Source organism: Cataglyphis hispanica, chromosome 2, assembly GCF_021464435.1.
Source record: "Cataglyphis hispanica isolate Lineage 1 chromosome 2, ULB_Chis1_1.0, whole genome shotgun sequence".
Classification (NCBI taxonomy): Eukaryota; Metazoa; Arthropoda; class Insecta; order Hymenoptera; family Formicidae; genus Cataglyphis; species Cataglyphis hispanica.
Window position 1 is genome coordinate 5,088,096 of NC_065955.1, and position 260,766 is coordinate 5,348,861.

Genomic DNA, 260,766 nt, shown 5'->3' on the forward strand with positions numbered 1-260,766 from the left:
ATACCAAGTAACCAAGTACCCTATCTACGCGCGTCCTCCTCTCCCCCTCTTCGCACTCAGGTATTATGATGAAGGGGGTTGGTGATGGTCCGTATAGGGTGAGACGGTGACGGTTTCGAGTGACGGACCGGAGGGCGCCGAATGGAGGAGGGTTAAAGGGTGTTCGCGTCGGTGGTAGGTAGGTAGATAGGTAGCGGTGGGGTTGCTCTCTCTCCCTCCGGTCGGGGGATGCTGAATCCACCGGCGGTGGAAACTTCAGTACGCGACCAGCCACCGACGTGTGTTTACGGTCCGAGGCTCCGGCGGAAGCGGCGAGAGAGTTGTTTGCTCTTCGGGGGTGAGAATATCTCTTTGTAACTTCTGTTTCCACGCGTCGCCATCGCGCACCGTCGTCACCAACGATCACCACCGTCCGCTATCAACGTTACCTTTAATCAGGAATGGTCAGTTGCGCGTGTTTCCGCGGAGAAATCGGCAATTTTATACGGATTCTAATCGCTCAAATGTATCACCGATCGCGAGTTTTTATCCGGAAACACCGGATTGGAAATCACTGGTATCATAGAAATTGATTTTCTTTTGAAAGTTGCTTTTATTGAAATAAATTAAATTTATAATTAATTACGAAGATTATAAGATGCACGTAGCAATGTGAATAATCGGTTAAAGAATGTTTGGGTGATTTAAGATTTAAGTGAGAATATTTTTTTCGCCGCGCGTTAATTTTTTAAAGGCATCGAGTAAGTTTCGAATGATATTAATGTGAAAAGTGTTGATAATAAAAAAAAAAGTAATGAAAGAATAATTTTAAAGTAACGTAATTGTCAATACAAAAACAATGTTGAGCTTTATTATATTTAAATAAACATTTCAATTTAATTTTAAAATACATTTTAATTACGAACTTTGATGCGATAGCATCTATATTCGATTAAATGTGTATAAATTTTGCACAATGCAATTGTATTAACCAAAATAAACGTACAGGAAAATTCATTTACTAACACAATTTACTTTTTAGATACATGTCAAATGTCTCATTTGGCACGTCTTGCTTGACACTTTCTCTATAAATGTTCTTATACTTTGTTCCAATCTCGCTTCTCCGTGATTTAGCTATAAATAACGCCTAAAGAAGGAAATGCGAACCAAAACATTTCGCGTTGCTTGAGCTAAAACAGTCAAAGTTTTGTTCGTTGTCTTAATTGGATGCATTTTCTCCCGTACCGGAACAACGTATGGAAATCTCGCCAACTTGTCGGCAAGTTGCCGAAGTTTCGTGTTGTTTCAGTGTCAAGGACCGTAGTATGCGCGTTGACCTTAAAGTTGTCGGGATAACCGGAAACGACGCCGAGCGAGCGACAGGGGGACGATGTTTTTGATCGATTTCCGTAAGAGCCACGAAAGTTTAATCACGTTTCTCGGGACGCACCGGCTCTGACAAACTTGTAAAATAAACGTCCGTCTAACAACCTGTCACGGTAAAAAAGAACTGACGGAGACTTTTAAGAGAGGTATCTTTATTGAAAAGTGATTATCATTTTTCTCTTTTAATATTATGGCCATTTGTGTATATGTGTGTGTGTGTGTATGTGTATATATATGTAGGAATAAATGTTAACCAAATCACAAAGATCACTACAATTAAAGATTAAAGACAAATCGAAAATGATAATAGCATGTTTCGTGAATATATATTCCTAATTATTTTTTAAACAATTATTATATGTTTAAGTTTATAGTTATAAATGCATGAGCGTATTTTTAGAAAATTAAAATAATTGCATTACTATTATTGCTTCTACAAATTTCTGATCCATTATCGAAATTAAGAGCTGATCTCCTGTCTTGTCCTAGAAGAGAAGCTCCTAATTAACGCTAGTTTCGATCGAACGTGGGAAATAACTTCAAGCTATTAACTGTGTTTGCTGTCGCGATTGCAATAATTGAGATAAACGATCGGCATGACTTATTTATTCGTGCTTGGTTCAACAGAAACGGTTATTAAACAAACTTTATATAAAATTGTTTAAAATGGAGAACGCTCGATTATTTTTATAATGACTTTATAAAATGAAAACGAGGTAACAGTTTTATTATTAAAGTAGAGATTTATCTGACAGATGTTTATCTGTCGGTCTCGAAAAACAGTAATATATTTAGTTCAAATAAATTTTTAAATCATGTTTGAAATCTATTATTTAGACAGCGATATAGAGAATTTATAATTAATACCATAATAAAAAAAGAATTCATAAATAAGTATTTGCTAATGTCACTTCACTTGTATCAATTGATGAATCTTATCAGATCATAAAGTTCGTTTTTATATCAAATATTAGAAAAAGTATGCGATAAAATAAAAAAAAAGTAGAAATATTCTCATTTATCTTAATTTTTTTGCGGTAACATTTGAGACAAATCAAAGAGATCGATGATACGTCCAATCTTGTACGTTCTTGAAGACGCTAGAAGATTGGGCATTCTCGACATCCGTTCGACTAGATTCCGACTAGCCAGGAAACGATGGAATAGTCGCGATCCGACATAGCGTCGGTGTTCTCAATGTCAAGGCGCGTTCGGCGATAGAAGTCATCGGCTAAAAGGCCGTTGCATCCGAGAATATCTGAGGCACCTCGCGTAAGAACGCCAGGAATGCGGTGCCGGTGTCGGTTTGTGGTAGAACACGTAACCGACGTTGGTGCACCAAGGGCGGCAGTAGTGGTGGTGATGGTGGTGGTGGTGATGGTGGTGGTGGTGGTGATGGTGATAGTAGTAGTGATGATGGCGATGCTGCCAAAGTAAAAGTGGTAGTAGCGTAGTAGAGCGCGAACGTAGTAGTAGTAGTAGTAATAATAGTAACGATAGAGCGTTAATACGTAGCGGAGGTGTGTCGTTGTAGTAGGGTTACAACGACGCTTATATACGCCCGCGAGTTCATGAATGAACGACCACTCCGGTGCCGCACGGACGACGCTAATGGGCTTCCTTTCTCCGCGCGGCGAGCGCCTATCGTATTTTTGTCGATGCGATGTAATTCCCGCGGTGTCGACGGTGTCGTCGATTATCGCACCCGGGGGGTTAATTGCCCCTCGTCTCATTTACAATCCGAGAAACGGAGCGTTTCTATGAAAATTTTAGCATTCCTCGCGCGATCGATATCGAAGGAAATCGACAGACTGGCAAATACGTGGGACCGAGGAAGACTCGGAGAGAACCACTTCCGGAATAATAAAATGTGGGGATGTAAAAATCGTTTGTTTTTTTTTACGTGGATTCCATATTAATTTATCACTCTACTCGAAATTTAATATCTTGATGAATAAGCGAGAATAAAAGCCTGCTAATAAATGAATAAATTTCATTATTCTTTCGTATGGAATTTTCATCAGAAAGAAGTCGATTGACACAGGAGAAACGATTAAGCGTACGATTTCGGAAATTTATAAAAGTTGCGTCATGTCAATTCCAGTTTTTCACTTCTACGTGACGGTAACATGATACCACGTCTCTTCTGTATAAGAATCAAACTACGAGAACACACAATTGTATATACGGTACTTTCTTGCGGAACTTCCTGGCGACGGAACTTTCATTATGATCAGTGGGTGTTGACCTTTTTCTAAAGTCTGGACATAGAGAAGGACGATTATGCGCGTTTCTTGCCGACGCGAAGCCGCAAGATTACCAACTTGGTCATTATTATCTGCCGTTGTTGTCTACTTCCGCCTACTGTATCTACTTTTCCGAGTATTTCCGAGTCGTTATTAATTTCAAAAAACTGGAACACTGCCAGCGTTGAAATCTTCTCTACTTTTAAGAATTTACTTTCCTTCTACATACGCGACACGTTTCTTAATTGCGCGGCTGTAACTTCGACTACTCTTGTCAAAAAGTAAAACGGAAAAGAGTGGAATAAAAGTTTTTTTCACGTAACAGTCATTTGTCATAAACGCAACACATTGTTCACGTCATATTAGGATAAATGTTTCAAAATACATGTAACCTGACTAGTTAATGAGTCAAATAAATTGCGTTTTACATACATTTCGCATTCATTTCATTACGTGTTTTATTAATGTACAATGTAATTATTTTTCCGATCTGTAAATACATTAAAATGTATGATATTTTCCGTTCCAGCAAAACCCATAACTTTATTAAAATTACTGCAAAAGTTTTCTTAAAAGTTGTGACAATATAACAGATGAAATGCATTGATCTGTGAAATTACAAAGATGTATTAAAGGATTAAATATCAATCACAATCTTTATAGAAATACAGTAATCCATTTTTTAATTTACTTAACTTTCAATTGATACAGCTAGAACTCTCTAATAATTACTATAGATTTATAAAGGAGAGATTTATGTAAATAAGATTTCTTTTATATACAATGTTTATTAGTAACAAAGGATATCTTTGTCGCTTTCGAAACTTTAATTTGCTGCGAAATTAGCGGACTTTATTGGTATTTAATGATGAATTAATGTTCTTCGTCCGCAAGTCAGTCTATATTTATAAACAAATCAAACAATCAAAACAAATCAAACATATATCTACGAGCCAAACGTTCCCAAATTTTTTGACAACACAAGAATTATTATTCTGAAAAATTCCCTTTCTTTATTTTTTAAATGAATCTTATATAACAGCATCGAGAATCTTTTTATATAATTACTACTTGTTTATATTCATTATTTGTATGTTATATGTTAAAACTAATAATAGTAGGTTTATTTCATTCCATTTTTACAGTAAAAAAAACTTCATACATGTCCCTTTCCTCAAGAACACATATATGCCAATATACTACTACATTATATCACATCAAGTCATATATTATATTTTATTCCATTTCATATTCCATATTATATTCCGACATTACAACATACTATATTTTATTATATTACACTATATTATATAATACATTTGGTTTGCATTTTTGCTCTTGCATACTACATAAATTATCACGTCATAACTATCTAAGTCGTATGACGTAATACCTCATTTTATACAATCTGAAAATATCGAATGGTAATAGCATAATTACTCCTCGTAATTATATGTTCGTAATATTTTTTATTTAGCGGCGTATATATACTTATAGAAATATAAAATTTAACTTGTAAAATTTATAGATTTACCTAAAGAATACAAATGTGCGCTTCGAATAGAATCGATGCCACGAATAATTCTAAACACTAAATCTACGCTGATGATGTATCTATGCTGTTGAATAATGAAGAACGTTTTAATTAAATTATTTCTCTGCGGATAAGGTAATTTTGCTTTTATCGTTCAGTGTCTCGTGACATCGCATCCGGCTTTTAACGATCGCATAATACTGCAATTTTATCAATATGTCTCGTCGCCAAGGAAACGGTATAATTCCGCGGAAGGCATTTATAACTCGGACGGAATAATTAATTTCTCGGCATATGAATTAATGTAAGAGTCCCTCCCCCTTCCCCCCGCCTCCGATCGTATATCACGAGCCACCAAAGTCACTTTGAACAGTCTTCGGACAGGAAAAAGTTTTCAAGTTTCATTACGTGAAACTTTATAGACATTATATTGTATAATCTCCTTTTTATTGCTAAATTTACAAATTGCTTGACAATAAATGCAAAGTATGTTCAGTTATGATGAAGTGTATTGTTTTTGCGCTATATAAATTATTTTTTTTTTTTAGGATTTCAAATGTTAAATATTTTTATTTCTATTGCTTTTATATTTTTTTTTTATCTTTTATAGTGATTTTAAATAATGTATAAGTTTAACATATATAGGAGAGAAATTTTTTTACATGTATGGGTATGAATTAATAGAAGCAGGACATACAAAGGGTTAGCTTCCTGAAAAAAAACGCTATGCTTATGTATATTTATAACACTATATGGATTAGTTTAAGTCATAATATCCCTAGAGACTTTTACTTTTAATGCAATCTCGTATATGCATATTAAGGACACGGTATATCGAGGAATTATGTAAATTCCTCTTAATAATCAAGATTAAATCTAAAAACGAATACATTGCCATATAATTCTTCCAATCTATCTCAATATCCTTATGTGTGCAAATAAGTAACTGTATCAAGGCTATCGGAAAAAACCGAGGCTTAATTGAAGCATATTTAATGAAAATTGAAGAGTGTCTCGTCTCGTATATGAACCGATCTCTCGTTTGCTAAAGCAAAGAGCGACTTTAAACTCGTCAAAGAATCTCCCATCGAGAGGCATCGAGCGATACATTATATCGACAAGCGTATCCGTAACTCCACAAAGGCAATCTATAAAATACAGTACTTTTGTACCACTCTATATATATATATATATATATATATATATATATATATATATATATGTATATATATTGTATTTATTTTGTATATTCATTTACGGACATCAAATGACACTACTCGGGAACAAAGAAAGAAGAGTAGGAAACAAAAGTGTTCGAAGCCGAGAGACAAAGTCCTCGTACTCGCCTTTTCGAAAACGTATTCATCTGTATCGAACTGCACTTCTTGCCTCTTCCCCCTCCCCCCTCTCATCCTTTTTCCCCGTCATCAACCCTCTTTCCTCGCCGTCAATAGATCTCACTGAGGGAAGTCCTGAATTCCCTCGCGAGGCCCTCCCGCTGTCGAACTATTCTCGCGAGAGAATTCCGGCCGATCGAACGTACTCCAACTACGATATTCGCGACGCCAACACAAAACGAAGTCTTCTCGTCTCGCACTTCGGAGAGATCGAAGCGGCGCCATTGGCGACGAAAAACAAAAAATTTGCCATCAGCGATGCCGTCATCTGCTTCGACGATTTCGTTGGAAGCTCCATAAGAACCACACTCCAGCTTTGAAGCGAACTCGTTTCAACAGGCTTATTAGAATTTTTCGTTTGAAATATCCACTTAATTGACGCCAGCGCCGGGGGAATGGAACAAAGAGCTAGAGAATGGAGGGGTTAGCGGCACGACTGCGAGCGAAGGGATGGGGGTGCGAAGGGATTGCGTAGGCGCGAAAGAGGAGGAGAGACGCGTGGAAAGAGAGAGAGAGAGAGAGAGAGAGAGAGAGAGGCGATGTGCGGGGGAGGGAGAGAAATAGGGGAGAGGGAGGCGCTCCATTATCGTAATTAATACCATTACAATTAACGCGCCGGAGACGGCGGTGCGCGCTCGCGGGAATCAGCCTGGATTCCTTTTACGCCGCTTTTATCGCGGCCGAGCTTTTCCGGTTATATAACGATCGGCGGAAACTTACTCTTCGGGAGATTCTTCGGATTTTCCCTCGATTATGCCTCGTCGCGCGTTTCGTTTCGTTTCGTCTCGTTTGGTTTCGCGGACGTGGATTTTGTCGTCACGTAGCGTGCCGCGGGATTGTCGATGTTCGCTGTTATTTGCGATAGACAATGCGGACCCGCGTTGTTTCCGCTACGTTTTGTGCGGTCTGTTTGCGATTTTCACGCGTTGTCCCGCGTGTTCCCTCAGCCCCTGACCAATACAATCTTCCCCACCGCGGATTGATTCTACACGACGTAAATAAAAAATAGAGAAATATCAATTCGAAGCCTTGTTGGGTTTGATTAAAACCTGTCGTATACATCGAATGATACAGTGTTCAAAATATAATTAATGTGTGTGGTTCGAGGATTTAGATAAAATAATATACTATCTTTTTTCTGTTCTCCAATTTTTTCTGTGTTTCAGGAAAGAACGCTTCATAATTTTTCATGTAATTACTTGTTAAATATGATTAATGTATGGAAAATTGCGCTATATAATATTTTTTAATTCCTTTGTTACAGCATTTTGCCAATAAACAATGCAACGCCAGTGCAAAGTCGTTGAATTTTTTATAAATAAATCAAAAATCCCGGAAACATTACGAACTACTATATAAAACCATTCTGTAATAAATATTCTATTATACGAGAGACATAAAGAGAGATAGAAAGAGGATCGGATAAACGAAATGTTTTTAACACTCATTTTTTTCTATCAACTTTTTCCCCTCGTTCGAGAAAGATAAAATTTTCCGTCACGGTTCAAGGACTAATAGCTCAGATGATAGAGATTCGTATTCATTGGCTCTCCGCGTGTCGGTCGTAACTGCGATGTGAAAAAAAATTCCGTACGCGTTTCCCATTTTTTTTTCCTTTTTTTTTTTTTTACGAAACGGAATGTCGTGCATTGCAGGAAGGCGTTGAAAGCAGAGAAAAGCTTTACGAGAAAGTTGGCTGTCGCGGTACTTTGACATCGTATAGAGTAGAGACACCATCTAGAAAAGCCGGTCACATATCCTTCGGAAAACCTAATTCCCATCGTCATCCATTCCGCATCCTTTCCTCTTCACGTCGTCGTCGTCTCACGAGACCAAAGCGAGGCACGTGCTCGGCGAGATGAAAAACGTGTAAATATTTCAACAGCGACACATTCAATGTTTCTACGGTTGGAAATAATTTGCGAATGAAAGATCGTCAAAATTCTACCAATTCATCAAGCACCTTTTCATTATCCGCGTATAAACATCGCTTCCAGGTAATCCTTTATATCTACTAGAGATTGTGACTAATTATATTTTGAATAAATTTTCCTATAAATTTAAAAACGATTAAAATAAAACTGCAACAGACGAATAGATTGAAGATTATAGATGTTTTATAAAGCTGATCATTATCCGACTTGTATTAAACTCGCCGCGCACTGATCTGTATTACTTCGACTGACCATTCATTGACTTGTACTACTTTGGCTGACCATCTGCTAGCTTGTTCTACTTCGGCTGGCCATTTACTGATTTGTACTACTTTGACTGGTGACGCACTTTGATTTAAACTACTTCAGCTGCTTGTCCGTTTATTTCTGATATATTATTGCGCTTGTATAGCGAATGTTATCATGTAATATGATTATGACTGCAATAATATCGAAAGTATCGAAAATTAATTTTCAATTTTCATGTTATTATTAATATTTGATGAATTAAAAAAAAAAAAACCATTTAACGTTAAATCTGTCAGCAAACTTTGTTTGCGTTACGTAATATATTCTGCATTCTGTGGCTCCGTAGTAGCGTTTGTCGTGCCATTGGTGTGTCATTAACGCGTTTGATCAAAGCGTAACCGTTCGACGCCATTATTGCTTGCCTTTGGGGCGCGAAGTGTTTAACGTTGTTGTAGAATTATTAGTAACTTTGACGAGAGGAGATCGTGACGTAGTCGCCTCGATAATGTTACAATTAAGTAATTCAATAACCAAGTTAATTCAAATAATTAAAATGAAAACGGGAATTGATGTAGCGAACAATAATGGAAACACTTGTTGCTTCGCCAAATTCTTCCTATTAGCCGTGCGCGTTGCCTGTTTTCAAAATTCTTTCAATAATAATAGTAACGGATCATACATCACATTCATTATAATATATATCATCTTCGAATCTCATAATCGTTGCCTCAACCTTATCATCTCAGCTTTGAAATTTAGAAAAATCTCAATTTTTATGTGCGTGGTTGCGTGTAAATTATCTTCGAAAATTTCTGGCACGAAAGCAATTCCCCTTTCGTTCTTACAGGACCGAATTAAAGAAGACCGATAATCCACTTTGTCGTACGTACGCGATCGACTTAATACTTCCGGACCATTTAACGGGGTAATCGCCGATATAGCTTTCCTTGTCGTTCGAGTGCATTCGCGTAGAAGGAATTGGAGTCTCAAATTATCTTTAAATGTGCATTTCCAGCTGTTTTATCGACAAATAAATGTCGTGAATTACCTTTCCTTATTTCAGAAAATAATAGCAGAATAAGATAAAAGTAAGTATATATATATATATATATATATATATATATATATATATATATATATATAATTCGTTATGTTAGTTGCGTTAAAATTCAAGCGATTTTATATAGAAATTTTTAAAAATAATTTCAAATATTCTTTTTACACGGTTGAAATTTATTTCGCAACCTCATCTAATAATCGAGCGCCTATTGTATGTAACAACAGTATCGAGTTACATTAAAAATGCTGCGAGTATTCGGGATAATGTAAATAAATGTGGCTATATAATGCTGCGACGCATTTTATAGATCTGATCAAGTGGTATTGATTGAAAATAAATACCTTTACATATGTAATCACATCTCTCCGAGATACATGCGGCGCGCGGTCATGTATCATAGGAGTGTCATTTCCAGGGCTCGTATGTGTGGATAGCAGCCGGTATTACGTAATTCAAACCTCACAAACAGGTCACGTGAGTTACAGTTCCGTGAGTATCGGGTCGGCGTAACCAAACAGCCCCTGCTAATTACAAGGTAAATGCGTGCATAATTAAACTCGCGATATAAGCATCGAGCATGTTCGTTAATGTATTTATGGGCGTTAAGATAGCTTCGACGTGGATATCTACATTTCGCAAACATTTATGTGCGATCGTATACCCACCTAATGTTCGGGTCGGCCCGTCGTAAACACACTTTGCATTCGAGATATGACTCCCATATATTTTAATAGAAAATTGACTATTTTTTATTAGCATGGAGTAAAAAACTCATGTTCAAGGATTTCAGCTGAGGAAACATATATAAAAACTTAACGAAATCTTGAAAAATCATTTGATACCGACAAAATATTTCAATTATGCTAGTATTTTAATTAATGTTTTAATTAATTTCGACATATATTAGAAACTGTCATTTAGCTGTCATTCTTCAACATTGACGTGTACTCTTTTTTAATAAAGCGTTAATTTAAAACAGGATAAAGTACTAAGATTTTGGAAATGGAAACGGATGTCAATTGCCGGGTCTTTCTCTCTCCCTTCGTCTTTTGCATTTAGTATCATCGTTATCAGCATGTCCGCAGCTAGCCGCAATGCGCGTGACGCGTCCGCGCATTGAAAGCAATCGACTATAATCAGGCGGTTTGTAACGAGATGAAACGTGCACGAGAGCGAAACGTACATAATCACCCGGATAGGAGCGAGGTAAGCGTACCGTTAACTCGCTGCCCATCCGTCGATTTAGATCGGAGCTTATCGGTTGCGACAAGCGATGAACGCACACATAATCGAGATCATCGAGGACCGCTGCGGTTCTTTGGAGGAAGGATGTCAAGTCGAGGCAATAAATTCTCCCGTGATGACAAAATTGACAAAATTGATTTTATAAAGCGCCGATCGGTAACGTTTAGAACGTACGAGAAGACATAAACGATTATGATAGGATATTATGTGGACGGTTGTTGTGCAAGAAGGGTGATATTATACTAAGCGAGCGACACGTTCGAACGCGTGCCTGATGGATTCGATTAATTTTACGACGCGACGACATTAATCTGACGACAATGTGATAAATACGTGATGGGATTTATCCCGCGTACTTTAATTTACTTATTCTGATCTGCGTATATATTCTTTCTACCGCTACATTTCATAAAGATAAATAGCAGTATAAGTCGGTAGTAAAGGACTCTTGGGTTCTGTAATAATTATTCCAAATAGTTTAAATCATTCTCCTTGCATTACACTAAAGATGTCCTTCTGAATTCATCAACCATCCAGAATATCACGTTTAACTATTCTCGATGAATCTGTGCTCCCTTGCGACTGCGCCTTAAGATCGTCTATTTGAACGAAAATCGATCTCAAGTTTGACCAACCGCGCGAAACAATTCTACTGCCACCGGAAATGGAATCGTGCTTGTGTCGAGAGAATGCAAATAGGAGCCAGCAGGGACATTTCATCCCTTGCCATCCCGACGTTTCATGTTTTCTTCCACGCTTCCCCAGCGAACAACCCTCCAGCCTCTTTCTCGCCATAAAATAAGTCAATGATACATAATCCTCCCGGTCTCGCAATGCATATATCGTAATACAATTTTACGATTTGCGGTTCGTAAATTTTTAAAAGAGAGTGAGACAAGAGGACGAGAAGTGTGACGACGGTGTGTCAAAGGAGCAAAGATTAAATGAAAACAGCTTCCCGCAATTTTTATCGATAGTAACTGAGATTCGAACAATGGAAACAATAGCGCTTGGAATCCCTAATTTCTTTCATCGTTGAAAAATTTTTTTTTTTTTTTCCCTATTATTCTGCGATATCAATCTCCCGCGCGTCGCGGACAGAAGAATTGCGGCACTCTTTCTTTCGAGGACGCGCGAAAATTGCGAAAACAGTTTTCGTGCATTCGAAAAAGGAGCGTAGCAACTCTTTACTGTCCGCAGCAGCGCATAACAAGTAATTGGGGCGGAAATTTATGAGTTAGAATGCGTTTCACGTGAATTAGCAGACCGACGCGCGACGTTGCAACGACTATTATATTGGCTACACAGTGCATTTTGCAATGGAGCCTTTTTCCTGATCCGTGCGAGCTAACCGAAGCTTACTTTACTTATTGCGTCCCTTCCTAGCCCGAGATAAACAACGGGGTCCCGGGAGCCGACTGAGGGATGGCGGATGGAAAGAGACGAAGGAGCGAAAATCGTAAGACGATTATCCTTGAGGAATATCGATAACCGTGCGACGGCGACTCTGATCCCAACGGTGCTTGGGTGAAAGAAACGAGTCTGATGGCGGTAAACCGTTGCTCGAGGGACCTGCTAACGTATCGTGGCGGCACCGAGCGATTTAGAGAGAGAAACGAGCGAGCGCCGGGTTAAAAATGTTTCCACAGTGGCGAAAAGCAGTTCGTTTTCAGGAGCTGTTGGCTCTGGTTAGAAGGCTCTCTTTGTGCACATGTGTGTGTTTTGTACATATGTACATATGTATATATGTGCGTGCGTGGGATACGATTATGAAATGCTAGTTCGAAGATGTATTGTTGAAATTGCTAACTTTATCACGTTCATCGTAGAAAGTTATTAAAGAGAATGATAATCTCCCGACATTTATATGCAACGCTGACTTTTCGTTCATTGATTAATATCGCGCAATTATTTTGTGTATACAAGATGATTTCTCGGATGACGATATAATAGCTTCGATAAAGTTAACAAATGTAGCGTAATATTTTAATGAAATATATATATATATATATATATATATATATATATATATATATATATATTATTATTATTATATATATTATATTAGTTTGTAAATATTAAAAATTAAAAACAGAATCAGTGGTAATGATCTATCAAAAAATTGACAGTTCCACGTGACATCAAATGTCAACATCTGTCAACTATTTCACATCACACGTGGAAATTTCTTGATAAATCTTTTCGATCAATTTTCTGTTCTCAATTTTTAATATTTACAAGCTAAGAAAATAACACACTGTTTTTAATTAAACAATTTCGATATATACATTTGTTACTGCGGAAACAAAAAGAAAAAGAAAAGCGATATTGAAAAATAAAATATATTCTAAAGTGCACAGATCCCGCGGGTTATAAAACGAATTTTATCTCGCGTCAGACGAAGAAAGCGATTAAATAAAAGCGTGAATTTCATATGAACGCGTAATTTGCGAAAACAAGTTAATTTCTGGAATCTCTATAATAGAAGTAATATATTGATGTTCCGTCTCGTTCGTTTCACTAACATGCCACGAAATGTACCACAATATCAGAACGAAATTCACCGCCATTAGAGTGATTATTAAAGATGGATTATCCGGTAATAGCGGAATATATATTCTATACGAGACGCGCAATGCGAAAGGATCTCCGTATACGAAGCATAAAATTGCCCGGCATTGCATTTTTACGTTGTGATTTCTCGTACAAAAACTACGACCATTCATAGCTGGCCTTTCCTTTTCCGTTAAAAATTATGTTAATAATCTCATTGTATTATCTCACGTGAGCGACTTTTGTTTAAATTAACGCTTTTCATACTGAATCACATACATTTATCACGATGTATAATAAAACTTATCTAAATACATATATCAAGAGTAGCATTTTTTCTGCTTACTCTAATTATTCCGAATAAAAATATGTTCTTAAAACTTCTTTTAAAATTTCTTTTAAAATTTCTTTCAAATCTATTTCGCTTTCAACGTACGTCATCATTAATGTTCTTAATAAAGCAAAATTGATTAAAATGAGATACATCTAAGACGCGCCAAGCTTGTTATAGTCAAATCTCAGTTTGATTTATGTGTTAATATTACAAGAATAAAGAATATTCACTTTTCTTTCATTCAAAGAATGATTCTGATGAAAAGCTATCTGTCATTCGTGTAACAATATTTACACGACTCTTCCGTGATTACTTCCTAAGATTCTTACTTTCCCTAAGATCCCTTCTTCTCGCGTGGCATGAGTGAGCGTGCAACGAAGCGGCACGAAAATGAATGGTGTTTCGTTTCGGACGCAAGGGCGCCGGTTCAAAAATCTTTATCCGGCTCTACGTCGCTCCTATTATAAAACGATACACAAAGAATCAGGGAGACAAGAAGACGCGCGCGGATCGCGCGAGACAAAGACGGAGAGACAATAACACGGAACGTCGGACGGTCGACGAGTGTGTCGTGTGTCTGTTCAAACGCACTTGACCCATCCCTTTCTGCTCACCCTTCTCGTCCTCATTCCCCTTTTTTCTTCTCACGTACGCGAGTTTACGAATTCTACGTCGGCGTGACGTTCGTACGGGATCAGAAGTCAGACAGTCAAACGAAGAACGCAGGCAGGTATGACTTGCTTCCTTTGACGCGACAAGGAAGATTGCTATTTGTGTGTCTTTGAGACATTACGACGTTCTTCACGCGGCAAAAAGCCGGTGATAAAAATCTCCGTCTATCGAAACGTCTTTATCCGTCAGGTTGAATCGTGCGCTGCTAAAATAATTTCTCAAGAGTTTGTAATTATTAACTCTAGAAGTGGATACCGGAGTTTGTAAAACTCCAAGATGTTCCTTGTTTGTTTTCTATATTTTTTCAAGAGAAGATAGTAGAGATATTCATTCACGGTATCTTAAAAATATTTCAAAATAAAGAAAGCAGAATGTTTCGAGAAAATATGATCGTGAAAATGATGCTCTGAATGCAAGAATCTCTGATCGGGCTCTCCAGTTTTCTCTTCAGTTGTAAGATCGAGCTATCATCTATTCGACTTATTAGTATTCATCCATAATGTAAGTAACAATATTTCCATCTTCTTTTCCGTTATTGATAATCCTTAGATATTTGTTGCCAGACATTCAATAATCTCTTCAATAATAAGATACCACCAACAAATATTGACCCTCTTTAACATTCCCTTCCGTTTCTCTCCTTCTGCGACTGATTCATCTTTCTTATTTCTTATACAAGAGAGTTTATCATTTGATATCGATTCCGCTATTCTATTGAAGCGGAAGTAAGATCCTCTCCTTTTCCCTCCTCCCTCCTCCCCTTCCCACCCACCGAGATGTTTATGGAGTTTCTCGTTTCGAGCAGAATCGTTTCACATCGATCGCCCGATGAGCATTGCGCACACTTGACCATTTTGTTTTGACCGCAAATTCGATTCTTCGGAATACAATTTCAGTCATTGGTAATCGCATTACATCCGGCTTGCCGGATGCTCGGTCCCGGCTTTGCCTTCGCGCAGCCTGCATTTCTAATTGAATTTCGTTTTTCGCTTACTTCGGCGTCTTCGTTCGGTATCGATCCGATGTCGCAACCGTATCGACGCGGAGTTTTCATTTTATCTAAAAGAGAAAAAATAAAATCATCCTTGTTAATCCGGATTTAGCGTTAGTCTTGTGCGACTCTCGCATGAATAATTTACGTGAAAAAACCTCGCGTCGCATATTACTCGAAATTTATGCTCGCCTGGAGTTTTGCACAAATTCGGAACATATATGTGGTTATAAATCTTCGTCTAATATTCTCCGTACGTCTTATTAAAATGAAAATGTTCATTTTTTAAATGTAAACAAATTTTCTTTTTTAAGTTTAGCGTTTCTCAATAAAATTGATCCGATGCTGGGCGAAACGTGCCTCTCATTGCCGATCCATCGCAAAACTATAAGTTTATCGAAGATATTTTATTACACGCGCGCGCGCGCGCTTGACGCACTCTACAAAATGTTTCTCATGTTTATTATGATAGAATAAATTTTACTAATAATTGATACAATTTTTATAATTTATGATACAATTAAATTATTTTCTGTAATTTTATTTTAACTTTTATTTTTATTTTTTTTTTTTTTTGATAAAATTAAGTTATTAATAATTTTTGAAATATACATTTGTCTTCTTTGACATTTGCTCGTAAAAAAAGGATACGATTAATCGCAAGATTAATTAGCGTACAGTCAAGGATTTCAATATTAATATAAACAATAAAAACGAGTCAATGTTTTTAAGATTCTCTTTCACCTTATTTTTGTTTCAATCGACTGCGTCGACTGTTTTTATCGGACCGTGTATATATATATATATATACATAATATTGGCACTTATATTGAATCGGAAACAGAAAAGGTAGTAGAAAAATCAATACGAATTTTACCACATTGTCAATTCGTTATGCTTTAATTATTCGGCGACGCGCAATCGCCATCGGACAAAAAATATTCGAATGGGAAACGTGATAATCTATAGCGAGCGTAAACGGCAACACGTAACGAGACTTTTATTATTGAAACCTAGATATACAATTCTCCGTTGCACTCGTCGCCGGTGAAAAAACTCCACCGCACTCCCGACTTTAAGCCGACGGAAGGGCGCGCTTTAATTGGACTCGTTGAAAGCGACACGGGACAATACCTCATTGCTATCTATTATTCTTTGTCGGATTATTGTTCGTTGCCTATCTTCAAGCTCGCGGTTCGAAACATGCGCATCAATAGCATTGCTCTGCAATTGGCGGAAACGCATAATCACGCTTCGCCTCGAGAGAAACGAAAAAGAAGTGTTACGTAATTAGTCATTATACATTATCTGTGGTTGCTGTTACCAACAAGTGCTATTTCGAGATATATTTAATGTAATAATAAGTTCCATAGGATTGAAATGATACATAAATTATTTGATTTATTAAATATTTTATGTATTCTATTTTCAATTATTTCGGATTGTTCCCCTTCGAGATGAATCAGCTTTCATGATGCAGAGTCACGAAGAGGTCGCGATCGTAATTTCGGTCGAGACAAGATCGTGAGAATCCCTTAGGTTAAATCTAATCCGAGCAGGAGGAAGATTAATGGAGGTGACGTTACTTGTAGTTCGCGTTTGCCCGTTTGTTCCTTCGAAAACTAAATGTCGACCTCAAGATTGAAACAAGAATAAGGCGGAAGAGAATCTTGGAAACATTTATGGTGATTCATTTTTATTGCTTATATTAATATTGAGATCCTTAACTATACGATGATTAATCTCGCGATTAACCGTATCATTTTTTTGGCAAATGTCAAAGAAGAAAACAAATGTATGTTTTGAAAAATATTAATGACTTAATTTTATTAAAAAAAAAAAAAAATAAATAAATAAATAAATAAAATAAAATAAAATAAAAGTTAAAATAAAATTAGACAAAATAATTTAATTGTGTCATAAATTATAAAAATTGTATCGATTGTTAAAATTTATTCTATCATAATAAACATGAGAAACATTTTGTAGACTGTCAAGCGTATAATAAAGTATCTTCGATGGTAAGAAACATAACGATGTTGAATCTTACGAGATATATGACGAAATTTGTCAGGCGTTGCTTCGCGAAACTTTGTTTTTCGTGTCGAAAAATGTTCTTCGCCAGCAGGTAAAGCCGTCCTTTTTGATTACGCGGTTTACGTTCCGAATGTAATTAAGGTAACGAGTATCGCGCTCGCAGGAGAGATGGGAGCGTGTTTCGTTGTCTCGACCAGTTTTTGCTGGCACTCGAATGTCGCCTCTTTAACACAGTAAAGGTCTCCAGGAAGACAGGAGTGGACTGAAGAAGGAAAGAAAGCGGAAGGGAAGAGAGTAGAACGAAAAGAAAATCGAAGTTGCCGACAGCACTCCGTGGGACCCTCGGGGCCGCGCTTAATTGGATCGAATCGAGTCGAGGCAACGACGAGGAAGAGTCACCGCTCGTACGCTCGTTTCGCGTCTTAAATTTCAATTATTTCGAGCTGCGATCAGAGACCCTTGGATCAAAACGTCGGTTTATTTGTCGTTAATAAAACACGAACGCTTTCTCTCCGACTGGACTGAGATTAATTGGAAAAACTTGAGCGTTTGAACTCGCGAAAATAACTAACGTTCGATTCCCTGATAGAGTATACCTCTGTCGTGAGTGATATCTTTAATCTAAATTCTATCTCTTCTTTTTTTGTGACGCAAGCAAGGGAAAATTTCACAATAAATAAAGTTAATTGGAAAGATACTTTTAAAGAAGACAGATTTTTTTTATATAAATTAAAAAATATGTAAGAGATACACGGAAAATATTTTATATATATATACATATATATATATATATATATATATATATATATATATATATACACACACACACACACACACATTATATTTATGTATTAATATAAAATTGATCACTACTACGGAGAAAGATAAATTTAATTTAATAAGTAACAAATAATATAAAAATTAAATAAATTACAAATTACTTATTTTGCAGTTCCCGCTGTCGTTCGATGCCTTTTTTTCCTTTTGCTTCTCCTTTGCTGCTCTTTTATGACACTTTTGCATGACACTCGCTGTTAATTACGATCATGGGCGCACTAATTGGTTGGATACGACGATCGCGTGACACTTTACACGCCGCTTCCGATGTATAATCATCGTGCGCGACACGCACTTTATTTCATTAATGAGAGAACAACGTGGAAATTACGGCGCTCGAAAATCTCGCTATTCAAATTCGCGCGTCACTTGCTGCGGCGACATTTAACAGATAGTATATCCTTTCGTTTTACAATAATCACTCATCTGCTATTATAAAGTTTGGAATACGGATTAAACACATATTCGAGAATTGTGCAATATTCAAAGATATAGTTAAGTTTGTCGACTAATTTTGAATAAATTTCGCGGGATACGCGTTTTGACAAATTGCAACGATGGATTGTACAAACGCTGAATTTATGATGGATTGATAAATATTAAAATGTAGGATTAATAACGAATGTACTTATTATAATTGAACATATCGCGACGCTGTTCGATCCGCCTCGTAAACGCAAACGTTTTTTGTTAATGACCGAAAATGGCATTGGCAACTTCACTTTGATATCGCGCGGTATTACGCGAGTCGAGTTAATGGCTAGTTGAGAGGCAATGTACCGTCCCAAAATATACAATCGAAATTCACGATATTGCACGCGAGATACATAATAAATCTGCGAAATAAATTATTAATTAACGGTCGATATATCATCAGTTTTCCTTTACTTAAATTATTTGATCCGCTAATCGTATATTACTCCCGATAATCATGGGCAAATAATGCTTAAATCGGCGAAAGATTCAAAACCCGAAATTCATATTCATATCTAAATAAATTAAAGGAATAATTATTATTTTAAATATTGAGAGATAAATCAATAATTTATAATTGGCCTTCCATAACGCTTCGATTTCTTCTCGCTCATATTTAAAAAATATATATCGATAGCGATGTATCATCTTAGGATCTTTCGAAACATAATCGCGAGAATTACTGGAAGATGTTAAAAACGTGATTGTTACAATTATTAATTATTAGTCAGCGTGATTTATATGAGCATTGCTATTTATCGAATATTTCACGTGATATATTCCTTTGGAAAATCGGAGTGACATAGAAATTATAAATTTTTCTGTTATGATAAAACAAATAAGTTAAATTATTAGTAATTATAAAATGTTTACGGGCAACATAATGTATTATTTAAATACGCCTCGAATATATTTTGCCTCGCGCTGTAATTCGAATTTTTCATTTGTTTTCACATGTAATTAATCCATCATTTTCATATCAAAAATTTTGAGTAATACACAAACCAGGGTAAAATAATTCACAATGAAAAGCTCTGCGATATATTGATCGTTTATTAATATAATGCATTTATATATTTCGTGACATTTATGTATTCAAAATATATCGTGTAATATTGAATTTTGAATGATGTATTTTTAGATGACACAACATATCTTTTGACTAATCATTTACTTGAATATCGGACGATATCAAAGTGAGAGTTTGTGTCAATGATATTTTCGAGTTCTTTGATGATTAATGATACATAACGCGAATGGACTCTGAATCATATACGGCGTTACAAAACGCGTTTACTCAATAAATATAGTCGTATTTTAATATGTCATTCGAATAATTTATTAATTACATAACGAAAGTTTAATGTTGATTAAAACGGTATATTTATATTATTTATTTGATAGATTTATAATAAAAAATCTATCACACGAATAATTGTGACAAAATGACAATATATTTTTGAATATTAAATTCCCCGGATATCTTAAAATTTAAATTATTCATTTAGCCACTTACGTGCGCTCTAACGTGACATAATAAAATTATAATAAAATATATATATATGTATATTATTTGTTAGCAATAAAAGTTGCATTGCCACAGTGAGTGGCACGTGAATTTGACCGCGTGATTTTCGAGGGAATCGTGACTTTACGCGATCGTAATTTCCACATTGTTCTGCCATAGCGATATAATGAAGCGCGTGCCGCGTATGATTATATTATACATCGGCATTTCTGCGCGTATGCGAAGTGTATTCTCTCGATTGTTCTACTCTGCCGATTAAAGCACGTGCGATCGTAATTAATCGTGTTCTCACAAGTGAGTGTGTCATGTAAAATACCGAATGAAGAAGCAGCAAAGGATGAAGAGAAGAGGAACAGGTCCGGAGAGGCATCAGTTGACAGCGAAGCAACTGTAAGATTAGTGATTTATAACTTATTTAAGTTACTATTTATTGCCAGTGTGAAATTAATTGCTCGTTTATGCCGTAGTAAAATAATCGATTTTACAGATTATTTTACATCACATAATATGACACGCATATAAAATATTTTATATGTTTAAAATTTGTAGTTAAACTTTTTATATGAGAGATTTTTAATTATCTCGTAAATTTTGTAAAAGCTTCCGCTTTAAAAAAATTTTGATTCGGAGAATTTATGTAATTTTTTTCAAATTAAATATCTGTTTTTATTAAATATATTTAAAAGATAAATTGTAAAAATTCTCAACCGACCGCAATTATTGTTTTTAAAAATATTAATTATGTTGTGCAACATTATTTTATATGCAAAACGAATATACTTTTTTTTTATGTTTTACAGATTAAAGTTGTGTGTGCTACAATTCCGCCGTTGTACATCGTACCGGTGAGTGTTAAATATTGTTTTCTATTTGCGTTTCTCTTTTGCAAGTTTAGAAGACTTGTAATAAAATAAAATGCGAATTAATAAAACAAAATATAAAGCGACTAATATATTACCCTTGCATCGTCTATGATGGTATTATCCCGGCCATCATTGTTATACGCTTTGTAGGTTTATGAAATCGTGGAATTGCGGGATTATTTGTATTTCACAAATATTTTGCATTATCTTCGCAGAAATATGAACTGGCATGCATTTGCATATAATAATGGCTAATAAAATGCTTTATAACCGGACATGCGCCCTCGATGATTTGTCGTAACGCGAATCTCTTCGTAAAAACGGTAATAATTAATAATTCATCTATATGAATCTCGCAAATATCGTCGTAAGAATTTTATGAATCGCGCGACGAGAAGGGAGGATACGAAACGGAGAGGAAAAAGAAGTTCACGAGCACGTACGCTTCGAGATAATTTTGATCCTATAACCATAGGGACGTTATTATTTTTTGATTGTCCGCGTGGTTAATCGGGAACAACCATCTTAGAGACGACTGGATTATCGTCTTATCGTTTCTTATCACAAAAGTAGGGTTTACGAGCGCTTTACGATGAGTTTTAAGCCGCGCGCATAAAACACCTCTAAATGGAGAGCAACAAAGCTCTCGGCAAAATGAACGCTCGCGGTAAAATGAAATTGATACAGTGTTCTCGCGTGCATCTTTCTTCTCACTAAAATTGCATAAGATATCGTTATTTATTGCGAACGCGTAATATGAACGATGAAAAAGGACAATAAAAGAGTGGTCACGCTCGACTAAGATTCTTTGCCATCTTCAAAATAAATAATATATCTTTTAAATATACGATTTATTTTTTATTTACTTTATTTATATAAGTTGTATAACTAAATCTCAATCTTGAATTATATATAATAATGTTTACAAATTTTCATTAAATCGCAATATAAAATATAATTATCCTCGACTCTCGTTATATTTATAAACAGAAGACATATTTTAATATTTATATTTATTAATACCATCACAAATTGCTTACAATCTGCAATTTTTCACGATCTCGATTTTCTAATCCGAATCGGTTTTTTTTTTTGTCCATAAAGCGAAGATAATAAACTTAAAGGGCGATTTGATGCTGCTTCGATCGATCGATAGATCTCGCGGGTAAGTCTAACCGGTCGTTACTTTTTGGCCTCTTTGCATACGTAATTGCCTCCGCTGAGAGAGGTACGATGTGGTAAGGGGCGAGACGAAAGAAATGGCGCCTCGTATTACGAAGGTCGTAGCGCGAAACAGGGGAAAGCAAAAAAATTGGATTGCAGCCCGCCCTCGCGTTTACGGGCCGCTGCGATATAAACGAGGGTCGTTAAATCCTCTCGCCTAGTCACGCAGGATTTTCCCCAATGGCCTTCACGGCGTCCGATATATCGATAGCTCGATGCAAGGAGGGTTACGACTTGAAAAAAAATGGCTTTTCAAAAAGTACCTTCTCTGAAATGTGTTGTGCACTTAGAATTTTGATTACTGTACCAAAAGTACAATATAAAATCGAGTTATAGCTTTACAAAAATATTATAAATCAATAATCAATATTTATGAATTTCAACAACAAGATATTATTGGGTCGTTCGGAAAGTAATTTCATTTTTTTTTTTCGTTTTTTTTCTTCTTTTTTCTCTAAAAGAAAAAATCATTTAAAAATCCGTCGAATTTTGGATTTGCTAATTTTATTGGGTCGTTCGGAAAATAATTTTTTTAATTTTTTTTTTCTTTTCTTTTTAAAAATCGTGTATTGACACGATCGCAATACGTCTGAACAAATGTAAATTTACATTGCTGTTCGAATGTGAAGTAAAATGGCAAGAAGGACGTAAATACGGGTTGCCTTACGGCCACGTTTTCGTACAGTGGAGTACAGTCGAAAATCCGAAGAATTGAAGTCGACTTCGGAGGATATATACGTACATATAGAGACTCGATAACTTGATGGAAATCGATTTGGGATACGTTCACGTACGATACGCATTTACGAGAGCTGAGCTATAGGTCGCTTTTAATGAAACTTTGTTGATTCGGGAGTTGGAGATACTTGATTAGCGTGCTTGTCCGGCAAGCTTCACGGAATGTAATATTTGATTTTAGGCTTTTGAATAATAGCCTGCTTATAGCCCGATCAATGGGATACTTGAAAATTATTAGCTCAAAGAATAATAGAGAATTATTAATAATTCTTTTTTTCACTCTCTTTTCTTCTTTTTTTCTCTCTCTTCTTTTATTCTATAATATACGCATTCTATAATATACGCATTATATAGACAGATGTAGAAATATGTATTTTTTTTTTTTTGCAATATTGTTCAAGATTAATTATCGATTTTTTCGGTCTCAATTTTTTTTTTAACAAAATAAATTTAAAAAACATTTAAGAAATTAATATTTAAGAAAAGATCGAATTAAAAATTTGCCAAAAATTATATCATTAAAATTACAATATTTGCGTCACTGATGATAATTATTCCTTACGCGCACACACACATACACATACATATGCATGTATATTCTTTCTTAATTAAGATGATTAAAGAAAAAACTCATTAGCTTATTAAATTACCATCGCGTCCGTCGCAAACATTTCAGTGTTATACTTTGCGAAACGTCGATTCTGTTTACGCGCTAATCGCTCAAGCAAAAATAAAAAAAGTAATGTCGCGAGTAATTAAGGATCACAGAATGACGCGCGAGACTTTCCGCAATCATCGCGCGAAATTGCTTAACTACGCGTTGTCCACGGGACGCTAGTAATACCTCACTTATTTCCTTGCATTACTCGCTTAACCAGGTTTAACAAGCGTAAAGGTATGAGCAAAGGAGCTCGAGGAAAGAACGACGCTCATCGACATTCGCGATTGCCGTGTTCGGGTACCACCACGATAATTGCGATCGCGCAGCTTAAAGGAAAGTCCGGAAAGCCGAACGGGGAAGTACGACGGCTTTCTTTTCCATCATTCCGCGAAACTATCTCTGCGCACTAATTGAAGCACCTTAAATGCAAATGTAATCGCGATACTTGAAAAATGTGGCGGTCCGCGACGATGCCAACAATCCGTAGTCTCCCTCTCGCGAACGCTCATTAGGCGTGAAACACGGCAAATTGCTTATAGATATTTATTATAGCGGAGATAAAGAGATGATTAAAGTTAACGATCGTTTTTTGCAAACCGCGAGTCATTACGTTTGCAAAGAAATCTGTTTGCTTCGTCATTTCAAGCGATTATTTATAGCAAATTTTAGTTTCTAATTGATTAGCACTATTAATTCTTATATCTGGACAATTTCTTTTATCCAGCATACGCGTTTAATTTTCAATACTTTTTTATTCATCTCCTTTTACGTTTTGCAGATTTAAAATAATTAAGATAAAAGACGTGCGTTTTAACTTGTCAAATTTTTGATATAAAAATAATTATGTAAGATAATAAAATTATCTCGTGCGTTTCAACTTGTTAAATTTTTGACATAAGAACGTTGCGCATCCGATGTAAAAAATTGCACGTATATTTTTTTATATGCAAGACTCGTTTCTCGATATCGCAAGAAATAACTGCGAACTGTCCAAGCTTCAGCGCAATTATATTCGTCGCAGCGATCCTGCCGCTGCGAGGCATTATAAAGTTATTGAAAAATGTCCGTATAAGAGAATCGCGGTCTCCTGGCAATGGATAAAACTTTTAAAAGGCTACCGAACTCTATTTCTCTCTCTCTCTTTCTCTCCTTCTCTCGACAATTCGCGAGTGCTTGAAACTGTGCGGATGGTTTGCCCGAGTCTGGCGTTTCTATGACTAACGGAAATCGCTTTAACCCCTTGCGGTCTAGTATAAGCGCATATCCGTCCGCAAACTTGTTTTGGTCGAACCTCGGGAAGTAGCTTGGCCGCTATTATCTGTGATATGGATTTCGTCGAGGCGAGCAACGTCGTTTTATGGAGTAATTAAATCGATAAATAGTTCCTTACCCGTAATCTTATTTATATAGAGCGAATTGTTGCGCGTTTGAGAATTTTTGCGAATTAATGCGTTATTAAAGATCTAATATAAAATTAATCTGTGAATGGTTGAAAAAGTAGCGCACTGAAAAATTTTTATCTTTAACTCTTTAATTTTAATTTTTCTCTTAGATATTATAAATCTTATTAATGAAAAATATAATATTTCCTTTAATCGTATTATATACTCCAATAATAATCTAGTATAATCCAGTAATAAAAATAAAATAAAAAATAAAAAAAATATATATAATATATTACATTAAATGTAGAAATAGCAGTAAAAGTAAAAATAACTCAAAATTACTTTTTACAAATATATATTTGTGTATAATGTGTGTGTATGTAATATACAGGATTACTTTCCTTGATGAGCGCAATACACACTTTGAAATAGATTATGAAATTATTAAAAAGATTTAATTAGAAAACGGATCCCGCGGATAGTCGTGTTGTCAGACGCCATCTTGGATGACCTTTGTGACAGACAGCTGGAAGCTCAGAGAAGCTGGCAGAGACGGCTGTCGTCGTATAAAATTAAATTTTTAACGAGCTCGCCGCGCTCGTCCTTCCATTTGGTTCTCCCGTTCCTAGGTAGTTTACGAAGTAAATATCTGCACATCGGTAATTAAATTCGATTCGGTAGTTCGTGGTGGCTGTAGGTTTCGGATAAGAGGAAATCTCGAGAGGGCGAAACGGCGATATATCGGGTGGGTCGTTTGAAACTGCTTTCGTGGTATTGCCGCGTCCGTTTAAGCAATCTTAAAATTTTATCTTTAGTTCATTATTTTCCGAAAGTTTCGCAAATTAAAATACGAGTTTTTTTTTAAACATTTTAATCATCAACACAAATGTGCGTGTGATGAAAAAATATTGATATAACATCGTCGCTAATTATTTTTCGAAAATCAAATATCTCTTTAATTTTCAAAGTAATACAGAAAAGGAATTTTGCATGAAATACAAATTTCAAAACGACGATGAAAATGCATCAATTATTTCAACTATGTGTACCGACACATGTGTAATTTCTCAGCGCGATGAAATTAATGTAACAAAACTGATAAAAACGTAAAAACGTGTGTTGATGTAAAATGTAATGGAAAAATGGTGGAAAAAGAAAAAAAAAACATCGTAGAAGCAGGCGGGCCTGAAATTTGTTTGCTCAGGGCGGCAACGTAAAGGGGGACGAGGAAGGCTGAAGGGGGAGCGGAAAACCAGATCCAGCTCTACACATGTACGTGTTGCGTGCGCGCGTAATGGTATACCACCAAGAAAAATGTCTACTTGTACCGCGACGACCACCTCTAGTACATCTTCTCGAAGCAAACTTTCCGCTCGTTATTTACCGCGAAACTATTTTGCAATTTAATGGCGTTGCCCTCTCCCCTCCCCCTTCCCTCCCCCCCTCCCCCGCGTCTTTCGTCACTTTTGCTCGCGCGGCGACGAATGCGGTAAATGATGTTTACTCTCGCGTACACTACATTTTACCCTAATGGCCCGTCTCTTTTCTGTTGCGAGGAAATTCGAAGAGTACCGAGGATCCTATCTGATGAGATATGTATATTAGTGCGCGAACAGATAAATTTTTTGCGATTAACTTGCACGCGGCGTGTATCATTATGATACTCGACATCCTAAAATAAGTTGGAATTTTTTATCATATCATAATAAATTCCATGTAAATATATAAATGTCCGAATAAATATGTAAATGAAATAATAAATATAAATATCCGAATTAATAAATTTTTCAAATTAATATATTTCATCATTTCAGTATTTCATTGCTTCGTTATTTGATAAATTCTTTTTAAATAATATAATTATTTGAATCAACGTTGAAAACTTAAGCAATTATTGGTATAGATATATTTTTAATCGCGCGTCTTTGCAAAAAAACCCTTCTTTTTTTTTCAAAAAATTCTTTTTATTTCAAAATCCTAGAGTGAATTTAGATTCCAGAGTGAATATAAATAATGTACGCCCTCCTTTTTTAGACGTCTTTTATTGAGAAAGATACGAATATAAAGCGATACGCGATTGCGTGCGGGCCCGTTATCATGAAGGGAAACTTTCATCCTCGTATATGACGGCGGAAGTATTTCGGTCATTGGAATAAAAAATTTCCTTCGACGTACGATGCGCCACATTGTACCTGCGTTATTGATTCGTTCTACTTGCCGATAAATACGATGCGCTCTCCGGGGAGTAAATTTTTTTTTTTTTCATAGAATTGATCCGCCGTGTCTCCGAAAAATATTCATTCCGGGCGTTGCGAGCCATCGGACGTTATTATCGTCGCATCTCGTTACTCAATTCGGAATATTTGAACTGTTTACTGAAATGAATGATATCTTCTCTTGGTTATATATATTATCCTTATCTTGTCTTGAATATTATCTTTATATCCTTTTGTTTTATTATTAATTACTTGATTTTTTTTAATGATCAATCATTTTATATAATACGTTGACATTACGTTAAATATCTAATGTTTTGTCTTATGAATGTTTGAACGGCAGATATCGATTTAGCGAAGCGTCACAAGAAAGACAAAAAAAAAAAAGAAAAAGAATACGCTATTCTCCGGATGATTCGTGCGTGTATTCTGGCGTTGTCTTTCCATTCAATAGTGTGCAAGGTATATTTTGACAAAGAAGAACATTGAGTTTTTGCGGTCGATGACCTAGTACATTTTCTATGGCACGAGATTCTGGGCGTCATTAGATTTGATATATGAAAGAAACAGAGAGCGTCGCCTACGGCGAAATAAAGCGATTATAAAGCTCCAGCCGTTATCAAAAGCCAGAAATGATTCATCGTCAGTCGATCGAAATTCCTTTTTTACTTGATTTTATGCTGGCGTGTTCCGAAAGAACAATAGAAGTAATGAGTAAATTATATTAATTTTAATAAATGAAATTAGCGCGATAAAACCTCAGAATGACGACTCTTTTTTAATCCGGGAGAGAGCTAGGATGTACCAGCTGGTAATGCGAGGATTATATTCCGAGGATTATATCGAGCCAAGATTATATCTCGTTTCCTTTAATCGCAAATGTTTTACATTATCCCTCGCAAAATCTATGCCATTAGAATATGGCATTATAATTAAAAAAAAAAGTAACAAGCAGATTTGCAAATGTAAAAGTGGAAAATTTTGCATTTCTTTAATAGATGAAATTTATTCAGTCCGTCGCGATTTATGATTTAATTAATAATAATCAAACTTAATTTTAATTTATATCCATTTTTAGAAAAAAAACTTTACAGCGAATATTTTATTCCGTTTGAACGTCATATTTAACATTTTCATTAATTAACGATTAATATTTTCGCGATATTCAAACAAGAATTCAAACTCGGAAATCAAAGGCAAACTAGAAAAGAGAAGATGAATTGTGAGAGAGTCGGCTTCGAACGGATATAAAAAGGTCGAACTCATCCACACGAGATCGATCTATTTCTAGTCGTGACATGCGCAGTGACAGAATCGCGTTTAATGTGGAGCGCATGTGTGTGCGCGATTCGTAATTCGCTAATTACAAATTATTAAACAAATATACGCCGGGTATCAGGATAGCACTCTTGAATAAACACTCGAGAGCGGCAATGACGATTATCGATGATAAAATCGCATTCTCACGCTCGAAAGAGAGAGAGAGAGAGAGAGAGAGAGAGAGAGAGAGAGAGAGAAAGGAGAGTGGCCGCGAGGGAAAGAGAGAAAGAGAGAGGGTGGGTGAAAACGTATGCATGAGCGCGGCGGCGTGGTACACCTGGATAATAGATTTTGTACACGAACGCGCCACCAACCGGCGCGAGTAAAATACTGGTTGCGCTACTAATTGTCGTTAATTGCCTACTCTATACGGCGAGTTTTGGAATGAGGTTTTGTCGCCCGACCCGGCTGGCGCAACAAAAGTAATTGCGATTCATTGCGTCGCGCTCGCGCTCGCGCTATCATTCGAAGATCGAAATGATAATTTTTACGTTTCAGGAGAACAGTTTTTCCCAAATTCTCTCGTACATTTCGCAATCGCGTTTTTTTTTTTCATTTTTCCCACCCACGTATTTCCCTTGTCGCTTTCATTCGCCGCGCCCTGTTTCCCTCATTTTCTGCTGTCTTTCCTCGTTTTCCCTCTCGTTTCTTTTTCACAAGCTCCCTTCTTGCCTCTCCATTCTTGTCATTCTTTATTATCCTTTATCACTCTTTACGTTTGTCTCGTTTGAATTTATTATACACCATCTTCTTTCCCATCTTTTCTTCTTCTTTCCTTATTATTCCGTTTCTTGTTTTACATTTACTCCTTCGTCTCTTTGTCGTTGAATATAGTTTGCTGTGAGTAGCTACGACGTAAAAATGGAGTGGCGTGGAGGAGCTGAGAATCAAGCCAGAGAATTTCGTTTTAGCCGCGGCTAGCGGACGGAATTTTCGTCGGGTCTGCTAAGCCTCTAAGCGGCTTAGGATTTCGTTGTACGCTTCATGAAAAGAACGAAAGAGAACTCGACGTTATAACGGGACGAAAGAAAAAAAAAAAAAACAATGTAGCCTCGGAACAAGGGAAGAGAGAATTTCTGTCCGTCCGCGAACGAAATGTATTCCAGGAAGTGTTGGTATTCCGACACACAATCACACGCGATTCCGCTTCCCCGGCCCCAGCATTTCAGTTCGCATTTCTAATTTATTTCACTATTTGTACAATCCTCTATCGCAGTTCCATCTTTCCGGTTGCATAATCCGACTTTGCACCTAAAGCTATACTAATAACGTCGACTGACGGTTGTTCTTCGATTATCGTGCTGGACACTATCGTAAAGTGTATAAATCCTTTTTAATTATAATAGAAAAAATTTTGCGTAAAAAAAAAAAAAATTACGAGCGAATTGCGATTAATTTTATTGGATTAAGGAAGTCGGCCGTTAAATGATGAATTGCCAATTCCAAATTGGCAATGCTGTAACATTACATATGCTGAAGAAGAAGATTGAAATCTTTGGTAGGAATTGGCATCGCTTAAGGTTTGGCAATTCGTCAAAGAATGAAAATCTGTTGAGAGTCACTATCCTTATAACGCGATATCATTGTGGCGGAGGCTACAATACAGGATGAACGGGGATTCAAACACGAGGTACGCGGCTTGAAATCCCAAATGCCTTTCCTACGTTTATCCAAATGATATGTACACTACGGATTTTCCCTAGCGGACTCCATCTTAACACTTAACCGTACGAGAGAAGATTTTCCATTTTCCGGTCCGTTGTACAATCGCGTTGCTATTCTGCGATGCGCAATATAAGTAAACATTGAATTTAGCATTAGCCTATACTTAGTTACTGGAAAACCTAATAAAGCACATTTTTATATATTATTCAAGAACAATTTGACGTCAAGAGTTCAAGAAAATAAAACACAGAAACTTAAGTAAAATTATAAATAACTTATCCAAATACGATTACGCTTGCCAAAGTATGACAGCTCAGTTTATTCTACAAATGTATTTTAAAATAATGCTTCGCGCAATGAATAAGAGCATAACTATTATAAAACACTGAATAATAGCCTTTATTTCGCGTATTAAAATACAGGAAAGATTTTATTGCAGATAAATTGTTAATTAAAATATCAGTCGGAAGAAATCGATATCTCTTTTTGGAAACTTGATTGACGCAGCCGACTCGCATGTTCGATTTTCGGCGGCGTCACTCGTATTTTGCGATGGGTGTCAGCAGGTAAACGAGAACAACGGGACAATTTCTAGTGCCTTCGCGTATATACGGCCGATGTAACGTGTATTTGGAGAACGTCCACACCGCAAGATATCTATGATCCGTTCACGTAACATCGTATACGCTCGCACACGGACGCATATATGAGCTGTGCGTCACGTGCGACCGATGGCGGGATGTGAGGGCGATACACTAGCATGATCAGCAGAGAACGAGAGAGAGAGAGAGAGAGAGAGAGAGAGAGAGAGAGGCCAATGTCTCCGGGTCTCCAGGATGGTCAGACATCCACGTCCACGTTCACGAATGGAAGCTAATAACGACGAAAGCGGGGTCAAAAGCCGACTAAAGGCCGATGGGACCAACCCCCATTCCATCCCCTCTATCCTCTCAGTTTCAAGGCGCTCCATCATTATTGTGACAACGTTTGATCTACACGATGCATCGTCGCACCCGGTAGATCCGCGTTCAGTCGCCGTAATTACGGCTAATGCGGCAGAGCCACGGCAAGCCATGGAACTCGCGGATGTTCAATATAATCCCTTCGATACGTTTAGATTTATTGACCGGTCAGCGTCTAGTAGCCGTAGGTAGTTACAAGGTAGCCGCTATCGGATAAACAACCAGTTGTCAATAATTAAATACGCAATATAAATATTTAATTCAGAGAGCCGTAACCCACTTCCCCCTTTTTCATCTTCTAAAACTTTTCAAATCGTTCTGACTTAAAGCGTGCTTCAAATCAATATTTTCCACATGACATTTTGACAATTCATAATCATGTTGGATTCAGATGTTTCGTAAATGATAAAAAAAAAACATTGTGTAACAAAATAGAGGCAGATAAGAAAATATTGCAAAAAAGAAGCTAATGAGTTTATTCTGTATAAATTCTTGGCTATAGTAAAAGTTTATGATAGTTTTCAAGAAATAAAAATAAATCTAACGAAATTAATTATTGAACCTTACGATAATCGTTCGTTAACCATTTCGAGAGACGATATCCCAAACATTTCGATTAATCGATAACATTTCCCAGGGATATCGTGCGGACTCCTCTGATGTATTAGCGCACCGTCGAGCTAATTCAAAAGCGATCTTTCGAATTAGTGCACTCGCGATCGCGGTTTCCGCGGCCCTGAGCCTGTATCGGCGCGATCGATGAAACGCGAGCTGATTTCGGGATTCGCTTTTGTCTCAACTCGAGGAAGGTCCTCTCGTCGGGTCAAATATTCTGCCGTGAATGTTCGACCGTTCGATACAATCGCGTGCAATCAGTGTGGAATGGAAAAGAGGCGACGCCTCGCACGATCAAGTATTATATTTCTTCAGTGATACTTGAACGTGTTACACTTTTCAATCTACTCAAAGTCTACAACGCGGTGATTATATACGCTGATGTGTACATCTTCGAAACTTTATAAAATAGAATTAGCATGTCGCGTACATACATTATGCATGCGCTCGTGTCTCGAAGGTGACAGCCGCGTATCTTGTGTATCTCCATTAAAAAATATATCACGTTTTATATTGCCTAGAAGAGCGATATAAAGTAGAGAGCGACGAGAAAGATCTCGAGCAAATTCAACATTATACGAGCGAGTATCGATAAGAATACCGGAATTGTCACACTCGCGATGGCCGAAGAATTCGCCTTAGAAATATCCCTTATCCAATCGGCTTCACCATTCCTGTATTCTTCCCGACGAGTTCACCGAGAGAGAGAGAGAGAGAGAGAGAGAGAGGGTTGGAGTTCACTACGTAGTTTATATTCCACCGGTGCCAGCATCTTTATCGAGGATCGGGAAACCCTAATTCCCCGAAGAATTTCGCACTAAGAATTTATGCCACGGAAACAATTTCCGATGTGCTCGCTCGTCTGAAAAAACTCTCTTACCAATACCCTTCAAATTCTCTTTTTTTTTTTTTAGATGGATTTAGAGGCGACCGAATGTGAACGTGTGTCTATAAGAAGAAACTTTGCGCTACGCGTATGCACGAGCAAGTTTCATTTCACTCGTCATTAAAGTTTTATTTTATTACGCACGATATAAACTGCGCTTAAATTAGAGATAAAATGAATTGTGAATTTTATAGCGAGAATTTTATTTTAAAATCTTCTTCGAAATCCAAAAGCCTCCTTTCGATCAAAGATATATAATTTTGAAGAGTATTTAAAAATGTGTTAAATGAGATGCGTGTGTCTATAGTAATTAACAAGTCAAAAATATGCATATTACACATACGTTATTCAAAATAATTATCATAATAAACTTGATACAATGACCGGCATAATAACCACTGGCATAACAATATAATGTAACGTCGCTAAAGCAGAGCACAATTTATTATTGCCGTATGTTGTTGGAGAGCAGGATATATATATTCTAATACATTTCTAAAAATGCGCTTATCTTTAGCAACATGCATGATAAATTTAGCAGTATTAAATCACAAGCATCATACATTTGTCGAAAACGCGGCGCGCAGCTCACAAAGTAAAATATTAATATTATTAAAAAATAAATTATTAATATCGTTTAGAAATTATTAAGAAATATTGAAATTTATTTATTTATTTATTTATTAGATGGCAAGAAATCCCTTTGGTATATAAAAGTGTAAAAATACACAATAAGTGATGCCAAAATTGAAAAAAAACAAAAAAAAAAAAAAACGAAAAACAAAATAAGAAAGAGAGAAAACAAGAACGCAAATAAAATAGAGTCAAGAGATGTCACTTGCCATTACGCCAATTTGTCGCGACGCATAATGCGATGTGAGAAATTGATCGATTCAATGATCCACGCGTATTCGGGGCGATCAAGATCCCTTATTGCGGAGATAATGGAGGCGCGGAGTGCCGGGACCCTATCTCGGTAAACGGTCATTTATTACACCGGCGTATTCCGCGCATAGTATTTGCGTCCCTAAATCACTGTTTCAACGGGATTACGGTGTATATATATGAAGATAAGCGTCTAACCCTCATCTTGTCCACAATGCACGCACGCGAGCGCGTGGCCTCGGCGATTAGGGTAGCCCCCAGCAATCGCACATTGCGTAATATAAACACCTTATGATTGCCCTTAGGGGATTCCGCAGGCACATCAGTAACGATAAACCCGTGCTATTTAGAGGGATGGGCCGGGAGGGACGAAACGGTTGTCGAGTCCGTGTGACTCGTTCGTTTAAAGGGTTGCCGGAAGGGGAATATTCGAAAGTATTTCATTGTGCGCAACGTTTGAGAGTCAATGGCCCGGCAACGTGTGTAGGCGTACCTATGTAGTTCTCGCATTACGCGCGGCAAAATGTTAGCCTTTTGTACTTTACAGCGTTGAACGGGAATTATTCGGGTCGGACAACACACCGCCAACACGCAATCCATGGTATATCATTTGTCGATTATCGTTATCGAAGTGACATGCGTCGAAGGCTTTTAAAAAGAGATCGCGTATGCGATGACGTACATTTTTACGTTGAAGATTGATTTTTTATCATTTTAGAAAAACGAGACGTGTAATCCGTCATCTAAATATAATTTTATTCTTGAATTTCAAAGCGTAATAACTTTATAGAGATAATTTATAGCTCAGATCTGAAATGATCCATTCCGATACGGATGTATGCATGTTATACACTTAAAAATAATGAAAAATAATGCTGCCAATCATCGTACGATTACGAATGTAAATTTGCGAAATGCGATGCACGTAAAAGGAATCATCGCGCGGCAGGAGTGTCGAATATCACAACGAGCGTTCGCTCTCGGACACGTTAACGTTGTAGCAATCGATTAACGTGCTTTCTGGTTAGCGCAATAATATCTCGTTGAACTGCTCTTTGTAAAGCGAGTGCCAGTCCATCGTATTCGCGAATGTATCAAAATAGCGAGACGGGAAAAGAATCCCTATCGCGTTATCGATCTTCCGGAGCAAGCGCGATACGGATTTTTGCATGTAAATGCGTATCCTCTCCCGCCATCCTCTGCCCTCTTTGTACATTCATGGTACAGATAGCGGGTCAAAAAAACGTAGGCGCGCATACACGAGGCTTTTCTTGCCCGTCAAAATATTCTCGCTCGTTACATTTTCGTCTAATCGTCGCGAATGTCTCTCAAGATGTAGTCAACAGAGCTTCCTCGACATTTACGGGACGATACATCAGTGTCACCCCCTAAAGATTTCAGTTTCTATGGCTTGACTATCAGTCGAAATGTCAGGCAACAGCAGCTGCTTGAGATATGAACTTACATTTCGGAATTAAGCCCAAGTTTGGTAAAATTTACAGCATGGAAATTTATTGCGCTTTAATATAAGACAAGTTCACATGCGCCCCGCAAGAGAATAAATTTATCCACGAAGATTGTAAATCCGGCAATTGTGATTCACTCCTACGGTGTAGCGCAAGATAGCATATAGGGGGAGAGAGAGAGAGAGAGAGAGAGAGAGAGAAAGCGTTCAAATATATTTATCTCTTGTAAATATTTAAACATTTGTTTTTCATATTCTGCGCGTGTCGCCTGTTTGCTTTATTCGAACTCTGTCATATTTGTTTTCCGTGCGATATACGTTGGTTATCTGCGATTACGTTAATAGTGCAGCTGTCTACCATCTGTCAAATATACACTGCGCGTACTTTCCATCTACATTTATTTAGCTTTTAATGTCACAAACGTATAGGAGCTAATTTATTTTAACGCTTAACGATGGAACGGTTTACGAGAGAGCGAGGGACTTTGCAAATCTTAATAAACTGGATGTAACGAAACACACCTCTTCCTCTCCTCTCCCTGGAAAGAGATTGCCGCTAATACGGTAGGGGGTGTGACATTATCGATTTCTCTGCTATCGGGTGATCCGATACTTCGATAACACACGTCCGCCTCGCGCCGTTCGCCGATGGAATGGGAGAACTTTTGACGCGCGATAAAAGTTCGCCGACACGACTGCTAAAGCTTCCATAGGCATTTATCTTTCACAAACAGATCATCAATGCACGCCGAGAGCCGCACGCTTTGACCAGATCATCAAATCTGTTTTTATCACGCGCTTGATCGTTTAATTGTCAGCCGTAAATTAAGTTTGACTCGACACAGAAAGCTATAAAACGAATAAATGGTACATTAAGCCGAAGTATATTGGAGAATACAATTAGAGGATAAAGGTCTATACACACTATACCTAAAGTCACCGTCACATCAAATATTCATCAACATCAAATATTTTCATATCAAATGAAATAATAACTGTCACAGATTTAGATCCCCATTATTAAAAACTCACATAAGAATATTTGATACGTTACGTTGATATATCATCCACATAGTGAGTATAGACTTTTAATCGTGATAAATAAGAGAGGAAATCTACAGATTATATGAGAATATGGTAGTAGAATAAACTGGATGGAGGGTCAGAGTGGGCACGATGAAAGCGAAATAAGCTCCGCGATATGTCAGACTCATTTTTTCCCCCCTCGCCTTTTTATTTGTTATGTCGTGTATGAAAGCAACGTCTTTTGCAAGGATTCATCTTTTCCAGCACGCGCTCTGGAAAAATTAAAGGGGACGGTAAATACGAGTCATTATCTCTCGCAGGTCATAGTTCAAAGGATCCTCTTCTGCACGCGACTATAAGAGTGCACGGTGTATAACGGGCACTAGAATCTTTCAACCTAATTAAAATTATATCTCATTTTCGAATTAACACTTTTGTTTACGCGAGGGCGCGACAATTTAAGCGATAAAATCGAATCAATCGAGTCGCAATCAGCGACGATCCAGCGAATATCCTTCGCTTGCTCGGAACGTATAGATACGAATTTCTTCCCCTTTCTTTTTCCTCTTCCATTTTTTTTTTTTTTTCTCGTCAGACTGCGAGTCAGATAAGACCGTAATGTGATGTTCCGAGCAAGCTCCGCTCGCGTATAGTTAGGCGACGGGAAATCACCGAGCCGGGAATACCACCACCGGCGGCGACGAGAGGATGCTGGCGACTGGGGGTGGGACGGGGGGGGGAGGGGGGAGAAGGGTGCACTCGGTGCACACTTCCATCGTAATTCAGCGAGAATGGCCACGCCATCAAACGCGACGATACCGCAGCGCAACCTCGAATACTACTCGTACATGTATATATACGAGCGGGCGTATGCGCAAACCCTGTATTACGCGGCGAATTTGCAATATTCGACCGAACTCCGATCGAATGGCGTCGAACGTTTACGCTGGCATGTTGGAGCACGGACGTCTTTCGATTTTGTCGCCGCTGTGTGCCGCTAACGTAAATATCCTGACTTAAATATACGGCTTCGATCGCGACAATCGCGCCACTTTGTTTCTGTATTCCGGTAATGCTAATGGCTTCACCGATATAATCAAATACCTGCTATGCGATTTAGTTTGCCGAAGGAAATTGCTTGTGGGATAACAAATTAATGTTGGCGATATCAATAATGGTTTATTTAATACTTGTAAAACCCGAATTACTTGTAATTTTCATTTTTTTTTATTTACAATATTTATAATTTTTTCTATAAATACATAAAAATATATTTTAATAAAAATAAATTTTAAAAGTAATGTTCAAAATCTGTAGTATTCAATTTAAAAAAAATAACATTTTTTAAATAATAATAAATAATCAATCTTAAAAGTCCACCGGACCGATGAGAATCTGATTCCCTAAATTAAGATCAATTTTGTATTCGATATCTGAGAAAAAATGAACTTATTAATATTAATTATATATAATTAAATCCGAAAATTTTTTGGCGCGATACATGATCTGAATACGTATAATTAAATCTGAAATATGGGGCAATATAATTTCATCTTATACAATGATGTTCGGCTAAATCTGATTGTATTTGAAAACAGATGTAGCCAAATACGATTACATAAAAATAAAATCATATAGGCGCCACAAATCAAATTTGATTATAAATGATTATATACAATCTTATATAATTACATCAAGTTCATTTTTTCTCGAATGGGATTGATCAAAAGAAGGGAGGACTGTGCTCCCGTCCCTGACCCCGCGCTCTTACATTGCCGAACTGTTCGACGTCTGTCCGCCTGTCATTAATGTATCGCCACCCACCCGACGTACGTTAGCATCGCGACGGGTGGCACAGACATATACATAAACCCTCCCCTCACACAAACACACACACATACATAATTCGCCACGAGCGGTGCTATGCGCGTCGAGCAAACACCGGTTTGCAACACGGTAAACATATCGGTGCCCGCGCGGTGTAGGAGCGGACGTGGACGGGGGTTGAAAGCAGAGCGGGCGAGTTTGCGGGCCCCGAGAGCGCGCGAACGCTCTCTCCACGTCGGTGTGTCGCCGTGTAATGAATAGGACATAAATCTGCGAAGCTTCTCTCTGTGTGCCGCTAACGTCCCCGGGATCTCTCTCTCTCTCTCTCTCTCTCTCTCTCTATCTCTCTCTGTCATCTCCCTCTGCCGCTAACGCCATTTACACGTCTATAGACCCTGGCGAGTGAGCGAGTGCGTACCGGCGACGGCAGGGAATTTTCCATCCAGAGCGACGCGAGTGCTCGTAATGGACGTCCACTTTTCCGAATACGCGTTCTTCCGTTTCCGCGACAACGCCGCAGGAAGCGACGGAGACGGACGGGGTTTTATTCGCCAGCGGGTAAACGATGGCGGCTCCGCCGATGAAACGACGGAGGAAACGCGCTTCGCGCACTTTTTTCATTTCTTTTTACGACCGGAAAATACGCACGTGAGTATCGGTCGCTCTGAGCGCTCGTCTATATCGTCGAGTTTACTTAAGTTGTATAACGGAGTTACTTATATTCGTCTTTCTCAACGGGAAATGGGACATTGCGGATATATCAAATTATATGAAGAAGCGATTGTCAACAATTTGTTTTTTGCTCGCTGACATTTTTTTTTACATTCGAAAATACTAATCTGGGGGAATTGATTAAGCGAAGCTAAAGGAAGAGACAAATTTATCACTTATGACGTTATCAGATGATGTCTGTTAATATAATCCTTCAATTACATTTCATCTCATCGGGTTTGCCATTTGCGTATGTACGGCATCTTCGCGGACATCCGATATATTACTTGAGACCTGCGGTATAACTAGAGGAGCGGCGATGCAGATTCTAGATCGACTCGATCACAGGCCAATACCCGCAACGATATTACTTTCTGGTCACTCCATGGTACTCGATCTCGGAGATCGTTTCCATCTCGTCAGGGGCTACGTGAAGAGGATCCGCTTCCGCAGTCCGGAAGCGGGATAAAGCGAGAAAGACGAACGGATCGGCCAAGCGGCAGGTTTAATTTCCGGTCGGATAAATTCTGAAGTGGCGAAAAGCTGATCGCGATTCGATGGATAACGTCGGGAAAACGTTCCGTTCCGAGGAAGCAAATTTATATAAATATTGTAGTGAATCCTGGGGGAAAAATTAATAAAACGTAGAATGTACGTGGAATGAGACGAGAGGTAAATCGGAATCGTAACGTGATTGTTTCTAAAGATGCTAATGCACAAAGATCATTTACCTAGATAATAGCCTCTCCAAGTTGCTGAGATATTTTCCTTGATGTTTGTTCTTCCTAGACGACTTTTCTAATCTCTTCCTTGTTTGAATAAACCATTTGGAAAGGAAAAATGGTCGAAACTATGAAAACATTCGTGTTTATGCGTAATCTCATAACGGACGGGTAACTTCAACAGCAAACTTTTACAAAAGTTTAAAACGAGAGATTTTTTTAACACAAATATATGTTTTTTTGAAATGATAAGATAAATTAAGTAATTTTCCATTTATTCTATTTATTTGAGAATAAAAAAATGATTAGTTCGATTTAGCCAATAATCGATAGACAATGTTATAATCATGCTTATTAACTATTTGATGATGCAACAATTACATGGTCTGTGATGTTCGTAATGCACAGCAACGTAGCTGAGTAATGTATTAATGGTACAGCTTGATTGGTCAATCTTGGTCTATATTGATTGATCAATATAATATTATTAATAAATTTATTAAAATGCTGATTATAAATGCAGATTGCATATCGGAATACTAATTATTATAAAAAATAATAGGAGGGAATATTGGGCACAGAAAAGCTATTACATTTTTCAGAATTTGAATTTATTAAGACTCTAAATGCATTTCATATAATTTATAGTATAAAATGTAATCTTTTTGTAAAAAAAAAAAAAATTTGATAAATTTAGAAAAAACAAAGTTGCCTCCAATTGTGAAAAAAAAAAAATACTTTAATTAAAAAATTAAAGGTTTTCAAGTTTTTCTTTTTATATATAATATGTAATAATGTAAAACTCAATTATAGGCATAATTTTCGAGCATTCAGAGAGAAATTAGATTTTTCCATATCGCTGCGCAAAATTTTCACGGAATAAATATTTGGCTATTTTGAGATTTTACGATATTGAAGCAGGCAATTTAATAACATGAAATGATAATGAACTATAGACAGTAACCGATGCAGCAACAACAGTTTCCACAATTTACTGCAGCATAAAATATACTTACTAATTAATGAGTAATTTGTTTATGGATTAATATTATAATAAGATGGATAATTTATCGATGCGTTTACATTTGATTCCGATATTATCTATGCCATTATTAATTACTCATTGTAACATTGAGTTTTTACGTCGGGCGTGTACTAAATAAGAAAAAAATTGAATAAAGTCTAATTCTAAAAAACATTGTACTATCAAAAATTGTATTCTTTTAACGGAGATTTTAAAAATTTAGTAATAAGATATTTAATACTCGATCTCGTGACGCAATTCGTGCTTGAAAATATAAACGATAATTCTGGAACGCTTTATATAAGTCGTATTACATTTTGTACACACTACGATATCGATAAAGCATTACGTGGCGCCAAAATAACAAAACTTTTGACCGTTGAATTTCGGGATTATAACTTTTGATGAAACATCATATCTATTATATATTTATGGGATATCAACCAACCGACTCTCATTATTATTTATATATGAATGCTATTGATGGCGAAAATGTTGGACAATTTAGATTATCGTACTCGCTCGATCAGCTGATCCAGCAAAAATGTTACGGATATTGACTGATTTGCTCGAGGTCCTTCAAATTGAATTTCGAAGATCGAAGTCGGATTTCGGCGTCGCGGGAAACGAGTCGCCGAAAACAATTTCATCGGCTTGGTTGTCGCTAATCAGCACTTTGGCAACGGGTTGATGAAAAATTCTCAATGAGAGATATCCCCTTTTTTCATTCACGGCTGTCTCTCCGTCGCATCGCTACTATACTGTGGGCGGAACAATATCCTTTCTTCGCGACGACGTAGAAAATCGGAAAGTCGGCCGGGGAGACAGGCGGAAGAAAAGACCGTGCGAAGAGCCACACAGAAAGGGAAGACGTCTCTCCCCCGCTCCTTCCATTCAGCAGTAGCTTAACGATCTATCCTTTTGGAACGACGTTGGTACATCCTTCAACGTTCTCCCGCGCAATTCCTTCTATTCTCGTTTATATCCACCGCATCACCGCTCCCTGTCTTATTCTCTGTCATTGCTTTCTTTTCATTTCGCTTTATTTCTTGTTCTCCTTTTCGTCTGCTTTTCTCGATTATTCGAAAAAAAATTAAGCACGGAGGAAAAATAAAGATACTTATACGTCAGACGAATGTTTGTTTAACAGCTTGATGCAATCTTTCGTTAGGGTAGCAATTAATAATCTTTCTTTAGCAGGGTAGCAATTAACATAAGCTAATGCATTTAAAGGGATATGTCTGTTTGATTTTAATTTATTTTAATTTTATATGAAGTAAAATATAATATTATACATATAAAAGGTACGTATGAGATATAAATACTTTTGTGTATATACATAAGTTTGAAACATAAATAAACATGACATTTGAATAACGATTGCTCGACACTAAAACGAAAGAACGTATACAATCTTATTTCTGATTTCATTTGCGATCTTTTCTTAGTCTTCTGTTTCACTCGAAAAATTATACTCGGTCACGATGAATGTTAGGGTATGTTTTCGATACTCCCTTCTCCATCTATAAAGAGGCTGTTAACGAAGCAGGAGTGTTAATTGCGCGATTGTATTTCAGCAGAAAGCACAGTATTACGCAGAAATACCCTCGTTCTTCGCCTCGGAGTCGTTTATGAATTCACATTGTGCGCAGAACTCGTAACGCAGATTGAAAAGCGACGAAAGCTCTTTTGATATATTGATGTCTTCCGTGGCATTAAACGTATTTTCAATGCATAATGAGTGTTTTTATACGCTTATTACATCTTTAATCCACGTTTTGCAAAGAATGCTTTTTCTTTTCGAATGTTTCGACGAATATTAAAACTTTAAAGTCATTGGAATTAATTCGCATTTGTAAGGAAGAGTAAAGGGACATATTCATAATGACTACCGTTCTCCTTTACGACGGAAAAGTTGCGCGGGCTATAGATATGTAAATGAACTTTTGGAACAATAGGCAAGGCTTAATATTCATTATTTAGACAAAAGAAATCAATTACAAGTATGTTATATATGTGTACGCGAATAGTACAAGAGAGTCGCAATATTTTTTATAAATATTACGTTAATACTTATATTTTTTACGCGCAGTCATGAAATATAAAAGATAAATCTTTTATTTATATTTTAAATGGACGCGGGCACGTACACATATACAGATGCATGCATGCATGCCCGCATGCACATATACACCTAAAGCTACAGAAAATTGAAATTCCGGAACTAAAAAATATAACAAAGCATCGAAAATTCATTTCACCGAAATATTATTATTTGACAATGTCACTTTTAGAGATATTTGAGGCTATATAGAAAATAGAAAAGCAATTTTAGAAAATAGAAAAACAGAATAAGCAATAGCCTGAAAAATTAATAAAGGATAATGTATGAATTCTGTAATTATAACTGACATTTCGTGATTTTTCTCTCTCTTATTTCGATTTTTCGAGAATACGAAATGCCTTCGTTAATACTTCGAGGAAATATTATTTCGAAAATGACGAAACCGTGTGAGAAATTCTCAAAATGAATTTAAATACTTGTTTTTTGGAAACAATCCCTGCATTTTTTAGCACGCCCCGGAAGGGGCTCGTCGAAATATAACGGTTTTCGACTGAACCGCGTTCTGCGGTATTGCATGAAAACAGAAAGCTTAGCGCGAAAATATATATATCGGGCAGCGATATATCTCGAGTGCGGCGCAGTTTTTCCGTCGCTTTTAATCCCGCGTACCAGCGATGCTATTATTGCCTACAATTCAAGCACACGTTGACAGCCGGCAGTCGATTATTTTTCCCGTGGTGAAACACTGGTACCGCGATATTTCCAGTAACCAGCGGCCGAAGCCCCTCTCTTTCTCGCGTTCGTTAAACACCGAAACGTCCGAATTTATGTTTTATGCGATCTGACAATGTAACGAGCGTGAGCGAAACTTTATCGAATTACAATCAGAACATCTCCCGCGGCTTCGTTGCTTTCGATTCGATTAAAATTGCTCGGAGCTCCTATTATCAAGAACATTTCATTTGCTCGTTTTTCTTTCCTTTCGCTTTGTTTTTTTTTTTTTATTTATTCTTTTTTTTCCGGAAACCACGTAACTCGCTTCAGAGCAGGAGCACTTTTAATCGGAGATAGTAAACAATTTTATATTTTACGCTCATTCGTAAAATCTAAGTTCTTTATAACAATTTTCCTTTAAAAGGAGCGTAGATTTCCAATTCCACTCTGCACTTTTACGCAGATTTTTTTTTTTATCAAGAATTATTATTAATTGCTTATAAATCAATCTGTAATTCGGAATCTTCAATAACGTATCGCAAGACCATCTTTGATAGATCCTTGGCGCGACAGTGTACTTGAGATCGTTTCCGCATTAACGAGCAGACGTGTCGGGTTGATACTTTGGTGCGGTTTTCGTGATATATGGCGGTGATTGCGCGGTGAGGAATGAGCGCGCTGAAATTCCAGCGAAGTTTCGTTAACGATGCGCCCACGATGGAGGGTGGCCGACGCGCAAAGAGCGCAAAGTCATTCGAACAATCTCGCTTTACTGTTAATCCTTTACGCCCCGCGCCTTCTCGCGAGACGTGATTTCACCACTGCCGTGTATTTTACGACTCTCGTCATGCATCAATCGAATTATCTCTTGTAAACGCGTTAATAACCGACAAAATAATTGATGGTATATATATTCTTCCCCAAGTTTTGTCAAATCTTGAGACACATCGCTTATTGTCGTAGGATAAGTGGAACGAATGAGACATTTTTGTCCTGTCATCAGTGTAATAAAGATTGAATAATAAATAGCTATAAAATTTTTCTCAAGCATATTTTTCTTTGCAGGGCTAAAAATTTGTGTTTTCTATATTTGTCTCGTTCGTTATTCCATTTATAACATACACTCACACACACCCACGCATACGAATTCGATCTGCATTCATACATGTAATGCCGTATACTATGTAAGCGAGTCACGCATTGGCCGGCCGCACGCGTAACGAAGTAAAGAAAGGGAACGTTTAATTAAAAAATTCCTCGAACAAATTGATTCGTTTCAGCATGGTATTCCCGTAGTTGGATGAAACTATTCGATACGCGCCATTTCTAGCAACGTTGATCGAATAGTTATGAACCTCTTGCTAAAAGCTGTCATATCGCGAAATTATCAGTATGCAATTTAGAATTGCAGGCTGCGGCTGTGAAAGTGCGACGAGATCTCAGGGACGTTTCGTGTCAATTTTTTTTTTTCTGTCCTAATAAATTGCGGTTATAGCCGGAGGTAGAACGTGTGCCGATATTACATACGTTACGTGACAGCGCGTTCTTTCATCTATAAAATAAATGAAGAAGAAAAATGTAGGTTTGATCCCCACCCTCCCCCCCTCCCTTATTACTTAATTTCTCGCGGCACCTCTTTTACTGTTACAATTCGCCGGAAAATCCGCCGTCCGCATCTCTCGAATCGTGAAACGAATCTAAGGGCGACAGAGCAACGTCGTGTTAGATTAATGACCGCATATAAAGGACAAGCCTGTTTCATTCGTTGATGCAGAGACGCGGGATTCGCGTATATGCGACATTGCGGTTCCAAGGTTCGTGAGCGAGAGAACATCGCCAAACACACACACAACACGCATATATACACACGCACAGAACGGATACGTGTGGTTCGCACGCGTACGCGCATTTACGGCGGGCGCTCGAGATAAATGAAATTCATAAGACGAGGGTATCCTTGAGACGCGGGACTGCCGTGCCGGGTGGGCGATAGTTTCGCGCAAGAGGAAGCGAGAGGAGCCCGCCGGTGTTAGTGTGGGGGTCAGAGGGGGGCTCGTGCAACAAGTGACGTTATTAGGTTGGCGCCGGAGGGTTGCAAGGGAGGGAACGGAGCGAATCATAATGCATAACTCTTGCCCGTCCTTGTCTTACCGCGCGCGCGCGCGGCCGTTCAACTTTTGCGGAATTGCTCGTGCCAGCTTAAACCGAATTACTCCCCGAAGACCGAAAATTAGAAGATACTCAAAGAACTTTACGCCAACTTTTTTTTTTTAATCAGGCCGCTTTGAAAAGACTGGGAATCTCTTGCTTTGATTCGAATAAATATGTTCTGATTAATATTTCGAAAATTGAAGAGTTTTGTTGAATTAAATTAGAAAAGACCAAACCGTTTGACTTTAAGAAATCTTTAGTTCGATAAAAATTGAATCGGGGAGACAAATGATAAAATTCCACCCTCCTTTTCCCTGGGGTTTTGATAAGAAATTCCACAATCCCTCACATGTCGCTTATCTTAATCTTCTTGACAAGCTCATGTTATGATATCGAGAAGGTGCACTTCAAAAGCTCGTTTGTGCCCGGATCGGTGCCAAGTTACGCCGGGCTCATTCGTCCTTGTCGCCCGATACGGTAATCGACCTGGGGCCGCTCGAAGACGTGCCCCGTCCTAGAAAAGTAAATTTCCATTCTCTCGTTTCACGACGCTTGGCGCGAACCGCGAGAGGAGACCGTCGCCGACGGCCTCTGGAAGACAAAGAGGCTTTATTACGCCGAGGAGAGCGATGGAAATTGAGAACGGCGAGGGCGGAGATTGGCAAGGATGGCCGGGTGTGTTCTCGTTGGCGTCGAACCACAAAGACGACTACCTTATATCCGCGAAACTCGGATTATTACCGCTCAAGATGCTTTTATCTCCCCGCGCGTCTCTCTCCTTGCTTTTTCGTATAACGGGTTAAAATGTGTAAAATGCATATTCTCACAATCTAATCGCTATTCTTTGTTCCATTTTTTATAAGAGTTTGCGAACGCATTCGTTAAAATATTGACTTTACTTTCATAGTTTCTTTGCCCACTTTCGAGAGTTTTAATCTTACAACGAGACAAAGAATCAACTAAAGTAAGATTGAAGTTAATATTTGCTACTTAAAAAGTCGTGTTTTTCTTTTCCCTTCATTCCCTGTCATACTTTCATGATTTTCGAGTTTTAACTTGAACGCTGCGATAGTGATTGAAGTATGGATCTAAAAAGACAGTTCAGAGATGAAAGTATAAGGCCGATACACCGATACTGCTAAGCGTCGTAAAAGTTTTCGATCTCGCGTATGTTAGCGCATAAGGAAAAAGCTTTTAAAGCTGAAGAAAATCTTGAAGATACACCCTGAATGATTGAGGAGTATTCTACACATGTGACACGTAAACGCAACGAGGCGATGGCAACGGAGATGGCGAAAGAGAAAATGATAAAAAGAAAAAAAACCCAAAAAGATAAAGAGAGAGAAAACTTCCAATGGACGACAGAACCGCCGTCGTGTCGTCAAGCCGCTCGTTCTTTTTCCGCCTCGCGACCCCCTCTGTCTCACGGCACTTGATTTCCGTCTTTCCCATTTTCCTCTTTCGCTCCGTATCTCCCCGCCCTCCTCTGTCCTCGTCTTCGCCCCGAATCCACCATTTTTGTTTGTGTTTCGTGGTGATCGTGGACCGGAAACGGATGTCCGCACCGTGAAAAATGGCCGCCGTTGCGCTTCCGGTACGGGAACGTTTCCTCTCTCTCTCTCTCTCCCTCCTTTCCCCTCGCTACATCCACCATATCCCTGCCCCGAATCCTACACCCAAGCCTCGTCGCCGAAACGTTTTATCCGACAATCCCTTGCCGCCGCGTTCTATCTTTCTGCCCTTTTACCATTGTTCTGCCCGACTTTGGCCATCGATCCACGCTCGAACCATTTGACGTAACGCGCGCTACATATGTTCTTGACGTCGCAAACCGAGCGTTTTATCATAGCTCCGCGCGAGCGAGCGCATCTATGTGTGTATATGCGTGTAAGAGCTGTCCGGTTGCGCATGTAATTATATAATAATAATTGTCTCTTGACACTTTCGCGCGAATCGCGCATTCCTACACGCTGAACATTGTTAAATTATCATGAGCATGCAAAATTAAGGAATTCCCTTCAAATTCATGAAATGTTATTATTCCGATGTACTACTTTCGTTATATGTGATTCATGATTACTACGTATTTTTTATTTTTTTTTATGCGATGGCTATGATTTTCTCGTTACATATTGAAACTGAATGAAAAATAAAGCGCTTAACTGAAAGCAAAAATTCTACCTGCTTCAAAAGCGCGCGCATAACATTAGCGGATTAGAAACCGTTTGCTTAATCTCTTTTTAGTTTTGCGCTTTCAATTCAATTATTCGCTCTCGATCAATTACCGGAAACTCTGGATTAAGAGCTTATCTCTCTAATCTTCTCGCTGCATACTTTGTTTCAGGAGAGTTTCAAGAATGTGTTGAGCTGATTACATCTGGACTACACTAGGGTTTTGGGAATGGAGTCGACATTATTGCTGCTCCTACTGATCGGTAAGTCTAACGTTAACATAAAATCCTGCTCGAGCAATTACGCATGTCGGCGTTCTTCCGATGTTGATTATTGGAGTCATTAGCGTAGGATCGGCAATGATTTGAATGGACTTTTGAAGCAGAGACTATATTTGAAAGTTTCGGCAAAACTTTGGTAGCAAGTCACACTCATTATAAACTTCTCGGTCTCGGCAACACTCCCCCTTCGCGACAATGAGTTATTCCGCAATGTTGGCGAAATACTTGCCGAGTTAGAAAACGATTCGCACAAATTGTTACTATAGAGAAAAAATTTTTTTCTCCATCTTATTTTACTTAATTAAACTGTCTCGCGTAATGGGACGAGGGAAATAAAGTTTGTCCGCGATAATATTATCGCTATATTTACGGAGGTGGAAGCAAGTTTGTTCGTTCAATGAGCATTTGATGAATTGTTCGGTGAATCGTTCAATTATGACAAAAGTGTTTCTTCGCCCAATAATAAAATATACATAAGAGAAAATGTAGGCAAATGGAAGTTTCGCATCTTTTAAGAATCGCACAAAGTTTTCGGGAGATACAATTTCAATATGCAAAGTGGGTCGATGAGAGAGACGCAAAAACGACGTGTCACGAATGCGTTTCTTGCATCTTCGCATTTTTATCAATATTGCCACGTCTCTCTTTTCACGAACACGCGAGCGTAGAACAGACAGAATAAAAATTCGTAGCCTCCATCGGAGCGCGAACGTTCGGGGAAAGTGACTCCGATTTGACGCTTCGTGAACTTGCAGAATAACTCGTCTCCAGTCGTTGGTGAAGGGAAAAGGCGAAAAACGCGTCCGTTTCGCGGTGAGCATCTACGTCGCGCGCACCACCACGCTCCGTCCACGGTCGATGACCACGTGGAAGGTAGGAGCGAGGACGAATGTGTGCGGGAGAGGGAGCGAGAAAAAAAAATAGAGAGGAGGAAAAAAGAAAGGAATACGTTTGGTTTGGCAGCGGGCGGTGGGCGTCGAACTCGGGACATCGCGCGCGGATGACGAGTAATCGATCACGAGCACTCTGCCAACACTACGTGGCGAAGAGCACATGGTGGTTCTCATCCGGCACGGGGTGGAAAACTTCGCGCGCGCGTTGCGCCCAAACGCCGATCTCTATCCCGTTCTCGAAATTGTTCCTCAACGAAAAAAAGAAAAAAAAATCGTGAGAGAGGAGAGATGGAAAATAAACAAGAGGAGAAGGATCGAGTCTTTGACACTTTGGAAAGATGTATCGAAGGTTTGTTGATACAAAAGTATACGCGTCTCTATCGCGTCGGTTTATCGCGACGATAATTCGAGAGACACGTCGAGATCTATGACACGTCGAGAATTAATTTCGGCGAAATTGAATGTATGACGGCCGGTGTCGCGACACTACGACGGGGAAATCGCGAAGAAGAGCCGCATCCGGCATAGCTGTCGCGCAAATCCCCGAGCATAGCTGAGAGCCATGCGCCGGAGATATTTGCGGACGAGTTCGTAATGCTTTCGCGAAAAATACAGAAACCCCCGGCTGGCAACCCGACCCCTCCCCCCCCTCTCTCTCTCCCCCCTCGCACTCGGTTACCCCGGCCGTCCCTGTATCGATTTCTGTCCGATGGAGTATCGCGATACTCGCCCTCTCACCACCTCTCGCGCTCCTCTCCATCCCCGATCGCCTCTCTTTGTGACTCGTCCTCTTCGCCGCTCCTCTTCCCCTCCCCCCCCCTCCCGCCCTTTTCTCCTCTTACCCTCTCGCTCAATCCCTCTCTCGCTTCCTCCCGATGTCCGCGTGTCCCTGTATCGCGATTTTCAATACCGTGCCGCACACGTGAAGCGAAGCTGGACATCCGAGGGCGAAGCGGATCATTATTTTTACGTCGAGCTTCTTCTCCGACACCTTACGCATTATCTCTCTTGATTCTGGGACGATCTTATGGTAATTTGGAAAAATTAAAATAAAAGGGAAAACGAATCTCAAAATATTTAATACTACAGATAACACAATTAAAGTAATTTTACTTAAATATTACATTTAGAAGATTTCATCTAAGTTATAATGTAAGTATTAGCTCTTCTTTGTCGATGATTTTAGGCAAGAATGTACGCAATAAGAAATGACAATGCACAACGAACAACAATAGAGATTGAACTAGAATTTAGATCACGTAAAAATTCGATAATACGATAAGCATACGTAATTTTTGTATATATGAAGAAGAGGGGAGGGGGAGGTCTCACGTCATTCATTTATCAGTGTACATATGATCGGGAACAGCGCGCTCGTCGGTTGAATGAAATTATTTATCTCGATATGAAGGCTGGCGTTTCGCGAGGCAAGCAGGATGAATAGACAACATGGATGACATGGTCCTGATTTTTTTTTTTATCGTTGGAAGATACAACGATCGTTATAACATATACATCGGCCAACAGGTTCGCTTGGGGTCATCGCGGTGACTGACCGAAATTTTATCGTAATGGATGAAAAATAAATAAATGGTGATGAATAACAACATAGTTTTACTCTGGATTGACGTAAAAACGTAATATCGTTTTCCTCTCTTTTTAAATAAAAAAAAAAACATATCGAAGCAACTGTCATTGACGACGATATGTCAAATCGAATATACGAATGGAATGGAATATAGAGTTAAATGTAACGACTTTAGAGAAAAACTTTATACAAGAATATAAAACGAATGTATCTCGGAGGAATCTTGTATAGAATCTTTCGAGAAATTATTAATTATATATTATTATTGGCATTGACAATTATGTCGCCGATAATTGGAAATTATATGACATTTCTGACATCATGTAGTTACAGTTTTTCTGTAACTGGATTGAGCAGTTTATCCGTTATATATATATATATATATATATATATATATAAATACAACTTTATTAAAAGTTTATTTTACCGGTACTTGTAAAAATCGTGCCAATGAATATTCCTGACAAGAAGCTCTTATACCTATCGGATATCCATGGTAGCTCTAATATTTTTATTTCTATTATCCCTTGAAATTGCTTTTCTCTTTCCTTATCCTTTCTTTCTCTTCATTCCAGTATATGTATGTTATACGACGTTACAAAGCGTTGAGGATTAAATTTATCACGGAATCCGGAAACCGATGAAAAACCGTGGAATTCTTCGCGAACATTATATTAAACCCATTATGCGATAAAAATTCTGTTCCCCTTGCGTGCGGCTACAGTACGTCACCGATATTTTTCATATTATTTATGCAAACGCTGTCTATCACACACGGGGATGGAAAAATCATCATGCGGCATGAGATATGGTTGATTCTCTCCGCTCGAAAAAGACAGATAAAAAAAAAGGGGGGGGGAAGGAAAAAAAACATGTCAAATGGTTTTTCGACGCATCTAGTTACGTGGTAAAAGCGTACCGAGCGCTTGCTGCATTTTGACCATTCGATTTCGACAAAATCGATTTCGGGGGCAGCAACGGTCGCGCCACCGGCCATCGTACCGCATCATCAGTGACGTTGGGATTTTAGCGAGCCGCGAGGACTGCCGCAGGGCGAGTTGCCAGAGGCGCTAAAGTATGCGCTTAATATTTACTCCAGACCGCATGGCGAAACATATGGCTGCCAGGCATAACAAATTCCATTATTAAGGACACTGGCGATCGAATGGCGTTTTCAGTAGAGATATTGGCAATGTATAATGTCACGGTCGAAGGCTTGGAGGAGTAAATCGATAAAGAATTTCTTTTGATTTTATGTTTATATATAATAAAATATAATATATATAATCAAAGATTATTAGACCCTTTATTATTGATATTTATATATAATTTTGTAAAAAAATTTAATCTTTAATCTTGTTTAAAAATAAAATTATAATTATATTAGTTTTATTAATTATGATTTTAAACTATGCATATATATATAAAGCGATTATTCATAAAAAATAATAATGTTATTTGTTTTTTTCTTAATATTTTAAACATAAATCTGAATTAAAAACAATATCTCTTGTAGTTGTAAAAAAGATTGAATATATTATCCATCGAATACATTATATCCTTTGGCTGGCCATTGATGCATCTATTCTAATCTATTCTACCTCCAGTCATTCGATTCATACGACCCGGTAAGCGAATTACTATTTGATCGCGAAAATCGATACAAGGAATGATATCATCAATATGAGATCGCCATCCAATAGGGTATGATAATCGAATGGTGAAACTGAACTATGGAAATGAAATTTTGACACGTGTAAATATTATCATGGCAGTACCAACACACATTTTCAATTATTCAACTTGTAGGAGGGTGGGAGGAATGGAGCGCGCTACTATCTAAACACAAAAATTATGATAAGAATAATTATGTGTGAGAGACATTAGAGTAATTACACAGTATTGCTAATAACGTAAATAAAATAATAAAATTCATAGAAATTAAATTAATTGCCAAAAAAGCGAAAAGCTCACTTTATTTAAACATGCAATTGATTCAAATTGTCCAAAACTTGTTACTGTCACAATTTCTAAAATTATCCAATATTTATTTTTAATGAAAATTATGTGTATTGTTAATAATTAGTGAATTTTTAAATTTCCCAATATATGCAATACATAAGGTAACTTTATCATTATTTAATACTATAGTATTATTATATTTATGTGTACTGAGATTACATTTTAGATAGCTATTTTAAGCTGTATCAATTCTGATATACGCGACGGGGTAAAATCATATTTCTGCTTTAAATATCTATCTAGGGGATATTGACGTGAATATGTGTGTGCATTAACGTATTATAATCTGTGTGACAATAATTATATCGAAAGCTTATTTAGCAAAACCACGTTTCAGTTTCGTAAAATAGGAAGAGGAAGTATCCGCATATTATGAGCAAAATATGAAATGTATGAGAAAATTAGCTCCTATTTATTTATAAGCTCTTGTGATTCGCAGGAGAGACATCTCGACGTATCGATTATCTTCTCTCAATATAGGTACTGTACGTAGAGGTAATTACTACGAATGGAGCAATGCGCGGTTCCTTCTGATACCGATCGATATTCATTCGATTACGATTCGCGCATCGCGCTGAAAACTAATTTCACGCGTGGCATTACTATTACGTTGATTCGATTTCGATTTTTCCTTGCCGTGATTTCCCACATTTTTCCCCTTCTATTTTCCAGCACAAATCGCGTTACTCGCATTCATGAGCTTTTGCACACCGTTGTTTTAAATCTCCGGAAAAGCACTATATCTAGTTTGCTAAATTCTCGTTTCGTTTGCGGCGGGAAATGAATTTTTATGAAGTAAAAATTGTTTTCGAAACACAAAAACATATATATCTATATAATATATGTATATATACATATAAATTTGTGTGTTTTGGAAACAAATTTTCATCGTAAAAATTCATTACCCGCCGCAAACGAAACGAGAATTTGCGTATTTTCTCATAGAAAATTCGAGAAATTGCTTCAAAATTAAAGCTTATTCTATAATTAAAATATATTTCACATCAAAAGTCAGTCTCTTCGTTAATTGAAATATGTCATCAATTAAATATTATTAATTGATCAAACAGTCGATTAATTAATATCTGCTTAACAAAGATCTCTTAAGATGCGTAGAAATACAAGATTGAAAAAATTTTCAAAAAATAGGTGCTATTTTAAATACACGAAAGAAACTGAAAAAAAAAAAAATGTATCATCTCGGTCCCTGTGGACCCGAGTATAAATTCGAAAAGAGTTAATGATTTCCAGGTTCGATATATGTATGTATACATTATGTACGTATGTATGTCAAGATACTTCTCGCCAGCCACACGCCAGCATTTCGCAATTCGAATCGCATTTTCCTCGCGACGTATCCGTCATACGTCGGTCCCACATCTAATCCATCAACGTGCGGCAACCGCGTTAGGCGGCGTGTCGCCACGTCGGCGCAAACGCTCGTTATTGCACGTTAAAGTTCGTTCTGGCTGTCAGCGCGATGCAACAAACGTACGGTTTGCGAGCCAACGTCGACAACGGACGGCAACGTGTCGCGGGTACGGGAAAATTGATAATCGCGGGGTGCGCTAACCTCGAGAAGAAAATATTTCCGAGACACAGTCTCGTCGACTCGACGAGTCGTCGAGAATCCACGCCGCCCTCGCAGAAATATGTGCCTCGCTTTCTGAATGATAAATCCCGCGACGCGACGAGGGGAATATCAAATCGTTTCCTCGCAATTGAAAACTGCACTCTCTTACTATACAAGTAAATTATATAATAAATTATATTTGCGTGTTATTGAACAAGTGTGCATGTGTGCGTGTATGTAAGAGCACTTTAATGTCGCATTTATATTCGAATTATATACAATGCTTGCCATATCGTTCAAAATTTATCAAAGAATTCGAAAAAAAATCATTTAAAATTGTGCGCTTACAAATTTTACTTTTTCTCCATCGTTATTGTATTTTCTATTAAATAAATTTTTAATTTTTCGCAAAATCCACGATATCTTTGCGAAGAGTTTGACTGGCGCGAACGTTTCCGCATTTTAGCACAGACGTGTCACGCAAGATGCAGACGATTGTACCAATACTCCACAGACATTCTACGCGAGTCGAACGAACTGCAATATCGAGCCACTGGTAGAATTCGAATTCCTTTAGTTCGTAACTCAAGTGCGTCACACTTTTTTTCACGCTCTATAAATCGCTGAAAACGGTTTTAGACGACGTAAGCTTACTCAGGCATCTGAGATAGATCCTTGCCGCCAAAGTAAGCGAACCAAGGAGCGTTAAAACGTAATAACGTGAAAAAAAAAAAAATTGCAAAACAAAAGCTATTATCATAACACGCAAAAAACAATGGAGAAGTGGATACAATAAGATCCTATCTAATAAGGGAATATATTATGATAAATTTTGTATTAAAGATGTTGTCCAAAATTAATGGAAACTGTTCATCTTGAACGCAACACATAACCGGCTGCAGATTTCATTAATAATTTCTTTGATCCTGCCAAACTCGCTCTCCCTCTCTCTTTCTGCGGTTGTAGAGCACGTATTGGAGCAACTATTTCGATTCATGAAGTCGAGGAACGCGTTAGTTGCCTGCTTTCGCAGTTTGTAAGCGTTGTTCGCTCGACGACGCGTGTGCCATGCGACGAGAATCGCATACGATTCGCGAATACGTTAGCGGTTTATGGCCCCGCTATCTTTCGCTGCATACACGTGTCGCGACCGTCGAAGAGCTTTGGCAAGGTAACGCAATAACGTTCGATTATTGGTAGTCGTCACGGGGCAGCGCGATACGGCGAAAAGCGAGGGCGTAGAGGGTGTGGGAGGCGGGTGGTCCAACAGTCGTATATCAAAGCCCCGGGGATGGCGAGGGTGGCGCGCGTCGCCGCTTTTCCGATTCACCGTCGCTTTTCCGCCCCGGGCTTTATCTTTTCGCACTCGCAGCCGCTCGGTATCGAAAGCTCGCGCGGCGCGCATCTAAAATCTTCGGCATTCGAATAACGCGCGAACGCTTACTCGAGAAATGCGCGCGCGAGGAAGAGGAAGAGAGGAAGAGAGACGATACTCCGCCGAAGACTTGCCGACACCAATAATCACGCAATTCTTCAAAGACACGCGCGCCGTCCTTATACGTTTCTTCGAATCGACCGATCGAGATTCCATCGCGATGTACGGTAAGATTGAACATGACAGTGAACCAAATACTCGCATTGTTTTTCTCATAATTTTGTTACGTTTTCTATTTTTCGAGAACGAGACTTGTCGTATCTCATCGTGTTTTCCACACAATTTCACTTTGCAAAGTTTTTGATGTATTATGCATATATAAAGAACGAGTGGGGTATGTGATATCTTTATATATCGCGCAGATATTCCGATGATTTATTTATACGCTTTTCTATTATGCGCGCCCTTATTTGCACGAGAAGAAATAAGTCCTAACAGACGAAACTTCATAGAAATGTTGAAGGAAAAAAAGGAAAACGATTCAAGAAAGGATGCATGTTTTTAAATTTCTCTCCTTGCGATTTATCTCTTGGCTCTGACAACGCCTCGTTGAGAACACGCGATAATGTACACGTATACATAATGTAGGCGATATTTGCGACAAAGTATGAGAAATTTAAGTGAAGTGTGACTTGAAGCTTGAGTTTATGGGATTTCGGAGCTCGCTTAGTAAGCATCGCAAAATTCCGCTACGACGGCGAAACGAGACGACGACGACGGTGTCGATTTCACGAGGAAGTTTATCGGTAAACCGAAGTTCACTGCTAATTTCTCGTACCGCCACACCTCAAAGTGCGCTTTAATTGCGTTAGATGGGAAGTAAATTACATTAGATTGTCAGCCCTCGAGGATGTAAGATCTGATGCTGGCGGCTGATTGCAGCTTTCGTGCGCTTAGCTGGTGACATCCAACTTCATTTTCCGTAAAGTAGATTGAGAAATAAGATTCGCCATTAATTAAGAGTATGCAACCAATAGAATTTTTGTCTTCGAATATATTTTCTGGTGCGAATATTGTCCTTATGACTAATTGTAAGACGCGTAAATTAAACAAAAAAAAAGGGAAAAAAAATTTGTGTAAATTACGATTAAAATTAGATTATCAAAACCGATTATAATTGAAGAACTGATCCTCTTTGATAAACGGATTTTCGGATAATCGATTTGAAAAAAAAAAAAGATAATGATAGATGAGAAGACAAATTGATTGTTTTCAAAGAATATTTTGAACAAATATAGCATATTATCATCGTAAAAATATTAAATATTATTATTTATATTATAAATAATCAATTTCGTAAAGTCTTTCAGAAGCGTTTCGAATCCTGTTACTAATATCATATCAGTTCATATAATTTGTGTGTACGCATTCAATAAAGTTGACAATAACGTGCATCTAAATCGATAACAACCTATAATCACAGTATACACTCGGTACACGATAAATGAATAATGCAGATGGAAGACCGTTAATGCATGCATCGAAAAAGAGATACAATTTGACCCGGACCTCACCCCCGCCCCCCCTCCCCCTCATATATCGTAAGCGTGTAATGTCTGTTCGCGGTTAATGTTCCGTCTATATGTATGTTTTTACTATATCTTTTCCGGCTCCACGCTGCGTGCTATTTCAAATCAATCATATATTATAACGTTATAATCGAATTTGGAATAAGTCTTCGTATTAAAAACACACCGGTCCGGTCAAAGGGATATAGAGCGAAAGCGTATACGCGCAGAGAGAGAGAGAGAGAGAGAGAGAGAGAGAGAGAGAGACGTCTCTCCCGCAAAGGAAATATTAAAATTTAAAATCTCATATATTTGTCCTGTGGAAGAGAGTGGAGGAGCGTACTCTTTTCGTCGGTAGTCCGCCGCGTATTTCAATTTCGCAGACAGTAAACGTATCAAATAAATCTCAAATTCTCGCATTCGAGGACCCTAGACGCGGAGTACACTTTTCTTGCTTATCGATGCATATATGCGTATGTACGTGTCGGCGTGTGTCGGAGAAACCGGGTCAAAAACAGTTTGACTATCCTCTCGAACATGTTATGACGCCACTTGAAAACGCTTTGAAAATATATCCTTTGCCTATATCCTTCACTGTGCCACGTGCGATCCTATAGGATCCTCGCCCGATGAATTTTTCTTGCATTCATCGTCGTCAGATAGCTGTGAGATAACTGAGACGCTGTACGGGATATCGTTTAAGAAATGATATCGAGAGCTAATCAATAATGCCATGACGCAATATTGCGTACATCGATAAGAGTAGGTGAAGTACTGATGCAGGTATGCAAGCGATAAATAATCCTCTCACATTTTTAGTTTATTGCAAAAGATACCTGCGATATTACTCGCTATGTAATCTAGCTAGAAAACCTTTGGCAATTTTTTATAATCCTTGCCGATTGATTTCAATTGCTCTTCGCCTTTGAATTATATATAAAATATTATTATTTTAATATATAATTATTTTGAATTATCTATAAAATATTATTATATTAATATATAATTATATATAAAAATGTTCTGGATCTCTTAAAAGAATATCTTGCAAAACTAAAATTTCACAAAATAATTTCATGACCATTATTGCATCTCTGGAACGTTGCAATTATTGCATTCGCGTTAGAGATTTTGCTTAATCAGTCCGTATCGATGTTTGAGAACCTTTTTGCTGGGAAATAGATAGATAGATAGAGAGAGAGAGAGAGAGAGAGAGAGAGAGAGAGGGATTGGCGGCGGGCACGGTTATGGGGAAAGGCTGATGGAGAGAGTCGCATGGGGCAGCGGCATAATCGGCTTATACTATAACAGCCTGACGGGCGCGCGAACGGACGAACGGATTTGATCCCAAAAGCCCCAATACCTCGAAAGCTTCAATGTATAATATCCCCCCCCCCTTTCTCCTCCGCTCGCACGCGTCTCTCCGCTCGACTTCGCGAACGAATGGAATGGAACGCGATGCACAAATTCGTTTGAAGCTATCTATCGAGAGCCTTGAGCGAGAACTGCGCACGACAAGGAATATCGTACTCTCGAGATGATTAACTGAACCGTCATTAATGTGAAGTATTAATTTCCGGATAAAACATCCAGACCCTGATGTTTGCAGGATGTTCGGAGATCAGTTCGCGAATTTGCTTAAATCGTATATATTTTTTCCGTATTTTTTGCGTCAAGGAAAAGGAAATTTTCTGCCTCGACGTTTCTCTACCGATTCAGCTAAATCAGCCAAAGCAAATTTTATGCTAAAAGCAGATCACGATGCAACAGACGTCCTGTTTTATCATGTCACATTACGAGGCTAAACAATTCCATGAAAGAAGCATACCGTGACAATATGGTAGATGTATGTATCACCACTGACAATTTGCACATTCTTTTCACAAAAGCAGAAGAAAGAAAGAAACATTTTATGAAATTCAACTCTCTTTAATCAGCTTTAAGGAAAACAATTCGAGGATATACGTGGGCAAGTCAAATATAAATCGGACTTTTTTCAAAACATTTTACTCGTTCAAAATATTTTTATTGCTTATCCAAGTCATTTTTCTACATAGTTTTCTCTAAAATCTAAGCATTTTTGACACCGGATTGACAGTTTTTTTTTTGTTTGCGTGTCATAAAAAGTAATGGGACGTGTCCGAAATCAAACCAAACCATTTATTTTTCAAAAAATTTTTTATTCGTTTAAAATATTTTTAACGCACACTCAAGTCATTTTTCTAGTCATAGTTTCCACTAATATCTAAGCATTTTTGCCACCCAATTGGCAATTTTTTTTATTTTTGTGTCATAAAAAATAGTGAGACGTATCTAAAGCTAATTGCGCACGGAAGAATTCGTGCACAATCGGCTTTGAACACGTCCCATTACTTTTTATGACATACAGATAAAAAAACTCAGTCAATCCGGTGGCAAAAATCCTTAGATTTTAATGGAAACTATGTAGAAAAATGACTCGAGTGTGCGCTAAAAATATTTTGATTGAATAAAATGTTTTGGAAAGACATCCGGTTTATATTTGATTTGTCTACTTAATTTAAATCATAATATATTTCAAGAAAGAAAAATTCATTTATTTGAACTATTCAAATTTGGCTAAGAGATGAAAATAATTCCTTGGCGCAGAATTTTCCTTGCAATCAGCATGCGTCAAAAGCACATTTTGAAATAGATTTGAGTTTTTTATGGATAATAGTTTTCTCTTGCGTATCCATTTACGTTGCAAGCTCACGTTGTTCTGACGATGTCAGAAACATCCTTTGACTTATAACTGCGTGTCAACGCGTGCAGGAATAACCCGACCATGCTGACGACGCAAAAGAAAACTTGGATATGTATCCGTCGACTTGAAGAAAAAGAAGGGAGAGTAAGGGAGAAAGCTTCTTCTGATTTAATTAGTAAAATGTACGAGAACTACAAAGAATGTCTATCCCCGAGCGACTTGACGAGATGAGCTCCCGATTCAAAGCCTCATTCTCAACCGCTGTTCGCGCGATGTCTCTTCCTTCTTTTCTTTTAACCTTTATCTCACTGTCAATGTCGGATTGTGCTTTGACTTGTAGGATTAAAGACCAACTCCAACCATGTAGCAATTAACTTTTCGTATGACTTGATACTAGTTACGTCGATCTTTCAAGTTTCAAGGTACAATATTAAATCGATTACATATGAAATTTATTAATTTGTTATTCTTTTATAAAATTTATTAATTTTTTTTTTTATAAAAAAAATCCTCAAACGCGTATGCAAAAATGTGACATTTTCATTGCCTACGTAAGGTTTGGAATTTCAACTTAGGAAATTACGTAAGAATGATCAATAATTGCGCGTATTTGTTCATAAGATTTTATAATATTATATATTTATAAGATTTTATAAGATTTTATAATATTCTTGCAGAATCCGTAAAAGAAAATAATCCGTGACACTGAACAAGAATTCATATTTCTCGCTACGGAATCATTTACTTTGTCTGTCCGTCCCCTTCTGGCGAAGCTTATCCGATAGAGCGAATGTCGATGTTGAGAAATACGAAGGAAGCCATAGAAAAAGGGCGGAAAAGGATTCTCAGTCGCGTTAAGCGCGATCGAGTGCGCGCAAATACGCGAAAGAGCGCGGCCTGGAAACAAAGAGCGAACTGCAATAAAAAACTTATTAAGGAGGTCTGGGCCGAGGCAAAGTCCCGGTAAATATTTGACCGGTCTTTAAACCGCCAACCGCGCGCCGCCAAACCATTACGGCGAAGCTATAACCCACCCCTCGACTAGCTTTTTCTCTTGGGAAGAGCATTTTTTTTTTTTTTTCCTTTTTTTTCTCCAAGAGTTCTGTCTCACTCCGCCGCTTCTTCATGAGCTCGTATTACGCCTCGTCAAAAGCCACAGTTATTATCTTATTTCCGCATTTATCCTGAGTAATGTCAATTGCATTAATACACAAAGGCAATTATTATATATACTTGGGAAAACTCGAGCGCAAAAAAAAACCAATACGCATCCACCACGAACGCTCAATGAAAATAATTATGCTTGTCCCGTTAAACATTTGTTTATTTACGATAATATTAATTATGAAAGTGGCACGCCGAATAAAAACAATTATTTTAAACCGTTGTAATTAAATTGTAAAATTGTAAATTAATTGTAAAATTTATCAATGTTTATACACTCATCTCTATTAAAGGTAAAAAATGAGATGCAATATTATAGTGGGAGATGCGAAAAATAATTCCGTAAATGAAAACTTGCCATGTAAATTATGCGAAAAGCAACTTCCCCACCCGAGACCCCATCGCGATAAGCACGCCAGATAATAGAATCGCAAACTAAGCAATTTCGAACTTGGTAACTTACAAGTCGCGCTTATACTCGGGCGTGCGTATGAGGCAATAGAAACGCGTTCGTCTACCGTGCGTCTCGTTTTTTCCCTTCTTTCTCGGTGCCTATCGTTTTACGATCTCATTCCGTTCCCCTTGCACGCACCCTTCGAACGAACGTACATTTCATCAACGACTTCGCATCGGCAGAAAGATATCGCTATTATCGCGCGGCGTATTGTTTCGCGGTATTCCCTATCGAAGCGCTCATTGTTTCCAACGGTATTGTCGAGTAAACGCAGGACATTGTTCCTCGTCGTTTATCGGGTCTATGTATAGATATATACATATAGGCAGGAGAGGTCGAGGCTCGTTAGTTCATTCTCTTTGATTCTTTGTTGCGAGAGGTCTCGCGTAAACATACTCGTATCATGTTCTATACCATAAGCGCGAAAAAGCTCTTGATTAAACACCTTTTTATGATTTGTCCGATTATCTTTTTTTATTTCAGAATAAAACGAAAAATCTTTAATTTTTTTAATTTGCGAAACGCAAATATCTTATTATTATACATAAGATTCTGAAACATTTTTTTTACTCTTCAATTCCTTATCATTCACAACCCTTTCGTCGCTGGCTAGCCAGTTTCCGGTTAAAACTTTCTTTATCCTTGTCGCGTCTTGCGATGCTAAAAAAACGGTAATGCCCGATAGTCGAATGGTACTTTCTATTACTGTGCAAACTCTCGTTTTCTTATGAAGTACTACTTGACCAAGTCGGCTGCTCCGAGTATGACAAAACTCCCGCGGCGAACGCTGGTAGTAATGCGGAAAGTTCTTTGCCGCTCTCTCTGTCTCTTTCTCTTTCTACATTCTCGTTGAGCATAACACGACCGATATATCGCCAGCGACGGAAGGGTTCGCCGAGGGTATCAACCGAGCGAGTGAGGGCGGACTCGACAAGAGCGGCGTAACTTCAGCGACCCGGGCGGTCTCGAGTGTCTTGTCAATATGTATAGTGTCATCGATGTCTCTCTATCGGACGAATCCCCGTGATGCGGCCCCGTGTAATACGCACGCGGCGCACGCTCGCGGGTGTACTCGCAGAGATCTCCAATCTACGGTTCACATCTGGGAGATTTCTATCTACGCACGTACGCGAGTCTTATTCAAGAGCGAGGAACGAGATCACCTGTGATTTAGCTCCACGTATCAACAGTCTCTCCATTTGAATTCTCGCATCTAATAATTATAACGACAGATTCTTTAAATCGAGAGTTGCTATCAATTTCGCAATTAATTGAGAGAAAAAGAAAATAAATTATTAAAAATTAAATAATTAAATAAATATATATTATTATTATTTAAAAGATATTAAATTGAAAAATCTTAATCGTTTAAGTGAAATAATAAATATTTTAATTTTATATTTGTATTTATTACAGAATTAAATAGGATTGTTTAGTAAAAATGATTAATTTTCTATTTATTATCTTTATTTATAGACTCTTCTATAAATTCAATAAATTCTAATATTATTATTTAATTTGCTTCATGTAATCAAATTTATTCAGACGCGTCGCGCTTGTGTTTACCTTCTATGTCCTTGTTGTTTATCTCTGCTTATTACTTACGTTCCTCCTTTGCTTTTTCAAATATTCTCCAAGTTGTTTTCAGTAGTCATTCGACAACGAGTTTCGGAAGGAATCAGACATGAAATAAATAAACATCATTCTCTTGTTAAACAGCATTAATCTTCATTTTAAAATCAATTCTTTTCTTTTTAATTGAATAAGGATACTAAAATACAAGCTTTATTCGGTTCACCTAGTTCTAGTATATCGAATAAATTATGCCTAACTGCGTGTATACTGCTTGGAAAGTTTAGGTGTCCCTGTAGAGAGTAGCAATTATGCATGTAGGCGTATTAAACGAGAATTAGCTGCCTGTACTGTATCCTCGGAGAATACACGGATCGTGCAGCGGGCGCTCGGGATTGTCTTAGATTGCGTATCAATGTTGCTGAATAATACTCGGTCCTTGGTGCGAATCCGATCGTGATCTTGCCGGTGCGCGATGCGAGAAAGGCCGTTTTCGCGAAGTTACACATCGGAGGTAATAAAACGCGGTAATTACTTGGCCAGACAATCATTAATCTTCATCGTTGTATCGATCGCGTCGGCAACTTGCCTCTTGCACGATGCTCCATCGTTGTTAATGAAATGGCGCGATATATTCGAGCTGTAATTTTCCGCAAGACAAGCATTTGTACGCCTTTCTCGCAAATAAAAAAAGTATTTGCATTAAAAAAAATATATATATATATATATATATATATATATATGCGAAATGGGTCTATAAATATTTCTTACGTCAAACGATATTTTCATGATCTTTCCAACATTTTTAAGCTTATTATACCTTGCGATTAGCAGACTAGATTAAGGTTTTCACCAAAGAGAAAAGTCTTTCTAACAATCTAAAGAAATGATCATTAAATTGTTTCCATTAAATTGCATTAAGACGTTAAATAGAACGATGGAGTCGTCGAATGGAGAATAAACTCGCTAAATCGAGATCCTCATAATAGCGCGCGAAAGCCTTTAGCTTTCATCCCTCGTCGGTACGATATACACTATTTGAGAATCTTCGGTGTGAGTGTAGGCCCGACGAATTGCGATGCATTCAACGACAGAAATAAATACGGAGTGAAAAGAGCTCGGATTCTTTTCACAGAAAGATATAATTGCCAGAAAAATAAACGATCGCAAAGTCTGTTTGCCCACGTCTTTCTCCACCACCTCCACCAGCGAGGCGACGGTACTCTTCGTACTCTGTCTTCAGAGGCTTTTCCTCTCTCCTCTGCATCCCAGTTACATCCCCCATTCGGTGTGTCCTCGTCCTCTCCTTTTATCTCCTCTCTCTGGCTACCCCGCTCTCTCGTGCATCACCTACACCCTTTAACCATGCTCTCGCTGTCTGCTCTCCTCAGTTTCTTTCCCCTTCTCATCCCGACTCCCAACCACCGCTCGCAACTCCCGTGGAAAAGCTCACTCGAGTCAACGAATTCGCAATTACGATCTTTCACGTTGACGTGACTACCTACTCTCTCGTCGACTTTGGTAAGACTCGCTGTGTCCTCGTCGCGCACGTCCGCAGTCACCCTCGCGTCCCCCATCGCGATGCGGTACCTCAAGATTTTCTCTAGTAAATCTATCACGAAAGCCGATAATGCGAGGCTGTTCAAACGTTGCTATCCATTTAGTGGGAAATGCACTGATATGTGAGAAAATGAAAACGCGCGCGCGCGCGCGCGCGTGATTCACGACATTCCGCGTATTGCAGATAGAACAAAAAAGAAGAACTGTGACCTTTTCAACATTTATCTTTCGCAATCTGCCCTAAATCAGAATATAACGTTTATAATATTCGCACCGACATAATTGATGCACATTGAATTTATGATTCGTGAGCTGCGGCATATTCCGTCGCAATGGATTATGCATCGCTGTCCAATCAATTGGTACGTATATATCTCAGTAAACATGAAATTATAACATCGATGCATTAAATTTTCAATTTTCGTCTCGTATATTAAAAATGATATACATCGGATAGTTTAAAAATGTATCGAGCCAACGAGTACGCATAGCTGTTAATGTAACTTGTTTTCCCCGGATAAATTCTGCCTCGCGTTCAGACACGTATACCTTTCACTCGTGCAATCTTTATACATACTCTGACCTTTTTCGCGAGCCGTAGCGGAAAAATCCCGGCCGAATCGCAAATTGGGTTCGCGTTTCAGCGAACCAATGAGCAAAAAACGTCCTCCTCGCGGATGCAAGCGCGCAGACGCGCCGCGGTATCAACGACACACGCAAGAGATATCGGAATTCGAAGGATGGAAAAAAAAGCGACCGGGGATTGTACGGCGCCGCTCTCCCTACGCCCTACGTCATACACTTACGCTCCTTTGGCACACTTTGAGATACAGTCGCGACGATGCCATGTAAAAACAATGCAACGGCCCTTCAAAAGCTTTGTCAGTCGACTCCCTCATTCCTACTTTCGCGCATCTCTCATCCACGATGATGCGTGCGAGAGACGGGAGAGTATTCTCATAGGCGTCGAATATTTGTATCGCGTGTACGTATTAAATGACCCCTCGTCTGTAAAACACGTTTTTTAGAAAAAAATAAAAAAAAAACGCGATATGTGCAGCGCAAAAAAATCTGCCAGAAAGCTGTGGAAAAGAGATATCGATAAAGGTGAGCATATCAATTATGTTGTAAAAAAAATATTAATAAAGATGGATATATATATATATATATATATATGTATATAATTTTATTTTGCTTGCTTTTTTTATTCTAAAATTTAACTTTTCGTAACTCGAAATCTCTGCTATGGTGCATAATAATATATTTTATTTTCTTTGGAAACTATTGATTTTACGGAAAAAATAAAAAAAAAATAAAATTTTTAAAGAAATCAAGCTTTCTAACGCATATTTTTAAATGATCTCGTTCCAGTCCGAAAAAAATTCTACTAAAAAATTGAATGGACGTTGTTAGTTTCATACCCTTATAATAGGGAAGATTAAAAAAAATATTAATAAATATCTTTTCTATTAGTGAAAAATTTTCATTAAATTTTCTTTTTTTAACTTGAATAAAAATTTAATTTTTACCTCCTTTGAAGGAATATAGGAGTATATGCTTACATGAAAGACTTTTTTTGATTTTCGACGAAGAATCATCTCCTAAAATTTTTCACACTTATTTAGAAACATCCTGTATATTCCGAATCACGTCTGCGGCGGAAAAAAGCGATGACTCGACGTCAATGATTCCACGACGGGGAAGCATTAAATGCAATCGCGTCCATAGACACACGGCGAGGAATTCGTGCATTATTCGAAAAGAATAAACGCATAAATACGCACGTGTATAGACTCGCAAACGGAAATGACAAAGTAGAACAATGTTGTTCGGTTTTTGCTCTTTGAAAGATGAGCAAACACAGGTGGTTATGTGTCCACATTCTTCTCGACAACATGTGAGAATTTATGCATTGCGAAGACTGGCGCACACAATCCGGTATAAAGAGAAACGAACATACGCGAGCGGAGGAGAATTTTCGATGCTTATACATATGTCTTATATACGCGTGAATAATTCGATCGGAGACTCTCCCAGAGCAAACCGAAATTCCATCAAAGCGGAACTTACATAAGAATTTATCGCGCGAGTAATAATCAAATATTTAAAAAATTCGACGATTCTTATCTGTCTATTCTTATCTAACGGAGATACAACGAGGAAAAGGACATTCTTATTCTTAGAACAATATGTTGGGCGACAGAAATGCTTCAAACTTCAAATGTCAATTTGCGATTTCATCTGTGAACAAATTTTATTGCTAATTAAATTTCAACCTCTTTCTCGTTATCAGTATAGAGATGCATTGGTATCTGAATCACGTGAAATCGTATTTTAAACCGCATTGGTCTCGCTAGGTCGCGCCGGTCTCTAAATAATTCATTCCATGAATTATTTCTGTTTCTATTCCCGATTCGCAACGAGAATCGGGATCCGCTTGATCGCCGCATCCTTCTTCTCTGTTCTCGCGGTACTTTGTCGCAGGGTTACATCTTCGTCCATCATCCGGTAATCGTGCACGTTACATATTTCAGTTGTCGAACCGTCTCGCGCGTCTCTCCTACATCTTACCTTAGATTCGGATATAAATATGCGCGAGATATCGTATATAGATATTTGCCACTTTTGAACAACTAGCGTATAGTTCGCATTTTGTGCGAGCATGATATGCCGGTGATTGGGATATTTTATTTCCTGAATAAGCAACGAGCCGCGCCGGCGGGCGTTTATTTTACTTGAATATATCGGTGAAAACCTGTATTATATGTAAATGTAGCTTTCAGCGTTTTTGGGAACGGATTATAGAAGCTCGCGCACGTTGCTTCTTAATCCGGGGATTTCGAATGAAATATTTGGTAGATGCTATCGGGCAGTGACGCGACCATTCGCTCCGGCGTGCATTTAATCCCAGAACGAGCATGGTCTCGAATCGATTCGAAATCTAGGTCGAATTCGGCTTAGCGGAATTGATTTCTCCGGTTTCTCGGATGCGAACAATGTATACGTCGTGGGGTTTAGGACCGGCTCGGCTCCGCGAATCAGGTCGTTCCGCCCGCTTCGATGAGACAAAAGATAAAATTCTATCCGCGGCGCTTACCAACCAACAAATCGAATAATCGTTTCAACATCGAGTTTAATCCGCGGACAAATCAAGAACGAAACTATATCGCTTGACCTGAGATGCCTTCATTCTATGCAAATAACGAAAGAGACAGGAGACAAAGAGACAAAGAGCAAGAGAAATAGCAAGAGAAATTGATTGTTAAATAGCTGTAATGTATAATAAAATTAAATTAGGAAAAATTGTATTTTGTTTTATCAACAAAGAGTATACTATATATATATATATATATATATATATATATATATACACATGTATGTATGTATATTTGAAAAACAATAACATTCTCCAAAATATTCTCACGCAAGTTTGCCTAGTCAATTTACAGTTTTAACTATTCATTGTTTATTAGATCTATTAAAACGTGGAATTTTAACCACCACTCGTAAAGCGTCGCGTTATATCTCAGCATCGTTTTTGTTAAAAATTAAGCGAATGAAAGACAATATAAGTTAGTCGAGTAACTAACGTAAATTAATTGCGCTTGACCGCTTGTCATCGAACACGTTACTGGTGGCAGCATATTACAATATTACAATATTAACGAGCTGATATGCTTTTCGTTTCAGGATGCAGCGAGAAATTTGCGCTTGGTCAGCAAGGTCCGGTCTTCATCCTGGAGCCGCCGAGCACCCTGGTCTTTTCAAATACCACAGGCTCCCAATTAGGCTGCTCCGCACACGGCAGCCCGACACCGCACGTCACGTGGATTACCAGCCCGGATCAGAGATCGGTTACGGCAGTTCCGGGACTCAGGTAAATCACGCTTCGCGAAATCACGTTCTTGGATCGCGCCCGAGTGTCCCGAAGCGTCGCGGTTTCGCGCGTCGTGTTTGACAACTTCTTTGCATAAAAGCATTATTATTATTTTTTGCCAAGACATAATTTTCTTTTAAATGAAACCAGAAAGTGATTTTTATGCATATTTGTTAGCTTTAGACTCGAGATAAACGCGTTATAAAATTGTTTTATTTTTTTTTTTTCCTCTATTTCTCTACGATTCAGCACAATATCCATTTCTTTCAGACAACTTTTAGGCAACGGAACGCTATACTTCCCGCCATTTCTGGCTCAGGATTTTAGAGCCGAAGTTCACAATGCCCGTTATAGATGCCGGGCGACCAGTTCCGTAGGAACCGTACTCTCTCGCGAGGTCACCCTTCGAGCTGGTAAGTTACCTTATCCGTGTCTTATCTCTCTTTGAAAAAAAAATGAAAGCATAATCTTGTAGATTTATTCGTAGCAACTTTCTATTTTATATATCCTAAAAATTTCAAAATGTTTTATCATTCACTGCGGAAGTAGCTTTTCATTTTGAATAAAAAAAGTAGTCGTGCGAATTAGAAGATCCGAGCTACTCGACCAATGCCACTGTAAATACTTAACATTACCGTCATTGATCGGAGAAACTATCATTCTTCGTTTGGGATTCGTTGCAATAACAGACTCGGAGATAACGAATCCTATCCCATTATGTCAGAGTAGTATAGCGAACGCGGAGCCAACACCTCGCATTTTCAACCGAAAGGCTATCCAAGCTTCACGCTATCCAAGTAAATACCGAAGGGGAAACGGTTGAAAGCCGTTAAATTGTATCGGAGGAAGTTCGATCTCCGAGTACGTGGGCGGGTCTCCGCCGCTCCTGAAAGACCCAAGGACGGTCAAAACTTTGTCCGCTCCACGCTACGTGAGCCATCATTTAAATGGCTGATTTTAAACCGATCATTACTACTGGCGACTGAATTCGCCGACGTCGGCTACACGCTGCACGATTCCAATCGGAGCAGCATCTTTTTCTTTTTTTTTTTCGCCTTTTCATTTACTGTTGATCCGAGTATCGGTCGGATGATACAGGGAGATTTCATGTAACAACATTGATTGTATCTCATAAGATTATCCCTATCGATATTAGGAGCATCGAAGGTACATCTCTCTTCAAACATTTTTTAAGATGAAAGCGGAAGATTGGAAAACTTTTTTTCGTGCGTTAGATATGTTCCGGGAGCTGAAAGAAGACTCTCTGAAAAAGAAATCCGAGGGAAAGAAAAAACATTGAAATAAAAATATATAAGATTGAATCGTGAAGTTATCTTTGGGCGCGCTGTGTTATTTAAATGACATTCATATCTCTCGCGGCAAAGTTGTTCGTATTTCATTGCGACGATAAAAGCGGAAGGATAGATCGCGAGTGAATCAAATCTCGAGATGATAAATGTATCGCAGTTTTCTATTGACAGGCAAAAGAAGCGACATGCTTGTTCGCTTTTTAGCCGGTGTATGTAACCTTTTAAATGGGTAAACATCGATCGTTTTCACGAAGCACCAAGCTTACGTTGCACTTAGGTTGCTTGCTTTCTCAACGGCATTTTCATGACGCGTTTTTAACCCTGCAAGGAAAGGCAAGAGCGTCGTCGATTTTGTAAGACCGGCTATCGTTACGTAAGCCGCAAGAAGTTTGATGTCAAAAATTCAAGCGGAGTTACTATTTTAAAAACAACGAAAGACATATAATATTCAGGCTCTGTACGCTTGAACCGAGTCTGCTACGTTTAAAATCATCGGCGACAATTTCATTTTTTTTGCGACAAGTGACAATCTTAAATATGCGAATTTGTTGCAAAATTTAATTTGCGGATGTCACGATGCCATACGATTGTTATTTTATCGAAGATCTCAATATACGCTCTCCTTTCGTAACAAAACACGTGGGACATTTTCATTCAGTGAGGCACGTACGAATTCGAAGAAACTGCGAGAATCCAAATACTCTTTGATGCCGGTCCGGCAAGGTGACTGTCTCTCCTTTCAAAGCCGCTTCACGTGAAGCGCGACGGAATACGCGCGCACCAGCCGTCGGAAAACTTTGGATGGAAAGTTTTTCAGGATGATTCGACTAAAACGGGAAGAAAAATTCGCTTCGCCGCTAGTGGTTTCCGAAACTTCCCTCTTCCACCCCTGCCCCCTTTCCCCTCCCCTCCCCTCCCCCTCTATCTCTCTACCCCCGTCCACCCAATCTTCCCTCGCAAAGTCACTGGACGATGAAAGAACGTCCAATCAATATCTGTTTGCCGCACCTCGTCCTTGCCCCGCATGGACCGTCTGCCGATATGGAACTTCTTTCTATCTCCTCTCTCCTCGGCGCTTTCGTTAAAAGTTCGCAGTCCGCTCCGAAGTATAGGCATAAATAATCAAGCCATTCTGTGCCCGCGCTCTTTCCGGAGAAAACAAGTTTAATATAGTTCCAAAGTGATGTATGACGATGGCGTCAACATAAATCGCGATTGTTTTTCCGAGGAATCTCGGAATATCACGATTTGATGAATTCAGAAGTGACATTGCATTTTAGCATTGACGTATGATATTGTATCAGTTATATTTTTTTTTTTTTTGTTTTGGTATTTTCTTGTCACAACTCTCGTTATAATGCTAAAAAATAGCGTGCAAATAATTGTGAATAAAGAAATCAAATCTAACTAAATTTTCAATTAAAATGGAATATCATTCATATATTTAGTCACTATATATATATATATATATATTATTAAAACAGTCCTAAACGATGATAATTAAGCGGTCTATATAATTTACGCAATAATAGTTAAGAGTTATCTATTATTCTCGCTATTATAATCGCGCGGCACGAGTTCATTAATGCTACGTGCAAGCTGAAGATTATCTAAGAACCCCATTCTGTCGTGTGTCTCACTTTATTTTCTTCTATACACGGGGACATCGACCAAGGAGAACCTTCTAGCGGTACTCCCTCTGAAACGAGCGAGCCGAAAAGGAACGGTTCACTTATCTAAAATGACATCGGTCGTCCCCACGTGCTCGCCAAAGGACTTATGCTCCAAAGAAGAGAGAAAGAGAGAGACAGAGATAGATAGATAGATAGATAGATAGAGAGAGAGAGAGAGAGTCATTGTCGAAATTCCCTTTTGTGTGAGAACCGAGTTTTTCGACGAGCTCGGGAATTCGGTACCGACTAAAGGTGTCCAGTGCTCTTCTTCGCGAGAAGAACACTCTCGGGAGTGGGAGCCAACGACGAAGGGAATATTCATTATCCTACCGTTATACGGGCTCGTCGGGACCGGAGAGTAATGTCTGAAGAGGTGTCGCGTCTTAAAAATTTAAAAGGCTACGTATCGCGCGGGGGCTTTAACGGAAGAATAATCGTCGCTCTCGGATGACGCTCGCCGGCTCGCTTAATTTCATTTCAAATGATTTCATTATGGAGGATATACCGCGAGAAATGTGTAAGACAAGAGACCGTGAGTCTTATATATATATATATATATATATATATCATATACTTTGCAATCCTGCGCGGATCCCCGCGCGCCGACAAAAAAAAAATCACCCGAGAGTATTTAACGTCGAGAAATAAAGTATCTCACCGCGCTCTATGAATTTAATTTCGAAAAGACGAATATATAATTATCTCATTTTTATGGAACATATGTAAATTGAGACTTGACTCGAGAACTAAAAACTTGTGTTAGATTTTGTGCGAGAAGATTTTACCGATTAAATAAATATATAAAAAGCATTACCCAGATAAAAAGTATTTAATGTGAAGGACGCACTGAGAAAAAAAAGTTGTTGATTTGACTAAATATGTTCAACTGATTATTATTTCTTTAATTGAAATATTTAAGTATTTAAATTAAATACGACATATTAAATTTAACATGACGTATTTGACTTAAATACTTAAATATTTCTCATTTAAGAATCAACTTTTTTTTCTCAGCGCGCAATTCGCGTATTTTGCATCTTATACATTCCGATCCCTAAAAATTTGTATACTGAATATTTATTCGGTCGTGGAGTTCGCGACGAAGTCGTATTTCTCTATACACGTGCCGGCTATATATAGGATGCTATATAGAAAAGAATTATTGCCAACCACACGGTGAGAGATCACCCGTTTTCGCGCGCAGACGGACGATTCTCCAACGTAGCGCTCTTATTCTTCTTTATTTTCTCCATTTTATCAACGGGAAAGAAGGTGGAGGAGGAGGAGGAGGAAGAGGAGGGGAGGAAGAGGAAGGTGCGCGACTAGAAAAAGAACGTAACCACATTAGCAACCAGCCACTAGTTCCCCGAGAAATGGTCCTGGACGGAAAAAGGTCCGCAAACCTCTCGGACGATAAATGCTCGTGTATGTGTAATTCCGCGGCAAAACGGTCGACAGTTTTAATCACGCGCGAAGGACGTTTTTGTTTTTAAGAAAAACGCATTCACCCGGGAGAAAATGCCCCGCGGAAATAAGATAATAAGAGTACGGGACTCATGTAGCGCAAAATATTCGAATGCGTAATTAAGGAATTACATCTGATCTCTAACGAAAATTGCGACATAATTTGTATGTGTGTGCGGTGACATTTTTCGCTTTTGAAAAATGTGATTCTCGCCTTTATTAATTTTTTTTTTTCGCTCCATTCACCTATCCCTATATATTCGCGTCGTTTTCGACGCGGGTCCCTTTGGCTAGTCGCGATATAAGTGGCAATATATTCGCGCTCGGTTCCCAGAGCAGAGATCCATTTCCGGGAGATTCGATTTTAAAAATCCAGCGTTTCTCTCCGCAAGATCCCGCGCAAGCACGAGTTTTGGTAAAACACGCCCGTGGCGGCGATGCACCGATACGCCACGAAATCCACGTGCACTTTCACGCTGCATCAGCGGGTAATGGGCGACGAGAGCGCAACGGTATCAGAAATCCGGGCCGTGAGCGATCGCGACGGGAGTACATAGAGTACGAAGGGGGAAGAGAGGGATCGCGGGTCGCCGATTCGCCTGAGAAGAGAGGAGAAAAGTTAATTCCGACGATTTCTAGAAATTCGTGGGAATATCGTTGCCCGCCTCGTTGGAGATCCGCGCGCATATTGGCTTTATTTGCACATTTCGTTTCACCCCGTGCCTGCTCTTCTCTCTCTCTCTCTCTCTCTCTTTCTTCTCGCACCCTCTCGCCGGCGCATCTCAATTTTATCGTCACGTACATGCCACCCTTTTCTCCTCCCTCCCTTTCCTGCGCCTGGTCCCCCTGCTACTTTCCTCTCACCACCCAATTCACGAACCGGCGTCTAACGGAGGAGCGGGGCGGGGAGGAAAGGGAGGAGGGTGCCTGGCATCGGAACGCCACCCGAGGAGCCCCCAATTTCCGACGCCCCGTCGGACGACGAAAAGGGTGGAACGAACGCAACCCACCATCTCGTCACCGCGCAAACGGCAGTCTCTCTCCGACTCACGATCTCTCCTCTAGCTTGCTTCTCTCGTTTCACGTCTTCTCCCCCATGCCCATTCCTCGGTTTCGTTCACCGAGTTTTTTAAACTTCTTCTCCCCCCCCCCCTCGTCCCGCCCCTTCTTCTCCCGCTTCCTATGTGTTGCCCCTGTATTTGCGAGCTGTCGAGGAAATCGCGCGCGTTCGTTCGGCGTTCGAATGTTTACGGACGAATCCGTTGGGATGCCTCACCGATATTTGAGAAACGTGAATTTTTCAGTAATCTGTCGGCGCAGCACGTGCACTTTGAATTGGTCATGTATCCGTGATTCGATCCAAAGATATTTCTCATCAGGAATCGTATACAATAAATATCAGATACGTCCAATTAATTATTAAAATTATTATTTTTTTCTTTTTTAATCATTTTTTTTCTATCATAACGTACATTTAGTAGTCGCGTATATTAAAAGTGATACACGGAACAACGTTGTGTGTTTCAATCATAAAAGACTATATATACTCTCAGATTAGATTCTATCTAAAATCAACATATCGATGATATAACACACGACGTGTGTTATCTCGATATGTAACGAGATAACGATGGGGCACGGTATAGATGTAATAAGATTTTGGGTCACAGTCATATTCGCTTAGCGATTACGCACGGTTAATATAACTTAAGATGCAAGTGCGGCGAATTAATTGCACATTTTGGATCAACATTTATTATAGCGAAATACGCGAGTGTGTATACGTGCGAGTGTATCTCTGGAGAATGGCATATGCAACCTAAGCGTCGTTCCCAAGCATCTCTGTTACATATTGATGTACGAGTGCGTGCTTAGATTGAGGGTGATTAGATTTAGGGAGAGCCTGTCTCGACGTCTCATGCATCTTAGCCGCTAATAAGACGTATCATATTGAATAAGTAAAATAATTGAATGAATCTAATATTTATAATATAATGTAATTGCATTTTATTTTTATGATTACGTTTTATTATATGCGGCAATTTTCCTTCCGCAGAATTTCTTTATTAAGGAAGATTTTAATTTAATTTAATTTAATTGTTGATCTTCTGATATCACCTATATCTACAGATATATGTGATATACACATATGCACGACGCACGCGTTTAAAATCTTATGATAGTAAATAAAGTTAACCGGGTATAATAGAATCAGCAGGGTGAATCGCATTACAACACAGCCATTGTTCATGGACTTGAAATAAGTTTGATCGTCCATTATGCATGTACTTCTACTTCCCTATGTCTTATTTTCCACTTTCTGCCTGCGGTAACTTCTTAATAATCATCCATCTTCCGCTTTCAACGCTACGTCACTTTGCCCCGCTTTAGTTTCCCTTCCCCTTTTTCTTCGACTTTCTTTTATGTATGAATATAACGGAACTCTTGTGTTATACGGGATGTATCTCGCATTAAATGTATTTACTTTGACTCATGGATTCTTTTTGATTAATTTTAATGATCGATTTTTTCTTATAGGAAAGTTGTTGCATGGAAATCTTTTCTGCAATTTGTTTTATATTTTAAATGTATGTACTTTTCTCAGTAATTAATTATTAAATTAAAATTCTGTTAAAGTACACTTTAAATTATTCGAAGAATAAACCTTTGTTATTTATTAGCAAGTCCAAAGTTTTATTTAAAAAAAGAAATCCTTTATCTTCAATTTTTTTATAACACAAAACTGTGATTAATGTCTCGATAATCCACTCTTAAAAAAGACATGTTAAATCGATATTCGCAAGTATTGTTGCTTCTTTTCCTCAATGTTGATTGGTTATCACGCTGTACATTACTTCATATTAATAAAAATCTGTCATGGCTGCGTATTTGACAATTCAAATATTATATATATATAATTTTGATAATTTTGATTATATATATATAATTTTAATTGATTTTGGAAAAACCAGATAATACATATTAGTTATACATATTATTGTATTAGATATAACTAATTTTATAATATATATTTTATATATATTTTATATATATTTTATAATAGATGCGTGTCCTAATCGCGTGCCCTAATAGAATGCCCTAATATAATGCACCGTAGACTACTTCCGTTGGGCCAGTTGGACTTACCTATCGTTGATCCTGGCCATATTAATTCTGGCTACGTCTAGCCAGAGATGTAGCTTCGACCCCCTATCAGAGGTCAATGATGGAAAAAAATTCCTTCCGTTGCCGACTAATTATTCGGTCGCCAAGGTACACGAGCATAATTTTATGCTCATTTATGACATGACAGTTTGTCATGCATCGATTCAATAAATTGTCAAATTATCAATCAAATTTAATAATTGATTGCAAAGTAATAATATTTAATCGTAATAAAATAAAATAAAATAAAATTGTAAAATATATAAAATAAAATTAATAAATAATATAATATAATATAATAATATAATATAATAATATTTACATAATAATAATATAATAATATAATAATATTTACGTATAATATATAATAACGCGTAGCGTATCCTGTATTATGTATTATATTATATTATATTATTTATTAATTTTATTTTATATATTTTTACAATTTTATTTAATTTTATTTTATTACGATTAAATATTATTACTTCGCAATCAATTATTAAATTTGATTGATAATTTGACTTTCAGTCAAATTACTCAAATTATATGACACATAAATGTTTTATTAATTTATTTTAATATAAATTATATATTGTTATAAATATTATTATATTATAAGATTAAATATTATTACTTCAATCAATGATTAAATTTGATTGATAACTTGGCATTAGATTGACTAAAATAAAATTATATTAAAACGATGCATGACAAACTATTTTAAACTATCTAAGCTTTCATTGCTATGATACTAAAGATGGATGGGCTATGGAAAATTATGACAAAATTGGCGCAACATCACAATAATTATCAATATTTCATGTAAGAAATAAAGTTATTAGCATCTGCTACAATAAATAAATTAAATAAAATTTCTATTGAGAAAAATATTTTATATTTTTTTCAATTTTTTGTTTCAATTTATATTTTAAATTATATTTCTAATGTGTTTTAATATTTATTTAAAAAGTTTATTAAAAGTTATTTGATTGCATTTATTCTAGCCCATCCATTTTGAGGCAACGGATTTATTTACAATCTACAATTTATATTTGCATCTACAATATCTACAGATCCGTCACCTCAAAATAAAATAAAATTTATCACTCACCGGCACTGATGCGCAACAGCGGAGATTTGATCTTGAGGCTACGTTGTCTGCAACACACAAATATAAAATTCAAATTATAGCAACATTTAAAATAATTATTAATATTTAAAAAAATTATTATTGTGCGCATCGAATTTTATATCCGATGCGTATTATAATAAGAAGGTATATAAATATGAAATAATATTATAAATTCTAAAAAAGAAAACCATTTCAAATAAAAACTTTTATAGTATGAGTCTCTCTTGTTTAAACTATTCAAATAATGATCGAATCGAATTAATGCGTGTGCGGCATTTATAATAATTAATATAAAAATAATAATACTCACCCTTGGGTTGCTCCGCTGGGGCAGGATGCCTCTCCTAGGCCTCCTCCTCCTCTCAGGTTGATTCACACGCGCGATATTTTAAACGGCACTCCCGCACTTTTATTAAAAGACACTCCCGCACTTTCGGCATGATCGAACCCCGTTTCACACGAAAATCGCTGCGAGTCGACAAGTATTACTTTATTGCTCGAGCGTTGCTTTATGAATGATTACAAGGCTATAAGTCGTAAGGCGTTAACAATAGCGCGCTAATGTTTACATCACCAAGGCCAAATACAATGTTATTGTTTCCGCGGCCGAAAGTATGTTGCGTACTATGACGTATATACGGTGTCGAATATTAAATAATACAAGTATTTTAAATTATAAATTAATTATTCAATAAACGATTAATATATTATGGAGCTTATTATTATATTAATCATTTTTCGAACCTGCGATTTGACTATTTTATTACGCGTTCTCAAGCCGAATCATATTTAAATTATCAAAAAATTGAATAACGATAAAATACGAAATATAATTAAAAATCAAGTATTTTATATACCTTAGTATATCTTCATTTTTAAAGAAATAATTATTGTTTATAAAGAAAAAAAGAGAGAGAAAGATCGCGATAAAACAATAATTTACAATTTTGATTCTAGTCATTTCGATTCTTGATTAAAACGTCACGCAAAATACGCGCTTCGAAATTGAGTTATTATATAATTACGTATTATTCAAAATTTAAAGTGTGTGAAAGATAATTAATTATTTATGATATCAAATTATTTCCCGATACTTGTCGCGATCGCGTTGAGTAGAGAAATTTTGTGGACTGTTTCTTTTCGCGTTCCTTACTGTTCGAGTATCGCCGAGAGAATAATAAAGCCGTAAGCCACTAGCGCGCTAATGTTTACATCGTCAAGGCCGTATACTATGTTATGTTTTGATTATTCATTGCCGAGACATTTTCCGTACTATGACGTATATACAAACGGAATATTAAATTATACATTAGTATTTTAAATTATAAATCAATTATTAAATTATCAATTAATATATCACGGAGTTTATTATATACCGGCAATATTGTTACCTCTTTTTCGCGATGCTGATTGGTTATCTCGACGATGCACTGAACATTACTTTATATTAATAAAAGCTTGTCATAACTAACAATGAGCGACACATTTCTTAGTCTAAATATTAAGTGGGTGTGTAAATTTTATTTAATTTATTTTGAAAAAATAGAAAACTAGAATTAATATACAAGTAATTATATACACATACACATAAAATAAATGGCGCGCGCGTAGCGTTATAGTATTCTAGTTATGATAAAAAGAAAATTATCAAAGAGATATCTTCAAGTAAAAAAAAGTGCGATTAATGCGTGAATACATTTAATGACGATTCATTTTTTTTTTTTTTAATTTATTGATAATCATAAATATACGCGTAAAAAATATTTATATGAAATTTGCGTAATTAAATTTTTTTCTTATTTTTAACGACTTGTGAATTATAAAGTAAGTAAATTAACTAAATTAACTTGCATATTATAAATTAATAATTGCAAACAAATGTGTAGTTTTTAAAATTCAATGTGCCACGTAAGCGCAAATTAGCAGTAATTAATCGCAGTTATTAAATCTGTAATAAAACTGTATTAAATCATTGTAAATTTTCACATGTATTTACAGTATTGACGGTATCCGGATACGACGTCAGAGTAAACAGACAACCCGTCATAGAGGGATGCAATGCGGTGCTATCATGTACAGCCCGGGAAGACGTTAAGGAACACCTGACCGTCACTTCCTGGTTCCGTGACGACGCTATTCTCTTACCTGGAAACACTGATACCGGTGAGTTATGTCTCGCGCGTTTGCTATTTTAATTTAAAGTAGCGCGTGCTAAATCTCCTCGAGATCAGCTTGTGTTTGAAAATGTCGACGATGCTTACCCGGATACTCGCATACGCGCATATTCCACGGTGGCGTTAATTCTTTGCTTCGTATTCAAACTCACGACATATCATTTTGCACGATCGCACCGATCCATCAATTCTCTGTCAATTCTCGACTTCTTAATGTACATACCTTAATGTATCGGAATTGCTCTACGAGCATAAACATGAATCGTCGGTATCGTGATTAAATCGAGTAGAAAAATATATATGAACGGAGTATAATCGAAATGTCAAAAGCGAGCATATATAAACAGATAGTTAAAAACAAATCCAAAGCGTATAATAATTCATGACTCATTACAACCTCTCACGCAGCTTCAATTACAAGTTAGCGTTATTTAAAGGCTAAAAAAGAGAATGCATAACATTTTTTGCATATTACCTTGTGAATTACACAAGAAGAAAGCTTGGTTCTCAAAAAGGATTAACACAATTACGACCGCTAGGCAAAGCGAGTGGAGAGTGCATAGAGTGTAAAATGCTTGATCTCGCGGACCAACATCCGGCGCGCGCTCATACACGCATACCTTCACTCACACACACATACACATGCACGTACGTGCGCTAACTCGGTCTGGTTTAGATCGTCCTGTACACGCTCAGGCATTCATGTCCCATACATATTTATGCCGCTCGGTTGCACGTAACGGGAGGAGAGGGGTAGGGGGGGTGAAAGGGGTACGGTGGGTTGGCGCAACTATATATGTATATATATATATATATATATATACATACATACATACGTACGTATGGTGTGTGCCGTTGGAATATCATGGGAGGCATCGCGTCATGTTGGGGCTTGATACGTTTGTTTCGTAACTAGGCGGCTAACATTGCGCGTCGCCGCCGTATGTAGGAAAGCCAGCATCCGCAGCATATCGGGGGGTTGGGGGGGGGGCGAGAGGGCGAGGGGAGTTGCGCGCTTATATAATACGGCGCATCCGACGTGACGTCGACGTGTTTCTCCGCGTTATCGCCGCGCCGAGCAACGGCCCGTATCGCGCGTCTCGAAGATGACGACGTCGATTCCGCGACGTCCGTCAAGCGGTTGTGCCAGCGATGTCGGCGAAGAGGAGGAATGAAATGTCAACCGTGACATAAACCGGAGTTTCGCATACTCGTAAAAACTCTTGCGAATTGATACAAGAGATGCTCTGCGAAAGATGCGGGAAGATCATTTCTCGCCACTTGGTCTTTTCCTTTTTTTTTTTTTTTGCGCGGAAAAGTAATTAAATTAAAGGAATTAAATTTTTTTCACTCAATGTAAAACAGATTTTACAGAATTAATATTTAAGATACTTATATTGATTTCTATATTTCATGCAATTCCACTCGAGTATTTATTAAATATTAATTTCTAATATCGTAACAAAATTCATGAAAAATATTATTCGAATAAAAGAACAATACAATTTTCTATAAAAAAAATTAAAAGGTATATAATAGTAATACGCATATATAATCGTAGTACGCATATGTAATATAGCATCTTCACAATGACCATTATGTCGTAATGTCGCGAATATCGCACTCTGATTCGAGGACATGAGATTCCGGTTGTACGGGAAGAACATGACGTTTCTATCATTGATTTGAGTACACATACACGCATAACGATATCGAATCTATGACAATGGTTCTTGTTAGACATCATAGGGAGAACTACTCGGATCCATGGTAAATACATCTTTTAGCGCAGTTCCAACGATATATCATCATTAGAATTATTCGAGTTATTCGGACCGCGACTAACGATAAGAAGGATTATTGTTCATTAATAAAATTTAGCATGATTCTAAAGAAGATTAAAATTAATGTGACTTTTTATATATGTCTTTTCAATAAATACTCTTATTAGAATTTCAGAAATGGAACTAATTCTATAAAATTTTTATTTCTTTTGAAACATGACCAACTAGCGAAAGAAAATAAAAAAGAAATAAATAAATTTATTGTGCGTAAAAATGAAATTATATATGTCATGAGATATTGAAGTGGAATAAATCGCAACCTTTCATCTTTCGACCAATAACAATGGGAAAGTAACGAACCTAACGATGTAACAAAAAGACCAGACTCTCGGCGAAGGAAATATTTCTTTGACATTAATTATCCTCGACAAGAGACAGCGGCGCGTGAAAATTCGTGATGCTACGGGCGTGATGGAAAAAAGAAAAATTCTGGCAGGTCAATCCGAAATAGTCAGAGACGGCTTTAGCAAGTCGGTAGACCGAGCTGCTCGATGGTTGTCCGATGGTTGAGCCAAATTGAAAATTTCACGCCTGATGGGTACGCGGCCGTGATCCGAAGGGGTTTCATCGACAGATGCTGAGAATTTTGCATAACCCTTTGCTCTCTCTCTCTCTCTCTCTCTCTCTCTCTCTCTCTCTCTCTCTCTCTCTCTCTCTCTCTCTCCACCCCTTTTGCAGACTTGAAATACGAGAGAAAATATTGCTGGGCAAAATCGCGCGCGCGCGCACGTTCAGGGATTTATTATTGATATTTCCCAGAATTCTGAGAAGTCAAACGGTATTTTCGCCTCAGTCTGCCGCGATATAGAAGGAAGTGGAATAAATCGCAAAGTCGAGAGAAGCATTTCCTCACCGCGGTAATGATGAAAGAAATCTTTATTCGGGAATGTAGCATGCACGCTGAAATTTTTGTAGCTTTAATCTCTCTGTAGATATGTATCCATCTCAAGTCACTCGCTTTATCCGTACCGGAAGCTCATTAACTTCAAAAGGATTCGCAGATTTTTTTTGACATTGAAACATCAATAATTCTTGAATCATAAATGATTGAAAATTAAGGAGAATCTTGATAAATTACTTTTTGCAAAATCGCGAAATTTCTTTTTAATTAATTTTTAGATAATTTAAGAAAAAAAAGCACTTTGTTTTTCTTTCATTATTTAATACACTTACGAAAAAAAAAAAAAAATGATAAATTGTCGATAAAATTTCGGTATAAAAAACTCGATTAACTTCGTCAGAGAATCAGTAACCGAGAGAAAGCGTCTGAGACACGCTGTGTTATTCGACCTGTATATGTGACCCGACTTTGTTCACAGGCGGAAGATTCGTGGTTACTTCGCAAGGTGATCTTCATATTAGGGCCGCCAGACCAGAAGACGGCAGAGCGACGTATTCGTGTTTAACCCTGCACGCCTTGACCAGCGAACGAAGGAGAAGCGAACCCGCTACTTTAACAGTCACGGGTAACCGGATACATTTCTTTCGCGAAATAAATTCGAAGATTTTGTTAAACAAATTTAGCATCCGTTTTGTAATAGCCAGAAGAAGAGATATTTCTCACTTTTTACCCGTTCATATATCCGTTTGCGATTTTGTATCATCTTTTGGTCTTATTTCTAGAATCACCTGGTAGCTTGTCGCCGCGACTCATGCAACGATCCGAGATCGCTATTTCCGCCGAAAGTGGCTCCGACGTTCACCTCACGTGCTCGGCGCAAGGAAGCCCGCCACCACAATTTACCTGGTATCGCGATGTTAATGGTTGGTTTAATTAGGGGAATGTTTACCGAATAAGCTATGTTAACGATAGCGCTGAATAAACTACCATCCATGTTCAAACATCGATTCCTCGATAGCGCGGATACCGTATTACGTTTAAACAGCCATGGTCGCGCGATGAATATTACATGGAGAAAGAGAGGAATGAGACGCTATGTGCTTGAAATATTGCCGTTTCTTTTTTAATCAAAAACCTCTCTTTTCACACATTAAAATGCTATCCGGGGCTCAATGTTCGATGTGAATCTAATCTAGTACTCCAAGTACAATTATCGAAGTAACTTCGCAGACATGATCGTTACAGGACAGATACATCCGAATGTCTTGTCGCAGGCCACTCGATACCGGTCGAGTCGTTCGGTCGTATCCAGCTTTGGGGTGATTTAATGCAAATTCGTCGTGTAGACGCGCAGGACGCTGGAAGATACGTTTGCCGGGCCAGCAATCAACTCGGCGAGCAACGAGCGGAGACGCACTTGTCAGTCACTTCAAAGCTAAACGCTCGGATTCAGCCGCGCGTACAGGTACGGACGAAACGTATAATTAGATCTACAGATGGATATTTTTCTCTTTCAAAAAAAAAAAAAAAATGCATAAAATTTTATATCAACGGAATAAAATTGTTCAACGACTAATACAACGGCAGAACAATTGGTTGTATATGAAAAGAGGGATTTTCTTTGAAATTTAAAAATCAACGTAAGCAAGGAAAATTATTTACAATATTTAAAAAAAAAATGATTAATCTTCTTTCGCGCGAGATCGATATTATTATTCGATGAGAGTCGATTGTATCCCCGATAAGCTCGGATTAATACAAATCAGATATTAAATCCCCTTACAAATCATAGTATTCGAATTTCACTGTAGTAAATGTGGAAGTAGGTTAAGCTAAATAATTTGCTTGATTACGGATAAGCTACAGTTTCATTTATGGTAATTAATTAACGGTAATATCAATAATATATAAAATTACTGTTTATATATATCGCGAAATGATGATTGAATAATGACAACCCGATAAATTCATCGGAACGGGTATATCAAAAATTGTGCACGCAAAATGTGACATTGAATATAATTCGACAAGTATAAGTATCGAAGACGATAAAAGAAATAGCACATCCCCTGGGAAAAATTAAAAAATTTTTGCTTATCAAGACTAGCATTGCATTATACATAGACGCGAATAGATAATCCGACTATGAGATAGATGCGCTCATCGTCATTCGCAGGTCGTTAATTCCGGCGAGACCGCCACGATGAACTGCACGGTCGAGGGATATCCGGTCGAGAGCGTCGAGTGGCTACACGACGGTGTGCCAGTATTGACCGCGCAGGACACGAGGATCAGATTGTTGGCTCCCTTGGTGCTCGTGATAGGCTCCGTCGGTCGCAGGGACAAAGGGATGTATCAGTGTTTGGTGAGGAGCGACAAGGAAAATGCTCAGGCCACCGCTGAACTAAAGCTCGGAGGTCAGCGAATGTTTTTAATATCTATTATGTTTCCCGCTCCTCTTATTTGGTCACGTGTTTCAAGCTCCTCATATTTTTAATACATACATCTTTAAATTTTTATTTTTATACTTATCGTACTATTCTTTTTTGGTTTGTATTTTTTTTATTTATATATAAAATAACTGTTTCCTCGGAAAAACAAAATGATCTATCTCGTTCCGATCCATCCTTGCCTCGGAATGTCTTTGATAAAGACGACTTTTTTTAGACACGGTTCCGGAGCTGCAGTACACGTTTATCGAGCAAGCGCTACGACCGGGACCTCCGGTCTCCCTGCGATGTTCCGCTACCGGTTCACCAACGCCATCCTTTACGTGGTTACTCGACGGTGAACCATTGAGTCAGATTGCGACCGGACACAGGTAGATTGTGTATATTCTAGCATTGATGCGTTATGTTCACGCTATCTTCTAATCGGGAATTAATACGCGCAGATACGCGATAGGCCAATATGTGGATCAATCCGGTGACGTGATCAGTCACTTAAACATTTCATCCGCTGGAACTGAGGATGGCGGTCTCTACGCTTGCGTAGCGTCCAACACTCTGGCGACTGTCGAGCACAAAGCTAGATTGAACATTTACGGTATGACATATTATATACGCGGATAATAATTTTATATTAAATACATAAAAATGTATAAGCACATTAACTAAAATAAATATGAAAGCACGGAATAAAAATTTTATTATTAAATTAAATATTCTAATTTCTTATAGATTTATCAAAATTATATGTATAAATTATATTAAGAACAGTTTCATCCTCAATATAGCTTAGAAACTTAAGAACAAAGAAGTGCCCCGAATAAGCACAAGAATTGATTAGCTTGTGGAAGCGAATTCAGCTCAATAGCGTTCTATAATAAGAAACCATTTTTAGGACCGCCATACATCCGATCGATCGGTCCAGTTCGCGCCATCGCCGGTGTCGACATCACAATAGCGTGTCCTTACTCAGGATATCCGATCACATCGGTCGGATGGACTCGAAATAATGCCGAGTTGCCTTTTGACATCAGGCAGCGGGTCGACAGTGAGGGCCACCTTACAATCCTCACGGTAGATCCGAACGATGCCGGTACCTACACGTGTATAGTTAGAGCAAGTTCCGGAGAAACTGCCAACAGAGATATACTACTAACTGTGAATAGTAAGTGCGAACGAGCGAGTGATTAAAGTAGTTAAACGATATAGCTAATTAGATAATTGAAATTTTATGTACTTTCGAGGATGTTAAATATCGCTTCTTTAAAAGACAAACTATTTTTAACAGAAACTCTAACAGTTTTTGTTGTGAAAAAAAATAAATAATGTGAAAATGTGAAGTTCTGAAAGAAATGTCAATGGCATTTAACGAGGCAATAAATGCTTTGTCTATTCGCATTTTGCAGGTCCTCCCGTAATGAGTCCCTTCAGTTTTCCCGCGAATTCGCAAGAAGGAAGTCGTGCTCAAGTAACCTGCAGCGTGACATCGGGCGATCTTCCAATCTATATTTCCTGGTTGAAAGACGGCGAGCCACTGCCTTCCTCCCTTCGCGTAAGCATATTATTATTTCAGTCCGCAAAGTCTACTCGAAAAGAGTTCGAATCTCCCATATCGTATACCATTTCTGCGATAAAAGCATAAACGTAAAATAAACTGAAATTTTTCATTCAAAACTATGCACATATTTTATCTACAAAAAACAATGTTCTATAATCTTTCTATATGTGCTTTCGACGTATTTCTCCTCTTGAAAATACGTATGCCCTAGTAATAAGAGTCCTACGAGAGATACTCATCTTCCGTGAATAATGCTCTTTAAACAAATGTGAATCTAGAGGGATTAATTTTAAATTTGCAGTATATAAAAGACTTTTATATCAGGATTTATATCGGTCTTACGATATGCAGAAAGAGAATATTTCTTTCCTTATTTCTATTTTGATTCGGAAATGATACACTTTTAATCAAAATAATATTTTTCTAATCAATAATATATATATATATACATCAAAATAACATAATATTTTCCATATTTCACATAAATCCTATTTCTACTATTTTATTGTCAAATGCGCGTCCCTGCAGATCGAAGAGCGAGGCGCCGAGTTCTTCAGCCTGCTCGTCTTCAAGGAGCTGTCATCGCGACACAGCGGCAAATACACCTGCGTAGCCACGAATAGCGCCGCCAAGGTCAATCATACGGCAGAACTTTTGGTAAAAGTACCACCTCAATGGATATTCGAGCCGCAAGATGTGGCGACCCTTCTGGGAAACCCACTGAATGTCCATTGCGAGGCCAAGGGCTTTCCGCCACCGCGTATTACGTGGCTCCGTGCCAAGGGCAGAACGTCCAACGACTATCAGCCGTTGGTCGATGGTTCTGACGGTAGACTTACGATATTGCCTAATGGGTCTTTGTGGACGGCTTCGGCCGGTCCACAGGATGAGGGTTACTACCTCTGTCGAGCTAACAATGCCATCGGATCGGGACTAAGCAAAGTGATATACGTGTCGGTGCATGGTAAGAATGTAAAAAAAAAATTTGTTATTACAAAATATAAATTAAATTGTATAGTGGCAAAGATTAAATATAAAATAACAAAGATTTTAAAAGTTTGACTAATGCGCGAGAAATTTTTCCCCGATAATATAAAAATTTATTAATTAAAATTTTTAAAAATTAATTATTTCAAATAATCAAATAATCAAAATGTCCAAGTATCTATTTCGGTTGTTAGTATAACATTTTGTTTTGAAAATATAATGATATCAGAAAATTATTATAAAATTTAATAAAGAAGAGCCATAATACACGAAATTCGAAATTGATTTCTGCATTTTTGCAGAACCGGCGAGATTCGAGTTTCAGAGTAAAAACGTTACGATTCGCCGTGGAGAATCCGTGACGATCGATTGCACTGTGATTGGCGATAATCCTATAGAAGTACAATGGATGCACAACAGCGATCGATTGGACATGAGCAATCACAGATTAAGCATCGGTCAAATAAAGACCGACAATGGCCTAAAGTCTCAATTATCTATCGCGCATAGCGATCGGCAAGATTCCGGGGTTTATCGGTGCACCGCTGATAACGCTTACGGAAGAAGCGAACATTTGATTTATTTAGCAGTCCAAGGTGAGAGTGCTATTAAATGTTTCTCAATTTCTTAATTTTGTAAATTTGTCTCCATTTTTACCAATAATACATTCTAATGATAGCGTGTACGATAAGAAAAGATTTTGCTTTATATATGTATATATATTTTTCTTTTTATTACAGAGAGACCAGATCCTCCAGCCGGACTCGAGGTAATAGAGATCGGTTCTCGATCGATACGGCTATTATGGAAGCGGGCTTTCGACGGAAATAGCCCTATAAGAAATTACGTGATACAATATCGCGCTCTGAGCCACGGCATGACCGACGATTGGAATCCTGTTAAAACGCACAACGTCACGTACACGCCAGGAAGCTCCAATAGCGGTAATTCTATACATCCAACCCAAAACGGTTCGTCTCACATGCTCCGATCGATATCGCGGCTCTATTCGCTTATCCGTATAACTCGTATCAATTCTACTAGGCTTATCTCCGTTTGAAACCACCGCCGATGATCAAGAGGTAGCACTAATTGGGGGTCTTCATCCGGCTGTCACTTATACCTTTCGAATATTCGCTATAAATTCTATCGACGCGAGCGGACCCACGGAACCTGTCGTAGCAAAGACTCAGGAGGAAGGTAAAACGCCTCGTGTGGCAATATGATTAAACTGAATCTCATAACCATATCGTATAACCATTGTTCTCCATAACAGCACCTACAGAATCGCCGCAAAATATCAAAGTGCAATCCGCCGGGCCCGGAGAACTCATAGTCAATTGGCAAGTAAGTGATGTCGTCGATTGAGAAATGATTTACAATCACTTTTTTAATATTAATATTTTTAATAATTTAAATATTTTGAATATTTTAATATTTTAATATTTTTAATAATTTTAATTTTTAAATCGTATTATGAAATTATATAATTTTAATCGAGTTGAAAAAAAAAGAGTAAAATGGATCATAAAAGAATGTCATCAAACATGTTTATTTTTTTAGCCGCCTCCGAAAGAATCATGTAATGGAGATTTGTTGGGATATATAGTAACATGGTCGGAACATTCGTCGTCGACCTCGGGTGTTAATCAAAGCAAAAGTTTGACTGTGAATGGTTGGGCGACGACAAAGGTGCAGCTTACCGGGCTGAGAAAATTTACGAAATATGACATTTCGATCAGAGCCTTCAATAGTATAGCCAGTGGACCAGCTAGCGTTCCTATCGTGGGTACTACTCAAGAAGGAGGTATGAGCTCAAGAAGAACGAAGAAAATGAAATTATATCTATAAAATCTGTATGTGCGCATATGTACATGTGTGTGTGTGTGTGTGTGTGTATGCTCAAGTATGTTCAAATATATGTATATATATATATATATATATATATATATATATATATATATTTACATATTTAATTTAATAATAATTTAAACTCAAATTTATTTTATAGTGCCAGAAACGCCACCGACTCAAGTGACATGCGCTCCATTGTCCTCTCAAAGTGTCAAAGTATCTTGGAACGCGCCGCCGCCTCATCAACACGGTGGAATTATTCAAGGATACAAAGTTTATTATAGACCGGTCCCTACCGATAACAGTAAGTTGCTGGCCATCGGAATACTGATAATTTCTTGCATTCATAAGAAATTAATTTTGTAAGATATTGGTTTAATTTATTTTTCCTATCGCAGTGGATATATCAACGGTCGGTGAAGTGAAAAGAACTTCCAGTATGGAAACTTATTTGCACACACTGTACAAATACACGAATTATTCCATCAAGGTGTTGGCTTACACGGGCGCGGGTGACGGAGCGCTGAGTCCACCGATCTTCTGCATGACAGAAGAGGATGGTGAGACATTTAATTCATATTTAGTAAAATTAAAGAAATTCTATTATTTTGATAATAAGATGAATGATTTAATCGACGATGATTTTCCGCATATTATTTTTACAGTTCCAGGCCCACCTGCTGGCATTAAGGCGTTGGCGTTAACGGCGGAGAGTATATTGGTTTCTTGGTTGCCGCCGTTGCAGCCTAACGGAAATGTTTCAAAATACACTGTATACAGCAGAGAAGCCGGTTCTAATAATCACAACGCGCACACGATGCACGAACCACTATCGCCCACGGATACTCTTACAATGGAATTACGAGATCTAGTGGAAAGGTACATGTACACACGGACATTTCAATATGCATCTCTCTCGCCATTGCGATTTTTTTGCGAATAGATTGTTAATGTTTTTAGAAAATCGTATGAATTCTGGGTGTCAGCGACGACCGGTCTTGGAGAAGGAGAACGAACTACCATAGTTACGCAAACAACGAATACTAGAGGTGCTTGTCGAAATCAGTTCTGTTCGTGAAAGCTGAATGAGAAATTTTAGAATTTAGACGTTTAACTTATATTGCATATTTATATTTTGTCAAATATATCGATTCTCACACAACAAAATTTTTCCATCGTATAAGAGCGTACTTATTCCGTAGCTCCCGCTAGAGTGGCATCGTTCTCGCAAGTATTAAGGAGAGCTATAAAATCATCGGTTACACTGTCGTGTTTGGTGGTGGGAAATCCTACGCCGCGACCTATCTGGACGTACAGAAATGGTCAAATTACCACCGGTAGACATTACGAACTTACACCTGACGGACATCTCAATATACGTGGTAAGTGTCTCATTTCTTAAAGATATAATTCACCTTCCCCCCTCCGTCACTTACAGGAAATGATTAGTCTTTCGAGAGAAAAAAATGGAAGAATCTCTGTAAATTCTCATCATTTTAAAAATTTCTCGGTTGTATTTTTCAGGATTGGAACAATCGGTCGCGGGAAATTACACTTGCTCGGCTAGTAATTTATTCGGTGACGATTCCATCACGTATTCATTAGTCGTGGTGATGCCACCCAAAGCACCGTTGTTAGAATTACAATATACGACAACTAATAGTATCAGATTTCGCTGGAATCATCCCGACAACGGCGGTGCTACTATACAAGGTAATAATTAAAAATATAACTAATAACAAATCGCATCTGTATATACATATAATATATTATTTCTTTTTTATCAGGATATGTATTAAGTTATAAGAGGGATCAAGGTGGATGGGAAGAAATCGCTTTATCTCCTGAGCAGACGGAGTTTGTACTCTCTGGATTAAAATGTGGTTCTTCCTATTTAGCGCATTTAACGGCACATAATCGGGTCGACACTGGCGATCCAAGTCCGTTAATAAGCGCAACAACGAAAGGCACTGGTAAATAAAATATTTTGCAAAAATAAAATATATATTTATATTAACATTATTAGTCTTGTGAAATTAAAAAAAAATATATATTAAAATATACTATTGAGAATCTGTCTGATTCGAATTTACTTCAAGTTTTAATTAATATTAATTTAATTATTTAAAAAAATGAAACAGCATTTTAAGCGCATTTCTCTCTCAATCTATATTCCAGCACCTCTATTACCTAAGGAAAGAGATATTATCTCGGCAAACGGCACATCAGTAAAACTGAATTTATTATCTTGGCCTAACGGAGGATGTCCTATTCAGCACTACACCGTCGAATATCGCAGACGAATCAACACGGAACCTTGGATTTTGGTAGCCAGCAGAGCAACCGAGAACCTTATAATTCGTGATCTAAAGACAGCATCGTGGTACAGCTTACGTTTAACAGCGCACAACGATGCTGGCTCGACTCAGACACAAATGGAATTCGCCACGACTACGTTGAGCGGAGTCAGTATTGGTCCTCCTAACGATTTGATAATGGAGGACGAGATCAGAAAAACCGTACCCAACCACAAAGTTTTATATGTCGTTGTTCCGCTTATTTGCGCAATCATTCTAGTCGTTTCTGCTGTTATTCTGGGATATGTCATGCTCAAACGTAGCGGAAGGTAAAACATAATCCTTTCGAGTTCTCGAAATTTTATTTTGCGCCAGCATCAAGCTTTCAGTAATTGCATCTTTGACAGAGCGAACTACTTGGGTGAAATATTACCGAATCAGCAGCAACAACAACAGGCAGGATTGGGAATAGTTCAACAACAACAGCACCAACAACAGCATCATCACTTGTCCAGTTGTATGTCGACTGTGCAACTCAAATCGACGGCTGAACGTGACAACAGACGCAACCATCAGGTTTACACTAGTTCGCCCGTAAAGCAAGAAAATCACAAATCTACCGATCATGGATCAGGTATATATCTATGTAGCGATAAATTTATTCATTTCCTGAATCGCCTCGATGTACTTTGCAGAAATGTACGAGATAAGTCCATACGCTACATTTAGCGTTCCCGGGAGAGAGAATCGTTCGGTAACAACAGCAACGCTCGATTACACGATGCAATTCAAGACATTTGGTCATTTGGAGAACGAGGACATCAATACTATTGATTACGAGAGATCTAGCGTGGACTTTGAAAGGTAATTGGCTTCTTTCAGAAAGTTCCTCGCTCCTTAGTTTTGACGACCCTTCATAAAACTAATTCTCATTTTGCTTTTACGCCTTTTGTTTTTCTCCCCTTCTCTTCCTCTTTCTGGTGTTCTTTCACGTGCAGGTCAAAAACACCAAGATGGCACAAGCAACGTTACTTTCCAAGCATTGCGGAAGCCGAGAGTAAGCTAAGATCAAATCGACAAGGCTCCGGCAGTGATACATCCGGAAGTCCTTGCGGCGAATGCGCCGGGCCTAGTTATAGAGTGCCAGTAAAGCCTTGTAGAGGTAATATATAATATCTACATCAAGAATATATAAAAAATTATATTTATACATTCTTCATATAGATTAGTATTTAAAAAATAATTATTTAAAAATGATTTATGTTGAAGAGAGAAAAAGCAAACCATGCATGGATAAACCGCGATATTCACCGATATGATTCTTTACAGATGTATTTTCGCGAGGTGTGGAATCGAGTACGGAATCTAACAACGAAGGCTCGCCCTCACTCGCGAGACGACGAAGCCGACAACCGAGCCGGTCTACTCGCAGGTAGCCAAGGTTTGTTTGTTTCCACATAGCACTCAGTTTTGACTTTTCGATATCGGTCTCTCATTGGTTTCACATCGACGCAAAAAAGAGGCGCAACAATGCAAGTCGTTTTATGTAATTAAAAATTTCTTTACACAAGAGACACAAATATTGATATATTTTTACGTCATAATTATTATTAGAAGAAATACATTCCAAATATGGACATATTCGCATCATTGCGCTTTATTCAACTTCATATTCTATACGATGAGAAAAATGAAGTATATCGGGAAATGTTCTAATATATACAGTACTATTTATAAGAAAATAATTGTGCAACGATTTCTTCTATCACCAAAAAGCTCAAGTTAATCTTTGCATGATTGACGATTGTCTACGTACATGTATAAAATATAATCCTACTTATATATATATATATATATATATATATATATATATATATTTGATATAATGAAATCATTAATCAATAAAGCGAATTATTTAGCAAATAAATACTTCTGAATCGAATGAATTAGATTAAATTGAAGCTGCGTTTTATCAATTTTTCTATTTAAATGACGGTCTCTCACAATTTCTTAGATAACTTCCTGTTTGATCTGGTAAATGTATTCTTTTATCTATTCAACAGTTCGGTGGAGGACATGACGCTATTGCCACCAAGCGGGTTCAGCGACAGCCGTGAATTGAGCGACGTGGAGTGCGACCGTGATCGCGATCGTGAACGCGATCGTGAATGGCAAAGTCTGTCAACCGGAACCCGTCACGGCGGCAGTTTGGGCAGACTCCCGATCGAGGCCGTCGAATCTATGCTCGCTAGGTATCGACACGAGTCTCCGTAAACCAGGCATGTTAAGCACCAAGTAGTTGAGATCAGTTGAACTCTCGAAAATTGCAAGTTTGTTGGGGTATACCAAGTGTTTTAAGTGACGTTATGCCATGCATCGCTATACATTGTAATGAAACTGAAACGAGAGAGAATGATGATCATCGTTAAGATATTGATATTTTTCACGCAGCGATATCTCTCTCAACTATATGATGATATTTCGTGAAATTTCAATTCGACTTCTAATTATCTCGAAGATAGATAATGTCGATTATAAGTCAAGAAAGGTGGAACATTTAGAGGGCAAGCTCTGTATAGAAAATAAATCAGTAATCATAATTACTGATTTATTTACGAAAAATTACCTGCTTCATCGATTATCGTTTTCGATAATAAAATATCGAACGAGAAAAAAAGAACAATGAGTATTGCAAGAATATATTTAAACAATCAAATTATATATTTTTGAGGACGGATGCGCATTGTCTGTTACAGATATCAGCAAAGGAAGGAACAAGAAAGACAAGAATTTACTATACACGTATGATCGAGATTCGCTGGTTCGACTTGGTATCTTCGCCGGACGATTTAATATTATTTAGAAAAAAATGACAAATCTCTTCTTAACGCTATTGTCATTGACGGAAATTTTTCGGAATCTTAACAAGAATGGTTTAATATATGTCGAAGACAATTTAATTGATAAAGTGAAAAGAGAAAAAGTGAAAGAGAGAGAGAGAGAGAAAAGAAGTGTGACAGATAAGGCTCTCAGGTCTATTCGTCGAAGAGAAACGTCTCAACTACATCTGCGTTGCACCAGAAAAAATACTGCCGTTCATATATATAAAAAAGGCCTTTGTACACACGTGTAACCCTGTATGTGCCACGTGCAATATCGCGTCGAGAATCTTAAGGAAAATATCAAATTTCATCATATAACGCGACATATAATTAATCGAGAAACGAAGAAACAAATATTTGATGATTAACTGTATACGTTTTTGATAGCATTTTCTATCACCAAATTACGATTTTTCTATTCTTTCTATTACCGAATTACGATTAAATTATCTTACAAAACGTGATTACACGACGAAAAAAAGGGTAATTAATGGATCCATCATTTTCGCGACGACCAACTATTGATAAACAGGGTGAACGCCAACTTCCATACGAATACCTCCGTTTTATTAGTGCGATCTATACTTATTAACGAGCCATTCGACGTACGAATGTAAGAATGACCGATTATCAGAAACGAGATTTTACAATTTAAAAGATTTTAAAAATGTTGCAACGTCTTTACATGTTACCCTAAATAAAAAAATAGGTCAATTAAAATTAAAAAGAAATGGTAGGTATTTATTGTGTTGATTTATATTCTAAATTTTCGAAATATTGAACATTATTTTCTACATTTTTGGATTATTTTTGATTCGGAATATTTAAAAAAAATGCGCGATGTTATTCGATTGTTCTGATTTTAAAATTTTCCACGAACAATTTTTCAAATAGTGCCAATTCTAGCTTAGTCTTTAAGAACGTTGTAAAAAAAAAATTTGGGAGAACAAGGAAGACAGAAATGTGTTCCTCTCTATCTTAATTGAACGTATTTGTGCGCTATATTAAATAGTATTTACCAATCGATCTTTCGAATAAGCGATTAGCGCCTTAACTATGTAAATAAACGCTCTTCACGAAACGGCACTTTATCGATGTGATCGTAAAATACGCTAGCGATTATGAAATATCATGCGTACACAGAGAATCGTAGTATCTATTCGCAGACAGAATCGAGAAAATCGTATAGCATAGCGCGATCTCGATAAAACCATAGCTTCCCGCCGAAAATTCGGCGTCTCGTTTTCATCTCGAAGATCTCTTCCGTAACGTGAGACTGAGATTAACGTGAACCGAGTACGCTTACATTGAGTTCTGCCAAAGAAAGTAAACGGTTAGTCGTTCGGACCAAACCAAAAACGAAGATTTACAAACGCGCGACGATATTTTTTCATTTTCTTTTTTCCTTTTTTTTTTTTTTAATAAAGAGAGATAAAGACTTGCTTATATATAAAATTATCTCGTCGGCTGTTTTTATTAAGGCATTAATAAAGTGGATAAGTCTCATATGTACTTTATAAAAATTCACGATATATGTCCCCTTATTACTTTATAGCGAGTTATCGCGTAGATGCAATATGCATATACATATACATAAATGATATAATTAGAGAATGCGATTTTTTGAGACAGCGCGCTCATTTTGAAGGATAAAAATATGTGCGAGCACATTGCAGTCGATATCGTAATATGTTATCCTACAAAAAATAGATGAATCAAAAAAGAATTAACAGAAAATATTTAAAATTGGATTCCTAATTTTCCTAATTAAGAAAATTTCGTTTAAAAAATTGTCAATTTTTTGTAATTCATTTATATTTCCGGCAGGATAAGATATACTCTGTTTGACTAATTGGAGCGAATACGAATAATGTTTGGAGAGAATGCAGGCATGTTTTATTTCATCCCCAATCGCAATCGTAAAAACAAGACTACTCGTCCGTTAAACAGTTTGGATAAATGTAAAATAGATCATTTTGGAAAACAAAAATGTATATGTGTAAATGTCTTAATCCATCGTGCAAATAGAATTGTAAAATCAAGACTGTCCATTCGAATAACTAAAGTAAAAAAGAGAAACTGCCAAGCAAAGTAAAAAACGATGTATGACGAATAAATTTAGAGAAAAAAAAAAAAAAACCATTTTGACAATTCCGAAATTTGTATACGTCAAAGAAACGATCTAATGAGAAATATGTACACATTCACGGAAAAAAAAATAAAAAGAAAAAATGCGATACGCAATGTTCTAAAAGTTTAATATATATTATTCATTTGATAAAATTAATATTTGAGTAGTAAATAGTTTCCTTCTCTATATTCAACTTTATTAACACGTGTTAAAACACGTCCTTTTCGTGGCCGATAACGGAAGTGGCTTCAATCCTCAATTCTCAAATCATAAAGGAAGAGTAAGAAGAATTATCTACCTAGATAAATTATTAACGTAATTTAATGGAATAAATATCATTTTCAAATATTATTAAAGCTTACATATCTGAGCTTCTTTTTAATGCTTTATAAATGAAAAAATATAAAAAATATAAATAAATAGAAAGAATATATATTATAATTTTTGGAGGAGGAACTTATAATATTAAGGAACTTATAATATCAACCTTAAGTTAAGTCAAAGCTATTCTTACAGGATTGCACAAGGTAATTCACGTTTACGTTTGTTGACAACAACAAACCTTGCGGTTTGTTGTTGTCAACAAACGGATTATGATAACGTAATTTATAATATAACGAAAATGTGACAATATGTTAACCTTTTTTTTATTTAATTAAAACATTTAAAGTCTTTAATATGATTGAAATATTGCTGAATAATACTAATAATAATCATTAGCAACACTTTAGTCTTTTGAGAAGACTTATTAGTCTTCAAGTCTAGAATCAAAGTTAATATAAAAAAGGAGCAAAAGGTGGATATTTCACATTTTTCTTCGCTCCAAATATTAAAAATAAGAACAAATTCACTTATTAAAAATAATCTATATATAAATTTGTAATGCTAGAAGCATAGCATTCAATTAACATCGATTTATATAAACAATTATATTAATTATTTAAACAATTTTCTAATATTATTTTGATCATTAATTTTTTATATATATCAATATTAATCGCAAATTAATATTATTGCATCATTTAATTTCTTTTTCCATTAGCCAAAAAAACGAAGAAGAAAAGAAAACAAAAAATTAATATCAAATTACTGCAAGCATCGTCAACAAAGTAATTGCCTTTAAGTGGTCTTTAAACTGTTAATTAAAAAACCTTCGGAATTTTCTCGCTCAAAAATTAAGGAAATAAATTAGATTTTTCTAATCTTTCTAATTATTAAATATCTACCTTTAACGTGCACTTTTCTTTTCATAATAAATACAATTCTTTTTTATTCTTTTTATCCGGCCCCTAAACATACGATTACGCAGTTTTGTGGAAAATGTGACACTGTAGCACACACACTCTTCTCTAGAAAACAAACACTGTAATTTTCAAATTGATAAATTGCGCGCCGAGAGCATTTAAATTGCGTTCGAAAATCCATCCTCATTAGAACAGCGATTGATCAACCAAGATAAAAAAATTTCTTTGTTTTGATTGGTCAAATAAAACATTCTTGGTAGATTTTCAAACGTAATTTTAATTGAATTCAGAATAAAACGAATCTGACGTTTCGTTTCTTGATATTCGTGCACCATGATTGTTGGTCGTCATGGTTGCATGTTGCATGATGTAGGACATAGAGTATAGAAGGTTAGAATTGTGAAAACCTTTACGTGTAAAATGGGTCGTATCAAGACTAAACCCGTGGAGAAAACGCGCAAAATATTACGCAAAGAGAAAAGACAACGAAAGAAGATAAATAGAGCAATGTTCTATCAAAATAAAAATAAAAATCAAGAAAAAATTGATACTGAACAAACGCCGTCAATAAAGGCGCAAAAACGACAAAATCCTAAAGTAAGATTATATAAAATGCATCAATGCAACCTATGTGTTGTCTCTCGAAACCTATAATGCATTGCGAAAGGCCGCAAGACCTAATATAGTAGTCCACTTTATTTATTTAACATCTCTTTTTAATATTGCATGATTGATTCTTTATATGCATCATGGGTACTGAGGGATTGATGACTTATTTAGATTGCATTTCGTTTCATGTATAGAGTGCAGAGATTGTTTGGAAATCTATAATATATGTTACGTGAACTATAGATTTTCAGGCAATCTATGCGCTCAATGCGTGAAATGGAACGCATCTTATATCTTTTTTAATCTTCTATAACATTAGTCTAAAGATACGAAGGAAGGAAGGATGGAAATAAAAGCAAAAAAACAAAGAATGGAACAATTAAAACGGGCCAATTTAGAAGAGGATAAAATGATTAAACAGTTAGAGAAACGATTGAAGTTAAACAAACGAAAGAACAAATCCACTCCAAAATCTTTCACATCAGATGGTCTAGACTGTACTTATTCTTTATAATTATGATTATTTAACATTTACATGGTTTTTCATGCTTTTAAGAGTATATTTTATATTAATATTAATATTTGCAATAATAGAGTGTTTTAGTATAGTAAAATTTATTGAAATATTTCATAAACTTATATTTCTAATATATATATTTTATAGACAATTATAGAATTTTTATTAAATCATGTTTATACACTTTGTTTATATACTATATGTCTTTTAAATACATGTAATGTAAATTTTGAAATTTGCCTCAAATTGCTATAGTTTTATTAATTTTTTATATATTATTGCATATATTCTCCAACAAATTGTTGAAATATACTTTTATACATATTTATAATATTGTTCAAAAATAATCTATGTGCCCTTAATATTTACTTATATATAGATCTTTTGGATTTTTGTGATTCCGAGAATAGGAATCACATGGTTGAAACTGAGAAACAATTGTTAGAAACTGGATTAAGCACGGAATTTGAAGAGGATTTGAATATAGCTATTGGTGCTGAAGATAATATTGAGGATGAAGATGAAAAATTTGATAAAAAAAGTAACATAGATAATAATGAAGACTCTGAACAAAATATGGACAATGAAAGTTTTTTGTCTAATGAAAATTCAGATCAAGATGATAGCGATGATATTTCTTTAGAAGAGACAAATAGTATAAATGTTGAAACTGAGAAATATTCAAATAATGAAGATGAGATAGAGAATGAAGAATCAAGACATGCATTAGAGCAATTAGATGAGAATGAAGGTTTATGGGAAGATATTTATGGTAGGCAAAGAGATAAGGAGGGCAATATTATATCAAAGAAATATGTACCACCAGCTGCACGCATTGCAAACAAGGATAACTCTGTTGGCGATGAGAAAACTCATAGATTGGAAAGACAATTGAAAGGTATTCTAAATAGATTGGCAGAGCAAAATATGCATACTATTGGGAATCAGGTAATTAATTATGAATGTGCATGCAACTATACTTGTGATTAAACATAGTGATCATAAATGATCAATTCACAATTGTCAATTATATATTGTTATTAAAAGAGATGTCACTTTCTTGAAGAACTCATTATCTAAATATTTTTAATATAGGTAGAGGAAATGTATATGTCAAATAGTCGTAATAACATGAATGTAATGTTATCCAAATTAATGATGGAAAGTATAGTTGCACCAGTACTAACTCCAGATGGACTTATTTGTGAACATATGATGTTGATTACTATACTACATGCAAATGTTGGTACAGAAGTTGGTGCACATTTTTTGTTGACTGTTATAAGAAAGCTCCACCAGATGTTAGAAGAATCTCATTGTATTGAAAATAAGGAATTAGATAATATGATCCTTATGATTGCACATCTTTATAATTTCAAGGTAAAATATTGTTAACAACAATAATTTTTATATATAGTGCTTACAATTTTGTTCTTCTAGGTGTATGGCCATCGGCTTTTGTATCAAATATTAGAGAAATTGGTAGAAAAATTCACAGAGAAAGAGATTGAATTAATTTTACTGATTTTAAGAACAGTTGGTTTTCAATTAAGGAAAGATGATCCAATTGCATTGAAAGAATTGATATTAAATTTGCAACAAAAAGCAAATAATGCTACTCTGGAAAAGTGAGTTTTATATATATTGATATAATATTTATTTATTAATTGCTTTCTTCAATCACTGCATAAATTTTTTTTTGTATTTTTTATTTTTATTATATTTTTTGTGTATTATTACCTTTATAGTTCAAGAGTCAAATTTATGCTAGACATATTACTGGCCCTAAAAAATAATAACATGAGCAAAATACCTCAATACGATCCATCTCGGATAGAACATATGAAGAAAATTTTAAAAAATTTTATCCATAAGGGTAATAGTGTTACACAATTTAATGTAACTCTAGAAGACTTATTAGAAGGTAAAGGGAGAAATAATATTATATAATATAATAGAAAAATATATAGGTATGTTATCTTTTTAATAAATATAAAAATTTTTGTATCTTTATTTTTGTATCTTTTCTTTTAGTCGATGAAAGAGGAAAATGGTGGATAGTAGGATCAGCCTGGTCTGGTCTCAAGGATATTACTAAATTTGAAAAGACTTCAGAAGACAACAAACGAAAATATAGCGAGAAAATATTGGAGTTGGCACGAAAACAAAGGATGAATACTGATGTTCGAAGAGATATCTTTTGTGTGCTAATGACAGCTGAAGATTATTTAGATGCATTTGAGAAGATTCATCATCTTGGTTTAAAAAATCAACAGCAAAGGGAAATAATTTATGTTATTCTCAATTGCTGCATTCAAGAAAAAAAGTTTAATCCTTATTATGCCGTACTTGCACAAAAATTATGTGATTCTGATAGAAAATATCAGGTACATAAATATAATATATTTTTACCTAAATTTATTTTTTTATTTATTTATTTTTTATTTTAATATAATATGCTAATTGTAATAGTTCTACAATAGTTGATTATGTTTAATTGTTGCAGTTAACTATACAGTATACATTGTGGGATAAATTGAAGACATTAGAAGATTTAAATACAAAACAGCTAACAAATCTGGCTAAGTTTTTGACCCATCTATTTTTAGGCAAAGGTCTCCCTCTTTCTATTTTAAAAGTATGTAAATGGCTGTATATGCCTATATATTCTATATTTATTTATTTTTCTGTGACATCTATCTTATAATGTTATTATTATTTTATTACTATATTTCTTTATAAATACTTTTGATAATTACAGGTGGTTCAATTTATTGAATTAGATAAACTAACTATGAGGCTTATACGACAAATTATGTTAGGAATATTGTTACATGAAAATGAAGAAGCCTGTTTAGAAGTGTTTGGAAGAATATCTTTATCTCCAAAATTGCAAACTTTTAGAGAAAGTCTTAGATTATTTATAAATCATTTTCTCATAAAAAATATCGATGCTAATGAAAACATGCAGAAACAAAGTGATTTATTGAAGAAACGAGCAGAATGGGTGGATAAAATATTAAGTACTCGAGAATCGAAGCTTATATTTTAAAGGTTTTATAGTAACTATAAATATAAAATATATTTTATATGTGTGTGTATATATATATGTATATATATATATATATATATATATATATATATATACATATATATATATATATATATAATTCTGTATGTATAAATGTGTAATGTACCTATATTTGTACATCAATGTTCATATCTTTATTATAATTATAAAAATATATATATATGTAATATACAAAAAGGAAAAAATAATTTGAGTATTGATTTAAAACTATTTTTTAGATAATGATAATATAGAATTTTAATACTTGTTTATGATTGCATTATATTTATTGCATAAATGTCAATTTTTCATATAATATATTAATTTATTATTATTGAGATATAGTATTTTATAATATAGTATAATTTTAATTTATTTTAATTATAAAAAAAGATTATGCATATGAAGATAAAAAAATGATTAAAGAAGAAAAAGACTAGAGAGAAAGCCCAATGCAAATATAGAATAACATTAACACATAATAAAAAGAAATTTAAATTTAATGATAAAGACAAAAAAAAGTTTATGATATTCTAATAATGAGACAACTGACAGTATTGAAAGGAATTGGTATTCTAAATTCTAAGTAACTGAAAATATTAAACTATCGATCTTTACAACTAGCAAAGACATTCAATGAACAACACATATATATGTTTTATACAAAGAATATCTCTAACTTATATGTGTTTATTTACAAAAAAAAGGAATTATTAATTGCATATCTGTTTAAAACAAATGATAATGCATATCATAATTTTATATAAATGTATTTACATTTTATATATGTCATGATTTTATGTATAATTGTACATTTTTCTGGTTATATATAAGATTTTAATCAGGTTTTAATTGTATGTCAGATCTTGTAGTGCAATAAGAATTAACGATTCAAAACATTTGATAAAGATAGATCTGTTATTCGTGTATATCATATATACATTATATATATTATATATATGTAATAATATTTATATAAACATAATAATTAATGGATTGAATGGAAGTTCCAGTATGTATATGCATACATTATTCATGAGTTTGTAAACAAAATCTGTATTTATTTTCGTATTTCCTGTCTAGCAAGCCGGTGCAGCCGTGTCCGCCCAATCGATGAATACGCACATAATCATCACAATCGATCTCTCCGTCTCCAGTGCAGTCCTGTTTAATAAATGCGTAAAAGATATTTCATATCATTAATGATATCGAGTATTATTTATATCTGTATCTCGACAGGAATGTGATTTTACCTGATTGAATTTGGTCATGTAGCCCTGTATCGTACGAGTAGCGCAATTAAGATCGTTGACACATCGGCGATAAGCTAGAGATGAAAAAAAAATTATTATTATATATATATTATTATTATAAAATTTCTATTTGTATTTTTATATAATTTAAGTATAAATATTTAAATTCACGTGTCTTTATTTTTTTTATTTTCTTTTTTTGAATATTTGAATTATTATATATAACTTTTATATGAAAAAAGAGCACTATATTTCATATTCTTTAGCAGATTTTAAGCAAATTAAACATATATGATAAAGAAAACTAATACACTTAACTACATAAATGTTTTTGCAAAGAAATATAGCATATATTTGTTCATTCTTATATTTATGTAACTATTTTAAGAATTCTCTGAAGCCTGCATTTAATGCAATACTACGATGCAATCTTGAATTACTAATTGACAGTAATCTCTTAAATTGATGCATATAATTTTTATATTAAGTTTTATTCAATTTTTTCTTTGTACGTACGCTTTCTATACATTCGTCACTATATATGTTCTTTCATTATATTGTTTTTTCTTTCAAAATATAATAATATGTTTGTCTATTTCAATTAGAGAAAGAGAGAGAGAGAGATAAAGCAATATAAAGAAGAAAATGTAATTATTAAGCACTAGAGAGTTATAGAATTATGATATTCGAATAGATATTCAAAAGCAGTTTTTTTATGAGGAAAAAACTTAACTCACCACCATCGATATTGTTCGGCTCGTTGTTTAGAGTTGGTTTGCCAGCATCCCGCCAGTAGCCCCATGTTATAAGGAAAGGTCCGCAAAGTCTATCAGTGCAACCAATGGTGGTGTTACATCCCGAAGCAATTTCGCACATGCAGTCTAAGCAGACTTGTGACACAAGTTGTTGATTAGACTCAGCTGGCTCTTGAGCTATAATGAAAAAAAAGCATTAATGTAATGTCCTTTTATCATAGTATATGTAAAAGTTTAGTCAATAGAAAAAGTTTATTGAAAAGATCGTCGAATCCATAATTGATAATAATAATAACATAATAATGAATAATGATAGAATATTATAATAAATGATAATTGAAGCACATCCGTTAAATTTCTCCATTCTGTAAAGACTTATTGTAAAGTGGACTATTTTCTTGTTAGGATTTTATATGATCAGGATTTAATCATGTAAACCATTTTTATAGGATGGCATAACTTGGGAGTAATAATAACAATAAAAAATAACACGAAAAATTGTTTTTTAGATCTCGTCAAAATGTGTGGAATCGGCATTTTCGGGATCGCATCTTAATTATTGTATTGCATCATTTGTATTATCATGTATATTTGGATATACCTCGATCAGACATGCGCCATGACAAATTATGATGAAAACCTCTTCGTTTTGATTTTATATTCAGATATATTATATCTCGACTTTGTCATTTTTATAATTTAATCAAATCAAGCGAGGAAAGCGGATGATTCTAGAATTTTCAAAACTATATCGAATGAAATCTGTTATGCGATAATATTGTTCTATTAATTTCGCGTTTTAATAATAAAGCTATATATTCTGCATTATTATATGTATATATTGCCAAATTATTTGTAATCGAAATTTTGCACGTACTAGGATCTGTTTAACGCGATTCTTATATTTCTACGTTTTCTTCAAAATATTATCGATATACAAGGAATATTATCGAGAATAAGTTTTATCGAAGAAACAAAACGCGCGAAAGAGAGTTATCCTATTCCATCTTTTTAAATTTTACGATAAGCTAACGCAAAATAATTTGATTCAGTTAATTATTTTAAGCAATCTTAGTCTTGAATTCGTAAGCAAGGATTTTGCCGTCAATAATGTGTTATGTTAAATTTTCATTGTCGTAATTGATATAGCCAGATTGCTTAAAAAATATACAAGTTAATATATATTAAATATTAAAAAAAAAATATATATATATATATATATATACATTCTGAGATTAATATATGATTTAGGAATATTGCTTTCATTTTATAGCTAATATTATTATTATTAATATTTTTCTTTTAAAAATACTTTTCATTGCAATGATAGTTGACATACAATCATAACATTACTAAAATGCATATCATGATTACACTTAATGAGGTTATCAAAAGCGATTTACGAGGAAATACATTTTAAAACATTGAAGTAAAAACAAATACAGTTCATTATCAATTCGTTATCTTAATTTTGATTTCTCCGCAAATAAGTCGCATCTAAGTGTCATTTTTACATTCGTCGTCAAAAGAATCTAAACATCATTAAAAAAATGACAATCATATCCATCGCAATTCGACCGCAAGGTTCACGTAAACATAAAACGACAAGTTTATATAATATAATCATGTTATCTCAATCATCTCAGCTAGCAAGCGCATGTGATTTTAACGTCAAATATATATCCTATAGATATCAAATAACGTAATTTTAAAATTAAATGATGTGCATTTGATCCGGGATGTTAGTTCTAATTTTTTGACAACATATAATATATCGTTATATAAAGAAAATCTAGCGGACTTGTAATAGTAGCGTAATTATATATATACGCAACTTGTATTGTTATATAATAGTTATTAATAACTATTACTTAACTATGGTGTTATGTAGTAGTTGTTAATAACTACATTATAAAAAATTACATTCCAGAAATACATTCCAGAAAGAGAGAAGGAAAAAATCATCTAATAATTTCTCATCATTTTTAACACAAGAATATGTATTAAAAAAAAATCTCTCGCATATATATTATTCACTATATATTCTTTAAAGAAATAAAAATATTCTTTATGAATCACATATTAGAATTAGCATAAGTGCATAATGTAGAAGGAAAAAGTTCCGTCTTGGAGAGATGGAATAAAAGAGATGAACTCTCACGAGATCGATTGATAATTAAGAACGCAATCATAAAAATATTTTCAAACAATGCTGATATACAGATTGTTATTAACGGTACACAGATATTAAAATTTCCTGGAACTAACAGTAAAGATCTACAGACCTGCGATCAGATCTCTGATGTTTTTCTAATTTAATTCAATGAAAAACTGCTTCGCACTAAAACGTATATCATTCTAATGAAAAGCTATTGCTTAAATATCGCAATAAGCGTAATATATCTAATAATCCGTAATAATCCTAAATAAAAAGGAATTTAGAACAAAAAAAAGTTGTTTATATAAATTATAAAAATGGATAGCCGCGATGTACATGTCATTATAAAAAAAAAAAATCTGCAAAATAGTACAAAGCAGCAAAGTAGCAAATTGCGAATTGATAGAAACTTATTTTGCAAATTTTTCCAATTCTTTAATTTTATTTATTCGATAAGTTTAGATAACCGTAAAAGAGTTTTATCAAGTGCTCGAGAAAATTAATCGGACATTTAATTGATAAAAGATTAACTTGTATATACTATTATACGAAAATTTACTTATTTTGCATTGTATTTTACTTATAATTGAAAATCTCTTAATCAAATTATTGAATTATTATCCTCGAATCATAGATTCGAATTCGACTCGAATTCTGATTAAACGATTTAAATATCCGATATATTATATTATATTTTCTCCCTAATATTTAAAGATTTAAAAAGATATTTATACCTCGATATCAACGATTTTGTTTAAATCATTATTTTTTTTTAATTTTACAGTTAAACGTAATTCGAATTCGTCTTTTCTATAAATTTATCGCAATTTGAACTAATTAATAGCAACGCTGCTCCTTTTTACTATAGTAACAATGATTAAATTATAATTTTCGCGAATTAGAAGGAAAATTGTATATCATGAATGGTTCTCCTATTAAATAGAAAATAGAAAAATATCAATAGCTCACCATAGGTGCAAACGCTAAAAAGCGTGATTATTGTCGCAACGATCCACGGAAGCCCCGCGAACATCTCGAAGATGTACTGCTATCAATCCGCAAGAAACACACATCTATATTAGCGCACTGTGTTCGTCGCGGACGCGATGAATAATGAATGATGTCTGATTGGACATGTCAACGATTGATCAATTCAAAATAAGATTCTATGATTGGTCAATCGTTACTGATTATTCTAGGCGTCGGTCGATATGAGTGGCTGTGATCAAACAGAATTCTCCCGCTCGTCGCGAGATAATTCGCATTTTCCGAGCTGTCCTCGACGCTTTTTTATATACGGCAATAGCAGTTGTATAATAGAGACAAGGATACGGAGGCGAAAAGAGTGAGGAAAGGAAGAGCGTTTGTCGTCGAAGGACAAGAATTTCGTCGTCATCGTTAAAATATTAAAGATAAAATATAAAATATTAAGATAAAATATATTAACCAGAGAATCAAAATTTATATTTTAAAGATTTTATAATACATATATATGTAAAATATATTATATAGTTATATACTTTATACATACATAGCTCGCATACCTTTCTTAAGCCTTGTGTCCACGAGGCTAGAACTCAGTCCGAGTTCTCGGACCGAAAAATATGTAGCTAATCAATTTGCAATTTTTAGAGAAAAGCGGCAATTTTATTGGCTACATGTTTTTCAGATCGAGTTCTAGCATCGTAGACACAAAGCTTAAGAAAGGTATTTTACAGTTACAAAAAAAAATGTATATGTAATATACAAAGAGATAAAAATAACAATTCGATTTAATTTCGATTTAAAACTATTTACGTAATGATAAGATAAATGTTTTATACATGTTTATGGTTGCATTATATTTATTGTATAATATACGTCAATGTTTCATATATTTTAATATTATTATTGAAGTATATTATTTTATATATAATATAATATAATTCTAATTTATTTTAATTATTTATTATAAAAAAATTACGCACACAAAGATAAAAAAACGATTAAAATTAAAAAAAAGACTAGAGAGAAAAAACTCAATGCAAATATAGAATAACACTAATATATAAAAAGAAATTTAAATTTAAGTGACAAAACCAAAAAAAAATTATGGCATTATTCTAAGACAATTGAAAATATTAAACTATCAATCTTTGCAACAAGCAAACACATTCAACCAATAATAAATTAGAGATATCCTCTATGTAAAATACATATATTTACAAAAAACAGAATTATTAGCATATCTGTTTATACAAATAAACATACATGTCAAATGATAATACATGTCATAATTTTATATAAATGTATTTGCGTTTTATATATGTTTTATAGTTTTATGTAGAATTATACATTTCTGTCATTATACATCAAATCTTAATAGATTTTAATTATGTGTCGGACATTCTTGTATTGTGATAAAAATTAACGATTCCAAAAAGTTGAGATAAAAATACATCTGTTATTGAATATATTCATGTATATTTTACATATATTATATATATTATATATACATATATTACATAGATATATATATTATATATATATGTAATAATATTTATATAAACATATATAAATATAATGATAATTAATGGATTGTTGTGAAGTTCCAATACGATATGCATATATTATTAGCGCCCGTAAGTTTGTATACATAATTTGTATTTATTTTCATATTTACTGTCTAATGAACCGGTACAGCCGTATCCGCCCAATCGATGAATACGTAGATAATCATCGCAATCGATCATTCCGTTTCCAGTGCAGTCCTAATTAATAAATGCGTAAGATGTTATATCAATGTTATACATCAGATAATATTGAGTATTATTTGTATTCAAAATCTCGATATAATAAATGTGATTTTACCTGACCGAATTTGGCCATGTAGCCTTGTATCGTACGAGCAGCACAATAAGGATCGTTGACACATCGGGGATAAGCTAGAGATGAAAACAAGAAATAATTATTACATATTATTATTAAAATTTCTATTTGTGCTTTTATTTAAGTAGAAGTATTTAAATTCTATGTTGCTTTTCCTTCTTTTTTTCTTTTTTTTTAAAAATCAAGAAACTAAAAAAGAGATGAAATACATAGTCATTTAATTGATGTCTGAATTATGTAACTTTGAGAGAAAAACAATATATTTCGTTTTTTTTCAGGTTCTAAGCAAATTAAATGTATATGTTTGATAAGGAAAATTATTTAACTAGAAAAATATTTTTACAAAGGAATATCGCATATTTGTTCGTTCTTACATTTATTTAGCTGATGTTATATGAATTCTGAGAAATCTGCATTTAATACAGCATTATGGTGCATTTTTGAATTATTTATTGACAGCAATATCTTGAAATAATGCGTATAATTTTTATTTTAAATCCTTTTTTTAACTATGCTTTCTATCATTCATCTACGCATTTTTTAAAGTCATTTTCCTTTTCAAAATACAATAATAAATTTGTTTTCTATTTCGATAAAAAAGAGAGATAGAAATAAATAAGAAAGAAAATAAAAAAGAAAATGCAGCTAAAGTATTAGAAAGTTATGGCATTCAAATAGATATTCAAAAGCAGTTTTTTTATGAGAAAAAAATTTAACTCACCACCATCGGTATTGCTCGGCTCATTGTTTAGTGTTGGTTTGCCAGCATCAGACCAATAGCCCCATGTTATAGCGAATGGTCCGCAAACCGAATCATGGCAACCGATAGTGGTGTTACATCCCGAAGTCACTTCGCATATACAGCCTAAGCAGACTTGTGATACGAGTTGTTGACTGGACGAAGCTGGCCCTTGAGCTGGAATAAAAAAAAATAAATAAATAAAAAAAACATGAATGTAATATCCTAGCCTTATCACAATATGTAAAAAATAATGTACGTAAAAGTTTAATCAATGAAAAAAGTTTAGTGAGAAGATTGTCGAATCCATAATTAAAATAACAATAACATAATAATGATAGAATTTTATAATAAGTAATTAAAAATCCGTTAAATTTCTCTATTCTGTAAAAACTTATTATATAAAATAATTATTATAGAATGGACTATTTCTTTGTTAGAATTTTATATGACCAAGATTTAATCGTCTAAATCATTTTTATAAGATAGCACAACTTGGAAGTAATAATAATAACAAAAAACACAAAAAATCATTTGTTACATTTCCATGACATGGGGAAAATTTTAACATTTTCAAGATTGCGACATCTCGCAGTACATACATTTTTGCGTCTTGTATTGTACCTGTATTTGTATATGGGCGTGGTGATTTTGCAGTGTCACGGTTAAAAATATAACTTAAAACAGTCTATGAATTTAAATTGCAACTCGTTCACTCGCGCGCCACGGCAAGCTACAATGGAAATCTCCTCGATTCAATCTTATATTCAGATCGTATCTCACTTTTGAATTTTTATGATTAAGTCAAGCGGGGAGAGTGGATTGTTCAAAAGAATCTCTTCAAAATTATTGAAAAATGTATTATAATATGTGCGATAATATTGCTCTGCCAATTTCGCATTTTAATAATAAAGTTACATTCTACACCCATATCGCCAAATATTTAAAAATTTTGCACGTTCTAGAATCTATATAATGCAATTCTCATATTTTTAATAAATTTTATCAAATTAACAAAACATGCGAGCAAAAATTGTCCTATTTCAATTCTTTAATTTAATAAATACAATAAGCTAATGCAGAATTTGATTCAATTAATTCATTTTAAGTAATCTTGATTTTGAATTCGCAATCACAAATTCTGTCATCAATACTGTTATGCTAACTTTTTCGTCTTCATAATTGTCTTGGTACGTCTAGATTACTTAAAAAATATACACGTTAGCATTAAACATTTTTAAAGTATATGCACTCTCTCTGAGATTAATGCGTGATTTAAGAATATTACTTTCATTTTATGGCTAATATTATTATTATTTTTCATTTTTAATCGAAATATTCATCATCACAATGATAGTAGATATACAATCACAACATCACCATGCATATCACAATTGCATTTAATGAGGTTATCAAAAGCGATTTATAAAAAAATACAACAGACCTAAAAAAACAATTATCTCATTAAGATAAAGACAAATATGGTTCATCATTATCTTAATTATAATTTCATCACAAATAGGCCGCATCTAACTGTCAATTTTACATTCATCATCAAAAGAATGCATCATTAAAACATTGTTAAAACAATAATCATAACATTCATTACAATTCGAACGCAATTCACACATCCATAAAACGTATAAACATAATGAGGAGTTCAAACAATAATCATCTTAATCATCATGTTATCAATCATGTTAGTCATTTAATTTTGGTGACAAATATAATCACTAAAAAGAATCGGATTTGTAATAGTATCATGTGATCATATATATTCATAACTTGTAGTATTAATAATATAATAATAAATTAGTAATAAATATTATAGAAAATGTACAATACACACATTCAGAAAGAAAGAAGCAAAGATTAGTCGAGAAATTTCTCATTTTTAACACAAGAGCATGTATTAAAAAAAAATTTCTCGCATATATTATTTACTAAGATATTCTCTAGGAATGGAGAAAATGAATCATAATACTCCTTATAAATTATAGATATCAGAATTAGCACAAGTACATGGGAAGGAAAAGCTCGACCTTGGAGAGATGGAATATAATAGCGTTTTCAAATAAAGCAAGTTTGATTGCTCTGAGTAATTATTGACGTCATAAACACCATCTTAAGTGATTAAGGGAATACACTTATTTATATTAATTAAATTCAAAATTCTTTTCAGTTACATATATATGTTATTCATAGAAAATTGGGTTCAATCGCTCTCATATTAGAGCGATCAAATCTGCTTCATTCGAAAACATTATAAAAAAGCTCTCCCGAGAAAGGCTGATGGTCAAGGACGCGATCATAAAAATATTTTTAAACAACTCCGATATACACGCAGACTATTATTAACGGTACGCAGATATTAAAAATTCCTGGAATTAACGGTAACAGCCTACAAATTTGCAATCAGACCTCTATTTTTCAAACCAATTTAACTCCATGGGGAACATTGCTTCGCACTAAAACTTATATAATTCTAATGAAAAGTATTAGTTAAACATAACATAATAAAACATCGCTATAAGCGTAATATGCAAAATAAAAGGAAATTTATTGTAGAACAAAAAAAATCATTTATATAAATTATAAAAATGGACAACCGCAATTATTATAAAAAAAATCTGTAGATGGTATATGCAAATTTCGAAATGATAGAAATCTATTTTGCAAATTTTTTTCAATTCTTTAATTTTATTTATTCGATAAATTTAAATAACTGTAAAAGAGTTCTATCGAATGCTCGAAGAAATTATATATATATAATCGCACATTTAATCAATAAAAGATTAACTTATATACACTACTATAATTATACGTGAAAATATTTACTTATTTTGCACTGTACAATTTTATTTATAATCAAAAATCTCTTAACCAAATTATTGAATTATTATTTTCGAATCAGATTCAAATTCGACTCGAGTTCTGATCAAACAATTTGAATATCCGATATATCATATTATATTTTTGCTCTATTATTTGAAGATTTAAAAAAAATATCATTTGTATCTCGATTTATATCAACGACTTTGTTCCGTTTTAAATTATTCTTTTAAACCTCAGTTAAACATTATTTTAACTAGTATTTTCTACAAAGTTATGACAATTTGATCACTATTAATAATATTAATAGCAACACTGCTATTCTTTACTTGTTTGCATTAACAATAATTAAATTATATATAATTTCTACAAATTTAAAGAAAATTTACATATGAATGGTTCTCCTACTAAACAGAAAATAAAAAAATATCAATAGCTCACCGTAGATACAAATGCTAAAAAGTGCGATTATTGTTGCAATGATCCACGAAAGTCCCGCGAAAGATGTCATCTCGAAAATATTTTGCTGCCGATCCGCAAGAAACAACTATATTAGCGAACTATGCTCGTCGCGAGATGATGCACGCTTTCGGAGCCGGCCTCGACGATCGCTTTCTTATATACGGTGATAGCAGTCGTATGATGGAGACAAGGATGGAGGATGGAGGTGGAGGTGGAGGCGCAGAAAGAGCGGAGAAAGGAAGAAGGTTTGTTGTCGAAGGACGAGAATTTCGTCGTCACCATCGTATCGAGAGAGAAAAAAAAAACAACAATACAAAAACAAAACTTGAAAGTGGCCAAAAAGAAGAGGACATTAAACAATGTCCTGTCCTTCGGTAAACGGCCGAGCATTATCACATCGATTCATTAAATAAGATTTTTTATTAGCAGCAAATGTATTCCACGAAGAATATTCTTCAAGAATGGCAAGTCAAAAGATTTAGTATGGTTGAGTAAAATAAATTTTTTTTTTTAACTAAGATTAAGTTTAAAATTAATAGCCCAAAAATTAACTAAATTTACGTTAAAAGTTACTTAAACAAAAATTAACTCAGTTGAAGTTAAGTTAAAAAATTATTAATTTATTAAAATTAAAAATTAATTCTCTATCCAACAGCGAATCGATACATCCGGCTAACTTATTGTACGACAAAGAAAATATTCGCATTACGATAAACTATTTTCACACGACTTTAATATTGATGAATTATTGTAATTTGTATAAAAAAAGTTAATAAGTTAATGCATTTAAAAATAACTAGTTTAAGTTAAAAATTACATGTTTAAAAAATTAATTAAATTAAGTTATTAACTTTTCAACTTTTTAACTTAACTTTTAACTGTTTAATTAATTATTACCTAACTTTAAAAATTAAATTTTAGACGTTTTTATAAGTACATATAATCTTTATATAAAATAACTAATTGTAACAATAACTTTTTATATAAATTTATATAGACTTTTTTTCTTCTTTTTTCATCATTTTCATCTTCTTTATCATTTTTCATCATCTTTTATCATCATTTTTCATTTTCTTTATCATTATTTAAATAAAAATGAGAAAAATAATCAATATGCATTTACATATTTGCATAAATCGTAAAAAAATCATAATTAAAGATATTAATTAGTTCACAATATTTTAATTGAAATTTCTGAGAGGTGCAACACATTATTTTAATATTTATTAGTTGTGTATATATTACACATCTCTCTCTCTCTTCCCTCCCCTCTCTCTCTCTCTCTCTCCAATTGTTTTTTATGTATATAGTCATTCTATAAATTATTTATATTCGAAAAGAAGCCAGTAAAAAACATAACTATATTTTTGAATAAATTTTACATTATACCTTTTAAATTTCACGTTATTTCTTTTTTCGCACATGCTGTCTTCTATTCAAAATTTGCAAAGCTCGGAATATTAAAAACCCAAGTTCCCTGCAATTTTTCGCGATCCTCAACGTCTAGCAGCATAAATGTCAGCGCCAGTGCGCTTGTCGATACATATGAGAGAAATCTGCAACAGAAAAAAGAAAACTGAAAGATAAAAAATAAAATACCGAGACTTAATCTCGCATTTCGTGATGAGAAAGAGACAGACCTTGAAACGTTCTGGATAATCCTGCATTCTTGTGATCCCTAATGTCCCTTCTAAACATAAACGTATCGAAGCACGTTTCTCGCTGCTTTAAAACTTGCAACAGAAACGCGAGAACCGCGATAACCGGATCTCCAGGTTCAATGTCAATGCCCTAAACGCGCGCCACGTTTGCCCTCGTCTACGGACTTATACAATTGATGAATTTTTTCTTGGAAACAAGTTTAGAGATGTTCTGTGCCCTCAGCATATTATACTATATCAGCTGAAATCATTCGTTGAAATTCCCGCAGTGACACACGTTACGAGATCAATGAGCATGGAAACTCCACTCTCCCTGTTAAATATATATAAACAAATATATATATTATATACATACGAAGTATGACTAATTAATTGGTGTATTAGCTTGATGCAGATAAAATCTCTGAATTTCCCCCATTACATCATCATATCGCGCAAGCGATATATATATTGTCGACATGTATATCATAAAAAATCCTCGCTCTACATTATAATGTCTCCAAATTGTTTTCTTGCTACTTATCGTCTTTCTGTTGTACGAAGCTGATAACAAACATCGTATCGAAATGACTTCGTAAACCTTTCAAAATTTTTAAAGCATATTAAAAAGTTGCTGCAAAATTAAAAAAATTTCAACACAAATAAATTTTGAGAGAATTAATTGGAAGTATTATATTACGTGAGATAAAAACTTCACTTAATGTGTTGTATGTGTGTGTGTGTAAATCCACACAATTGTATCTCATTCCTGTTGAATCATTCAATTTATATTTCGCCGAAATTATAATGCATATTTTTATAGCAATTGAATATTATGTATGTGTATGTCTGTATGCGCATATATATATGCGCACACAGATAGATTTTTCTGCACTAATTTTTTTAATATCGACGAATTTGATGTGCTAAGAATATGAAGAAATATATTGTATATTTTTGTCATTATAATATATCGAACATAAATGAATGAAATATAATGCACCATCAGAAATCTTGGTCAAAAATAGACTCTCATTTGATTGATATCTTAATAGAGGCGATAATTTCGATGAGTTTAAAAAAAATTAAGTACGAAAATATACAATTGTGAGATATATATTTAGAATTCAGTATGCTAAAATTAAAGTCGATAACTATTGTGCAATAGTTCCGATGTATCTTCCATACAAAAAATATCTTTGTGTATATAAAATCGTAATATCTTGCTTTATTAATAATTGCAATTAAATTTTACATTAGTATCAATAATGTAAGCTTTTTTAAAGTTATATATTGTATTCTATTTACTTTGGCACACAAATGACATATTTATAAATGGAGTCCCATAAAGTTTGAGTCCTAGTGAGTCCAGATAGAATGTGCATGAAAATATATTAAAGAAAAATAATTTTCCTGTGTGCTGCGTATGTACATTAGTTAAGTCTCTGCCTAATAATATACATAAAATATTAATGTGAATATTTGCAATAAACATTATCATCATTTCTGAAGACAATACTAGGAATATTCTTCGGGTATGTTAAGAGAGTAACAAATTATATGTATATATACAAACAATTAATATTTATTATTCCAATATTAAAAGTAATGAGCTGTTTTCGTTTCTTAGATCTTGTTGAACGAAGCAATGTCTACAGATTGAACTAGATTCTCGAATTCTTGAATCTGTTCGATCAACAAGTCCACCGAAACTTTTTCGTCCTCTATCACGCACATTATTTGTAACTTGTTTATGCCATAGCCCACTGGGACAAGTTTTGCTGTAAAAATATAAAATTTATTTAATAATTTATTCATATAATAAATCTGTACGTTAACAGAGCAATAAAATAAATATAACTTACATGCACCCCAAATGAGGCCGTCCATCTCGATCGATCTTACCGCATTTTCCATTTCTTTCATATCTGTTTCATCTCCCCAGCTCTTCACGTCTAGCACGATACTCGATTTGGCGATAACTGCGGGCTTTTTTGATTTTTTCTCTGCATATGCCTTTAACCTTTCCTCTCTGATTTTTGCGGCTTCCGCATCTTCTTCCTCATCCGAACCGAATAAATCTAGGTCATCATCATCTTCGCTTGCCTTTGCTGTGGACGCACTAGCGATACTAAAGATGGAAGGAGTTTTCTTTTCCCCAGGAAGCGACTTAAGATCATAGGATTTTATATGATTGTACCAACGAAGTACATGAGGATTCGAAGATGTTGGTACTTTTCCCAGTGCTTCGAGTACTGCAACATCGGCTTGAGTTGGTTGCCACCTATTGGGTGTAAATTTTTTTTATACAAAACATTTTATACTTTAAAATTCATCCATGTTACCAACTCGAGTATCATTGTCAAAACTTACATATAATATAATCATCCTCGTATTTATAAAAAAAATAAGGACTAATATATATTGTTCATATATATTGTTATAACATATCAATTAAATTATATTAAATATGCTTGACAAATTTTTTAACTTTATTATCTTTCTTTCTACAAATTATAAGATAAATGAAATATAGATATAAAAGACAAATATATAAAAAAAAATATATAAAATTTAAAAAGACAAAAGAATAAGCAAAATATACTTACAAAGACTCTTTTACGTAAGATCTTCATTAATATTCAAACTAGAAAATATCATTTGCATATAACATGAATAAAATATTTTTTATCTTGCAATATATATTATTTATATAATATATAAAAAAAATGATATACATATGATATATAACCGAGTAACAAATATAAAATATAGCTTGAACTTATATCTGTGAGAAAAATCATCAAAAATCTCTTTCTCTCCCATATGCATATGGAAATGGATATGATTATTATATACACAAGAGTGTAATAGTGAGTACAATAGGTTCATTTAAAGAAAAGACACAAAGCTGTATCTACTTTAAAAAAGATAAAAGATCAAAGAGATGTAAAAATAAGAAGGTGCGTGATTGCGATGCATGCGGTATCTACGTATGTGTGCGTACGCGCCTGTGTGACACATATCCATACGTGATATTGGAAATGCCGCGATTCGTCTCGCGAGATCGGCGAGATCAGCGGCTGTAAATAAGAAGAGTGCGACTGATACTCGCGATCGGAATAAGTTCCCTTTACCGGGACATTACGAGGAAATACCATGTCACACCGGGCGAGAAGAGAGAATCCGCCAATGTGCCGCGATAAGCGAAGCACGTGTACCGGAGACATATCGATGTCACGCATGAAATACGCTAGAAGTAGGCTCACCCGTCGATATAACTGCGATCGGCGAGATAGGTATTGAGGTCCTCGACGCCCTTATCGGTTTTCAGGTCACCGACAGCCATGGCGAGAGCGTATTCTGGACGAGTAAATAGTTGTACCGAGAGTACGACAAGTCAGCGGGGACCCTTTCGTCTGGTCGCCGGAAGAGAGAGCTGCATGCGTCGGGAGCGCGGCGATTCTACTCGACGTGAGCGACGTGACGTTCGTTCCGGTGCGCTTGTGCAGGGCAGGCGACATGGATGCATCCACAGAAAAATAACTAGTGTTAATAAAATTTATGACCAATGGAAGGGTTAATCTAACTCGAATTAATCACTATATTTTACTATGGATTCAAGTATTTTATTGGTAGCGGCTATGCAATGACGTCATTAGTCACTCTCAGAACGATTTAAATCTGCTACATTCGAAAACGCCATTAGGTCGATTTTTTTTCGTCCGCGTATATAATTGACAAAGAAATTAAATTAATATTTACAGAAGTAAGAGAGAAATTTATAAAGATAAGAAATCGCAGATTGAAATTTTTGCCTCTATCTGCAATTCTGCAATTGTAATTAATATAATATCACATTATTTCAGAGGTAAATTCATTGATCGACGAGATGCTATACACAGTGACGCAAAAGTAACAATGCAATTGCATTCTTCCATCGAATTCGCCATTGCTCATTGCTCATCATGAGCTCAGCGCGGATTGTTAGGTGTTTCTGACGTGTAGAGAAGGTATTTAAAAAATGGTTGACATTTTATTCGATTGAGAGGTGTAACTCATGTAATCTCTCGGTGAAAGAATACTCTCAATTATCAGAATATCGTAAAAACGTTCGGTATTGCTTCATGATAACGTTTTATTTCTCGAAACATATGCTCTTATTGCTTATTTATAGTTTTTCAGTTAGGTTAATTCGCCATTGATTTGTACGAAGTACAGTAGTTTGTTATTACATAATAAAGTGTCATTGCAACTGTGGTGTTGATAGTTTGGCGAGATGTTGAGGCTACCGATTGTGCGGGCCACAGGCCTGACAAATGGAAGGTTTTGCGCTGTCAATCTTCATACAACATCCAACAAGTCGCAGCAAGAATTGATTGAACTCTTCATTGATGACAAGCCTGTACAAGTACCTCCGGGAACAACAGTCTTGAAGGTTTATGTTGATACACGTTTCTTTTTATATATTTTTAACTGTCTTTATTTATCTTGCTGTGAGGAACATGTATGATGTCTGAATCTTGCATATATGTATATATGTGTATGTGTGTGTGTGTGTGTATATTATTTCTGACTTCAGAGTGAGATAAAAGATCTTAATTTAATTTAATTTTTGCTTTATATACACTTTTGATTTTTTATTTAATATATTAATATACATAAAAATATTTCATTCCTTACATAAAAAAGTATTCTTGTTTTTTCATGAGAAAATTATATCAAAATTTCTTTTTATTAATTTTATATAAATTATAACTTTCGAGATTACATATAATAAGAAAAGATTTTTATTACAAATATTACAAAATACATTTTGTATTTGTAATAATTTAAAATTAATGGATAATAAAACAAACTAAAATTTATGTATTTTTTTTGTCTTCTAGGCTGCTGCCAAAGTAGGAGTTGAAATACCAAGATTTTGTTATCATGAACGCCTTGCTGTAGCTGGTAATTGCAGAATGTGTCTTGTTGAAATAGAGAAGCAAGTTAAGGTACATAACATAGCATAATAGATAAAAGAATAAGATGTGTCACAATTAATTGATTATGGTTATCTTATTTTTATTTTACAGCCAGTTGCTGCATGTGCTATGCCAGTGATGAAAGGTTGGAAAGTGAAAACTGACTCTGAAAAGACACGAAAAGCTCGCGAGGGTGTTATGGAGTTTTTATTGGTTAATCATCCATTGGATTGTCCAATCTGTGACCAGGGTGGTGAATGTGATTTACAAGATCAAAGCATGGCTTTTGGATCTGATAGGAGTAGATTTGTCGATATTAATTACTCTGGAAAAAGAGCAGTGGAAGACAAGGACCTTGGACCCTTAATCAAAACAGTTATGACACGTTGCATACATTGCACAAGATGCATTCGATTTGCTTCAGAAGTAGCTGGGATTGATGATTTGGGAACTACTGGTCGTGGTAATGATATGCAGGTATGTTTAAGATTTAATTCACATATTTACATAATTATAATATAGAAATACATCAGCTTATATTGCAAACTATATATCTTAAAATAAGAAATAAGAAATAAATTATCTGCATTTATTTTTATCATATTATAAGATTGTATCAAACTTTTTAATTTTTTTAATGTTTTGAGAAATTAAAAAATATACTTTATATATAAATGAATAATTGTTTTATCATGATAATATTTGTTAATATTATGGTAATTATTCCAAGAGATATATTTGTATAACAATTATATAATCACATACATTTTAAAGGTTGGAACATATATTGAAAAGATGTTTTTGTCAGAGTTATCTGGCAATATCATTGATCTTTGTCCTGTGGGTGCATTAACTAGTAAACCATATGCATTTGTTGCTCGTCCATGGGAAACACGTCGCACGGATAGTATTGACGTTCACGATGCTGTTGGTAGCAATATAGTTATCTCTCACAGAACCGGTGAAGTTTTGAGAATATTACCAAGAGTAAATGAGGTAAATATATTTATCATGCTTGCAGCAAATATAAAAAAGTATATAATTTTTTGATATGCTATTAATAATAATTACACTACAATTGATAGGAAGTGAATGAAGAATGGCTTTCGGACAAAGCACGTTTTTCATATGATGGACTCAAAAGACAAAGACTCATTACGCCAATGATAAAGATTAACGGAAAATTACAAGCTGTAGATTGGGAAGATGCGCTTGTTGCTGGTAAAATTGGATTTATTATACATTTATATCCACTAGATTTGTTTTATTAATTTGAACTGAATATGTCTAACATTTTGATTAGCCGCTAGATCCATAGCGAATGTGCCGGCGGATAAATGTGCTGCGATTGCTGGGAAATTGGCAGACGCGGAAGCTCTTATCGCCATGAAAGATTTAGTGAATAAATTAGGTAGTGAAAGTTTAGCGACGGAACAATGTTTCCCAAAGGATGGATCGGGCATCGATCTCAGAAGTAGTTACCTATTAAACAACACTATTGCTGCGATTGAAGATGCAGATGTCGTAATATTGATTGGTACAAACCCAAGATACGAAGCACCATTAGTAAATACGCGTCTCAGGAAAGGCTATTTACATGGCGAACAAACAATTGCCCTTATCGGTTCGGACGTAGATTTAACATACGAACATGAGGTATCAATTTTTATCTATTTTACATTATATTTCTTCTGTAATAGTGTATTCTTATAAAATATAACATTTTTCTTTTTATATAGCATTTGGGAGAATCCTTTGACATAATAACAAAGTTACGTGACGGTTCACATCCATTCTCGGCAACTCTGAAAGAGGCTAAAAAACCACTTGTTATCTTAGGTGCTGATCAGCTAGCTCGAAAAGATGGAGCTAAGATTCTTTATGAAACGCAAGCATTGACGAAGGCTTTAGGAGATAACTCGAAAGTAAATTTTCATTTAATTTTTTTTTTATATAATTTTAGAGAAATTATATTATAATAACTATTTTTGGGGGTTTTAGGCTCCCCAAGATTGGAAGATCTTAAATATACTGCATACAAATGCTTCTCAAGTCGCCGCTTTAGATATCGGTTATGGTTCGACTATAGAAGAAATCAAAGCGCAACAACCGAAAGTTTTGTTCCTTTTAGGTGCTGATGATACAAATATTAAGAAAGAAGATTTTCCAAATACATTTATCATTTATATAGGTATGTATACATATTTGTGTAATTGCTAAAAAAATATTTTAAATTATTTTTATTATATAACTATATCAATTTCATAAAATTTATATTTTTTATATACATTATTTTTATAACTTTATTTACAACTTTATATTTTATTTAATACTGTATATAACAATTTATTTTAAACTAACTATATGATTACTAAATGTTATTTAGGGAGTCATGGTGACACAGGAGCGGCCATTGCAGATGTAATACTAGCTGGAGCAGCATACACTGAAAAAGTCGCAAGTTATGTTAATACAGAAGGACGCTCCCAACAAACGTGCGCAGCACTTACACCGCCTGGTTTAGCACGTCCAGATTGGAAAATTATTCGTGCCCTTTCCGAGGTATAATAAATAAATGCCCGTAGTAAAATAAATAAGTGATCAAGATACATGTGGTAATTATATACTTTGTGATATTATAGATGGCTGGTAATACTTTACCGTATGATAATTTAAATGAAATAAGATTCAGGCTTGAAGAAGTCGCGCCACATTTGGTACGATATGGTAATGTTGAACCAGCTAATTTCTTTACACAAGCTTTAGAAATAGCCAAGGTTTGTATCTTAATTAAATGTGCAACAAGTTTCTTAAGAACAATATTATCTATATACACCATTTATATCATATAGCAACAGTCCGGAGGATCATTTTTACCAGACCCTGTTGATATCAAACAAAAGACGTTGGATCAGTTTTTCATGACTAACGTAATATCACGAGCATCTCTAACTATGGCAAAGTGTGTTCAAGCAGTCATGAAACAACGACAAAGTGCAGCATAATTCAATATTATATTGAATAAAATTCTCATCTAATAGTTATTTGGTAATACTGGCTAGATATTATGACATCTTGTAGCCAATAATAAAGTAATTAAAGAAACAAAGCATTAAAATGTATTTATAAAACTCTGTATATTAAATAACTTTGAAAATGGGAATCTATAAATGTTGATTCTATTGGTCCCATTAATTGTATATTCGTTGTTAATAAGATAATATAACTTATTTAAAATAAATATAATAAATTTATTTCTGTTTTGGGTAATTTTATATATACATATATCGTTAGTAGAATATGCTTAAATATTAAATTATATTGAATATATTACAGGAATGTTTGGAATGATGTCTTCTATAATGCAATTTACTTTTACAAGAATTAGATAATTTTCTGCAAACTTATTAAATACTTGAACAAAAAACATTAGAACATAATTGTGCAGAAGTATAATAATATAATTACTTCATGTAAAACATTTTTTCATTAAATATCTAGTTTATATATTTTAATTTCTGAGAAATACTAATATCTGTTGCATTTAGCAACTGTTATACTTATATATACATTTGAAAATACATTTCCTATTTTTACAATATTTATAACAAAATAAAATTTTATAGAAAAAAAATGTTTTTACTATATAAAAGAAAAATTCTGTTATTTATCTGAAACATTGAGAATGTCTTAGTTACTTGATTCCGGTTGGTCATCTGTATCAAGTTCACCTGAACTTTCATCAGACTCGACCTGGAAAGGAGAACAATTATATTTTATTTGTAATGTATTGCGTAAACGGTTTCGTAAATTTGTACCTTATCGCCTAATTCAATTAATCTTTCTTTATATAGCATAATTTTACTATCTTGATCAGTCAAAAGTTCTAAAAGATCTTCTTGGTCTTTTTTCAATTTTTCAAGCTCATCTGCCTTCAATTTTAATTGATACTCTAATTCTGATTCCTTCTTTTCATTAGTTTTCTCTTTGTGCTCTTGTGTCATGTGCATATATTCAGCTAAACGATTTTCTAAATCTGCAACCATTGTTTTGTATGTTTGCAATTCTTTTTCCAGATCTATATTATTACTAGAAGCAACTGTTTCCTTTCCATCTCCTATATTTGTTTGTGCAGCTCGAAGAACCAAATTTTGATCTCGTAAATGACTAATAGTCGATCGAAGTTCTTGTAGTTGTACCTGTAATAATATTAAAAAATATATTAATTTTTTATATAATATATTTATATAATATATTTATATAAAAGAAAAAAGATACTGGTTTGATACCTCAAGTTCGTGTTTCTCTTTCAATAAAGTATCATTAGCTTGATTTAGCTTTTGAATTTGTACATCTTGCTCTCTTATAAGATCTTTATATTGCAAAACCAATGTATTGTCAGATACACTCATAGATAACTGATTTTTATTCTGATGTTCATTATTGGCATCTATCACTGATTTTATTATAACACCTGAGGAAAAAAAATCTTATTTGCATTTCTAAAAGAAACTGAGAATGTTAAATTTTCTTTATAAATATCATTATAAAAGATTTAGATATTAATGTACTCGGCATACAATTATAAAATATTATGTAAAAAAATATAAAAATATACCTTCCAAACTTTTTAGCAACCTGCAAAATTCGTGATCCAGTAAAAGTTCCGACGGGTTTTTCGCGGAAGGCTGCGGATGTTTTAGTGTTCGAGAATATATCTCGTGTCTGCCAATACCACCAATCGCATCTTGAAATTTTTCCACACCTATCCTATTCTCAATTAAATTGCACACTTTTTCCTACAAGATATAACATATAAAAATAATCGCATTACATTATATATGTTTCATACTTAAGGTTCAAGTGTAACTTTTCGTGTATTATTAGCTGCATACCTTCGTATAAGTAGGTACACTATCATCATTGAAGTGTACACAAATACCAATAAGTAAGGCGCACATACTCTGTAGTAAGGTTTCTTGTAAATCATCATTATTCTCTTGCGATGAAAGAAGAGCTATTAGGTATGCTACAGAGGAGTCAATAGCTAGGAATGATTTTACTGCGAGCGGGCAATACGAAGTCCATCGACAGAGCAATATCAATAAGCCCAATTTACACTGTGTCTTATTACCCTGTTGCAACAACATAACGCATTGCTGCATAAGTGTTACTGGTGGGTTCCCAATATTGGTTGCAAGGAGTACTCTTAAAAGTTGTTCCTTCTGGCTTATATTCTCGATCAAAGCGTGAGATAAAGCCACAGCAGAGAACCAATTCGATAGTGAATCTGTAGAGAATAATCCGCCGCACAGCAATTGTCCTAACAGCAAATACAGGGTTGGTATCATTCTATTGCCAAAACTTCTGTTTTTCTTGCTTTAAAAAAATTTCTTTTTATATAGACATATATTTAGTCTATACAAGATATTTTATCTATATGTATATATTATGTTCTATATATATATATTATATATTTAAATTAATATTTATCTCAAAAAGAGCTTAATAAACCTGTAGTAAGCGATGGCGCCTCGTTGCCTTGTGGTAATAAAGTTTGAATCAACTGTGTCTGTCCCACCTCGTTTTTGTACAAAAAGCATTGAAAGCAATATAATACTGAACATCGCAGAACAAAAGGTTGCTTCTCATTCACCATAGACATCAATAACACAACAATGGCTGGTCTATAATATATTTATTTGTAAATCAATTCTCATAATCTTGAATGGTATTAATATATTAAATGATTTATTTAAATCATACCTTGGAGGAGTACTTGGTGCCATGACACTCGCCAAAAATTCTTGATTACTAGCATTTCCTCTTATGACTTCTGCTACAGTGTTAATGGTCTCTGTTAATACATCCGCGGGCACACCACTAGCCATTAGTATATCGCATAATGCTTGCAACAATCCACACGCTCTCATAGTTCGTTGACAGGCTGCAACTGCCTTCACATATATAACATTATTTAGTTATTAATGAGAAAATAGAATGTAATAAAACAAATTTAATAAGGTAATATCTTTACCTGAGCAGGAGCACTTGGTGCTACCAATGCTCGTACAACTTGTACCATGCAATGAACATTGGATACTTTCTGTGGACTCCAACCACTAAAGTTATTATCTTCTATTTCATTGGGTATTTGAAACATTGGCGTCAATTTCTGAATATAGCTACCTATGTATTGCAATATAAAAATTATAAGAGACACAAGGGCAAAACTATAAGAATTATGAGAAATTTAATTATTGAAAATATATATATTACCTTCCTTAAAAAAGTTTTGATTACTGACATTTCCCCTGAGAAGATTTAACATCAGTAAGAGGCAATCTTCAACAACAATACCACCATCTGCATTACCCTCTTGCTCAATAACATCAAATATACGATCAAATGCATTTTCAAATGCTACTATTTTCTGAATATTTGCATTGCCTTTTGTTAGTTGAATGAGTAGCAACAAAACCTAAATAATAAATGTAAATAATATATATTGAAAGCAAGAGTGTGATATCTTTTCATATTTCAAAAGCATTTAGTTAAAAAGTATTAATTTAACATACATCATTACGTATAACTTCTCTGCTGTCACTTAGCAAATCCATCAATTTAGAAACTCCCATAGGACTGACCAAAATTATTTCTTGAATATCTTTAGATTTATTTGCCAATAAATGTGTTAATAGTTTCAATGCAGGCCATCTAACACGAAAATCAAATTCTTCGAGAAATGTCAGTATTAATCCAATATTATCTGGATGTTTGATAAATATTTCTGTAAATTGTTCTCCTATTTTGTTTTTAGGACCGTGTTTATCCACTGAAAATAATGTAAAACAATTAGATAAAAAATCAATAACATCAAAGATTAAGTCTTACCTTCTTCGTCAAATGTTTCAGGACTCGTTATATTACACAGAGTGTCCAAGGCTAAACCGATTATTTCGCAATCTGTCCTGTCCATTTCTAATACTTGTCTCAATGCATCCATTCCTTGAGCACCAACTTCCACACGATATGTACGTGATAATGCTTTGAGCGCACGACAGGCATCTCTTCTGTCATTGAGTAATGTGGAAGACTGCAATCTGTCTACTAATCTTTCCACCTGTATTAAGATATGCGGATATCGTAAGAGCAATCGTATTGCAATAACTGTTTATAAATAAATTTGTTATACTACGATAACAAACTTTAGCGGTTAATTGATATCAATCTATGAGAAATAACCTCTCAGGTATGGAAAACATATCGAATATTAGTATTTTCACTCACTGTATCGGCACCTGTCGGCTGCGTGCCAGCGGGAACGGTTCCCAAAACGGATTTCAGACTGCTTTTAAAATACTCCATTGTTTTTCTTCGTCAAACTTTCAACGTCTGTTAATATAAACTACACACGTCACACGTCGACATTTCAAACGATCCACCGGAGATTTCGCATTAGACCGGGTAGTGGTAAAAAACCATAGACATGGTAAAAACCAGATGTATATAGAAAGTGTAAATTTAGGCCCGAATTTGAATTCAGGATTCCATAGAACAAGCTTCAACATAAGCAAGAAGCAGCGGTAACCAATCAATTAACAGGTTTTCCGTAAGAATAAAAGATTGATTGGTTAGTGTTTTTATACTACACGTAGACGAGTCCTCTATGCCGGAGCCAATCTTAAAATATTATCTAGTCAATGAAATGATCATGAAACAGACGAAACAGACTATCACAGGCACAAACTATGAATAAAAAAAATTAATCTAATAAAGTTCAAATTATTATCATTTATCTGTAGACATTAATACGATGTATTATTGCCGAATGTTCTTGAGTATTATTATATTTATTCGCGTTGAAAACATAGCGAAACTTTAATCGTTTTAGTCGTTTACTAAATCCTCTTTTTTCGACAGATTCATTTCGTCTATAAACGTATCTTTTATTCTTCAGAGCAAAATTACATGTGATTGTATGCTAAAGATTCTTTTGACAAGATGTACATGCCACAAAAACCATTCGTTGCGATTAAAAAAAGGTAATTGCGATAACATAACATCGAATATATCTATAAAATGCTGTGTAGAAAAGTTTCAAAAATTTTTGTTGTTTTTGATTTTTCAGTTTTACTTGCACGAAATATTTTAACTTCTGGCAGAGATGTAATCTTTCCTCTCAGAGAATACCTATTGACATAAATAAAAATCAGAAGAAGTCTGTTACATCATTTCCACCACTGACAGAACCCATCCCTAATCTACCAAAACCTATATATTCTACTGCAAAAGAGGAACATCAAGTAACAAAAATTACAGTTTTAACAAATGGTTTAAAAGTTGCATCAGAAAATAGATTTGGACAATTTTGTACCATAGGTGGTGAGTTAAAAATTAAGGAATATAATTTAAATATAATAATAATTTATATTGAATTTATATGCAATTACATTATCATTTTGATTTTTAGTCCTTATCGATTCGGGTCCACGATATGAAGCAGCTTATCCAAGTGGCATTTCACACTTTCTTGAAAAATTAGCATTTGGTGTAAGTTTCACGGATTAACTTTTATACTTAAAATGTTATTTTACATTTAAAATGTTATAAGAAAATGCATACAAATCTATATTATATTGTTTGTTACAGACTACAAATACATACGATAGCAAAGATAAAATAATGTTGGCATTAGAGAAACATGGTGGTATATGTGACTGCCAGGCATCTCGCGACACATTTGTCTATGCAGCCTCAGCAGAACGTCGAGGGCTGGATATAGTAACTCAAGTTCTTGGAGATATTGTCTTGAGACCTCAAATTACAGAGGAAGAAGTATGTAACAATATATAAGATACAAATATATAAAGAAATGTTTCTCTGTATTTATCATATTATCTTATTACATCATAAAGCTAGTTCTCATAAACATCATCAAACATTGCTAGATATATGTATATGTCTGTACAAATTAAAGTTGAATCATCTGCAGGTGCAAATTGCCAGACAAACTGTACAATTCGAATTGGAGTCTTTGCATACTAGGCCAGAACAAGAACCCATATTAATGGACATGATTCATGCTGTGAGTTTAAAAAATATAATAGATGTTTTAACATATTTTTTTTTTTTTACCAGAATTACAAATATATTTTCTTGTAAGAAAAGAAAACATAATTATGGATATGTTATATCAATAGGCTGCATATAGAAACAACACATTAGGTTTGCCCAAGATTTGCCCACAAGAGAACATTGAAAAGATTGATAGAAAAATTTTACACACATATCTCAAGCATCATTATGTACCAAGTAGAATGGTAGTTGCTGGAGTTGGTGTTGAACATGATGATTTAGTCCATGCTGTTAACAAGTAATAATCAAATTTTCAATAAATAATGATAATTTTATAAATAATTTGATACATTTTTAAAAATATAAATTAAATTCATCATTTTTATAATGTATGACATTGATAATGATATATATTTTTTAATGATATAGATTTTTTAAATATTTCTTTGCTCAAGTATGCTAATAACATTATTTTTGATATAGATACTTTGTAGATCAGAAATCTATCTGGGAGGAACAAAATGATCTTATTCTGCCAAATAATGCAAATACTGTTGATAGATCTATTGCACAATATAGTGCAGGATGTGTTATGGTATGCTCATTCATATATTGAACTTACTTATATGCGCTTATAAATATTTTTTTTTTTTATTATGAAATTAAGAGAAATAAAAGGCCTTTTTATATCTTGAACAGGAGGAGTGCAATGTGCCAATTTACGCAGGACCCAGTGGCTTACCTGAATTGTCACATGTTGTTATAGGTTTGGAAGGTTGTTCCCATCAAGATCCAGATTTTGTCGCTATGTGTGTATTAAATATGATGATGGGAGGAGGCGGCAGTTTTAGCGCTGGCGGTCCTGGAAAAGGCATGTACACGCGTTTGTACACCAATGTATTGAATAGGTAAGATAATTTTTTATATATTTTATTTAAATGTAGGAAGAGATAAAATTATTTTTTACGTCTTTTTTTAACATCTTTTGTATGTACATCAACATACATTTTTATTATAATTAAAGAGTGTGAATGAATAAATTCTTAATTTATAAAGTTCAATTTATTTATTTTGAATATTATATGCAAGTTACATCAAATTTCTCAGACATCATAATATTTATGTATTAACTTCAATTAATATTTTAGGTATCATTGGTTATATAGTGCAACTGCGTACAATCATGCTTATGCAGATACTGGACTATTTTGTATTCATGCTTCATGCACACCATCTTATGTAAAGGATATGGTAGAAGTAATTGTACACGAACTGGTCGCCATGACAAGCGGAGTCTCGGATAATGAATTAGCGGTATGATTTTGCTTTATATATCTTTGAATTAGTTTAAACTTTAAATTAACAATTAAATTAACAATTAAAAACATGTCACATTTTTATGACTATTGATATGAATCTATTGTCATAAATTAAAATGAGAATGTTCAGAATCACAAATTTCAAATTATCTCACACACTTCGATTTTCACTAAATCATCCTATAATCAATAATTACATTTTGCAAATTCTTTTCTCTTTTATATAGAGAGCAAAAAAGCAATTGCAGTCGATGCTACTTATGAATTTGGAACAACGGCCCGTTGTATTTGAAGATATAGGTAGACAAGTTCTAGCAACTGGTTCTAGAAAAAGGCCAGAATATTTCATGCAAGCCATCGGTAAGTTGAAGAGTTAACTTTGCAGTTTTAATTTAATCATATATTTTTTCAATAACGTTCTTAAAAAAATTTGATGATTACAGATAAAATATCCAAGGACGATATTGATAGAGTAGCACGACGTTTATTGAAATCGCCACCTTGTGCAGCGGCACGCGGCGAAATAAAAACCGTACCTTCTATCGCGGATATTCAAAACGGCTTGCTTGATTCGCAAGGTCGGTTACCTGGTTCTCGCAGCAGATTGTCACTTTTTCGTTAAAGTCATGCATAAAATATTCAAACAATCTTCGTCCTAAATAAATGTTACTTAATCAAATCAAATTATTAATTAATAATCATATAGACTTTTTTTTATTTATTAGGTAAAAAAAGTATAAAAAGGCCTGAGTTTATCCTTTTCATTGATATTTAATATTCGATTTCATATTAAACTGAAACTTACATGGTATGAAATATATTTAATATATTTTTTTGGATAAAAAATGGATAAAATTTACCAAAAAAAATTATATAATTAAATTTTTTAATCTTGTATTGTAATCGTTATTATGTGATTACATTTCAAATAGTCAAGTACATAAAAAATTAAAAATTCAAAATAATTTATTTGTCATTCAACAGCACAAGAGAAAATAAAAACTTGATTAACTGGAAGCTTAATGCAAGATGTACAATATTAGTACAAAGTTAATTCTTGCGCGAATTGTGGATATTTTCGTTTGATAACAGATTTGTGTCATAGAAACAAAATGTAAGAACGATTCAAGTATTGACAACAAAATTAGATTCTATGTCAAAATTTTTATTATAATCAACTTGTATTCGTTGATAATTTATTTAAAAAAAATAAAAATATAGTGTGTAAATAATATATATATATATATATATATATATATATATATATATATATATATATATATATAACTACAATTTATAAACTCATCATATATGTATTGAGTTTCCTTTATTCTTCATTCATGCACACAAGTCTGTGCATACATCATAAACATGATTCTGATAGAAGAATAGTTACACCTCTGCTTCTTCTAAAGTCTTGAGGAATGAAGCCTTCTTTTGAGCAACGCGATTCTTCCTCTCAGACAAAGATAATTTCGCGCGATTCCATCTCTTCTTAACAGGTTCCTTCTCTCTTGTGATCTTCTTGTGTTCTGGATCAGCACGGATTGCTTCATGTGCTTTCATGTATATGTTCTCAATCTATCAAAAGCAATACATTTTTCATATCATTTTATGCTTAATCTATATGCATATTTAACAATAGTGTAACATGGGTCTATTTTGATAAATGCATTACTGCATTCACATTTAATAACCAATGAAAATTGCTATTGTCCAACTGCGACGCTACATAGATTTAATTAATCTAAGCAACAATTATAAGTTGGACGTAATTAAAAGAATATAAATATGTATTTAAAATTACTTATAATATGCTTACATCATTCGCAGAGATGCCGTGCTTAATATATTGTGAAAACTGTCTCTTGAAAGCTTCGTCGTCCTCTTCTTCCAGAGTTTTCATATAATTCGCAACATGTTGACCAAATATATGCTGTCTATGCACTTCTGCATTGAATTGCTTAGATTCTGCGTCGTATCCAGGAAATCTCTTGGTGCTATAGAACAAAATCACAAAAAAGTCCTTAAATAACTAAAGTTACATAGTATTTTGAAAGTCAATGTTGTCAGAGAAATTTAATTCCTATTACATATGTGTGACATTACATATACGAATCTATTTATTACTTGTGAGGAATATCGAGACCACCATCAACTGCGCCTTTCATAGCACCGAAAACTCGGGCGCCCGTTGTAGTGCGCATTAGTCCCGTATCTAGATAACATTTGAAGGCACCTGGGCCATCGTCCAATTCCTCAACAGTATATTCGTCACCTGTTACTTCTGTGTTACCCGCATACAAGGTATCCAATCCCAACTTCTTAAGGAGCTATGAGAACAAAACATAATCCATTTAAAAAAATCATATGCTTGTTTTTTTTGATGCAATTGTATATTTTTGCTAATCAGAATACATATAGGGAACAATTGTGTTTTCTTCAGTGAAACATCAAAGTGAGCTAGGTGTTTCATCATGTTAGCAGTATATACTATAGATATTATAAATATTGATAAAAAAAAAATAGGGAAAGATATGACTTACTCTTCTGGCCAAGAGTAAACCAGTACAATAAGCAGATGCATAGTTGGTGAGACCAACTTTAACGCCATATTTAGGAAGTTCATGGCTGTAAGCAGCACATACAATCCTATCACCTTCGATTCTTGAATAAGCAACCTTGAAAAAGAATATATGAATTATTAGCTAATTACCGATTTTTTACATAAATTATATATATATATAGAAATAATATATCTATTCCAATACATTCCTCTATTCTCAACCAATTAAGTTTTTATAAACTGGACTTTTTGCACTGCTGTTCCATTATTAAACATTCACCATTTAATCATGCATACACAAAACAGAAGTTACTAGTGAAGTGCAGATATAACTGCGTGTATATTTTCACTTTATATATATATATATATATATATATATATATATATATATATATATATATATATAGTGTGAAAGGTAATTAAAGCAAAAATCGAGAATAAAGGTATTTCTTAGTCCCAACACATCTACATTTCATATTTAATTATACTGAATTTGTGTTTATTATCATCCAATTTACCTGGCATGTAATATCCTTATTAGAGAGACGTACAATTAACCTATATTTAGGTGTATTGTACTTGTTCTTGTCTTGAATAGTTAATCTCTTACGAGCATAGTAATCAGTTTTTCCTTCACGACGCCTCTTGAACTTAACTTGATAACGCTTGAAGTACTGCTTATTTTTGACTACTTTGACAAAACCCTATACAAGTATACAAGTATTAGAACAAGATCAAATAAGTACAAAGTCTGAAATTATTTATTAATTTATTTTAAAATTCCAGGTAAGTCAACAGAAGGTAAAGTTTTTAAATTATTAAATAAAAAATTATTCTATACTATTCTAAATTATATTAATTATTAATAATAATTAATAATAATTTAAGCATATATGTATATAATTGAACACCTATGTAATTGGTTTTTGACAAACAGTTGATCTCTCAATATTGTTTCATAAGCGTATTATCTGATATTTTTGCTAATCAGACTATACATAGGGAACAATTGTGTTTTCTTCAGTGAAACATCAAAGCGAGCTAGGTGTGTCATCATGTTTTAGCAATATATATCAGATACACTTCCTCAGGTGCTTGGAGTAAATGAGCACGAGTTTAGCAAATCCGAGGTACCCAAGATAATACATAACGGGATATTATTTTCTCTAAATACTGCTTTCACTGCCAATAAGCAGTATACATTAACTAGTACATGGACAAAACTTTATGGAGCCCAAACAGCCAAAGAAAAAGTATACATAAGAAATTAAATTTAATATAATTTAAAATTATACTCATAACTAATTAAGATAATAAAGATAGTTATTCAAAATCATCTATAAGCAAGATATATTATTTCAGTGCTAAAATATGAAAAAAATATGTGAATTTCTTCAGAGTATTTTTCGACCATGTGGCTACTAATGAATCTCTCCGGAAAAAAGACATCTTGCTTTCTCATTGATTTTCAACGAATAATCCGCATTCATTGAAGTTTAATTAATCAAATAAACTGTATATTAAGAAAAAGAGTTCGCTCACCATTATGTCAAGACGATCTGAAAATTGCACGAAACACAGCCACCTCCAAAGGACTGTGCAAAATAGAGGAAGAGGAAGTTGGAAGCAGTTGGAAGAGGCTCAACCGCTCAACGCTCAACTTGGAAAGATCAGGAAAGATGGCGGTAGAAATTTAGACAAGAGCGATACTAGCGGCAAGTGGATAAACTACTGATGATTAGCGATTTTAGCGGCATAATTTAAAAAGCTTTTTGTAAGTCGGACAAAAATTTATAAAAAATTGAAAATTTGAACTTATTAAATTTAAACACAAAATTTAATTGTTTTAATTTATTAATATATTTATTTATTTATTAATATACTAATAATTAGAGAGTAAATGTAATCAATGAAAAATTATACAATTATCATAATTCGCAATAGAGTTATTAAATAACAGTTGTGAGAAAATAGGATCGGATAAAAAAAAATACGAGCAAATAATCGTTTATAAACGCTTAGTTAATTTCGGCTTACAGATGTGTTTATTTTTGAGAATTACAATTTTCATTTATTATTTGTACATTTTGTTTGTAATAATAATAAAATTATTTTATTATAGTTGAATATTATATAGTAGTTATATTTTTGTCAATTCAACTTTAATTCAAAGTTTACATAGTAAACATATGTTCATAAAATATGTCAACAAAACATCTTATAAAAATGTTGAATATATTTACACTCTTAAAAAAAGAACATATTTTATATCATATTTACATTTTTCTTGTGAATTCGTATATAGAATGCATCACTGACATATCATCTCGTTCTGATAACCACTGTTTAAGAAGACATTCAATCCTCTTGGCATCAATCTATAACAATGATAATAATACTAATGTAAACTAATATTTTACATATATTGTATATAAAATCCAAAAATATATGTATTAAATATAGAATACCTTATCTGCATCAATATTAGGAACTTTCAAACCTTTGATCAAGCCAATAATATCTATGATCCATATTTGTTCACAAATTGTAGCAATCCATAAATTAGGTGCCAAGCAACCTATTATATGTTCACTTTCAAAACTTAATCTGTAAAATAATTATTGAGCTGAGTGAAATGCATCAACAAAGAAAAAATATAAGATAAATAATCTGTCAACATTGATTAAAGTTCAACCTTGTAATTATTTTATTTCTATCAATAGTCCAAGGTACTATCGTCCTCATGTTTAATTTTTCTTTCTTTTCGTTTTTTGTATTCTTCATTTTTTCAAATAGCTGTAACAGCCTACTTTTATTTCCCTCTGTGCTCATTTTATTCACTTCATCTCTTTCTTCAGTTTTTTTAGCCTGTCGTTCTGTTTCTTCTTTATGTGCAATATCTCGATAATAACCACGCTCATGGGATGATAGTTGTTTCCAGAATTCGGTAATTTTTTTTGCTGTTTGGGCTGCAGTTAAGGTAGGATTTTCTTTTGCAACTAAATACAAAATAATTATTGACATCATAATTCTCAATCTTTTATGTAATGTATTTTGCTCTTATATAGTTTTATATAACAATAAAATTATGTAAGTAACATAAACATACAAAAGAATAATTTTAGTGATATGTATATATATTATACGTACTTTGCGATCTAACATGTTTTATAAATTTAAGATTTTTATTATCAACATGTGTTTTATCTAATTCCATTCTATCTGATTCCATTTTATCTAATTTACAATTCTCCATCTCATTAATCTGGTTGTCTAAGTTATCATTGAATTGTCTTTCAACAACAATATCAGATTGTATATCTATACCTCCCTATTAAATTTAATACAATAGTATTAAATGTAAGATAATTCTCACAAAACTATAAATATGCACATATATGTGTATATAAATTAAAGAAAATTAGTGAGCATTTTAAAGTTGTAAACAAATTTTACCTTAAGACCAACGATATGACCTTTACTCCATGTTTCTAATGAAACTTGCTTGTTCTCTTCATTTTCATTTAATTTATTTTCATTTTCATTTGTAGATGTATTACTTCCAATTTCTTTTAAAAAGTCAAAATCTTCACCAAGATCTATGACAGGTAACTGACTCAAAGTTTCATGTTCTTTTGTCCTGTAAAATTTACATTAGTAATATTTATATAGTATTACTCAATGTTCTTGGATACTATCAATATTAAAATACTAATCAATTAACACTATTAAAGATCAAAAATTTTAATAACTTATTAATAATTTAATAATTTTAGTTAATAATTTATAAATAACTTTATAAATTTTACTTTTATGTATATATATACTTAATGTATAAATTTATTATATTTATTATATTAAATTAATTATATTATTATTTATTATATAAATATATATGCTAACATTTTATCAGGTAAAGTTACAATAGGAAAGACATCATTAGAATCAGAATCGCTTAAATTCGGCGATTGTATATGAGCTAATGCATCTCTGTATTGCTGTTCATCTTGAATCAAATCGATATTTTGTTTATGCAAAGATTTTTCATATCCATTATTATGCAGCATTGGCTTTTCTTTGATAATATCTTCTTGAATATCTATTTTTCGTTTTTTACATATAGGCCATTCACTATCGATAATATCTTGACTTGTATCAAGTGTATAATCTTCATAACAGGTGGATGTGTCATTAGATACGTTTTGTTCAACAATCTCCACAGATTTTAGTCCATAATATTTTTTTATATACTTATCTACAGTATCAAAAACTTTATTCTACAAATATCAATTATATTGATGTATATGATATTTTGTAAGCATATCTATAAAGTTAAAGCTTTGAAAATAACATTTATTTGAAAATGTATTTTAGAGATTTATATAAATATTATCTCATAATAACGTTTTATAAAAATATAAACATTCTTATTTAATATTAACTGTAATATTGCTTATCTATAATCTTACCTGATCTTTAAAAAGGACTGTATCTTTATTTGGTTCCAGATTAACATCAATATCCATTGGTTTCAAAATAATGTATATAAGAAATATCATTTTTTTTCTATATGACTCTTGTTTAAAATATTCTAATATTACATTGTTTATTAGCTATATACATTTAAAAATATAAATTTTTATTAAGTATTGACTAAAAATTATATATATATATATATATATATATATATATATATATATATATATATATATATATGTATATATATATTTTTTTAATTATAAATAAAATTAATATGTAGGCACAATATGTGCATGTACAAATATATTTTTGTTATGCAAAACAGAAATTCCATTTTTTATTTGATTTAAACATCTGATTTTGAATATCATGTAATAATGTTTCTATAGATAGAACGTACCTTTTCAAGAGTTTTATGCTTAATAGGTCTGTTATTTACAAAAATATAGTGTAAATCAGGATGAGAAACTTTCGATATATCTTGTATCTTTTTTGAAGGTAACATTAATTGCAGAACAAACTAAAAAGTTACAAAAATGTAAATTATATCAATGCTGCTAATTATAGACAGATAAAAAACAAATGTATATCAAGTTTTTTTTTTTTAAATTATTTCAAGAGTATACTTACTTCTGTATCCTTAGGCTCAACCCATTCCATATTGGACATAATTTTTCTACCAAGTATAAGATTTGCAGCTTCTTTAATGTTATTAAGACTTGGTTTTGTAAATACAAGATTGTTGTTTACCCTAAATTGAATTCGTATATTTGGTTTACATATTCCAAAGCAATGTATTAGTGTCTCCAATAATTTAATAACTTGATTAGCTTTCTTTGTATTGGTGATTATTTGTCTCCTTACAGGCATTTGTTTAAATAAATTTTTCACTTGTACAGTAGTTCCTAAAATTAAAATACATACATATATATACATATATATATATATATATATATATATATATATATATATGTATATAATATATCATAACATGATTATGAGATTAATATATGTATATTATCATACATATATAAAAATAATTAAAAAAATACTTTTACCAGTACTTCTGTGACAAGATTCATGTTTTACAATTTGTCCAGTATGATTCATTATATACGAGGTCCCAACAACATCTTCTTCTGTTTTCGTTACAACGATAACTTCTGCTACTGCGCATAATGCATTCAGTGCTTCTCCTCTAAATCCAAATGTTTGTAATGTATCTGGAAATAATGATAAAAACATAAGAATTTATTTTTATGACTATGTCACATGTAATTTCTCTTTTTTATGGTTTAAAAAATAAATATTATAGAAAGATACTTAAATAAATTATAAAATAAATATACAAGTATATATTACCTAAATCTTCAAAATTTGATATTTTAGATGTGTAAGAAGATAATCCTATATATGGCGCATCTAGTTTAGATATGCCATGACCATTATCCTTCACTTCTATTAAAGATGTACCATTATCTATCTAAAAAAGCAAAGAAAAACCGTGCGAATAATGATTTTCTCTTTATTAAAATATATATTTTATGCATACATATGCATAAAAATATGCAAGATTTAACTACACATACAAGATTGATTTCAACATTGTCAGCATTGGCATCAAATGCATTTTCCATCAATTCTTTGACCACAGCATATACAGAGGTTATTATCTGCGTCGTGGTAATTAGCTTTGCTGTTTTTACATCTAGTGCAGAAATCGGCATTTTTCAAATTCCGCTACTGGTAATATGATTATCATGTAATATTAAGACATCTAAAATATAAAATATTAAAATATAAAAATATTTCAATATTGCTTTTTTACGATATAGATACCGGCGAATTTAAAAAACACGCATAAACATAGAATATAACCTTAATTTTCCTTACGTACAGAGTTGCGTTCAAAAATCTAACTCATAAAATAAAATAGGGATTGATTGACCAATCAAAATAAATAGCATTGCCAACAATTATGATCGATCAAGAATACACCGATGAGGGATGATCTTGAGTTTTCCGCGCAAAAAACTTATTCCGAATCTCGAACCCCGAATTTGAACAATACTGTTGTTGTTGTTGGCACAATTTTGAAATTATAAGTAGTTATATATGTAACTGATAACTGACGTAAATTTTATACTGTAGTATAATGTACAAAATGTTTATCGATTGTCTTTTAGCTCGTTATTTAAAAATAATTAAATGTTATTAATTAATTGGAAAATGTAATACTATGTTATATTGTAAACTCCACACATAATGCGAGTATTAATTCTAATGTATCAACATATATGGTTAAAAATAAATGATAGTATATGCTATACATATTCTGAGTAATTTTGGTATCACAAAATGGAAAAATCTGACATACAAACTTTCCTGGAGCTGAAATCGTGCTGCGATAATCTCATAAAAAATCCTACTAAGGAACATGCATATAGAATTGCGACAGTGGCCAATAATATCTCCAATGAAGTTGTCCAGAACTTGTCAGAGTATTGTTTGTTTCCCATTATTACTTCTCTACGAAACAACAGCTTGAGGTAATAAATTTGTAATTCATATTATATACAATAGAGAAAATGTGGTTGCATATAATAAAAATATAAATGATTTGACAACACAATTTATATATTTTTTATTATAATCATTTATTTCTTTAAGTTTTATAAGTATTTATCTTGCATAGTATGAATGTAAAAGAGCAATTGGTGAAGACTATGAGAGTTATAATACAGAAGACTAGAATTACAAAATTAAAGCACTTTTATGATATTTATGACTCTTTGTTACTTCAAATTTTTGATAAAAGTCAGCCAAATCATGGTATGTATATTATATAGATTACATCAATTTAAAATGTTTGTTTTTTTAATTATTTATTTGAATTTTACACAGTAATTATGTTTCATGAGGAACTTAAAGAAGCAGTAACTTTATGTATCAAAGACCTCATTCACCAAAGCTTTAGCGATGTTATTGAGTTGCTTTATACTAAAGAGAATATATTGAAACTTGGTCAAGGAATATTATTATGCTTAACAATTGCAAGAATGGAAAAATCATCTATTGTAAAGTAAGCATTTAAAATAAACGTTATGCATGTATAACATTTATACATTTAGTTTTAATATATATAATCTCAATATAAATAATATTACTTTAAAAAATATATATATTTATATGTATTGATTTTATAAACTAATATATTGAATATAATTAAAACTGATGTATCTATTAGACTAGCAGGAATAGATGCAGTAATGGTTCTATGTCATGTCGATGACAAAATAGACAAATCTGATATCATTATACAAGAAAAAGTAGCAGATACCATTATGGCATTTTTACCTGGTATTGTTAGTGGACTACAGGAAATAGCAATGGGAAGTGAAGTTCAAAATCATAAGGTTACAATGGTAATATATAATATTTTCATATATATATATATATATATAGTTATTTATATGCTCTTTAATAGGAACAAATTATTTGAGCAACAGATATTAATCTGTACATTAATTGAATATTACAGATGGCAGTTCGAGCATGGGGAAGAGTCATATCTCTTGTAATGCATGATAAAGAGGAAGAAGACATTGCATTATCTATAGAAACACTTATGAAAAAAGATCACAATCTCCTTAGCGAGGCATCGCACACTACAACATATAATGGAAAATGTGATATAAAACACAATCTAAAGGGAGCTACAAGAAATAAGGAATGGTTTGAAGCTGCAGCTATTAAGCTTGGTGCTTGTATACAGCTTGTGGACAAGATCAAGAGTCATTCACATTATAAAGTTAGAAGAGAACTGGTAGAAAGTATCAATCTTATACTTGAAAATTGTTCTAGGTAAAACATTTTCTTTTATCTTCTCTCTCTCTTTCTTTTTTTCTTTACATCTAGTAATATATAACATAAATAAATAAATTTTAATATTTTATAGAAACATGAAACCAAATATTATGGCATTAACGGATTATTTGATTTCCTTATCTGAAGATGAATCCATAGAAGTTAGTGAAAAAGCACATAATGTGCTATACAGTTTAAGTGAAAACTGTATGCAAAATCACAATATGAGACCACTAATTGATTTATTGGAAGATAAGTTTTATAGTTTACTTACAAGATTGCCCACATTTGTCAGACGGACAGGTAAAATTTTTTGTATATATATATATATATATATATATATATATAATTTTTGAACATAAATGAAAAATCAAAATATATATCAATATATATTAATTAAAGTATGTATCTATATTTTTCAGATGATAATGAACAATTAGCATCTTTGAATCAATTTGCTGGTTATCTAAAGCTGTTTGGAAAACAAAGATTACCTCATATTATGAGATCACAGGCTCATATACGAAGATTACTTTTAGCCCTTGTATATATTATGGCGTTAGATTGCAATGATGTATCTCCTTTACTAACAACAAATATGAAAGATTTAGATGATCCCGCGTATTTCTACGGATCGGATTCATGGAAACAATTTAAATTTATCAAAAACAATTCATGTAGAGAGAAACTTATCACAATATGCAAGTTGCTTGGAGAATTTGGGGATTTTAGGATATTAGTCGATACTATTCTTGAACTTATGTCGGATGCATCACAACACAGGAAAGAATTGACTTTGCTACTTAACTGGAGCTTAGGTGAAACAGACAATATAAATAATGTATTTGAAAGATAAAACGAAATATTAAGATCAGCTTTTTTAAAATTTCAATTTTCATTGTTCCAGTTTCTGTTCAAGATCCATCTGTTTCACATTTATACAAGGAAATTGTGGACTTTTATACAATGCAGGAAGTATGGTACTTGCCCATAGAAGTATCTAAAGATACTCCTTTGGTGCAGGCACAGAGTAATATAGTACAGTGCTGTCTTTTGATGGAAGGATTAGGCTATATAGCACAAAATTTACAATATGACTATGACAGATATCTTTTGAAAACTTTGTACATAATTATTGAAAGAGCAGGTATGTGTGCATGTGTGCCATTGACTCTGTGAGATAACGTAAGAGTATTTTTTACACATAAAAAATTATGGATATATGAATGTAATTTTTTTAGGTAGTGGAAATGGTTTGATCAGTTATATCGGAGTGCGTACTCTCGAAAGTATCGCGGAGACGCAACAACATAAGACGATTGGCGATCTGTTACGTGCGAATGTAGATTATTTTTCTTATCACATTTTAATGAAATTACGCCAAGTAGCTCGTAATCCTGGCGTACTCGATGTTATAGAAGTTGTTATGAAATATAGCAAATTAGACTTCTTACCACATTTAAAGGGAATTGTGGAGGATGTACTTAGGCAATTAAGTATGCCTTATCATCAAAAAGATACTTATTCCTTCTTAAAAATATTTCATACGTTTATCGCGTGTGTGAAAATATTAATAAGTTGGGAGGACACAAAAGAAATAATAAAGAAAGAAGACACACAAACTACAAATAACCTTTCGGAGACAATTATCCTTTCTTTGCTAGAATACTATAAAGCAAAGAAGATTGATGAAAATTTCGAAGATAATATTGAAGAGACAAAATCAAATGCAAATGTTCCAAATTTTGAAGAACTAACAGAAGAGACAAATGAAGATTACTCTAATCTGAATGCAGAAGGTATAGAATAATTTATATATCTATAAGTTTTATAAATATTGTGTAAATATATTACTTATTTTATGTATTCTAGATGAAAAAGACAAAAAATTACCAATCCACATAAAGATAATCCTAGAAGTTATGAAACGCTGTTTACATTTTTTACCTTTGAAAGATATACACATATCATTAATGGCAATGCAAACGCTTCAAGAAGGTCTACCAATGTTAGTGAAATGGGAGAATGAACTATTACCTATTGTGCATCAACTATGGCATCCGCTAATCGATAGATTTAACGATAAAAACGTTCTTGTGATTAATCGTTCGTGGCAACTTTTGCATGTACTTGCCGATATATCAAATGACTTTATCAGAAACAGAACTCTACGGTAAAATATTTTTTATGTATTTCGCAGAATAATGTGCTACTAAAACAGAATTAACGTACACCAAGTAATGATTATCATAATTGATTTTTTAATTGCAGGCAGGTATTACCATGCGTATTTAAATTTTTGACCGAATCTTCCACAGAAAGCATTGATAAAAGTTCTTTGAATATTTATAAGTTTACGCAAACCTATAAATTACAATATGAATTATTATCTACATTGGGGTTAATCGCCCGGCTCCTAAAACTTTGTGAGCGGGAATTATGGCAAATATTAAGTAATACACAATTGTATCTTAGTGCTCGACAAAATTCTATGTTACAGGTAATATTGAGACCAAAAGAAATATATAAACTCTTGCATACTTGTTATAAATGTCTTTGACTATTTCCTCATTAATAGATGTGCTGCGTGAAATTATACAAAGATATTGCCGATTATAATGGAGATATTGCATGGTTGAAATGTCTTAGTATTTGGAATTCAAAAATTGCACCAATAACACCTGATGCAACAATTGACATAAATAATCTGCTGGTATGTTAGCATTAATTATTAAAATATGATTTCTATATATAATTTAAATCTAGCATATAATATATAATGTTACCTTCCAGGATTCAAATGTTGCTCGATCAAACAAGTATTATAAAAATTTAAACGAAATTATTATATACATCCAAAAAAGGATATCTATTGTTAAATAAACGTATATATTAAAAATATAAGAGTAAATATAAGACACATTATATTTAAGAAGAACTGTAATAAAGTATTGGGGTCTTAAAAATGATACAAGTGAACAACATAAATATTGGTCTAAAATTTTTCAAGGCAACAATGCACTATTCAAGTTACAAAATGCCTTTATTCTTTGTAGAATTAAAATGGTATAAAATGTTAATTATATATAAAAGATATAGATTATTAGAATTGTTGAAACATACATGGATGAATAATATTTATGTAGATTCATACACATCAAAAAGTAGTGAAAAAATTTTGACACAATTTTTTTATTTATATAATTCTAACAGATTTTATAGTTATATATATATATATATTTTTTCCACATTTTACAATAATTTATGTATAATAAATTAAACTTCTTTTCATTATCTACAAAGCGATATATTACTTCATCAAAACAGAGATGTACTATGGTGATGTACAATATATGTGTGTGTATGTGTGTACACACGTATATACGCGTGTATATATATCTATACATATATATATAGATACGCTTGATGATATTTACATATTATCTCTTCTGTTTTTCATATCAATTTTAATATGTATGTGATAGTGAATACTGTATTTTTGATACATTCCCATTTATATTAATCTTGATGCTTTTTTTTAGATCGCTTTTATCTGATTTTGCGACTATAATTGGACAAAAATTAGAAATGAATGCTATGATAATTAAAAGTTATCTAAATTCTATAACTTTAAAAAAAAAATTTAAGATTCTTGAGATGTATTTGAATATAATTTAGTAATTTCATAGCTACTATTCCCTAGATAAAAAAAATGCTATAAATGCAAATAATTAAAAGACTATTTTTTCAACAATCCACTATTTTTCTTTCAATAGAATATCATTTAATTTTCTTTCAATAGAATATTATTTAATTTTTTGAAGTTGCAGAGATAATATACATTTCAGTGATAAGTAATAAAAATATTCAAAGATATTTTTTTTTTTAATTTTTCATCAAACTAAGGAAATATTATACAATAAAGAATTCTTTTATAAGATCATCACATTTCTTTACATGATATTTCTTGCAAGTATTATAAATTATATTTTTTTAAGGAAATTTATCTGTTTGTAAAGTTGAGCTTAAAGAGGATACTTTGCAAGAAATTTCAAATGTACAAGTGTATATAAAGTGCGTAAACTTCTTACATACAATATGTTACAAAGAATTATGAATTACAGGTACACAGAGACGAATGCAAAATATACTGTTCTTCAAAAAGATTCTAGATTACATTTCACAATCGCGAATTTGAAATCATATAAGCAATATTTATGTGTAAATGAGATTATATTATTTAATATAAGACAGTCACATATTTTCTTTTTGCATGTTAAACAAATATTTTTTTATATATATTTTTCAGCGCATTGTTCAGTATCATACACATTAACATTTCAATATTCTCACTGTGAAATGCATATTATGATCGTAATTTTATTTATATTTATAAATTGATGATTCCTACTTTGATTTATATTGAAGATTTATAGGTATCTTGAAAGAAATATCTTGTGCCTTTTACAAAAATTGCTGTACGATTAATAAAATAGCAATTAGAAACTTTGAGTACTCAGTTTTGAGTTATCAGGTATTTATGTATAGTTTAATGATCGATGATCATATGGTCCGTTCTCATTATACTGATCAACACAGTTTAAAAGATTCAGAAAGATTTTCACAATACCTATTCTCATTTTCTGTATTATCAAAGAATATATATATATATATATATATATATATATATATATATATATATATATGTGTGTGTGTGTGTGTGTGTGTGTGTGTTATTATTTAGGATTGAAGATTCAAATATTTTTAGGTAAGAGATGATAAAGTATTAGACTGTTTATGCGTTCGTTCTTTAAAATTAACTATTTATAAAACAGTATATTTTACAAGTTATTTTTAGCAAAAATTCTTGCCTATAGTGAACAGATTCATAAATATTACATGATTCTAGAAAAGAGAGGCATCATTTCCATGCTTGTTTCTGAGCTTTTTGGGATGCTAATTTTTTGGTGATGTACGATGAGATCAACAACGCGGCGAGTACTATCACAATAAGATAATAGTCAAAGTCCTCCTTTAGGACATCGAATGTTTTAGATGGTGCCACTCTTGTATAAAATAGGTCTGCAAGAAACATTTATTTCACTTATATGTAGAAGTCATATTTATATAGAATTTTCATCACACACACAGTACTCTTGCATCAATGCTATACTCACCAAGACCATGTACAAAAACTAAACAAGTACTTTCAAGGCCACTGGGACTAGTATGAATACCCGTAACCCTAGAAACGCTTTGGTTGTAATTAATAATAGCATCCATATGGATTGGAATTTCGGGCATATATGGTATTACTCCTTCTTCTCGCATTTCAGGATTAGTAGGCCGTCGTGGATCCACCATCATCCACGGCAACTCTAATATTCCACCATTGGCTAAAGCAACTAATGAAAATATATAAAAATAACATTATTATTAAAATTTTTCTTTTAGTTGTTACAATCCGAACTAAAACATACCTATTATATGTTTGCTAGTAATACCCTTTTCAGTGATTGTTTCCTGCATATACTCTATAGATGCCGGAAAAATAAAAGCTTGCCTTTCTACAATTGGCAATTTAATTGTTGCTAAAGAAGAAAATACTGAAATGCCCAACAATTGTTATGATCAAAATAACAATACAAATATATCTGTACTTTAAAAGAAAAAAAAACCCAATGTCCAAAATTCATAATTTTCTGATAAAGGCTGCTTAGTTACATTAATAATTTTGGTTGAGAGAAAAGAAATCTGTTTATCTATATCCCGTTTTGTAAATAGATTTTATAAGAGAGAGAGAGAGAAAGAAAGAGAGAGATTAAAAACTCAAATGTCTGTTTTGTTATGCCTTAAAATAAAACTGTTAATATTATAGTCAATGGATATTGTTCTTTTTTCTCTTAAGGCACACAGATACAAGAACTAAAAAAATTAACTTTGGTTCTCACCTGTGGTGTTACTCTGTATTTTTCCTTCATAGAGTTCTAATGTAGCAATCTCTGTTCTACGTCCTTTTTCATTAAAATAACCATATACCAACCAATTTTCTGAGTGCACAATATGGATTGGACCGCGTACTCTCTTGTGCGTGATGGAGAAAATCATAGCCCCGGATACTACATCCAATAGATATAAATTAAGTGTATCTGCACACAAAATAAAAAAAAAATATTAAAAATATCTTCTTTTTCTCTTTTTTTTTTAGAAATAGTATTGATTGAATATTACATGGCAAACAATAGCGATATACTTACTTTTATGAGCATGTCCGATACCTTCTGTCACCACAGCCACTAAATTAGGATTAATATACTTATACAATACCGATCTGTCACTTAAGACCCTTCCTTGTGAATGCACACGTTCTATCGGATTTTTCGCTACAACTTGTGTTATTCTTTGATTTCTCGGCGATAGTAACAATTCCCATACCTTGTGAGCGATTAGTTCCTGTATCGGCCATTAAAATGATCAATTCTTACATATTTAGTGATGCACCAAATATATATATATATATATATATATATATATATATATATATATATATATATAACACACCTGAGTTGTGCTATATGAAAGAGAGAAGCCAGACAATATCCCTGTCGTTTGATCAGCAGTAAAGAGATATGTACTCTTGCCGAGTGAAGCCGCAACTGTGATAGCACTGTCGGGATAAACGTGAACTTTATCCCGTGCATCAAGAATGAGGATACCGCGCAAGAAGTCATCGGTCGTTACATGCAGTAGCATAGACTGCTTAATTTTGTAGCCAAGTTTCACCAGTCCGTCCAACGGTTGTCCGGTAATCGGATTAAAAGTGTATACAACGCCTTCTCCAGTTTCCTATCATAAACAAAAAAACAATATGTCAGATACAAGATAAATAAAAGTATGTGTTGTACATTTATCATTGAATATATACTGTTAACTAAATGTAATACATGAATATATGCCTTGTACCTTGTCTTCTGCTAATAATGCACATTGAGGTGGATGAGGAAAGTGTCTGCTACCTCTTTGTACATATAAGATCATTCTATTAGATAGTTTTGTGAAACCACGGATATTAGGTAGTCTGAGTTGCCAAATAATTTCACCTCTCCTAGTTTCAATACCATACAACTATAAATGATAAACTCAATGTAATAAAATTTCATTGCACAAGATGCAGTATTTTATTTCTAGATTCATACCTTGCCAGCGGCTGTAACGGCTACGATCATTTTGTGCAAACCGAACTTATCTCGTACGAGATCGATACGTTGATTGGATTGCTGAGGTCCTAAATCCAATATCGTTTGAAAGAATGCTCTGGCTTGATTAATTTGTGAAGTAATTCTTCGTAAAAACATACTTAACACATCCCCTGTTTAAAGTAATACAAAATATAATTAGAAAATATATCTCTGAATTACTGTATGCTATTATATTAAAACCTATGAGTTGGATGATTTAGCTAGCAGGAAGATATAAAAAGTTAGATGAGGGAAACAATAGCAAATAGCTGCAATTATTAAGGTTTTGTATTGAGTTATAAAAGCCTAATAACTTTATATATGCACGATAGCTTTGAAATTCGCACAAAAAGCTCTTTACTCATTTCAATATAGCTGGTTATTATATTTAGAATAAAAAATTCTAAAATCTGTCGGATGTCCTTTTAATAATATATTCTCTAATCAATTTGGAATCAATTTTTCATTAGTAAATATGTTAAAGTCGTCATTTTTTGCAATTGCCAAATTTTTCTAGGTCATATTTTTGTAATTACGTCTCAAATTAAAATTTTGTCAAAATAATTATTTGAAATTAACTAAAAAATGCAATTTTGTTAACCATTTATTTCTAGAAAGTTTAGTTTCTAAAAAACCTTTCTTTTTCAATCGCTTATATCTCAGAAATTATTGATGCCTCGACAATTTCATTAAGGTGAGATCATTTCCAAATTAGTCAGAGAATTTGTTTTGAGACATCCTGTACATCAATTATTTCTCATCTCAAAATACATTATCTCAAAAAAATATTTCATTACAGCCTCGAACTCAATAACAAATATCCATATTGGATATTTCATATTTTTTTGCAATATATATCATGCAGATAGCAATGTAATTTTTAAGAATATGCTAAATAATTACACATATATATCACTCTACATCTTTCAATGGCTTTGGGAGCCTATACATAAACATTATATCATGCAATATAAGTTTTGTAAATAGCATAAAACAAAGCACTCTGCATTAAAACCAGCTTTCCTGCTCCACTACTTACATGAACTGTCTACATCAATACCTGCCAGCAGCCATTCACACACAAAAGAAAGTTAATTAATATAATTTAACAGATGTAGAAAGATTGTGTTATATATAAAAATTCAATTGTGGCAATAAACCATGTTTCATAAGAGTGTTATTAATCAAATACATTCACAATAAGCTCCTTAATAAATTTATATTTTTCAGATAGCACTATATGTAACTTAATATTTAGAAAATAATATTATATAATTATAATATTTTTAGAATATACAAATATAAAAGAATACTTTTTACATATTTAAAATATTAATATACACAATACAGTCGTTATTCACAACGAAAATAATATATATTATTTTTTTCTGGTAAATTTTTTTATAATCATTAATAAAAAAAACGTATACATGTAAAATTTATTTCAATTTATAAAATTTATGTTATATTCCTATATATGTATATGCAAATTATGTGTAAAATATTACATATATGGAAAATGTTCAATCAAATTCAATATAGAAATAGAAAAATATAACGTTTTTAGCTTTTGATTATATTATTCATTTCTTATGATTTCTCTTTATATAGACAGATAGATTTACTTACTCTCTTTTTGATCAAATTCCGTTTCAATAGCTTGATCTCTGTCGGACATAGGTAACTCTATAATTTCAACAGCTACAATACTGGCAAGTGCTTCTTCTCTCGCCCATACTAGTTTATTATGTTGCAATAACGCAATGCTGTGATCTTGCGAAGATAACAAATGACGGCATGTTATTCCTTTCGTTTGACGCGGACAAACAGATGCCATTATAGCCGGAGATTGTATAGAAGTATGTGTTAAAGTGACCGATAAATCAGGTAAAGGTGTGGACGACGAGAGATCTGTAGCTGCTATTTCTATTCTCTGTAAGTAATATTATAGAATATTTGTTTAAAAAACTAAGTTGTAAAAAAATCTTTCTTTTTTATTTTATTTTATTAAAAGATAGCATATTTTAGTATATTTACTCCATTTTTATATGTTGTTTCCAAAAGTACTTTCTCATTATCAATAGAAACAACATAAAGCGTTGCATCACCAACAATATCTCTCTGTATAGGAATTGGAAGTTCTCCGATAATCAGAATCCGCTTTCTTTGGTCGTTATCGGCATTAATGGAAATTACAGGTTCCTCTCCAAGTACAGATTCTAGTTTATATGGCCCTTGTGCGCCAGCCCCGAATATTGTATTGATTGTAACTGACTGTGGCTGTGCATTAGTATCAAATAGATGTACTAGGATCACTATAGCTAAAGAACTATCTCCCTTCAAACATGCTAAATATGGAGCTGCCAGAACGCATCTACAAATAAAATTAAATAAAATACTTTTGAGTATCATAATAAATGACAAATTAAAACACAGATCATTTATAAAGACAATATCATAATGTATATGAAATTTAATGTATATGCTTAACATAAAGCAAAGAAAAATAATTTAATTATAAGTTCAAGATCACTTACTCTGTTTCTTGACTTATAAATGGTGCAGAAACTCTTCTAGTCTTTAATTTTTCTCCTGTTTTACTATCATAAGATGTTACTTCAACTCCGCTATTATAAATAGGTAGTATATGATGTAATGTTCCATCTTTGATATGCCATTTTACATCTTTTATCCTGAAAAATAAAAAATTGTATCTGGTAGTTATGTGCTCCAAAAAGAAACAACATAAACATTCTCATAATTTTATTTAATCAATATTACAGTAGAAGAACATCAAAAATTTTACTCCTGTCATAAATAAATCTCTAGATTATATTTATTTCCTATATATATAATTTAAGAATAGTGAGAGATAATAAGATATTAAGCATTGAAATAAAAAGCTTAATTTAAAGTAATAAATCACAATTAGGTGTATAAACATATATATATATATATATATATATATATATATATATATATATATATATATATATATATATATATATATATATATATATATATATATATTATAGACTGTGCTTTGAATAAAGATAGAAAAACCTGTCAGCAGAATACAAGCCCAATGTAGAAAATGATACAAATGGAAATTCATGTCTGCAAAAGCAACAGATTATAATTTATTCTCAATTATATTAATTTTAAAAATTTTAACAAATGTATGTATATATAATACACATGCACACACACACACACACACACACACATATTATATCCTGTGTATGATACATATATAACAGTAAAAATATATATATTTAGTAAAAGCACATATTTTTCTAGCAAAAAATCTATTTCTTTTTTTATTAAAGATTTAGAAAAATTAATTGTTAAAATCTTCTTATAAACTTAGCATTATTGTACAAGCTTTTTACATATATATATAGTAATTAATAATAATTTATAATATTTTACACAAACCTATCAGTATTTTGCTCAGCTATTGGCCACTCATTAAGTATATGCCCAGTTGCCAAATCCCAAGCGCGAACAATGGCAGGAACACCTCCACTGACAGATATCAGATCTCCATCAGCAACACCTCCTAGAGTTCTGATATGTCCGCCATAACCTTTCTCCAACACTCGCCTCCATAATATTTGGCCTATTATATATTAAAAGTATTATAAATAGGTTTAATTTTGAATTGAATCTGCTACTGAATATATAAATTGATTTTTTGCATAATATTAATTAGTCTAAAGATATACTTAATCATTGTATGTAATATTGAATATAATATTGGAATCAAGAAAAATATAAATAACAATTACTCAACATAATTAAGTTAAAATATCAAAGAAGCCAAAAAATGAAGCATATGACTCTCTACTAATCCAGAATCAACATCCCGAGATGAGAGATGTACAAGATACGAAATATATTTTATTTACCTGATTTCAGATTAAGCGCGGCGATGACGTTTTCCTCGGTGGCGACGATGATCTTCTTCGCCGTCGACACCGTATCAAAGCTGGCGAATTTAATTTTGCCGACATAATTCTGTCTCCTGAAACGAATAAATATACGCGGATTATGATTAAGCGATCACGCTGATTTCTCTCAGAAAGAGATTTATTACTCCGTTTAATAATGCGCGGTGCACTATTCTGTCAAACACGATGGAGGGAAGGAAACACGCGGCTATGCATTATTTAGAGGTTGCTCCGAAGGTTGCAAGCGATTCATTTACCAATCGAATTTGCCGACTTGATCCTCGTAGAGGCAGAGAGAGAGATTGAACAGGCTCACTAGCACGATCAGATACTGCAAGATTTGTGCGTCGACGAAAAACCGATTGATATTGCCACGGAAGGTCCACGCGAACGGAGCCATAACGATGATGATGATAAGCGCGCTGAGAAGGTATCGCGCGCACTCTTTTATACCGCTTTTTATTACACTTTACGCGACACGATGTCACGGACGACGTCGCATGCATATAACATAATAATCGTGTCGTACACCCCACACGGTCACCCCTCGTCTGATACTTCGCTGTCCTCTCCTTCCCACTCCTCCCCGTGTATACACATACACATATATATAATATGTAATATATGTATACTCATGATCGGTGACGTTGTGTAATAGATAAGGACAGGTGAACTGAATTTCTTCGTCAAACACGTGGCTGATCCCAGAACTGACTTGGAATATTTCAATGCCCCGCGCACGTATGTATGTATGACAGGGATGATATTGCTATAAGAATATTCCCAATAGTTTTTTTCGGTCATAAGTTATGATTAGGCGGTCACGAATAAATAACAAATATTGTATTTTTCAACATGTTTTCTAATTTACGTGTGACAACAGAAATATAATTAATATTTGAAAAACAAGAAAGAAAATTTCTCTTAAAGATTTCTCTTATAAAGAACTAGGAAATATATATAAGTATCTAAAGATGTTTTGCAAGCTACACTATTTTGTAATTATTGTATCGTTTATTTTAAAAAGTTGTTTTCAAAATACATATAAATAAAAAATAAATGCTTCCTAGTGCCATATAGAATATGCGTTTATGTAATCATGTTGCTCACATTGTATAGTTGTTATTATTAATTATAATCTTCTTAAGAAAACAGAATAATCCGATAAATCAGTTTTGAGGCCGCTATTTGTTACCGCTGTTTTCGCTATCATTATGACAGCAAAAGAGTGCATTAGTAGAGAAGATAAATTAATAATAGAAATATATATATATATATATATATATATATATATATATATGTTTTGTAAATTTATTCAAGTATTTCATTGTCACAAGAAGAAAATAAAATTCGTAAAAATTCATAAAATTGAAAAATTTGTAAGAGTGATAGGATGCCCTCTTATGCTGTCCTGATGTTATTATACATAAATAAGAAATTCTATTATACATACGAAAATAGAGACAAATGTTTATAAATTATTCATAATTGAAGTTATATATCTTAGCACATATACATATATTTGTAATTTCTACAGAATTCTTGCTCTCACATCGCGTTTGGTTTTCTTGCATTCTATCTAAATTGACAATATTAAATTGCATCTCTTTACTTTCATATCCGCATTCTTTTCTATCTTCACTGCTTTTTCGTTCATTCATACGTTCATTAACTCGCTCTACTTAGGGATCGCATTTTTTTTTTGTTCATACACAATCTTTCGGAGCATTTTATTCGTGTACACGAATAAAAATTAGAAGCAGATTCGTGGTGACTAGAATATTTTTACATTTTTCATACATTCATTCTTTGTATACTTATTTGCAATAGTCCATAACAGAAAAATGTAAATGTTATCTTAGATTATAATATATTATAACTTTGGTTTATAGCATCCCTCAATAATTTTGTTTAAGATAGGAAAGATTAAAAAGAGTAATTCGCATCTTACGCATGATCATCATTAAGTGTAAAAATTGTAAGTAGTGAAAAATTAAAATTACATCACACTGTTATATGCCCAAATTAAAGTTTATCATCAAAAAATGTGGGCAATGTACACACTATCTCAATTGATTGCTATTAGTAATGTTATTAATTATATCAATTATGTAACTAAATTTGCTTTATTTCAGCAAATTATAAGAAATAATGTTAAAAATGTCTTGTACAAAAAGAATGCATATAGATCATAGATTATAGATAATAGAAGTAAATTGTCAAATACTGCTGCTAATACACATTGCTGCTGTTAATTTGTCACTTGGCAGTATTATGCAATACAAAAAAAGTTAACATGTACAAGTATCTTAAAATCTGTAAAATAAATGCACTACTTACAAAAAAATGCAATCTATATATAACATTATCTTATAATATATAATTATAGGATATTAGTTGTGCTATAACTAATACATTATTATACATATGCAGGCGTATACATATACATATAAAGAATTTAAACTATCTTCCTAGAGATTGTAATAAAAAAGATAAAAAAAATAGAGTCTAAATTTGATCAATCATTATTTTTAATAAATATTCTTTTAATATTTATGCTGAATATTCTAGCATAAATTATATTATTTTTTCGAAAGTAAGAAAATATTAAAAATATATCGCAAGATAATTTACATACATAATTATCTAGCGATAATTATATTTTATCTCAGAAAAACATGTCACATAATTCAAACAAAATACATAAACATTATTGCATCTATTTGTTTGCCTATTCTATATTTTGAAAAATCCAGCGATTTTGGGATAAAATTTATAGTCGTGTATGCAAGAAATTTCGAAAATTGAAACAATTCAAAATTAAATGGTATAGGCTCGAAAAATTTAGAGTATGCTTCTGTATATATTATGTACACCTAAGCTGCAATATGTCTTTTTTATTTGCTTTTTATAGCATTTTGACATTAAAATAATCAAAATAATTATTTTAAAAATGTGTGTCTTTGTGAGTTAATATTAGTAATACAGATTATAAGAGAAATCTGTTTTTTTATCATTATGAAAAAATATTACTCTTATCTCTTCTTTTAGAAATAAGACGGAGAATTCTTTTTCTAAATAGCTGTCCACCCTCTCGATCGTTCTAGTATTAAATATTTTTTTCGTTTAACTTTAAAAATTTTAAATTATGGAAATTTTTGCCGCATTCCAAAATATCAAGTGTGACATTTAATATCTGTTTTACAAATGGAAAGCACAAATATGGCACAAAGGTCATATCTCTCCTATATATTTTTATCTTTTAAATATAAAAAAATAGCATGATCACAAGTAGGGTAATATCCATTTATCATCACACTACTTTATCATTGGGTCCTTAGAAAGAGGGTAATAGTATCTATGGCAATAAAATTTAATCTTTTCTTTTAGTTTAGTGTAAATAGAAAAAAATATCTAAAATAAGAAAAAAGTACAATCATGATTATAATTATTTAATAAAGTAATTAATTAATTAGAGATAATGATATGAGCAATTTTATAGCAATAGATCACTTATTTGTACAAGACATCTCTATCCTTTTCTAAATTATTATAGTTTTTCGTATTAATTTTTTTTATGTAAACAATCTCGTACAAATAAATGGAAGAGAGAGCGAGATATACTACAGTATTTAAGAAAATACATTGTGCTATATTTGTATATTTCAATTTAAATGTATTTTGCATTGCTGTATATTTGTTACTAGCATTTCTGTATTCAACCGATATACTTTTTTTGATTATTATTTTTTTAAAGGATATTTTTAGTTAAGTATAAAAGATATTCGAATAATGTTAATAATCAAATTGCATCAATGCAATAACTTGTAAAATATTTTTACTCTTATACAAGCACAAATCGAAAATATTACATTATAAAATATAGGAGAGATTATTTAAATCCTCCAATATAAAATCATATTAAAATAACTTGATTTTTTAGATTTATCAAAATAAAATAAATATTAATATAGACATAGTATATTATTTCTTTTAATATGTTTTAATAATTGGAAAACTTGTTGCAATTCTAGACAATAAAGTATCTTATGCATCATTATCAAATTTAATTTGCACAATTATTACACAATATTATCGATTCTTTTTCTTTAACAATATGAGAAATACTATGAATTTTCGTGTTTGTTATTTTATATGGCAGTATTTATATGCATATACACACATTTCTTACTAGAAATATAAATAAATTAAAGATAACAAATGTTTTTAAAAACTGGAAAGACAAATCTATACTTCGACCTAGGAAAATATTTTATACACTCTAATTTATATGACTGATAAAACCTTTTTCTGTTAAAAATTTCTATATTAGGAAACTCTTAATTGTTGTTAGTAAAATACACACATTATATTGTCTAGAACTGATTGTGATTGAGAGTGCTTGTGATATTTATTTGATTCTTCGTTGCTATGGCACTGTGTATGTTCAAATAATGCTATATAATATCAGTTTTACATCTTGTAAAACTTTCCAGCATGTGATTGTTATGATAGCTATCGCGTTATATATGTACTAAAATCAATGTTCCTACTACATTGTAAATGTAAAAAGTCGAAAATCTGGCAGCCCTGATAAGTAAAGCTTCGGTACTTAATGCTTTTAGTCATCACAGCACATTTACACTGCATTATCATCAGTTTGCAGGACTGCAATATTAATTAACAGAGATTTTTTTGTGTAAAATATGAAGAAACGTTATTTGTGAGCTGCTTTTCCCATTATTATCAACCGCACGTTATTATAATCACATATTTTTTCAGCAATGTGCAAATATATGCATAAACGCAACTTTAAGAAACAACATCTGTAAGCCTGCAATAAATTTCTTCCTGTAATTACTGTTACATAGTTATCCTATTTTCTTTTTTCTTTTTTTTACTTTCTCGTTGTCTAAACTTTCTGGTCGCGAATTAGCATCATGCAACTGAGACCAGAAAGTTCTAAATTGTACTCTTTCTGTGATGCGGTATATTCTATAGCTGCCAGAATAATTCGTTAAAATGCACATGTACTATTCATCTTCTCTTTAAAAACATTCATATTTTTTTCTTTGCGTTCAATTATCAGATCTATTTTGATCTGTTGCTATATATACGTTACGTTTATTTATGCTGATTTTCTTTGCAATTCCTTTTATCGTTTATAACATAATGCACCTCCTTTGCCGACGTTTTTGCGGTTCAGGTCTTAAAACAGCGCGTACCGCCTCGTCAAACACTTGCTTCAGTCCACGTTGCGTGAGAGCAGAGCACTCCATATATTTCACTGCACGAATCTGTGACATATATTACAATTTATTATTACTAGATTATCCTAGCATATAAAAATTATGTAGGACATAAACTTTTCTACAAACCTTGTTTGCCAACTTCTGTCCTTGCTCACGCTTAATAGCACTAAGGCCTTGTTCAGCTAAGGCAGTAAGCGTTTCACGATCATCTCGTAAATCTATTTTAGTTCCAACAAGTATCATTGGTGCATCTGGGCAGTGATGTTTTATTTCAGGATACCATTTACTGGTTACATTTTCGAATGATGAAGGGCTCGTTACTGAGAAACAAATGAGGAACACATCTGTCTGAGGATAGGAAAGAGGACGAAGTCTGTCATAATCTTCTTGCCCTGCTGTGTCCCATAATCCTAGACTAACTGGAATTCCATCAACAACCATGGGTGCAGAATAGTTATCAAACCTGAAAAATATTAGAAACTTGGTGTACATTTCATATTTTTCAATCTATTTTTAATTTATCCAGCACTATCTATTAAATATTTTATTTAAATTTTGATTATTTAAATTTTATTTGAATCTTGATAAATAAAAGTAAAAAACAGTAATTTATTCACTATTTATTTTTATTTAAATATTTATATTTTAATTATATAAGTTGAGAAAGATATTGCTGAATGAGATAAAGCAAAAATAGATTTGTGAGAATCTAAAGGGCAGGAAGCAACATAAAAAGACAAGTTGAAATAAATTACTTCCTGTACACAGCAGTTAGGTATCTCATACTCTCTGCTACTATTATTAGCCACTCCATTTGATTGGTCTAAGAAAGAAACTAAGGCATAAACCTTGTCATAAAATATATCTTTAATGTACAAAATATGAAAATAAGAAATTTTTAAAAAATAGATATTGTATAATTCGTGTTTTAATATAAATAACATTACTTACACAGTAGGTACATATTCTCCAGGGAAACTATCTGTTGTATATGAGATTAACATGCAAGTTTTTCCTACTGTTCCATCTCCTACTACTACACATTTTATTGGTCTACCTGAGCTCATGATTTATTATCTAAAGAAAAAGATAAATGACATTAGTATCACTATATAATCACATTCAATAATACATTATCCATTATATATAAATTTTGAAATATTAATAAGTACATATGTTTGATAATATTGTACTTGCTATTGTACTTGCTATTGATTAAATGACCAATATTATTAATAATTTTTTAATCTGTCATCTCTTAAGATGATTCTCGTTATTACAATTCACAATATAAATGAACAATATATGTAGATTTAATATAAAGTATATAAAATTTGTGTTTTTTATATTTATATTCCCAATATCATTAAAAAATGTAAGTGTACGGTAATTGTATAATTTCAAAACACTATTTTAAAAAATCATCCATGTGTGTAATCCTTTTTTTTATTAATATAAACTGCACTTTAAACAGAATTTATGAATTCGAAGAAAAAGATCACTTTCGCGATATTGTTATCATTTCGTATTGCAGATCATGGTCCAGCAAGATTAACGTGATCTCGCATTGAGTCGAAGGGCTTGCCCTAAAACCGCACACCATACTTGCTTGCATGCGGATAACAAGTATGTACATAAACAAGGATTGGTCGGCCAGGATGATATCGCGCACTCACCGTCTGTGTGTGTACGGGAGAGTAAAAGATTCGTCTTATATAAAATCACCGAACACTGACCACAATGCGAATTCGCGCTTGTGTACGTATGTATGTACGTGGCTGTCTCAAAAAATCACAAAAGTGGGTGCCATGACAGTATTGCAGTTTTCGGGATTGAACGGAGCCACGGAGCTAGCGTTCGCTTGGTGACAGATGTTCGACAATTACACCTCTCTCTCTCTCTCACTCTTTCTCTCTCTCTCTCTTCCTCTTTCTCCTTCTCCTTCTTTCCGCGAATTATTGTTCGTGAAAATGATGAACTTATGACGTCATAGATGTTCTCTTATGAACAGTGCGCATTGCATCCCATATCTCATTCAGAGAAACTTGTGTGCATAGCATAATATTGTAATGCTACATATAAAAAGAGAAAGAAAGATAGAGAAAGAAAAAACCGGTCAATCCTATTTTAATATAAAGGGCGTATAAAAAGACGTATTAAATTTAAAAGATACCGTGACGATATTCAAAAATCCACTTGCGGAGTGTAGTAGAATTTGATTGACCAATCAAAATAAAAAGAGTAAAGATTTTATCGTTTCGATTGGTGTATAAATATTACTTCGATGAGTAAATTTTTGAACACATCCATAATTGACAGCTTTCGGTTCGCTTAGCTTATGTTGACTTTCATACAAATTGTGAGAAAATGTGATGTAAAAAAATAAGATCTCTAATTAGAAACTATATTAAAAATATTTTAATAATCCATTTATTTCTTTCTGAGGCATTATCCATCACCAACTAAATAATTATGGATACGCTGGATGTCATTCATCTAATTTCTTCGAAAAATAACGTTTTTATATGGAATGCAAATGGTAAACAAAAAAGAATATTATATATATATATATATATATATATATATATATATATATATATATATATATATATTACATATTAGAGTATACACAGATTTAAATTGATATTTCTTGTTTTGATTATATAGACTGGTTGAGACTTCGACAGGATCATAGAATAATTGGCGAATTAGTAGGTTCCTTTCCAAAATCAACTAGACAGGATGCATTTTCAGGTCTACCCTTACTTCTGTTACCAGAAGAAGTAACCCTTTTGCTTGAGAAAAAAATTGCTTGTCTCGTACACTGTTCAAATCTAAAAAAACCACCAACTGAATCATTGAGTGAAAAATTTCAAGAATATAGAAACACACTGTTTATACAGCAAGCAGAATGTTTGAGAGAGAACAGAAGGAAACAGGTAATTATAATTTGTATATATTTATATTAAAAGAATAGCAATGGATAAAATATTTTATAACAGAATGAATTTTTTCTATAAGATTACTTCTGTGATGGATAAAATTGTCGAAGGAAAAAAGCGTAAAATATTGGGGTTGCATACAAACAAAAAAAATATGAAAAAGCCATTAGATAAAAAAACACAGGAAGCATTAGATGGTATTGAAATTAATACTCAAAATTTGCTTGAGGAAGAATTGGCTAAATTACCTAAATTAAGTAAAACTGAAGCTCTTGTTCAAATACATACAGGTAATGCACATAAAAGTCTATACATATATCTATATATTATATACATATACAATATATATTTGATAATTTATTCTTGTTACTAGCATATCCATGGTTTAATAAAAATGATATGAAAGTAGTGGAGTGGAAATATCCACTTACTCGTAGTCAACAATATAAATATAAAGTGTATAAAGATCTTTGGGAAAAAGAATATTATATTACTAGTGGAGAAAAATTTGGTGGTGACTTCTTAGTATATCCAGGTAATATTGGTTTCTTTTTATATCATTAGAAAATTATCTACTTTGCATTATATTAATAGATAGGTGAAATTTTCTATTTACAGGTGATCCAATAATGTTTCATTCACAATTTATAATACAGTGTAGATGCAAGGATGAAGAAATGCCTATTACAGAACTTGTGGCCCAATGTAGAATCAGTTGTCACGTCAGAAAAACATTGGTGTTTGCTACATACTATGAAGAAGAGGATAAAGTAAAATATCAATCATTTCAGTGGGCGGAAAGTAATATATTTGAAAATAGTTGATATTTTAATCAATTGAAGTAAAGTATAGTTATTTATATTTTGAATTTAATAGACTCTTTTAAAAAGTTATTTTCCATGAATATTTCTATAAATTTTAATTTATGTATATATAAAAAATTAATTTCAATGTTCTCTCTTTAATTCTGAAATATTTTAGAAACTTCTTTTTATTATGTACTAATGAATCATATGAATGGCTTCAAGCAATATGACAATTTTATCAATAATATCTGTACTAAATATTGAGATAATATCAAGAATATCTGTACTAAATATTGAGATTTTAAAATAATTAAAGAATTTTTATATGCATTTTCTCTACATAATATAAATATTTATATTCTGTCAATCAATTGAAATCGATCATGTTGTGGATCAGGAATAATATTAAAGTGTTTCTTATATATAACTTGACCTTCACGGCCAGCGTAACATCGTTTAATCCAGGAATGATTCCAATTAGGATTAATTTTCTCACAAGTTACCATTACTTTGCCTGCTTCTATAGCAAATAAAGTTCCATTTCGCCCAAAACCAACCTATTATGTAATCAGAAGTATTAATAAATTTATAGAGAATCCACACAGTAAACAGAAGATATATATATAAAATTAATACTCACATTAAGACCTGGATGAAATCTGGGTTTTAGCTGTGTGGCCAATATTGTGCCTGCTTGTACATAAGATCCATCCTGTTTTTTCCATCCTCTATGCTTTGGTTTGGGATGACCAGGTTTATTACTGGTACTACTGCTAGCTTTCTTCGAAGCGTATCTGACGCATATTTTTGCTGAATAAAAAAAATTACTTTTTCATTAAGTGTATTCTTTTAATACACAGATCATTTTATGTCCTATATATTCAATTCTGTGATATATTGATAAAATAATCTGTACAACCAAAATACAAACCTAAATTATTAATATCACCAATTGCGACCTGCCGGATGTTTTGTAACGTGAGAGAAGGCAATTGTGACAGATGAGCCATCTAAAACAGATATCTCATTGTATTTTTTGAAAATAATACATTTAAATGAAAACTACACCTTTCTTGGAAATTTATATTACATCAAAAGAATAATTACTCCGAATCAATCACGGTTTGAAAAAATAATTGCAATTTGCAACTGTTAAAATAGCTATGATTGATCAGTTTACAACTTCGGACGTTATTAAACCCGATTGGGTGTAAAATTGCATTCGGAAACATCACGCATGTGCATACGAGCGTCGTTCTATCTTTCTTTAACTTTTAGTAAATAACAAAGATAGAACAATGCTCGTGTGCACATGGATGAAAACATTTTCTACTTCAAAGTTTGTATCACAATATGGCGCAGCGAATCAGGTTGGTTCTCATTTGCTTCTCCCTTTTTCACATTATTGAAAATGGAATCTTACACTCCCTTTGATTATTTTCTCATCTATATAAAATATTTTTCCAAGGGAAAAGTTTTTCCATACAGCTGTTTGGCTGGATAAAATGGGAGTTGATAAATATTGATAAATATTGATAAAGCCCATCTAATATCAATATGTTCAATTTCACGAAATTCGGGAGATTATTTAATTAAAATAAAATTATACTCTCTTTGTATTCCTTTTACAGAAAGATATATAAAAAATAAAGAAGAAAAAGGAAACAAATCTGAAACGGAAATCCATTAAAAAAAAGAAAAATAAAGTTTTGACAGATTGCTGATTCAAAGAATAAATGTCAACAAGAACGACAGCGAATATGGAAGATCTACAAAAATTAGAAGAAGAGGCGAAAGCTAGAGGTACAAAGTATGTCACAAATCTTCTGCAGCGGCCAGGTCAACTGGAAAAGATCGACATGTATAAACGTAGAATCAGCAGGAAAAAGGCATCTGTCGAAACTATGTTAAAGACCGCGATGCAAAGTCAATTGGACGGAGTCAGAGTCGGCTTCGAGCAGCTACAAAGTTCTCTAGAAAGTATCACCGTTGTTAAAGAGGATCTGAATCATGTTAATCAGTTGTTCAGTTCCATTGCAAAGCTTAGTTCAAGACTACAAGCAGTACAGGAAGAGAACATGCGTCATTCTCAATATGTCATCGCAAAAGAGAACTTAAAGCATATATTCACTGTTCCAGAGAGCGTCGAGAAGACGAAACAGTGGATAAACGAGGGCAAATTGTTGCACGCGCATCAGAGTCTGATGGATCTTGAAACTTCTAGAGATGAATTATTATACGAGCTTCATAAATTGCCAAATCAATCGCCAGCGGATACAATTATGCTGAAAGCTTATTTTGAAGATGTGGAAATGCTTTCTCAACTTATGGAGAAACAGATCAGGCTGGTATTGAGTCGTACTTTAAATACAGTTAGAAAGGAACCTACTGTTATAGTAACACCTCTGAGAATTATAGAAAGGGAAGAAAAAGCGGATCAGTTTGCTATTCAAAGACACAAACAAAGCGGTTTCATGGCACCAGGTAGACCTAAGAGATGGAAAGATATGGCGATGAAGGTATTAGAAAAATCAGTGGCCAATAGAATTGAAGGAACTCAGGTAGATGAGAGGGCGGATAACAAAATGTGGCTAGTAAGATATTTAGAACTTACGAGACTCTTGATCCTTGAGGATTTGAGAGTAGTAAAGACTTTATGTAAGCCTTGTTTTCCACCTTCATATGACATAGTAAGGACTTTTGTTAAAATGTATCATACCAGTCTATCCCAACATTTAAAGGATATAATTACCAATGGATTGGAAGGTAACGAATATGTTTCTCTGTTAGCATGGATTATGAATACTTATACGGGATCAGAACTAATGCAACATCCCGAGTTAAATATCGACACATCCGATATTGGTCCATTACTTAGTCCTGAGATGATAAACGATCTTCAGGAGAAGTATTTGCGAAACATGTGTCAAAATTATGAAGATTGGATGAGAAAAACTTTGGAAACAGAGAAACTCGATTGGAGAAGCGGTGTCTTACCTGACAGCAGTACTCAAGAATTATATTATCACACCGCAGCACCAGTTATTATATTTCAAATGATTGATCAAAATCTTCAAGTTGCAAAGACCATCAGTTCTGATTTAACGGCGCAAGCGTTGGTTCTCTGTATAGAACAAGTAATTAAATATGGTAACATGTATAGACAAGCGATACTAGAATTTAAAACAAAACACTTTGAAGACAGGAGTCAGGTTCCTTACTTCACTCATCATATGATTACAATAGTCAATAACTGTATGCAGTTCAACAAGTTGGCGCAGCAGATGAAGCAACTTTACTGGATGCCCAATATTACCGGAGACGCCACTGTAAAATTTGAAAATCTTTTAGCGAATTATCAACAATTGAGGAACGAGGCCGCAGCCATATTATTGCAAGAATCCTTTCTGGATCTGGAACTGCATTTTCAAGATTTGATTACACCCAGATGGTTGTCGTCATCTATCCCGGTGGAGACTATCTGCGTTACCTTGGAAGATTATTTTCAGGATTACAATCATCTGAGTCCTGAAAATTTTGAGTATGTTATCACCGAAGCGCAGAATCTAATCGCGAAGCGTTACATATCCGCGATGTTACAGAGGAAAATATCATTGAAAACGTATGAAGAATGCTTGACATGCACGTCGAAAATAATGACGGAGGCGGATAAACTGAAAAATTTTTTCGACAGAATTGCGCCAAAAATCGGTAATTTCAATTCGCCGTTCGAGATAATAAAACGTCTTGCCGAGGTACTGAGATGCGAGGACGCGGAGATTCTCTCGCTCGATCTGCATTCGTTAGTCGAGAAGTATCCCGATATGACCGAGGATCATCTGATTAGACTGCTCGGTCTTCGGGGCGATATATCGCGAGCAGAAGCCCGAAGCAAGGTCTCTTATATCATGGAAGCTCAGCGAAATCGAAAGCCCGTGCAATCCATCACAAGCAGTATATTCAAGCAGATAGTAATACAGGATAGCTTCCTTGGTTGGAAGCCTTGAAATTGGAAAAAGAACTTTTATGAAGTAAAAAAATGAAACAGATTTTCCATGTGTAATATTAGTGTGTGTATATATATATATATTCCAAATTAAATATATTTTTTAACATAAAGCATTAATAGAGACAAAAAAAGATGTAACAAAATATATTTGTAATGCTGTATAAATTTGCTAATGTTTAATGATAATGTATTCTCATTAACAATTTATAGAAATGTTAAAAGTTTATTTATTTATTTATAGGCAATGTAATGTCATAGGAAATGTTAGTAAAAATTAATTTAAAAAAATTAAAATGTATATTACATTTGTGTATATATATAAATAATTAACAGTATGTAAAAAATTATATTAACAATATATCGGTTAATCCTGCCAATGAATTTTTTATATAAGTCCCATAACTTTATACTATCATATGTCAGTGTTTTAAAATTTATTTCTTTTTTTCCAGATAATATTGAGATTATATTCAAATCGACGACAAATTTTATTTCATGAACTTGTTTAGTCAATTGCAATCATCTTAGTTTATTTTAATCTGTTTATCAGCTTCATATAAAAAATAACGACGATATGTGTGTATGTGTGTGCACATCATTAATACATACATATATATAAAAAACTTTCGAACTGTTAGGAGTAAATCGCGCGCGAATAGGCCGGTTATCGAAAAATTTATGCATTTACAATGAAAATACAAGTAAGTATAAGCTCAAATAGCAAATATGATTATGTAATAAAGCATGGCATGCTATAAGCTTACATCTTCATAGATAATTTAAATATTAGGCGATAATTATAAGCAAATTTTATCATAACCTTATAATTAATTTTTAAAATTTAAATTTTCAGTAACAGGGGCATTATAATTAATTGAGAATAGTTGTGCACATTATTCATTTAAATATTTCCAACAATTATGCACCGTTTAATAACATTGTTATTGTTACTTGTTTGCGCGAGAACGAAAAATCAGTTTGATATAGATCCATTGAAAACAATCGTATGGGGTCCAGGACTGAGACCAGCAGCAATTACCATGCGTGCCAGATATTTCTTTCTACAACTTGTAGATTTAGATGGAAGAAAGTTAATATTCAATTATATATATATATATATTTATTTATTTATTTATTTATTACATTCAATTAATATTAAATAAACATAGCAAAATACTCAACATTTAATATAAAACATAAAATCAATATTGATACTAATGGTGTACACATTTGTGTTATAATAATTGTATATAAAATATTCTAAGATTTTATTATATGATAATATAATTTTAAAGATAAAAATTTTAGCTATATATATATATATATATTGCCTTGAAGCTAAATTATAAGCATTTGCAATATATTTGCAATTAATATTTTTATAACTTATTTGACGTTTATATGTAAAATTATATTATATTATTACCTATTGTAGTCTGACAAAATCTCCTGGTGAAAATATAGTTACTGGGCAAATATATGGACATTCTTTTAATAATGTACCATGCCGCATATGGACTCAAATTTTTGACTGTAAAGATGGAAGTTTTATTGTACGCTATAAAATTTTTAATACTTGTTCTAACATTAATATTAAAATAAAGATTAAGGGAAATGAATTATCATTGCCTCATTTAGAAATCCAAGGTGTGTATGTATATATTTTTTTTTTTATAAAAAATCTTTTTAAGCCCAACAAAGAGATCTTTTTTTAGGTCCTGTTTATGAGGAGGAATGTTACTGTCCAAATCCATCAATCATTAATTGGCTATATCATTATCAATGCCGACAAAATTATACTCAAATACATGATGATCTTTCTCCATTTATAAATATTGATTTTGATAACATACGCCAAAGCATTATTAAGAGATATGATCAACCAAACAGTGTTAGCATTTGTCATTATGTATTGAAATCTAACAGAGTAAATATGTTATAACATACTATGTCAACCTATAATTCATATTTTTATTTATAGATAGATATCTATCTATATCTATCTATTTATAAATGTGACTCAAACTAGAATAAATTAGATTTATAGGCAATGTTATGGTCAATATGTTGGCTTTAAAATATTTATGGATACTATATTGTTGTCGCTCGCACGTAAAGTGGTACTGCCAGACATTGAATTTTTCGTAAATCTGGGTGATTGGCCGCTCGTTCCTGATACAGGCCCACTTTATCCTATTTTTTCATGGTGTGGTTCTAGCAATACTAAAGATATTGTTATGCCTACATATGATATCACAGAATCATCTTTAGAAGCAATGGGCAGGTATAACATGCATTAATAATGTTAATAATGTAAATTATCAGTTTACTTGCAATATTATATTCTTGAAAAATAGGGTAATGTTAGATACGCTCTCCGTACAAGGTAACACTGGACTGTCATGGGAAAACAAAATTGAACAATTATTTTGGCGTGGACGTGATTCCAGAAGAGAACGACTAGATTTAATAGATATTTCAAGAAAGCATCCAGAGCTCTTCAATGTTTCTATTACTAATTTCTTCTTCTTTAGGGATGAAATGGATAAATATGGGCCTGCACAAAACCATGTGTCATTTTTTAATTTTTTTAAGGTAAACACAAAGAAGTTAAATTTCTTTATTAAAGTTACTCTTAGAGATAATTGTACATTATCTTATCGCAATATCTGATATAAGTGAATGAAGCCCATTACAAAGATTTTGTACATATTTTGTTATATTTTGTTATATTAATCAAAAAAATAATTGTTCTATTCTATTTTTTCTAAAATGTATTATAATTTTGAAATTGTACATATACACATACAAAAACTTTAGACATGTAGAGACAGTAATATAACATTAAAGTTTAAACATGTTAAAAAAAGCAAAAATTAAATTTTGTATACAAAACTTTGTTATATATATTTCTGTTAACAATCTCTTATATTGTATAATTTTCGGTATAATTTTTTTATAGTACAAATATCAATTGAATATTGATGGCACAGTAGCAGCATATCGATTCCCATATTTACTTGCTGGAGATTCTTTAGTTTTTAAGCAAGAATCCAATTATTACGAATTTTTTTATAAAGATCTTATACCTGTATTACATTATATACCTGTAAAGAGCGATCTCTCGGATCTTGTCGATAAAATTATGTGGGCAAAGGAACATGACGAGGATGCATTAAAAATTGTTAAATCTGCCAGACAATTTGCAAGAGACAATTTATTACCACGTGATATACTATGTTATTATACAGTTTTATTTCATGTATGAGAAAGTCTTATTTTAGATATTTTTCTCTTTAGATATCTTTGCCAAATAATATAATTTTTATATTTTAGGAGTGGAGTAAACGCTTAAAGAGTAAAACTGAAATACTAGATAACATGGAAGAAGTACCACAACCTAGTCATTCTTGTCAGTGTCATTATAGCAATTTAAACTTTAGAGATGAGTTGTAGAATTCAACATTTTTCTATTATTAATTTATACAATGGGAATCCACATTGTCATATGAGTACGCATATCTGTTTACTAAGATTTTATATCTATCATTAATTATATATGTATGTCTCAAAAATAAAAATAAATGGACATCACATCAAACAGATAACTTTCTACTATTTAATGACCTTTTTTTTACAACACGTTTTCTTGTACACACACAATTTGTTAACTATTTTTATATTTAATATTTTTATTTAATCTAAAATTGTGAGAATTTGAGTAAGATACACATTATTTGTATAATTATATGTATGTATGTGTGTGTGTGTGTGTGTGTGTGTGTGTGTGTGGTGTGTGTGTATATATATCAATATCTTCCTCGAAAAATATTTATGGGATAAAGACAGAGAAATATGGCAACAATTTGTCGTGCCCCTTTTTTAATTTTATCGCGTAATTCCATTGCAAATTATATGTATATAATATGAGAAAATTTGTATATACATTCACATTATATGTATATTGATTATGAAATTAAACTTCATTACATCAATTATACAATAACAATAAATTGGAACAAATATTTATTTTCTTATATATTTGTACCAATTCATTATAATTTTCTTTCACTTTCAATTTATATTTATTCTCTAGTTATATGAATAAAAAGTTATACATATATTTGTAATAAAAATAAGATTTGAGGATTATCATCTTTTCTGTATTTAAAATAGAAAAATATATATATATATATATATATATATATATATATATATATATATAAAGTTATAAATCTAATGCTGTGATGGATATCTATTATTTTTGTGTGAATATAAATATAATATTTAAACAAAAATCAAAGAACAACATGTTTAATTATAGTATTTATTATTGTGTGTACTCTTTTGTAGATTAAAATTTCACAAGATATACAAAGTCATTTGGAATATTTGGTATACTCATTTTAGAGATTTAACAATATAAAAGAGATTTGTTTTTATATAATTTGAATTATATATATATGTATATATATATATGCATATATATATATACATATATATATATATACATATATATATAATTCAAATTATATAAAAAAACAAATCTCTTTTTATATTGTTAAATCTCTAAAATGGAGTATACCAAATATTCCAAATGACTTTTGTATATCTTGTGAAATTCTTAATCTACAAAAGAGTACACACACAATAAGAAATACTATAATTAAACATGTTGTTCTTTGATTTTTGTTTAAATATTATATTTATATTCACACAAAAATAATATAGATATCCATCACAGCATTAGATTTATAACTTTATATATATATATATATATATATATATATATATATATATAGTATAAAATTATATATAATTACTATAGATTATCATCACCCAAAATATGTATGTAAATACTAAAAACTCAACAGTTATATTTATGTTCAACTATATATTTATTATAGCAACTTTTGAGAATTTTAATTTATACATAATTTTGCTTTAAATATTTTTTTATGATGTCAGATATCACCAAAGATTGAATTATGAAGTTCTCCATACAATTCTTTGTAATCTCATCTAATGGAACCCTTTGTATTCATGTTAATATGGATATCCACAATATTTATATTAATATAATATTATGAATTTATATTAATAAAATATATTAACATACACAAAATGTAAATAAAAATGTAAATGAAAATATGCTCAATATACACATTATCTAAGATCTATTTAAATTTAAGAATTAATGTATTTTATTGTGTGGGTGGTTGATAACCATAACCTCCATACTGATTAGGTGGTGGTGGCCCTTGTGGTCCCGGTGGAGGAGGCATATGTCCACCAGGTGGTCGTGGAGGATATTGTGGATATCCTTGACCTGCTGGTGGTGGAGGATAACTTTGAGGAGGATATTGTGGATGCCCATAGTGTTGTCCCCCTTGTGGTGGATGTGGACTATAAATCTAGAATTTTCAATATACAAATAATAAATTATTTAGCCATATCTGTATCATACAATACTTTTTCACATATAAATAAATATAAAATTTTAAATAATAATAATTTATAATGAAAGTAAATATAGTAATAATCATGTTACAAAACAAATAAAAGTAGAAGGTTAATTGTTTAGTTAGTTCAATGTATCTAAATAGAAATATCTTGAACAATACCTGTGGTTGCCCTCCTGGTGTTGGTGGAACATATGTTTGCGTAGTAGTGGGTCCATAAGTAGGCTGTTGTTGAGGGCCTGGTGGTGGGGCGGGACCTTGCGGTGGGCCAGACGGTGGTTGAAATCCACTCGGGACTGGACTTTGAGACGGCTGCTGTTGCGTCTGCGGAGCTGTTTGCGACTGTTGCTGAGATTGTTGTGGTGGCTGATGTGGCGATTGATGGGAAGACGGTTGATGGGACGACTGATGTGATGGTTGATGGGATGATTGATGCGGAGTATGTGGTGGCTGATGGGGTGATTGATGCGGCGGCGGCGGATGCGGGGGATGCGACGTCGGATGAGGTGTTTGATGAACAGAATATCCAGAAGGGGCCGGCGGGGGGGCATAATTTCCAGCCTGCGATGTTGGTGGCGGACCACTACTTGGTGGATATGTCTGTGTTGAGGCAGATGGTGTGCTTGTTGGCTGACTCTGAGCATAAGTATTGCCGCCGCTCGCGGAGGAAGTACTAAATGGCGGAGATGTAGAAACGGGACCGTACTGCGTTGCCCCAGGACCTGGGCTCGGCTGGTTAACATAGTTGGGCTGAGGACCCGCATTTTGCTGAGATCCAGCTTGAGGGGGTTGATTCGTGCTGGTTGTCGGAGGTGGTGGATAATTTTGCGGTGGAACATTATTCGCATATGCCTGTGAAGATGGGGGGGGATAATTTCCAGGTTGTCCAGCGGCGTATGCATTTTGAGGTGGTGCTTGGGATGGAGGCTGCTGATAATTTGGTTGTGGACTAGGACTGCCATATTGTCCTGGTTGTTGTTGTTGTTGACTACCTGATGAGAAATTTTGCTGTGAAGCGTTTGATAATGGATAACCTTGCTGATTTGGCGGTGGAGGTCCGTATCCGGAAGGTGGCTGAGCTGTACCCGGCGGTGGATAACCTCCTGATTGTGGACCATAGCTGTTCACTGTAGTCGGAGGACCATAATTTGGCTGTGTTGCTGCATTATATCCCTGTTGCTGAGAAGTATTTGGTGGTCCATATTGGTTTGGTTGACCAGGAGTGTATGCAGATCCTTGCGGTCCTTGGTAATTAGAACTAGGATTCTGACTGGCATATTGAGCAGGATAACCTTGCTGAGAAGACTGTTGAGGGTAACCTTGTGGACCTCTATATTGTTGTGGACCTGGTGCAGTTGGAGGTCCTATGTTAACAAATTAAAATATTACTAATCTCAAATATTTAACTCAAAATTATATTGCAATTATATGTTAGATTTGATTAATACTTAGTCAGAAATCTGAAATAAATTCAAATTAAGAATATAAAAAAAATTTCCAACAATAGATTTAAATTAAAAAAAAACATACTATTTATGGAAGGTCCTTGACCAGGCATCACAGGTCCACGATAAGGCCCTTGTGCTATTGGCATAGTTGGCTGTGTATTTGGAGTCATTTCTCCTCCAGGACTAGCTGAAGCACCTGGACCACTTGGAACTCCTTGCGGATTCATCATACCATGCTGAGGACCATTGGGAATACCTTGAGGTAGCTTGAAACAAAAAATCTAATTAAAATCTACAATTGTTTGCAAAAATTTTATTCAACTTTGTAGTTTTATTGGATTAAACGATTTTTATTAATGTATGTTTTTTATTCTGAGATTTATTGCTTACAGGTAATAATGTTTGAAGATTCTGATTCACATCTGCAATAGATGCTAAATATACCAAGTTGCGATGTAACATTTGCTGGTATCTGAAAATTAAGTCTAATAAATCCCAAACTTAAAAAGATTACTAATATTAAAAAAATATATTTCTTTTTAGTACTATAAAAAATAGCTTAATAGCCATTATCTTGGTAAAAATTAAAATATTTAATTCCCATAATATCACAGATAAACAGAAAAGTTTGCACAGCTTTTTGATAGAGAATGCAGTCGAAAATTGTACAAACTTTCTTCATTAATTATTAATACAATTTATTTCGATAATTAATTTCATTTTTATTAAAATTTAGAAAAACACAATATATCTGAAAAATATTATATATTATTGTTTATTATTACTTACTGTACACAATCCTGTGCTTTGCCCTTATTTTGATACTCTTGAATCATTTGTATAAGTTGACTATTTTCGTCAAGCATCTAGAGAAATGTATATAAATATATATATAAATGTATAAATGTATATACATACATAATTATAGTTCTCAAAACAGTAAAAATGTATTCTATATTTTACTTTTTTAATTATATATAAGTGATATTTTTATTAGTTTATTCATAATAATCGTTTTTATTTATTTATTTTTTTTTTTTGTAAAGTTACAGCCAATTTCTTTACCTTCTGTATTTGAGCAGGATTTGGAGGTGGCCTACCACGTTGCGCAAAAGTCACAGACATTTTCGAAGCAATTCACGATTCGTCTCTTCAATAAAAAGATCGACACAATCCAAGAAATATACTCTCGACGAAGATTTATCTAAAAACATCTCACGTGCATGGCACGTCCATTTTCATCGTATTTTCGGAGCATGTTCTCGCGATGACGACTTATCCGAAAGTGCAGAGATTATTTACGCGGTATTATCGAAAATCTCGCGAAAATCGATTGACCCCGCGCGTTATTTAACCACAAACCATTCGTCCGTACAGTATATTTTTAATATAATACAGTTTATACGTATGATCGACAATTATTGGCAATTACTCTACCAAGTATGTATCCAATTTCGGGAATGAGAGAGAGACAAGAGATCGAATCATTTCCGAAATAGAGAGCTTGGGAAAGCAACGCCACTGACGGCGAATATCAAAACTCACGGTTTTTTTCTTCGACAACCGAGAGATAAATAAATATACTATATATATATATATATATATATATATATATAGCAAATTTTAATAAATATATATATATATAAATATATATATATATATATATATATATATATTTATAAAAAAATATTTATTATAATTATTATAAAGACAAAATTGTGTGCTTCATTGAATTGTATTCGAAAATTCTACTCGTCGAGTAGCATCGAGTGATTTTTGATTCCACCAACCAGAATAAAGAAATTGTTGCTTTTTTTGTCCTGATTGGTCAATCAAATGCTACTCTATACTATGCAATCGTTCAATAAGCATTACGCACACGATTTTGCATACATAAATTACAGTCAATTTCAGAACAGATTCTAATTCAAAAATTTTGCGCATTACTTTTTTATGACATTAGACATTACGTGTGATATGACACGAATATAATACGTCTATGAATTTTACGAGGAAAGTAGAAGAAAAAAGACAAAAAAGATAATGTGACGTTTGAAATTAATAAATGTCATTGTCTACATACATGTCCTGATCACATTTAGATCGGACGTGACCATTAAGACTATTGTCTTACTAAAAAAAAAATGTACTACTAAAAAAAAAATCCAGCCACATGCAACCGGCACACGACGGTGTAAATTTATGCTTATCATGTTGATATAACTACGTGTACAAATGGCTTTGGCAAAAGTAAGCAATTATTTTCCATTATTGGCAAACTGAAGTACAATATAAAATTTGTGATTTATATATAATAGCTCATTATTTACGCAGATCGAGTTTGCGGTACATATGACATGCGAGAAATGTGTCGATGCAATTTCCAAGAGTGTGGCAGATCTGAAGGGTATCCGAAATATTGATATATCATTGGAACGTGGTACTGTTATCGTTGAAACGGATCTACCTTATTCTATCATACAAGAAAGAATCGAACAAACTGGAAGGCAGGCAGTGCTAAAAGGATATGGAGGTTTAAATATACTTTTTTTATTACGAGATAGTATATTGTATTTTATATTATATATGTTGTAAAAAAGTATATTTTCTTTTGTATCCATCATTTATTTCATTTGCAATTTTTCCAAGACTGCTTATCTTTAATTTTTCATGAGTATGCGAAATGCGCTGAAAGCCTTGATGAATCCAATTCACAAAAGTTTAAAAATATCAAAAAGGAAAAAAATCAATATTATATTATTTAGAAAAAACTTTCTATCTAAAAAGAAAATTTTTAAATATATATATATATATATATATATATATATATATATATATATATGTATATCTATTATTATTATTATTATTTTATATGTATTTTATGTATATATATGTATATAATTATTCTTGACTAACTTATTATTAAAATTTTATTGTATTTTATTTTTACAGATGGATTAAGCGCTGTATCAATGCTGGGTGGGAACTCAGGATACAGCGTAGGTGATTTGATCAAAGGTGTAATAAGATTTGCACAAACTCCAGAGGGATGTATTATAGATGGTACAGTTGATGGATTAACTCCAGGAGAACATGGTATACACATACATGAATGTGGTGATATATCTAGTGGTTGTGATAGGTAAATCAGAATACAAATAGAAATTTCCAGATAGATACTCTGAATAATTCTTAGTTTTATTGTAGCATAGGTGAGCACTTTAATCCAAATAATTCTCCACATGGTGCTCCTGAAAATGATCTGTCTCAGAGGGTAAATATGAAAAGCTCACACATTTAAATTCCATAAATATATGTGTAAATTTTAGTGATATAATAATATATTGTCTATATAATTACAGCATATTGGTGATCTTGGTAATATCTTAGCAGACACTACAGGCCGAGCTACTTTTCGGAAGATAGATAGATACCTTAAAATATCTGACATAATTGGTAGATCACTCAGTATTACCAATGACTCGGATGATTTGGGAAGAGGTGACAATCCAGAATCCAAAATAAATGGAAACAGTGGAAATAGGTATAAATGGAATAAATTATTATATCAAAGCTTTGATCATTATTTATTGTTTTAAATTAAATTTCTTTTCCTTGTATAGGCTGGCTTGCGGCATTATAGCCAGATCTTCTGGATTATTACAAAATACGAAAAAAATTTGTGCATGTGATGGTCTTACAATATGGGACGAAAGAGATCAGGCGCTTGCAAATAATCATGGTACCAAAAATTATATAGAGTTGAATGAGAAAATATGCACAGTAATTTGAATATCCCAGAAAAAAAAGAGAAAAATCGTTTCTGGAAATTTAGTTATACATCAAAATTATATACTGTTAATTTATATACTGTTAATTGCTAGTTTTAGAAAACTTATTATATTAATAACATTTAATAAATTACAAATTTTTTCTGTAGTTTTTATAAAACTTGATTTTACATATTTAAATTATTACTTAAGAATAAAAATTTCCTAACTAATAACTTATAATAACAATTTTTTCAAAAATATTTCAATTACATATGATAAAAATAATTTACATATGATATTTCTTTTTTTCAGCAAATTTGTAATTAATGTGAAGATATGACAACTGAACTACTAAAGAATACATTCCATATTTAGAACTTCTTTGAAAGAATAAAAATATAATATATAAATATATTTTTAAATTTCTGATTTTTTTTTCTTTTCGACAAATTTGTAATTAACAATTAGAAAATATAACAATTAGTCTAACAAAGAATGCAGTTATAGAACTTTTTTGAAAGAATAAAAATATATTTTTAACTTTCTGATACTTTCTATTATCATATATATTTATTTGGTTCCCCTTCATGTTACTCTCAAGTTAATTGTATTTATATATATTAGCTTTATATATTATACATCTTTAAAAATTTCTTCTGCTTTAAAAAACGCTTTATCAGCAGCCATTGTTGGTAATCATCATGGCGTCATGATTGAGTATTCATTATTTTGACATATTGCATATTATTATACATAAAAATAATATCAAACGACAAATTAAAAATTGTATAGTGATTATAATAAGTATTATGACTTGTTAGAAATAGTAATTGCCAGAGACAGTAAGTTTGATGAAGAAAACATAAAAAAAAAACATCTTTTTAGGTTAGATTCACTTCCAAACAAATATCGTATACATAATAAGTAAAATTAAGAAAAAAATAATTTAAAGAAATAAAAAAATTGTAAATATGAATAATATCAACGTTTAATAATTTATTTTGCAGACACTTTCAATTCAATGTGGATATAATTTTCGCGAATGAAGCGTTAGATAACATCAACTTTTAGAAAATGGGAATTCCTGGATTAACAACGTACATATCCAATCACTCTGACGATTATCTTGAAAATTATGCTTTACACGATACTTATTTAGTGATTGATGGCAACAGTATAGGATGTCAATTGTATAATTGGTATGCAAGATGCAACTGTGCCTTTGGCGGCGATTATGACAAGTATGCACAGTGTGTAACAAATTTTTTTAATGAACTCTTTATGTGCAATGTCATTCCATTGGTCTTAATTGATGGTGGTTGCGAAGACAAGAAACTGAAGACAATCATATCCAGAACTAATGAGAAGATTGGAATAGCATCGCATTACACACCACAATCTCAACAAAGAACCAAATTCTTTCCTCTACTTATGAAAGAAGTTTTTAAAGATGTCATGAAAGAGAAAGGCGTCAAGTATACACAATGTATATTTGAAGCTGATAACGTTATAGCTGCAATAGCACGTATACTCAATTGTCCTGTATTAAGTTATGACTCTGATTTCTATATTTATGGATCATTGTATATACCATTCAGTACATGGCAAAATAATGTAATTCCTAATCCAGTAGGTCGAGGTTATATGAAACTTTGTAAGATTTATCGTACAGAAAAACTTTTCCGAGTTTATAATGGATTAAATCAATCTTTATTGCCTTTAGCAGCAATATTATTGGGAAATGACTATGTAAAACAACATACATTTAAAAACTTTTTTCGTCATTTGAAATTACCACGAGCAGGAAAAAAGAAATACAATGAGCAACAACGACGTATAGATGCCACATTTAATTGGCTAAGAAGACATAGTTTAAATCAAGCTGTAATAGGAATACTGAGTAGATTACGAAAACGGGAACGCAAACACGTATTAAATATAATAGAAACTATAATAAATGGTTATATCAATGCTTCACTGAGCGTGTTACATATACTAGATGTTCCTGCAGAGAATTTTTCAAGAGCAAATATACAAGATATATTCAAAACGTACAAATTTGAAGGTGACATATACAATCTGACATATATTGAGGAAAAGCCAAATGAAGCAAATCTAAGTGACGACGACAATGAAACAGACGAAAAAGAAATAATAACCATACTTGAAGAAAAAGAAGTGATTTCTAATGAATTGCTGGTTAACAATTTGCCTCAATGGTTTATTAATGAATTCAAATTGGGCAAATATCCTTCTTATTTCATAGACATAATAGTACGGAAATTATATGTTTGTCCTGCACAAGTAGAAGACTTTTTATACGTTTCGTCTGTTGTTGCAAGTTTAAAAATTATAGGTGTTATTTATGGATTATTGATATCTGGTATTGAAGAAAGAAAGACCTGCATGGAATATATGACCAGAGATGAGAATAAGAAAATAAAACGTTATCAGTTAGAATACAATGATAATATATTAGGTTGTAAATTACCATCTTTGTTTAACTTGAGAGAATTGCCTATTGTTATTAGGAGAAAAATTTTAAATACCACTTTGGGAATTGCTGATGAAAATTATATACAGGAAATTCCATCACATTGGACGTTATATATCGCGACCATGAAGTATTGGATAGATCAACAAGAATCATTTAAATTTACTTGTCATATATATTCCTTATTATTCGCTATGTTATTTAACATAATAGATCACAAAATAGGTCTGTATAGAAATTTAAACAAATTCTATCATAGGTTTAATAAAACAGTGGAAAATATTAAATATGCGAGAAAAATGAGAAACTATCGGCCACAATATTCAATCGATACTACACTAGTAAATGCATTTCATGAAGTTAATGCAGATGATTGCTTGATTGCAGCTTCATTTTTTATATCTAATTTCGAAGCTGACCAGAAATTATATTTGCAACCAAAACGATTTAATATTACAATTGTTCATGGTTTCGCAGAATTTCAAAATTGTTTAAGACACAGTATGAACTTAAATGCATTATTGGGATATCCATATGAACAAACCAACGTTGCTAAGGTGTTTAATGGTACATTGTTGTATAATTTGTGTAGCAATTTTAAAAGACGCGATGATGTTGAAGTTTATATTAATTCGATTTTGCAAAGTTCTCCGAGTTTATCGCATTTACTGAATATACTTTTATTAAAAGTCAAACCTCTATTTAATACAGAATTGAAAAAAAAAGCTAGTAAATATAAAAAGCAAAAGATAAAAAGATATGAAAAAAAAGAATCTACTACACAGGAAGAAGATCATGAAAAAGAAACTATAAAGACATGTGAGAGTACCAGAGAAGAAACTTTTTATGATGTAAATAATTCTTTTTCTGTTCTTGGTTCTACACAATGTTAGATTTTCTATTGTATATAATTAAAGTGTTATTTGTATCAGAATTATGTATATTTATATTTTATGTATTATATTTTATACAAACAAAAAAATAATTTATATATAATATAAATTTATAATCTTTATATAAAGATTATATTTTTTATTGATAGAATGAAAACAAAAACTTAAGCATCAATACATAATGTGTGTGTTCCAATGCGGTATAAAATGATTTAACATCAACGTTTAATTTTTACGCGTTTTACAATTATAACAAAATTTATAAATCCTCACTGCTATCGGTTTCATTAGTATTAGAACTCGCATAATCCTTTTGTTTCTGGCGCGACATTGATCGCTTAATATCAGCCTTTTTCTTTTTTCTCGCGTTATGCAATCGATTGTTCTATATGAATAGAAAAAAAAACAATAATTTTTTTTGCAATATAAAGATTGACATAAAAAAAAAATAATATTTATATTACATTTTTATACATTTCCCAGAATGCGCTGATTGCTGTTTTAGCTGCGTTACCCTCTTCTCGTAAAGTTGGTATACAATATTGGTCGTCACCGTATTTTGCGAGGAGACCGACATAAACGGCATATTTCAATTTTTCCTGTAATTCTTGCTCAAAAGCTTTGAAGTCTCTTTCAACCGGATAATGTCTTCGTATAAAATCTTTTAAATTCTTTGATTTAACAAATAATTGACGTTTTTGTAACTCTTTTACAGCTATACGTAGCATCTGTGGCGTTATAGAGATTTTCTTCTCTCTCTCCATCTGAATACAAAATATAATTGTATATTTTGTAAGAATATTGGATTGACAAATTATTATTATTTTTCAAAATTTCATATACATTATATTTAAACAAAAATGAAAAAATTATTCATATATATTATGTATGTATTATGTATTTTTATCTCGTGATTAAAAATATATATAAAAAGTATGTTAACTTTAAAACTATAATAAAATTATTACTTTCAATGAGATTTTTGGAAAAAACACGTAAAGATTTTTTAATGTATATTATTATAAAAAAATAGTTTCGTAATATTTGAATTTGACAATTTGTTTATAATATGTGTGAATTATCATCATTAGAAATGTTGGTATTAGTGCAACTATATATATCATTTTGGATATTTGTTAAACTATATTATTTTATTGAATTTAAGTTTCCAAAAATTACATAAATATACTTACTGAAAAAAATTATGGATAATTATGTCAAATATAATATCAAAGTACATAGATTATTTTATATATAAGTTTGGTACTATTGTTATCGTCGAGATATCACATAAATAAGCTTATAACTCTCGGCGATAAATAAAATAATATTATAAGCTCTCTTTATTGGAGTTCTAAAAGAAATTTTTCTCAATATTATATAAACGTAGAATATTTTATATCCTCTAACCCGAGTTAACCGACATAAACAATAATAGAATTTATTAATTTACATAAAATATATAACAATTTAATATAAGCAAGATAATATTGTAAACTTAAGATATCACGTTGAAATTAAATTACAATATGCTCTACTTATATTGTATATTAATTCAGAATTAAATATAATAAGGTTTATAATAAATTAGCTACAAAACTGACGACACTGAACATTTTTACAACAATCATATGATTATATTACAATTTGGTACTGACGGGTTGCAATAAAAATTGGATTAGTAATTCAAGAATACTATATCTTCGCACATTAATTAAGCTCTATATACAATATGAATATACAATAAGCTCATATAGACTGTTAGTTTCTGTACTTGACATTTTGCATTTTTTAACAACTATGACAAAATACCATTGCACTGAATCTACATTGCGTGGATATTTTTAATATTTTTTAAATTTTTTATTTCTACATAGACGAATGTGTTCCACAAATATTGTTTTAAAATAAAAATTATATTATATTTTCCCGATATGATTTTCCTCACCAATGATGAAATAGCACCGACACCACGCTGCGAGAATTTTAGGACAAATAATTGATATACATAATTCAAGTGACATAAAACAATTCCATTACTAAATTTCTCAACCATTAGTAGGATTATTGCTCCAGACACTAACAAAGTATTGCACTAAGAAAACGATAATAATAATAAGTATAGTATCCACAAAGCTCTTAAACATACTTATGTTGTGATGCTGTTCACCAGACTCTCTTTGCTTCTTACAAACTTGTTCTACAATCTGCTGTATACGATTTAGTTTTTCACCATGTTCTAGCATTTGATTCTCTACTTCTTTCATTATGACTATTATTCTAAAAGGAATATATGTATATATATATGTATATGTGTATATATATATATATATATATATATATATATATATATATATATTTATTTATTTATTTATTATATGAGTTTATAAGAAACTTTGTTTTATATATAAAAATATTGTGTATTATTCTAAATATAGATAATATTTTTTGTTATATTTAAATGATCTTACCTAGCAGTCGAACGTCTTCTCTTTCCTAATGATTGACTAGAATCACTATGCGCTTCTGCGGATGAACTCCCAGAATCATGAGCTGTTTCTGACATAGGCATGTTATTAGATAGCTGTCTCTTTGAAGATTTGAGCACTGATAAGGATGAACGTGATTCAGCTTGTAGTAATGGGATCTGCAATGATTATTATTTGCATAAAATTAGAATTAATTACAAGTTTACTTATGAAATGTACATATGAATAATGAATAACATATAATTACATTTAGATGTATTATAATGTTGATTGAAAAAAATGAAAATTTTCTAAGAAATGTTAAAAATTGTATAATAAAAAAAAAGTATTAGCATATAATTAATATTAGCAAGATTAGTATTTTTTTTTCATTAACATGCACAATTTTTCATGTATTCTTTAATCATAAGTTGCAAGTTTATTTTTATCTTTTGTTTTTTTTTTGTTAAAATCTTGGTACAATCCTTTATTATATTATTCTTATTATATTTCTTTTCTAATAAAAGCAACATATGTCATATGTATCATATATGATATATGTAAACTAATGTTTCAGAAAAGATGATAATATATGCAAAACATTTAAAATTATATAGAAAAAATATAGAAGATTATATAAACAATAATATAAATCTTTATGGAAACTTTTCAGAGTATATGTATTTAAAACTTACTTTGAATATAATTTCAGATTTTCCAAACTTGTGCAAACTTATAATGTAGAGTTCTAAGACTAAATAAATATATCAATTTACAGAAAAGCAATATTAAATTAATTAATAAATACGATATTAAAAACTAGACCAATCAACTGCAAGTCGAGCGAAATAGGTTTATTATAAATATCGAAAATGTATACAGTCTATTCAAATCCATTGATAGCAAATAAAATAAGGTAGAGTAATGTATGTAATTGCTCAATAGCACTGTCGAAAAAGAAGAAAAAACCACAAAGCGGTTAAAAGTAATGTTACTTATATATATATATATATATAATATATATATATAGATGTTAATACAGCATGCAAATTAGCTCTTACATCGCTGTACCTGTGATTGTGGTTCAGTAGACACAATACTGCCAGTACGCATAATAGGTGTTTTATGCCTTGTCTTTGTGCGTATTATGTAATTCTCTTCATACTGTACTACATCGTTTCTCGGATCCCATGGTCTTACATCGGCATGTCGATAAACCCAATTTCCCGTTATAATATCCTAATATGGAAAATTATATTATTTTATAAAAATATCACATATATTTGTCATAATATCAATAAAAACAAATATAAAAATATACTTGAACAAAATATTTTGGAATCCATTCTTGTCCGCGACTTTTCCGCTCTTTAGCACGTTCTCTTTGTGCTACCTCGAGTCGAGTTTTAGCCTCAGTAGCAGCGACCTGATCATCTCTATTAATGGCTTGTGTAACAGCATACCACAATTTTTCACTTTCCCATTGCCCCTGATATTCTAAAGGAACAGTGTATTTCTTTAACCTTTTCTTGCGTATTTCCGGAGTTGGATTGAAGAATACACTTTCTTGCTGTAAAATAAAAAGGCATATGTTAATAATTAGCTAAGAAACTATTAATTAAGATTTAACTTACTCCTGTTCGCTTGTCTGTTATTGAAATCAGTCCATCCCAATATCCTGATATAGTAGCTAGAGTTTCTTTTCCTAAACGTATTCGTCCTACAACTTGATTCATTAATTCTGCACCACCGAGGAACGGCTAAAAATGTTATTTATTGCCATTATATATTTTTAATAACAAAAATTTCTTAACTTATATATTTTTTAAAATATATTTTACACCATTTTATTGCATGTGATATGTAATTTTGGCATATTGCATAAAAACAATAGAATAGAAGAATACTGTTTGTTACCTTGAGTTTAAATTCTAATTCGGTGTGATAGCCGGTCTTTTCACATATTATGTTCACTTTTCCACCAAGTTCCATAGATAATGTTCCCATAAGAATACCTTTACAATGTGCATAAGGTATTGTCATTGTATAGTCTTCACCTCTTGGTAGCATTGTTAATACAGCAACACCATCTAAAATTGCAGAGGTTGAATTTCCTGTAACAAAATTTGTACTATAAGTATACTGTTATTGAATAAAAGTATTAATACAGAGCATTATGTTATTCTATATTAAATACCAAAGAAATACTTGCCGTAAAATTTAGACTTTGCAATAATTGTAGCACTAATAGTAAATCCATCTTGTCGATTCGTCACATAGAATCCTGAGATGGGTGGATGATGCGATAACTAGCAAAGACATTTAGGCACATGTATTAAGATGGAACATATAACACAATATATTTATATAAAAGTAATAATATATATATATATATATGTATATATATATACATATATATATATATATATATATAAATTCCATTAATAAAAAAATTTGTCATTAAAATCAAGATAGAAGATTCTGTGATAATATAAATACAAATTGTTCAATATTGTTAATATTAAATAAAAAATTTTTGGAAGATTATTACTTGTTCAGCTAAGTAGAATGTTCTTGAACCATTAGGATGTTGCCAATAGCAACGGAATGTTTCACCTAAAAGCGGATTGTATGGTTTTTTCAGGCCTTGTGGTTTCTTATAAAATCCCGATAAGTACCATTTTACTACAGCCTTCATACGTGTAAATGCATCATCTTCCAATACTGCTCTGTAAAATAAAGTAAAGCTCAGAAATTTAGATTTCTTATATGTGACCTAGAAACATAGAAATTATAATTGAAATATATTATACTATATCTTATACTAACTGAGATAATAAATCGGCGTGATAATAAGAATCGGCTAGTTTTTCCAGAAATGAACGTGGTTCCAAAATAAAAGTTGGCAATACCACTTTAGACAGATCCATGCCAGGACGAACTTGTTTCATTAAAAACCATATCAAAGACTTTTGCTCTTCTTGTAGCTCCGTAACAACTTCACCGGCCTATTAATAATGATACAATATAGAAAATATATATAATTATATCAAATGTATAACATTATTTATAATAAAGTCAAAATGAGTCGAGAAACTTTGATCAAAAGATCGAAATGCAATAAATTATAAACATTTTGTCAGAGATATTTATTTTCTAATGTAATTGTTTGTGTTTTAATTAAAAATTATATTACAATTGAATTCTCTTACTGTTCCAAGAACTTCCTGTTCATTAGCAACGTATGGTGTTTCAGTGATCGGCTCTGACAATTGATCTTCCTTAGCCGATGCCTCAGACTCGCTATCCGAAGCACTAATTTCAGCATCAGCAGCTACTCCATTTTCCGGCTGACTAATATCGTCCAGGTCTGTACGCGAGATGTACACAGGATCTAGCGTTACTACTTGACGGGTATTGTACTCTAAGACATATACAGAAGGAACAGTCATGCAACATGCTGGGGAGATTGGTAAGTGAGACGCAGAAGCAGGAAGCTCTGAAGAACCAGATGGTTGATTATCACTAATATCTGGTTCTTCATTGGAAATTAAAGACACAGCGTTTTCCTGATCTGTGCAAGGTGTTGAAGATCGTTCAAATAATTGTTTCTCCCAATAAGCGACCGCATGATAAAGCTGTTGGAACATTGGAGTTGGTGAGGGGCAAGCACTCTTAGGATCACGAATTATAGAGGGAGAGAGTGGCTGTGGACACGATAACAAGCGCCTTTGAGGTGTTGTAGGCGTACGCGGAACATAACGGTTTAAATCTACTACTGGCATAAAAAGTAGGTCACAAATTAGGATGATAAATAAAAAGGGAAAAATAATAATAAATAATTATTTATAGCATTTTTTAAACTTAACTATTTAAAATATTAATTTTATATACTAGTATTTATAAAGCAAGATTTAAATATATGTTCTAAAAACATAAAGTATTTTTTCAGTGAATATGTATCCAATATAAATGTCTTGTCAAATCTTAATACCAATTTTTTGAACAGCACTTTGCAAGTAATAGTTTTGTTAAGGCATCAATAACTTTCAAATTTAAGCAATCAAAAAATAATTTTCTGTGATTCAAAAATTATAAAATAGATAATAAAATTATTTCTTACTTTCTTTATGCAATACATACTTTTGAATAAATCAAACTTTAATGTCATTATAATTAGTAAATAAGATTACTACATCAATGAAAAATATGACATTTATCTATATCTCTCTTATTGTGATCATTTACATAAATAAAAAAGATTTCAAATCATATTTATATTACATGTGAATCCATATAAATTTTCATATTATTAAAATTTTATTGTATTTAATTTTTATATAATTATAAAAATTTTCATCACAATTTTTGTTTGGTTATATAAAACTTGTAAAGAAAAATAAGCAATCTGAAACTAATTACTTTTATCAATAACATTGCAAATTGACAAATCACCATGCATTATTTATAAATTACACTTCTTATACAACATATTTTTCTAATTCATAGTCGTCTTCATCAATCCAATTCTCTATTTATATTATTTTATAAAAAAAATCTCAATTGCTGTTCTTCTTTTGTTTCTCTCTCTCTCTTTTTTTTTTTTTTCTTTCGATACACATACACATACATATATCCTGTAGATGTATTATTTTCTACTCCTGAATATTTTATTTTATAAAAATTTTGTTTTAAACATAACATATTCCACTATATTTAAACATCGCGAATAAGAAACTTTGCCAATGATACTAACCATGGTCATCAAAGTGTTTTTCATAATCAGCTTCGCTCCATTGGGTTTCATGAGTAGTTGTCGTATCGTGTGGTAAAGGACGTGGTAGTGCACTCGTTGAGCGCACTATTAATGAAGAACAACGTAATGATAATTCAAGTGCATCCAACCAACATTTGCCTGCCGCTTGGGATGGCGCTCGAAAGATTAAGTAAGACGTTGGCAAAGGTTGTACAACAGCACCTAGAAAATATTAATTTGATTTGTTTAATTATAAAGTTAAAAAATTATTTTTTAACATATCTAATTACATGTGAAATATACATATTTATTAGTGACTTAAAAAATTAAATATACTTTATTAATATGTTGCATGAAAATCAAATTATTATTTAAAAACAGTCTGATCAATATTCAATTTAGCAAAAATAATTAATAAAAGTGATTTTATTTATAACATACATATATTAATGAGATACATACCAATAGCTTCTTTTTCTGGTCCTCGAGGAGCCCATATAGATTGTTCCAAAGGATGAAATAATTTAAAACAAAATCCATCTTTCTTACTTGGACGTTCTATGACTTGACATGTATTAAGTAATACAGTTCCTACCCAATGATTACTCTGTAATAAAGATATAAAGCATAAGTATAAAAAAAAGTAAATATGACATAATTGTAAAGAAAAAAGCAATAAACCTTCATTTTTGGACTTTTGTATAGTAGCAATAATCCAGGTTTCAAAATACACCATAACTTGGTCCAACTTTTCAATGTGCCGCGAACTTTTAGCCAATCACTCATAACAATAACAGTTGGATCTTTAAAAGAACTTAAAAGTTCATTGGCCACTCTTTTCTTCTCCATTCGATAATTTTTTCTTTGGGCCTTATACGATTCTTTTCGCGTTAATTTGCAAGAATCCAATGACTGAAAGAACATTATTAAAAGATTTTATATGTTACAAATTAGAAAGATTATATTTTATATGATACATATTTGAAATAGAAAAAATACAAGATATCTATTTTTTAATTAGTTATATTTAAAAAAAATAACTGAAATATAAAAGCTGTGTGTATTATATTGCATTATATATTAAATGCACATTTTATGTAACATGTTACATTAGACTGTTAATTAGGAGAGTTATCTGTGACAATTAGCTATGACTGAAAATAGAAAATTACCTTGTCTGATGAATTGTCGACTTTTTGACCTTCACTCATTCCGGAAAGTCCTATAATATACATAATTTGCATTACTTTTTAATAAAACATATTTTATACAATAATGATCTTTCACACAGGTAGGAACATAACATTAAGGAAAATATACAGAAAAGAACTATATACTTCTATAGAATATAGAATTGTATAAAATTTATACCTAAATTCATAATTCAATTCTTAAAATTTTAATATTAAGAGAGACAAAGCTTCTTCAATATATAAATATATATAAATTGTTATATTATAAATAGCTGTTTTATGTAAAATAAATTGCTAATTAATACAATAAAAATAAAAATTTTTTATTATTTATTAATTCTTATTTATATAAATCTTGTATATATTATAAATATATATATACAAGATGTATTCTTATATTCTATAAACTTATATACAGTTTTCTTTAAGTGTATATAAATTATCAAAATATGTAAATTCTTATATAATTAATCTTAATAAGAGAAAGTATTAAGGTTTATATTTTTAGACAGAAATAATGCATACTCTTACACACTCTGAAAATAAATAAATTACCACATTATAACAAAAAGATGCAAAAGATACATAAAATATCATTTCAATTTAATATATAAATAGAATCCACAACTCATACAGTCACTCAATCACAATAATATAAAATAATACGTATTATACTTTTCTACACTTTAATTAAACAAATCAAGATGACTACTTTTTTGTCCTGATTTATATATATCATAAATCTTAATTTAGCTTATTCAGTGGGTATACTTCCATTAGCAAATATAGCCAAAATCAATATTCTTTTTATATGCTTCATCTGAAGTAAGATCTATAAAATACATATCTTATACAGAAAATAAATATAGAATAATAATTTTCAACATATACAGGTATAATAATAATAAAACTTATCTCGATTTGTATTATAAATATATCACAAACAATTTGTATTTATATTATAAATTATCCATTTTTTGTTTAAAAATATATCTATTATTGCATTTTTAGTTATATATACAATATTAAATTAAAATTGTTAAAAAAATATTATTTTAAATATTACCTTTAGTAATATTTAAGTATATTTTCTTTAGTATATTCTATTATATTAATATTATATTTAACTTTTTGCAAGATTTGCATCAAGTCTTAAGAAAACATTTTAATCCAATTTTATTTTTCCAATGATCTAGGTGTATTATTCTCAAAGATACAAGCCAATTAGATTTCATTGCAATGAAATTACATGCTTAAAAATATTTAATACACAAAAAAATATTTAATATTGAAAATGCATATTTTGCAAAAAAGATGACATGCAATAAATTTTTGTTAAGAAAAAATTATCTTTTGGTTTATAAAAGAATGCAAATCTCATAAAATAATTTATACAATACAATGAAACAAATTCATACTATCGCACTTATTATACTGGATTATATAATAAAACCTACATATATATGTATATGTATGTATATACATATATTTTTATATCAATAATAATTAATAAATAAATAACAATAATAAATAAATAAATATTTCTTGTAAGTTTATTTTGTGAAGAAAGCATGTAAGTGCAACAAGCATTAAATAATATTGCTATGTAAAAAGTTTAAAGTTTATAAAAAAAATTACATAAACTAAAATGTATATCAAGAAAAAGAGTGCTTTATAAGCCACGCATGATTTCAGAATATTTCTAGTACATATGTGTACCTATCATACTGCAGAAATAAAAGTAATGCCAATCAAAGCTTTAGAAAACTTTTAAAAGCTGCTAAAATTTGTTTAATTATCCCAGATTATAGTATCAATGTATTATTTTCGAAAATATTTCTAGGTTTATACCTGGAGAAACTGGAGGTGCAGTGGTTGTAATATTTACGCTTGTTGAAAGGGACTCTGTTGATGGAAGTTTAGGTAATGGTGTAGACTGTGCTTGAACGCTGCTTCGTCGAAATTGTCGATCCGCTGGTTCTACATATTTAGCATTTATTCAGTTGCACTCACAATATTTAATATTGTATTTATTATATTAAAAATAGGAATTGTCTCAAAAAATTGATTAATTAATGATTGTTCGATAATATATGTAACAATCAGAATTTATATTTGCTACATTACAAACACAAGTAGTATTAACATGTAGTATAACAAAAAAAATATCAACATTATTATTTTCTGCAGTGAGACAAGATAAAAGATGCAAAAAATACATAATTATTTACGATAAATTTTGATAAAAGATATTGTATTTTGCTGTAAAAAAGAGAAAAAGGTATGCATGCTTAAATTATACGTGCACAACATGCTATTTTAAATTGTTACATGCAGTCAATTTACAGATAAATGCATATTACATATTAGAAACATAATTAAAATAGGAATTAAATTAGTATAGTCAAAATATATCAATATAATGTAGATAGTAATACACCATCTCATATGGTTATAACAAATGTTTTAAGAAATGTTATCTCAATGCAAATCTTATTTAGTAAAAACTTTCTACATACAAATATCTGTATTAAGTTGTGTTTAAATTAAAGACGTCGTTTTTATATTGTTTGTTATATTCTATCTAGTTTTATGTATATATGTCGTATTTTGTATATGAAGTAATTTATATGTTTAAATGATAAAGTGACTTGTTATAAAGGATATTAAGTAAATTACTGAAATAGTTTGAGTTATGTTTTAATTTCATCTGTAAGAATTTTTAGTATTAGTGCAAAAGTGTACACATTGTCTTCATTGTACATTAAAAGAGAGAAATAATGAAAAGTGGGTCACATAAAGCATAAAGTTATTATGCTACAACAAACTACGGTGCTTATAGTACTAGGGATTCCTACTACAATATGGGAACAGTTTGTTAGACTTTCAAGAGTATTGATCTCCATTTTACTAAGTCAGGCTTGCTACAGCATGTATTTCATTCATATTAATGAGCTGCCATAACTATGTATCAGACATATCCTCATTGACAAGTTTATAACTAGTTTTATATTTAAGATATATTACAGACCAGAAAGCTACATTGAAAACTTCTGTGGAAATACAATACAGAAATATGTTATTAATAAATATATTTACATTCCAAATTGATTAATGTGTTCTCATCATTTCTCAATTTTCCTCAATTAGAATTATTTAGAAATATGTAATAGTACTATAAAAATATTTATCTTGTGAAATTTATTTAAAAAATAAATTGACTTTTTTTTAAAGGAAAGTCTCATGCACTCATAGAGAACAACAAACTATAATATATATAAATTTTGTGGTTTATATACAAGAGTATTAATATTATATAAACATGAAAAACTGTATATAATTTGTAATATTACATAAATCTTACTGGATCTTACAACATTTTAATAACAGAGAACACAGTTGCAAAGACATGCTGCTATTATATACACCTACATTCTTAACTCATATAGTTCAAATGTCAATGACAAATAATTTCATAAATTTGTATATAATTGCGATTTCTTCTAAAAAAAATATATGCAGTTTATGCAGTTATATGTATACAATTGTTATACATAGTGAAAAATAGCTTCTAATTTTTTATTATACTTAATTATACTCTCATTACTTTTTATTTTATTATATCTTACAAGCTAATTGTTTTCTGTATACATTATTGCAAACAATAGCACTAACAGATATATAAATAACCATAATTAAATTGTCATTTAAAAGTGTCTTATGTCATAATAATCTTGTATCACTATTGACAATATAGCATATCAATATGTTAATAATAAAATATTGGAATGTTAAACAACATCTAATATAATAATATACACTTACGACTAAGAGATCTGCTGACATTTGGCGGTGTCATGGTTTTAAAGGTATCCGCTGAACTTCCAAGAGGTACAGAATGAGTTTCCACCTGTAGACGCTGATGATCTCCACCAGGCACAACAATCGGTTGCGAACTCATTGTGAATCTATGATTGATAATCCTGATCAATGAAAAAATTCTATTTAATACCAAAACATTTTAACAACTTTTTATATGTATTGAATTAGTGAAAATACAAATATTGATCCATTAAACATGTCTAACTAGTGAAATATATATAATTCACAAATAAATATGTCAGATGATAACAAATTGCAAAAAAGAAGCGTAAAGTATGTGTTTACATTCGTTTCTCATTCATTAAACAACTGTTACGCATAGTATCGGGACTCACCTTGCTTTCGAGTGATTATTTGCGCGACAAATGTATCAGTTCGTGGCGATAATTATGCATAGAGAACAATTAGAGCGCGAGATGCATAGATGAAACGCGACATCATTATCGACATAGGTATCGCATTTTGACATTCGCGGGAGCACTGCTGTAGCGACGAATTCACTCGCTGTCGCAAATTTTAATACCCTGACTCGTCGGAAACCGGACGATGATTGATGATGAATGACGCGTATATGCGCGCGTGGACAGTTTTTCAACGGGACAGCGCGTTGCGGACAAACGTGGGCTCGAAATGCGTTATACCATTTGATCATCAGCAGCCAGCGACGACGATGATGTTTAATATTATTAAGACGAGAATGCGCGCGACTGTCGACCGCAACCTGCAACTCGCCTGCAACTGCGCGTTTGCAACGACTATGCGTGCTGCGTGTCCGTAACACGAGCACGGCGCGCGACGCGCAATAGCGAGGAAGGAAAAAAAAAAGAAATCTTGAGGAAGGAGAGGAGGTGGACCGCGTTGACCAGCTGCAACCTCTACGCATACATACATGCGTTTTAATTCGACAAAAACATCACGCCTCGTGTCTTCGTCTCTGACATATACGCATATGTGTACATTTTATTTCCACTGTACGTACGTCACTCGATCGCTCGTCGACGAGGTATAATATCTTTCCCGATTTTACATTCGCGGAAGATCCTCTCGCCGGTCTTTCAGTTTTATAACGGAAACGGTTGGGCGCTTCGTTGGAATGTCCGGCGTGTTTGAAAGCACGGCCGGTCGCACTCGGATGACATTACGCGCATGCTAGCCCGATCGAACAGCTCGTCGTTATCACTTTCTCCGCTCGCCGTCGCCATCTCTTGCACCCTCTCTCTCTCTCACCCTCTTTCTCTTTTTCTTTCTCTTTGAAAGGACGGATCGATATTGCTCTGGTACGTATGAATTTTTAATAATCGCTATTAATGCAGTTTTACGCCTCTCCCGCAGTCACCGGTTGTAATAAAAAATTCGGTATTCTTTATCTACATCGCATGTAGATAATGTACATAGACGGTCACAGAGATGATAAGTATAAAAAGATTAGTTTAAAATTTAACGGGTCTTAGAATGGAATTTTGCGTCTCTGTATGTCTGTTTAACGGATATATTCCGTCTGATTTCATTTTATAGAAATTATTAAAAAATTTTTAAATACACAGTTGATTAATTTGTGCGCGTGAGCGTTATAGATTAAAAATATTTGCCACATCTGATTTAATTGAACGAATGAAAAGATTGACCCCAATTTTGCTTCCCCGTCTACATTATATGCGAGAATAGAGAATCTTAACATAGGAGGAGAGGCAATGAGTCGATAACTTTGGATTATTTGACCTCGGACTATATCGAGAGAGAGAAAGAGAGGAAATATATATTATATAAGTTATATAAATTAATTGAGATATAATTATATGTAATACACAATAATCCAGAATTATTGAACATATTTTAAATTTTTAAATACATACGATTAGAACATCGAGTAGGAAATGTGAAAGCGTAAAATTAAAAAAAAATTATCGATGATATTTTTTTTAATATGAAAAAGATTAATGTTTGCACGCTTTTGAAACTTGAAAGAGAGAAAGAAAATCGACGGAAATTCTGAAACTATTCTAAATACAATCGATTAATAGAGAAGAAAATGCTATATTAATTTTTCTTGCTACATCCCTGCGAAGGGACGTTGTGCGATTTGCGAGGGAATGTTCTAAAATAAGCGCCGAAATAATTTATATAGTGACGCATGAAATTTTATTAACAAGAATATTATACGATCAATATTTTATCAAAGCATTAATATTATTATAAGGTCAATTGAGAAGACGTATCTTTTACTTTTTTTATTTCTTTTTTTTTAATGGATATATATATATATATATATATATATATATATATATATATATATGTATGTATGTATATATATTTTATCGTAAATACAAAAAATACAGTTGTATAAAGAGAATCTTTTAACTGCAATATTATAAAACCGGCTTTAATAATGTTTTGCATACTTTTTTTTAATTGGCAATATGCTGATGCATGAATTTTGCGTATTCATAGTGTAATTAAATGCCTTATGTAAGTACTGACATTATCATTGTTTACACCGTTACACAATGTATAATATTTTCTTTATCCTATATATGCTCATTATGTATGCATAACTTTTTGTCCAATCGCAGCGCATTATGATTGGCTGTGCATGCTGATGCAAATTCTCGATTATAAGAACATAATACAGTATAGTTGCATAATGTAATCTGCAAAGAAAAATATTATTTTTGTAAAGGGGAATACAAGTATAAGTTAATTTTATCTTAACCATTAAATAATTAACATGATTTGTGTATACAATATAATAACTCTGTATAGTTCGTGCAATGTGTTTTTCGTCATAGATTGTATACAAAATTTACATAAAATAATGTTTAAAATAAACAAAAAAATATTTCTATGTTATGTGCTGACGTGTGTGTTTAATTTCGATTTTGTGTAAATTATACACATACACACATAAATTTCAGAAATATACAATATATTTAAATAAACATTATAATATATGTATATGTATATATATTTTTCTTTTTGATTTTTGTCTTTTTAAGAATAATCTAAAAATTAAAAATATATATATTTATGTACCAATGTATCAATGTATTTGCAAACAATAACATATAAAAATTCATTGCATAAAAAAAAAATTAAGTGCGGTATGATAAATGGCACATGCGTAGAGCGCTCCTATAATATTTTAGTGAAATAAAAGTAAAGATAAATACCTATATCGCTCCAAAATGGAAAAAAATATTCATACGATTCAGATTTCGATACTATTGAAATATGGCGCGTAATATTCTCATAGAAGACGATTGGTTACGCGATTCCGCTGCGCCCGATTTCAATCGTGTCCGAAGTCAGCGAAATATATGAATCAGTCTGCATTTCACGACAAGAGTGATGGGTAAACAATTTTATTGAATTATAATGATTACGTCTTTCCTGAAAGATACTAAAAGTAAGTTTTCCACTTGGGGCTGACAGATATTTTTTAATTGAATTAATTAATTACATTCAATTATTTAAATTAATTAATTTAATAAAATATATTTATTCTTCATGCGAATTTTGTACGCAGTATATTTGAATAATAAAAAAAATTAATTGAAATAATACTGTTTTAATATAACAAGAAAAAAAATATTTAATGCTGTCGCTCATCAAAAGAAGCGCGAGTAGCGTCGCCTATCGTCTTTATCGCCAATTTGGTAGGAAGGTAACAGAAAAAAGTATATTTGTTCTCTTCTGTTAGCCGAAGCACCGAGCATGCACGCGATTTTCGCATTTTTCCCTTTATTATGGTAACATGTTGTATGTTGCTTGAGTGACGCAAGTTGAATCGTTGAATCGCCACTTTGACAGCATTGCGTCTCATTGTCAATTGTCAGTGTCAGATCAGTGACAGTGTTCAGTCTGTATTGGTCTGTATCGACGTGAGGTTGGGGTAGTTAGTCCGTACGCTCGACGGTAGGTTAGAGCGACGTCAGATTCGTCTGGATTCGTCAACCCCTTCTCCGTAGCAAGAAGACTCGTCGGCGCGCGTCGCTGGAGAGCGGGGCAAACTTATAATCCTTGCATTAGTCGCGTCGCGCAAAGCGTGATGGCTGCGTGTGTCGGGGAGCAGGTATCCGTGGCGAACGCCGCGAAGAAACCCATGTCGACCGGCAAGCCGTTGTGCTGGCAGCAGCGGTTGTTTGGTAAGCAACTTGTGCGTTGCAACCAGATTAACGACGCGAGGAAGTCGATCGACTCGACGATTGCGTCGCTCGTCCATGAGGATGGCCGGCCGGCCTGCGAGATCATCGGCATGTACTTCAGCTTCGTGAATCCCGGTGCGACCTGCGACGACTTCACGCGTCAGCTGGTCGAGCTATACACAAATGTCAACGGCGCGGACAGCGGTGGCGGCGGCGACGAGCGCGACAGGAAGAAGAGATTTGAGGTGGTGCACGTGGTACTCTGGAGCAACGTTACCGACGTGCTCGACTTCGAAGACAGCTTCCGCACTCATGTAGCTGATCTACCTTGGCTCGTCGTGCCGAACCGAGATTACGAGAGAAAGGTAAACAAATTTTTTTCCTTCTGATGTTTATCTGTATCTTTTTAAAAGCAATACCACTTCTTTTTTCACACTTTTTTTTCTCTCTTGTCTCTGCTCTCCTCCGCTCCTTTTTCCTAGCTTTTTTTTTTCCGTTATTCTAATTCCGTAAAGTTTTCAAAAATTATCATCGCCACGTGGTATTGTCTATATGCATCTATTCAGAAAACTTTTCCGCTATTGAAAATGTTTCCACTGGTTCTGGATTTTGTCTGCCGCGCGTGACTTTTATAGAGAAAAAAGCGTAGGTATTATTAATAGAAATTTATTCAGGAAATTGAGGTAATATATAAGTACTGTTAACAATATTTACGTTAGAAAATTTTTAAACATTTTAATAAAACAAGATAAATGATGATTTTTATGTGTCTTTTTCTCGAAATAATAAAAGCGAATAATTAATATCATTGTTAGACACAGATTCAAGTAAATTGTGTAACCGAATTATTCAAAGTAGAACAAGTAGTTTATACGAACTGTTCAAACGGAAGTAATGATCGAAATTTATCGATTATTAATCGATTCGCAGTTCGACTATTCACACAAGAGAAATTTGAGCAAAAATAATGTTTATTGCAAAGATATATTCCATTTTATTTATTTACATTTCGACATTTTATTCGAAATAATTGGATATATTTTTTAGGTTTGAAAAATCCTAAAAATTGAAAAATTTAGATAATAATACTCACTAAAAAAACAATCAGAAAGTTTTATATAGAGAAAGATTGTTGAGCTTTAATAGAAAAGTTTTTCATGTCTGTAACTTACGCGATGATTTTATATTGAATAGTATTAATTGTGTAATTAAAAGTTTTATCTTTTATTGAGAGAAGAAATAGAAACGCAGAAATGGTTGAGATATTTTTAACATCTACGTCGCAAAGTTTATATTGAAGTTTATATTGAAGTTTATATTGACTAAAAGAATTTATAATAGTAGCGGTATACAGTTAATGCATCAAGTAATCTCTCAAATCAAAATAAACGTACAAAATATCGTGCTTTATATACTTCAATTTCAATTTGAGAAAAAGCACAATTTTCTTATATATTAAATTTAAGAAAGATTAGCAGTAAATTAATCTCAATATCACATTTCACTCAGAAATTTATGACAGAAATGTTTTGTCATATATAATACTATTTAATTTTAATAAATATTTTTCTTTGTTCTTACAATTTTTCTTTATCTGTACAGTGAATAAATCTTTAATATTGCTTATCTATTACAAATCTTCAATATTGAATATACAATACATCTCAATAAAGATATAATATATTAGTACAAGTATTATCTCTAAAGCTTGAAAAAGGAATCAGATCCTAATTTGGAGTTGATTTTTCTTTAATAAAAAAATGTTTAGGTATTAATAACTTCCGAGTTATAAATTATAAGTGATTGAAAATATAAAATCTTTACGTTTTATTTATTATAGAGTGAATAAAATCTTACATATTTATTAAACGGATATTATAACAGAATTTTAATTCAAGTTTTTATTTTCATGCTAGAAATAGTAATCATTTTGTAAGAAAAATAATAAAAGAATAATCGATTTCGAACTTATCAAAAAATATCTATACTTGAGAAAAAAACGTACTCTAAATATTAAATGACCCTAAATAAAAATTTCGTGGTCGTGTAGTGCATAGTTTTGTGTATATAGGTGGATTCATATTACGTTACAAGAAATTTTAGTGTATGCTATCGAATTTTATAATTTGCACCGAACTGAGCGCAGTAAATTTTATGAAATTTGTTTTGTTACAAGCATATTTAATACGTATACAAGGAATAATTGCTAGGCAATTTAGAATTTTTTTTCTCATGTTAGTGTATTTTGATTGAAATTTGAATAAAAATTGGCTTTAACTGCATTCGCAGTGATATGAAAATGCAGTGATATGATATTAAAAAATGCTATCGTGCATTCTTATTAAATATCGAAATTTTTTTTTTACAAAAAAAGGAAAATAACGTATTTTTTATTATAAGATTTACAAATAACTTTCATCAGAAATATATGCCAGAATTATATTGGTTACTTTTTTAAATTTGAATGCATTTAAAGTACATTATTTTATTTTTGCGGAACGAAAATTTTGCGAAATTTGCAAGTTTTATTAAAATGTATTAAAAAAAATAATTTAATACAAAAAAATTCTTTAGTTTTCAAGTTTGATTTAAAAAAACAAAAACCATTTTACTTTGTAGTATTTGCGGTCAATAGGATACATCCGGTGACTCTCATTGTCAGACGCTACGTGAGATAAAAATACAGGCTTAAATAGATCTTAATTATGAGCTTATCTGGTGAGAAAATAAAACACACTGGATAAAAACTTCTCAGAACGCATATGTACTGTAAACATTGTCTCAAATAGCAATTTTGTGAGTCGCACGCACGCATGAACAGAATATTATTCCGATAATAGAATATTACTTTGCTACGAGACGATGCACGTTTTTCATTTCAGGCACAGGCCTTTTAACCCCTTCGCTCATGCAGTCGCGCTATTTAAGGTTCGAATTTTATTTGCGCGAACACGCCTGGTGGGAGGACGTGGTCGGTTGCATGCTCTTGATACTCTGAGATGTTTTATCCAGCCGATCTCTTTACCATTATGGTTTCTCGGTACACGTTATCGTCGTTGTTGATAATACGATGCGAAAGTACAAAGGAATATTGCGATAAAAAAATTACGAAAGTGTAATTTGCAAGAATGGCGATTGATGAAGAAAAAAAAAGATATCTTAAATGTATTAAAATTTCTTATTATTTGATTATTTGATTTGTTATATTCGCTAATGCATCTTATCTTGAACTTCTCTTGGCTTAAGAAAAAATTTAGAATATTAATAAATTTAGAGTAAAATTGAAGGATATTTGTGTGATGGGTAATATAGATTTATACCTGAGAAATGAGTATGAAAAAAATATAACTTTATATTTTATGGAAAAAAAATACAATTCTACGATATTTTAAGAAATTTCACTGTATCAATGTTTTTTTAATGAAGCTCTTTATCAATCATTGTAAGCAAGATTTTTATTTTTTTTATTTTTCTTGTTAGAAATAGCAAAATAATTGAAACATATGTATTTAATTAAAAGTTTTTTAATTAAATATTTTTTAAGCTAAAATTTTTATTTTTCACATAGAGAAAGAAAGTTTGCTTTTATATAAATATTATTTCTCGTTTTGTATTTATTAATGTAATACATACACACGCATGTATAAATAATATATAGAAGATACTTGAAATGTTTTAAACGTTACTTGAAACTCTGGTCCACTTTATATTTTATTCCGCTAGGGTACTTTAGATTCATTGATGTTTATAATAGGGACGTACACAGGGTACAATATATACATTTAATCGGTCTCAATTGCGGAGAGACCGTAACGATAAGCGTTTTAGCTATAATCAACGTCAAGTAGCATCGTGATTGGTTCTCGCTTATTAATTCCGTGTTTAAATCACTTTTGAGAGCGTCTCGCTGCAATCACGAATGCTTTGTGATAGTTTCATTAACAATAAAAGAAACAGAGGTGGGATTACAGTGACTTAAGAAAAATTAAAGATCAATTCCATTCAAAAAGACTTATCGAAGACTTATTTTACTCAAGAGAAAGATTCACACAAATAAGATTATGCATAGATTAAATTAAATATTTTAGAATGCGATAATGCTATTAAATTATATCTAGCATTTATTTATTTAAAATATAAAAGATAAAATTATCGGTATTTTAGAATAAATCAATGTCTTTCTCATATTTTACAAGAAAATTTTTTATCAATAATACTTACAATTAGTAATAATATTCTTATCGCAAATAAAGACAATTTAATTTATTTTATATTAATATTCGATTATGAGTTTCTTTGATAAAAATCTTGATCGATGAAATCACAAAAAGACATGCATTCTTATCGATCCGACTTTTTCGTGTCCATGCATTTTTGATGACCCTTCATCCCCTTTATCTCGACACGAGAGACAACACTGCACACAGCTGGCACATTTCGTGAATAAGGCGTCTCTAGGAGACCCGTCGTTTCAACGCTTTAATCAGCGAGGTTGCTCATAGCTCGGACGTTTTAAATCGCTTCGTAAGAAAGCTCGCGTTTTTTTTCTTTTGCCCGAGAGCACCGCTAACGAGAAAGCCGCGTCGTGAAAAGAGAAAAAGAATCGAGTAAACGACTGGGAGCGTTCTATTCTAAACATACGGACGACCCATATCTTCCTCAAATAGCGTTCTCCTTCATTCTACGCGATAATGAAAGAAATCGAAAGAGGAAGAGACGGAGAGACGAAAGAACTTGTGTGAACGTATGTTTCTTTTCCTTCGCTTGAGTTTGTATACACACGAGCTTGTTCATGAAAAATGAAGCGTGAGCCACGGCTGTATCTTTGGAATGTCTGTAAGTCTAAACGAAAGTCGCGAAACTTTAAATTCTTTTCTCTCTTTCTCTCTTACTCGCTTTCTCTTTGCATGAATAATTGCGACTCGTTTAAATATTGATTAGAGAAACTTTTGGTCTTAAATAGTACGTCATTAATAATTTAAATCTGTATTTACTCGGTTATATTACATCAAATATACGGTAAAGAATCGAAAAATAATCGTAAATAAATCACGAATTTAATTACTATTTAATTTTTAATAATTTTTATTTTACCATGATAATTCGGAGAGATATATTGTTATAATTATAAAATACTATTTTTATTTGTTATATAAATATCATCTATTTCTGCGATGTTATTTGCATTTATAGGGATTCGGAGAAAATCTTATCGCTATTTCATGTCGGTGGTCCTAGTTTTGTTTCATGTTTTGTTTCATTTTTTTTTATCTCGCTGCATGCCTATGAATTGTGTATAGTCTATTAGCTAGTGGTCAAAGGAAAAGTGGTGAATGTGCAAATTGCTCGCATGAAAAGTCGTCCCCATGTTTGTAAGAGGAAAACAAATCTTTTAAGCCATTCTGTCGTGTCTATCAATTTTTTTCCTACAACTATTACTTAAACTTTGTTATAATTATAATCGAATACCCTTCTATGCGCGAGAATGAATAATCACGAACAATTAAAAAAATTTTTTAAATATTTTTTGTCCGTCCACAGTCTCTATGATACGCATTTAAGAGACTTTTGCTTCATTTATGTAAATTACTCCGATTAATCAGTCTCGCGTCGACGAAATGCTCGATCGAAGGCAAAGATTATCTTCGCCGAAATAACTGAAAATTCCTCAGCAAATCATAACATAAACTTAGATACACATGTATAAACTAAAAGAACTATAAGGAGTTGGCGTCATCTTAAATGAATACTTAAATTGTGAGTAAACTATAAATATGCACAAAATTATGATAATGTTCGCTAATGATTTTTATCACCACTATTGATTATTAATCGCTAGCCAAATGCTGTTGAATGACTCCATAACAAAAATTGGAAAAAAAATATATTTTTCAAATATTTCACATTTATCATTATTTCTTCTCTCTTTTCTCTCTCTTTATCGTTCGTTTTAGAACTTAGGGCTACGAGAATTGGTAAATCCCGCATTGCCATAACGAGCCGCTTACACGCAACTATTCGCTTATCTGCGAGCGTGAGCAACGCTCGTAGACAACGGGGAGAACACGAAGGGAGAACACGCGGTCGTCGTCGCGACGGCTGCAGTTGAGCCGCATGGCAGAGAGGCGTCGGGTTAGACATGCGATCTGTATACATTCCGGAGACGATTGAACGCGGGCAAACCAGTCAAAAGTAATCTCTGTTTTATCCCCCTCGTTCTCCCTCTCTTCCGCCCTCGCGTTTCTTTTTTAATCGTATTTTCGCTTCCACTCGTATAATTGCAGCGTGGAGTTTTGTCGGCGAGGGATCGACGAGGTACGAAGGAGATAATGTAATATCGTGATGGTAGAAAATACAGACGACGTAAATGCTCGCCCGCTTAGATCGCATCGTGTTTATAAAAATATTTATAAAAATGAGAAATGTGTTCTCGCATGCGTGATAAATAAATGAGTATATATAAGCTAGGAAATAAGGAATGTTTCCCACAACGAGTATAAATCAGAGAGAAAGAGGGGAAAAAGAGAGTAAAATTATTACTTTTGCAAATTTTTGAATCTCGAAGAGCGAGAGAGGGCTCGTATTATCCTTTTTCTTGGAAAATACTCGTCTAATAACTTAGGTGAGGAATATTATGACGCCGAATGGACGGAGTAGGGACGAGAGAAATAACGATAGCACACCGTCCGTGTTGCCACCGCTCTCCGTCGTCGAGAACGGTAGCAACACGGGCAAGGGAGGACGCACCACGCGTTATCGACCGCTCGAGAGGCTGCGGGGGTGAGCGCGAACGCCGCGTTCGTAGGCACCATGTGACGCGGTGGAAGCGAACGGGAAGGCCGCGCGGGAAATGTACGAAGGGACGAAGCCGGCGGCACCCCTGCGCGCTTTACCCTTCGCGCGCACGGCCGACCTTCTCTCCTCCCGCCCTTGTGTTAAAGTACCTCGCGATAACGTACGCGTTTCACTGTACCCACCTACGGACCTTTCTCTCGCCTTACGCCTGTTCTATCCATCCTATCCGACCCCTCTCTCTTTCGCCCTTTATGACCGTAACCCGTAACGGAGCATCCCGCGTGATAGGAGAAATCGCTCGACCCTTCCCCTTGAGATATCGAACTGTGCGGGCGCGCGGTCTGAGGGGGAAGGGGATTGAATGTTCGAGGAAAGGGGTCGGCCGACTTAATGCAGTTTCAAGAAAAGGGACGGACTGGGGGTGGAGGAGGGTAAATTGGAAGGTTTAGACTCCGACGCGCGATTCTACTCCTGCTCGAATTATGACACCCGGTGAAGATGGGAGAAGCTATGTCAGCGAATTTTATCAATGTTGTATAAAATTGGGATTGTATCCTGAAATTTATTTCAAAATATTATTTTATTTCTGAAATATCAAAATACTTTTCTATCCCCCAAAAAGAAAATACATTGTATATATATGTGTGTTTTATTCAATAATATGTTAAATGATTGAAAATTTTAGTATAGTGGAACGAAAATATAATATATTCTGATATTTCTCGACATGTCGAAAAATATAGTGTAAAATATATAAAAATTATATATATATATGCATGTACAATATAACTTATTGTTAGTATGAGATTTTTTAAAAATTAATGAGATGCAAAAATCATTTATAACTCGATAATGATTGAAATAGCGAGAGAATAAAAACAAAAAGATTCGAAGAGATAAATTAGAATCGTAGATGTTGGTGGAAAAAAGTTCTCTAATTAAAGTGTGTTGCTGTTAATGATGTACATTATTTGCAAAAAAGAGATTCTATCCAAATATATTTTATTTTGGTTTCATGCGATATTATACATTTCAAGAAATATTCTAATCATTTCTCTAATGAAAATCGCATGTAATATGAAACAGGAATTAATATTTGGATTTATTAAACGCTAAATGTTGGAGAAAATTATATGTATATATATATATCAATATACACGAGTTATTTTATGTGCGAGATTAATTTGCGTACGTAATATCGAAATTAAAGTAATTAACACACAATAATATTATAATGTAATTAATACACATAGATATTATTTGTCAAACACGATAACATAATACAATACATATTATATCTCGTATGGATATATTTTTTTTTTCCTGATTGCTTCTTCCTGTTCCTCTCCACATGTGCAGCTCTTATTCTTATTACTTCTCGAGTGAGTAATATTATGGTTATTTTGCAATGTTGATACAACTCCAACTGCAGCTATTCATGGCTTATTGCTACGTAGTCTCTGGAGAAATATGCTTTTAGCCCATCTTGTTTATTGAGCGGAGATTACATTAGCTTTTCTATGGCACAATATTTAATTATTCACATCAATTATATTATAAACAATATAGAATATATTATATCGTTTATAAATTTATTATTAAAATATATTATTAATTATTCAATTATGTTAATATAAAATATTATATATAAAGTACAATTTGATAGTACAGATAAAAAATATTATAATTGTATCTTTTAATAATAATATTTTTCGATGATTTTTCCAGAGCCGATCAAACCGCACATGTAAAAAATGTTATTACAATAAAATGTTATGTTTATATATATTAATTTAATTCAATTAGATGTTAATCCTCTTACACTTAAAAAATAGAATTATATATATTAATAGAATTATACAATATATATTAATAGAATTATATATATATTGTATTCTTAAACTAAATATAGTTTTGCGTTCATAATATTTTTCATTATTATCGTTGAATTATGCAGATTAATTTTTGTGTTTTTTTTTTCAGACCAGGCTGACTCGAAGGTATCGGATAAAAGCAGGCGTACCGACGTTGATCCTGCTAGAGGGGTCTAACGGTTCCATAGTGACAAGAGGAGGCGTTGAACGAACAGTCGCTGATCCCACCGGTCTAGAATTCCCTTGGAGACCTCCGCATCCAAAAGCTGCCCTTGAAGATGGACCTCTCCTGCCATGCGGTGCTCGTGATAGCAATGAACCTATGTTGCATGAGGAACTCCGCTACTGTTACAAGGGAGTTTACTTCAGCGCACATTGGGTATGGAGGAAAACTAAAATTATGAAAATGTTAAAATTACTCACGATCACATCACAAAGTATTTCAGGGATTTCTATGATAATTTTAGTTATAAAGCAAATGTGTTTTAAGAAAAATACAATTAATTTGTATTGACGAAACAAATTGCGAATCTATTTGATTTGATTGATTAGAAAGGCAAATAAGATAATATGATTTAATTTTAAATACACATTTTAACAAAATATCAATTTAATGATAAGTTATAAAAATATATAAAATTAAACATTTACTAGAAAAAATAATATTGAAACAAAGCTTTTTAATGAAGAGATCGATTTTCTAATTAAATCACAACATATGAGACATTAGAACGATATATTAATTTAATCTATGTATTTCTGACATTGTGAATATTAATTACACATTTCAATTATCTTGGAAATATATTATGTTTTTCATTTAGTGTCCACCTTGTAAAGCATTTACTCCGCAACTTGTGGACACGTATCAACGAATTCGGGAGAGAGGTGGCAATTTCGAAGTAATTTTCGTAAGTTCGGACAGGTAGGTTTGTTTGTGGGATTGATTATATGTTATATTCGTAATTTTCCATTATATAGACTTTTAGTTTTGAAAAGTCCTATTTTATTATATATATCTTTGTCTTATTTAACCACTGATTTCTCCATGTACTTATCCCTCTATTCATAGTCCTTTTGTTTTCTTTCCTTTTGTAAAAGATTTCAATTGTGCGTTTTTATTCTAGGAGCGAGGACTCCTATAATGCATACACGGAAACAATGCCTTGGCTAAGGATACCTTTCAATCAAGAAGAAAGACGTCGAAAATTGGCAAGTGCTTTCGATGTTCAAGCAATACCGACTCTAGTCATTCTGGATTCTCGTGACAACATAATCACTCTAGATGGACGCACCGAATTAATCGAAGATCCAGAAGGACTGGTAATTTTTCAAATTATTATATTAAAAATTTATTATGAGTGATTTTTCTTGTGAAAAAAATAAAGACGTTATTATATATATTAAAATTTATCACAAAAAAATAAAGAGACTTATTCCTCTACAATTTTCACAATTATTGATTTTCTAAATTTTCAGAATTTTCCCTGGACAAGTAGACTGGTGAATATTTTAACAGAAAAATATGCTACGTCGTTACACGATGCTCCAGCCATTATTTTATTTGTCGGTAAGGATACAAATGAAATATATCTATGTATGTACATATATTCGCATGCTCTATTCGAAAGAAAATCTGCTGAAAAAAATATAGATTGTGTATTGCCTAATCTTTTTCTGTATATTTTACAGAAGGAGAAGACTGTGAGATTCAATTCGGAGAAAGTGTATTACTACCGGCTGCACAAGCGTACAGAAGGGATCAGCCTGATTATGATCCAAATTATGATGACCCTGAGGATGATATGTTACAGTTTTATATAGCTTTAGATGTAAGTATACATATAGATGAGAGATTTAATTAAGCGTAAATTAAATATATATAAATATAATTTATCTTAATTAAAAGGACAAAAATCAAATTTTATAATTATGTGCGATTGTATGATGTATATAAAATTATAAACTATAAAAATATCCATAAATTAAAATAAAAATATTCATAAATATAATTAACAAATTTTTTTATGCAGTGTGAAACGTCCGACATTCTTCGTGAATTTATTGGTTTGGATGATGCGGTACCTCTTTTGACCGCCATAGATATTCCGCGAGGAATATATGCAGTGATGGAAGACGGTGCTGAGATTTCTGTGGACTCTGTACAACAGTTTGTTGATAAATTTCTTAACAACAAATTGCCAATAAATAAAATAACAGCAGTGCATAAAACATCAAAAGCAAATGAACATGTGCCAGCTTAAAGGCATATGTAATATTAGTTAAGCATAAAATTTGTACTTGTCAAATGTTAGGAGAAATTATTCGAATATCAAAAGAAATTATTTTATCTTTTTGTATTTTTCTTTTTTTTACTCCTATCTCTGTGATACCGTCGTTTTTAACGTAGAAGAAAAAAGATTCACATAGAAATATATATTTGTTTTTGCATAATTCTTTACAAAAGTAACCAAAAAATATATATCATAAAATAGTCATAAATAAATCGATCAAATTGTATTTTTAAGTGTATGCACACACGAATACGTTAATAAATTATATATTACTTAATGAGTGAGCGCATTATAGAAGTCTTTTTGATTAGGAGATAATTTAATTCATCGCTGTAGCTTTTAATATCAGTCACACATTATATTTATGTTATACAGGTATTTGAAAATTTAATACAATATCTATATAACATTGTGTATGAGTGTATGTACATATTTTTTTTATTCTATTAATGTACTTTGTAAGTGGTGATGTTGAGCAATATATCAATTGTTTGATATAGCAAACAATTTTATTTGTATCTTTTTTTATTCACACATTTTCTTCATCGATTTTTTTTTTATAAAATTATTCAATCCATTATGTTTCTTAAATTACTAAAAACGTTACTGGAATAGAATGTTTTTTTTGTGCTTTTTTAACTTATTGTTCTATCTTAGCATTTTTTATACAACACACACAAAATCGTTGATTATTACATTCATACAAAATTATTATTTTCACGCACATATCAATCTTAATTTTTATATATTAAATATTTCACAATTATAAAGCTACTACCGTCGTTGGTTAAAAAATGTACAATAAGAATTTGCGTTTTTAAGAAAAGGCACTATAACGTCATGAATAATAAAGTGCATTTAATTATTTTAATAGTCGCATTAGTTAAAAATTTGATTAATGTTATTGCCATACTGTTTGTCACTAATTATAGAATTATGAGAATTATCATGCAAGAAGCGCTGCTAGAGCATCAAGAAATTTGGGTCTTTCCTCGATTTTCAGTCTTATTACTGCAAAGAAAAATGTTAAATACGATGAGTTCTATGCCAATTCTCTTATATAGATCATATATTCTATTTCATACTTACTTGTACTATCAAAGTAATCTGTTTCAATGTAACAATTTTTATTTTTTGCAGTTTGCTCGAATGCTTTTCCAAATAAACTGTAAGAAATACATACAGTTAAACATAAATCATATTTTGTGCATAAATATAAATATTACCTCCTCGGTTGATCCTCGCAAACTGGTGGTATACCAACAAGAAGACATGATCCTTCCTCCGCATTAAATATTGCAGAGGCCACAAGAGGCCATTCAGAAGCACGTCTGTTTCTCGAAGAATTTACATACGCCTTGAGAGCAAATTGAGCTAACATAATCAAAGGATGAGGATGTGCGAATAAATAAGTGTCTATATTCCCATCCGGCACATTGAGATACAAAAAGGAACCAAAATTTTTTACTTGTTTAGCTTCCAATATACTCTGTGCAGTTTTAAAAATATTGTGAAGCATAAGTTTTGCTTTTTCTATGCCGCTTTCTAAAATATCTTTTTTTGTGCGCGATAAACAGTCCAGTGCATCTAAGAAGCAACGCTGTGGTTGTCTATCCTTTGTCTGTAAACAAATAGCAACATATACATTAGATAATATATTAATACATTATATTCAATGATTGCTTACTTACTATAGAATCCAGTAAAGCCAACATAGCATATACCATGTCTGAAGCACAATATTTAAAACGATAACCATATTGGAGAGTAAAACTAGTGCCAATAATGCTAGTGACATTATATTTTCCAGCTAATTTTTCAACCATTTGCCTAAATTCTTGTCTGAAAGTAAGATCCATTGCACGAAACAATTGTCTGGATTGCACTAGAGGTAAACCCATTTCTGCTAAAACTTCCTTCAAACGTTGTTCTCCTCTAATAGACCAAAGGCGTAATGATACAGCAGTTGACATTGAATACTTTAAACTAGCTTCAACAGTCCAATGACGATATAATGCTAGTTGCAGACTATTCACTTTTATTAAGGAATTAACACATTTGCCAGTTATGTACATTAAATCAACAAATATTAATTATTAAAAGGATACTCTTTGTCATAAGTAACTTTAACAATACTCTGCTGTTGTTGTTGCTTGTCAATATCAATGCCTTGTCTATGTGTCAACCTGGAAACATGGGCTTGAAGAGAACCTTCTTCAAGAACAGTTATTCGTGACTCCACCTTATTAAGAATTGACTGTTCTGTTGAACCAATTATGGCCCACCATGCCATGTCTAAATTATCTTTTGACATATTCCAAGCCATCTCAAATACCACTATCGCACTCTGTAATAAAAGGTGACATGTAATAATTCTTAAAAAGTTTAAAAAAATATATTATTGAAATGATTAATTATAATGCATACTGATTTGCCATAATAACTGTATTGCAAATAATTAAAAAGAATTGTTTCCCTATTTTCAACCCATTTCCTTCGTTCACTTTGCCTTAAAAGATCCTCTTCATTCAATCTTCGTCTTTTACTTTGCCTGTTTTCATTTTCATTGTCTGATTCTTCATGTACGTCCTCTTCATCTGACTATATATAATTAATTAGAATTATGGAAGAAATTGTTGAACATTTGTGTGTTTGACATTTTATATCAAATATTACATACGCTATCATCTCGAAATATATCATTATATTCTGGAATTTCATCGTCTTCGTCAGGTTTACCAAGAATACATATTTGACTTTCTGAATATACATTGCATAAATCGTAAGGCCTATGACTGTCAAGAATAAAAAATACTACGGATTCATCTAGTTGAAGTAATTCCACTAAATCTAGAGTACCACCACAGTTTATCATTACAACATTCTTTATCTAAAAAAAAGAAAAAATTCTTTGCTTAGAACAACAAATATCTATCCATGAAACATTTAATAGTATATAAAGTTTATTAAGGCTGTTATTACCTCTTCGCAATTTTCGTCAAATGCATTTCTCATATCCTGAATGCCTCGAACAGGTACAAGAGTATATATTATGTGATCATTTTTAAAAAGTTGTTGTAATATTCTACAGGCACAGATTGCATCAACGTCAAAATTCACCAGAAGTAAACACCTCTAAATTATATGAAGAATTAATTAGATGTTTCTATATAACATGAAATTATTTAATCGAATAATCAAGCCATCATATTTTTAAATTTTGTACGTATAATTGAATATAACAAACACAAATAGAAAAAAAAATTATTAGTTGTATAAATATATTCAATAATTCAATAGATTGTTGTGCTTGTCATAGTATTGCGTATTCTCATAATATTCTGTTTTTTATCTTGAAGTAAAAAAGGAGCATCATAAACTCGATTCAATAATTTAATGGTTAAAAAAAAAGAGAGTTATACATAACAATAATCTAAGTAGGAACAAAAGACGATTGTGTTAAAAAAAAGCTCGATAAGCCACGTTATTATAAAAAAAAAAGCTAAAAAATCATCGAGAGAATCTAAGAGACATGTAAGAACGTCGTGGGTGTAACCTATATGAAAGACGCGCACGTTATCGCGGAGCAAAATAAAGCATCGACTCACGCTTTTTTGTATCACACCGTAGAAATCCTTCTCTAGGTTCGTCACGAACATGTTGCGACTGTTTACGACGTGCGTAACATTGCAGGTTTTGGGAGACGCTTTCGTACGACAGCCTCGGCATGGGAGATTTAGCGCGAAAATCCAAACCGTCGGGGTCACAAGGTGTTCGGTTGCGCGCGACGACAAGCCCGCAACCGATAGCGTCGCGTCGACGGCAGGTTATATCCATGACTCGAGATCCGGATATCTACGCGAACAAGAACAAATTGATATTACGTTGATTGAGATTGACGCGCGTTTACACGCTGTCACTCTGCGCCGGATTTCATAAACGCCAGAGACAATGGTTAGTCGGTAGTTTTTCATAACAATTTGTAAACAGTGCTACTGTAATCGATTCTCAACACCGGATTCGAGATTAATCGAATCGCGTTCGATTTGATCGTAGCTTGAAACGAGTTAGTAACATTGGATAGAGACGAGAGATACGAAATTATGGGATCGATCGTGTAACTTTTTCTCTAGGGCGGAAAAGTGAAAAAATTTGCCATTAAAATTAATGGGAAAATTTTTTACTTTTCACTTTTTTGTCCTGGGGGAAAAATTATACGATCGCTGTCCTGTATTGAGTCACCGACACAGACAAGATACTAAGTAAAAAATATATAAAAATAAATAATTAAAAACCATCAACTCGAGATAAATTGTAAATTTTGTTATTTTAGTTATTTTAGTTATTTTAGTTCATTCAATAATATTATTGAAAACACTGGCAAGATATATTAAAGACCGATAGTCTTAAAGAATTTAGCATAGTGCTGGAAATAAATTATAGAGGTATACAAGATTAATTTATGATATATAAAATTTGTACGGAAAGAGTTTGACGTCTCAATGTATTAGATATTAATTCAGACATTTCTTTATTATAGCTAAAAAAATATAAATAAATAAAAAATGAAAATAAATAATTCAGATTGCTTTTATACGCTAATCGGAGGATTAATACAAGAGTTCCAATGAAAAAAATATATAGCATTTATATAGTAAGCTGAACTCACTATAATAATAATGCAACCGATTGATTTTATGTACAGAGTGTACCGTAAAGGATTAACGTAAGAGTAAATTTTTGAGATCGTTTTAAGATAATTTTTCTTCTGCAGAAATGTCAAGAGAAGTCATTATTTTATGCAAATTTTTAATTTTTTTTATTATATATTTTTATAACTTAGCCTTAAATTGAAATTTTCTCTTTCTATTAAAATATAAACTCTATCTAAAATTAACTAAAGAATATAATTTTAATTCTCTATAAAGTGTAGTTTGCAAAAAGAGGGACGTGGCTCATTCCAAAGGAACAGTATATAATTTCTACAAAAATTAAAGTGGCGATGTATCCAGTGCCTCAACGCTAAATTAATAATAAATAGAATTGTATATATAGAAATCGACAAGATCATCCATGATTTTCGTTCCTGGGAATGGAAATTCAACCAAACATCAAAGTTTATAAATTATCCATGCTTTCAGTATCGCTCCGATGATAAAATCCAGTGGGCATTACCACGACAAAGGATAATCTTAATTTATCCATTTTTCATATAAAAAAGATACATGATCGGATCATAATCTCAATATTTGAGATGTTGCTCAATATTTGACAGTTGCTAATACGATGTACGTTGCTACTACGATGTTTTCTTTATGTTGAATAGAACACTTTATTTGGCATTAACAATAATGATATTTTTTCCATTATATATAAATATAATATTCTATAAATTTTTTAATCATAAAATTATTATAGAATTATTATTAATGTATACATTAAATTGACATTATAATATTAAATTTCATATAAAATAATTTCTCTTTCTATACATTTCTCGATAGTAATTATTCTTATAACGCAGCTATAGTATCGACGACATAAAATATACACAATTCATGGAGAACTCGGCGTAATTTACTCTTTTTCGTATTTTGATAAGATTGTGAGCATTTCACATTTGTCAAAATATATTATGCTTAAACTTTAATAATATTTTGCATAAGCATTGTCTAGTAGAACATATTGCATAGTATTGATCGTGAGGAAGATATTAAAACAAATCAAAATTTTATTGGTGATTATGCTTTTTCTGATGTATTTGTGTTTATCAACGCGAGTAAATTAAGTTGTTACTTCATGTTTTGCAATACATATATAAGAGCGTCCAATATGTTGCTCAATTAGAATCTTTTCAATCTACATTAAATTTTAAATTTTTACGTATCAGCATAATATGCAACTACAACATATTTGAAATATTTTTTGTTAATTATAGTTTTTTTAAAAAATAGATGATATATATATCTTTGCCTTATTTAACATTTGAGAAATAATTTACACTTGTTGTAATTTCTAAATTTATATATTTTTATATAATGAAATTAAATGTATATTAAAATAAAGTTCTAAAATTAGCTAATAAATTAAATTTTTTGGCAAGTTTTAAAATTCATTTTTTAACTTTTTAACACCAATTTCAAATATAACTATGTATACAACTATATACACAATCTATGTAAAATAATTCAGAACGAGTGTAATAACAAACTTAGTTTGTTGTTGGAAGGTCATCATAAGCAAAAATACACACATGATCATAGGTCCTATTTTTAATATTTATATAGTTATAGAAGTTGTAAAATTTTGCTGCTATCACAGACAAAATCAATATAATTATAGTAAATCATTGTAAACAATTAATATCTTGTATTCTTTTGTTTTATTTTCTTTTTTCAAAGATTACTATGTGTCAAGTACATGACTTTAATATAATAGCAGTAAAAATTTACAATTTCTGTAACTATACGTAAGTATTGAGAATAAGACCTATATAATGTTATTTCTCAAAGTAATTGCATCTACGTCAATGTTTTCTATAAAATATTTTTGAATTCCTTATCTCAAAATCCGGATACTCTTCTACGTTGCATGCGAATATTATCAAGTATTTCCTTCAATAAATCAGGAAGGAAGTAAATTAACTAATGCTTGCAATTCGTATACATACATATGTTATGTTTATGTATTTATTAAAAAATATATATATATTATTATATATATATATATATATATATTATTTTTTATTATATTATGTTGAAATTAATCTTTTTTTATGGAAAGTAAACGAAATAAATATAAATATAATATATAAAATATACAAAAAATACATAATTGAAATCTTATATATGTGATAAAAAAATCTTATATTTTTATTTACAATAAAAGATATTGTTTATTGTATTTAACTATATTTTTTGATAATAAATCACCGCAATCGTTTATGTTACGTTGAACAAATAAACGCATTTAATAATATTGTCAGTCTTGTATCAACCATCTGACATGCAATGTTTATTGATGAAATTATTTTCAACTCTTCAGAATATTTACTCAGCTGTATTATACATGTATATTCACATTACTTGATAATAAAGCGCGTTTAGAAGAGTCGTATAAAAGCTTACTATATTATATGGCGCCAATTAAGTACATTAAAGCCGCGATGCAGCTCGCAGCGCAGGTGATTTTATTGTATCTATCAGTTGCGTTTTGTGGTACGCCCTTTTTCGCAATTTAAAGTTAATAATAATTAACTAAAATTTGAAAGATTTACCTTTTAATCAGAAAGATTAAGTTTTTTGCTGTAAATTTCTTTAAGTGCATTCCCTAAGAAAGCGTATATTTTTCAGGAAAATTGCGTATGTGTGAGACGCAATATTGATATATTACAATTTCATTGTAAAAGCAATTAACAAGAATATTTTGATTAATATGTCTTTTAAGAGAGAGATGATTGTGATATGTGATATTCTACTGCAGATGGATCAGGAAATGGATATTGGCCAAATTTATACAAGTTCATAAAACCTCCGTATTCCATCGACAGATTATTGCAATATAAAGATGCAAATTATTATAATGCGCCCAATGCTCTGCATTACATCGACACGCAAAATACGAGAGATGAAGATTACCTTCGAAAGGATGCACCGAAAATTCCGTATTACGCCAACACTCCATCGAAATCCACAGAAAGTATGCCACTTACTCCGTTTGAAGATCGGGAAGCTAATCCGTATAATCTATCATTTCGGCAACGCCAAAAGCGGAAATCCCTTGTTGCCGGACTGGATAATTTAAGACCTATCGAGGAGAGATTCTGTCTAAATGATGTACTTCGCGCGAATTCATCACTATCGAGTCCCGTCGAGTGTGCTCGCACCTGTCGAAAAGGTGACCGCAGGATTTGCTATTACAATTTTGTTGTGGAGTATTATCCAATTAACGGAATGTAAGTATTATATGTGTCTTCTGTTTTTATTTCTATGCTCTACATTAGATGTATCATTTAAATATTCTTTGTATATTTGATAGATGTGAAATTTTTTCTTTTTTCTCCAAATACATCTTATTAAAAAAATACGTTTTTATACATTAATATAAATATAAATTTTATAACGCACTGTCTTCTCTATCTCTTGAATGAATAAAATAATTAGATAGGAATTCTTAAGAATTGTTGCTGATACATATCATATGTAAAAAATTTAATACAATATTAGAAAAAATACATGATGCATTTTAATTTATTATTTTCTTATTTAAAATAATAAAGTTATAAAACAGTTATAATATAAATTATATAATATATTTTAACATATTTTTTTTTCAAAAATTACCATATTAATTATGTTATCTAAATTTAATCATGACAGAAACTTATTCTGCATCTTTGAAACAATCAATTTGTGCTATATATTTTCATATGATTCAGAAAGAATGGAGAAATAATGCATTTTTAATGTTTTTAAAGGGCATGCAGATTGTGCGTCCCCAATGCAACCAATGCTTTCTGCAGCAATTGTCAATGTGTACTTGCTGATGGTGTTGAACGTATGGCGCAGATCGTAAATAGACAGTTACCTGGACCAGCTATCGAGGTATGCGAAGGTGACCACGTAGTGATCGATGTGACAAATCACATGTCTGGTTCTGACCTATCGATTCACTGGCATGGTTTATTTCAAAAAGAATTTCAATATTACGATGGTGTGCCGCATGTAACGCAGTGTCCTATTGAAAGTGATGTTACATTTAGGTAATTACAGATTAATGATATTGCATATTATCCAATTTAAAATGATAAGTTTAAATCTATACAAATAATAAAATAAATTAATCATCTGATTATCATGTTTATATATGAATATAAAAGTAAAATAAAATTAAGCTTTAGCTATCAAACTCGTGTTTATGCGAGAATAGTAATTTTAATTCTCAAAAATGCGCATCATAATTAATTCAAAGTGTTTTTATCAGACTATCAAAAAACGTGAATAATATTACTATTAATAATAATATTACTATAATATTACTATTTTTACATTAATATAGATATCAATGGGGTGCAAACAATCCAGGAACACATTTCTGGCATGCACACGGCGGTTTGCAAAAAATGGATGGAATTTTCGGTAGCCTCATCGTACGTCAACCTCCCGAACACGATCCTCAGAGTCATTTATACGATTATGATCTTTCCACTCATGTTTTAATTATTAATGATTGGATGCATGAGCCAGCCGTAAATCGTTTTCCCGGGAGACGTTTCAATCACACCGGCCAGAATCCAGACGCGATACTCATTAATGGCAAAGGAAAATACACGGTACGTTTGACGTCAGCAGTTATTACAATTGTAAATTTGTAATACAACAATAAACAATAGTATGTAAACAATAGTATGTATTTATAAACACGTTGATATTTGTAATACTTGCAAATTTTTTTTAGCACTTAATTGTAATCAGTTATTAATTATGCTTTGATATAAAAATTACCGATTTTATATGAAACTTATGCCTTTTTACTTTTTTTATTTATATAAAATTGTGATGATTAATGAATATAATTTTTTACAGGATAAAAATACCGGAATTACTACAAACACTTCATTGGAAATAATAGATGTGGAACCTGGTAAACGATATCGTATACGTATAATTAATGCATTTTGCACGGTTTGCCCTGGTATCCTCACCATACAGAATCATAACTTGACCGTTATTGCGACAGATGGTCGAGATATCAAACCAAAAACGGTAGATTCTATCACATCATTCGCAGGTACATCGTGTTTATCAGTTCCTTAATTCCACTATAATTTTATAATAGGATAAATATTATTTTTGAAATATTATATCAAGCTATAATAATACATTATGAATATTACGTTTTTAACGGAAAGCTATTTTATTTTATTTATATACATTTAATAACTAAATAGTATATTTGCAAAAAGAAATAAAATCTTATGCGTATGAATTATCTTTTAAATATGGTAAAATATCGCGCGCAAATATTTTTTTACCACACACAAATTTTATTATACTTTCATATTTTTAATCATTTATTGTTGTTGACTTTTATTATATCTACTTCTATATTTTTGTTTAATTACTCACAATACTTATTTTTAAATCATGTAGATTTGATCGTAAGATAAAAATTTTGAAAACTTTTTACTAAAACAAAGAATGATGATATAATGATTATTCTAGGTGAACGTTACGATATAGTTTTGCACGCCGACAAACCCATAGCCTCTTATTGGATACAAGTTCGTGCTATGGGAGTATGCGCGTCGATTGGTGTACAACAATTAGCTATCTTGCGTTATAAAGATGCACCGAGTCAATCATTATTATTGCCCTCTCCTAGTTACTACGAAGGTCTTTCTCAAGGCGTCGTAAGTATATCCTTAAATTTGCTATATTATCTCATTTTATATTATAATACAAAGAGTTAAAAATATTAAAATTAATATTGTTCTGATATCTGAATTATATATAAAAGATATGCTGATTTTTTTCCTATAATTATATTTTACATACAATTTTACTTATTTTTTCTGGTATTATTGATTAAATATATATATTATATTTTATATATATATATATATATATATATATATATATATATATATATATATATATTGACACTATCCAGAAAATTATTTCCATAGGTTTTAAATCCATTAAATGTTAATTGCGGAGTACCATCGAACGACAAAATTTGCGTCAGTGAACTTGATAGTATAGAGCCGATAGATAAAGGAATACTTCGACCGGAACCTGATATAAAGTTTTATTTACCTATTGGTTTTTACTCTTATACACTACAAGAACTTTTCCAATCCAATCAGTACGATAGATTTTTGTGTAAGTATGATAGACATTTTGTGTTAAATAAAACATGAAAGGAGATATTATAATGAGAATAATGAATGAATATTGAATCAAATGTTGAAATGTTAAAAAAAAAATCAATGAATATTTCAATTAAAAAATATGCATAATTATATAATAAGAACATAATAATAAATATCATCTATATTTAAAATAATATTGAGTAAAATGTGCTATATTAAATGTTTTTATTTTTGACATAGTGGCAGCAGGTAGACTTTCTTTAAACGGTGTAATCGACGGAATATCGTTCAAATTTCCACCTTCTCCACCACTTTCACAGTCTAAGGACATTCCGAACAACCAATATTGCAACAGAACTATTCAACCGGAAAATTGCGCTAATGGTGTATGCATGTGTACGCACAAATTAGATATTCCGCTCAATTCAATTGTCGAGATACTGCTGATAGATGAAGGTAAGTACGTATTTCAAAGTAGCGCTGTTCATTCTCTGTTTGTATATTTAATAGATTTAAAATTTTACTTAATATTTTTAAATATGTCAGATATATCATAACTAAATATGTCTCCAAAAAGTTTTATTATTTCGCTTAGCCGAATACACGACATTTACATTTAATATTTGCGAGATTTTAGTCAAATCTAATCAAATCATAATTTATAAAAGAATTAATTTTTTGCGAATATTTTTTAAGAAACATTTGTATGTTATAGTACAAGGAACTAATTTGTCTCATCCATTCCACATGCACGGACATGCATTTTACGTGATGGCTATGGGTCAAGTCGCTAAAAGTAGTATTAACTGGAAAATGGTACAGAAAATGGACAAGGCAAATCAAGTCAACAGATGCTTCGATAAGCCGGTCAAAAAAGATACCATTACGGTTCCATATAACGGCTACGTTGTATTGCGTTTCCTCGCAAATAATCCTGGTAAATAGTTAAAGAAAATTTTCAATATAGAAAGAATACAACACAAAGCGTAATTTTTTATATTATTTATATTTTGTAATTTTTTACGTATATACAGTTTTTGTATTGTTTTATGTTCACATTAATATAGAAATATATAACAAATATAATTGCAAAATACAAATAATTTTATTTCTACATCATTTCTTTTTGCCGCAAGAAAACACTCACAAACAAATGAAAACAATTAACAAATTATGTATTTTCTTGTAGGTTATTGGTTGTTCCACTGTCATTTCATTTATCATCAGATGGCCGGCATGGAAATACTTCTAAAAGTCGGCAATCAAGAAGACGTGCCGCCAGTGCCAAGAAACTTTCCGAAATGCGGCCAGTATTCGCCAACCATTGGATATAATGCGTATCCTCCATTTATCCAAGGCACACATAGACCGCGATATCCATAATATATATAATAGATTTTCAGCAAATAATAACATTTTGTTTTCTCAATATTTATTTTTTCCTGGTATCTAGTATTCAAATCATTTAAGTATAAAGTTTCAATATCATAACTATAATACTTTTTGTGTCGTTTTAACATGCGATTGTGTCTAATATTTCTACAATTATTTTATATTTATATTAATATGTTAGTATAATTTGGTTTCATGATGATTAAAGCATGCAATTTTAAATTTCTTCGTCATTAAATCGCACGCATGATGTCTAGATAAAAGTTAAATTATCTTTTTTCTTAGAAAATGTGCATAAAATGATATATCCTTATCACAGAAAGAAACAAGTATGAGAGATAATATCGTTTCATAAAAAATATACATTAAAAGAGAACTTGAAAATTCTGATTTTGATAAAACTTTACGTACATGTAAGACATCTTGGTATTTTGATTAAAATAAATCTAGATTTTGCAATTATGCGATATTTTACATGTTTTCAAATAGATATCCGATAGGGTAGTTTACCGTGCTGTTAGGACAAAACCGGGTATTTTGACTTCTCCAAAAAAATCTTATTATTCTTGGTAACCAAACATTTTTTTTAGCAACTAGCTTTATTTTCTCATAATTTAAAGTTTACTAAAGACTATTAACAGTCAGCAAAATTTCTTTTATTTTCTGATTTTTCGTAGGAAGACAAATCCAAAAAAGTAACCCGGTTTTACTTTAGTTTCCCATATATTTCAAAGAAATTTTTTTATCAAGTTCGTCTCACAATTAGATACGCTTCTATATAATGTTATATAAATTTATAAATTTTGGATTTTACAATAATAAACTGATAATACAAAATAGATTGTGAATACAGAGGCAATGATCATTGTAAATGAAAATATTTTCTTTATAGAAAAGACATAAAAATATCGTTTATTTGATACGTTTATTAATTACTTTTTGTGTATTGATAATTATTACATTGATAATTGATTGAGGAGAAAGTGTAATACAGTTCTTCAAAAATAATTAACATAAATTATATTTCAATTGAGTTACAACCCATATACATAAATGGATTGGTGTTTTAATAAACAAATTAAATAATTTCCTATATTTTTGCAATAATCCAAGATGTAAAACTGCTCACTCTCGTATACACATCTGGATATCCAACTGCGCATGGTTGCCCGAAAGAAACAATTCCAATTTGAGTTCCATTGGCTACTAAAGGACCACCGGAATCACCCTAGAATGATGTTCCAATTAATGAAATATTAATATTACAACAATTGCTTATTATAAACTGTGATAAATTATTATTATTAAGATAAACATTCAATTAATACATGATTAAAAATTTAATATTAATTTTTTTTTTGTAAAAGAAAGTATTATTTTTTATATCAACGATATAACGACTTACATGGCACGCTCCTTGTCCTGCTCTAGTAAAAGTGCAAATATGACTAGATATCACATTAGCATGTACGTTTTTACATAGTTGTTGAGGATAAATTATTAAATCAATTTCTTGCAAACTGTTCGAGGGATTGCCACCCAGCTAAAAATACAAATGCATTATTATTTGTCAAGAATAATGTGGAAAAAAAATAACTAACATTTATGATAATAATTTTATCTTATTTGTTATATGCAAAAAATGGATTTTTTATATATTTTTTAAAATGTATATATATATATATATATATATATATATATATTTAATTGTAAAAAAACATTTTTAAAAAATATATAAAAAATCTATTATAAAAAATCCATTATAAAAATCCATATATAAAAAACTCGCTATATTATATATATATATATATATATATATATATATATATATATATATATATATATATAGAGTTTTTTGTGGAAATATCCTATGAGTTCAATATTACCCTAGTAGTTCCCCATCCAGACAATGTACAAGGCTTGCCTTCAAAACCTTTATCAGTTGTGGCAAGTTTTATCGGCTGCACTACAGCATTGTATTTGATAGGACTGGCAAGATGAATTAGAGCGATGTCATTAATGAGCGTTCCTCTGTTGAAATATTCATGAATAGTAACATTCGCTACATTATATACATATCCTGTTTGGTTCAAATAATTTGTGCCGGCATGAACCGATAAATATCGTTTGTCCCTCCTAATAATGAGAAAAAATAGAAGTCTATGATAATCAAAATTGAATTATATTATACTTAGCTAATATTAAATTTTATTAATAAAAGAAATATAATACAATCTGTGAATAACATTAAATTGTTAGTATCAATTGTTAGTATCAATAATTTCATATGTTCCATGTTTATGACATATTACGAAATTAATTGAGAATTATATTATAATAATAACACATTAAAATGAAGATTTACATATAAATATAAATAGTATATTTAAATACCATTCAACACAATGTGCGGCGGTGAGAACAGTACGAGTATTTAAGATAGAACCACCGCATGTGTGTGCATTTAAATATCGCAATGATATTTGATATGGAAATTTGCCGATGGGAGCATCTTTGCCTCCGACGATACGAGGAATTAGGCCTCCTTTTGATAAAAAAAAATTATTTAGATTTTAATATCACGAAGAATATACATTATCATATACAGTATCATCAAGTGAATGATATGATACATGTTAATAATATCTAGAAACTATATACCTATATAAATTGTTTGATAAAATTAGATTTATTAATAAGTTTAGAATCAAATTTTCCTCTTTAAAAATGATTTTATTAACCGCATTAATTTTCAATTATTTATGAATTAATATACCAATATATCTTGTACGGCGTATATTGGAGCGACAAATAGAAGATAAACAAATGCGTGCATCTTTGATTAGATTTATTGACACTGATTAAAGCAAAGCATTTATAGATTTATATACATCATATGTTTCTAAAATATATGTAATAAAGATATGAATCATGTGTTTGTGACGTTTCACAATTTCGTTTTACCTTATTACCGCATATAATAAAATGCACTTAATATTTTTATTTATAGTTCACTTCAAACTTGTATAATATAAATTGAAATAAAAGTGCTAGATGCTTTAATTAAGTTTACATTTATCATCATTATAAGTTTTTTTTTGAAAGAATCGGTAATTACGCTTTTTATTTAAAGACTATACAATTAATAGTATATATATATATATTTTTTTTTTTGTAACCTTGAAGTCTAAATCATTTCTCTCTTTTTCTCTATCTCAATTTATTTATTATAATATTTATTATATTTTATTAAATATAAAATTATTAAATATAAAAAATATAAAATATTTATATTTGTTTTAACTTACCATGTACGGCTACAGCTGTACAAATGATCAAGAGACTAAAGAATGAATACATTGCGAACAAGTTACTATTGAAGACAAAGCTACTTTATAGATATATATACTTATAAGCGAGTTATGTAAGAACAGAAGGCTATCTCATATTATTGATAAGCAAGGATTAGATAAATTTGATTAGACATTTGGTCATGATTTCTGATAAATGCTATTAATTAAAAGTATAGAATTTTATTTATGTAACTCAAATAACAATAAAATTATTCCTCTATAACTTTTTGCGTTATATTTATTCTAATCTTATATATTATAACTAATCTGAAATTTATTTAAAAATATTTAAATTTTATCAGAAATGTTAAAACGCAAATATTTTTATTCTCTACATTTCACTTTTCTTCATGATTAGAACACTTTAAGAAATGTAAGAATATGTCCAGAATTCTATACAAAAACTGTTTTAGAATAAAAAAAAACTATTCAAAATCGACTAGAGTCATAATATTTAGAAATAATATTTAAATATTTAAAAATAATAAAAAGGCTCTAGAAATAATAGACACACAATTAAAAAGATCGTAAAAAGTAATTAAAAAATTTATTTAAAATTTGTCTAACAAAATAAAATAAAATTTAAAACAAAAACCACGCAACACAATATAATAAATTAAAGAACGAAAAAAAGACATTGCATACAAATTAAAAAATCTTGTAAATAAACGACGACTTATACAAATAAAAATTAAATTATAAAATAGAAAGCGTAGACATTTCAGTAAACTGAACTCTCTTCAGAGAGTATTGAAAAAAATAAATTAAATTAAATAACTAACAATCAATAAATAAAAAATTAATCAAATAAATTGTCAGTGCAAGTAATATACATTAGAATAATTAATAAATATATCAAAACGTTTTTATGTTTTTGTACAATAAAAACAAAGTTTTCGACTTAAACAATTTAAATCATATCATATAATATAATATTGATGATGATTCTGACGCTCCATCAAACGATTTTGTTTTCTCTTGTAATGGATCCTCCATCGGTAGCTTTGAGATTTCCATTTCATCTTTTGCTGAAAATTTCTGGTACAATTCTGTGATAGATAAGGAGTCTTGAACCGTTTTACTGACGTATCATTGGACGTATCATTGGTTTTAACAACTTTAGAACAATCTATTGTAACTTATCGCATGTTAATTGCCATTTTCGATTTTTATTCATTTTTTGATCCCGTTAGTTATTTAATTTAATTAATTTTTTTCAACACTAAAGATAGTCCAGTTCGAGATTGAAAATTTTGTGTTTTTTATTTTATAATTTAATTTTTATTTGTCATTCTAGATTTATTAATTTGTACGTAATGTCTTTTGTTTTCTAATTTATTAAATTTGGTCACGTGGTTCTTATTTTAAATTTGATTTTATTTTACATAGACATCCGTTAATTCCTCTTTGTGCTCTTTGTAATTGTTTGTTTAATATTTAAAAATATGTTTTGCTTGAATAAAACTAATTAATAAACAAATTATTTAATTTAATACTGTTAATTATAATTTTTACTTATATTTCAGCGAATTTTTCTTGTCAAGTTAATCTCACAATCAAATACGTTTTCATATAATATAGATATAAATCATATCATATAGATTTATAAATATAGATTTATGATTTATCTATATCATATATGTTAGATTAAAAAAATTCTGACTTTTACGATAATAAACTAATGATAAAATAAATTGTGGATAAAGAGATCATCGTAAATAAAAATATTGTTTTCATTTTACAAAAGACATAAAGATAGACATTTTGATAGATTTTTTATTTACTCTTTATGTATTACATTGCAATTTATTTAATTGCTGTGAAAATATAATATTCATATAATTTTTATAAAAATAATTCACACAATTATATATTTTAATTGAATTATAAATCATATATATAAGTAAATTAGCATCTTAATAAATATATTACACAATTATTCTATATTTGTAATAATCCAAGATGTAAAACTGCTCACTCTTGTGAATACATCTGGATATCCAACTGCACAAGGTGAGCCGAAGGAAACAATTCCAACTTGACTTCCATTGCTTACTAAAGGACTGCCGGAATCACCCTGGAATGATGTTCCAATTAATAAAATATTATTATTACAGCAATTGTTTATTATTGTGAATTGTGATAAATTATTATTATTAAGATAAACATGTAATTGATATATGATTAGAAATTTAACATTAATTTCCTTTTTTTGTAAAAAAAAATTATTGTTATTTTTTATATCAACGATATAACGACTTACATGGCACGCTCCTTGTCCTGCTTTAGTTAAAGTGCATATATGACTAGATATCACATTAGGGTATACGGAATTACATTTTTTTTGAGGATAAATCATTAAATCAATTTCTTGTAAACTGTTTGGAGGAATGCCACCCAGCTAAAAGGATAAATGCATTGTTATTTGCCAAGAATAATGTTAAAAAAAAATAACAAATAATTTATGACAATAATTTTGTTTTGTAATTTATTATATGCGAAATACAAATATTTATTTTTTTTTATATCTTTTAAAAACAAATTTTTTTCTTAAATGTACATATATATGTGACAAATTTTTTCGGAAATATTCTATGAGTTCAATATTACCTTAGTAGTGCCCCATCCGGATAATGTACAAGGCTTGCCTTCAAGATCGTTATCAGTTGTCGCAAGCTTTATCGGTTGCACTACAGCATTGTATTTGATAGGAGTTGCAAGATGAATTAGAGCAATGTCATTAGTGAGCTGTGCTCCGTTATAATTTTCATTAATAGTAATATTCGCTACTTTAAACATATATCCTGTTTCGTTCAAATAATTTGTGCCGGCATGAACCGATAAAAAATTTAATTGTTTTTCGAGCCTAATAATGAGAAAAAAATAAAAGTTTATGATAATCAAAATTGAATTATATATTATGCTTAATTAACATTAAATTTTATTAATAAGAGGAATTTAATAGAACTTGTGAATAACATTAAATTATTAATATCAACATAATTTCATATGTCCCATGTATATTTGACATATTAAGAAATTAGTTGAGAATTATATTATAATAATAACACATTAAAATGAAGATTTCAATAGTATTATAAATAGTATATTTAAATACCCTGCGACACAATGTGCGGCGGTGAGAACAGTACGAGTATTTAGGATAGAACCACCGCATGTGTGTGCATTTAAATATCGCAATGATATTTGATATGGAAATTTGCCGATGGGAGCATCTTTGCCTCCGACGATACGAGGAGAAGGGGCTCCTTTTGATAAAAATAAATTAATTAAATTTTAATATCACGAAAAACACATAGTATCTTTATTATATGTATATATATATATGTACACTTTTAATAATAACATCAAGTGAATGATGTTACATATATTAACAATATCTAGAAATTATACACTTATATAAATTGTTTGACAAAATTAGATTTATTAATAAATTTAAAATCAAAAATTTTTCTTTTCTTATTGTTAAAGTAAAAATTCTATTAATTGCATTAATTTTCAATAATTATTTCAATAATTAATTTACCTTGAACGGCGTATACTAGAGCGACGAATAGAAGACAAACGAATGCATGCATCTTTGATTGCAGATTTATTGACACTAGCTGAAGTGAAGATGCATTCATAGGTTTATATATGTTTCTAAAGCATGTAGCAAAGATATGCGAATCACATGTTTATGACGTTTTCACAATTTACCTTATTACGGTATCACCTATGATAAAATGTACTCAATATTGTTATAGTTATTTATAGTTCATATAATACAAACCTATATAATATAAATTGAAATAAAAATGCTAGAGAGCTTTAATTAAGTTTACATTTATCATCATTACATATTTTTTATAAAGAATTAGAGATTGTTTGTTATCTTAAGAGTACATAGGCATACAATTCATTTATCGATTATTATATCTAGATCTAGAATATTGCATTTTATGATAACATCAATAGAGAGATAATGTTCTGCAATTCCTTGCAGTTTTAATATTATATTATAACGTGAATACAGAGTTGAGTAAATTGGTGAATAACAAAGAAATAAAATTTTATTCATCGATAGAAAAGTAAATAAAATAAATAAGTTAATAAATATATAAATAAATAAGTGTATAAAAAATAATTAAGTAAATAAATAAATAAGCAAATAGATAAATAAATAATTAAATAAACAAACAAACAAATAAATGAATAAACAAATTAATTAATTAATTAATAAGTAAATAAATAACTAAATAATTAAATATGTACATATATACATATGTACATTAAGATATAATAATAATTATTACATTTCATTACAATCATTACTCTATTAGTTTTATGTATTAGGTTGTACAAGTAATTGATACTGGTTGAAATTGATTGGAAATAAAAGAAATCTATGTAAGTGTCAAATATATCTTATTTTATTTATTATATTACATTAATTAACAACATTTTGCTCAAGCCATTTTTCGAATGAGGATACTCTAGTAAATACATCAGGGTGTCCGCGAGCGCATGGTACGCCAAACGAAACAACACCGATCTGAACACCATCGGCAACAAGAGCACTACCGGAATCACCCTGAAAATGTAATAGAAACAATAATTATTTGCTAAACAAACTTTCATCCAATTTATATCATTTATAATATGAGTTATATTCAAAAGTATATTCAAAAACATGACTTTGTATATATATTTATATCTATTTTCAATATATTTAACTTGATAAATTAATTCATAATAATTGTGAAATAAATAAAATATAAAATATAAAATATATCGAGAAAATTTGTGCAGAAAAACAGAGAGAGAGAGATGAATTGAATTTGATGTTATATCTCAATCAATAGTATATTTAGTGTCTATATACAAAATGTATCGTATACGTATATAGATTTTTAAAATACTCTCAAACGATCTGCATCAAACAAATTATGATAATGTACTTTCTTGTTTATTATATACGTATCTCTCTCTCTCTCATTCAATATTTTAAATAATAAAATATTTGAGAAATCTCGGTACTTACATGGCATGCACCTTCGCCTGCTTTTGTTAGCGTACAGATATGACTAGGTTGTAAATTCGAGTGACTACGTTTACATTTATCTTGATCGTAAACGTTCAATTCAATTTGTTGCAACTTATCAGGGACCTGACCACCAAGCTAGATAATATAATTATATATTATAAAATCACACATGTCTATAAGAACATTTTAAAAATATAAAAATAATTTTGTTTTGTTCGTATACATATGTATATATACATGTACTAAGTCTTTATATGTATAAGCTTAAAAAAATTCAAAACTACTGCAAGAAAACTTTGCAAGATACATAGTTCAATATTGGTGATATTATTCCATAATTTTTTAATTCTTTTATGCAAACAATTTATTATCCCAAGAGCTTTCCACACTTGTCATAAACTTTATTTAACTATAAGACTAAGAAATAATGTAATTATTTTTTATTATTGAAAGATTTTAAAATTAATAATTATATTAAACACAGAATATTAAACACAAAAATTTCTCTAATTTAATTTTCTAACGGATTTCGTTCAGTTAAAGTCAACATTTTATGTATGTATATGTGTACTTTTATTATATAAAATAAATATTTTATTATTATTTTTTTTTATTTAATAAGCTTACCGATGTTCTTCCCCATCCAGTTAAGATGACGGGATGATCAGCAGGAGCGATGTCATCTTTTGCAAGAGGTATAGGCTGTACCAATGGCTTAAATTCCACAGCAGTGCTCAGAATAAGTAAACCAATGTCATTGATTATTCGAAAAGGATTGTAATTCTCGTGAGCAATAGCTCGACTTGCTGTGTAAACGACACCAGATTCGCTTAAATAATTTGTGCCAGCATGGATAGTTAGATCTTTCAAACTCTCGGGATTGTCAGTGTAACTGTTAAACAAATGCATTTTAACTGTTGATCATTTTTCTCTTCTTAGTGCTTCTAAATATTTCTTTTTCAATACTATATAAAAAATTTTTCTATATCGTATTACACACGTATATATAATATGAAACAAAAATAAAAAATATTTACTCTATTATACAATGAGCGGCGGTAAGAACAGTGTGACTGCTGATGATGGATCCGCCGCAACTGTGAAATCCTCTTCTTCTCAACGACACTTGATATGGGTATTTGCCAAGTGGAGCATCCTCTCCGCCAACAATATGACTATTTGGATAGCCTATGTGAAGAAATATGTGAAATAGAACAGAATGTATAATAAAGATTTTTGGGCCCCAATTGCTTTTACCATAAAAAAATTCAATACTTGCAAGCGTACCTTACAAATCGTTATTATTATCAATAAGCGTATTGCATATAACGATACCTCTTTTCTTTAATATCAAAGAATTAAAATATATTTTATTGTGCTATTAAATTATTGTATCAAATTATTAAGAAGATATATACACAATTTCGTGAGAAACGCTAAATATTTTATTTAGGCAATTATTATAATAATTTAAAATAATCATTTCTATACGTCAATTATAAATAAGAATAATTATACAAAATTTAAAATAAAAATTATTAAAATATAGATTTTGTGATTTTATTTTAACCATTACAAAAATAGAAAAAGTTTAAGGAGCTCGGTTATTTGTCAATTTTCTACTTATTTCTCAAAAAGTTTAAATAAATCTTTCGAGAATAATTATATTTAATGAAATTATTTTAATAATATTTATTAATATATATAATATTTATTAATTAAAATTTTAATAATATTTAGTTTTATTCTTTTTCTTATACTTCTCTCTTTCTCTCTCTCTCTCTCTCTCTCTTAAATAATAACACAAACCCTGTGTCCCTTTTTCTCTTACCGTAAACGGCTACTGCTAAACAAGCTACGAAAGCAACAAATGCGTACATGGTGAGACCGTAGTACTGATAACAACGAAGCTTTTCGTAGCTTTATATACACCTTCTTCACTACACAGAAATATTCTTTGGAATGTATATATATATATATATATATATATATATATATATATATATATATACGATGCATATGTATAAAAAAAATTTGTTCTAATCTTTAACAGATTTAATCATTAGATGATATTATATATATTTGTTATAAATCTCAATATCATCAAATCTCGATAATTCTTATGCTAAATCATTAGACACAAAGCACAATTACGTAAAAATCTGTAGATTGATATCAATCTTTGAAGAAAATTTCGAAACCATTATCTTCGAAATACGTGATCCGATAATCATTGCTATATCTAAAATCTTTATTTATTAAGCTACTTGTTACGATTTTTCGATTATTATATTATAAAAAGCCAATTCCAAACTTATTACAAACTATAATTTGTAAGAGATTGGTAAGAGAATGATAGATTTCTCTTTCTCTTTAGATAATCCGTATAATATTTTAGTTATATAATCAAAAAGATGATGGTATTTACGTACTCAATTGTAGAGTATAAGATTTTAATGTATCTTCTATTGTAATACAATTTAATAATAGTTTATGAAAAAAATTTTAGATTGCTTGTCGATAATTGATTTAAACCAAAAAAAGAATTTCATCAGTATATTATAAATGCTTGATATAAATTAGTGTTTTATATTTACATATACACTCACATGTATTATTATAATTATTATTAAAACTATGTAAAGCATGATAAGAGACTGGATTATCGTGAGTAGTAAATAAATTTTTTCAAATCAAATTTATATAAGAAAGAAATTAATTATGATTGTTGTAATGTAATTACTGAAATGTATGAATAATAAATGATATGACGTATAATGAGTGATCGCTTTGCTTATCACCATTACTTTGTAATTCTTTTATCGTATAGTCATCTGATCTTAATATCATTTGGTTATAATTATTAATATCAATATCAAATTTAAAAAAATTTATATAATAAGTATATATAATATGTATATAATAAGTTTTTCAAAATTTATTTTATACGAATTTTGCGTATTTTATTTATAAAGCCTAACAAAAATTAATATAAGTACATGCGCTATTTTTAATGATTATGAAATAAAAGAAGCAAATCCGGGACTCTGCAGTTTATCCAATTTTACCAGAAAGAAAGAGAAATTTTTTAAAACTCCGTAATTAAATAAGATAATTTTACAATTTTATTTCTAGAATAAAATGTTTTGTTCTTACATCACTTAAAATGCATGCTAAACTAATGTCTACAATAAAAATTAAATAATAAAAATTGAAGATTGGAAGAAATGCAACTGAATTATGGGAAAATAACCAGATTAAAAAATTCAAAAAAATTTTATTGTTCTATTTTTGACAATAATGATAATATAAAAAATATGCAATGAAAACATAAACATCTCTAAACAATTAAATTTTTACTTTCCACAGAACCATAAATGTCTTTTCCCTATAATAAGTTTCTTATCCATTGCTCCATCATCATTTATTTCAAATTGTTTATTTTCCAGTAAATTTATGAAAAATCGTAGACTCTCAAGAGTTTTCCATTGATAATCTTGTTTGTTTATTTTTATTTTCCATAATTACTCCGAAATCAAACATAGAATAATTGTTTAAAATTAAGTCACACGACAGTAAATTTATTTGTCATTGATCGAAATGGAGATAGTTATTTCTGCAATTTACAACTACTTGAAAATTGCCGAGTTTGTAGTTAACCTCGATTTTTGATCCTCGATTTAAAAAAAAAAAATTGAAGATTTTGCATTCAAACAAAAGTTCATATACTTGATCACATAGATCACATGTATCTTAAAAAAGAATATTTCTTATAAACTCATTTTTGTCAAAAAATGGAGATTGTCAAGTTTGCTCCTGGACCCTCAAATTTAATTTTTAAATTATCTTTAGTGTCTATATTTTTTATATATTTTTTCTGCAAAATAAAATTATTTTTTAGTATATTTAAAACACAAGCACGGAATGTGTCTCTGTCAGTACATTATAAGATATTTTTTATTTTTGATGATATTTTTACAGTTATCAAAATAAATCAATCATTTATGCATGCGTTTATATTATAATTAGAGATTATACAGAGATATTTTGATAAATAATGTTAGTAAATATGTTTTTAATTTCATTCACAAGACTGTTTCCATTTTTTATCTAAAGCTATAATCAAATGGATTTTCCAATGTGTTATCTAAAAAAATTTTATCTATTTATAAGAAATTGTGCATGAGATTTGACGTTATCTACATCTGGCAATTTATTAGCTTTATCATTTGATATCGAAACGCTAAAAGATTATTTGAGCTGTCACAATGAATAAAATGATGTATTACTTTGTGATTAATTGTAAGTACCATAATTTATGTTAAAGATAATAATTTCTTAATATAATAATAAAATATAAATAATATTCTAAAATATTTAAAAAAAAAAATATCATTACATGATTTAAGCAAATTGAAAAATCATTGTAAAAATTTATTGAATAGGAGATGTAAAATTAGTTCATCGTATTTTTCCTGTTAATATTTAGACAATTTATATAAATAAAATTATAAAGCAATTAATTTTTCTTATACATAATATTCAAAATTGGGAATAATTTAAAATTATTTTTTGCTAATAAATAAAATTATCGAGTTACCACTATACGAAGCCGGTTATAAATTCATAGATTTAACAATTTACCTCTTTTTTCTTTGTCTATTCTAAACATTTACCAGTAGAAAAAAAAATTATTGTGCAAAATAATATAAGCATAGTATATGTTCTTTTAACCTTGATATGGTACATTGCCTCCAACAAAATTGTTATCTTTCATCTCTATATGTTATCATGTACCAAACGAAAAGATAATTTATCTTCTCAAGAGATGGCGCCATTTTGTGTTCAGCATTTATATAACGAAGGCAGATATTCAATAAAGAAATATAATAAAGAGCAATAAAATATACAAAATATAATTATACAAAAATACAACAATAAACAATAATACTGCAGATGCCTTACAAAAAAATGTATATCTATGATATTTTTGTTGTTTATTTTTTATATTATTATGTTTCTTTGTTATTATGTTTTTTTGTTATATAATATTACATAAATACACATAATTAATGATTTACATATATATATATAATCTCTTCAAATTAAAATATACAATTTTTATATAGATTATTTATTAAATAAGTCAGATTTTAGATAATTTGTATAAATAATACGTAATATTTTTTATAAATTAAAAGAAATAGAAATTCTGCAATAATAAAAAATAGACTGTTATATTTATACACTTTTTAAATGTGAAAAGTATTAATATTGATGTTAAAAAGTTTTATATCTAATTATGTCGATTATTTATTTTCATATTTCAAGAGATTTATATATGTAATCAAAAGTAATTTTTGCTTCAAAATAAAATTCTCTAAATATTATAATAAGAATAAATTTTATATTGAAGTTTTATATTTAAAATTAATAAAATAAAAATTAATAAGATTTTTTATGATCTATGAAAAAATGAAAATATAGTATGCATTTGAATTAAATAAGATCAATATATTAATAGATTAAAGTATATTGTGGACTTTTTAATACATATTAGATTTTTTTACACAATCGCAATAACTTTTTCTGTGACTACAGCTTAAGAAAGCATTTGCAGAAATAAAGTTCGGACAGTGACGTAAACAGAGCTTAAGGTAGCTAAAGATTCTTTTACTCTTTAAAATCTCAAGGTGCTTGTCTTGTTCATGTACTGTGACACGCCTTGTGAAAACTTGGTAACAAGAGCGAGTTGAAAGACACTGTTTGCAAATCATTAGTCTGACGATAGAGGTGCGCTTGAGATGAGGAGGCGGAAGTCTCTTCAACATGATGTCTATATAGAAACAAGCAAATTGTGAAATAGCTTTGACAATTTAAATTCGCCTCCATTGTTTGTCTTATGAAATTGTAACTTCTAGCACAACTGTTAGAAAATATAATTGTTAAGCAAAAATCTTCTTTGATCTTGTATAAATATTTGAGAGAATCTAAGTTATTTTTTTATTCAGATGAAGGATAAAAATGTTTCAACGAAATTTCTTCAAGATAAAATTTTAAATTCCATTTTATAGAACGAAAACAAAAAGATCTGCGTCATTGTATGTCGCCCCGTTTTATGCTTCACATTATAAGCGCGCGCATTTATTTATACAATTTTTATTTAAATACTACTAAATACATTTCCTCTCTCTATATTTAATTAAAAAAAAAAATAAATAAAATAAGTTATATAAATTATTTAAATTACGAATCTTGAATGATATGTCTCTCTTGTTTAATTAAATTAATAGATTTTTCCATGTGATATGTTATCTAAAATAGCTAATATATATGTGTGTGTATGTATTGCGTAAAATAAAACTGCAAGTTTGTTCCGCGAGAATTAAGAAACAAGCTGAAATAAAAGTAAATAATTTCTTTTATTGTGCAGCCACAAATGAACATTCTACCATTTAGGTTGATTCTTATAGCGTAGCGGGAAATAAATACGAGGGATCAGCAATCCCCAAGGATCGGGTGCGAAGGCGATTGCGAATAACAAGAACCCTTCGTCTAGCGCGAGTCCTGATCCTGTTAACGGGATCATCCCGGCATCGTCGACGGAACCGTGAGAGAAAATTAGACGCACTTAGATTTCTTGTCGCGTTGCATGAATATATTATTTTGACAGTTTGATTAAACAAGGGCAGATCGCGAATTTGTTGCTCACCGTGCATGTTTATTCTTACATTCTGTTGTAATAAAATAAAACATACTAGGAAAGAATTATTTAATTATAAATTATTTATAAAATTATTATTATTATTAATCTTATTTAATAGCTGTATGTAATATAATTTATTAAAAGAGCATTATATTATATTATATTATATTATATTATATTATATTATATTATTAAAAGAGCATTATATATATATATTAAAGATAAAAATTTATGCAGCATAAATAATTCTTTAAGACACTTTCTGAGAAAAGAAGTGATTACAATTGCAGGATTCTTTTTGTTCACAATGAGACATTTATACGTTAGGGCGATTCGCAATATGCAGCCATGATATTTACATATGCATATCATTTATCGTATCACTAGGGAAAAGGCTCCACGCCGATAACATCCCACAAGACTCTCTATATATCCAAATCGCATTACCGTGCTGCCCATTTCGGGCTAAGCTGCACCCTGAACGATTTGATATGCGTGAGCTATAACTGAGTTAACAATCCGATATGACAGATGGTGTTTCATGCATACCGCATCTGATCCGACCCCGTTGCTAACTCAAATTGTTCTAGTCTTGTCAAATGACTATGACCAATGTCACATTTCTGTTATATTTAATGAAATCCGATTTGATATCTTATGTCTTATGCGATAAAAAGAAAAGTATGTATGTCAGGAAAATAGTATTTGCATTGCACAAAAATCTTAAATATATAATATTCTTTAATTGTCCACTTTTATTATACTCGTGCTTTTATTATATTTTCTACAAAATAAATAAATAATTAATGATAATTGGATAAATAAATTTAGTGAGCAAAGTCCACATACATGACAAGCAGGACAAACTTTGCTGTAATCTGAAAAACACGAAAATCTATTAGTCATACTTGAATAAGAGAATTTTTAAAGATTATTTTTTTAAAGATTATTGTTTTAGAAATAATTTGCGAGGTCTCTTTCACCCTCGAATCACTTCGAAATCCTCGAAAAGGCATGACGTTTCTTAGATTTTCAATGTCCATCCGATTTTGCATGGCTATCTCCGATAATTTTACAGCGGAGAATAAACCTTGTATATATCGTTGCTTTCAAGGAAAAAAATTACCGAACATCTCGAACCGACTGAGAAACGGACAGAAGTTTGTGCCGTCGTGAGTGCGACGACCCTCGAAAAACGCGGTGTGCGCGAAAGTGCCTTTGCGAGTAGACGATAGTTACTTTTATGCTCCGTAATTATACATTCCTCTCTGACCGTCGGTTGCGAGTTTTATTTAGGGTTGCATTTAGACCCCACGAAGCAGTACGGCGACTCGTCGGCATTTTTGTGCGCTTCTCCCACGATTCACACAGACGCTGCGGCGTCATCGAGTCGACGAAACGCTTTGGTTCACGTTACAATCCCGATCTATTAGCAAACATTTAGTAAACGCGCACATATTTTTTTGAAATGTCGAAAATGTAGCATCTCTCGAAAATTCGCTATTCACGTTAAAAATACAAAATTACAAAAAAAAAAAAAAAAAATTAAAAAATACGTTTTTAAACATCTAAAAATTATAAGGTAAAAAAAAATTTTATTTTGAAAAAAATACAAGATATACAGATATATATAAATTTATTCTTGTATTTCTATCTTATACCTTCTATAATGATCTCTCTAGAAAAGCATTAAGAACGAAAAACTAAATATATTACAATTCATTCTTTACTTTTTTCAGTTACAAAAAGAAAATGTTACAAGAGAAATTATACAAGAGCAAAAAATGCGAATGATACTGTTACAAAATCAAGCTCATGCAAGGCGCGATATGAGTTAAAGAATAACGTAATTATAATTAAAACATTTAATTGTAAGTATAAATAAAAATTACTTTTAAATCGAGCGTTTTGCTTTTCTGTTCATCTTTTTTAAAATACAAATTACAAGTAAATTTATTGCAACAAAACTTTTATGTATCGTACAAAAATATTTATAACTTGAGTGTTTAAATCACGTGTTTTGTGGCTGACAAAATTGTACTCGAGACGTCTAGACAGAGTCTTCCAGGAATTTTATTTTTCAATGATTTGCGAGAAATTCTGAAATTCAATGTATGTGCAATAATATCCGTTATCTTCAGCCAGATAGCAATGTTATCGATAAACGAGCCAAGGCGTTGCCACGGTATACGACGATAATTATTAGTATACGAGCTACCCTGTACTTACGAAGGACCTATTATTAGTACAAACACGTATTACCATTGGGTTCTCCGCTTATGGTCCGTAAGTGATTTCCACCATAAGCGTCCGAGGAAAGTATCGGTAAATTGAGTACTTGAACACGAAGAAGACATCAGCATGACAGCTCGTTCTTCTAACCTGCATTTAAAGTTTGTTTCAGAGTTCATTAGAGGTCATTTGCATGCGCTTTCACTAATGCAAAACGTACAATCTTTCGATCGCAAATTAACGTTCTTTTTTAAAATTTTCTACATTGAACAACGTGTTCCATGTCATTGCATAGTATTTTTTATGTTTTTAAATAATATGGAAAATAAATCGTTTGTCAAATAATCACATGAAATGTGTTAAGACAAATTAATGCGTATTAATGCCATTTTTATTTAATGGAACTAATGCAAAGAAATAAAATAAACTTTTTGAGAATTTAAAATATACAGCAATCGTTTATCATTTTATAAAAATTATTTTGTGTTATACATTTTTAAGAATGTATTTTTGTCATATGTCAAAACATTGAAAAAAGCATGAAAATTTGTCCATCTCTTCTGATTATCTGTCCAAAACCTGAGCACAATTCTCTTAACGATTGGGAAATTATTTAAGTTCGTATTCTCATGGAAAATTGCATATTGTAGCACTTATTGATAAATTTGACAAGAAAAAATCATTGCCAATAAAATAATTTTCATATATGTTAACAAAACTTTAATAAATATTTGCTGAAAACTTGATTTAAAACCATTTCCTCGTTTAAAAGTTATTTACTAAAAGTCATAACAAAAAATACATATAATAATTCAAAATCTTCCCGTAAACTATTCGTTTTTTTTTTGTTTCTTGTAATTGATTCCAGGAGGTATTCACAATCAAAAATTTTAATTATAAATTAGGAAAAATATTAATTATATCTATTTTCTTTTACGAAGATGTTAAAAACTATATTATTTTATGATATTTTAATTTTTTTCACAATCCAGATTTATTTACTTGATTTTCCAAACAGTATAAACGTAAAAAATATGTTCTTTTTGTAATTTTGACAGCTTTTCGCTATCATTATACAGCTAAAACATCCTTAATCGTTTTAACACATTGAATGTATATAAGATTAATAGAAGAGTTGTTTTTTACATTAGTTGTTATAAAGCCAATAGAATATTTGGCTCATTATGCCGATTTTAATGCATTTGCGATATTACTATCGTAATATTTTGTTGCGCACGTTATGACTGTTTATTATTTATGTAAATGTACGGATCATCCTTCGGATTTCATCAATTAATTAATTCTGTCAGATTAGCAGTTTTCAGCATCAATTACGCAAATAGCTATGATTTGTTTATATCGTTAAATGTAAATATTGAATGCAGCTGACTGCCCGTTGTCACTATATGATGTTGTAAGAGCGGCAAATTATTATATGTTATAATACATATTTGATCAATTTACTGTATTCAATAATATACCAGTATCACCTGATTCGCGCGATTCATCTCTTTAAATAGCATTACCGCATTTCATTAATTAAAATGGGATAATATTACCAATTAAACCTCTTTTAGAATTTCGTAATCTATTTCAAGATATATATTTTTTGGTAGAAATATTAACGTATCAAAAATCAATTAGATTAATGTTTAATTTTTAATCTAGTATTTTTCTAAAATTAACCGCCCTGTTTTCGAAGCAGCCAAACGATAAAAAGTGCAAAAGGTGATTGTGAATAAGGAATTACAAGTTTAGAAAATAAAATGCACACATGTGTGTGTCTTATAGAACACCCAGTTTCCAGATTAACGCATTGACTTCGGTTAGCCATCCTTTCTCGTCTAGCTTTCAGATTTCAAGGACGGTGCGGATGTATCTACGCTGTCCGGAAGGGTCACAGCGGCGAATCCGTAGATCGTGATTAATGGAACGGGTCGGGCGGGATCTACGTGCCGACGAATCGAGGAGCGCTTAGCGTGAAATTTACCCGATGAATTGTTCTCACAATTATCATGATCTACGGGTTCTCGGGGATCCAAGAAACACGAAAGTCTCGAAGCAGTCGGCTAATCTCTGTTCGGCGAAACCCTTCACTTTGGCACCCCCTTCCCACCCTCTCTTCCTCCCTGCCCCGGCGCGCGGTCTTCTCTTCCTCACAGCCGCTGGCATCACCCTTTCGGGGCACCTTCTCACCCACACCCACACCCGCGCGATACTTTTCGGCGGGGAACGGTTTCGCCGACGCGAGAATCTCGGAAATTTTTAAGTCGATCGCGAAACTATAATTATCCTTTAGGCTATGCGCGGAGTATGCAGTGAGTAGGTGCACGCCGACCTTCGCAACACGGTTGCCCGCGTCAAGACGTCTGCCTCTTCCTTCTACGATGAATCGCAATATGTATCTGCCTATTGTTTTCTGCAAAAAATAGTGGCATAAGAGAAAGTCAAAAGTAACAATAAAAATTATTAGTCTGAATTATTTGAATTTATGCCATATGTAATGATTCATCATAGTGAAAGACTTTTTTACAAATTTTCCGCGAAATATTGTCATATAAATAACCATTTTATAAATCATCAAAATCAATTTAAGATAAAATTTAAGATAAAATGACGTAAAATATTTTTGCAAAGATTTTTTTTTCTCTTAACATCGTCATCCAAATAGTCTGTTGGGAAGGAAGAGAATATATGATTAAAATGTTTCATTTTGCGATCTTCTTGCGTGTCGATATTATTTTTTTTGGCTAGTCGATGCAAGTTTTTTTTTTCTCCCACTACAGAACCGCTTTTATTCCGCTTCGCGGACAGATTGATCATCGACGAAGACGGAACGCTGCTAGACACCTTCAAGTATCTTCCGAGATTGCTTGCCCACATTATAGAAGAATTTTGGATGTTCGTGCAAAGTGATTTATGAAGGATTTCTTGCCCGAGCTAAAAACCATTTTGACCGGTGCAACGGCAATCTCGGTCACGGTGATTTGATCAAATCAACCCTACGTTATTATCTGCAATTAATGAAAATTGCAAGGATTACCGCGTGAGTAATATCGTTTGTGATTTAGAGAAGAAATTTAATTTTAAATAAAGAAGCACGTCCTAACTCAAATAATTTGAGTTGTTTCATAATGTTGCAATATATAAAATTTTATATTATATATTATTTATATTATACCTAGAACTTAAATTTTAAGTATTAATTAAATATGATTAAACGTGTTGTAATATTTATAAAGAAATATGTTAATGTCCAACCCATATATCAAAATCCTCTTTCATCTGGTAATAATATAAAATTAATAATTTACGATCCCGACACATTTGCTATTTATACGCACATATCGAATACTATGTTCTGTCTATATGATAAAATTTAAGCTTCAAATTTCAAGACTATCTCAAAAGATATTAAAGTATAATATTAAATCTAATTATTAAAGATAAAGCATATCTTTATCAAAATTTTAATTTATTAACGTGTATAAAAATCTGAATTTTTCTATAATTAAGCATAATTAATTAGAAAGACAGTAATCAAATCGATTACCTATTATCGAATATCCTCTTATAAAAGACTGGAGCTTTCGGCGGATTCGCGAATAAATCCGTCAGACCTTTTATCGTCTATTTTCCAAACTCGAATTGATCGTTGTCAGACACGGGAGCGAGAATGCTCCTTCTTCATTTAAAGAACGACGTCACGCGAGTGTGCGATGCTCAAATTAGGGCTATAATCCCCATGCCATCTGATATAACGTTCCCCTCGTCGACCCGGTCACTATTTACCGATAGCATTTTAACCCTCGATTTGTCGTCAACAGCTTTCGAGTCCATTGGGATTCTCGCTGCATGATTTGCGGGAGCAACGTGCGCCGCGTACCGTTACTCCAAAGTTGCGTATACATACCTGTACGGCTAAACATTATGGTTTATATTTTTAAAAATTAAAAATTTAACATAAAACTTGATAATTTGACATTAGCGATATAACGTTGAGCAATCCTTCATAAGTAAAATTTAAAATTCGAAAGTTATGTTTATCTTGATGTTTAAGAATATAAATGTATCTCTCTCTGTTTATGAAACTATTTATTATATTAAAATGCAGTACATATTAAAAGCATTTTTGAATATAATAAAAAATAAAGAAGTGTCAAAGTTTCAAGGTGTTCCATGTCAGGTCAATAGTTCCCATAAACATAAGTCCAAAAACTCTTCGTTAAAAAGTTATAGCTAATAAACTCTCTGTAATTAATTAGTTATGATTAAAATTTAGAATATTTTTATAAATGTTTGCATTTGCAATGTTTGCACTACGAATGTAATGTTTACGCAAAGATCATCAAAAGGTGGTTTTTTCAAGTTTCTGTTGTTTTCATTGTTTTGAGCTCGTTTCCTTTTTAACGCCTTATCAGAATTAAATAAAATTGATTTAGTTTGTTATTTAATTATCCAATATTAATTATCAGATATATTTTATTACATTTTTCAAATAAGAATGAAGGGTTTTGAAATTATTTTTAAGAATCATCAAAAAACGTTTCTCGAAGTTTATTAGCTATAACTTTTTAACGATGCATTTCCGAATCTATGTTTATCGGAAAAAATTTTTTGTTCCAAATTCAATTTCCTATAAAACCTTGAAGTTTCATTGATCTGACCTAGTGAACGCTCTGTATGTATTAGTGCATTTAATAATCAAGAAAAGATTATAAATTACTGTCACATAAATAAAACACGTATGCAAATACGTTCTCGTCGCTGTCTCTGCATTACAGTGTCACGCAATACACAACGTCAAAATTGGGTCATCGTATATATAATATGGAAGGAATGGAGAGGTGACACGTTATGCGAACTGAAATAAAAAGGGAGGCGTGCCGAGGAGAACATTATCCACCAGGGACGCATTGTAAAGTGGCAAAGATATAGCCTCGGGCACTTATTAATATACAGCTACTCGGTAATTTCGACGTCTTCGGCATGTTCGATAGCTGTATTGTTTGGAAAGCTGAAAAAATATGTGCGTGTATGAGTAAAGATATTCACAAAATATTTAAAAAAAAATTGGCTGTGTGTGTGTGTGTGTATGTACAATATATTTTGTTAAATTGTCAATTAATTTCTGCGAGCTGTCATAAAATTAATAACAATTAAAATAATACAATCATTATAATATATATATATATATAATATGCATGCAACTTATGATGAGTAATGATGGCACAATATGTGTAATAATAATTGTACATTCATTGTGTCAATAAATGTTCATTTAACTTTAATCACATAAATATATACCTCGCGTACATATAATAAAGATCCTTTATAAGTTACATGTAATAATGAATATTTGCAGTGTATATTCTGAACACTAAATATATAAATGCAAGTATTTATTCAGGAATAATAAACTTATTTCTTTCTTTATACGGTAAAAATGATATTATATGAACAAGTCAGTTTTACTCAAAGCCTATAATCATAACTGAATCGAAGGGATTAAAACGTTATATTTGATAGAATATAATGCGAATACATCGCGGTGTGTTGTCGCCTCCGAAATTGCATCGATCCTTCCGGAGCGATAGTCACGACCAGTCGGGATATTTTGATAATTCCCTTTTTTGTGAGAGCGCGCGCGTGTAACGCGGAAGAGATCAAAGGCTTGCCAGTAGCACCTGTCCTCTATCCCCGTCTTGTCATCCAGCGGGACTGCGCCAGGGGGCTGGAGAACCCAATGAACTCTCTCTTTCCGTGCCTCCGTTTCTCTGACGTTCTCTCTCCCTTTCTCTCTCACAACCACCCTCTCTCTCTCTCTCTCTCTCTCTCTCTCTGTCTCTCTTCCCTCATTCCCTCTCTCACTTTCTCTTTTTTTTCTCTTTCCCTTCGCATCGCTCGTCACAGCTACACGCGCGCGCACAGCTTGATCAGGCTCTTCTCTGGCTGCGAGAGATTGTCTTCCTTTCGTCGTACTTTGTGGCCCCTGTCCGACGATCCCTGGATTAAATTGCAATTATCTTTATTGCGAGCGCGGTCTCCCTCGACTCCGCCGCTGTGCTATACAAAATAACGAAGAGCTGATGATTTTCGGATCGGAAGGTGCGCGAGGCTCCGGCAGCCTCCGGTGTCGCAAGTCGGTGGAGCGCTCTCTCGCAGTTCTCTCCTCGTCGGAGAGGCAACGACTTGACGGAAGTGGTAAATTGCTTTCAAGCCTTTCTCTACCTCTCTTGCATCGCTCGCTTGATTGATAAGATTATAACACGTCGGGAATCGAATAAACGAGCGCGCTCGTATTTAAGAGAGAAAGAGAAAGAGAGAGTTTTGGTTGCCGTCTCGTCACCGCTGTCTTCTTATTGTATGCAAATATTAAAGCGCAACGTAGTTTAAAAGTATGCATACTTCTGATTAGGCACTGGCAAACGATACCACTCGAAGTGTCAGATAGAAGATAGAAGATATAAAGGGAATAACAGCAGTCAGTGATTATGTGTGCTAAAAATAAGCGATATTGCGGTCTTAATTTTCGATACAAATACGAGAATTGTTAGCGCATTACATCATTTTAATGTGTAGAAAATTGAAATGTTCTGGCTGCAGTATCTCTCTATGTTTGCTAATTTAATATTTAAACATAACTTTTATCAGTGTTTATCACACACAGAGTTTATATATTATATTAATTTATATACTAACATGTTTATCTTCTTGTATCAATAATTGAGCTATCTGTTTGTTTCAAAAACATTGTAAGACCCTTGTTACAATTGATTCAGTTGTCATCATTTTATATATATACATCTCATTCAAATTCATAATTTCAAAACTGGAACTGTATCGCTATAGTAATGTTATAACAGAAAATTGCACAAGTAAATTGAAGAGTATCCATGAATTGCAATGTACTTAATCGTTAATGATGCTTAAGTTTAACGATTAACAGGATAAAAAGCTGTCTCCGTGCAGTATATTTTGCATATAAAAATATACAAACAATTTTTTTTTATTGTACAAGTAATAGATTTTATGTTATATATTTTTATTTGTTCAGAAATTAATATTTACTTCTTAATTCTAATGAGCCTGGTTCCAACTTAAATACGCACTCGCAGTGCACGCATTGTAAACGCATTATAAACGCACTGCATTGCGATGTACCAGTATGTAGTGTACGGCAACAAGAGATACGTACACGCGGTTTCGAATGCCGCGCGATGCACCGAGGAGTCCAAATAACTCCAGCGAGCATAAGTCATCCGTAAGGCCCGAGGGGTCACGGGCCGGCTACCCTAGAATTATCGCTAAACGTTATTGCCTAGGCTCTATAGATCTTGCGTATAAAATGCTAGGTTATCGTTGACGCTTACGTATGGCTAAAAGCGAGGGTGGATCACTGGCGGCGAAGCCGCCAAAGTCTAGACTTTCGCTGAATCGCATTTTGTTAACCGTCATCTCGTACAGCTGATTTAATGACGCTTTCTCGCTCGCATGATTTGCTATAACTTTAAGACCGTCTGAGTTTCTCTCGAGGAAAAGGATTGATCTTGTAATAAAAAATGCATCAAAATTTATATAGAAGTATTTTTGTAAACGCAGAAGTTAATATCACATCGCAATTTACAATCCAGCTAAAAAAAAAAAAGAATGTTCTTTATTTTACACTGCAATTTATTAGGAAGAATTAAAAGTCCCCTCGTAATCAAATTGACCGTTGAAAACGAGTTTTTGAATTAAATTAGATTCAAAGAGATTTTGTATCCACATTAAAGCGGGAGTATATAAATGCTCGCAGAAAACAAAAATCTTTGAGAATTAATTTTCTTCAATTATTTTTTTATACATTAATTTTGAATGATTTGTGATGTAATATTAAATATTGGTACATTCAGAGTTATGATGCGAGTGTTAAACTGTTTTTTGCCGAATTATTCATTTCATGCCACGTTTCATTTATTTATATGTGCAACAAGTTGTATCGTTTTCGAGAAACTACTTCTTATTACTTGAAGCAATTGTGCTTTATATTCTCATGTAAATCTTTGCGTTACGATTCTTATATTGGACATCTCATTTATTTAGACACTTATGTGCTCAATGCTCGTCTCCTCGTGTAAATCCTTACGGGTTTTTAATAGCGGATGGTATTATCATTTCCCGCTACGCTGATGCTTTTAATAATCCGTTCACGATGGAGTTGTGTTTCTATTTCCCGCGCCATATGACGCGACATTAACTCGTTTTTTCCAAAAGACATAATGGTTCGGCGAGTCGTAGCAAAAAAAAGAAAGAGAGGAAGAAAAAAAAGAGATAGCGAAAGAGTATGTGAAAGAGAGAGAAAGGGAGAGGGAAAGACACGAGGAGAGCAACAGATAGAACAAAAACCGAGTGAAACCAGGCGCTTTGTTGTTGCACGACAGTGGTTCGAGGGTATAATTCATCGTTGTAACATATTCTCTCTCTCTCTCTCTCTCTCATTCATCGTATACCGGCACAAAGGTCAAAGCTGGCCTGGACTGGTCTCGGCAACGCGCTCAGAATTACGATATTTTGAACAACGGATTTGGCTGTTCGTCTCTGTGTATGTATTGTATGTGTTTATGCGTATGTGTGTATGTGTGTGTGTGTGTGTGTGTGTGTGTGTGTGTGTGCGCGAGCGTTCGTTACTTTTCGAGCGACGTGTCAATACCAGACGATTTCTGTCGGACAGGAGTCGTCACATGGCACAGCGCGCGCTATTACCCATGTAGCCATCATGTCGATCTCTCTCTCTCTCTCTCTCTCTCTCTCTCTCTCTCTCTCTCTCTCTCTTTTTCTCTTTTTTGCGTATAACATTGCGTGATCGATACTCGCAACGAAGGCTGGGTCCAATCGCTTTTCCGCGTACGCAACTTGTTGAGAAACGGTTAAAGTACCGCGCTTTGAACAATTTTATTTCGCTTCGTGTTATAATAACTAGATAACCACCGAGGTTGATTTGAAACACGGCTACACTCATCCCTTATGTCATTTCGATGACATTACAATACATAAATGGATAAATAAACGCGCGCTTTTCGAAAACTTTAAGACTGTGATGATAATTTTCGACCGAGTTTCAAGTGATTTTTATTCGATATGTCTTAACTGTATGTAATATTATTGGAACGTCGCGTCACGTCTTTGCACTGAGAATGAAAAACGCGTATTAATCTATTACGTTAATCCCCGTCTGCCACGGTAAAAGCAAGGGGTTTCTCATGGAACGTATGAACGCTGTAAGCGAGAGGGACACGCTGACTGATTGTGGTCGCGACGATCTTGACGTGCTGCGGAAATCTGTCGCTTCTCGTCTGGATTTATTTAAAAGAATAGAATCGATTTTCGTATCATTCGTTTCGCAGGGAAGGATCATTCGCGTGGTTCCTATCTTGAATCTCCGCTACGTGTCATTTATGTATGGTGCTAGTTTCATGTTAAACTTGATCAGTCATGTAGTTCTCGTTTCTTTAAATGCTGTATAACTTCTTCTTGTTAAAATAAATATTTTATTTTATAAAAAAAGATTTAAAAAATCTTTATATACGATGACCTCTAACGTACTCACAGATACATTCAGCACTCAGATTTATTTGCAACTCGTGACAGTTAAGATGACACGTTTTCCATATCAAATTTTTGAGACTGTAATGAGCTTTTGTTAATTAATAATGAACAATTTGCTACTTGATGAGTAATTCTAATCAAAATTAATACAACTTCATCAAAAACATATGTTTCAGAGAAAAATCATCTTATTAAATTATTTTACAATATTCAAGTTGTAAGATTTATAAGAAAAGATACAATTTTTCTAGAAAATATATAAATAGTGTCAGTGAAATTTGACATTAAAAGTATAAATAGAACGTGATTGAGTTGTTAAAATAAAAAATTAAAATATATATATATCAATATTGGTTATTCCGTGCAAGGAATACTCGAGTTATGTTTTATTTAACAACGAATTTGAACCCATTATGTGACTTTACATAAAGCTGCGATTGACAGTAGGATGCAACGTGACAATTTGATCTGCTCAATAATATATGTATACGCTAGCGCTTTAATTCAAGCCGTCTCTCTCCGCAGGCTTCGCCTAGATATCTCACAGCGCATTAAATTCGCCGCCAACGCCAGCGCAACGCCGGCAACGTAGAACAGAGTTTGACGAGCTATTAATTTATTGTTTCAAATTATCAAATAACGGTCTTCCACGAAGCGGAGATTACGGCGCGTAGGTTCGCTTTGCGGTGCACCGGACCGTGTGATTACCGAAGTTCGGAGGCTATGGTGCCTCAGACATTTCGTGGGCGCCATTCGCTTCAGCGGACAAAGCTACGAGAGAGAGAGAGAGAGAGAGAGAGAGAGAGGGTGAGAGGGAGAAAGAGGGAATAAGGGAGAGGAAGAGAAAGACAGAGAGAGAGAGAGAGGGACAATGAGAGAAGATAGGAGAGAACCAGCGCAGTGCCGGTAACAGATCTCTCAAAATTGCGTGCGCGAAAACTCCCACGATTTTTGGCCACGTAATTATTACCTGTTGTAAAGCCGCCACCGCATCGGAGATCGTCAAAAGAAGAGTGCTGTCGATTCGAGCGTGTCCACGGTAGCGCGAGAGTCCCTCTTGTGCTCTTACGCAAAGAGAAAGTCTCTTGTCGATTCAATGTCGTACGCAAGGATTCTGTATAAGAACGAATCAAAGGTGCATAGCAGGCAGTCACTACGAAACTTAAAATTTAAATGGTGAGTGATATGGGTTTAGATTTTTCAGGGATACTTGTATTTTCAATCTTCTTACATTTAATTTCGCGTTTTGGATTCTGTATCGCACACGCGTTTCGACATAAATTTTAATATTTTTTTTTTTTTTAATGAAATTCTAGATTATGTCTCACGACATATTTACCCTATTTCATATACGTATATCTTATTTTCTTCTCGCTCTCGGAAATATAAGAAAGCGAACAATAAATCGCACGAGAAATATAAAAATCCCCTCGTCAATGAATAATATATGCACGATGTAACAATTCGATATCTTTGACGAATGTATACGCGCTTCGCTCTATGATACATCGCATTTGAAGCGAATTGTTATTCCGATAAATAATGGTGCAGATCGAGGGGGAGAGCAATTTTATTAAGCCTTTGGCGAATCAATAGGCGCCGCCGATCGGACGCGGAATAAGCGCGACGCGAATTCGACGGTACACGCTACGACCGGCGCGACGGACCCCGCCCGATTTATTTACGAAGAGGAGAAGGAAAACGTAAAATCAGGATTCCGACAGATGGCTCGAATCTCAGACCCCGGGCCGTGAATACGGTGGGCAGCGTCGCGCGGCAGAGGGGCACCCGCTCCCGACCTCACGATTTTACGCCCCCGGGGCATACCGCCGATGGAAAAGTTGCGCTCCAGAGTACTCCGCTCTGTTTTTTTGGACCCGTTGGAATCGCAGCAGCTCTCGAAATTTCCCGAAACACCCCGCCAGCCCGCCCTCCACCCCCGCATCCTTCCCCCCCCGTTACGTCGTAACATGCTTCTCGCGTTTGCCGCGTACAACCTCTACACGAGAATTACTTATCTTATTTATTAACCGGTTGCACATTCTCTCGGCGCAGCATCCGCGCTACGTCAATCTCAAGGGTTGCCGAAGCCCTTATCTGATATAATTTGCCTGAATTTCTGCAAATTACAGTCTGTAGATTATTCCGTTAAAATTAAGCTACGCATGACAATTATAATAATGTTTTTGCAAAAAGATATATGTATGTATATATATATATATATATATATATATATATATATATATATATATATATTTGTAGAAATGACAGATACAAATCGATTTATTCAATAAAATGAAAATTGTTAATAAGAAAACAAAAAAATCTGAAAGTTTGAATTAATCTCTGAAGAATGACTATACATTTTATTTGTAACACTTTCTCTAGCAATTGATAATGAAATATATATATAATAAAAGTATAGTAATATATTACAAACAGAGAGAGAAAGACAGAGAGAGAGAGAGAGAGAGAGAGAGAGAGAGAGAGAGAGAGAGAGAAAAACACAGAAATATAGAACACGATGAAATAAAAAAAAGTTTCGCTGGAAAACTGATATAAACACAAAGTACACGATTGGCAAAAAATAATGCAAGTTTCGAACATTAAATTGAAAGAGAAGCCGCCTCGTGTAAGTGTTATCAAGACTTCCCTTTGCGTACCGTTTTTTTTTTTTCTTCACAAAATCTTTCTTTTTTTACGCACAGAAAGATACTCAATTACCAGCAAAGTTTTACAAATCCATTCGACTGAAGACAAAGAACGGGTACTCTCCATCGCCCTTTTGCCAATGTATTTATCCGGAATTAAAAGAAAAGCGTTTTTCTTACGCTCCCGCAGTTTAAAACTTTTTCCTTTTAAAGCCGCGCTTTACCTCTCGTCTCATCTCTCGTCTCGTCTCGTTGAGAAATAAACGTCCGCGAGACGTCGGAGAAAAATACCGATTTATATTCGAGCTTTGAGAAAGTTTGCTATTAGTTACAATGAAAAGAATTGTTTTTGTGCCCTAATGGTCGAGATTAAATCGTGTATAACTTGCGAGGCGGAATATATAAATCTGCCAGCGCGAAAGTTACAGTCGTAGGGCGAGGCGCGGATCTTTCGCGAAACTCGATGAACAAAATTAACGACTGTGATCTCGGATCGCTGGTGATTTTTTTTTTTTTTATCATTTACGCGACGCTTTCTATACTTATCAAATATTTTTGCCCGTTATCGAGATGTTGCGACACGTAATAATTTCAGTGTTTAGACTCTACTTGTGGATATTAATAAACGATGTAATGTATAGCTTCGCGCGGAAACAGGTTTAGCGAAATTAACGATAAATTGAAAGGGAGGCCGATACTTATTTGGAATTAGCGTGTTGCCGATGTTAGACATAAGATAGTACTAAAAAAAAAAAATACTAGTTACTGGATATTAAGCGCGAATAAAACGTCCAGGACACACGATTGGATGTTAGCTTGCAAAATTTCTAATTGAAAGAGAGTTACTCTCACTGCCAATACGACCGAGCTATCATTATGTAATTCGCGTAATAGTATCTGTGAGCAGAAACTGTCAATCATAAATGTCCATTTTAATGAGATATCTTTTTCGTAGTAAAGATAACTACTTCTAGAAGAGAAAAGCGGCACACAAATCTTTTTGAAATCCGCAAGCTTACGCAATCAACTATTTTCTAATGCCGATAAGATTTTTTTTTTTGTTATGACAATATTGTCGCGTACTCAAATTTTATGAAGTGTCGATTAATCGATTAATATATGATGAAAACAGAGAGAGATATAGATATTTTGTATTTCAAATCAAACTTGACAGTCAATCACATGGCAAGTCAAATCGTCAATTTTAAATCACGACGAATCAAAAATGTGAAATTATGAAAGTTATTTTAATTAACTTCCAAAGCTGTTGTTAACTATTTTATATAACATAATAAAGTATACCATGTGTGATGTAACAAAAAATTAGATAACGCAAATTTGCAAGCGGAGAAACTAAATAATTGTAATAAAATATAAAATAAAACATGAACAAGAAAAATATCTAAATAATGTAATAAGATGATTATTTGTGCGAAAAAGAAATATTCAATTGTTTATATCGTTTGTATTTCCGTCGTAAAGTAAACCGCGAAGTTCGCATGAAGTGGCAAATGAAATAACGGCAATTCGTGCTTCTTTCGCGGAACAATGGTCGAACTAGCAGAAACACGCGCTTGTCCTTAACAACGTATCATGCGGATATGCGGCTGGTGTAACTGCACGATATGCACGTAGAGAACGCGTGGCGGGCGAGCGTATAAACAATGCAAGTATCTAGCGAGAAAGGGAGAGAGAGAGAGAGAGAGAGAGAGAGAGAGAGAGAGAGAGAGAGAGGGTAGTTGAAGCACTTGGCACGTAGGGCTCCCCGCGAGCCAACGTCCAATTACTAGTTGGGCGCGTATCTTCATGGGGGGTCCCATACGCAATTGTTGTATTTCGCTATTGTTCCGCCGCGTGATTGGATCCATTGTTTTTGCTCCTTGTAATTATCAGCGAGGGAACTCTCAAAAGGATCCACATCTCACAAGTTGCCTCTTTTCTCGATTGTCCGCGCGATCGCGGACTCATCGACATTATTTAACGAGCGGTAGAATCGTTTTTTCGCACCGATCACCCTTTAGAAATTCTCAAAAAGCTAGTGTAAAAAATATAATCGTATTCTGCCCGGAGAGAAGAACAATGTGTCACGCCGACGGCCATTGAAATTGTAAATATTATGCCAACGTGAACCCATATTACCGTAATATCATGTGTTTGATGTTAGATTTTTCCTATCCGTAACATCAATCAAAGTTGTTACTATGGTGAAGGTAATATCACACATGTTGAGGGTGCCCCAGGCATGTTGCGTACTTTCTCTCGATTATAGATACTAGAGATTAAACTAAGAAACGTGTCATTTATTTCAATGTCGTGGCATCACTAGATTTTAACCTATAAGCATTGGAAAATTATATACAAGATTTATCAAAGAAAATATTTAAGTTTAAAGTTTTTAAACAGAGAGATAAATATACATGTAAATTAATCGTAAAAATTTATTCCTTGTTTAATTTTAGTAACGGTGGCTGTAGTAGATTTTTTAATCATCACATGATTATGATTGAAAAATCAATAAAATAAGACGTAATAATAAAAGATATTAAACATACAAATTAAAATATGCAATGCATTTTTAAACACATTTCATTTTTTTATTTTTTTTTTTATTAGAGGCGATATTTATATTTAGAATAGCAAAAATAAATCTGAAATATATTTCAAATAATCTGAAAAATGTACATATATCACGTAGAACGTTTTATGTTGGTAATAATAATATAAAATAATAATATAAAATAAGTGTGGAAAAATCATTTTATTGATTTATATATTTTTCACCGCCATCATCAAGTATCTATCATCTATCTAAAGCGTGAATCAAAGACAAGTAATTAACATTTATTATCATGGAATCAATTATGGAATATATAACCAAAAAAAAGGAAAATAAAAGCTAAAGAGGCAGTCAAATTCTTCAAAATTCTTCTTTAATCAACATCTTATACGTTTTGGTTCTTACTTTGAACCATCTTCAGCAAAGTGTGAAAAATTGAAGAAGCATTTTTTACATTTTGCAAGATGATAAAGTAAAAATTGAAACATACAAGTTTCAATGTTGATTAAAGAAGAATTTCGAAAAATTTGACTGCGCTTTGTTTACTGCGTTTTGGCTTTCAATTGCCTGTTTTCTTTTTTGGTTATATTTATTATATTAACGCCTAACTTTTCTTTATTGTTTTGGAATATATGAAATTTAATGTTGACCAAACATGTTATTGCTTTTAACTCTTCCAAGTTTAAAAAAATATGTTGACCGGAAAGTGAGATATGTTTTTTCCCATATATTATTTGATTTTGTTTTAAGCAAAGTAACTGCCGATTCGATCCGCTTTATCGCAAAAGCATATTTTCGCGGCGCCTACTTTTTATGCACGTGGCAGTTAAAAAAGAGCTTGTAGAATGTATCTGAAAAAATGCAGTTTCTGCAGTCTATTCTGGCAATATGTTATTGTTGCATTTCCGTGGATAGATAATTTCTCGCGGATACAAAATGTCAAAATTTCATTTACCACTATATCAAAGGATTTTTAGTTTGCATTTTAAATTGAAAATATACTTTTACAATAAATTTGTAAGACGCCGTGAAAATATGCTTCTGCGAAAATCTGTTACTTAATAGAGTTACTTAAAGTACTATTTTGGAAAATATTTATTGAATCAGACCATAATTTTTATTGCATATCATAATCAGATGCATGCGACAAATAAAAAAATCTGCTACAACCTTCTGGCATTAAATAAGAAATAAATTTTTATGATCTGTTCATATACACTTATCATTCTATTTAGCAAACTTTTTAATTTTCCGTTTAAAGCTCAAAATATATGTATTGATATTAAAAAAAAAAAATAACATTTTTTATTTCAATAGCTGCCAAGAAGTTATTTAAAAATTTTTAAAAATGTTAATATCAAAGATTTTATATTAAAATCTTGAATCAAACTTTGATTTGAAAGATTTAGCTTATATTTATTGATTTCTTTTAATTAATATTTATTTCAATATCAAATAATTCTCTCTAATCATCGTTTAAATAAATTTATAATAGTTCAATATTTATTGCAAATTCTTTTCAGAAAATTTATCTAAAAATCTTTTCAACTTATCCATTGTCTCATTTTTACCTTACCATGCTCGCAAAGCGAAGAAAAGTCGTTCTGGCGACTTGTTCACGATGCAATCGTACGTAACCGAAATTTTGCGGTGCGACACTCACTCCGTATCACATTTCCTTTTGGCCCGAGGCGCTATAGTGTATTATACGTCCACGTAGAGAATAAAGATCCTTTGACAAAATTCTCCCGAGGGACCCTCTTTAGGGACGGCTATATGGCCACCAGGAAATGACTGAACCGCGTTAGGATATTAAGTTATGTTAAAGGCGTCTTTCCCTGTCTCTAAGAAAAATGTGTGTAGGTCCTCGCGGACCTACGATCGAGAGAATCCTGCTGGCTCAGGGCGATTGCAACTGAATCACTGAACTATTTTAGTGTTTCCCAAAATTTTGCTTCTTCTTGTATTTCGTGTCATATATAATAGAAATTCTTTCCAAATGTAATAAGTTTGAATTCTAGAGCTTAGAATCCAGGCTGGTCTTGGTTGGTCTTTTGCAATCTGATAAGAATGTAATAAAATAAAAATTTCAATAAATTTAAAATTGAATATATGATAAAAAGAATATACACAGTGCGGAACAATTCACAATGCAGAGTTTCCCCGATATTCAAAGCATGTTAAGGCAGTGAAAAAAAAAAAAGATTGCAAAACAACGACGTATATTTTCACATCTATCTATTCTGGCTCTAACTGACCTAACTAAATAATTATCTCTCGAATGCAACCGTTGGGCCTATATTTTACAGTCATGGTTCGCGTAACCGGCGGGAGTTGCAAAAAGGCGAGAAATATCAATAATAAAGATACGAGAATAACCATAACGTCAGAGACCGGTCGTTGGCTGTAACCAATGAAGACGTAAACCCATGTCCGCGCGTAATTTAGAGTTCTTAAGTCCCAGTAGGTGGTTGGCCACCACCTGGGGCTCGAAACACCTTATCGTGCCCATGGCTACTACACCCCCTCCCTTCGCTCCTCTTTCTACGGTCAATCGAAATCTGAACAGCAATACGTCCAATTATATTCCGAAATTAGTCTAATATCATGACTGTACAATATGAATATTGTGCCTGCTTATTATCTTATAATATTAGATTTGAAATTTTTTTATATTATATTTGAAATTTCCATTTTATCCTTGAATACTTATATTTATTTGTTGCAAAATCAGTAATGATATTATAAACATTAATCTTTCTACCTTAGAGCGAAAAAAATTAAAATTGATTTTATCAAACTCGTAATAAATTTAATCGTCAATGTTACTCTAGTCAGTGATACTCTTAAACATATAATATACTTAATTTTTTACATTACTTTACATTATTACCGCAGAGAAAATTTTTCAGTTCTATTTAAGATCAAAATATTATATAAGATACGATAAGGTTTTGTCTTTCTTTATCTGTATTTTCTTTTTAATACCGTCGATCAAATTCTAGATGCGTAGGTCACGCACGCACATGGAACGAGGTTGCCTTACAAAGGCTGCCGTGCTCGGAGATCGTACTACGCGTATTAGTACGACACGCGCGGACATCGTCTAGAGGGGGAAGGTTTCTCTCTTGCGGCGGCTTTCGTGAGAGGACACCGTTTGCGCCCCAGGGTCAGGATGGTCGCAGCAAGCGGTCAACTGGGGCCTGATGCCGCGGCCGACATTCGACCTGACGCTGGTGCATACGCCGCGCCCATTACTTTCAATTTATGTTCCTCGCGAACCTTAAATCGGCAAACTTTCGGAGACCGCCCGCAAGGCTCTTCGAAGCGCCACTTAGATATACAGGGTGTTCCGAGCGTTCATTGCGGTTTCATCCTGGAATTGAATTTCTTTCTTTGTTTAATTTGAAATCTTTGTAAGAATTAGTTTAATTGTACTACTTTTTTATAATTTTTTAATAAATCAATATTAGACAACTTTATAGCTAATCTTTAAAATAAGACTTCTTAATTATTAAGATTTTAAGTTCGATGACAGAATTTATGTTCGATTTCGGATAGTTTGTATATTTTGAAAATTCTTTCAAAGATAAAAGATAAGACATAATTTTCTTGATTCTATTAAAATTTATATTTCAGCATCAATACAAGGTTCATGCTAAAGTGCACATATGAATGAATATTGACAAATTAGTTAATAAAATACATCGATGATTTTCGGTTTGGACTTATCAATTTTGTGTATGTATATGTGTATATGCAGAGAAATTCTTGTATATACATTAATCGGCAGATGATTAAAGATATTCAAAGTTGTTTATTCGTATATTAATTTGTCTTAGCATTTTTATTTTGATACAAATTTCTGATATTTTTCTAATTTATAAAAATGTTATATGTTCATAATATTCTTATTAATTTTAATATTTGTGATTTTTTTTCTAATATATTATGTATAATAATTATAGAAATTGAATTTAAATAAATAAGTTTAGATATCAAACAATTAATGAGCATAAATAATAAAGAATATTATTTTACTACGCATTTGATATTGCATTTGATATCATTACACAAAAATCCATTATGTTGAGATAAAAATAAAAAATAGTTTAACTCACTGATGCGCAATAGCGGAATTGTAGTATCGCATATTGCTCCATTAAATGAAAATATATTCAAATTAAAATAATGTCTAAAATAATTAAATCCAAAAAAATAATTTTTACGTTTATAATTGTAAATTTTTCATTCATTCTTTTTAAATCAAGTAATTAAAAAAAAGTAACAAAACATGTACCAAATTTTTTTCGGTAAACATTATATAAAATTAAATGATAAATGAGAAAATGTATAATTATTACAATTTAAATATAATTAAAAAGTTATATAAAAAATAAACAGTTTCATAAATAATAATTAATAAATTAATTAAGTTGTAGATTACTTATCTCACGATTACTTCGTCGTCTCCTAATGCCTCCCTGGACCTTTTTCTCCTCTCTTGTTATGCTTTGCTGCTCTTTCATGACACTTTTTTTGCAAAAACACGTTAATTACGATCGTGGCATTTTTACACGGCACTCTCGATATTAATCGCATACCACGCATATTTCACTTATTATTTTGTGACGAAAGATAAATGCGAAAACTATACTTAATCTGTTCGATGCATGAAAATCACGCGGCAAAATGCATGAGACACTCGTCATGACAATGCTACATCATTATTATTGTGATTATGTCTATCATCACTTATGTTAATTATGTCAATGTAAATTGAGTGTAATAAAACATATGCGTTCAAATTGTCGCGTTGACAGCTTTTTCCCTCCTTTGAAGTATTACATCTCTGTTATATCGCATACATCTCGCGAAATATGATTATAATATGTGAAAATAGTTGGTAAAGCGACGACGACAACGTGTTTTGCATTTTACAGATACTTATCGTCTTAACGTATATATTTATTCACTTACGTTACAATGTGCGCGCGAATTATATACTCGTTAACATCGCTACGAATATTTCGTGAATTTTGGCTGCGTAATTTTGAAGTACGAATTATTCTTTCGTCGTGTGCGATTAATGTCGAGAGTGTCGTGTAAAGCGCCGCTCAATCGTAATTAACGTGTTTTTTGGCGAGTGAGCATCATGAAAAAGCAGCAAAGATAAAAAAGAGAAGAAGGAGGAGATCAGAAAAGGCGTCAAACGATCGGCGAGACAACCGTGGAACAAGTTATTTAATTTATTATGTTATTTTTATGAGATATTGTTTGCGCGTTTATCTCCGCAATAGTGATTCATTGTGCAACATAATGCATCTAAAATATACAATACTTGTATTTTAAATACTTAAGATTATATATTATATGTATAGAGATATATAAAAAATATACAACATTGCATATTAAAATACATATTATTTAAATTATTTTTATATTATAAATTATTTTTTTAGATATTTAATTATTATATAGATTATAAACATTTATATCTTTAAACATAAATTGTTTTGAGATTATATAATTTCTTTCACTACATATATATATCTGCTTAATGAATGAATAAAAAAATTAATCACGTGAAATAATTATTTTCTGAAACACATTTTTCAGTAACACACATTTTGGCACTTTGTAGCCTCCAGGCGGAACTTGATTTAAAGAATCTGTAATATTATGTACGCGTTGTTTCATTATATTTCCATTACATTTAATTTTGTGTAAAAAAATTAATGTCCTATATAATTATCTAAAATCAGTGACACATTAATATGAAATTAATCCACCACGGAAACTTGTATAATAGATTATTAAAATTATGCACACTCCTCATGAATTGCTGCTCTGTATATTTCCCGTGTATATTTCGCGTAAATGCGTGCTCGGCGAAGGTATAGGTCATATGCGTGTCGGAATGGTTTTTTCGAACAGAAAGAGAGTAGAATCGCACGAGCGTTTCGGAGAGAAAAAGATGGGTTTGATGGCGAGAGGGCGGAAGGATAGGGGACAGGGATTGCAGGCGCAGGAATATCGTGCCCGATGCGTGCACGTGCACGCGCACGATCGCGTGGTGGGTGAGCCCCGATATAACTCTCTTTTCGGTCCGTATTTTTGCGGATCGCGAGGACGTCACGTCGAGAGTGTAGCAGGGATCCGATAAACAGATTTCTGGAGGATGCGCCCGCGCGTTTCATACCGCGTTCACTCACGCACACAAGTTGACTAGGACGATCGCGCGGATTGAATTCTCCGTCGTAAAATTTCAACGCTCGTGATATGAACGGGAATTTGTTTTCACCTTTTTTTCCCCCTTTGCGTTTCTTTTCTTTACGAGTGTTTACAAGCGATATGCTGAGAGATTAAGCAATGAAGATTATAATTTTTCAAGCTGATAAACTAAAACTTAAGCGTATACACTTTGATACACGGTTATAATATTATCAACTTAAATAAATATTATTGGTAATTTTTTTTTGTAAAATAATTTATTACGGTATTATATTGAAGGCGCGTATATATATATATATGTTATACGAGTTATTTTTGTAAGAATTCAATGAATCATTTGCATTCGACCGATTTAAAGTATTTTGTTGATGACAGACTACTATTTTATTGTTAGACGCATAATATATCTATATGTGTCAAAAACATATTTAGACATTTCTTGTATGATTTAAGTTTGGTTTGAGCCCAGTTTAATAAAAAAGTATAAAAATGTTTAACGAAATTATAATATCGTAACAAATTATGTCACGAAAAATTGTAACGCGTATGATGTATTTCTCCTAATCTGCACATACGGCAGAAAATTCTGCAAAATCACACATAAGTTGCACGTAAGATTTTCTCGGTCACCAAGCAAAAATCATACTAACAACGTTAATCGCTTCGTCAGCGATTGCCTTGTCGGGTATCGAAAAGCTGAAAGAAGGGGGTAGAAAATGGGATGTTCTTCTTCAAGGGCGTGATCCTTGAACGGAGCGACACCCTAAGAAGGCCGAGCTGGTTTCTCGTCCATTTCTCGGAGTCGCTTTTAGCAGCCGGCGATGCGAGACCCGGCTGGAGAATAAGAGAGTTGTCTCTCACAATGCGGTCCCTTCCAACCTGATGGATCGAAGTGAGTTTTGAAAATGTATGCGCACACGGCCAGATTCACAAGGAGGGCTGTAAACCCCGCCTTAGGCCAAGCTGACGGGAGGGTCCCTTACATTCAGCGCTGAATTTCACCCTATACCTCGCAAACGGAAAGCACCCTTCCGCACACCTCGTCTCGCTCCGTTTCCCTCCCTTCCTCCGTTGCCTCCCCATCACTCTCTCTCTCTCTCCCTATCTGCCTCCCTGTCTTGTGTGTACGAGTTTCATGCCAAGGCAGTGACCCACGAACCAACATATTGGCGTTGTTTGAAGAACGAGAATTGCTCGGCGCGCCACTAGGGTTGTTCCCGTGACATACACGAATGCCGATCGATTCTGCGACCGCGCGATCCTGCAAAAATCGCCATAAATCGCCGGGGGACTCCTCCTCTTCGCGTAGTCGCGTAATAAGAAATACGCGTGCGTTGCTCGCGTGCGGATAGAATGCTGTTCTCTAGCGCGCTATATCGAGGCCCTTAACGAAAGTCACGCGAGAATGTTTGAAGTGAGAAACTGCCGTATTTGATGGTATAATGATCGGAGGAATATCTACTTATTCACACACAAAGTTAGAGCTTTTAAAGAAAACGCTTATCCTTCTGCTTTTTTCCTATTTTTAATATTACCCATAAACATTAAAATATATTTATTGTTAGTTAATATATGCAACGTACATATATTTATATATATTGTATATTCCATGGATATACTCTCTTCATTGATCGAATATAAAGAAGGTGAAATAAATGTGTAAATGTAACCAAGATAATTAATGAATATACATATTATATATTGTACATCCAAATGTATATCATGTATATAAGATGAATATTCTATATACAAAATATTATTTATAGAAAGTAATATGTATATTCATCAAATGTCCGATGTTATATATGGGTAACATGAAACTTTACTTTTCTGTATTTTATAAATTTATTATATACTAAATTTTATGTGTGGGTGAATAATTAATTAATGAAGATAGTGGAACTCGTAATTGACATTGATAGTAAAGTTACTTTTTTTTATGAGTGCATAAAAAGTTTCCAATAAAGTTACATTTAGATAATAAATATTAATTTGACTAAAACGCACGCTATTATATTGCGTGACGATGTAATTTGAAAAAAATAATACCTATGCTACATGTGACACATACTTTTTGCATAAATTTGAGTTAAATAACGAAAATGAAATAGTTTAACTATGAATTACAATTTAGATACAAATAAATTTGCAAGTAAATTATCTAGGCACAAAAATTATTGTTAACTTCTTCAGCACTTATATATATATTAAGAGATTCATTAATTTACTATTATTAAAATTCATTCCCTTTCAGCGAGGGAACTCGACATTGTCGGTGAGTATCGATACGTGGCTTGTCGATTGCGCGCGATTTTAGTCTCGAATTTATCCGCCCCCGCCGGTATCTCCCGTCGGCGTTTCACCTCCGCCACCGCGGGATTCTTTGATAATTGAGGTCTAGCCGGCGCATGTATAAGGAGGGATATTTGTTCTCTCCTCACTTAAAATCGAACCGCCTCACATTCCCATATTACGCGGGTTTCGTGCCGCTTTTCGCGTCCCGCATACCCCGCATCGGAATGCCGTAGCGTGTGCGCGCCGCCCACGCTGCATCTCGCGCACGCACACGCACACGCGCGCGCACTTACATACGTAGATACGAAACGGGGAGACGGGGTTGAGAATCAGGAGAGAGAGAGAGAGAGAGAGAGAGAGAGAGAGAGAGAGAGAGAGAGAGAGAGAGAGAGAGAGAGAGAGTATTCACGCACACGCGCCTGCGGCCCACACAGATTAAACTCACGCACAGTCCGGCCCCGGGGGCGGCGTGCCAGCCAACTAATGAGAGAGACGAGCGACCGCGATGATAAAGTCTCTGACTTGTTCGTTCCATACTAACGCCCGAATCGTTTCCGTCGACCGCTACGAGCAGGGGGGTTCTTTACTCCTTCTTCAGGGGCACCGCCGGTGTTTCGTGGGCAGAGCGAATTTAACCCTTTAAGAATCCGATCTCGCGCAAGTCACTATACTTTTCTCAGAAGAACGATAGCGTAGACGAGAAGGCTGGCATATACCAGGCTATAATGTTTTTTAAATCATACAAGAGACGTTTGCAAATTTTTATTTATTATGTTTATTTAAAATTTATATATGTATATATATATATATATATATATATATATATATATATTACATATATATAAAATATCGCCTAATTGTAACTTAAATATATTTCATCAACTATTTTATATTTTTTATAATATATGTCTTGAACTAGAAATTTCGAAATTGATTTAACTTGTGATTGAAATTTATTTGGAGATACTTGTTTTATTTATGTAGACACATTTAAATATTAGTATATCTGTTATTTATAATTATAATTACGAATTTAGATATTTAAATAGAGATAACGATAAGAGAAATATAGATATTAATATATGAAGTTTCTATTTTATTGGATAATCAATTCTGTGTATTGTGCAATTGAGAAAATTATGACTCAAAACGCATTGTATTGAGAATACTCTCCTGGCGTTGTAGAATGCATCCCTAAACCGATGACCAAAGAAGCCCTACGGTGTGTTTGCTATTTGCAACAGCCCAATTTGTCCATTGATCCAAGCTTATGCCGTAACATGTTATCGGAACAAAGGGATATTCACTGTAAAAAATTAGAAACTGAAAAAATACTATTTCAAAACGCGTATTGTAATTGGAAAATATTTACCGAAAAGATTTTGAGAATTTCTTTGTTTCTCAACAATATATCTATTTTGGATATCGAGTTTTGATAGAAACAAATTTGATTATTATACGTGATTAATATACATACGTAAATCGCAATATTCGTGAAACGATATTAAATCAATGTACACAGTTGGAAAATTTATATTAAAACATATATCACATATGTGCCAAATGATCCATAG

The 260,766-nt window shown here is 32.4% G+C and overlaps 27 protein-coding genes across 52 annotated transcripts; 12 read left to right on the forward strand and 15 right to left on the reverse strand.

The window, feature by feature from the left end:
- Window positions 1–263: 263 nt before the first annotated feature.
- On the forward strand, window positions 264–96,268 carry LOC126859125 (cell adhesion molecule Dscam2). 5 transcript variants are annotated; one of them, XM_050610101.1, is made up of 34 exons: window positions 264–337; window positions 21,260–21,304; window positions 47,929–48,019; window positions 68,222–68,408; window positions 68,679–68,821; window positions 79,151–79,315; window positions 82,490–82,636; window positions 82,794–82,934; window positions 83,262–83,476; window positions 84,188–84,428; window positions 84,679–84,832; window positions 84,905–85,056; window positions 85,354–85,623; window positions 85,865–86,010; window positions 86,545–86,980; window positions 87,306–87,599; window positions 87,744–87,974; window positions 88,048–88,203; window positions 88,280–88,350; window positions 88,567–88,810; window positions 89,015–89,161; window positions 89,256–89,417; window positions 89,523–89,736; window positions 89,818–89,906; window positions 90,060–90,239; window positions 90,382–90,570; window positions 90,645–90,830; window positions 91,036–91,483; window positions 91,562–91,788; window positions 91,850–92,018; window positions 92,153–92,316; window positions 92,484–92,586; window positions 93,218–93,406; window positions 93,911–96,268. In XM_050610101.1, exons 3-34 carry the CDS (start codon window positions 47,986–47,988, stop codon window positions 93,960–93,962), a joined length of 5,946 nt encoding a protein of 1,981 aa, XP_050466058.1. In that variant the 5' UTR covers window positions 264–337; window positions 21,260–21,304; window positions 47,929–47,985; the 3' UTR covers window positions 93,963–96,268. The 5 variants fall into 5 exon arrangements, with proteins under 5 accessions (XP_050466058.1, XP_050466060.1, XP_050466061.1 ...); XM_050610103.1 differs by having other exon boundaries at window positions 92,168–92,316; XM_050610104.1 differs by having other exon boundaries at window positions 83,286–83,476.
- A 1,485-nt stretch (window positions 96,269–97,753) lies between these two features.
- On the forward strand, window positions 97,754–101,689 carry LOC126859131 (nucleolar MIF4G domain-containing protein 1 homolog). The gene is made up of 9 exons (XM_050610114.1): window positions 97,754–98,008; window positions 98,340–98,517; window positions 98,917–99,485; window positions 99,633–99,917; window positions 99,978–100,165; window positions 100,286–100,461; window positions 100,572–100,924; window positions 101,044–101,175; window positions 101,299–101,689. Exons 1-9 carry the CDS (start codon window positions 97,832–97,834, stop codon window positions 101,587–101,589), a joined length of 2,349 nt encoding a protein of 782 aa, XP_050466071.1. The 5' UTR covers window positions 97,754–97,831; the 3' UTR covers window positions 101,590–101,689.
- Window positions 101,690–102,361: 672 nt separating this feature from the next.
- Window positions 102,362–106,901, reverse strand: LOC126859132 (invertebrate-type lysozyme 3-like). Its single transcript, XM_050610115.1, has 4 exons — window positions 106,743–106,901; window positions 103,598–103,792; window positions 102,861–102,934; window positions 102,362–102,771 (listed from the first exon to the last, which is right to left on the reverse strand). Exons 1-4 carry the CDS (start codon window positions 106,804–106,806, stop codon window positions 102,637–102,639), a joined length of 468 nt encoding a protein of 155 aa, XP_050466072.1. The 5' UTR covers window positions 106,807–106,901; the 3' UTR covers window positions 102,362–102,636.
- Window positions 106,902–108,046: 1,145 nt separating this feature from the next.
- On the reverse strand, window positions 108,047–112,906 carry LOC126858857 (lysozyme-like). The gene is made up of 4 exons (XM_050609483.1): window positions 112,654–112,906; window positions 109,363–109,557; window positions 108,624–108,697; window positions 108,047–108,523 (listed from the first exon to the last, which is right to left on the reverse strand). The coding sequence occupies exons 1-4, from the start codon at window positions 112,721–112,723 to the stop codon at window positions 108,386–108,388; spliced, it is 477 nt and encodes a 158-aa protein (XP_050465440.1). The 5' UTR covers window positions 112,724–112,906; the 3' UTR covers window positions 108,047–108,385.
- A 2,973-nt stretch (window positions 112,907–115,879) lies between these two features.
- Window positions 115,880–117,765, reverse strand: LOC126858856 (elongation factor 1-beta'). The gene is made up of 3 exons (XM_050609482.1): window positions 117,584–117,765; window positions 116,180–116,598; window positions 115,880–116,095 (listed from the first exon to the last, which is right to left on the reverse strand). The coding sequence occupies exons 1-3, from the start codon at window positions 117,661–117,663 to the stop codon at window positions 115,941–115,943; spliced, it is 654 nt and encodes a 217-aa protein (XP_050465439.1). The 5' UTR covers window positions 117,664–117,765; the 3' UTR covers window positions 115,880–115,940.
- Window positions 117,766–118,165: 400 nt separating this feature from the next.
- LOC126858853 (NADH-ubiquinone oxidoreductase 75 kDa subunit, mitochondrial) lies at window positions 118,166–122,390 on the forward strand. The gene is made up of 12 exons (XM_050609477.1): window positions 118,166–118,327; window positions 118,585–118,752; window positions 119,204–119,311; window positions 119,393–119,758; window positions 120,056–120,277; window positions 120,367–120,502; window positions 120,585–120,937; window positions 121,021–121,206; window positions 121,283–121,472; window positions 121,668–121,843; window positions 121,924–122,058; window positions 122,134–122,390. Exons 2-12 carry the CDS (start codon window positions 118,594–118,596, stop codon window positions 122,284–122,286), a joined length of 2,184 nt encoding a protein of 727 aa, XP_050465434.1. The 5' UTR covers window positions 118,166–118,327; window positions 118,585–118,593; the 3' UTR covers window positions 122,287–122,390.
- Window positions 122,391–122,508: 118 nt separating this feature from the next.
- LOC126858852 (general vesicular transport factor p115) lies at window positions 122,509–126,758 on the reverse strand. The gene is made up of 12 exons (XM_050609476.1): window positions 126,572–126,758; window positions 126,176–126,404; window positions 125,860–126,116; window positions 125,561–125,762; window positions 125,319–125,470; window positions 125,048–125,238; window positions 124,796–124,968; window positions 124,177–124,604; window positions 123,900–124,080; window positions 123,571–123,755; window positions 123,100–123,480; window positions 122,509–123,034 (listed from the first exon to the last, which is right to left on the reverse strand). Exons 1-12 carry the CDS (start codon window positions 126,647–126,649, stop codon window positions 122,972–122,974), a joined length of 2,520 nt encoding a protein of 839 aa, XP_050465433.1. The 5' UTR covers window positions 126,650–126,758; the 3' UTR covers window positions 122,509–122,971.
- Window positions 126,759–126,984: 226 nt separating this feature from the next.
- Window positions 126,985–130,695, forward strand: LOC126858854 (mitochondrial-processing peptidase subunit alpha). Of its 2 annotated transcripts, XM_050609480.1 has the most exons (12): window positions 126,985–127,122; window positions 127,205–127,326; window positions 127,413–127,666; window positions 127,755–127,834; window positions 127,934–128,119; window positions 128,277–128,369; window positions 128,485–128,657; window positions 128,843–128,954; window positions 129,059–129,267; window positions 129,508–129,673; window positions 129,906–130,038; window positions 130,122–130,695. In XM_050609480.1, the coding sequence occupies exons 2-12, from the start codon at window positions 127,286–127,288 to the stop codon at window positions 130,298–130,300; spliced, it is 1,626 nt and encodes a 541-aa protein (XP_050465437.1). In that variant the 5' UTR covers window positions 126,985–127,122; window positions 127,205–127,285; the 3' UTR covers window positions 130,301–130,695. The 2 variants fall into 2 exon arrangements, with proteins under 2 accessions (XP_050465437.1, XP_050465436.1); XM_050609479.1 differs by having other exon boundaries at window positions 126,993–127,326.
- A 293-nt stretch (window positions 130,696–130,988) lies between these two features.
- Window positions 130,989–133,941, reverse strand: LOC126858855 (60S ribosomal protein L5). Its single transcript, XM_050609481.1, has 6 exons — window positions 133,787–133,941; window positions 132,763–132,948; window positions 132,225–132,359; window positions 131,809–132,011; window positions 131,501–131,678; window positions 130,989–131,259 (listed from the first exon to the last, which is right to left on the reverse strand). Exons 1-6 carry the CDS (start codon window positions 133,787–133,789, stop codon window positions 131,071–131,073), a joined length of 894 nt encoding a protein of 297 aa, XP_050465438.1. The 5' UTR covers window positions 133,790–133,941; the 3' UTR covers window positions 130,989–131,070.
- Window positions 133,942–134,266: 325 nt separating this feature from the next.
- On the reverse strand, window positions 134,267–138,714 carry LOC126858845 (PMS1 protein homolog 1-like). Its single transcript, XM_050609462.1, has 13 exons — window positions 138,602–138,714; window positions 138,313–138,500; window positions 138,086–138,206; window positions 137,782–137,946; window positions 137,354–137,628; window positions 137,124–137,243; window positions 136,714–136,857; window positions 136,148–136,521; window positions 135,701–135,884; window positions 135,395–135,575; window positions 134,940–135,243; window positions 134,713–134,851; window positions 134,267–134,622 (listed from the first exon to the last, which is right to left on the reverse strand). The coding sequence occupies exons 2-13, from the start codon at window positions 138,448–138,450 to the stop codon at window positions 134,521–134,523; spliced, it is 2,247 nt and encodes a 748-aa protein (XP_050465419.1). The 5' UTR covers window positions 138,451–138,500; window positions 138,602–138,714; the 3' UTR covers window positions 134,267–134,520.
- A 367-nt stretch (window positions 138,715–139,081) lies between these two features.
- LOC126858843 (TELO2-interacting protein 1 homolog) lies at window positions 139,082–145,285 on the forward strand. 2 transcript variants are annotated; one of them, XM_050609458.1, is made up of 13 exons: window positions 139,082–139,272; window positions 139,419–139,555; window positions 139,628–139,805; window positions 139,971–140,148; window positions 140,265–140,587; window positions 140,682–140,893; window positions 141,013–141,408; window positions 141,498–141,737; window positions 141,832–142,389; window positions 142,463–142,763; window positions 142,862–143,090; window positions 143,169–143,303; window positions 143,384–145,285. In XM_050609458.1, the coding sequence occupies exons 1-13, from the start codon at window positions 139,082–139,084 to the stop codon at window positions 143,471–143,473; spliced, it is 3,168 nt and encodes a 1,055-aa protein (XP_050465415.1). In that variant the 3' UTR covers window positions 143,474–145,285. The 2 variants fall into 2 exon arrangements, with proteins under 2 accessions (XP_050465415.1, XP_050465416.1); XM_050609459.1 differs by having other exon boundaries at window positions 139,655–139,805.
- Window positions 145,286–145,396: 111 nt separating this feature from the next.
- LOC126858844 (ER membrane protein complex subunit 1) lies at window positions 145,397–152,387 on the reverse strand. 2 transcript variants are annotated; one of them, XM_050609460.1, is made up of 15 exons: window positions 152,039–152,387; window positions 151,740–151,855; window positions 151,267–151,450; window positions 150,366–150,521; window positions 149,866–150,202; window positions 149,458–149,761; window positions 148,868–148,888; window positions 147,787–147,959; window positions 147,554–147,715; window positions 147,152–147,436; window positions 146,848–147,043; window positions 146,542–146,739; window positions 146,071–146,196; window positions 145,768–145,995; window positions 145,397–145,672 (listed from the first exon to the last, which is right to left on the reverse strand). In XM_050609460.1, exons 1-15 carry the CDS (start codon window positions 152,179–152,181, stop codon window positions 145,512–145,514), a joined length of 2,790 nt encoding a protein of 929 aa, XP_050465417.1. In that variant the 5' UTR covers window positions 152,182–152,387; the 3' UTR covers window positions 145,397–145,511. The 2 variants fall into 2 exon arrangements, with proteins under 2 accessions (XP_050465417.1, XP_050465418.1); XM_050609461.1 differs by lacking the exon at window positions 148,868–148,888 and having other exon boundaries at window positions 152,039–152,386.
- A 388-nt stretch (window positions 152,388–152,775) lies between these two features.
- Window positions 152,776–158,925, reverse strand: LOC126858848 (ras-related C3 botulinum toxin substrate 1). Of its 3 annotated transcripts, none has more exons than XM_050609465.1 (4): window positions 158,710–158,925; window positions 157,985–158,110; window positions 157,160–157,496; window positions 152,776–157,078 (listed from the first exon to the last, which is right to left on the reverse strand). In XM_050609465.1, exons 2-4 carry the CDS (start codon window positions 158,098–158,100, stop codon window positions 156,944–156,946), a joined length of 588 nt encoding a protein of 195 aa, XP_050465422.1. In that variant the 5' UTR covers window positions 158,101–158,110; window positions 158,710–158,925; the 3' UTR covers window positions 152,776–156,943. The 3 variants fall into 3 exon arrangements, with proteins under 3 accessions (XP_050465422.1, XP_050465423.1, XP_050465424.1); XM_050609466.1 differs by lacking the exon at window positions 158,710–158,925 and adding an exon at window positions 157,789–157,868 and having other exon boundaries at window positions 157,985–158,111; XM_050609467.1 differs by lacking the exon at window positions 158,710–158,925 and adding an exon at window positions 157,789–157,856 and having other exon boundaries at window positions 157,985–158,083.
- A 411-nt stretch (window positions 158,926–159,336) lies between these two features.
- Window positions 159,337–160,803, forward strand: LOC126858846 (tRNA-splicing endonuclease subunit Sen34). Of its 2 annotated transcripts, XM_050609464.1 has the most exons (6): window positions 159,342–159,392; window positions 159,479–159,572; window positions 159,701–159,972; window positions 160,055–160,265; window positions 160,349–160,510; window positions 160,594–160,803. In XM_050609464.1, the coding sequence occupies exons 2-6, from the start codon at window positions 159,506–159,508 to the stop codon at window positions 160,797–160,799; spliced, it is 918 nt and encodes a 305-aa protein (XP_050465421.1). In that variant the 5' UTR covers window positions 159,342–159,392; window positions 159,479–159,505; the 3' UTR covers window positions 160,800–160,803. The 2 variants fall into 2 exon arrangements, with proteins under 2 accessions (XP_050465420.1, XP_050465421.1); XM_050609463.1 differs by having other exon boundaries at window positions 159,337–159,572.
- An 86-nt stretch (window positions 160,804–160,889) lies between these two features.
- On the reverse strand, window positions 160,890–162,018 carry LOC126858849 (39S ribosomal protein L27, mitochondrial). Of its 3 annotated transcripts, none has more exons than XM_050609470.1 (4): window positions 161,872–162,018; window positions 161,713–161,791; window positions 161,422–161,591; window positions 160,890–161,338 (listed from the first exon to the last, which is right to left on the reverse strand). In XM_050609470.1, exons 2-4 carry the CDS (start codon window positions 161,789–161,791, stop codon window positions 161,135–161,137), a joined length of 453 nt encoding a protein of 150 aa, XP_050465427.1. In that variant the 5' UTR covers window positions 161,872–162,018; the 3' UTR covers window positions 160,890–161,134. The 3 variants fall into 3 exon arrangements, with proteins under 3 accessions (XP_050465427.1, XP_050465425.1, XP_050465428.1); XM_050609468.1 differs by having other exon boundaries at window positions 161,850–161,995; XM_050609471.1 differs by having other exon boundaries at window positions 161,889–161,977.
- Window positions 162,019–162,258: 240 nt separating this feature from the next.
- On the forward strand, window positions 162,259–165,112 carry LOC126859187 (exocyst complex component 3). The gene has a single exon (XM_050610233.1). The coding sequence runs from the start codon at window positions 162,518–162,520 to the stop codon at window positions 164,786–164,788; it is 2,271 nt and encodes a 756-aa protein (XP_050466190.1). The 5' UTR covers window positions 162,259–162,517; the 3' UTR covers window positions 164,789–165,112.
- Window positions 165,113–165,358: 246 nt separating this feature from the next.
- On the forward strand, window positions 165,359–168,971 carry LOC126859188 (protein O-glucosyltransferase 2-like). 2 transcript variants are annotated; one of them, XM_050610234.1, is made up of 8 exons: window positions 165,359–165,491; window positions 165,644–165,880; window positions 166,226–166,437; window positions 166,506–166,717; window positions 166,830–167,074; window positions 167,148–167,385; window positions 167,753–168,052; window positions 168,127–168,971. In XM_050610234.1, the coding sequence occupies exons 2-8, from the start codon at window positions 165,711–165,713 to the stop codon at window positions 168,244–168,246; spliced, it is 1,497 nt and encodes a 498-aa protein (XP_050466191.1). In that variant the 5' UTR covers window positions 165,359–165,491; window positions 165,644–165,710; the 3' UTR covers window positions 168,247–168,971. The 2 variants fall into 2 exon arrangements, with proteins under 2 accessions (XP_050466191.1, XP_050466192.1); XM_050610235.1 differs by having other exon boundaries at window positions 167,753–168,029.
- Window positions 168,972–169,620: 649 nt separating this feature from the next.
- LOC126859177 (basic salivary proline-rich protein 1-like) lies at window positions 169,621–173,181 on the reverse strand. Its single transcript, XM_050610215.1, has 6 exons — window positions 172,766–173,181; window positions 172,490–172,566; window positions 172,091–172,172; window positions 171,783–171,966; window positions 170,415–171,616; window positions 169,621–170,204 (listed from the first exon to the last, which is right to left on the reverse strand). Exons 1-6 carry the CDS (start codon window positions 172,823–172,825, stop codon window positions 169,995–169,997), a joined length of 1,815 nt encoding a protein of 604 aa, XP_050466172.1. The 5' UTR covers window positions 172,826–173,181; the 3' UTR covers window positions 169,621–169,994.
- Window positions 173,182–173,649: 468 nt separating this feature from the next.
- Window positions 173,650–175,970, forward strand: LOC126858851 (copper chaperone for superoxide dismutase). Of its 2 annotated transcripts, XM_050609475.1 has the most exons (7): window positions 173,652–173,950; window positions 174,035–174,233; window positions 174,653–174,842; window positions 174,908–174,974; window positions 175,063–175,244; window positions 175,324–175,442; window positions 175,786–175,970. In XM_050609475.1, the coding sequence occupies exons 1-7, from the start codon at window positions 173,936–173,938 to the stop codon at window positions 175,794–175,796; spliced, it is 783 nt and encodes a 260-aa protein (XP_050465432.1). In that variant the 5' UTR covers window positions 173,652–173,935; the 3' UTR covers window positions 175,797–175,970. The 2 variants fall into 2 exon arrangements, with proteins under 2 accessions (XP_050465431.1, XP_050465432.1); XM_050609474.1 differs by lacking the exon at window positions 175,786–175,970 and having other exon boundaries at window positions 173,650–173,950; window positions 175,324–175,706.
- A 202-nt stretch (window positions 175,971–176,172) lies between these two features.
- Window positions 176,173–178,862, forward strand: LOC126858950 (protein asteroid). Of its 3 annotated transcripts, none has more exons than XM_050609710.1 (2): window positions 176,173–176,358; window positions 176,481–178,862. In XM_050609710.1, the coding sequence occupies exon 2, from the start codon at window positions 176,548–176,550 to the stop codon at window positions 178,858–178,860; it is 2,313 nt and encodes a 770-aa protein (XP_050465667.1). In that variant the 5' UTR covers window positions 176,173–176,358; window positions 176,481–176,547; the 3' UTR covers window positions 178,861–178,862. The 3 variants fall into 3 exon arrangements, with proteins under 3 accessions (XP_050465667.1, XP_050465668.1, XP_050465669.1); XM_050609711.1 differs by having other exon boundaries at window positions 176,175–176,315; XM_050609712.1 differs by lacking the exon at window positions 176,173–176,358 and having other exon boundaries at window positions 176,532–176,672; window positions 176,801–178,862.
- A 198-nt stretch (window positions 178,863–179,060) lies between these two features.
- LOC126858987 (uncharacterized) lies at window positions 179,061–181,139 on the reverse strand. 3 transcript variants are annotated; one of them, XM_050609796.1, is made up of 3 exons: window positions 181,010–181,139; window positions 179,325–179,624; window positions 179,061–179,245 (listed from the first exon to the last, which is right to left on the reverse strand). In XM_050609796.1, exons 2-3 carry the CDS (start codon window positions 179,622–179,624, stop codon window positions 179,120–179,122), a joined length of 426 nt encoding a protein of 141 aa, XP_050465753.1. In that variant the 5' UTR covers window positions 181,010–181,139; the 3' UTR covers window positions 179,061–179,119. The 3 variants fall into 3 exon arrangements, with proteins under 3 accessions (XP_050465753.1, XP_050465754.1, XP_050465755.1); XM_050609797.1 differs by lacking the exon at window positions 181,010–181,139 and adding an exon at window positions 180,050–180,141; XM_050609798.1 differs by lacking the exon at window positions 181,010–181,139 and adding an exon at window positions 180,054–180,123.
- LOC126858947 (oxysterol-binding protein-related protein 8) lies at window positions 180,120–192,530 on the reverse strand. Of its 8 annotated transcripts, none has more exons than XM_050609698.1 (17): window positions 191,801–192,529; window positions 191,103–191,260; window positions 189,129–189,257; window positions 187,257–187,306; window positions 186,766–186,996; window positions 186,547–186,691; window positions 186,085–186,306; window positions 184,541–184,752; window positions 184,158–184,336; window positions 183,880–184,057; window positions 183,541–183,637; window positions 183,246–183,442; window positions 182,963–183,088; window positions 182,650–182,898; window positions 182,400–182,567; window positions 181,332–181,507; window positions 180,123–181,140 (listed from the first exon to the last, which is right to left on the reverse strand). In XM_050609698.1, the coding sequence occupies exons 1-17, from the start codon at window positions 192,040–192,042 to the stop codon at window positions 180,909–180,911; spliced, it is 2,991 nt and encodes a 996-aa protein (XP_050465655.1). In that variant the 5' UTR covers window positions 192,043–192,529; the 3' UTR covers window positions 180,123–180,908. The 8 variants fall into 8 exon arrangements, with proteins under 8 accessions (XP_050465657.1, XP_050465655.1, XP_050465663.1 ...); XM_050609706.1 differs by having other exon boundaries at window positions 191,103–191,245; window positions 191,801–192,528; XM_050609707.1 differs by having other exon boundaries at window positions 180,124–181,140; window positions 191,103–191,245; window positions 192,139–192,528.
- Window positions 192,531–194,853: 2,323 nt separating this feature from the next.
- On the forward strand, window positions 194,854–206,234 carry LOC126858965 (nucleoredoxin-like). The gene is made up of 7 exons (XM_050609752.1): window positions 194,854–195,666; window positions 204,080–204,349; window positions 204,795–204,895; window positions 205,098–205,293; window positions 205,450–205,540; window positions 205,663–205,802; window positions 206,004–206,234. Exons 1-7 carry the CDS (start codon window positions 195,205–195,207, stop codon window positions 206,232–206,234), a joined length of 1,491 nt encoding a protein of 496 aa, XP_050465709.1. The 5' UTR covers window positions 194,854–195,204.
- Window positions 206,235–207,137: 903 nt separating this feature from the next.
- LOC126858957 (cell division control protein 45 homolog) lies at window positions 207,138–210,230 on the reverse strand. The gene is made up of 9 exons (XM_050609729.1): window positions 209,873–210,230; window positions 209,247–209,399; window positions 208,945–209,154; window positions 208,692–208,865; window positions 208,373–208,611; window positions 207,956–208,292; window positions 207,491–207,885; window positions 207,354–207,430; window positions 207,138–207,275 (listed from the first exon to the last, which is right to left on the reverse strand). The coding sequence occupies exons 1-9, from the start codon at window positions 209,921–209,923 to the stop codon at window positions 207,211–207,213; spliced, it is 1,701 nt and encodes a 566-aa protein (XP_050465686.1). The 5' UTR covers window positions 209,924–210,230; the 3' UTR covers window positions 207,138–207,210.
- A 3,199-nt stretch (window positions 210,231–213,429) lies between these two features.
- On the forward strand, window positions 213,430–218,520 carry LOC126856957 (uncharacterized). The gene is made up of 10 exons (XM_050606004.1): window positions 213,430–213,481; window positions 213,747–214,218; window positions 214,741–215,025; window positions 215,322–215,595; window positions 215,849–216,053; window positions 216,488–216,675; window positions 216,952–217,147; window positions 217,378–217,593; window positions 217,853–218,074; window positions 218,327–218,520. The coding sequence occupies exons 1-10, from the start codon at window positions 213,430–213,432 to the stop codon at window positions 218,518–218,520; spliced, it is 2,304 nt and encodes a 767-aa protein (XP_050461961.1).
- Window positions 218,521–219,435: 915 nt separating this feature from the next.
- LOC126856964 (serine protease 53-like) lies at window positions 219,436–228,886 on the reverse strand. Its single transcript, XM_050606016.1, has 14 exons — window positions 228,761–228,886; window positions 227,967–228,117; window positions 227,557–227,821; window positions 226,927–227,064; window positions 226,336–226,476; window positions 224,493–224,630; window positions 224,146–224,283; window positions 223,861–223,959; window positions 222,225–222,244; window positions 221,838–221,920; window positions 220,924–221,074; window positions 220,416–220,665; window positions 219,935–220,072; window positions 219,436–219,757 (listed from the first exon to the last, which is right to left on the reverse strand). The coding sequence occupies exons 1-14, from the start codon at window positions 228,807–228,809 to the stop codon at window positions 219,620–219,622; spliced, it is 1,899 nt and encodes a 632-aa protein (XP_050461973.1). The 5' UTR covers window positions 228,810–228,886; the 3' UTR covers window positions 219,436–219,619.
- Window positions 223,641–225,581, reverse strand: LOC126858979 (chymotrypsin-1-like). The gene is made up of 5 exons (XM_050609789.1): window positions 225,430–225,581; window positions 225,001–225,151; window positions 224,493–224,748; window positions 224,146–224,283; window positions 223,641–223,959 (listed from the first exon to the last, which is right to left on the reverse strand). The coding sequence occupies exons 1-5, from the start codon at window positions 225,527–225,529 to the stop codon at window positions 223,819–223,821; spliced, it is 786 nt and encodes a 261-aa protein (XP_050465746.1). The 5' UTR covers window positions 225,530–225,581; the 3' UTR covers window positions 223,641–223,818.
- Window positions 228,887–260,766: the final 31,880 nt, after the last annotated feature.

Coding starts and splice junctions, on each gene's coding strand:
- LOC126859125 (XM_050610101.1), top strand. CDS start 47,986: ATGGAGTCGACATTATTGCTGCTCCTACTGATCG. Junction 82,637..82,793: donor CGCTACTTTAACAGTCACGG/GTAACCGGATAC, acceptor TCTTATTTCTAG/AATCACCTGGTAGCTTGTCG. Junction 86,011..86,544: donor CACTGCCTTCCTCCCTTCGC/GTAAGCATATTA, acceptor GCGTCCCTGCAG/ATCGAAGAGCGAGGCGCCGA.
- LOC126859131 (XM_050610114.1), top strand. CDS start 97,832: ATGGGTCGTATCAAGACTAAACCCGTGGAGAAAACGCGCAAAATATTA. Junction 99,918..99,977: donor CACATCTTTATAATTTCAAG/GTAAAATATTGT, acceptor TTGTTCTTCTAG/GTGTATGGCCATCGGCTTTT. Junction 100,462..100,571: donor TCTAGAAGACTTATTAGAAG/GTAAAGGGAGAA, acceptor CTTTTCTTTTAG/TCGATGAAAGAGGAAAATGG.
- LOC126859132 (XM_050610115.1), bottom strand. CDS start 106,806: ATGTTCGCGGGGCTTCCGTGGATCGTTGCGACAATAATCACGCTTTTT. Junction 102,935..103,597: donor GCCGAACAATATCGATGGTG/GTGAGTTAAGTT, acceptor TTTCATCTCTAG/CTTATCGCCGATGTGTCAAC. Junction 102,772..102,860: donor ACATGACCAAATTCAATCAG/GTAAAATCACAT, acceptor TTTATTAAACAG/GACTGCACTGGAGACGGAGA.
- LOC126858857 (XM_050609483.1), bottom strand. CDS start 112,723: ATGACATCTTTCGCGGGACTTTCGTGGATCATTGCAACAATAATCGCA. Junction 109,558..112,653: donor TTTTAGCATTTGTATCTACG/GTGAGCTATTGA, acceptor TTTTTATTCCAG/CTCAAGGGCCAGCTTCGTCC. Junction 108,698..109,362: donor GCCGAGCAATACCGATGGTG/GTGAGTTAAATT, acceptor TTTCATCTCTAG/CTTATCCCCGATGTGTCAAC.
- LOC126858856 (XM_050609482.1), bottom strand. CDS start 117,663: ATGGCTGTCGGTGACCTGAAAACCGATAAGGGCGTCGAGGACCTCAAT. Junction 116,599..117,583: donor GATCGCAGTTATATCGACGG/GTGAGCCTACTT, acceptor TACACCCAATAG/GTGGCAACCAACTCAAGCCG. Junction 116,096..116,179: donor CGGCCTCATTTGGGGTGCAT/GTAAGTTATATT, acceptor ATATTTTTACAG/CAAAACTTGTCCCAGTGGGC.
- LOC126858853 (XM_050609477.1), top strand. CDS start 118,594: ATGTTGAGGCTACCGATTGTGCGGGCCACAGGCCTGACAAATGGAAGG. Junction 118,753..119,203: donor CGGGAACAACAGTCTTGAAG/GTTTATGTTGAT, acceptor TTTGTCTTCTAG/GCTGCTGCCAAAGTAGGAGT. Junction 120,278..120,366: donor TATTACCAAGAGTAAATGAG/GTAAATATATTT, acceptor TACAATTGATAG/GAAGTGAATGAAGAATGGCT.
- LOC126858852 (XM_050609476.1), bottom strand. CDS start 126,649: ATGGAGTATTTTAAAAGCAGTCTGAAATCCGTTTTGGGAACCGTTCCC. Junction 125,471..125,560: donor TCAAAACTTTTTTAAGGAAG/GTAATATATATA, acceptor TGCAATACATAG/GTAGCTATATTCAGAAATTG. Junction 123,756..123,899: donor GTTGCTAAAAAGTTTGGAAG/GTATATTTTTAT, acceptor TTTTTTCCTCAG/GTGTTATAATAAAATCAGTG.
- LOC126858854 (XM_050609480.1), top strand. CDS start 127,286: ATGTACATGCCACAAAAACCATTCGTTGCGATTAAAAAAAG. Junction 127,327..127,412: donor TTCGTTGCGATTAAAAAAAG/GTAATTGCGATA, acceptor TTGATTTTTCAG/TTTTACTTGCACGAAATATT. Junction 127,835..127,933: donor TTGAAAAATTAGCATTTGGT/GTAAGTTTCACG, acceptor TGTTTGTTACAG/ACTACAAATACATACGATAG.
- LOC126858855 (XM_050609481.1), bottom strand. Junction 132,360..132,762: donor ATAAGGATATTACATGCCAG/GTAAATTGGATG, acceptor TTCTTTTTCAAG/GTTGCTTATTCAAGAATCGA. Junction 131,260..131,500: donor ACGGCATCTCTGCGAATGAT/GTAAGCATATTA, acceptor TGCTTTTGATAG/ATTGAGAACATATACATGAA.
- LOC126858845 (XM_050609462.1), bottom strand. CDS start 138,450: ATGCCGATTTCTGCACTAGATGTAAAAACAGCAAAGCTAATTACCACG. Junction 137,244..137,353: donor TTGAGCCTAAGGATACAGAA/GTAAGTATACTC, acceptor GTAACTTTTTAG/TTTGTTCTGCAATTAATGTT. Junction 136,522..136,713: donor CAGTCCTTTTTAAAGATCAG/GTAAGATTATAG, acceptor TGATATTTGTAG/AATAAAGTTTTTGATACTGT.
- LOC126858843 (XM_050609458.1), top strand. CDS start 139,082: ATGGAAAAATCTGACATACAAACTTTCCTGGAGCTGAAATCGTGCTGC. Junction 139,556..139,627: donor TAAAAGTCAGCCAAATCATG/GTATGTATATTA, acceptor AATTTTACACAG/TAATTATGTTTCATGAGGAA. Junction 140,894..141,012: donor CACATTTGTCAGACGGACAG/GTAAAATTTTTT, acceptor TATATTTTTCAG/ATGATAATGAACAATTAGCA.
- LOC126858844 (XM_050609460.1), bottom strand. CDS start 152,181: ATGGCTCCGTTCGCGTGGACCTTCCGTGGCAATATCAATCGGTTTTTC. Junction 151,856..152,038: donor CAAGTCGGCAAATTCGATTG/GTAAATGAATCG, acceptor TATTCGTTTCAG/GAGACAGAATTATGTCGGCA. Junction 147,437..147,553: donor CATTATTAGCAGAAGACAAG/GTACAAGGCATA, acceptor TGTTTATGATAG/GAAACTGGAGAAGGCGTTGT.
- LOC126858848 (XM_050609465.1), bottom strand. CDS start 158,100: ATGAGCTCAGGTAGACCAATAAAATGTGTAGTAGTAGGAGATGGAACA. Junction 157,497..157,984: donor GGAGAATATGTACCTACTGT/GTAAGTAATGTT, acceptor AATATTTTTCAG/GTTTGATAACTATTCTGCAC. Junction 157,079..157,159: donor GACAGAAGTTGGCAAACAAG/GTTTGTAGAAAA, acceptor TATATGTCACAG/ATTCGTGCAGTGAAATATAT.
- LOC126858846 (XM_050609463.1), top strand. CDS start 159,506: ATGGATACGCTGGATGTCATTCATCTAATTTCTTCGAAAAATAACGTT. Junction 159,573..159,700: donor TTTTATATGGAATGCAAATG/GTAAACAAAAAA, acceptor TTGATTATATAG/ACTGGTTGAGACTTCGACAG. Junction 160,266..160,348: donor TCTTGTTCAAATACATACAG/GTAATGCACATA, acceptor TCTTGTTACTAG/CATATCCATGGTTTAATAAA.
- LOC126858849 (XM_050609470.1), bottom strand. CDS start 161,791: ATGGCTCATCTGTCACAATTGCCTTCTCTCACGTTACAAAACATCCGG. Junction 161,592..161,712: donor TGGTGATATTAATAATTTAG/GTTTGTATTTTG, acceptor TTTTTTATTCAG/CAAAAATATGCGTCAGATAC. Junction 161,339..161,421: donor GATTTCATCCAGGTCTTAAT/GTGAGTATTAAT, acceptor ATTACATAATAG/GTTGGTTTTGGGCGAAATGG.
- LOC126859187 (XM_050610233.1), top strand. CDS start 162,518: ATGTCAACAAGAACGACAGCGAATATGGAAGATCTACAAAAATTAGAA.
- LOC126859188 (XM_050610234.1), top strand. CDS start 165,711: ATGCACCGTTTAATAACATTGTTATTGTTACTTGTTTGCGCGAGAACG. Junction 166,438..166,505: donor GCCTCATTTAGAAATCCAAG/GTGTGTATGTAT, acceptor ATCTTTTTTTAG/GTCCTGTTTATGAGGAGGAA. Junction 166,718..166,829: donor ATGTATTGAAATCTAACAGA/GTAAATATGTTA, acceptor AGAATAAATTAG/ATTTATAGGCAATGTTATGG.
- LOC126859177 (XM_050610215.1), bottom strand. CDS start 172,825: ATGTCTGTGACTTTTGCGCAACGTGGTAGGCCACCTCCAAATCCTGCT. Junction 172,173..172,489: donor AAAGCACAGGATTGTGTACA/GTAAGTAATAAT, acceptor CTTAATTTTCAG/ATACCAGCAAATGTTACATC. Junction 171,617..171,782: donor TCAAGGACCTTCCATAAATA/GTATGTTTTTTT, acceptor TTGTTAACATAG/GACCTCCAACTGCACCAGGT.
- LOC126858851 (XM_050609474.1), top strand. Junction 174,843..174,907: donor ATATCTAGTGGTTGTGATAG/GTAAATCAGAAT, acceptor GTTTTATTGTAG/CATAGGTGAGCACTTTAATC. Junction 174,975..175,062: donor AAAATGATCTGTCTCAGAGG/GTAAATATGAAA, acceptor ATATAATTACAG/CATATTGGTGATCTTGGTAA.
- LOC126858950 (XM_050609710.1), top strand. CDS start 176,548: ATGGGAATTCCTGGATTAACAACGTACATATCCAATCACTCTGACGAT.
- LOC126858987 (XM_050609796.1), bottom strand. CDS start 179,624: ATGGAGAGAGAGAAGAAAATCTCTATAACGCCACAGATGCTACGTATA. Junction 179,246..179,324: donor TCTGGGAAATGTATAAAAAT/GTAATATAAATA, acceptor CTATTCATATAG/AACAATCGATTGCATAACGC.
- LOC126858947 (XM_050609698.1), bottom strand. CDS start 192,042: ATGCGTAGAGGTTGCAGCTGGTCAACGCGGTCCACCTCCTCTCCTTCC. Junction 184,337..184,540: donor AACAGGAAGTTCTTGGAACA/GTAAGAGAATTC, acceptor CATTATTAATAG/GCCGGTGAAGTTGTTACGGA. Junction 182,899..182,962: donor TAACAGACAAGCGAACAGGA/GTAAGTTAAATC, acceptor TTTATTTTACAG/CAAGAAAGTGTATTCTTCAA.
- LOC126858965 (XM_050609752.1), top strand. CDS start 195,205: ATGGCTGCGTGTGTCGGGGAGCAGGTATCCGTGGCGAACGCCGCGAAG. Junction 195,667..204,079: donor ACCGAGATTACGAGAGAAAG/GTAAACAAATTT, acceptor TTTTTTTTTCAG/ACCAGGCTGACTCGAAGGTA. Junction 205,541..205,662: donor AGCCATTATTTTATTTGTCG/GTAAGGATACAA, acceptor TATATTTTACAG/AAGGAGAAGACTGTGAGATT.
- LOC126858957 (XM_050609729.1), bottom strand. CDS start 209,923: ATGTTCGTGACGAACCTAGAGAAGGATTTCTACGGTGTGATACAAAAA. Junction 208,293..208,372: donor AAAGTTACTTATGACAAAGA/GTATCCTTTTAA, acceptor AAAAGTGAATAG/TCTGCAACTAGCATTATATC. Junction 207,431..207,490: donor TGCGAGGATCAACCGAGGAG/GTAATATTTATA, acceptor TATTTCTTACAG/TTTATTTGGAAAAGCATTCG.
- LOC126856957 (XM_050606004.1), top strand. CDS start 213,430: ATGCAGCTCGCAGCGCAGGTGATTTTATTGTATCTATCAGTTGCGTTT. Junction 215,026..215,321: donor GAAAGTGATGTTACATTTAG/GTAATTACAGAT, acceptor ACATTAATATAG/ATATCAATGGGGTGCAAACA. Junction 217,594..217,852: donor GATACTGCTGATAGATGAAG/GTAAGTACGTAT, acceptor TGTATGTTATAG/TACAAGGAACTAATTTGTCT.
- LOC126858979 (XM_050609789.1), bottom strand. CDS start 225,529: ATGAATGCATCTTCACTTCAGCTAGTGTCAATAAATCTGCAATCAAAG. Junction 225,152..225,429: donor TCTAGTATACGCCGTTCAAG/GTAAATTAATTA, acceptor TTTTATCAAAAG/GAGCCCCTTCTCCTCGTATC. Junction 224,749..225,000: donor GCCGCACATTGTGTCGCAGG/GTATTTAAATAT, acceptor TCTCATTATTAG/GCTCGAAAAACAATTAAATT.
- LOC126856964 (XM_050606016.1), bottom strand. CDS start 228,809: ATGTACGCATTTGTTGCTTTCGTAGCTTGTTTAGCAGTAGCCGTTTAC. Junction 221,921..222,224: donor TGTTCTAATCATGAAGAAAA/GTGAAATGTAGA, acceptor ATATCTATAAAG/TAGCTTTGTCTTCAATAGTA. Junction 219,758..219,934: donor CAGGACAAGGAGCGTGCCAT/GTAAGTCGTTAT, acceptor ACATCATTCTAG/GGTGATTCCGGTGGTCCTTT.